The following is a 258958-nucleotide window of genomic DNA, read 5'->3' as shown; positions in this document are numbered from 1 at the left end:
AAGTGTTTGTTTAAGTGCTTTGTTGTGCAGAGCTGCTTTTCTCAGCTGAAACCTCAAGGCTTTCTAAGGCACCTCAAGAAATAAGGGTCTGAGTCTGACAGAAGCTGGAAGAGGATGTCAGCACAGCTCCCTCACAGTCCTTCAGAGCTGCCAGCCTAAAACATTTCAGCAATATTGCACCATTACATAATTTTAAGTGTCCCCCCCATGCTTTTTGGGACATGGCTAAGAAATAAAAAAGGACAAATGAGCAAGCTTTCCATACCGACAAAAGCACTGGGTTTCTTTTTCTGAGCTGAAGAAATAGTTATGGTGACTGCTATGTTCATTTAATTGGTTTCTTTTTCTGAGCTGAAGAAATAGTTATGGTGACTGCTATGTTCATTTTATTGGTTTCTTTCCATTACTCTTAACTCCTGGCAGAAGTTTAGAGAATCCCTCCCTGTCCTGGATGGTTTCTTCTTTCAAACATTTGGAGGCAGTTGTTCCATTCACCCTTTCATCATCCCTTAGCTCATTTAATCTTTCCTCATAAGTCAGTCCCTCCTGTTACTTAATTGTGGTGCTGCTCTTCCCTGAACTCCCTCTCAGTTGCTCGTTTATTTTACGGTGACATGGTGGCCAGTAATCCTGCCATTGTTAACGTTTCCTGTTGTGGACTTTTGGGTTATTTTTGTTCAGACTTACTGCAGTACTTGGAGGACTAAGCTAAGCTTCCCCTGTGAAGAATAATTACAGGCAAGGTCACTGATACTGCAGTAGAAAATATGGTCCATGGGTAAATATAGATGCTGAGTTTGGAGATGGAGGCTTACTGCAGTTCTGGTGGAAGAAGGTCCAAAAATACACATTTGATAGTAAACACAACTGGGGCTCCAAATACCTTTGCTCTAGTGGAAAAATTCTGCTGCCTGCAGTAAACTAATTTATTTGCGAATCCCTGCATTATTTTAAGACCATCTAGGTCAGTGAAATCTGAAGTAACTTTGGAGTATTTCTTTTACTAAAATGGTAGGCAACAGTAACTGGATTCCACCATCTGTATGACTGCAAGGTTTTGACATGCTTTGATTTCACTGTTGCCTCTTTTTCATTGACTCCAGAGGAATGCGGGACAGATCACATAAGAAATGTCATTACTCCTAACTTAGTACATTTGCCTTTTACTGTCAATTAGCTTATTCTGTTATTCATAACTCACAGATTCTCCAAGTGTCATTGCTGCTACTGAGTGCTACCTTGCAGCACTTACCCTGCAGCAGAACCAGGGGCAGGGTTGGATTTGCACCCGAGTTAAAACTATCAAAGGCCGGCCTCCAAACTGAACACAGGGACAGATTGCACTGCCAGTGCTTACATTGCAGTTATCTTCAGTTCATGGAGCCATGGGCTAATTCTCACGTGTGATCCAGGTTCAGGATGCCTAATCCTGAAGTCCTTTCTCAGCACCAACTGCCAGCTACAGCCCCCATCTTCTACTGATTCCTGCTCAGAGTTCTGGGGTTTATTCCCTCTCCAATCCCTTCATGATTTGAGGATGCACCCTGAAAAAAACACAAAGCCATCCCATACACTGAAGTCTGGGGTCCCAAGAGCTGCACTGAAGCTGGGTCTGAGGGAATAGTGCTGCACAGAGCTTGACAGACCATTTACCCACAGCTTCAGGCGAGATCAGGGTAAGAAAACCAGGCTTTGAGTGCCACAGCTCTGTCTGTACTTGGAAGCACACCCACAATGAAAATGCTTTTCATCAGTCATCTCTCCAACAACTGTTGAAAACAGCATAATCTGCTAACATAGAAAAGCTAAATTGCTTTCAGACGAAGCACTGAAAAAGCGCTTCTGTGATTTGATTCAGCTCAAATCCAAAATGCATGATTTGACAGCTCTAGTACTTCTTAGCTGCTTGAAGTTTCTGTCAGAATTTCTTTTCCCTAGTTTGTTTTTCTCTAGTTTCACATTTTAACCCTTCTCCCCCCAGATTAGTGTTTTTGAAATATTATTTTTAAGTGCAGCAGATGTTTAAAGAATAGCAGTGCACTGGGAATACAGTGCTTCTAAAATAAATTGCATGGATGCTATGGGCTGAGTCTGAGAAGCTGAAGCAAAGTTTCAGAGCAGGATGAAGAATACAGCCATTTCTTAAGCCCACAGCATTTTCTAAGTACTAAAACTTGCTTTCATCAGAAGGAAAGCACTGAAAGAATGTTTAATCGCATGACCTCTTTTGTTGTTCCTAAATGAAGAAGAGCCACATTCATCACTGGTATGATTACAATGAAAGCAGTGCAACTACCTCAAGGAAGAATTTGGCCCAAGTAGATGTTTTTAGAGCTATTGACAGCTGTCCCCACATATTGTTGAGAAAATAGAGAGCTAAATACATACCAAAAGAAATAGAACTAGCTCTTATTTTACTTTGGCTGAACTGGAGCTCCTGGATGTGAAAGCTGCTTTACCTCTGTAACGCTTCTGATCATCATTAAGTGTTCTTCAGTGATCTGTCTGAAAACATCTTCCTAGCTGAGGAGCTGTGCAGCTGTGCCTGGTCCAGCTCTTGCAGCTCTGAGCTACTGAGCCCTGCACTTTACAGGATACAGCATCTTACCTAATTTTAGATGTGATGCAACGAGTGGGGGTAGCTCACATGAGGCAAGAGGGATGAAGCCCAGCAGCTCGAGCTCAGATCAAGCACTTTATAATTATCAACTGCTCCTTTCAAAATAATGGAGGCGTTTATTACTACCAATGCACATTTATGTGTGTGATTGAATAAACAAGCTGTAGCAAGGACAAACACTTCTGGTGGAGGATATTAGGACAAGAATCAAGCAGTAGGCTTCCCGTCCTCAGGTGGCAGCTGAGGCTGCCCCAGTGCTGCCTCCCAGCCTTCCCCCTCTGATATTCCCTACTGAAATGCTGTAGCTGGATCAGACATACACACAGGCTTTCTTCTGCATGGGAACCATCTCTTCCCCCCATTCAGGTGTTTGGTTTTCTCAACAGCTTTCTGTCTCTCACCAAATTAGTCTGCTCATAACCAAACCCATGCAGAGAATCTCTACATTAGTACAAAGAAGCTCTACTTTTAGGGGAGTCTCTACTTGCCAGAGCAGTGACCTCTCCGGAGGTATCCTGGCTCGGTGTACTGGATGGAGTCACTGGTTACATGACCAGCTCCTCTGGCTGACATCCTGCAGAGATAACAGGCTGTTGGTGGTGCTCCAACTTGCATCACGCTTTGGGCTTGAATGTTTTGAAGGGGATTCAAGTCTTTCACTGTCAGTAAAGCAGCTTAGAATGTCTGTGCCTAGTTCCCCTCCTCTGAAATTCCACCATGGAATCACCCACCCTTTTGTCCACTGTCTTTAAACAGTTTATTGTATATCTTTTACTGGTAGCAAACCAGTGTCAATAAATCATATTCTAAAAAGCACAAACAGCACATTCTTAATGAAAATATCTTTTACACATCTAAATGATAAAGTAAATGTTTGAGAAAGAACTATCTAATTTTTTTTCATGGTATTTTAAAACAGTCATCTCAAAATAAACAAGAAGAAATGTTTGTTAATCATCTGGAATTTTTAATTTCCTACTTTGCATGGGAACCTGAGTAATCAGACATATGGTATGCTTGTTAGCTGGGAAAGGGTCAGGATTAGAATAGATTCTCAAAATTAGAAAGCACTAAAATACAGCACCAGTCTTGGCTGCCTAAACTTAAACAATGTTTTGCCCTAATTGCTAGAACAGAACAACACTGAAAAAACACCACACATCTAAATGATTCCCTGAAATTCCTCTTGATTAGCAGGAGAGGAAGTCTCAGGGGACTGGGGATGAGCTAGTCCATAACTTACCTGCACAGGGGGTTATCTGATAGCGACATAGCTGATAAGGAACAAAATATGTTGGTGGCTTCTGTACAAGCTCAGTAGCTGTAGGAGTTGTGAGATTCCTAAGACAGTAGAGGCTGTTTAGATCAAACTAATAGTATTTTTGGATTTATAGTGCTAAGCGTCACGCAGCCAGTCTGCAGTGAAAGCGTGCCCTGGTGTCAGTGAAAGCGCAGTCTGCGGGCCGCGCTGCGCCGTCGGGGCAGGTGCGGGGGAACGAGGCACGTCAGCCTCCTGTGGGACCGGGGTTGTTCTTTCAGTCAGGAGGGCAATCGATGGCAGCAGCCAGCTCCCAGCACTTCCTGCGTCACGGGACAAGGCCCACGCAGAGAGGAACGGGTTCGTGTTTTGCTGCTTGTCCATGACACAGATCCAGATCAGCTCCACTTCCGCCAGCGGAAGTCGGTGTGGATCCTGCACGGTGCTTCCTGCATTTTCGTCAGCCACTTAATGTGGAACGCCTCTGACCCCACTGCAATTATGTCTGCTGTGTTCAGACTTGCCTCCATTTCAGCTCTCACAGGTAAAAGGGTTTTCTTCCACTGTTGTTTTTCAGTCATGTATTTGCTCCTTACAGTTCACTAGGAATCAATTTAAATCTAACTATGGGAAAAAAATCCCACCAAAAAAAGCTTTGGGCTAGTTTACAATTTCAGCTCTGGCTACTTCCCTGTACTTCAGTGCGGGAACAGCCAAAAAGACCATGTATTTCATCGCAGGGTTTGGCAACACTGTCTGGTATAAGCTTTGCTATCATTTATGCCCCCTCATCACCAATCTGTGGCCTGCACTAATTGTCAGTCCAATGTCATGCTTATTCAGGCCTCATACACAGAGTATGCACCTGATATTTTCATTTTTACACTCACCTTTCCTCGATTGTCAGTGGTTTGGTCTCTCCTGCAACTACCCCAAATTCAGCCAAGTCAGTGACTTCACATTTAAAAGTCTCTATCATTTCTTTAATCATTATTTCTCTATCATTATTTCTTTTCATCTCTTTAAGTGCTTTCATATCCTTCATGTTCTGGCTGTAAGCCCTTCACACAAGTAAATTATGATAGTCTGAGGGCTCCAGTCTTCCCTTGTCACAGCTGGAGGTGTTTCTGGTGGATGCGATTTGCAGACTTGTACACGCAGTCGAGGCTGCATTGACAAAACTTTCTTTCAATATGAACAACTATCACAACTATTCAGAATTAAGACTGCATGTATTTCCATACACATATATAAAACAAGCCCTTATGCAGCTGAGGTAAGAGATAGGGTTGTTTACTATAGCACAAATACAAGGGGATGAAATATCCATGCAAGCTGTTTTAGTCTAGCTGTTGGTTGCAATGGATGTGGTACATTGACTTACTTTTCAGCAAGAGACTGATTATATACCTACACTTAGGACATTTAAAACTCAATGCTTCAAACAACTTCCCCTATAGACTGGTCAATAACAATTTAAGAGACAGAATTGTGCCTTTTTCTTTGCCTGCCTTCATCTGCTGTATTGTGGTTTAGAGCACTGTATATGACAAACCTTCCAGGAATCTCAAACACAAATTGAAGTTCCACCAAATCACTTAAAGCAGCTGAAAAACACCATCAGAGAGGCCACACAACTGCATGGAATGTGATGAATTTCCAGGAATAGGATTGTTTCCTGGCTATTATTGTGTAAAATACAAGTATAAAGAAGGAACAAAGGTAATGCTGACAGTGTCTACACCACCAAGCTATTTTAGTTTGTGAAAAGAAGAATGAAGAAAATAGACATGCTCTAAGACATTTGCTAGGCTAACAGGAAGCCTAGATGTCAAGAGCAGACTGTGAAACAAAGCAGTACAAAATTATCTCACCAGAAGATATAACTTCTATGTGATTTTATCTTATAAACCAGATCCACTTAGGTTGAATGGAATCCGAATAGAAAGGTTAGGAGCTTTATGTCCATAATTCCATCCAGCAATAATAAAAGAATAACTAGGTAAAAGGCAATAATTATATAGAAAGAGATGAAGCCTGCAGTTCTGAGGAGAAAGGGGCACAATTGATTTGGGGCACACAAACAACAGGAAATCTGACCCTTCATTTTCATTAAGGAATCAGTTCTGCTGACTAGGACCTACTCTAAAGCAGAGGTTATGCAGAGAACTTTCAGAAGAAAGTATCACATAGCATGTGCAAAAATTTGGCCTCTGTATATAACAAAAGCGATCCTTCCAAGAGACCTTTTTGGTCTTTTTCTTCGGAGAGACTCTGCTCCAACATACTGGAGGAAGCCTCATTTAAAAATAAGTGGACTCTTACAAGTAGAAAATCTGGTATGGTTTCAACCCTGGAAGTGTTTGCTTCTCAGTTTTATCAAGCAGATCTCAGGTCCTGACACTGGTTTTTAGTGAGTAAAGTCTGCAGCTTCTACTTAGACATCAGGTGTCAAACTCAGGTCACGTTTGGGTTACTGTTCAGTGTTTGTGTTCCTTCTGTTTCAGGTGGTACTTGAGTGTGCAAAGATGCTTGGATGGAACACAAAAGCAAGGTATAGCACTTCTTGAAACAGGTTTTCAAATGCTCTCCTATTTCTGTTACTTATTTACTTTTTGGTGCAGCAAAGGGGAGATGCAGGAATTAAAAAAAAAACACTTATGTGCATCCAAGGATGAGCATCTAGCCACAGGCAGCTTATCAAAATTTAAAGAACAAGGCTATGATACTGGAACTACTTTTCATAGTCACATATTGCAAAGAACAGCCTGTATCCATGCAGCTAAACTCCCTCATTGCCATCAACAGAGCTCCACCCAAACTGCCAGCAGGACACAGTCAGTGGCCTCTGTGCCCCAGAGCGTGACAGGGAGGGGTGCAGCCCAGCCCAGAGCTCTGCCATGGATGCACCACAACGTGCAGGATGAATGGGGAGTGTGTGAGCGCCTTGGCCCACGCCCAGAGCTGCTTTAGCCTCCCCGTGCCTTTCTGCACAGCTGCAGGAATATCTGCAGGGAGGGAAGGAGGGAGGAGAAGCCAGCAGAGCCACCTCCCTCAGCAGAACCATCAGCTTGTGCCAGCTCATGCTATTCATGGAACTTCAGCTCAGCTCTGACAACAGCACTGTATGCCAGATAGATAGAACTCCTCCAAGCTGGGAAAACATGCAGCAGTGCCAGCCTACCCAAAGTGATACACCAGCTTTGAAAGAGAACAGGAAGGGAATTTTTTTTGCTCTGCACCTGTATTTTGCCATTACCTCCACAGCATCTCAGTGGTGTGGCCTTTAGTCCATGCATCACAGTACAATGGCACCACTGTGCAGAGGTATTGAGCCAGTCCTGGGGAGCCGAGAGAGCTGCCTGGCACAGCCCACAGGCCTTTGCTTATAGCCCAAAAACAGTCAAGCTGCATTAGCTGAAAAGGAAGACAGCAGTGCAGGCAGCCCAGCCAGAATAGAGAGCAGTCTGCATTCCCTCTTCTGGCATGTTTGTTAACAACTGAAGAGAGAAGTCCTACAGGATCAGGGGAAAAAAAATAGAAAGAGCTGTCAATTACTTTTTAAGTTCCTTTTTCTTCCAGTCTCACAAATAAAACCACACTACTGGCTCAAATTCTATGAATTTGACAAGAACATTAAGTCATTAGGAAAAAACAGAAAGACAGGAAATGATGAGCAACTTTCCAGCAGAAGCAACAGCAACAACAAAAAACCTGATTAGTCAAAGCTTTGATAATTACACCCAGGATCACCCAAGCAATCTTGTTTTGTGCCTTTGGATAAGTCCATCTTCCTTTTCTCTTCTCCCATCTGTTTCTGTTAGACTTTGCTGATAAAGTTAAAAGCTGGAAGGAGATTCGGTATGTACAGATGCACACTTGAAACTCTGATCCATCCTCTCACTTAAAGTATTGCTTTCTTCACCTCTTTCAAAGTTCATTAAATGTAGAATGGAGTAATTGACTACTGCATTTGTAGTAACAAATACAGTTTCTACAGATTTCTTAGAAGGAAGACTATTTACATCATACTCCCAGAGGTAATTAGGTAAAGCATAAGCAATGATGCAATCTCTGTCATTCCTCTAGTAAATATTGAATGTGCTAGTTGACTTCAAACAAATATACCAAAAGAAGTCTCAGTTATACAGGAGTTCCTTCGAGTTGCATGAAGAGATATAAGTGGCTACCTAGGGGAGGAAGATAGTATTTCCAAAGTGTTCCAGCCAAGAAAAAGCTTTAAAAATTAAGTTAAAACACCAGAAAACCTGTAAAAGGGAGGTCACTTTTAAATAACTCAAGTATGAGGAAATCTTCAGGGACACTGATCTGTAGATCAGGCTTCATTCCTTCAGCTGTTTATGAAATGATGCAGTATTAGACTTTTCCTCCTGGGTTTTAGTCTTCTCAGCTTCCATCCAGTTGTGAAATAGTTTGTCAGACTTCAGACTGATTGCATGCATCTCCAAGCTAGGAACAGTAAAAATCATCTTCAGGTAGGAATGTAAAGACAATACCTGTGTGTCTTGAAAATCCCAGGGATCCCCAAGTGTCCTGACACTGATGAAGTGTGTGTTGTACTGACAGGGGTCCCTGGCTACACACATTAGCTGGAAGACCTACAACTCTGGCACGCAGCTATTGCTCCAGACGAGTTCTATTGTTCTATCCCTTGGCTTTCCCAAGTGCTCCCCAAGGCACTCACCAAAAGCTGCCTCAGGCACAGAAAGGCAAAGGCCTTCCAATTTTTTTTTAAATTTTTTTCTTTTATTTTGGTTCCTGGTACCATTAAAAAGCTCCCACTGAGAAATTACTAACTCCTACTCTACTCCTGTCTTCCACCTTCTGTCCTCCTAACCTTGGAGAGTGGCAGGATCAGGAATACACCTTCATAAACATTCAAAGCATTTTGGAGTAGGTTCTCCTACAAACAAGCAACCATCCTATAATGATGAGTAGTGGGTGCTCCAGCTGGAGAAAATGATGTTGACCTCTGGTGACTGGTCTGGGGATGCCTGGTGGCATGATCACAGTGAAACATTTCTGGGAGCAGCTAGACAACAATTTCACTGAAGCTGGCACATAAAAACAGTCACCCTCCTCAGGGAAGTGAGCAGTTACACATCCCTTCCATGGAACAGGAACACCCAGCTGAAACAAAAACTCCCAAAAGTCTGCCTTATAGCCTCAAATATGCACACAGAGAGATTTCTCTAGAGAACAACTGCACAGTGGCTGCAAACTCAAAAGAGAAAATGCACACAGAGTGAAAGAACTGAGCAAAGCAGTCCATGGAGACAGACATCGTGGTATAATCCAGAAGAAAAATCAGGGGGTGAGGAGTCACTTAAGAAAACACCTTAGCTGGCACCAATGTATTAAATAGATTTCTCAAATCACAGAAATGAAGCAAAAAGTGACAATTGGGATTCATTGCAAGTAAGCAAAACAGCAGAGGAACACCCCAACTAACCCACTGTCTATTTGTTTGCTGACATAACCCAAAAGACACAACATTTTGCCAGATTGTAATAAGAAGTATTATTAGACACTATGAATTCATCACCAGCAATCTAGGCATTGGATTTTTAAACCTCATTCATTTTACATAATGAAACAATTTTTTCAATTACATTTGAACCTCATGTAGCTTATGCTATATTGTACATTCATAGACTAAAACCAAAAGCCAATACATGATGCCTTAGGAAATTACTCAGAACTCATCTACAGATTCAAAATAACAAGTGTTTTATTTTCCCACTTATTCAAATGAAATGAAGAAAAAACCACTTTCCAGCAGAGCCACTCAAGATACCTGAAGAAAATAAGATATTCAAGAAAAGGTTAAACAACAACAATTGGAGGATTGCAGAGGAAAGTACATTTCAACCTAGTGACACAGCCTAAGCGATGTAGTGACTTTAGTGCCCCATGCAGAAAGAGATACCAGCAAAAGGGAAATTAGGTGAGCAGAGCATGTCTCCAGGTAACTATTCTGACAGGGATTAGAAGTGGGAAGATTAACAGAATTTATATTTCCTCCAGAATTAAGCTGTTTCTCAGTGGAAAAGGATTTCTCATTTCCCAAGATGTTTTCCCTTTAATACAACTTTTGTAATAGTAACATCCATCTTAATAATGCAGCTTATTTCTCAGCTTGGACTGATTAGCATCAAAACTGGGCAGACACCCTGACAGCAAAAAGTAAACTGAAAATGCACATTCTTCATTCAAATCATTACATTCAAATAAGGAATTCCTTCGTGTTTTGCTATTTGGGTAGTGCATTTGCGTTGCACAGTGAGGACAACCTGGTATTGCTGCCCCCCCATAAGCCTTCCATTCTGCTTTCTAGTGTATCGCTCCATACCGCAGAGACTGGAACTCAAGAGTGTGTTTACACTCAAACCTCAAGGAGCTTACCTGATAATTTGGATTTAATTAATTTAAATGCTTTTTTCAAACAGTCTTTGCAGAGCAGATGCCGGTACCCGAAGCCCTGCCACGGCCGCCAGGCAGGCAGGCAATAGCGCCGTCAGGGGGAGACGCACGGTACAATTGCCTGAGGCGGTGCAAAGCACGAGAATGCAGTAGAAACGCCTTATGCAAGTTCTTGGAGCATTTCAAAGCTGAAAGAAATTGGCATCTCAATGGCAGATTAAAAAAAAAATAAAAAAGAAAACAAAACACTGCAGAGCTTTGCAAATGCTCGCTTTAGCTTCCTGGGCAATACCTGATCATTTCTGAACACTTAACTATTTTTTTTAATTAGTTAAGTAGCTTAATTTTTAAATCTTTAATTACCATACACACATACCTTTTACATTTGTGTAACTGTTCATAAATGACTGCAGTCCTTTTCTTTGTGTTCCTCAGCACACAGTCTCTCTTTCAACTGGAGATGTTCTCAGGATACATTATTTTGGGAGGGAAAGGCAAAGACATGATTTGACAAATATGTCAGGTCCCCAATTGCACAGGATGAATTTTCCACGCTTCACCAGCAATCTGATTCAGTATCAGTTTATTCAGCTTACACTAAAAAGCTCTCTGATTTTCTAGCATATTACTTTGGCTGAAAATAAGTTCAGGTAAATGCTACTCCCACTCCACTGACCTCTGGACTTAAATAACTGCCAAGAAGCCACTGACTTAACTCTATGAAGATGGCAAAAAGTACAGCTGTTAGCTAAACACTGCTAAGGATGGGAGAAGAAATGCTGGTGAGGGGAGACTCTGACCTACAACCAAAGCTTTTCCTTCCAAATAGTATTTTTCCAGTACCCTTTGCCAGCTCAATTCTTTCAATATATAGCAGGGACAGCCTCTAGAATGACTGAGTTTGCCTCCCAATCTGTGTGTTTCTTACTCCATGTTTTATAGTTGGATACAGCCACTATGTAGGTCACTATGTATTTCTATCTCCAGATGATCAGAAGTGGCAGTGCCACTGAAATAATCAGCCCTACTGTGCCCTTCCCAGATCCTTCTCTCAAGCCAGCACAAGCCTGAATTCTCTTACATACCAGGTTGTAATTTTGTCATCAGCTGGACCCTAAGGGAGAGACAGCAACCCCAGTGATTTAGTATCTCTCTGACCTCAATACAGAAGCCAAAGGAATGTTTACCTAGACACACAGGAAATAATTTTCTCTGTCATCTAGAAGCTTTAGGGGACTCCTTTGCCCTATGGAATGATTATTGTGATTAAAACTCACTTAGGGATGGGCTGTTAATGAGAAAAGGCAGTTGAAATCCAATGGCACACAGTTAAAAGACAGAAAACTCTGAAAAATGCAAGAGGGATTTTGCAACTTAATGGAGCTCAAAGCCTTATTAACCATAGCAGACTTCTGCAGCACAGCTTTGTTATTTTCTGTTAGAAACCCCAAACCGACCCAAACCAGAACAAAACAGCAGCTTTTTTCAGGGAAAAAAAAATAATTCCCAAACCTCAACTTGTACTCTGCTCCACTTCTGTTTTGAGTCTGCAGTGTCCTGGAGCAATACTCCAAGGAAGCAAATGACTGAGATCTGAACTGATTACCCCTGAAGTCTTAAAAGACAAGTTGTCATGCACTATTTGCTACTTCACTGCTGACTCAAGAACATTCAGCTTGTGTGCATATTCCCCTTCCCCATCTGCTCACTGCTTCAGCTTCTCTCTGACAGTTGTGCATTTCCAGAACAAACATCTTTGATATATTAAGAACTAAGTGCAGGGCAGCATAAAACATGCACCACTTTTCATCAAGGTTTCAGAAGCACTACTTTATCGACTATTAATCTTTATTTGTGAGCTTAACTTATTAAATGCCTCCATTTTAACATAATAAATAATATAACTATGTATGGTAGCCTACTGCAACCTGAAATGTTATGTAGAATTTCAGTCTCCTCTGCTATGGAATATGAGGCTCTGTTTATACCATGGTGGATCTGTGTAAATCTATGGCAATGAAAATCAACCTGTCTTTGTAACATGCTAGCATTACTAAATACAGAAAAACAGGCAGCCACAGCTGAAAGCATGACTCAGGTACAAAATTTTAAATTCACTGAGTCTATCGGTTTTCTCTGAAGCAATGCAGGAAAGAACACATTATCAGTTCAGACTGTTTAGGGGATTTATTTCCCAAGACAGCAAAACCACACCCACTTGGCATAAAACCAGATTAAAATCAAATAAGTCTCATATGTACTTGCCTTTGACATTGTTGCTCATTTCTAGCTATTTTTTATGCCAGAAAACTTACCTATTTCCTTTTCATGCATGTGTTATAATTTAAAATTACAGAACAGAAAGAAAACAAATCTTTGTTTTACAAGATCCTTTTACCAAGACATCTTGAAGAACGAGTCGAATAACTTGAAAGAGTTATTTGGAATGGTATGAATACTCTGAACCCCTGCTAGCTTTGGGTGGGAGTCACGTATACTCACTAAGCAGTTACTCAAAAACTCAGCACCGTACAGAATCAATCCCCTGCACAGCCCTCAAGTTACTTCAGCAGTTTTCTTTAATGAGACAGACTGCTTTGAAGGAAAAACTAGCAGTAGTTCTCATCAGCCAGATTCAGCAGTGAAAAGGACTTGCTCTTCAATAGCTGGACTAGCTCCTGCTCTAGCTTTTCCCCCCTCTTCAGTTTTCCACCCCCACGATACTACACTCTGCTGCTTTGACACAGCCACTTTGTCCACCTCATAAAAAGCAATGCCAACTTTGGGTTGCCTTAACACACACTGAAATACAATTCAGCTACTGCTGCTGGAGAACCAGAATCATCCCTAAGTAGCAGAAAATTTTCTACAGAGCACAGAAACTGCTATCATTTTTCCATAATAGAGCACTAATCTAGATAAAACACAAGCAACCTGAGGAAAACAGAGTGCTAGGGGATTAATGAGCCCACATATTCAGCAGTAATCATAGGTTGCACAGCATGGAAGTGTGATTATTTTCCCTTCTGTTCCTAAATTTTCACTCAGCCAGTGCAGCCACAGCAACTGAGCATATCTGTTATCTGATAACAACAGTTCAAGACATGCTATTTACAAACTCTTGAGGTTTTTTAAATCTATCCTTACACTTTCCACTTCTTAATATTTTACTTTAGATAAACATATTTAGTGTATTTGTGTGCCTGTTTAATACCAGATTGTCATTCAATATCTATGTATGTGCATATATGTAGCTATATATATATATATATATGTATTATAATCCATGAGAAGAAGTCATGCCCATTTGGTTGTAATGTTGTACTATAATTAAAAAAAAACAAACAAAATCAAAGAGGCAGCCAAGGATAATTACGCTGCAAGCAAATACAAAATTGCACCCTAAGCAGTTATCATAAGGGGAGGTACTGATCTTTGTCCTGTTCTGCTGCTTTTCGTACTTGCCAGACTGTACCAGACTAATTCAGCTTGTTAAACCAGCAGAAAACTAGTACACTAAAGTGTTTTGCCAGGCTTTTGCATAGAATCAGCTCAGCATAAGGTCCAGCGAAAGCAAAAACAATGGTTAGACCAGAGGGCCAAAGCACAGAGGTCAGAGTGATGAACACCTTTAGCTATAATGAACAGCTTCACTAAAAAATCCCACACAACTGTCTCATCACAATTTTATGCATTTTTGCTACTGAGCAAGGCCAATTTCAAATGATCAATCAATTCACTATTTACTTGAGGGTTAGCTATGATTGCAATGAAAAGAAATGAGCAACATTCCTTCTTCCCCTTGCCATCCATATACTAGAAGCCTGAACCCTGACTTGAGAGATTTTCAGGTTGCACTGCCAGGGAGATTGCACTGACTGGCTTTTTTCCCCTCCACACTCGTCAAATACTTGCTCTACAACATCTTTTGATAAGAGTTTTGGTTCTGCAATTGACAAATATGCAAGTATGAGGTAGGGGAAAAGAAAAGAAATAACTTTTATTCAGGGTGTTATAAGTAACACTTATCAACAGTAGCAGTAATAAATGCACCTGTCTAACAGCAGGCCCATGAGCACTACAGACTGATGCCTCCCTGTGTTAAGCACCATGCTGCCAGAACTGCCCTACTTCCCAGGAAACACTTCCCAAGAGCCTGCTGGGCTAAGCAGTAATAACCATCTCTCCAATCTCTCCTATTACTTGGAGGAATTATTCCTCTCCCCTCTCTCTGAAGGTGGACTCATTTTCCATCCTCTCTTCTCCTCGTCTCCAAGTGTTTAGTACATATGGACTTGCATATCCATACGGCTTGAAAGTCTTTTAGCTGGCTCCTATGAGCCAGCTAAAATGTACAAAATAGCAACAGATTATAGGTTATTAGAAGTTAAACAAAGAGGGAATGGATATTCACATAAATGGAGCAAAAGACAAAGATGTAATGGGTCTTTAATAAACACAGTGGACCGAGATAATGCCTGAACCCTTTCATATGTCAGTCCAGCCCCAGAGTGGGTTGCTACTGCCCCCTGCATCACCTACATGTCCTAGCAATGGAGCACTGGGAGAAACTCTTCATGTAATGCCAGGATGGAGACTTCTCCAGACACAGGAATTCCTGAAACATTGCTGTATCCTGTAAGCATAAAGCACCATAGTATCACTGCTTACTTCTCCCTAACAAGTACTGTTCCCCCTCCCTTGCCACAGCCTACATGACTCGCTACCATGCTGGAGCTACAGTGCAGCCTCTGGAATCCCTCTGGGAAATGCACTACTATGCTTGCACATTTGAGGGACTTGCCCACCCAACAAGGCCAAATAAAGTGTGAGAGCTTGATTAATTCCTGATCTCCAGAAATAGTAAGAGTTCTGCAAAATCTTTCCTAGAAACAATCCACAGGATGATGCGAACTGTCTCCTGTTAGAACTTGTAGCCATATATTTGCTCCCACATTGTTTTCAATAATCCTGGCATTTATTGGGGTAGAAAGGGAAGAGAGAAAGATTGACTTATTAGAAATGGTTACAGATTACATTCTTGAAGATGAAAAAGCCACATAACCAAGGAAGTATGTTAATATGATGAAGATCTACCAACTAAAAAAATTTTAACTATTAGAGCGACAGTAAGTTGCTATGAAAACAAAATACACAAATCTGTAGGACTATGAAAAAACAGTTTTTAAAATTATCATCTGCTTTATTTTACTAACACTACCTCCTCGAAACAGGTAAGCTGCATCATTTCTTGTTAGTTATTTCATTTCATGTCCAAGAAAAAAGGGGCACAGTTCCATAAAATTTACTAGCAAGGTTCTCATTTTGCAAAATACAAATACTTTACTTTTGCTTGAATATGTAACACTACTTGCAAGTCTGAGCTTTTTCTCTTATTTTAAGAACATGGTGTCAAACCCAAGCCTGCAGAAAAAGCCATCAGGTATCATCTTGCATTTCAAGAGAAATGAGATGTTTGAGCTAACATCACATGCAATACTTGAAACACATTCATGATTTACCATGAGCATTATTTATGGTGGTTGAGCCACATGACAGCTGTATGTGCCAAGCTGGGGAGAGAATCATTGCCCACCTGCTTCTCCCAGTACAATTCCATTCTGCATTTCATACTTACCCAGCTCACAAAAATTAAAGTGGAAGACTTGGACAAGGTTCTGTAGCAACAATTAAGAAGAAAACTTTGTTCTAAATCAACACAAGAACTTATCTCCTAATCCAGAATATGAAAACTGTTTTGACATGGATCATAGTTTTCATTTCCCACTGCTGTTCATCATATTCAAACTATCCTGTAGAAGACAGACCTGCTGCCACATAGATACAGACAGCTGGAGGCAAACTTCTGAGCTTTGCATTAAATGCAACATCTCTGACAAAAAAGAAAGAACAGTTCATAGAATTGTAATGCAAACAAAAATTTAATCTTTAAACAAAACGTTCATGATACGGAAGGTCACAATACAGAGTTCTTAAACACAATATAACACAAACAAGTTGAAAAGCCTTTTTTGATTGGAAATTATTATTTATACAAAGACTAGATGACAACAATATTATTGTACAAAGTTTGACAGTGGATTCATAAATTGATTCCCTGAAAATTCCCTTGTTTTGAAGAAATAGTGAATATTAAGGTAATGGCTGAAGCAAATTCAAGGAATTCAGAGTTACATTTGTTTCCATCCTCAATTCTAAGCACTTGGATTAGGTTTCATGGTACAAAAGGGATAGTAAAGGCACACTGTGGTTTGAAAACAAGGCTAGATATCATAGCCTTTACATGCTCCAGCTTTTGTCTGGGTGTTTTTTAAACACCCAAACATGCAGCTAAAATAATCCAACCCTCCTGAGGGGATGCAGAGTGAACACATCAAAGTCTGCAAAAATGTAACCCATTTAGCCTATAAAGCAATATTATTATTAATTATGCATTTGAGTCTCAAATCCTCTACCATTTTAGAAATTAAGTACCTTTCTCCAAGTTGTTTCTGTTAATTCACTCCTGACAGAACTAGTGTAGAATGCACATTTAAGATAATTTTTCACCTTCATCAGTTTGGTTGAAAAGGACCGATGCATTCCTAAAAAGTTGAAGCTATTGGCCAAGTCAATTACTTGCTGATTTAACTTTTTCAACACAGCGTCTTAATTTAGAAAAATGCTTTAAAGAAAATGTTCATTTAATCTGATGAAAATTATTAGACTGCAAGTCTTAAGTGTCAAATTCTGGCATAAAGTGTTCTTCAATGTTAAGTTATGAAGTCCAGACAGGCCTATTGCAATTATTAACACAAGTCTTGCCACAGGGGTGTAAGTCAATGCATTGTGGTTTAATCACATGTAGCACAACTAGCTCTGTTGATGAACCATGTCAATTCCTATGGGACTGTTATACAACTCAAAATTACTTAACAGAGTTTGGAGGAGTTACATATGGACATTATGAAACATTGTTCATGCAGCACTGGTCTGCACATAAACACAACTAACCAGTTTAAACTAAACCATTCTAGAACTACATAAAAAGCAATTAGCTTTACCACATTTTGGTTCCCTGAGAAGAAAAGTGCTCCAACTACAAAGGTCTTTGGAATGCCATCAGTACAGTGGATAAACATGCACCTCTTGCATGCACCTCTCTGCTCCTGCAAAGACATCTACTTTCATGTTGATCAGACTTGTTTGGGCATTTTCATTCAAAATAATATTAGACTCCACAAAACTGGCAGTGGAATGGGAGCAAGAGATGACTAAAAGTAGTCTAGTACTAAAACTATCTGTAATTATTATCTGTAATGATTTGTTATTACAAACTGGAATGTAGTTTGTTAGCACACTTCATGAACAAAAAGTCATTAAGGGCAGTTTACTTCATCTGCTTAACCCATAACTGAGATTGGTTTTTGAAAACTGTATTATGTTGAAGTTCTAAAATGTGTTTTTGCAAAGAATGCTAACCTCTTCTTTCGCCAGGGGCATAACTTAGGTTTCTGGTGAACATGATAAACATAATGAGAATTAAGACTTCAAATATAATAAAACAGCGCACAGCAGAAGAATGAAGTCAGGAAACATTTTATTTCCATCCAGTTTTGCAAGTATTAAGGATGGCATAAGAGTTTATCCCACGACTATGATTTATGAAATTATTACATCCCTAGAAGAGGCAAAGCTTATAATGCTTCCTGTCTTTTCCTCCCAAATGCTTTTAAGTTGTGTGATGATTTAGTTTGTTTTATCTGTGTCTTTCTGTCCCTATCTAATACAAACCTCAAACCTCCTTCATCCTCTCCCCAATAACTGGGTGTGGAGAAGCTGCACTGAGGCAGTCACTAATGCGAAGTTATAAAAATATTAATCAGCAACATACACTACACTAACACCTGGGATGCTCACAACATACAGAAGACAACTTTGCAACTATTCTGTTTGCCATCATTGTTTCTGAAGATCAATAATGTAAGATTGGTTCTCTAGGACATGCGCACAACAGTTACTTCAGATCCTTCTCATTCCTCCCCATTTCTAGGTAACAATTAATTTTGTATTTACTATTTTTAAGACAAAATGCTGAAAACAGTTCTAGGTATTTAATAGCAAGATTCAAATGGCATCTTCCACAATTATAGAATTAATGCTTAGTACTTGTCAAAAGCTTTTAAAAATTAAGTTATTTTGAAAAATTACTTTCCGTATACCCCATGCAATTAAACTGCTCAAATAGTTTAAACTCTTAATTTAATACATCCTAAGTTAGAGAAGACTTCATATTTAGAAATTAATTCCAGACAGTTCTTAGACCTCATATGGCAGGAATAAAACTATTTTAAATCATCACTATCAACAGAAAAAAATCTCATAGGAAAAAAGTATATACACTCTCACTATAGCCAGGCAATCATATCTTCTTTTTCAATACTACCATAAACATTTAGCTGAATTATTTCAATCAGTAGAACCTAACCAACAATTCATGTTCCTAAATTCAAACATGTTTACCTGTAAAAGGCTGCATCTTTTGTTTGAATCTGAATAAATTTTTCTTTTCCAATACAATCAACTCAGTTCAATGCATTTAAGACTGACTTGTAAATTGCCCTCTCTCCTTCACCCCTCTCTACCGATACATATCTTTAGAGAGATATTAAGCAAGACTTGTAGAATGCAACAATGCAGAGTTTCATTTTAAACTTAGGACTTATCTGAGCATGCCTGCAAACGCTCTCTTACACGAGGTGGAAGTGTTTTTAACAACCTTTCTTCTACAATTAGATTATTTCGCTTTAAGAGCTGACATTCTTCCAGTTCAGCAGGAAGTGATTCAAGATAGTTTCCAGTGAGCTCTAACTGAACAAGATTCAGTAGCTGACCCACTAAAGGGGACAAATTCATCAGACTGTTATTTCCCAGAAGAAGAAATTGCAGCTTTTTGCACTGAAATAATCCATCAGGCAGCATTTCAATCTAGAAAAAGGAAAGAAAAGAACAAAAATAAAGTACATTAGAAGGTGTAAGCCTACGTGCAGCTGCGTGTTTTGACATTTCCCTTTTTTATTTTAGGGTAAAAAGCCCTTGGTTTATGAAAGGAAAAGGAAGACTGTAATTCCTCTATCATTATGTGATCAAGTGCTTGAGAGCACTACAATGGTTTTATCATCCCCGTTTTCTTACAAAGCTGCTTAGCTCCTGGCACAAGCCAAGCCTGGAAGGGGGAGCACATCCACGTATGCACGCAGAACTGCACGCAGACGTGTGCAGGTGGCAGGGGAGAGGAAGAGCCTACTATTCCTAAGAATCACTTAAGGAAGAACAAGCACAGACTGTGAAGAGACATTAGCAGCTCCTGTGCTGTGAAACCTGTACAAGCAGTTATCTGTGCAGTGCAGTTGTCCTGGCCCACTCTACTGACACATGACATCCAACACCAGCCTCACCAATGAAAACAATTATAACTCAGAAGAAGTTACAAGCCTGCGCTCCACTCTAACAAGTCAGACAGTTTAGCACTGATTGTGAGGTTACCAACCACAATAGTTTCCCTCTTCCCAGTCATACACCTGAGATACTCATCAACCATTCACTTTAGCTTTCAGCTTGATGTTTTAAGGTAAACATTAAACACTGTTCACTTCCACTAAAATACTACATAGGACTGACAACTGCAGGACAAGGGAAGATCTGTTTCTGCAGCCATGCTAGCCTACACCATCTCTGGATGAAAGCCCTTAAGCAGCTACAAACCAGGATAGTACTTATTCAGTATTATGTGAGCTTTGCTGATACCAAGGCTTTAGTAATTAAACAAGCACCACCCCTTTTTTCTGGATTTACTTTAATCATGAACACCATAAAAGCTAGAGTCTGTTCCAGAAGAAATAGCAGCTTAAGTCTATTTTTGTTTTTGAATAGTAATTCAAAGTTCTACTTACATGGTTTTTTGTCAAAGCCAAGTACTGCAGGTTGGTCAGATAACCGATTTCTTCAGGGATGGAGGTTAGCTTATTATAGCTAAGATCCAAATAGTGTAACTTTCTACAAAGAAATAGCTGCAATGGAACATTCTTAATATTATTATAATTTAGATACAGCTGTTCCAGGTTTGATAATGCACCAATCTGCACTGGGACATAGGAGATACTGTTGTGCCACAATTTTAAGCAAGAAAGATTCTTAAGATGTTGGAAACTAATTATTTCTTCCACTGTTCTGAGATTATTTTCTTTTAAGTCAATTTCATGCAAATTGTTTAGGGTAAAAATGGAATGAGGAATGCGCTCTAAATCACAGCAGATTAGTTCCAAGGTTCTCAGGTTTACCAGCTTCTTCAGGTTATTGAGCACTATCAGTTTATTTCCCTCATTGTTGATAGACAAGTGTTGTAAAGAAGGCAGAAGATCTGTAATCACTTGAGGTATACGGGAAAGGTTGTTTTTTAAGTGAATTGATCTCAGATTTTTTAGCCCCTGAAAGCCGTCATTGTATATGGAGTTGTGATGATCTAGCATGAAATATCCTGTTAAACACAATTCTTGTAGGTTTTTTAGATGAAAGACCCAAAATGGAATTCTTCCCATCTCACTAGACTTCAAACGCAAGGTCTTCAGGTTTTCCTCTAAAAAGTTGACTGCTGGATAATCCATTGTTAGTGATGAATGATAAACATTGAGTTCTTTGAGATTGACAAGCTGGGTCACAGCTGAAGGAAGTTTGGCTTCAGGAATAAGTTCCAGGCTTAGAACTTCTATTTCTGTCAGTTCAAAGACACTGTCTGGAAGACCATTTAACATGAAAAGGTGAAGTTCAGTCTTGTCTTGGGAGTTTCTTACTAGTTTATTTTTCAGTTTTTCCACTGACCATTCATTGTTAAGATTTATCTGTTTAAGTTCATTTTCACTCAAATCAGACAGGAATATTGAGAATCGCTGGGAATAAAGAGGATCATACTGATCTGCCAAGTGAAGAATAAATGCAAAGTCATTCTTCACATCAGGTATATCAGTGTAATTACTTTTCTCTCTCAACTTCTCAAAAGAGTATTGCTTAAGTGAACTTCGTAGCATCCACCACAAACTGTAAGTACAAGTTAATCCATAGAAGATCACCAAAACAACATAAAATGAAGCCAAAACTTTAAAAATTTCTGCTAGCGAATAAACACACTGGTACCTTTTGTAGCCTGTAAAGGCTTGAACATTAACTACACAATCAATTTCAAGTGTAATAAATGATAAATAGTAGGGGACATAAGTTACTATTATGACAACTACAAAGACTTTCACTATAATCTGTTTCATATACACTGTGTATACGACATCCTTTTCTTCGGCGTGTACTCTGAATTTCTTCACTTTTTCAAATATAGCTTTAGCTTGTTCCCCTTCCTTTTTGTCAAGAACACTGGAATTTTCTCTTCCAGTTGTTTCCAAGCCATGTTGTGAATATGGCAGGGACTGTCTGCTGGCCCCTATGTCTCCTGAACACTGAGGTGATGAAATCGCTGTTTTTGATTTGGCTATTGGTAGCTTCCTCGCAGACTGCTCAGCAACTGTTTCTGAGAGGGCACGCGTTGTCCAGGGAGAGTCGAAACACTTCTGAAGAACAGCTACAAAGTGCTCAAGCCTGGCACTTGTACTGGGATAGTAAAGCCAGAAATTACTGCAAGCTGCAAAAATAAAGGTATGCAAAAGCACTAGGTATGGAAAAAATTTGGCAAACCAGTGAAGCTGTCGCTCATAACATACTGCATCGATGTAGGAATACTGCTGCCGATGGAGATAATTCTGGATTTTAAGCGGGATGATTATCGGTGCTGTTGAGCTAGCTGACATGTTAAGGTTGGCTTTAACTAAATCCCAAGGCACAGCACAATGATTGTCAAATTCTAGCTTGCAAGGAAGACAGCACAATACTCTGGTTTGAGTAAGCTGGAGAGCCCCAGCAAGCACAGCAACTAGCAGCATTATCATGGTGAGGTAATACCAGAAGACATCCCACCATGGTTTTAGTATGTGGTAGGATGACTGGGCATCTGCTAAGCATTTGAGTTCTGTTAGCGTGATCATGACTTTCACCTGTGAGAGAACAGCAGCTGGTAGAAGAAAAAAGACAAGAAAAGACATTCTTAGAAAATTGTTAAAAACAATTTATCTCACCATTAAATACTTGAAGTCTATTATTGTTATCACAGTTCTGAATATGCGTAACATGTGACCTGGACTCCATAGCACAGCAAAAGGATCCAAGAACTTCTGGGACCTGACCCCAGCCATCATCTCAGATTTATTTTAAAGAAAGGTACTTGGGAGTGCAAAAACTCAAAGAGTGAAACTAGCATGAGAGAAGTAATATTAAAACCAAACATTTGGGTACTGCTGCAGTAGAAGAAACAAACAGGTACAAGTCAAAGAAGTGGCTGATGTACTATTAGCAGTCCTTCACTACCATCATAAACTTACATAGTGATTTCTTATTTATGAAGAATTCCAAAATCAGAGTGGTACATTAACATGATGGCTCTTGTAATTTAGAACTTTCTACCAGATTAAATAATTATACCAAATTAAAAATAGACAAATTCCCAAAAAGCTCTTGTGTATTACATATTCTTATACATAATTCCACATCTTCTCCCCTTGAGAGAATTAAGCATATTGGCAGAATTAAAATTAAGGTGGCATAATGTATTATTGTTCAATATTGTCATATATATATATATATATATATATATATATATATATATATATATATATATATATGACACTTTAACTTCCAGGAGCATAAGTTTTATTCATACTTACTTTACTAATTAAAGAGAATAAAAAAACACAGCACTGCTCAGTCAGGAGGTCTACACCTTTTAAAATTCCTTGGACATGCCATCTTTACATTTGTCTTCATTCTGGATGGAGAAAACATTGAATATACTTATTTAATGGCTTAACGTAAATAAAGAGCAAACATTTCAGCTTTCATTACAACTGCTGCCTCATTATGCCTCCATTAAGCTCTGCATTGCTACAGCTCCATGAAATGGAACAGGATTTATCCATGTGATCATGCAGTATGCAAAGTCAAAGTTTTGCAGTCACATCAACAGAAAAAAACCTCGAAAATCCAGGGAAACTGCCTATAGCTAAGCTCTGTTTCAACAAGGGAGTAATTTTTTCCCCCCCAAATAACTATGAACTTGTTTCTTGGGAAACTGACCCCCACCTGGCTACACTCTCCATTCAGGCAGTTGTAGAGACTGGTAAGTTCCCCCTGAACCTCCTTTTCTCCTGAATGAGCTCCCCCCCTCAGCTGCTCCTCACAGAACCTGTGCTCCAGACCCTTCCCCAGCTCCACTGTCCTCCTCTGGGCTCACTCCAGCCCCTCAACACCTTTCTTGTAGCCAGGGGCCCAGAACTGGACACAGCACTCGAAGTGGGACCTCTCCAGTGCTGAGCACAGGGAAGTGGCCTGGTCCCCCTGGCTACACTGTTTTTGATACAGCCCAAGATGCCATTGGCCTTCTTGGCCACCTGGGCACACGTTAGCTCTTGTTTAGAATATATTGGTACCGCACATTTCAATTTTAAACAGAGCTGACAAACTGTTATAAAAAGTCAAACAATAGCTGAACCTGATTTTTACTCCACATTCAAGTGGAAAAATTGACTGAAAATAAATTAACCCTTCTTGCAATGACAAAGCTATTTATAATAGAATACAAAAAAAAACTTACCAGGCCCACCCAAGGGAAAGCAGCTGAAGAAGGACTGGATGCTTACAATACACTCCTGTAAGGAAAATAAATTGTCATAAGATTGTGAAATGTTTGGACTCCAAAAACTGTGAGTATTAGAACAGCAGCTCATTACTGCTTCCACAACAGCATTTCAAAGAGCCAACATCTATGAGTAAAAGATCTAAGGATCTACAAGATGCCACCCCCTTCAAATTACCTACGTGTTCACTATCTGAAAGTTGTTTTTCCTAAAGTAGAAATAAAGTAATGGCTTCTCTCATTGTCCCCTTTCTAAGCACTAAAAGCTCAACAATTTTTGCATGTACATAAAGTTACAAGTTCTGCAGCTGAGATGCTACACAGCTAAAATAGCAATTTCTTTAATCACTCCAACTTCCAAAAGCACATCTCAAATACCTTTAAAATAAGTTCTTTTGCCATAATTCTTGTGGTTTGAATATAAATTTGTCAATATAAAAGCACAAAGAGATACTAAATCCATTCAAACTAAGGCTTTCATTCTGCAAAGAATACCTGGATCACATCGTGACTCAAGCCAAACATGCTTGATTTGAATGTAAACAGAAGAAAATCAAAAACATTTTTTCCCTTCCAGCCTAATATTGAAACCAGTCAATTCTTTTTGCTTGAAGTTTGTTATAAAAATGTTAATTAAAATGTTATAAAAATGAAAGACTTGGGACCTCTGTTAAAGTTGCAAAGAATACACTAAGAAATGAATATTGAATGATGCAGCAAAGTAAGATCAAAAGGTAAAAATAGAATTTTTTTTAAAATAAAACCTCTTGAATTGTCTGAGAGTTTAACATGGTGTGAAAGGTCTAATAAGCATGGGGATGAGAGCAATTTTTTCCTGACAAATGTGTAAACCTCATCAGGGAGATACTAATGTTTTAAGATGATTCATATAACTAAATGCTTACTGGAGTATTCTTGAGGAATAAGGCATACCTGCTCAATACAAAGGACAAAATGCAGAGTACAATAAAACAGTTAACAATCTTTGATAAAGCATTTTCCCTACAATTTACAAAAAGGAGAACAGGAAATGAAACTTAAGCCAATTCTGTGAAAACCATGTTGGTATACTTAAGAGTATGCATCACTCAATACCAATGACATCATGCTAAAAAAAGAAAGTGCTTTGTTTTTGTACAGACTGAGAACTCAATCTGAGGCTGACCCAGGTAACTTTGTGATGTCTGTTTCTATAAAGTGCTTTGTCACCTCTCTGCCTTGCAATGGAAAGCTGTTAGTACCTATTCCAGAAAAAAGACTACATTCTTGCTGTGGTTTTACAACACTTTCTAGCAGAAAGCAAATGTCACAATATTAAGTATTGAAATACTTGAAAGCTGGTCTGGTGAATGGCTACTTTTTGAAGTCTTCCAGTGAAGAATGTGTATCCATTACAAGTCTATGTTTATGAAATAAAACTTCCCACTGGAGGAGTACAGAGTATATACAATTGTAACATAAACATGTGAATTATTGATGATAATTTTGCTGAAGACATTTTTCTTTCGAATCCTATCTGTATGCCAAGAGTGGCTAATCAAATGGAATAATGCTGAACTGTAATGGATTTGATAAACCTCATCTCCAGCAGCTTTCAACCCATATCAAAGCCATAAAAGCTTTTCAAAGTGGCCTAACTCAATTGGCAATCTTTCTTACAAGAAGAGAGAACGAAGCTTGGCCCCAGGCAAAATGATGACTTCAGGAGAGTTACTCCAGACCAATACATAGACACAGGCCAGAAAAATAAAGTAATAAAGACCACTAATATCGAGGTAATTTCTAGTTACTTCAACACTTATTAAATCAGAACAACAGAAATATATCCAGAATGTGAATAAAAGGCTCTCATTTTGAAAAATATTATCTATGAGTATCAGACACCCACCACCACCCCCAGCTGCCAAAAGGGTACTTAGTTTTGCATTACTCTGTCATTTGGTCATTGCTCACAGAATTTTAGTCACATTTAGTCAGGGATGTCTTTGCAGCAAGGCAATTACCTTGCTTGTCCTCCCTAAAGGGTATTCAACTGGTGTTTCTGACATACTAATTTAATCAAAATAGATTTATACAACTAAAGCTTTATACAACTACTTGACAGGTACTTCCATGGCCCCTCTGTCCTGCTTTTTTTCCCTCCCCCTCAAAGAAACACACCCACCAAATTTTCAGGCAGTCTCTTTAGACTCTTGCAGCTGCTTCTCAGCCTAGATAAGGAGATGCTGACATACTAAGTAATGTATCTGTTTAATCAATTTTCTTTCAAAAATCATTCCTGAACTACAGAACCAACTTAGCTTCTAGCTAGTTTAAATAGATCACTTTTTCTTCTCAAGTTTTGGATGGAAAATTAAGTTTGATAATGAAATAAACACATAATCAGTTTTGCTTTGTAGGCAGTTTTGAGACTCCCCTATGAGATTCCCCATACCTGCTTATAGTTTCATATGCACAGCTTGAGCCTTGCAAATAAACCCTTATGAGAATTCCCAAAGGAACAAAAATAAACTTTACCCATACACACACTCATCACCCAAACCAGATCTTTCCTGGCAAAACCTTCTCCTTTTATTGGCGTGTTACTGCTCCCTTTCTCAAGTATTCTGTAAGCACCAAACAGCGAGGAACTGCAAGAGTTCTGGTGCAAGTGACTCCATAAAGAATGATACTGCCATACTTACTCTTAGCACAATCATTTACATGACCCTTATTAAAGCTGTGATTCTTTCAGAATCTGTACTTTGGTCACCTGTGTGCATAGACAGATTCAGTTGCAGGACTTTTGTAATAGGGATTGTGGTTTTGAATCTGTATTCCATTGAATGCTGAACAACACAAACAAGATTAGAGAAAGCTTCTTTCTAGCTGCTTCTGAAGATCACAGGTGACAATTAAACACGTATAAGTGATTATCCTTTTGTATTTAAAACAAATCCAAAGACATTCCCACACTCTACAATAAACAGCATGTTCCTCAAGCACTGGATCTTTAACACTACATTAACATTATTCCAAGTTTGTCATATCAACCTCTTAAATAATCAAAGACCTAAAGTCCTTCCAAATACTCAGAAATTACAACTACAGACAACCTCAACCATGTGTACCTGGACGGGCTAGAGGCCCTTGCCTTTCTTAAACAGCCTCAAGACAGCCTAACATACGGTGCAGAACAGTAAAAGCAAAGTTTTAGACTGCTTCAAAATCAGTCTTTGCTCTCTGGGGAAGGCTTACATGAATCTATATAGCCAAGTAATTTCTGGGAGAAAAGAATTGTAAACCTAGTTTAAAATTGAGTGAGTTAGGCTACACTAACATTTTTACTTTACAAGATTTACCCTTCTCTGTTACAGCTTCAGAGTTAACTGCACAGCCCATAATTTGATAAAAAAAATCTTAAAATCAACTACTACCTCACTCTACCATTACCATACCTTCATGAAGCTGAGAAAAACAAAAGTAGAACATGGCAAGTATATCTCAGTTCCCAGAACTACTTAAAAGCTTGAACATTCCCACATTCAACTCAAAAAAGGCCTTAGGTGGGAAAAAAAAAAAAAAAAAAGGCAGTTTCACCCTTCTTTCACTCTCTGGTACACTTAAAGCAAGAAAAATACTTTGCATAGTCTAAAGTTATTATAAAGTTGCAGTCTAATCTAAATTGAAAACATGCTTAACTCAATTTGATTTGCTTTACAAGCACAAGACTTATTCCTGAAATCTGACTGTGCAGGATTAGATATGTTATATTATGCATTTCCTTCCTATGCCTGCAGCCTCCAAAAAAGACCAAAAGAAGTTAGTATGGCTTCCTTGAGCCATACTAACTTCTCATTAAATATCACTGATATCTACATATTGAGCCTTTTCTCTATTCAAGGAAGGCCGGTCAAGAGATAAACTTTGGTTGTAAAATCTATCACTGTTCAAACACTCACTAGGGAGAGGGACCACATTCAAATATTCCAGTTGCCTGAAATGGCATACCTGTGGGCCACGATAGAAAATGGACCACACCAGTTAGCTCTGCCCAAGTTCATGTAGTTACTTGAGCTTAACTCTCACTAGCAGATGGGAGAGTAAAAACAAATCCACTATTTTGAAGATTAAATTCTGTAATGAAGTTGCATTATAAGATTTGCATTTAAAAGTTGTGTGCTTTTTATTTCATTCTAGTCTAGCCCACAGAGCAATTTCAAACACAAATTCACATTCAGATATAAATATTTTTACTAGTAAAAGCACTTTCTCCAGCCCTCTCCTCAAATTAAGGATTGTGTTCTATCTGAAATAGGTCACAATCTATGCTCCTAGAAAGTGAGAAAAAGATTAAATTTAAACCTGAGTTTAGAAACAGAGATAGGTGAGACAACCAGTTTACACAAAAGCCCTACAAAATAAAATGTAGAAAAATTGGCAAGTAGGTACAAACCTAGCTTTCTGAAAAAGTATGTTAGAGAGTTAACTGGATAAGACTTTTAATGGTAAAAAAATACAGTAAAATGAAAGGTGGACCAGCTTTGCTTTCATGTAATTACATCAACATTACTAATCTCTTTGAGAACAAGCTGTCTGCTTGTCCAGAGCCTATAACTCCATTTGTAGCCATGGTGCTTTCTGAGATCCCTAATGAACCAAGCAGAATCTGGACTCTGAATCAAATCTGAGCATTTCTAGTAAGCAATGTTTTTTACAGCTTTACTGTCTCAGTACTATTTTTAAACTCAGAGATGCATTTTTAAAATATACAAATTAAGGTTATAACTTAAAACTTGAGACATATCAGCCTCTAAAATACTGACTACAATAAATATCAATGCAAGCATCTGTTCAGAAGTGCTTTATATTGATCATACAATAGATACTTACCTAGTTTCATCCCAATATTTAATTAATAACGTATATAATTTTTGTTCATTGGAAACTCTAGCACTTTTGTTTGCTTCATTAACTTATATTTCTCCAAGCAGCTGTATATTTCACATATTTCACTTTGAAAAGGAAATTATTGGATGAATGTGGCAGCAATGATGTAGCTCTCAGAGTAGCAAAGGCTGTTCTTCGCTAATACCCAAGAAAATACTTGCAGCGACAAGGGGCACATCCCCATACAAACCTAATCTGGATGTCTAAAGAGCTTTATCATCTCAGAAAAAGTCAACAAAACCAGAATCAGAACTGCAAGACTAAGAATGCTCAAAGGAATGGTGACTTAAGAAAGCAGACTAAAGGAAGGGGCTTTCTAGCATAAGGGAAAGAAGAATGAGAATATAGTTGGGATGGAAGGAAGCAGAGAATTGTATTGGAAATGTGCCCACCTTCTTAGGACAGAAGCATATAGTCCATAAGTGCTCAGCTAATGTTAATTTAAACCACAGGAGACAACTCTCTCCAGAGATGACTGCAGGCATGCCATGCTGTCAAGCATTCCAGCCTAAATGTGTCAAGGAAGATACCAGGAAATTGGCACAGATCACACTCTCAAGTGATATCTAGAAGAACAGGCCTCCTTTGTCCTTCCCCATCTCCCAATTAGATTTTAAAGTCAGTAACCCAGTTGTAAAGATACTACAGTCTCTACTTCCAAGTTCAAAGAATCTGGGAGCAAGGTTGGAACATTAAATATGAAAAGTCTCCTTGGTGGTTCTAAACAAGCATGATGACACCAAAAGCAACTTCATCAGTCCCAGCCTAGGCCCTTTAACTGCACCTTTGGTAGCTCTCCCAGAAAACCTCTTACACAACAGTACATCAAGCCCTTCATCCCAGTACTAACACAGTTAACACAGAGTCAGACACCTTCCAACTGCATGAAATAAGATTTTTCAAGTTTGCTTACTGTAAATTTTTATTCTTGTAACCATGTTTTTGGGTCTTTCTCATGCTGGGAAATATGACTACATAACCATAAGACAATGGTATCAGCAGTATCCCTCCAGCATTCTGAATGAGCATCAATGGTATCTATTTTATTTTGCATACCAAAATAAGTATTACAATAGAAAATTAATTTTTATCCCTTCAATTTCTGTAAGTCAGAGATATGTCAGCTCATTGTGCTGCCATGCTCAGGACATCAGAGAGCAAAGCAGAGAGAACACTAGAGAATATTCACAACTTAAATACTATTAGATTTTCTACAAGCAGATTCTTTATTTATAGTATAGCTTATTATCTTCAGTCTTCAAGTGCAGTAACAGTACAAAGGACCCAGCAGCATAGAACAGAATTATATAACCCTCTTTCCTTGGGAAAAGGCAAGGAATCATACAACTTCTTTCCATTTTCAGTGTCCTTCTCAATAAAATAATAAATGGCCAAAGACATTTGAAACAGCCAAGACAACTTCAGTAACCTTACTGGAAACCAGTCTGAAATAAGAGAATAGTCTGAGAAGAAAGAGCTTGGTAATATGTCCACAAACCTGAACCAGCTCTGAATTAATTTCTCAAGCACCATCAAGACTGCTGCTGTCACAGCAGAATAAAGTATACTGACTACAAATGCTACTTAAGAAGTCAGGTAAGCATTTGGGTCAATTTTGTCATCCACAAGATAACATGTTGCTATAACTAGGCTATCAACATTATTTGTCACATAGCAATGTAATACCATATGTACTCAGGTATTAACTAAAGCAGGTTCATATTCTGATTTACTTCTTCTAAATAAAGGAATAAGGAATTAAACCATTTAGACAACAATTCACTGCATTTAGACGATGAAAGGTGCCAATATTTTTCATACCACTTCTGCAGAGAGCAGAATACTGAAATACAGTGGTTATATTAATTCAGAACCTCCATTCTATATGAATATCCTAGCTCAAACATTGCTTTCCAATACAATACCCACACCTAACCTAGTTAATAATTTACTTCTGGCAGCTGAATCACTTCACGCAAGTAATTTTTTTTCTTTCTGACTCAAACTTTTCAACTGTAAAATATGGTACTGTTTCTGCTATTTTGCTATATTCTGCTAAAAGTTGTTTAAATGAGGAATCTTATACACTAATAATTTCTTGCTAGGTGTTTAGCCATTTTGGATTGTACTAAGCTTCTGTTTGGTTCTGAGAGCTGGAAATACATGCTATTCCTTTTCCTAATAGTGGTCAAACAGTTACCACCTTTATCCGATCTCAGAAATACTTGTATTTGTAGTCCTCATTCTAGCTAGAATAATTCTGATGTTTCTAAAATATGAACAGTTCTAGTACAATAACTTGAAATTTCAACATTTGGCCAAAAAAAAGGATACCAAAGTCTCTGCAAGATAATTATTACCATGTACAAATATAGCCACAAGATTTAAGAACGGTCAAAAAATAGTCTTTTAGTTTTCATTTTTCCTGATGCTGCATAAGATTAATGGAGAACTTTCTAGAAGGGAATATTATTACTTCCACAGACAAGAACTTAATTGCATCTAGGAAAATATAATTATCAGGGCAGCAATACAGAAACACATTTCACTCTATTAGTTCTGACATCAGAAAGCTGATTCGGATTTCCAGTAGTGGCTCATGTCTCCTTTTAGAAGCAGCAGGTTTTCATCTTGTTTAACAGGAGAGACAGTTACTCGTGAATGCCAGCCTGACAAACTGGAACACTCGATTCTAAATGTTTGGTCTAAACAGCTAAAATAGAATAATGAGAACAGATACATTTCCAATTGATATCTGATGCAAACTCAGGTACTCTTTTTGTATGCCAGCTCTCCTGAAACCCATCTTATTATCTTTTTAAACAATATCCCCACCCCAAAGTAAAAAAAAGAAAAACTTGGGACTGGAGTCAAATACAAGCCTGCTTGAAATGGAAATTGAAGAGGCTTTACCAATCCTCCAGCAGTGTGCAATCTGGCTGCACAACCCCCTCAGCCTCTTAAGCATCTTCCTATTCATATTATTCTGCATTATGTATTTACTAATTGGACAAAGAACCAGCTACATCTTCTCTTCTTTTAATAAAATGAACTGACTGAAAGACAAATTTCCCATTGCACAGCCTGTGTGGTAGTGTCTGTATAAACTGCATGCCTAAACATAACTGTACAGTTCAGAGCTGCACATATGCATGGGATCAGGAGAGCCGCAAGCCATGTTGTACCTATCAGAAACATCTCCTAGAACAAGGCTAAGTTTCAGAACCACAAACAAGTGATCAGACTTGAATTCTGCAGTAAATCCACAGTAATCCTGCTTTGTTTCCTGAACAAACACAAAGCTAGTTCAGGACCTGTGTTCACGGGTTGTACTTCCATCAAACCCAAGTGTGCTCTGCAAGTCTCCAACTGTGCAAAATTTCCTTTTTTGAGCAGGCTGTCTGAAGAGGCCCAACAGCTGGTAAGGTTTTTCAGATAGCAGTATTAATCAGAAACACACTTTGGTAGGAAGCCAAGTTTAAGAACTACATAAACAAGAATCAAGGTTTTATCATCACCTGAATCAATTAAGAACTTTGAAGTAAAAAAACTCTAGCCCTATATTTGTACAAAATCAAATAATAATTTGAAGTAAAGCAGACACTGCTTTTAACTCCTCATCAGTAAAGCACTTGAGTATTGACATATCCAATCTCACTTCAATTAAGCAATATTTTTCCCAACTTTGTCACTGCAAAGTTAGTATTTAAACAATGTTAATGTTTAATAAAAAGTGTTTACTTCGAAAAAGCACTGGAAAAGTAGCAATCAGTTTCACACTTGCATTGGCATAGGTTGGAAATGAAAGTTTATCTTGTGAATAGTTTAAACACAGTCTAGAAACAAACAGGTTTTAGTTAATTGTCAAATCACCTCCCTTCTTCAAATATTTTGGATTACACAACAAATGCACACCAAGATTTTGCTTTCATTCAGATGGAAAAATGACTTCAAAGGACTAATACTTCAGCATTAAAAGCATTATGTGCTATTATTAAATTTCAGCCCAGTAGATCCTCATATTTGGATGTAGATGATTTTTTTTAGCTACCAGAAAGTAGCTAAATAAATATTTCACAACCTGAACTAGTCACAGAATACTGGTATTTTCCCCAGAAAACTAAGACAATGTCTGGGAAATAAGGGGTTACATTTTCTGGGGTTTGAAATAAGAGCTCTAAAAATCAATGTTACTTTAATTAAGCCTGAGCAAACTACACGACCACGATTTTGTAGCTGTTGTGTCACAAAACGGAAACTTTGCAAACTAAAACCACAATTCAAACTACTATCTCACAAAGAAACAAAGTGTTTGTAACAATGTCTAAATTCTACTCACAATTAGTAGCAACCAGATTGTGTTACTACCATATTCTTATTGGTATCACTGGACTCCTTACCAGCATTTTAGTTGACTATTTTCTCATAGTCAACTAAATTTTCAATTTCAAAATAAGAAGTTGCATTCCAGTGTACAGCATCCAAACGTACTTGGAGGCTGAGCTCTTACGATGGAAATGCAGTCATATAATTTATTTAGTGTGGGCAAATATATTATTTTGAAACAGAGCAACACCAATGGGAATTAAATTGAAAAGGTCCATTACAAGTTCTTGATATTTCCCTTCTGATTGTTGAAAGACCCTAGAATCCTCGTGGGCGTACGTCAGAAGAGAGTGTGTCAGCACTATCCCTTGAACTCTGCATTTATAACAGCTTTACTGAGAGCTGCATCATCTGCCTTCCTTCCAAGGTACTACACCACTACAAAGCACAGCCTTTTCATATGGGTAAGTTGAAATCAAATAGCTGGGGAAACTATTCATAAGTATTATGACACTTTAGTTCAATAGTGAATTACAATTTGATTTCAACAAGCTAAAAATTAAATCCAGAACTTATTTGTAGCAGACTAACAACTCTTGGAGAAAATAATCCCCAAACCCAAGCATAAGTACAATAAACTGAAGCCCACTCACCAAGTCTGGTAAAACTCTAACTGGAATTATATAACCTATACCACTTAAACATTAAAGACAGGATATGTAAACTTTAGAATACTAATTCCACTTTACATTTCTCAACCTTCTACATGGTGATCCATGATATCTGAATCAAATAGCTTCATGACCACAGCACAGACTGCTAATTTATCTTTAAAAATAATGACTGCAAAAGCAACTGGCAGAATAACACTATTTACAAGACAACAGCTGAACAGCTGTTATAAGGATGCCTAAGGATGAACACAGCCCACAGGTTAGTGCTAAGAATACAGACAGCAGCGTGAAACATTTAGATAGGCAGCACAGAGACCCATAAAACCCACACCTTATCCCCTTAGTCACATGAAACATCCATTTCTAATCCTAGCTGAGTAAAGCTTTATGGCTTCAGTAGGTATTGTAAGCTGAAGCAGTGTTATTAGTGCCACAGTCTGTTTTGCTACCTGCAGTGCATCAGGCAGAGCAGGCACAGCAGCAGCTAAAGCAAGACAAGATTTCCCCCTCAATCCCCCTTAGAAAAATACTTCTTTGACAGTGACATACTGCTCTACAAGGTTCATTTTACAATGCTGAAATACAGATGGGTGTTTCTTTAGCACTATTAGTCCCTTTCTAAAAATTTGTCAACATTATTTCATTAACTTCAAACAACAGCTGTATTAGTAACTTGCAATAAACAAAAGGCAATTTTCTCCCCATAAAAACCATGTTTTCCCGAAAGAGGAAACAAATACAAGCCAGACCAGCAACTCCCTTCTCACAAAAGTGTAAGGGAACTAGCAAGTTAATATTGCACAATTTCTAAAAGTTACATGAATCCTACTGAAGTTAAAAGTCAATTGCACTATGTAAATGTAAAATTCAGCAGAATGTAATAATATATGTTAGTGTAAAACTCTCCAATAACCATTTGTTATCTGGCTTCAACAGAATGCTTTAAGCACTCAAGGAAACACTCAAAAAATCCCCCCTATATCATATATTAACCACTGGTTCTCTGCCATAATCATTCTCATTTCCACTCTTTTCATTTCATGTCCTTTGCGCTGCTCAGGGCCACAGATACTGAAGGAAAGTTATCTCTTCTATTCCTCACACTGTCATCTGAGCTACATGGATTCTGAAGAAAACATGCACAATATGGATGGACAATACTTAATAAATTCTACAAGTACTGTAAGATTTCACCACTTAAACCTCATGGGCTTTCCTTCACCAATTTCTTTAAGTTAAACGGAACAGATCAATATGGTCTAATCTGTTGCCCTCCTTGCTAGGAAGATACTTAAGAAAAAATTCCAAGACAGCTGAAACAATTGATGCCTTACGTTATCCTTTCAGCAAATAAAGAAAGCCAAGAGTCAGCAGAAGGTATAGCATAAATACTTGAAACCATAATAAACCACATCACTTCTAGCTTCCTCGAGAACTACCTCACAGGTATAGTTTTAAATGACCACATTAGGGGCCAATTCAAACACAGTTTACCTTATCAGCATAATTAATTATATACTTAATATAAAATTAAGCTTTAGGGAAGTGTGGTTTAATCACTCCTACATAACTGGTCAACTGCAGCATTCACTATGGCCAAATTCTGACCCAAAGCCAGTTCTGCCCCAGTTACCCTGAGAAGATGGGCACAAAGTCAGCCTGACGCCACTTGCACAACTCAGCCAGGGCACAAAGCGAGGCTGCCACGAAAAGGGCTGCTACAAGATCCCTGACTAGCTGGGACGAGAAACGCATTGGCCAGGCAGGCGAAAGGAAGACAACGACAAAGACGACGGTTCTTGTTCGACACGCAGAACTGTCAGGCCTCAACACTTAGTTAACACTTTTCTCCCTCGCGGGGAGGCTGGAACTTGGCTCCCACCTGCCCCTTGCTCGAGGGCAGGTGCCGCCTGCGCTTCCGGGGCCGAAGGGTGGCAGCTGCCGCCCGGCCGGGCGAGCCCGGGGCGGAGGAGAGCGGCCCCGGGCGACCTGTAGCGCCCGGGTCACCCGAGGACACGCGCAGATATCGGTTACGCAAACCACAGAGCGGTTTTCGCCGAGCTCCGCCCGCGGGCCCCGGGGCGGCCACAGACCCGCTCGGCGCCCCAAGGCCGGTCCCTCTCTGCCTCGGCCGGCCTGCGGAGCTATGGCAGGTGAGTGGCCCCACTGCCGGGCACCGCCGAGGGACGGGGCGGCCGCCAGGGCAGGCTCACCGGGTCATCCGACGAGCGGCGCCGGGCACCCCTCGGGACGGCAGCGCCCTCTCGGTCCGCCAGCAGAGGGGCAACCCCGGGAAAAGCGGGGACTGCAAGAGCTGCCCTCGGAAAGCCCCGCTCCGCGCCGCTCCTCCTCCTTCCGCCCGTGCCTCCCTCACACGCCGGGGCTGCGGGTCACCTGTCAGCGGCAGCCGCCCCTCCCTTACCTGCCGCCGCCGCCCCCCGGCCCGCCCGCGCAGCGGCGCTGGGTCCGCGAGCTCCGTCCGCGCGGCAGCCGGCGGCGCAGCGCGAGGCACCGGCTCCAACCGGCGCGTCTGGGGCGGGCCCCGCCGGTGTCACGTTACCGCCCGCGCAGCCAATGGGGCGCGGCCGGCGGCGCCGCTGACGGGCCGGGGCGGGGGAGCTGCGGCGGACAAAAGCGCCGCGCTCGGCCCTGGCCCGGCCCCACCGCTCACCTGCGGAGCCGCCTGACCGCCCCTGCCGGCAGAGCGGGGAGCTCCCGGCAGTCCGGCCGCCTCGGAGCCCCTCGGTGCGGCGATGCGCCTGTGCCGGCCCGCAGGCAGCAACCCCCCTCTGCCTGCCGGCGTTTAAATAACCCGATCCGTTAGAAGAGGTGGAGGAAGTGAGAAAGCCGTTGTCGCCGGCCGTTAGCAAATAAAAATAGACGCAGTGGTACTCGCGAAATGCGGTTGAATCCCACCGGAGGCTTCGGCTGGGACGGGATGCGGATCCCGGAGCGGGTTCGACCCCCGCGGGGGGCGGGCGGAAGGAGCGGGGCTGGGGATGCCGAGGATGCTGGGGAGCGGTACCGCGCGGGTGCGTTCGGATGAGCTCCCGCCCCAGCCGCGGCACCGCCGCTGCGAATGTCCTGCTGCACCGGGGCTCTCCTTCCGGGCCAGGGACACCCAACGCCGGCCACCCTTTCTGACAGGAACAGTCAAAAGTCTGAGCGGCGAGATTCTTCTATCGCTCTTAGTTCCACTAAAAACCTGATACCGATATTATAAAGTTCACAAATAAACACGACGTTTTTTAAAAGTCATAATTCATTTTGCTTTCCTACTGCACCTCCTCCAGTGGGCAGTGAAGCTCCTTTCTCCAGACAGACGTCTGGAAGAGGCCAGTTCTGCTGGGCAAAGGCATGAAAGCCTGAAGGAAAATTTTGATTCCCACCTAGATTTCTACAAAAAACTGGGACAAATGGGCTCTGTCTCCCTCCTCTTAGTCGTGCAAACAGCTCACTCTACTCAAGTAATTGTCCTGACATATTTTCATTATTAGTAATGCCATTGCAAGGACCTAGTCTAAACTCTATTTACACTATAATTACACTCCTTGCACTGGCTCTGCTATGGTAATGTTTATTCCCTGTCCAGTCATCAATTTCATGGGAAAATGGACTATTTTCATAATATTATTTTTCCTCCGTGAAACACAAAAATCTTTTTCCCTACAGCTGTACAAAAACACCTTCATTTTAAATAACAAAGACACCAAATTTTACAAAAGCTAACAATTTTCAAATTGTATTCACAGTTTTCAAATATGTACTCAGTACACCTTTAGATAGTAGTGTTAGTTTCAGTTTAAAAAAGACATCATACTTTTGAGGAAGCACAAGCATTGCACTGGTTCCAAAAGTGAAACTAATTAAACTAAAAGGGAGCCTCACTTTTTAATCCAAACTTGTAGAAATGCCAATGAAGCCTGTGTTGAAAAAGAAAAGACTGTTTGTTTTTCTAGTTTGCAGTCCCGGTGGTAGCCTAGCAGGGAATGTATTTGTTTTAGGCTAACAATTTCTACTTAGGGTATGTATGCTGATAGTAATCTAACCTCAGAGAAACAGCTACTGTCACACAAAGATGTCAACATCGTGGCATTGTCTGCAATTACTGCTCCAAGAGTCCTTGGTGAGGTTTGGTAAACAGCAGAGAGCAGGCCAGTCTCTTCCCAGGAGACCAATTCCCTTTTGTCTCATGACCTGCCGCCTCCTTAGCTGGCTGCATCATTGAGACAAATTTTCTGCTCTATTAGGGTTTCCCTGAGGAATTATTTAATCCATTTTACAGGGACTATTTCTCCCATCCGTGAGCAAAATAAATAAAAGTACATCTTGTTTTATAATCTTGCTTTCTACTAACACAAAAATGAAAAGTCTTTCTCCAGGATCTGCCATATTTTCTTTTTGTCAGCAATATACTAGGAAGACAAATTAATGTTTGACTAAATTATAAAACCAAGAACTATTTGTACTAAGAATCAAAGTATTGAATTAAGTCAGAACAGGGAAGTTAATGTTCATAAGGTTCATAATTGCGTGAGCAGAAGATTGCAGCATAATTTTCTAGGTTCAGTTCTTTACTCTGTTACTGAGTAGCTCATAGGGAAGCACAAGGGGAGGACTCAGCTCGTCAGTCACAGCATACCAATCTCTGAGCAAAGGAAATATTTTGTTATCATCTTATTCAAAACCAGCACTGTTTTAACCATGCAGCTACTCACTGTATACCTACCAATCAAGCTCATCTTTAAAGTTAGTTTAGTGACAATTATTTCAGGATGAATTTCTTCCAGTCTTTTTCAAGCAACATTATCTGGAAAATGTTCTTCAAGCTCCAGCACCCATTCTATTTGTTTGTGACAGCCATCTATAAGATAATGTAAAACAGCAGCTTGACAATATTGTGAAAGTTGAGCTTCCTTTCACACATCCTGCCATCCCCTGATCTTTTTTAATTTGCTATTTAGATGTCACAAACACAACTTTGAATATATATATAAAAAATAATGATTTCAAATTTTATGCTCAGTGTGATTATTGGGCATCCAGATGATCTGCTTCAACCCCTTCACTCGTACAATTTTGGGAAATCCCATGTAATGAGAAAGGGAAAGCATATAGGAAAGTGTTGTATATTTAAAAGGGCAATACAGTAAAAATTTCACTTTAAAATATTTTAATGAAAAATTCTTTTTAATATTACAGAGATCCTTAAGAGAATAAAAAACATGTAAGCTTCATAGTTAATAGTTATTTCATTTAATTTCCTGGCACATCCTGATTATTATCTCAGTTGTTCCTTCCGGCACTTGCTAAAGCTTCTTTGTCTTCTACTGACGATTTATAAACTACATATTCCATACGCTCCAGATCATTGATTTCTGTTGCAAATAACGTGGCTCGCAGTGACCAACAAAGGCTCTCCTGCAGGGGCGAGTATTTTAGAACAACACTTCCCTCTGCCGGACCTGTGGGCAGTCACAGCTCCGCCAGCCCGGAGGGACCTGCACGCCTTCCTCTGCCTCTCGCTCCGACAAGACCCCTGCTCCTCCCAGACGGCGCGGGACAGTGCGAAAGTAGCAAAGCTCAAAGTAATTCATCAGATGAATAGGATAATCATAAAAATTTCATCGAGTATCAACTGGAAATATCAATATACTTTCTTCTCAAGACAGGAGAAGCCATAGATAATGTGAAAACTGGGAGTCTCAGGGTCTGACGTTTCATATTCCCTCCAAAATCCTGACAGCTTTATGCCAGATGAAATTAGAACAATATTTAAAAATGTCTTTTACACAAATCATCAGGCATTTATTTCTTTATAGGGCCATGCAGGGGGAAAAAAATGCTCCTAACTCATTTGTAAGAACACCACTGAAAAACATAATTAAGCATTTTACTGAACAAAGATTCTGTTCACATACTCTGCTGAATGAAGGCTTTTAGTGGACTTCAAAACATAGGAAGAAGATGAATAAGCTGAAGATAGAAGAAGGGGAGTAGAAAATACAGATATAATGCTAAAACAAAATTCCCTGTTAGTGAAATTTACTTTGAAAAGGCAGACAGAGAGACAGAGACTTTTTCTGTTCCATGGAAGAAATGTCAAAAGATTGGATCAAGGGGGTACTCAGTGTTGAAAGGTAGAACAGGTAAGAGTGCTGAAAGCAATACTGAGGTTAATTGGAATAAGCCACCATTATAAAACAGGAAGTAGCTAGGTGGTTCTTGATCTGTGTTCAAAACAAAGACTGTGCTAAGCACACAGAAGGTCTAGTTAGAAAATATCATATGAGAAATATTTCACATGGAAAAAAAATGTTTTCTAAGAGTTTTGAGAAGAAAATATGGGGCTTGAATAAAGAAACCAGAATGTCAGGATTAAGGAGGCATTCTGAGTTGTTTTGAAAAGAAATTTTAAAAGCAAACTCAACTGCATAAGGTGGCATAAGCAATGCTTTTTTAAGCAGGCTGTTTTCCAGTCATTCCTTAGTTTTTTCATCTGAATAATGGGATTCTCTGTGTTGTGTCAATGGTATTGAATTCTTGCCTCCTGGTAATCCTTGCATCTAGTTGATTATTTGTAAAGTCTCTGTCTGAGACTTTCCAAGGAACTTTTAAGGCGGACTCCAAGTAAACAGCATAAGATGAGTATTTGTCCTCCAAGAGCTTTCAACACACATTAAATGTTTTTTTGCTCTAGTAGCCCTACAGGCGTTACTCACATTTGACACTTAAGACTGCATTACTAATAATCACTGTGTGTCTGCTAGCATGCTAGTAACAAATAATAAAAAAAAAAAAATAGTGCTTTGGTATTCAAATACCATTCACTCCTATTGCTCAAAAATGCTTTGAGTCCACTGTACAATTCTAGTATTGCAAGTACAAGTCATTAAAAATGCAATTAATAATCTAGCACTTGAAACACTACATCACATAATTTTCTGTGCTTCAGTGTATTCTTATGCAGGTCCTGGTTTCTCTCAACTATCCTAGGCCTCTTTCACTTATACTATCCTATTTTTTACATTTCATTCACCTTGCACAGGGATGAGAAATTTACACCTAGTAAATATTCCATAAATGCCTGCCTCTGTTTGCTTAGCACTCTCGCAAAGTCTTGAATTTCTGGAGTTCAGCACTTGTATCAGGACAACTTTATGCTTGCTAGAAATCAGAAGTCCTCCAGTAGGGAACACCTGACTGTGTTATTTTATGTCATCACTGTTCCTGTACTTTTAGGCCTTAGACATGTAGCCCTAATTTCAAGTGGGACAGCCCAAGAGGGTCACTCCCTTCGTTTTCTCTTGTTGCTGATTATAGTCCCCAGCTAATTTTTCATCAGAAGTTGCTGCTGCCTCAGATCTGCAGTCTGGTTTAGTTGTGATGTTGCTCCCCACGTTGGTGTTATCCAAACTAAGTGGATCAGTTAAACAAACACTTTTAGTTACAAGGTTTCACTTTTCATCATTTTGAAACACTCAGTTGGGGACCTACCAGGCTCTTTCCCATTTAACTTGCCATTACAAAAAAACAGAGTCTGGTCTGCTCCTCACCTCGCAGTCTCGGATCCTCAAGGAAGCTGTTAGATCAAAAGACCAAAGGCAAATTATTTGTCTTTCAGCACACATTTAAGCTGGATTGTCTCCTCATTCCCTTCAGTCTTCTTTCTGAATGCATATTTTGAAGTTGGCCAGTGATTTATCTGAAAAAATTATTTCCAGTATCCCTTCAGAGAGTGTACACATCAGTTCTCTACTGTTTGAAGCCCATGCCAGAAAAAATGTCACAGAATGACTTTCTGCTAACTTGAGGAACCCATAGGAAAAAAATGTCTCTGCTATATCTCAACAGAAACTTGCTTTATGTTTTCTAGAGTGCATGGGAAAAATAAGACGAGAAGGTCTGTTATACCAAAGTGTCTCTACCTCAATTCAAACACAAAGAAGTTACCTCTGGAATTTATCAGAAAATATTTCCATTGTCATACCCTCTTTCATTTTTTATTAATGGCATTATTCTACAGGGGGAAAAAGCTAATTTTGTCCACAAACTCTCACAATATAAAAATATTTAATTTTATACTGAAGTCAAATGTACATAGACACAATATATGATCAGCTTTGGCAGTATGAAAAAATATCCAAATAATAAATTAATTGTTTGTGGATACTGCTAAGAAATGCTAGAGCTTTCCAACACCTGCTTCACTCTGCAGTTGCATTCAATTTTCTTTCTCATACTTTCATTAAAAATGTATGAGGTCATTTAAAATTGGAGTCCTCTCAGCACCTTCTAAGATTAGATCTTTAGAGGCAATAAAGCAAGTATAATCTGAATTCCAGGATCACATTAATTGGCCATTATGCTTCTTTTAAAACGGTACCAAGCTTATACAGTAACTACTATCTGATCAGCAAATTGTAACAGTGCAGCCTACCAGGAAAGAAAAGAAAAACTCATTATTCTTTAATGAGAATCAAAATAAATGCTTACAGCACAACCAGTTATGGGGAGTTCCTTGGCATATATTTGGAATGTTTAATCACAAAACAACGCAGTCAGATATGTGTCATACAGCTCACCCCAAATGACTGAAAAGTCCTGTGTATTTGTTTATTGCTCCATACTCTGAGTAATATGGGAATTTCTCACTGAAGTATTTCCAGCTTCCTAGACTTCCCTTATGCAATCCAGTGTTAGTCACACACTGTGAGAGCGGAGTCACATCCTCTTCTTCAATGTAGATTCAGCCTTTAGGAATAAAGCTGGGCTTGAGAGATCTTTGGCCTGTACTTCTTCCTCTGTATTATCCTGCAATCTTTTCAAGATGGCACACTAATTCCTTATCTCCTCAAATAGGGATTTGCAAAAGATTCATACTCTTTCTGGAGCAGGGCTTGCAGCCAAAACATGGCAGACTGTGAAGTGGCAGCAGGACCATGGAGGGGGGTAAGGATGGTCCCTCCCACCCAAGAGACTCCAAATTGTCCATGGCTGAGAGGTGTGTGGGTGTCCTGCCTAACCCAGTGCACAAGCATGAGCACAGGACACTGAACTGCTGCAGGCACCAGCCTGCCTTTTAGTGCTTCTGCTTGAAAAGCAGGGCTTGAAAAGCATAGCTGTGCAATTCTGAGGGAGCAAAGCAATAGAGGAATATACTAAGGAGAGGAATTGTGAGCAAAGAGATTATCTCATTTGCTGTCCAGTTGATTTCCTAATGAGAAAAATAGGCTTTTGTCCATTTCTTGTTAGTAAACAAATCTGTGACAAAGCCTTGTATGTCCCATCAGTAATTAAATGCTTTTTCTAGTTGACGAAAAAAAATCTTTAGGGCCTTAAATTCATATAAAAAGGAAACTCCCACACATACCTGCCTTTTGGAACTGCCACATAAAAGGTTTTATTTTTATGACTTATATAATACCACTTTGGAAAGTATTGGCTATATGCCAAGGCAAAGCTGATTTACATTTTTTGTTTTACATCTCTACTTTGGTTTGACCAAGATACAGGCTTATTAGAGTCCAATCTACTGCGGCTAGGGCAGAAAACTCTGACAGAAAAAACACAGCTGAAGTCAGCTGATTTTTTACAGAGTGTTAATAGCGTGCTTGGGCACCCAAATTCTGCCAAGTAATTTTGTCCTCTTCAATTGAACTGCCTCACTAATCAGTTTTGAAGTGTAGAAACTCCTGACCTCCTTTCCTCTTGGAAAAAAAAAAGATGGAGCTTGATTATATGAAAAGAAATTAGACAAAAAATGCACTAATTCTTACTTCTAATGAATGAGAATGTCTTAAGCTGCCATGGTAGACTTCTATCAAAAACTGAGGAGGCTTTATTAAGCAGTTACAAAATGAGCAAGATGCTTCCAAACTGAACCTCAGTACAAGATACTTGGGGTCCTTGAAAAAGGTCAGGAAAGTTAAATTTGGGTGATGGCAAAGTTACTTTTAAAATGTAGAATTAGATACTATTTTTATGTATGAAAGATAAATCTAAAAAAGCAAATGCCTCACCACACCTAAATTTATTACTTTAGCTGTGCCCTGGGTTTCAGGACTGATTTAATTTTATGAAAACTGTTGAATGCTGTATTCACCAGAAAATGTATTTAATCATTAGGCTCAGTGTTCCTGTTTTCCCTGCTGTGCCAGAACTGGTAAAATTCTTTTAAGGTAGTGATCTTTGAAGAAGAAGTTTTGGACCCTCACACTGCTCAAAGTGTAGGAAGACTGGACTGCTCACTCAGTTTCTCTAACACTGATAAGACAGGCCTCCTTCAAGATCATCTGACTGATATGCAAGGTGAGGATTTTCTGCTTAAAGCACAAAATATCATTACATTTTTTAAAAAAATTGTCCTTTTGGGGGAAGAATTTGAAAAATTGCTACTGCACATAGGTAGCAACCAGAATTTTCATTGTTGTCCATAGCTACAGCAGACTTTGTTGCAGAAGTTGGACGTCTTATATGGTTTTCATATTATTGCCATTGACATTTAAACCAAAACTGTTGCGCCAGAGGCTACAGAATTGTAACTAAATGAACAGACACTGCTGTCTTTGCCACATTAGTTAAACTGTAGTGGATCCCATTAACTCGCATGCTCAAAAGATTCTGTTAACCTACAAGAGTCACAGTCTTGCAAGAGAGGAAATGTAAGTGCCAGCTGGAGCAGACAAGACTCAAAAGTTCCTGTGCTCCAACAGACAATCTCTGCTGATGTGGCAAACACTGAGCAGCACGGGGAATAAGAACTCAAACAGTGCTTGTTTCATCATCTGAGGCTGCATCAGGAGAATCTTACCAACATCCCTTCAGCTGTCTGTATCATGGGCCTAGAGTAGACAGGATGATGCAGAAGCCTGGGGGGAATCACAGTTCATGGACTACCCCTTGATATCTGCTTTGTACATAAGTCTCTGAAAAATAAGTGCATCAATGGGATTAAAGGCCAATGGTAAACTAAAGTTTCTTTTTTCCCCTTTTAAAGCTCCTCATGACATAGCAGAGGTTGGGATCTGCTGCCCTCCAGTGCATGCTTGCAGATGTCCTCTAGGACTGCATTTGGAGACCATGAGAATTCTCAAGAAGCATTACCAAAAAAAAAAAAAAAAAAAAAAGGAAAAAAAGAAAAAGGAAAAAAAGAAAGAAAGAAAGTGTTAAATTTTTTGTGTGTTTTATTTAGGATCTTAAATAATTTTTGGGACTTGTTTCTTAATTTTGCTGTATTGTTCTGGCCTTGTCAGAGTATTTCTACATCCAAGTAGAGTGTTCTAGTTTGTTCTACGAAATTGGTTCTCTTCAATCAGCTCTTACTCTTTCATTTTCTATGAATATACACATAATGATTATATACATAACAGAATATATATGGTAATGATATGCAAATAGTGCATATATCCCATTTTATATCTGCATTCTGCCTGTAATTGTTATCTTTGTGATTCTTACTGACACATCAGAGAACTTTCTAATACCCACATTAAAAGGAAACAATGAAGACTTGCTATAGAAAGTATTTTCTCACTGGCTTGTGCAGTTCTTTCAAAAATATTCATCTGTATTATTGAACATTTTTGAACAAGAAATATATTTGACACTATGTCATGCCAGGCCCTTGTAAAATCTGATTTGTGAGTTCTTTCAGCTCTGCAGAATCACAATGGGACTTAGCATAAAAAATGACTTGCAGTTGTATGGCCTTTCTCTTAAACAATGATATACAGTGATGTAAACAATCAGTACAATGGTGTTGATATTAAGGCAAACCAGTTTTATCAAGATTTATAAGAGCAGGAAAAGTAGGCTGTAAAGGCATTGCAAATATATACCTATTTCTAACTGAATAATCAAATTTGGTGATGATGAGAGGTTGATTAAAGGGAACTTTTTCATTTACAAATTGAGTAAGTCTCTGTCCTGATTGTAAAGGGGAACCTTAAAAATGCAGATTCCGTGAGTGTATTGAATACCTTAAGAAATCTGGAAAATCTCATTCTCTTCCTTATAAGTGGTTAACTTAGGCATGAGATAATTTCTTACGATTTTGACACTCTATTCCCTCCAGAAAGGCCAAAGCCCAAGAAAGATAACCAGTCAGCCCAGTTTTCCCAATAAAGCGCCAAGTTTTATGATGTTTGGGAGACGCTATGTGTGTGTAGCTCCATAACGTACCGGGGAGAGACATTTCTAAGCCTTGGTTCTGCCCCGTCTCTGCTCCGCACTGCGGGCAGTCCTCTCGCCCTCAGCAGCTCCCCACACGCGCGGCGGGACGGGCGGGACGGGCGGACCCGGCCTCGGGCTGGAGGAACGGGCGGGACGGGCGCTCTCCGGCCCTCGGACTGGAGGAACGGGCGGGACGGGCGCTCTCCGGCCCTCGGACTGGAGGGACGGGAGGGACGGGCTCTCTCCGGCCCTCGGACTGGAGGAACGGGAGGGACGGGCGCTCTCCGGCCCTCGGACTGGAGGGACGGGAGGGACGGGCTCTCTCCGGCCCTCGGACTGGAGGAACGGGAGGGATGGGCGCTCTCCGCCCCTCAGGGCGGCCCCGCCCCATCGGCAGCGATCGCGGCGGGCGGCGGAGGCGGTGTCGGGTTGGTGAGTGTGCTGAGTGTACTGAGTGTGGCGGCGGCGGCCGGGGCGGAGGCGCTGCCCTCGGGGCCTCTCTCAGCCGAGCGCCTGTGGGGGAGGCGGCTCCCAGCCCGAACTCGGGGTGGCCGCGCTTGTTGTCCCGCAGAGCGGCCGGGCCGGGCCCGGCAGCCCCGGCTTTGACCGAGGGCCCTGAGGGTGAGGGCGGGCGGCGTTGGTGCCGGCAGGTTCCGGCCTCCCCAGCCCCGTGCTGCAGGTTGCGAACACGTGTGGGTGGGAGCGTAAGCGCAACTTAGAGTGGCTGCATGGTAGAGCTGCTTTACGACGGGAAAAAAAAGTGAGAAAAAAACTCCACAATCTCATCCCGCTCCTTAATCCGTATGGTAAAATGTATTTCTCTGCGCACAATTTGCTCCATTCCTTGTAGATTATGGAAGAAGAAATGACAAATTGACTGCTATGATAAATCTTTCTCATACAGAAGGTTTTAAGTTCAGTGCCTTTGCCCAACTTCCCTGAGTACAGTGATTTTGGCAACAGTTCTCTTGGCTCAGTAAGCCATCTATTGCATATAGATGGTAGGAAAAAAAGTCCTGGAGAGCCCTCCACTGGTAAAATGGCACCTTTTCTTTCTCCAAGGCTTTCATCCTCTAGGCAATAAGAGATAGTCCTTCAAAGTCTTGACAGCATTTAGCTGAGGTGTAACATTTTCCAGATTTGTGTATCTAAAAAATATTAAACCCAGGACAAATATAACAGGGATTATATTTTCATTATGACATTACTGTGGTGGCAGACAGGCTTTCAGTGTTTGTAGTAGTGTTTGTCACTGACGCTCCACAGTAAAATGAAACTATTTGTTACCTGAAAAAATGCAGCAGTTTAAGGGGTCTGACCAAGTGTCATTCAAGCTCTGTGACATGGGTTTTTTTAGAGGTGGAATAACTGAAGCTCAAAAATTAAGGAATGGCAGCATTCGGCCTTTTGTTTCAAAGGAGAAAAATGAATTCATTACAAAATTGTAACTTTTTAAAAATGCCCCAGAGGTTCAGCAGCATCCCAAGGTCAGGGTACTGTATGACCAGGAGGTTGGGCAGCTGTGAAAGAAGCAGAAGAGCTTACAACTCAGAAATTGTATCTATGCTGGAACAGTTACAAAGCACAGCATGAACTAAATGATTGTTAGTACACAGATGTATTCATCTATTTCCCATGACCAAGTCCAATTATATCTTCCAGTCTAGTTTAAGTACCAAACCTGAGTTTCAACCCAATTAGCAAGCAGAATGTTGCTACCAGTCCCACTAAAAAACATTTATGGCACTGACCTTTCTGGTAGCCTTGCTTGCTTCTCACTCCCCTAAAAATATAGAAAGCTGTAGGAGTAGTCATTTGTTATCCCTTTTCCTCTAACATGCTAATTTTCGTGTTTTCTCTATGGATATGCAAGCCTGAATTCCAGGAGGGTTGCCTACATGAATGCTTCAGAGCACTGAAAATTAGAATGGGATGAAAAGAATTCCTAATTTAAATTCTGGGTTTAGCAGACATGACTCTTGGCCAAAATGCTGATGTCTGACTCCAAGATTGAAAAAAGAAACATTAATAAGACAAAGAAAGAAATTAGTATTACCTTTTAATTCCCCCACAAACATCAATGCATTTTCTGTGTTTGAAGAACCTTGCAAATTTTGAAGAGGGTTGAAATGGGGTTTGCAGTACTTCTCTAGCTGCCTGGCATTGTGTAATTTCCCTGATCTGGTAGAAACTTTACATCCCAATGATAAAAACTCAGAATAATAGAAGCACATACACATACTTACATATATAGGGTAATAATTGAGAGTGCATTCATCATAAAAGTAACAAGAAATAATTCTCTTGTGCCTGTGGTATGTCTTAACATGTCATATAAGATTATACTGGGAATGTGTGTGTTTGGAAAAAAAGAGTAGGAGTAGGTCTTGCTTTTTTTTTTTTTTTTTTTTTTTTTTTTTTTTTTTTGGATCAGTGTGTGGGAGAGTATCTGGTTATATTAAGGAGGACTTTCCCTTTAAATCCTTGACATCTAAGTGGAGGTACCCAGAGTTACAGATGAGAAAAGAGGCATTTTTAGAAATAATACAAGAAATAATACAAGTAAGAAGTCATAAAAGTATTTTATAGGATGCTTTTTCATTTAATGCCCAGTAGTCTTGTCTCTTGAGTCTGAACAAACGCTGTTCAGTTTTCAGTGGAAAAGTGTCACGAAGATAGAAACAGTGGGAGAAGTGTTACATGCCAGTGCCTGTTCTTATTGAGGCTGTTCAGCAAAGTTGTTTCTATTACATTCCTCATAAAGTTTTCACAGTTTCTACATTTCTGTGGTATTAAAGGTGAATATAATTTTTTTTTCAGGTATTTTAGGCACTTGCAGAGATTGACCACACCACAGTTACACAGGTCTGCTGCTGTTCATGCAGTGTGGTGGTTTTGTGTGATTGCCTCATGTCAAATAATGGTTCTGGGTTTTGGTGCACCATGGCACTAATGCTGGAAATATTTACAACTGTCAGTAATTTTTCTTACTTGCAAGTTAGTTCTGCATGTAAGGCTTGCACGCTTTTTGTTTCATTTTTCTATTTCTCAATACAAAATGAAACAGGCCAAAGTATGCATGTTTATCTTTCTGCACTAACTAACTACTGCAAGTGTTCACAGTGGGCTGCAAGAGTTATGCTGTCTCTGGTCTGACCCTGGGGAGTAGCACCAATGTCATGGTTATGTTTCAAGATAACATCAGTATGTTACACAAGTAGTTTTTGTAACCTTAGACAAGGGGAGCAATAGAGACCTTAATAATATTTTTGATTTTGCATAGTTACTCTCAAAGATTACCTTGAATATGCTAAGTGGCATTATTAGAAATCTCATAAAATGGATTTTCTGGTCTTTTTTAAGCACATGTATTTCTTCTGTGTCTTCAAGAGTATCTGCTGACTAGTGTAAAAAATTTTCTTGCTGTTTACTTTTGTTAGTCCTCAGACTAGCAATTTCTTCTTGTAAATGAACATAATTGTTTACTTGCAGATTACTAAATGCAATGGGATTATGGGGCTATTTTGAATGTCTAATTGAGTTAGCTACAACTCAGTAGTGTATGAGAAAGACCCTAATTTCAGAAGTGAGACTGAGTTTGTAGCACAGGAGTAAGAGAAAGGCAAAATCAGCATACTTTTAAAACTTATGCATTGAGGCATCTTTGACTGGCCTTTTCTATTAGTTAATAAATGTAAAGGACACTTGTTGGACTAAAAGCATTCTTCTTAATGAAAACATCATATTTTACTGTGCTATTGATTTACCTTTTTTCTTTCTGTTCACGAGGTTCACATGGTATCGTTTTAAGAAGCAAAGGCATTCCTATGTCTTAATGCAAATAGTATAATTTTTTCTTCTCCTTCTCAGGCAGCAAAGTCAGGGAGGAAACGGAGGTTATACGCCCTTTAGTGAGTAAATGGTGGAAAACAAAGTTAATAATTATACTGCTCTGGCTACTGTGTTTCTGCCACTAGATTTGTGGGTTACATGTGTCTAACACATTTCAGTCACTGTGGCAATGTAATCCAACATACAAGTTTTAAAGTATCTTCTGCAAATAGTTGCATGAAGTACCAGTTCTTACTTCTTTTTTGATAGTTATTAATTAACAGGACACATTTTCTCCAGTCTGTGAAAGATGTTAGTCTACACAAAGTGTCTTTTCTAGCTGTTTTCACCCATGGGAAGTATTTAATGTTTGCCAAGTCACTGTGACAAAACTTATTGTAGTTTCAGAAGGTTCCTAGGCCTCCCTCTCCAGTGTGACTGGTTGTTTTAATTATTCTGATTCCAGCATACCTGATTTGAAACACTTGGAAATGGAGACAAATTTTGAAGATGTGTAACTTTTAAAAAATTGGGCTCTTTTTCTATTGTATATTAGCAATCTTAATAGCAATTTTTATTACACAAACACATTTTCACAAGAGTTCTAACAGGGACTTTGAAGCTTGAATTGCATTTAGTCTTAGCTATTATTCAAAGAAAAGAAGATCAATATTGTCAAATAAAAGAAACCTTCCTTTGAGATGACACTCAAACATTTTTCAACCCTGTCAATTAGAAAGTTTCATCCTCTATGCTTACAACTATGACAAGGTAATCATTTAGTAGCGCTTACTTAATTGAAACAAAATCACTGGGGGGAAGAGGAGAGGATCTTATCTTAAAATTGCTCAGTGTTGTGTAGGAACTCCTTCCTAGAATCTGTAAGGTTTTTCAGGTCACTTATTTATTATGCAGGCATGTTTCTTGCTTCACGAAACTTCTGTTGCCGTGGCATTAAGCTAAGAACAGATTTGCTTTCCAGATCCATCAAACATTCCGCCTCTACAGTAAGTATTCCTTCAGCTCCATAGACAAAGCTATTTCATATTTCATGCAATGTTTTAGAGGTTCGCTAATTTTGCAATGTTGCAAACATATATGCTTTAGCTGTGGTTTATTTCTTGTTATAGATAAAAAATATTTACTATCAAGAACACAATAAGGTATTCGAATCAGTCAAGTATTAACCAGACTAGCGTAACAGAATTTGGTAATTATTGCTTTGTGTAGCTTTTTCAGTCTTTATAGTGCCATCTAGCACATGCCACACCAGAAAGATTCCCTAGCTTTTAGAGAAAAGCTTGAGATTCAGAAGACAGGTTCAATATCAGCATTATCACAGGCTTTTGGTAAGACAATTTATTTATTTTTATCTTAGTTTTCCTTTAATGATATGACAATAATGTTGCTTCTTTATGCTGCAACAACAAGGGGTCTATAAGTACCTTAATTTTATAGGGAATCTTTTCAGTTTCCCAGCTTAACTGCTTATAAGATTGTGTAACTTCATTTTAAGTCTTCCAGTTATGTTCAGAGAAAACAGCTTTGCAACATGGCAGGCAGCTGGAGATGACACTCTGCATTCCATAGAGAACACTGGCATGTAAATGGTGTTCCCAGTTCATCTAGTCAACAAATTGGGTCAACTGAGGCATATGACAGATCCTTCAAAACAGATGCTTGAGTCATTATACTGTAAAGTTGCAACATATTTTGCCCATATGAGAAATGCAAGCCACTTTATAGGTCAGCTTTTGCCTGAGTCAGTTTTTCATATGCTATATATATTTATATTCTGTTTAATTGAGTTGGATATTCACATTAAATGTCCTCAAATTTAATACTTTCTTTTAAAAAAAAAAATTAATTTTCTTTTACAAGTTTTTCTGAATTAAGAAAAAGGATGAATACAAGGAGCACCTGGCTTTCTATCAGGTGCTTCCCTTATTAGAGGGTGTTAGGGAAAGTAGGAGGTCAGTTAGAGCTTGATGAAGACCTGGACCCTTAACACCCATCTTTGACTCCTGGAAATCCTAGCCCTGCACCTAGAAATGGATTGGAGATTATCAGGTGATGACATAAGTGGGCTAAAAGAAAAAAGATTCTTAAGATTTGTCATGACCTTCTGGAAAAAAGAGCACCAATGAAGGTTTCATTTTAAAATCTCAGTTAATTAGCTGGATTCCTCAAAGTAGTGAGGTTGACTGGAACACCATTGTAATCTGATTCTGTGAAAACCTGAAAACTAATGCAAGTCCTGCTATTCTGTTTTAAAACTAGTTCCAAAACATAAGAAAGAAAGAAATAGAAAGACTTGCGTTGTTGAATATATTTAAACTTGTATAGTACGGAACAGTAAGGTAAAGGCTTATTTTATTGTCAATACCTTTTTAGGTAGGGAAGGTTACTCAATGCAGTTAAGGTCATCTTTTAAAGCTATTGAGCTAAATTATGCCCCTCCTCCACCCTTGCTGGAAGTTTAGTGGATTTAGATTATGACAAATGAGAATTTAGGAGATTTTTGTGTATTTTCTTGTTAGTCTGAATTCAAGCTGTTATGGAAGCTTTAATGAAAGAACTTGTCTATAATTCTATGGAGCTACTGAATTCAGCTGGCAATGGTGTATTTGAGAAAGCATGAAGGAGGGTTTTCATGCTGAATCCAACAATATCATACTTTGTCTTAACAAAACCCTTCTGTCTGTATGTTTTGATCTTGCAGACAATGTCCTTCAGACACAAAAACACAAGACGAATTGAAGGCCTTGATAGCAATGTGTGGTAAGAGGAAAATATCTGCAAATTTCAGAAAATGTCCTTGGCTGATGTATTTTCTTTCCAAAAAGATAATTATTGCTAATAATAAGATACATAGCAGTTGCTATCTCTGCTGGAATATATTTTGCTCCTGTTTAGAAATAGTGAATTCAATTCAATTAAAGGTGGGATTAATTTTTATTTTTGAGCTTTAAATATTAGGCTTGGGCTTCTCTTCGTCTATTAAACCATGTAAGACACATATAACTCATGGGCATGGTAGTGTAGCTGATTTTCAAATTAAAATGTTAATTCTGTTGAACAATGTGTTTCAATTACACCTGATTTGTGTTTACCAAACAAATCAGGTTTTTTTAAAGGCCATTATACTTGTTTTATAATTTAGATCATTATTTTTAATACATCTTTTTCTAGGTATTGAATTGGTCTTAAAGCAATATTGCCATCACTGATAAATATGGAATTTTCTTTGCTGGTGAAAAAGACTATTTTGGGCTTACTTTAGTTGTATGTATGTGTTGCATTAATTGTATGTATATAAACACAAGGTGTTGCAATTATTCAGCCACAAGCTAATTTTTAGCAATTTATATTATTTTTTGACATGACTGTGATGCTCTGTGGGGAGAGTTATGATGGGGAGAGGGTTGTTTTGTTTTGTTTTTTAAATTGTTAACATTTCAGTACAGAGGAAAGAGGAAATGTGAAGCTGACCTGTGAAGGGAGGAAGGAAACATTTTTCAAGGACCCTGTAGGCTATTAGAAACAGTTAATAGGCAAACTGAAACAGTCCGTGGCCTAAAATTACTTTAAAAAAATTGTAGCACTCTGAGGTGACTGGGTAGTTTAAATGACACCTTCAATTGACTGAGTTTAATCTTTAGGACATTTAATGTGCCTGGTATTCAATTTTGGCATATATCCAGAGTAACTGTGTGTTTGTGTAGCTGCACATTTGAGCACACTTCTACCAGAAATGTTATGGATGCAGAACATCAATCTTTTCTTGGGTGCCCTCTGACTCCTGTGATCACTTACATTATTTCAGCCCTCAGCTCTCCATTCTACTTAAACCTGTTGCCATTGCTGGAAATTTGGCAAACTGAAATACTTTTGTTTTGCTTTCTAGTGCTAATGAATAAAAAGATAATTTTATCTGGTATGTTAACTTTAAGATTTTTTTCCCTCCAGGGTTGAATTTACAAAAGTGGCAGCAGATCCCTCAATTGTTAATCTCGGCCAAGGCCTTCCTGATATATCCCCTCCCAGCTATGTTAAAGAAGAACTGGCAAAGGTAGCAGCAGTTGACAGACTGAACCAGTACACCCGAGGCTTTGTAAGTATTGTGGAACTCCAGGACCCAAGTTCAGTGGAAAACGTGCCACAGGGAAAAAAATTGACTTTGTATTAGTTTTATCTATAGATCATAGTCTTATGTCCCAAATTAAGTTCATTTAGTAGCTTTGTCTGTTACTAATGATCTTCCTCTGTGTAGGCTTCTTCGAGGCAGAATCCTTCAGCAAGAGCAGAATGGTAGAGCAGGTCTGGGAGGTCTCTGAGGAGCTGATTCAGTTTAAAGAGTGTAGGTTATACATTTACCTCTGACTTTGGTCAGTGGGAACATGAATCAGACAGTACAATGGGAGAATGAGAAAGAAATACTTGGTATCACTGCCATGTCCCTGGAGAGGACACAAATGGTGAATGGTACTCTGAGATTTGGGATGTGACTATATGAATTAATATTTTGATCACAAGTGCTATTTATCAGCAATATATAAATATAATAAAAATATTTTCCTTGCACCAAATACTTTTAGTTGAAAGACAAGAGAGAAACAGAAGGAGCTGAAAGAGACTCAAGAGGAGGTGAGGGTGAATTGGTGTCAGAGTATTCCCTTCTCTCCTTCTGTCTCTTGTCCTAGCTGGCTATAGGCTATCTGGACCTACTCTGAGATGTGATAATATGAAAGAAATCAAAAAGCACCAGATAGAAAAGCAATTTCCGAGTAGATACAAATAAATTGAAAACAAGCTTTTCTTTCCTAGTGTGCAAAAAGTTTCAACCCTGTTACCTGTTAACAGCCATTAATACTGAGGGCTGATGTTGTATTTTTCTATCTGAAAATGTAATAGTTTGGTACATGTATAAAAGAGCCCAAACACAGGCTTTAAACATTGTCAGGCACACTCCAATCAGTTACTTTCTTTTTGTTTTGAACAGGGACATCCATCACTGGTGAAAGCCTTGTCGCAAGTCTATGAGAGAGTTTGTGGAAGAAAGATTGATCCTCTCACAGATATCCTGGTGACTGTGGGAGCTTATGGATCTCTCTTTAGTACAATACAGGCCCTAATTGAAGAGGGAGATGAAGTAAGTTTTTACTGGAAATATTCACATATACTTGCAGACATAAGAATCTTTCTCTTTTTCTTATTTGTCTACTTCTAAATATAGATTAATGCTGGGGCTTCTTTCTGTCTCTATTGGTTTGATTTTTTACAGTTGTACATCTGACTTATGGTTTCAGAAGCTGTGATTAGGAGACTATCCTTTGGATGTCTTCCTATCACTCATCAATTTACAAACACCTTTTTTTCACACTTAGGGTATCTGTGGCAGTTTCTTTATCACTGTTACTGTTAGGTGACACAATACACACTGATTTCTTATTTGAGAAAACATGTTGGATGTTGTCTGCAACAGACAACTAAGGGTGGCACAAAGAATTGTTGGTGTTTGGGTAACCATTGTGTATCAGGTTCTGTTTTGGGCAATTGTATGGTAGGTGGCAGAAAAGCTTGTAAGTTACTGTACTAGCTGTGATGGCTCAGCACTTCACTATTACTGATGTCTGCCTTTCTGTCAATGAAATAAAAAGTCATTTTACAGGAATATTTGTATCCATAGTGGGTAAAACCTTTTTGTGTTGTGTATTTTGCTTTCAGTGCTTCATTTGTTTCACTTGTATATTGTATTCTCAACTTTCTGTTGCTCTGATAGTCACTTCTCTTTTGTTTGGAATAGTTCTATAAGCGTTTGCTTTTGGTGGGTTTGTTTTCCTATTGTCTAGCCTCTGTGCAGTTTTTCTTGAGTTTTTCCTCTTTCTTTACCTGAGAATTAGTCTGATAAAATTTGAAGATTTAACTGTTCTTCTGAGATTTCTAGATACTTGGAAATCCTGGAATTTCAGGGGCATAATTAGAGCAGCTTTGCTGTGGTTCAGTAATTTACCATTGCTATTTTCCATCTTTGCCTTGTACCTTCAAATCTGTTTGTAGGTCTCAAACATTCTTATTATTAGAACTCAATAGCTGTAATGTGTACTTGGAAAAACAGCCTCTGTGTGTTGTCAAAAATGAGTGGTGCTTATCATACTTAGCCAGAGGGCATTATTGTATTGTGCTCCAAAATGAGGAATATTCTGCAATGTTATAACATTAAACCTGGAGTGCCAGAAACATTATCAAGCTATGACACCAAGGTAAATGTAGAAATATGATGGTATCGTGCACAGTAAACTCTTTGTTTCTGATACTGATGATTGTCATTTCAGGTAATAATAATAGAGCCATTTTATGACTGTTATGAACCAATGGTAAAGATGGCGGGGGCAAAGCCTGTTTTTATCCCACTAAGATGTGTGAGTAACTTTTTAAAAATTACTAATTATATAAAGTTTCTCATTTGTGTTCAATACAGTTTGCTGAACACCTATATGATGCTTTTCTGTATCATTTTTCGTAATATCAAATTACATAAAAATGAGATACACTCTAGCAATCTAAGTCTGAGACAATGATAATCCAAAAGAGAATATTTTATTAGTGTTGGAGAAGGTGTGACAATGTTTCTTATTTGCTTTAATTTGTGCATTCTAATTAGTAATAACTAATTTCTTCAGTTTTCAGTGCAAATTATGGAAGGGGGATCCACGTATCAGTGCAATTTCTCTGTCATTTGGTTTTCAAAAGGTTTGGTTCCTGATCCCTGCAGCAATTCCTACAAAGACAGAATACAGTTTCTTTTCCAAAGTATGCTTGCTAAATAAGGACTGATCATGTAGTAGGTGTATTTGCTATGCATACAAGAATTACTCTTTCCTTTATTGTTAAATAGGCTATAGGTTAATTGTCAAATTGGTACTGCTGGCGTTATGCCCACAGCTTGCAAGGATTGTTCTGTATGCCAACTGTGCCTTGTGCATCTGGCAGCCTTGCACAGGAAGGGCTGAGGGGCTCTTTGGGCAGCACTGTTGTAGGAATACCATGAAATCAGATCAACACAGAGTGTCAAAACCTCCAGGACTGCAGTGGGAGTAGGTGAGACTGTTCCTCTGGAAGTCCATCGTCTAAGGATGTTTCGAATGACAGGGCACCTCCAAGCATTTTCTCACACCCTTGTTTTAGGTGTGGCCCTCTCCCAGTTATTGCAGGCGTCACAAGGGTAGTGTGGCCATGCTCTGTGTTCTCTGTGCCAACTGGCCCAAACTTCTCAGCCATTTGTAATACTTTAGGGACACTTGTATTGTGCAGTGTATAAACTCCAGAGACTCAGTAGTGCAGATTTTTAGCTCTTTGGCCATTTTCATTAGTTTAAGGAGGAGGAAAAGACCTTGAATCCCCAGTGGTGATCAGTCTTTTCAGTAAATCTCTACTTCCTGGGAAGCCTCCTAAACTCTCCTACTATGTAACTGGGCTTTCTGCATTACACACTGTAATAATCAGCATGTGTGCAACAAGATCCTGGAAATAAATTCCTGCAGGGACTTTAAGACAGACAGTGGCCAGAGGGGGACAGCCAGTGTCATAATAGTTTACCTATTCCTAGAACAACCTTTTTCTAGGTGAACAAGACAGACTGGATAGGTTGTCACATATGGTTATGAAAGTGTTGGAGAGCGATAAATTGAGCAGCTCTCTTTAGGCTGCAACATGTATTAAAGTCACACATAAATTTATTGTGGTTTTGGTTTTTGTGGGTTTTTTTTGTTTTTTTTAGAAAAATGATGGAAACTCTGCATCTAGTGCTGATTGGGTCTTAGATCCTGCTGAACTTGCAAATAAATTTAATTCCAAAACAAAAGCAATTATTCTGAATACCCCACACAATCCAATAGGCAAGGTAAGAGTCCTGCTTTATCACCACTTTAATTTCAAAGAATGCCTTAAATACTGTGATTAATGTATTTTCCTTTACTTTTCCTGTATCCCAGGTTTTTACCCTGGAAGAGCTCCAAGTAATAGCTGATCTCTGTATTAAACATGACACCCTGTGCATCAGTGATGAGGTGTATGAATGGCTGGTGTATAAAGGGAATAAACACATTAAAATAGGTACTTATTTTTTGTGGCATCTTAGAAGTCATTGTGGAATGATGCTGTGAACTTGCCTCCCAAGGATAATGCTTGCTGGAAGAAGCTCATACTTCAAGCTTTGAAATTTTTCATGTTTAGGCTCTAAGGAGGAGATCCCCTCTCTTTTCTAGAAATTATTTTAAAGAATAATTTCCAAATAGAATTTCCAAAGCTCTTAAGTGACTTTGGAGCAGATATCCATAGAAACCAGTGGGACTGAGGCTTGCAAGTCAGTTATGATCATATGAGTTTACCATCCTTATTCAGTTACTTTGTTGGCCAGGACAAGTGCAGTTGCTGTTACTGTATGTATATTAGACAGTGCTTTGCTGAAGAACTAATAGAAGGAACAGGAATTAGAATTTCCTTCTCAAAGCTTTGTAGAGATAATAATGAGGGAAATGGTCAATGAGGAACACAAATATTTTTGCTCCACTAATTATGAAAAACTAAAAAATAGTATAAAGGTCATTGTGGAGATAGTGCATGAGCACTGTCCCTCCCAAGAATGGAGACATAGTTAAATACTAGACATTGAATTCAGTGAAGTAAGTCCTGCAAGTGCAGTATAAAAGCCTGTTAAATCTTCAGGTAGTGTTTTTACAGGAGCAAAGCACCATTGCAAGAACAAACCAGTAAAACAAATAATGATGCCAGGTTCTTGATCCTCTTCTTTTACTCGATCCAAGTTTCGCTGAAGTTAGTAGAATCACTCCCCCATGAGTGTGTTATTTCTCTATTTATAAACTCTTGTCTTTCTGTAATAACCTCTATGTATTCTATCAAATGCAGTGACACTTTTTTTTTTGTGGGAGATACAAAATGGATATTGCATCAATTTACAGGATCTGATAGTTGTTCCTTCGTACAATTTAGCAGGGGTTGCTAGCCACAGCTCATAAAATTAGTACAGTCTTTGTGCTGTCACTGAAGCAGTTTTCTGTAGCATATAACACTTCATCATGTTTCCCATTAGCAGACTTCTCTAAAAACGTAGGCTTCCTCTGCATAATGATTACAGTTGCACTGACAGATTTAGAGATTACACCTCATAACTGAGGATTCTGAGCAAGCCACTCAACAAGCTGAGTACCATCCCAGGTAACAGGCTTACTATATGTTAGTTGCGCTTCATTAGTTTTTAAATTGTAGTCAGACTTGGTTATGGTGTCATATATGGTTGCCAAGTGTCATGGGGAAATTTCCCTCTATTTAAAACTTGTTTGGAAAAGCAATGGAGCTGCTTCTTTCTCTGTGCCCTTGTACTGCGGCTATTGTTTGAAATGCTGTCACATGCTATCTCCAAGGTGGAATTCTGTGACTATGTGGCAAAACAGGCCTGCTAGAGGCCATTAGCTTTGAAAGCCAATTCTTTTTGCAGTCTGTGAGAGCTAGTTTGGGTGCCCCTAGGAACTGATCTATATACTGTTGGCCTAGCTTGGTAGAAGATACATCTCTTCAAGCCTTTTCTTTTCAAGGTCACAGAGTAGTTGAGTATGGGTAGGCTAATAGAAAAATCAGTTTCTTTCATTCTGTTTGGTTTCTCCTCTTGGTAAGTTTGCTCAAAAAATTGCAATACATGTTTTCAAATAACTGAAAGACTTATCCCATGTCTAATGCTGATAACTGCCACAAAAAATTCCTTGTGAAATTCAGTGGTTTAATTTGGAAAAATCTTTGTTCATTGGTCTTGCTATAGAGGGGGTTTAATAACTGACAGATTTACTGGTAGTGGTTCTAGTATGCAAATTAGGTGAAGTCAGATGTTGGTGACTACTGTAACTGCAACCTTCACTGATTTTGTGTCTCAGACTTAGGTGTGTCTGGATTTGTCTGTTTCTCTTGAAATTAATTAAGTTAGAGTCCAAGTAAGAGCTTTGCAGAAGCTATATAGAGAAAAAAATTTGCAAACTACAGGAAGAGACCTTTGCTCTGTTATCTCCTTGGAAAGGGAACAAAGGATTTTGGTCTCCTATCAGATATAACTGCAAAGACAGAGACAGGCTTCTGTGAGTCCCTTAATCTTTGCAGACATTTTAGCTAACTGCTATTGTCAGTCAGCCTCAGCCTGTTCAAACTGTATAATACAGTATAATTTATTTACTCACTCTGCTAGTTTTCTGGTGTTCTTTTGTTTGGTTCTGGGTTAGAAGTCTTAGTAATTATTTTCTTTTTCTGATGTCTGAGACAGCCAGTGACACTGAACTGGACAATTCTAGTAAAGTGTGTTGGAGTGCATGAGTTAATGTTGTGTATAGTACTATTACCAGGTATCAAAAATAATCTGTCCTGGGGTGAATGGGTAGCCTTAGGTAATATTTTTCTTATGGATAATTGTGCATTTTTGCTGAGGATAATTAACATGTAGTTTCCAAACTGTACCTCTTATTTTCTGTTTCTTCTTTCTCCTTTCATTAATGCTTACCTTCTTTTCATGTTAAAAAGCACTGGCCCATATATCCTTTCTCATTTATTACAATTGCTTTAATTTGAGAATATTCTAAAATTAAAGCAATTGTAACAAATGAGAAAGGATATATGGGCCAGCGCTTAAGATGCTGCAATGAACATACAGCTCTGAGCTAGGGGCAGTGCAGTTCTTCAAGTTACATGGAATATGTGAGTGCACCTGTACCAAATTAATTTTATTTTATGTACAGCTACATTGCCAGGTATGTGGGAAAGAACAGTAACTATAGGAAGTGCTGGGAAAACATACAGTGTGACTGGCTGGAAGGTAAGAAGAATCAATATAAATGAGTTAAATTATATAGAATGCATTTATTACGCTAAAAACACCTCTCTTTTTATGACCTGTGTTCTGAAAATTTCTGGCAGCTATTCATGTCTCCAAAATGTGACAATACCATTCAGTTGGAGCAATTACCTATCTTTAACACCCATGTCTTAATTATCTTATTGTCTCTTAATTGATAAACTCTTGTGAGCATAAATTACTAAAAAACCACCACAGCATGTTTTGTTCAAAATCAGTAGAGATTCTTGGAGAAAACATGGATATTATGATATTTTAACTTCCCTATCTTGACTTTTAAATAGGTATCATAAATTGAAAAAAAAAATTTTAGCAACTAAATTTTTCATCACCATATGTTCATCAGCATGTTTTCAAAGTGAACCACAGCATAAATGATGCAGCAGTGAGCTTTTGTTTTATATTCAAACTGGCTTTGACACAGGAGCTTAAGAGATGGATAGGTTCTAAACCAATTAGAAATAACATTTCTAATAAATGTTCAGTTGGATTTCTAACCATTGTTTTACGAAGAGTTAAAAGTTTGCTCAATATCCTATGAGAAATAGGGATAAGGGAAAATAGAACTGTTGTCTCAAATCTATCACTTTTTAAAGGTATCATACACTAAGCTTTGTGTAAACCAGCTTTTTCTTAATAATTTATCAAAACAAATTCTTAAAATAGAAAACCTAATTGGCTAATTAAAAAACCTAGAAAACCCATTGGCTAATTTTAAGTATTTGTTATCTCTTAGTAACATCACTGCCCATAAGTGTAATATATGCACATTTTCCTCCCTTAGCTTGGTTGGTCCATTGGTCCTGAGCACTTGATTAAGCATTTGCAAGTTGTTCACCAAAATACACTATATACTTGCCCAACTCCATTACAGGTAGGTACAGATGGGGCAAAGGAGATTGTTTTCTGGTGTAAGAAAGCTGTTGGCCTCATGTAATAAAACAGTAATCACAACAATGAATTTTTTGTTGTCAAGATACATATTCTAGGGTGTAAGAAGAGGAAACAAATTTGATCAGCTCACGAGACATTTAAAAAAAAAATCAGTCTTGCAGATTCTGTCATCTTGTACCTACAAACTACATGCTTGTCATGCATAAAACATGACAATCCTAATGGTTTCCTAGCAAATATAAATGAAGGTTCTATTAGTGTCTAGTATTCTATGGTACATTATTATCAAACAAATTTAACTTCAATTCAGATTGTAAACCCTTGTGTTCAGGATTCTGACTTCAGTGTATGATTAGTGCCTAGCAAAAGATTGGGTGTTTTGGATGATGCCACAGCACAAAGTAATGAAGAGATTACAGATGTATCTTGTGTAATTTGTGTGGGGATTTGCTTAATATGGGCCAGGATTGAACAAAAATTCACGTGACTTCAGCAGGAAGTGAGTGTCTGTGAGTTTACTGAGTGTTCATGAGCACTTTGGACCGTATGTTTCCAGGAGGCTTTGGCACAAGCATTTTGGATGGACTATAAGCGCATGGATGACCCTGACTGCTATTTCTACTCCCTGTCTCGAGAGCTGGAGAGCAAGCGGGATCGGATGGCTCAGCTACTGAAAGGGGCTGGACTAAAGCCTATCATTCCAGATGGAGGATACTTTATGATCGTTGATGTTTCCACGTTAAGTCAGTATAAATTCTATTAAAGAGCACATGGAAAGTATATTTGGTTAATCAGAAAATTCAGCTATCATTTTAAACTATATTCTCATCTCATATGCAACCATATGTGCATAATGTTGTCAGGAGTACTAACTGGGATTGAAATTTTCAGTTTCACCTTAGCTGGTAAGGTAGATTTTATGAGCTTCAGCAAAGCTTTTGTCATCCTAACTTGTCCATGTTTTACAAAGCTTTGACAAGTTTTTAGAGAGGATAAAGGAGGTAGGTAAACCTATTCCTATTTTCAAAACATCTATGAGAATGTTTGAGAGCCAAGCACCTGGATAATATACTGAGTTCATACCATTTGTATTTTCTTTTTTCTGGTCTTCTTTTTTTTTTCCCCTAATCTGAAGTCATACCCTAAAGGCTCTTTGAAGCATTCTGATCTCTAAACACTGTAAAATGCTACCAAAGTTTACAAACCTTTTGAAAATTCAGGCTATGGTAGCTTCAGAGAAAGAATTCCCACAGGGGAAGGTCTTTTTAGTTCCACATTTTTTCACTAACTGGTCTAAATGGATTTGTCATTTAGACAGAAATGTTTAAACACAGAAAGATATCACAGTTTAATCATGTGTCAGGAAGTTTTAGGTACCCCAGTTTCACAGATGAGAAAACTCCATTTTCAGGGATTATTGCTGTCCATGCAATAAAAGCACTCTTTAGTACCCTCCATAGCCCTGATCCCCCAATAGCCCAGACTTCAGAACTTCTTGGAGTATTATGTGGCTTTCTTCCAAGCTACATCTCAATTTGCTTTGGACAGAAAACAAGTGCTCAGATCAGAAGGGAAAGGTTCAATCTGTTGGCCTATTTTACTTCTTAGAGTATAATTTTAAAATTATATATTAAAATAAAACATATATCTTCATTCTTAGGTATTAACTGTAATAAATTGCTGTTAATGAATGCCTTCCCTTTGGAGTCTAGGAAATCTTACAACATATTTGTTTTAAATTTAGATGTGGATCTCTCTGATGTAGATGAGAAACAACCTTATGATTATAAATTTGTCAAATGGATGATAGCATCTAAGGTAAGATGTCTTAGTCATACTCCAGTTTTAGGAGTGCTTTTCTATTGAAAGCAAGAGCAGTGCAATTGTAGTTACTAAATACTGTAGTAGAGATGTTCCATTCAAAATATTATTTGGTGTTGCTGATAATGTTAAGTATGTTGAAAATGTACACTGTAGGTTTGTGCTACATCCCAGCACTTTTCTTTCAGGAAGCTTAAGTGTTAGTTGTACAAAAGTACCTTTGAAATATTTTGCCTAAGAAAAGTAATTTGAATTTAGTACAAGCCTAGCTAGTGTATACAAAACTGAACCTTGTATTTCCCTCATGTTGGGAGGTGTTGTCATCTTATTGCAGAAGTTCCATACTGCTGTTTCCTTATTGCAAAAGTTTCATACCTTCCTCGTGTTTCTCGTGAGCAGCTCCTCAGAGCACTGACTCTTTCTTCCTCACAAACTGACCAACTGACTCCAGTTCCCTTCTCAATCAACCAACCCACTCTTTTATAGCACTCTTCTTCTCATTGGTTACAGCTGTGGCCTGTTAAAGTCAGGCCTCTTCCTAATCTTTAATAATTGGCCCAGCTGCAACTCCTTAGGTGTAAGATTATTCTCTGCACTATCTTTATTTTCTTATATTCTATCCCCCTACAGGGAGGGAGAGTTCTAGAAACAGAATAGTAAAATTGTCATGCTAAAACCAGATTTCTTAAAATAAGCAAGTGCTATTTCTGTTTTATGTTGCAGAAGCTGTCAGCAATTCCTCTTTCAGCATTCTGTGGTCTTGAGACAAAGAAACAGTTTGAAAAATACATACGTTTTTGCTTCATTAAGGTAAGCCTGTGTCCTGAAATCAATGCAGTACAGGAATCTGCGAGAGACTTACATTTTTCCCAGTATCTCTTGTATTGAAAGCTTTTAGGAACATAAAGTTAGTTTGTTGTAAAATTCAGCACAAAGTATCTTCAATTGTGTTTTTGCTGAGGGACTTTACACCATCAGTGTAGATGGCATGGTTAGGAAGGGCAACTGGTAGAAAATAACTGGATGGGTAGCCCTTTTAAGCTTATTGTATTGATTTTTAAAAACATTCTTGACCAGTGGTGACTGAAAATTATTGAGACAGGTACGCTGTCAATTAATGTCATACCCATAATCCAGAGCAGAGAATAACTGTATAGCAGAGTGTGTGCCCCATGTCCATTCAGTGTCCAACAGCAAAAACAGTGAAGAGGTCACCTTCAAATTAAGCTTGTTTGCCTGAAAACACATAGTTTCACAGGAGCTCCAAATTACAAAAGAAAACATGTTTGCCTGAAAACATATAGTTTCACAGGAGCTCCAAATTACAAAAGAAAACATGTTTTCTTGTGAATTGGCTGATTTTTGCCATTTTGTGAGCACTTTCTTTGCACATATTCTTCCCCCTGTTAAGTCTGTTCTTGAAAGGCTGAAAGGCTTTGGGGACATGTAAACTTTGATAAGCCCAAAGCCCTAAGATGTTTCCCAATTGTTCTGTAACAGAGAATAATAGAAGATTATGGGTCACCATAATGGCACATTTGCAAATCCTGAGCTGTTCTGTGTAAAGATCAGAGCCTTAGCTTGAAACAGTAATGAAGGGGAGTTTCTCCTTGTGTTACTTACTTTTGATGAGGTGTAAAGTCTGTGGTATAAACTGAGTCAGTAACAACCAGGATGAAGTTACTGGTTGTACCTGTGGCTGATAAACAGCACTAATGGTTTCAAGTTAGACTGCCTGTGTGACTCACCAAGCTGGAGCCAAGCTACACAATTTGGAGGGATTATGTTTAAGTAGTTTGCAGCATGGTTGCAAGGAGTTTGAAAAATCCCAACTGTACTCACAGGGATTAGGAAAGTGTGCTAGCCTGTCTTCAAACCAGAGCTGCTAAGTTACATCACTGCATTAATGCCATAAATTTATGTTAGTATTACTTTCATTAAATGGGATAATATGAATGCTGAGATGGTATCTTTTAAATATATCTAATAAATATTTTCAAGGAATCAGCATTGAATTCTTTGTATAGTCCAGATTTGTACCTGACAACTGTCAATGAAAAACTGTCTGAAAAGATATTTACAGAATGCAACTGAAACAACCAAATACTGATTTGAGATGATATAATAATAACTGACTCTTTTCAGGGACTCAGTACTTGTAGTAATAGTGTTGTTTCTTGTTTTGCAGAAAGACAGCACACTAGATGCAGCTGAAGTGATCCTGAAGAACTGGAATAAACAGACAGGCTGATTTTTCTTATTAACTCTTCCATACAGTGTAACTATCTAATAGTATGTTTTTTTTTAAATTGGAAATTTAAGAAAAAATTACTTAGCACAGTACAGAATTAACATGACATTGTAAATAGCTTTTTACTGATACTTGCTGAGGAGTTAGAACAAGGATTTACTGAAATATGTGTAAAGAAACTCAGAGGTTATTTTCAGTCTTTTAAAAATAAATTGCTTTTCTCTTAAAGAAACCCCAATGGGATTAATTTCTTTTACTGAAAGAAAAGATTTATAGGGTTCTGTGTAAAATAAATAAATGATATAGGTATTTTAAAGCTTTCAAGTAAAAAGGGGGAGGTATTTTTGGTATGAAATAGCATGGGAACTAGAGACAGACTTAAAAACATCTTAGTTTGTGAAAGCAAGCTGCAGTAGAGGAAGATTAAGATCCATGACTCATATTAGACAATTGCAGTGACTCTCTACATACCTGCCTACCTTCTCTGTCTGCAGAAATTGCATCAGTTTAAATAAAATGAAAAGTGCTAAGTTACATAATTACTGTTTTATTTCCCACAATAGTCATGTGTGGTGTTCTGAAAGTATTCAGTCCTCAATACAATTATAAAAGTGGCATCTGGAATACGAATTCTTTTTACTTATGGCTACCTTGTATTTATTACATGGATGAATCTACAAAACAAAAAAAAACCACGTTGCTTTAGAGGCTTCTTTACAATCAGATGTACAGTGACATAATTATTTGTGTCATTGTTTTTCTTTCCATGTTACAACATTGGCAATGTCAACCAAACTTACTTCAAACTCTTTAGATCTAGGGGAGCCATGGAGGTGGGCCTAATGCTGTTTTATGGAGCTCAACTAGCTTGGTTTCAAGCCCAGTAGATAAATTACTTCTTTCAAAAGAAGTCAATATGGAGAATTCCTTTCTAGCTACCTCCTTTTTTACTTCTTTCTGCAATCTTTTAATCTGTGGATGGGTTTTTCACTATCAGAAGCAATCCAGGTAGGTGACTTTTTAAGGCTGTATGCTATGTGCTCCATGGTCTTTCTGTGTTCTTCTCACAGGCTGGGTTCAGATGGGATAGAATTAATTTTATTCTCAGTACCTGGTACAGTGCTGTTTTGGACTCAGCATAGGAATAATGTTGATAACACACTGATGTTTTGGTTGTTGCTAAGTTGCATTTATCCTAAATCAAGGACTTTTTTGTGTCTCCTGCTCTGCCAGTGAGGAGGAGCAAAAAACTCAAAAAAGCTGTGAGGGAACATAGCTGGACAAGTGACCCAAACTAGCCAAAGGGATATTCACTCCATGGAATGTCCTGCCCAGCACAGCAGCTGGGAGCTAGCAGGAAGGGGGAGCCCACTGGAGCTGCAGGAATGGGGTCTGGCATCAGTCAGTGGGTAGTAAGCAACTGCATTGAGCATGACTGGTTTTTCTTTTTTTAAATTCCTTTTTGTTATCATTATTATTATTTACTGCTGTTCTTTTTTACTGTGTTTCAATTATTAAACTGCTTTTATCTCAAACGACAAGTATTACTTCTGATTCTTCTCCCCATTCCACCGGTCTGGGATGGTGGGTGAGTGAACAGCGGAGGGGTGCTTGTTGCCAGCTGGGCTTTAACAATGACACAGCTGGTGTCAAAGCCTGAACAAATTCAGTGACTTGTTTTGCCACTGTTTTACTCATTCAGTGATCGCACAGCTGAACCCTTAACTGAGTTCCATGAGACTTTGACCATGCCAGGACCTAAAAAAAGGTATAGAAACTGGCCTGAGAGAAGAGCTGCTAGGTATTTTCATTAATACTTCTTGGTTTTGGGCTTTTGGGAGTCCAGTAGCAGGGACTTCCATAGTCTTTGTAGCTGTCTTGCACAGCCATTCCCCAAATCTCACCAGAAGATGGTTGAGTGGTATTTTGAAAGTGGAGTGTAGTCTTTGTGTAGAAAATTAGATTTACTTAGCTGAATTTTCAAAATTAATTAAGTTTGAAAATTCCTATATAAAATTCCAGGATAAACTTTTTTAGACACTAAATTTCTGTGAAGCCTGCACTCTGTTTTACAAGAAGTTTAAAATCTGTTTATGCAAGTTGCACTGGGGAGCTGTGGTGTTGCAGGAACTGAGATTGCAACAGGCTATTGAACTACATAATAAATCAACAAACCATTACAAAGGTCCTTTAGACATACAAATAAGAACCAGTGATTTATTTTCATTAATGTACTGTTCATTGTGTTTGCAAAGGAGTCTGAATATCTCATTGCATTATTATTGAAATGATGCTGGTAATATTAGCAATGTAAGAATTGCAGGTTAATTAAACACTTTTATTCCTGATAGTAACCAGCATGAGAAAATTGGTGTGAAATTTTAAGAAACTCCAGAATGACCAATGAAGCAAGTTTTAAAATAGGATTATTGTTGTGACTACAGTGGTGGGAAAGAACAGCTGGGGACAGCAAGGTAAATTTTGTGTATTGTTAAAATGATCTGTTGACAGAGAATGTTAATAGTGATACTTACATCTGCCACATCAACCACTTTTTGTCTGCTACTTGAAAAATTGCTGCAGACAAGGAATAAAAAAATCATGATACATCTATTGTATTTTTGCAGCATTTCTGAAAATTACTGTCCTTCTGTGGTGAAAATGAAATTCTCTAAATTCTAAGTTAATGAGAACAGGCTTAGGAGAGTTGGCAGTGATTGCCAGCAGAACATTGTTTTTGTAGAACAGAATGCAGGAGAAACCAAGACAAACCTGGAAAGCTGGAAGGGACTCATTGTGGTGATGAGGCACATCTATTGCAGTCATTGCTCCATACATATTTCAGAGGTTATGTAGAAACCTAGTATCATGTGCTGTATTCAGACCAACAGTTACAGTGATTTGTTTTTCATTACTCTTTCATCTTTTGGGCTTACTGAGCATTTCTGAAAAGATCATTGCAAGTGGAAAGAAGTTTTAAATTTCTATCTCAACATCTCTATTTTCTAATAGTTCTAATAGCTCTCTTATATTCCAAAAGGTTTCTAATTTTTTTTATCTTAAGGAATTTGCTGTCTAGTTTAAACCTGCCCATTTTCAACCAGCAAATAGTACTGCAGTTGGTAGAGAAGTGTTTGGAGGTTGTGTGATAATTATTTGGACTCAATTTTAACAAGTATTAGAGAACCTATCAGCCACAGGGGATTTCTTCCTTTGAGCTAGTAAATTGAAAAATATTCTTGTTAGATAGTGGAGACATGGGCTTAACTGGTGTGAAAAGTCCTGTGTATCTGATTAATAAATAGACAGCAAATTTATAACTGTTGAGAGACTTCAATACTGATCACTTTAAAGCATTGAAATAATGGCACTTTCCAAAATCTAAAGGCCCTCCTGTCCTGTTTATCCTTCTCTTTCAGCGAGGGTAGGCTCATTTGGAAGGAACAAATTTATTTTCCACTGTTTCATAGCTTGGGCTTGAAAAGCAGTTGTTGCATCACATTAATTTTGCATATGGATCAACTCTTGGGCAGTGAAAGCCAGGACTCGAGTCCAATGCTGAAGGGCTTTGCTCTTGCTAAGACCAGTTTTTGACGATTCTCCTCCTCTTTGGCCTGATGCTCTCTGTCAAGCTGGATGCGAAGGGGAGAGACAGAAGGGGAGCTGATCACACCATGCAGGCGTGCGGCGGAGCAAGGGAAGCCCACACAAACCAGCGGGCTTTGTGTTTGCTGCAGTCAGCCCTGTTTGCCGAGGGCCTCCGAGCCACAGCGGCCCAACACCTGCGGGTCCTGCCCGGAGAAGCGCCAGGCTCTTCTCCTCATTCCTCAGTGCCAAACCACAACAGCTGCGGCAGGCGATGGCCGGAAGGAGGAACTCAACTTCTCCTTTCGGGGAGTTGGTCTCTGCTTAGTTTCAGAGCCAAGAACGTCTTGTACCCCATGTACTTCTGTGCAACTTGGGCCAGTTTTGCTCACGCTCGTCTTCTGTGGGAATTCACGAAACTGCGGGAGTGTGCACAGGAGCAGCTGACCCGGAGTGACGCCCCGGGGCCGGCACGGTGGGCTTTGTGCAGGGGGTCTGTGGGCTGCTGCTTGGCCCCAGGGGAAGGTCCCAGCCCACGCTCCGCAGCCGGGCACCCCGCTGGCCCGGGCCCTGGCTCGCACCCGCCCCACCGCGCACGGGCACCAGCGCGGGGCGGCCCCGAGCGTGCGCCCGCCCCTTCGCGGCACCCGTAGGAGCACTTGGCGGCCCCGCCCGCCGCTCTCGGGATTTAATTACGGGGGCCGCTCGGCCGCGCGCTATCCGGCACTGCTGCGGCACCGCCGACATGGCGTCCACCAGCCGGTACGGGGGCGGGCTGGGCGCGGGGGGCCCGGGGGAGGAGCGGGAGCGGCTCCGGCTCCCACATCGCTCCCATCCGCGGCACAGGCAGAAGATGGCTGCGTCGCCCCTGCTTTCTCCTGGGGACTGACCGGCGGCCATCGCCGCCCTTGCCCGGCCCCGGTGCTGCCGTTTCAGCGCGGCTCTCGCGGTGCACGGCGCACCGGCCCCTCTCCGCTGTGCTGTTTGTCGGGGCCGTTCCTTAGGGCGGCGGGCGATCGGGCCTCAGGCCGTCCGCGCCTGTTCGTGCGGGCCGGGCCGGGCGGCCCCCGGCTGAGCGGCCTCTAAGGGGCTGAGCTCGCCGCCTCTGCGTTTTTGTGTCGCTATTGCTGGGCAGCGCTCCAAAGAGACGCCGAGGTTTTTGGGGGATTGGTGTCCTGTGTGCGGAGCTCCTCGTCAGCCACAACTCGCTGTGAACGGCGACTCGGCTTGGTCTGTCCCCCGAGCGCGGCTGTGGCCTGGCCGGGCCGGGCCATGCATTGTGGGCCTGAGGTGGTACCGAGCTCGTCCCGCCGTGTCCCGCGGCCGGGCACCGACAGGTGCGGCCCCCGTGTCCCTCGTGCTCAGCACTGCCTTGAGCCGTGGTGCAGCTCCCTGGCCTGGCTCCACCTTATCGGGGCCTGGAAACTGCTTTTAGGCTCCCACCCTAAATCCGTACCGGCACTAGTCAGCGACCGGACGGGTTCGGAGTTCTGAATTCTCTCCTCCTGGAGACATAGCGAGTTTTTCTTTCTAGTCTGAAAGCCCACGGAGCAGACTGGAGTGACTCTGCAACTCCTGCCAAACCTGTCCTAGCATCTAGGAAGTGCTTCCGAGTAGTGTTGCTGCAGCTCGGGAGTTATTTGCTGAGATGGCCTTTACACACGTGCCATGCATTTTCCTTGGGTGTAGGTGGCTTAGTAAATTGAACCCATTGCAAGGAGTGCAGCGTATATGTGTAGGTAGAGAAACCTAGTTAAATGGGGATGGGAAGACAGATTTTTGCAGTGTTTTATGAAGGTAAAGTCTGAAACAAAACATTGTTAGTATTCTTTGAGGCATCTGGATTTTTTTTTTTTTTTTTTGCCTTTTGCTTGGTGTGTCACTGCCTTTTATGTAATGCCAAATGTCAGGTGATTGTAAATGCTTTGTCAACAGTGTTGTCATATGAAACTTGTGGCTGGGAATAGAAGGAAAGTAGCCTAAAGAGCTTTCATGTACTGTTTTGAATATAATTTACATCTGAAGATCTTGTGTTGACATGCTTTCTGGAGGTTTTAATATTAATAGTTATGTTGGTTTTCAGTTTTAGTTTCAGGTTGCAGACATTTTTGTGAAGAGTCAGTGGATTAAAATGTTCTGGTTTTTTGTATTTTAGACTCATTAGAAATATCTAAAAAATGAAAATTAAGATGGGAAGTATAGGTTAGGCTGAATTAATGGCAGAAATAACAGTGGAAAATGGGGTAACTCAGAGTAATTCTATTGGAATTTTTTTTACAATTGAATGGATTACAAATTGTTTTTTGGTTTAATCAGATGGAAGTTAGTAGTACTCTTGTGTTTTTAAGCTTGAGTAAAACGGCTTTGTGGAATACATGGATCCCAGTTGTAAACACTTTTTACTCCAATTCTGAAATTATTTGTTTTAGTTGAATTATGTAACATAGTGTTAATACGAAGTATTTCATTTTGTTAGAAGCAATTGGTTGTTATTTTAGTCAGTAACTAAAAGCTGTTTATTAAATAATGCTAATGCTTTATGGGAAGTTGTAATTATTGAAGATCCATGGGTGTGAAAGAGATCCCTGTTTTCAGAACTTCGTGTCATGTAATTGCCTTAGGAGCCGATTATTTTTTGTTAAGATTTCACTATGAATTGCTTAATTTAAAATGGAATTTATTCTTCAAATACTTTAAAATAAACCAGTGTTTGAATTGGGAATTTTCCAAACATACATGTTGTATATGCACTACTTCCTGAATTAAGGACCTGGTAGGTAATACTGTTCTGAGTAGAAGGAGTGAAAATGCTCATTTGGAATGAAGAAATTGTCACTAGCTTCTTGGGAAACTTCATTTAGCAGTAATTTGAGTTACACTGCATTTTATCAAGTCTCTTAACTAGATTTTTAATGTTTTGATTTGAAGTAATTTTGGTACAAGATACATTACAAGAAAATTGGAATTTAGGTGATATGAAGTCTTGATTGTCAAATGTAGTTACAGCATTCATATAAAAAGTGCAGCTCAGGTAATCAAATTAATATTCTATAATTTAAGTCATTAAGTGCTGTATCACTGAAGTGTTCTTATCATCAAGGAATTCTTTTGCTTTTGATATACAACTTGCTTGTTTAATAGTTATGAATACTTCTCATTTGTTTCTAGTTTGGATGTACTTCCGAGGGTGACTTGCCCAAATCATCCAGATTCCATTTTAGTGGAGGATTACAGAGCTGGTGATATGATTTGTTCTGAGTGTGGGCTAGTAGTAGGTAAGTAGTTACTCATATTTTTATAAAATACCATGTAACCTAAATGATCTGTGTAGATTTGTGCTCTCTTGATGCCTAAGTATGGGTGGTAGATTTGATGGGGTGTGTGTTTGTTTGTTTTGGTTTTTTGTGTGGGGCTTAGGTTTTTTTGTGATTGTCTGTTTGCTAAAAGCTTACTGCTCTGAATAGCCTGTCTTCTGGTAGCTTCTTGCACTACCATAATAATCAAACTCTCTTTAAAGACTGAAAATTTAAAATGTGCTGTAATATGAATTAGAGCATTGTGCTGTCCAGTCCCATATTCTGTTTTTATTCATGACTCGTCTTTCATTCAGGAAAGTATATGAGATGTTATAAAAGCTCTCTGTGAAATAGCTTCCTTGTAAGAAAAAAAACCAACACAACACAAAACCAAACCCCAACCAACCTCAGTTTCCCAGTAGCTAGATGTTATCTTCTGCCCTGAAAGATTTATCTTTATATGTTTGCTAGCATGTGTGTTTGTTAATTACTTCTCCCAAGGCTTTTAAGACTATCCTAAATTTTCCCACTGGAATTTCATGGAGCACATTTACTTGGTTTCTGTAGCAGCAACTTCCACAGACTAAACTGTATTTCTAAGTATAATTGAATATTTAAAATGAAAGGCCTGTTAGGCATTGTCTTGGGTTTGAATGAGAAAGAGGAAGTTGCCATAAAACCTGCTGCACATACATTTTAATTTATCTTTTCTAGGATGAACATCTTACATGCACCTTACTGTCTTTATTCCTTTTATCATGGGAAACTTTCCATGCTTGTATTATCATAATACCTTTAAAGTTCATTGATTTCTGTTAATTTGGTTTTGGCCATTCTGTAGAAAAAATCCTCCTTGATGGTACATGTTTGTGTGATTCATTCAGTGCTGCTAAATATTTCAAAGTGTTTATATCTATCTTTCCTAGACTATGGTGGTTTTGTTTTGCCTTGCTGAATTTAAAAATTTTCATTAAAAGCTGAAAGTTAAGGAATTATGGTGAAGGTAGTACTAACTCAGCCAAGCAACTAAAATATGTCATTTTATGCAAAAGCAAACTCCTACATAAATTGTTAAAGTAAATGTTAAAACATTGAAACTTGAGTACCAGTTTCCTTTAAAATTATGAAACCTTTTAAAATCTCTAAAGGAAGGGTTATAACTGCTTTGTTAAAAAGAAGGAGTGGTTTAAATTGCATAAATTCTGATAAAGTCAATCAGAATAAATTTGCTGTTTAAAAATTCAAATATCAACAGCAGTATTTCCTACTCAGATATGAGAGTGAGCTTCTAAGTTACTGCTTAAAAATACTTCAGTGCATGTTCAGCCCTCTGCGTGGCTGTCACAGAGATTGAGCAAAAGTTGAGAAAAGCCCATCTTGATCATAACTTTTAAGATAGTTCTGGTACTGGGAGAAGGGGAAAAGCTTTTTCTTCATAAATGTAATTTTTCAGAACTTGGAATTTGTCATAAGTCTCACTTCATGTACTTTCTGTTACCTAGTCACAAGGAATTCTTGCCTGAAGAGTTTATCCTCTGTTTTTTCTTAAGTAATAGCATTGGTGAATTCTTTAGTTCAAAATGTTAGCAGTTTCAATGAGCAGGATCATTAGAATATTAATAGAAACTGTTTCTGAATTGAGTTGTTAATGTGTTTGTAATTGTCTTACTGCAGTTTACCACCAACATTACTGGTAGGATAAAAAAATCTATTTTAGGTAAGCGATCTGTGGATTTCTCACCAAAAGGCTTTAACAGCACTGTGCTGATTGTTCTCATTATGTGCTGCATTTCTTCAGCTGTTTAGCTTGCCTCTATGTCCAATTCCTTAGCTAGGATATCCAGCAGGTAATTTGGAAAACCAATTAAATAGAGTGATGATAAGTAATTGAAGAGAAGTGACCAAAGAGAAATGAAAGCATGAAGTATTTTCTCACCTGGTCTGATAAGAAATTTAGAGAAAGTGTAAACAAGATCCACTCCTTGATGCCTGTTTTCTGGAGATGCTTGTGAAGTAGGGATGTTTTAAAGGAGTGAAGACAAAATTTAGCTTTCATGTGTTCCAAATGCAATTTTCCTGTATTTGTAGCAGATTCCATGAGACATGTTTGCCTTAAGAGAGTAACGATTTCATTTCTTGTTTTTACATAGGGAAGTTTTGTTTAAGTTAAATCTAGTATGCTGGGGTTTTTTGCACAGTATTTTCCATATGTTCTGAATAAACTGGTGTTTTGCTGAGCAGTATTAAAACAATTTAATCTTGTAATATCATTATGACTGAAGCTGGTGTTGAGACTATTATTGTTTCAAAATACTGCTTCATTCTCCTAAAACCTCTCATCTGCCTTTTCATTATTACTTTTTGTGGATCAGTTTGTGTTCTGTCTTTTCATGGTAATTATTTCCAAATTGCTAACTTTTCCTTCTGCTCATTGCTTTTTACTTGAAAGGCGCTTGGAGACCTAAATTATAATCATCCATGAAATTTTGATATTAGTGTGGATTGACATGCATTTGAGACTTAACAATTCTGTCCAGGTCTATTTGCTGTGACAAGAATAGTGCTTTATTATCCCTACCTTTCTCCAGTCATTCTAAGCTATGTGATACAGTAGGGGTTCATGGGCTGGTGGGAGAGTTCATGGACAGAGTTCTTAGGGCTTAGTTCTGTGTTCATTTAAAACGTTCACCATATCTCATTCTCCAGACAGGTTGGTGGGGAAGAAAAGGGTGTTGCTCAAGAACAGAAGGCTAGTAAATCCTCTTTCTTGACAGGCAGATATTTTGCTTACTACCTTATAGGCAGTAAAAAAGGTGGGAGTCAGCTTATATGCCAGAAGGGGCTGAAGAAAGCAGAGTGAAAGTGGAAGACAAAGCACTGAATTTTCTTGATGTAGCAAGGTAGTGATGTGAATTTCAGAGGAGAATAAGAGCAAGTGGCATGTACTGCTATGTAGTATCTCAGGTATAAGGAGTACCTTAGGTTAGGAATACCTTTTGAAAACATTCCTTGAACTTCTATATAGAGAGCTTCATTAAATGTTGTCTTAGTGTGCAGGAGTTAAGCAGTGAGGAATTTATTTTCAGTGTGTAGTAAGTGATTTTCTCGAACTGGTTAGCTCTGTCTGCTTCACTAGGCAGGTGTGGCTAAGAGGAATGGTGCTCTTGTGTGGATCTGCTTTGGGGAGCCTTCTTTGATAAAAAAGCAGAAGTCTGTTTCCAGCTGATGAGGCTCTTTGGCCACACATCAACTCGCTAAAGCTTTGAATCAGATTATGACCAATATTCAGACATTTCTGTCATGTTCTGCGTATACATGGGTGTTCAGTTGAAGAATTTTAGGGAAAAATATTCAATAGCCTGTTGTCAGTACTAAGGCTGTTACAAATATCTGTCTGAGGATTTGTTTGGCTGATACTTCTGACAAGTTTGAGATCAAAATGGTGCATTGTAAATTCAAATTGGTCCATGAAGAATAGGTAAGATTTGACTATACTATAGGTGTTTTGGGTTTTTTTTGCAATATAATCAACAAGTAGGAAGGGGTTTCACAATTGCCTCTCAACTGGCCAGTTCATTACTCAGGATATCTGTCATTAGGGATAAGATTGCTTGCTTCTGTATAGCTGCTTGTTTTTTCTGAAAACGAAAAAAGCCCTTTTGTTTCTTTTCAGCTGTTTTTAGTATTCTGTAACTGGGGAAGGTGCTTAAGTGCTTCTGACTGGCATCCAGTAGAGGGCAGTTACATCCATAGGGGAAAAATCTTCTAATATTTGGCTGTATGTCCAGGTTTACTCCTTTCTGCAAGTGTTGTCAATATTTAAAATATTAATTCTTGATTCAAAGTATTGCTTCAAAAGTAGGCAAAAATCTTTAGATATGGATGTGTATTAGCAGCCTTTACATCCTTGGTGTCCAGACTACTAAAAAGTGTGTGACAAAAGTTGGCCCTTTGAAAAAAACTCTCTGCATTCAGAGGAAAGCTAATTATAAAGGATACTGATGCTTAAATACATTCTGAATAGTTGACTCTTGCATAAGCATTCTCAGATGCTAAATGCAGGAAATTTATAATATGAAAGTAACCTGCTTGCCTTTCTCAGCCAGCATTTCAAATAGTCTGTTTTAATTCTAAGCCTTTTCAGCTTGAAAGGCAAAAGGTGATGCTTCTAAGCATTTGGCAGTAATGCCTGTAAGAGTGGAAACAGACTTTAGATGTTAAAAGTTAGCATCTTTTGTGAGGCTTTGTAATAAGCACTGCTCTTAGCATGAAATTTCCTGGAGGGTGGAGGAAGCTTTCTAGTTAGTGGATTTTTGGCTAGCGCCCTAACGTTTTTGAGGGCCGCTACTGCTTCCATTAGGTGAAGTACTAGATTTTTTTCTAGTAAGTAACAGTAACATTTTAAATCATCCTATTTAGGGAGTAGTTCTTAACTTGCTTCCTTACCAGGCTGACAAGGTAATTAGGCAAATAAGGGCTGGAAACAGTCTGAACTCCTCTGATGGAAAAAGACTCTCAAATATTGTGATGTAGGGTAGATCAGGCACAACATTTTTAATTGAGATTCTGTAGTGTGGAGCATCCTTCACACAAGCATTTGAGCCATTAATCTTTTAAAGGCCTTAAGTCCTGGGGAGGTGTAACTTCAGTTGACCAGACTTGTCCACCTGATCATTTAGCATTTCTACTCTCATTTGCTTCTTCCAAACTTATTATGCAAGCTGGTGGCTTAGGAAGCCTTAGTAAGTCCTTTTAGATTTGTCATAATTTTGATATGCAGGAGCTGCTAAGCCTTTGTTCTTGTAGCAGTCATTTGCCTGCGGTGCTGTACTGTCTGTTTCAATCCATAGTTGCCTTTTGGTACTGATGTGATGCTGTTGATGTCTGGCAACTAGTTAAAATCATCTGTGGCTTTTTTGTTTGTTTGTTTCTGGGGATTTTATGTTTTGTTTAGCCATCTGAAAGCCTGCTTTAGTTATTTTAACTGTCTTGTGAATAGACTGGTGTTGCTGGTTGTGATGATAAGTTTCTGGTGGTGACAATTCATTGAAAACAAGGTAACTTTTATGAAGAATACTAATGTCTTACTAAGGGCTAGAAAAAGTGGGGACTGTAAAATTATATGTTCATTTATTTTTCCCCCCTCTCCATGAGTTTATTCTGTGGAGCATTTAGTACATCTGGTCCTTAATAGAAATTGTAAGGCTGAAAAATGGAAAAAAGGTCATGTGCCACTATATGGGGCAGTATGTAAGCTAATAAAGAGAATGTGGAATAGATACACCTGGAGTACTGTGTCCAGCTCTGGACTTCTCCATACCAGGAAGAGGGAGACTTGCTGGAGCAAGTCCAGAAGAAGGTTGGAAAAGTGATTTTGGAGTTAGGAGGGTCTTGAGAGCTAAAGCTTGATCTGACTGTTCAGCCTGGGGTTCTGTGCAGTTTCCTGTCTTCTTCATTCTCCCCAGCTTGTAGCCTGCTCCTTAGTTTTTTCACTGTAGTTGGTCACAGCACCTCATTACTCTGCTTAATAAGGAGCTGACTGAAACTTTAAGTGTAATTCTATATATATATATGTACACACACATATTTATATTTAAATTTGGCATTGTAAAATGCTTTTAATTAAAAGTATAATATATGTGCTCACTAGATGGCAGCAGATTCCCTAACTAACCGTGAGAATGAAACATTCTCTACTAACAGTAGGTATTTTGGGTCTTCAGAGTGCAAATCAACTTTTAGTGCTGTATTTATGTTAAAATTAAAATATTAGTTAACAATATGCAGAAATTAATGCAATGTGCAGCTAACGTTACAGCTCCTCTGAAAAGAACTTAAGAACATGCTTTCTCAGCAGTGTTTCAAGACTGAATATGGAAGATTGCTCATGAATGTCATCATATTTCTAGTTTTGGTTAGATATCTTCAGTTTTTAGCTATGTTGTCTTCTTATAACGGATAATGCAAAATGCAGAAGGAAAAGAAAATACATATGTTTTATGAGTTACTGCAAGTTTGATGTGTAGATATTTCAAACTAAGTTTTAAAAACTGCTCAAAAGTCTATTTTAATTTTTGAGTCTGACCTGAGTTTTGTTTTACATTTCTGTAGCACATGTTCTTTGCATGTGTCAGTTGTGAAGAAAAGTAACCTTGGCCTGAGGTTTTCCATTCTAAGTAGCACTTCTGCATGTTATTAAATGAGCTTTTCAGATGATGAGTAACCCGAATTTGGTTACCAACCAGGGAAGTTGGCAGTGTGTGTTTGCACTGGAGCTTGTGTGTTACTCTGTTAGACTGTATTTTAAAGAGACGCTTAATACTGGAGGAGTAGTTTATGAAAAGAAATGGAGCAATGGAGAAAAATCAATCTGTTCAGAAAGATGCTTCAGAAAGGGATATCAGCCTGGAGATGCATTTCACAAGGATTTGGTCCTGTAAACTGTTGTTTCTATATGTATTTCAGAGGAGGAAGCTGAGGAGGTGAACTCATCTGTTAGAGGAAAATCAAATAAAGGAGTATCTAATGTGAGTGTATCTAGTGAAGCTCTTTTGTTCAAAAGGGCTGCCTCAAAAGGAAGTAGCCGAGGAGTATGTGGCCACTCCCATCCTTATTGCAGTTTAGAGGGTTGCCCAAACCAATATGAAAATGTGAGAAAGCAGAGACAACTGTATAGTGTACTTACTGGGAGCTTTTTTACTCTCGTATTGGACTGTTGGACCCGTATTCCAGCTTGGGAAAGCCAGTCAGTAGGGCATGACCTAGCAAATTCAGTTTAGAGCTTGAAATCTTAACTCAGGACCAGTTTTCAAGGCTTTCTTACTCTGCTTTTTCTAAGACTAAATTTAGTGGTTTTAAGTTTTGCTTTGTCCACTTAGGGTGGGGCTTAATTGCATCCGTACTAATATCACAGTTCCAAAGTTTTTTATATATTGAAGAACTAAAGATAGTAAATGCTGCATTTTGTTTCTTGTTTTAGTTTCTTGTTGAACGGGATAATCCAGCTAATCATGCTTGTAGCTGAATACATTTTCCATCTATGGATACCTGTAGGCTTATTTGTTCCATTTTCATCAATACTTCTAGCTTGTGTCACACTTTTATAGAAGCTTTTGAAAGATGGAATGTGCTGCCTAGGATTTCTGTATATTTTCTGTGACACTGACAGATACAGAAAAACTTCTTTTCTGTAGTAGCAGATTTCTTGGCAAAATGAAGATATTTGCATACTGCATCTTAGTTACACAAATGCTTTATATTCAGTGATTTTTGTTCTACTTAATCTTTTCTTACTCTGACATAGTAGTCTCCATTTTCTGTTTGTGATGTGTTTATCAAAGTAGGCAGTGATGTAGAACTTTTTTGTTAGAGCAGGAATGGTTCGTAACTCACAAGAGGCAGATCCCTGAGTGAGTCATTTAGGTCATTTCCACTTGTGTGGAAAAATATTACATCATTGCTCTGTACTCAGTGTTCTATTTATACTATGCCAGAATTTTAAGTACATTTTGCTTTTTTTAGATGCTGTAAACAGTATTGGGGGTTTGTCTAAAAGTGAAGTTACTGCTAGGCCATAGAAGGAGCATTACTGGATCAAATATTTACAGAGAGTCCAGGAGTCAGAGGAGCACACTGTCTTGCAAATTCAAGCTTGCCAGTGGTGTGGGGGTTGACCTTTGTAGCAGAAAGAGTAAAAGGCAGCACTGATTCATTCTATCTGTAACCCTGTAGCTTTTCGTGGTTGTTTTTTTTTTCTTCTCCCTCTTGGTTTTTATTAGACCAGTAAATAAAGGTGGAGCCATAGTTATGAGCAGGTCTGACAGATATTGATGAGAACACATTTAACCTAAAGTTTTTCGTTTTTTTTGTTGTAGCAACTTCTTTTGGTTCATTCACAGCTTTCAATTTCAAGCATCCTCCTTGCATAATTTTATTTTAAAAATTGAGTTATTCTGTCAGAATAGAGTTCCCTTGTATTCCCCAGGGAATTATGCAGTTGCATCACTCTGTCCACACCTGCATTTTCTCCAGCTTCAGATTTTGTATGGTTTGTGGCATGCTTTTTTCTGCCTGTTTTCACCAGGTTAAATCAACCTCTGATTTCATTTCATTTCAAGACTTCCATACTGTAAACTGTGCAGTCAATGCTACTTTTTTTTTGCAGACATTTCTGTCACAAGAAACTTAAACATTGATAAAGGTGGTGAATTTTCCCTCAGGTTTAGCTAAGGGTACCAATTATTCTGAAGTTTCGTCTGAGCTGTATTTTGCTTTACTGCAGAACACTAAGAAAAGTGTTCCTTTTGTGTTATTTTGGACATGTGTTCATAAAAATTCTGTGGCATTGCTCTGGAGGCAACACCTTTGTGATGCAGCTTTTATCAGATCTTTGAATACAATGTACTGTGCTGGGTTTGGGGCTGGGGTTTGTGTTTTCTTTTGTGTTTCTTTTTTTCCCCCCAAGTTTCTGTTGTTGTTTTTACTGTAGGGCTTTTGCCTGCATCAGAATGTTGGTGAGAATTATTTCTCAAACTGGTAAGATGCTGTAGGAAAGGTTTAGGTGAATGTGAAATTAAGAGAGGACCACAAAGAAAGTTGTTTCATTCAGAAAATGTGGTGCTTTTCCTGTTTATTCTAAATCTATACTGAAAATCTTCCAGTTATAACAGGGTTGATTGTGTTTAGGAAAAAGTAGTTGAGTATATATATTTTATGTTAATACTGCCAAGCATCTTGAAATTGGGCAGGATCACAATGGTCTTCAAGAACAAAAATTGAACTGCAAAATGTCATCAATGGTGGGTTAGAAGGTACCAAGTTGAGAGTACAAAGGACCTAGAAATGATTGAAGAGAAGTAATTTACTATAGCTTGATGGGATTGTGCATGATAGGTAATTCATGGGTGCACTATTAACATGTGGCAAGTGTGATAGAACTTGTTAAGTTACAGCAACTGACTCATTGAGAGCAATCCACAGGCAGTCCTGACTTCAGCTTGAAATCGAGATCCTGATTCCTTTTGTGTATTGGAAATGCCATGATGTTCTTAATGGATAATCCATAAAGGTGACAGTTTCTGGTTTCTGGATGCATTTCTTAAGTTATTTATGTCTTCCGTGCAGCTGTAGTTGCATTTTTTTTTCCATTGCAGATCCTGAACGTACCGGTTTGTTGTCCTGCCGGTTACTGTTGTGTTTGGGAATGCCAGCAGACTGCCTCCTTAGGGTGCAGAGCTCAGATGCCTGGCTTAATGTTTATGCAATATTTTAAAGCACTGTGTCAATGCAGACTTTGTGTTGCCTTGTGTTCTCAGGTGACCGGGTCATAGACGTGGGCTCGGAGTGGAGAACGTTCAGCAATGACAAAGCAACCAAAGACCCATCTCGAGTTGGGGATACCCAGAATCCTTTGCTCAGTGATGGTGACTTGAGTACAATGATTGGCAAGGTAACACTGGAAATACTCAATTTTACTGCGTCTTTTTATTTCAAGTACCAGATGATACTTCCATAGAGAAACTATACAACATATGTATTTTTGGAGAATTTTTCACCTGAACTGAAGTTGCATGTTTCAACAGTCTATAAAATGTGGCCCTTTCCTGGGGATAGAAGGAAAGGGCTAACCTTTGCAAAAAAACCAAAAAGTTTGCAGTCCTGTGGGGTTACTTGCTATGCTTAGACATGTTGCTATAAATAGGAAAGCTAATGTTGCAATTTTAAAATTAGATAGTGTATTTGAGGTGGTTCTGAAATTAATGTTGAGATCTTAATAGCTAACGCTGCCTTTTTTTGGTAGTAAAGTCTGTATCAGATTCATATTGGGGACCTGGAGACCACATTGTACATGTTCTTTCAATTAATGTTAAAGCACTAAGTGTAGAATTCTTTCATGGTGTGAGTGCCTCAAAGGAAAGTATTCAGTCTATACTTGGGTTGAAATTTTGTGGTGCAATCATATCCTGCTGTTTCTCCTGAGAGCAAGCAGGACTAGTCACACAAATTCATTCCCTTTAATGAAGCAGTGACACAGGTAAGTTTTAATTGTTGTACTTTCTTCTTCATATTTTACTGCAAGATCCAAATTAAATTTTTGTGGATTTCCTGAATGTTTCATGAAAAGGGATGCAGTTGCTGATTAAGAACATTTTGCCACTTTATGTGTTTTCTCAGAAGTTTTTGTCCCAGTGATGTTGCTCGGATGAAGTGCCTAAATGTGTATGTATAGGGCAGTGTGCAGCATACTTTTCATCCAAGAATTCTTAAAAGCAAGGAAGTCAACAAGTGAATACTGATGGACAGCTAATTTTCATCATTAGTGAAAAAGAAATCTTCTCTTTGAGGAAATGTCCAAGTAGATTGTGATGTTTTGGACAACTCCAAGCGTTGCTGCCTATCACATTTTAGGATTATAGGTGGCTTTTGGAGTACATTCAGACAAGCAAATTTCTGCGGTGCTTCATTAAAACATTGGCATTGCTAAGTGGCTCTGTGAAGCAGTGTTGTAGAAGTCACTGGAATTCTAATACCACCTGTACAGGATCAGAAAGATTGTAGTTCAGAGGGCCTGGACTAATGTTGCTGATTTGGTCAGCTCTGATAAAGATCTATGCCTTTATAGACAGATGGAGAAATGGACTGTTTGCTCCAGGTTCACATTGTTTCTCACTCTGGGCTGTGTAAATACAAGGCTTATTTCTAGGAGCTCATTTTAATTCCGTCAGTAGAATGACCTGAGCTCCTTCTAGAGAACCTGTGCAGGTTCTAACCTGCACATTGAAAAAGACAAAAGACATTTCAGCTAAAGACATGTTTTGTGTCCAGGTGATCAGTGACTTGTGCTGTTAACCCCCTTCCCTCTGGATGTTCAGATCATAATCTGGAATAAAGAGGGATAGCAACCGTAGTGAGATAATTAACGACACAGGAACTTGTATGAAAAGTTTGATTGCCCATGAAAACTGAAAACTTTCAGAGCTGGACATTCGATTAATGAAAGTTTTGCTGTGAACTGGAACATCCCAGAATAGGCAGGAGCAAACTTGGTGTAGCAAAGAGTGCCATTCCATAAAGACAAGATGAGAGTTTTAGTGTGGCATGATTTAACCTATGAGAACTGAGTAAAAAGTGCTGGAGCTGCCAGGATTGTGTTTGGGATTGTAGAGGGGCAGTCAGTCCAACTGTAGATACTTTATTTGCACAGGGAGGAATTGCAGAGGAGGTGCATTATTTTCTATGGGAAATTGAGAGTGCCTCTGATAAACCAGGATGTTTTCTGCACCGGAGTTCCTGTGTTTGTCTTGCTAGTAAGCAGGAGCTTTCTTTGCGATGTCAGTTCCTTGATGTGAGCTCTGTATCAGGGACTGCTTTTTTTTTTCAGTCATTTGGAAGGAAGTGAATGACTTTTATCAGAAGATGCTGGAGACATCTCCTGTCAGTGCAGAAAGGGCATGAATTTTGCAGCAAGGAAGTAGTACCTTTCTCAAGCAGTCATCTGAAGTCCCTCCTGGCAGTAGGTTGGGATGTGGATTGACCTAGATAGACACAGTGGTTGAGCAAGGGTGAAATTGGTGTAGTCTTGAAGAGGGTAAGTAGTGTCTGACAGTGCAGAACAACCTTTATAAATTCCAGAGAATGAAACAAGGTAAGATTATTATTTTCCCAGTTAACAGCAGGTTTTAGAAGGGCCTAGAGTGGACCCCATAAATGAGTGCCAGAGATGGCTTTAACCTTTCATATGGGACAGGACCAGGGCTATTTCTTTTTGCTTGAGGTAAGATTGCAGATATTAAAATTTTTACAGCTGATCTTCTCCATCCTTGCAAAAACACCCCCACCAGAAAATCCCCTAAAACACAACCTGTGTTGTGGGAAATCCAAAAAAGAAGGACATTGATAATTCTCATGGCACATCATGTTAGATCTGTTGTAGACTCCTGGGAACGGAGATGGAAATGGAGTCTCAACCAGTTACAACAGTATTGCTTTGTAACAGTAGAGGAAGAGGGTCAGTTCTGCTTCACAGAGTGGTTTGCCTCTCTTTCCTCTGAGAAGGCAGTAGGCGCTGCTCTGGGGACCCTTCCTGCAGGGATGTGTGGTCTGAATGTGTTAGCTGCTCTGCCTGTGCAAAGGGATTAATTCCTAATTGGTTTTAATGCGTAAGGAACCCATCTGTCTGAGGCAGCAGCAGCCTGCATTGGAACAAAGATTAATTTGCCTGTGAAGAGGAGGGTGAATAGCATAGTTGGCGCTGCTGGAAGTGGTTTGAATTCCACAGGCAGGTCTTCGGGATACTGGTACAGAGCTGTAACTCTGAAATTAGATACTGTGTGCTGCAGTTGATCTGATTACAATGCAGATCAACTGGAGGCATGGTGAAGTGTCACATTAATTGTGACTTGATTGCCAGAATGTTGTTTTTTGCTAAAATTCTAACGTAAGATTAAAGAAAAATAACTAAACAAGCATCTTTTAGTTTTGCTTTGATACAGGAAGCTCCCTTCTAGGAATCTAAAAGCAAACTGCAAGTTTTGTTTTCTATCTTGTGGAAAATGTCTATCACCTTTGCTAATTAATTGATTGCTTTTTTTGTAGACTGCAACTCTAAGAGAATTTATATTGGTTGAACAAAGATCTAATGCAATCTCTTAGCATAGAGTTCCTATCCTTTGATCAGATATCTCTGAAAGAAAGCTGGCTTTTGTAAAACTGCATGCCCTGAATCTGGGAGGGCTAAATTGATAAACAGAGAAAGTATCAGGGGCTGATGACTGAAAAAGGAGAAAGGATCCATCAGACTGATCCATATGAGCTGGTTGTACTGGGCAGGAAAATTGCTGGATCATCAGGGAGCATGCCTTGGTACTGTGGTTAACCGCAAATCAGTGATGTGGGTGATACTGGTCGTACTTTCTGCTGCTGTGGGGAAATACTGGGGTACAAAGCTGTTGAATGGCAGCACTGTAAACCTGACCTCCACTGAGCCCCTTCAGAGATTGTCACTGTTTACTTGACTGCATTTTTTCACTTTAGTTACCTTGAAGGGTGTTTCCAGGATTGTATCCATGAGGTTTCTGTTCTGTTTGAAAGCCAAACAGGTAGAACTCCTGACTCAAAGGCCACAACAGTAAACCACATGATTCATAAAGTCAACTTTATTTCAGTTAAAACTGTATGGCTTCTGTCTTTTTCCATGAAGGGAAAGGATCTCTTAACATGGTTGTCAAGGGCTGAAATCAATAAAGCATTGTCCCTCAAAGCTCCAGACGGAAAGTAGATAGTGCATTTAAATAACAAATGCAGGGAGAATTTCTGTGGTTTATGTAAGCAATTGAGGTGGAAGAGAGTTTTCCACTCTTTTTGTAGTTGTGAGTTATATATTGGGCATGGCTCTTGAAGAGGGCTCATATCAGCAGGGTAAAATCCTTGTCTAGTTTCACTCCACAGCACCTAATAGATGTGGGGGCTTTTTTGAGGGGAAGTTGTTGTTGTTTTTTTTTTTTGTTTTTTTTTTGTTTGTTTGTTTGGGGTTTTTTTTGTTTGTTTTTTGTTTGTTTGGTTTTTTGTTTTTTTGTTCTCCTTAACCAGTGGACCAAGGAAAATCCCTGTGGTGAAGGGGAGTACCTTGGAAGCTTATTTTGACGTTGCCAGGTTGAGTGTGAGGCTCCTAATTCTCTGAAGACGTCAAGCTTTTCTTTTAAGAGTCCAATGATTTTCCCATAAAGTCAAAATACATGGATATTTCCATTTTCTGATTAAGGCCTGCAGCCTCTAACAGGCATGGTATCAGGTTGGGTTTGACTGGCTCTTTGCCCATGCCTTCACTATGATGGTTATCATTGTAACAACTGGTCTCCAGCTGACCATAAAATTGTATTTCTGACTCACCTGTCTGCCACAGATGCAGCCTAAAGGACACACCAGAGTTGCATAGAATTATCATCCTGGACCTCAGCACTGGTGACAGGAGTATTGAGATGTGCACATTGGCTAGATATTCTTTCTTGTTTTGACTGTGTAACTGTTGTTCTATAAGGGAAGAAAAAGCCCTGTGTAATCTGCCATCTCTGGGAAGCAATTAATGATTTAAGGCTGGTGCAAAGTGTAGAACTTTTTGTGTGGAATGGTGCTTGATTAAATGAGTTACTTTCAGTGATATTTATTTGCACAACTGTTGGAACCCATGCCTTGAATTAAAATGTATAAAGCTGGGAGATTTTTGCTCTTGAAATGAGCAGGAAGTTGCTTAGTTGGCTGTATTATTGATTACACAAATTTTTCTTTTCAGGGCACAGGTGCAGCAAGTTTTGATGAATTTGGGAATTCAAAGTACCAAAATCGCAGAACTATGAGCAGCTCTGATCGTGCGATGATGAATGCTTTTAAAGAAATTACGAACATGGCAGACAGAATCAACCTCCCTAGAAATATAGTTGTAAGTTCATGTCTCCCTTTCTTAAATTGTTCTGGCATTGACTTAGTTAGCATAATATAATGAGCACATGAATTTTTGATATTGCTGCTAATTAAATGGCCTAGAGTTAATTAAATTTCATCTTCTTGTGTTGAAGGATCGAACAAATAATTTATTCAAGCAAGTGTATGAGCAAAAAAGCCTGAAGGGGAGAAGTAATGATGCTATTGCTTCTGCTTGTCTCTACATAGCCTGTAGGCAAGAGGGTGTTCCAAGAACATTTAAAGGTAAGTTTTCAGTGATACAGATTCAATTTTGCTATGAAGGAAAGGTTTAGTTACTGTCACTGTAGGAGGTTGGTTTTCTTATTCCTGGACTTTGTCAAATTGGTTGTTCTCAGCTGTAGCTCACCTTTGAGGGGTGGGTAGAAGGGTCTGTGGGAATTTGTTATATTTGTGGACTAGGCTCTAGGGTGTGAGGGTTTTAGCATTTGAAAGTTATTTTGAGTGTTGGTGAAACTTAAAAGGCATTGCTTTGATCAGAGGATGGTGGAGACTGTTGTAACTGATTTAACTGAATTTGAACCAGCAGTTCTGTAGTAAATCTGTGTAAGTTTTCCCTAACAGAGATGCAATTCTCTAGCATTCAGTACCAAATTTCCCTTACTAAGTGAGCCTGTATTAAGTAGTGCCTTGTGATAAATGTGCACTGATTGAAGTTTCATAAGTGGTCAGAGCTTATTTAGTAATGGTGGCCTTCAGGACATTTGCCTTCTTTGTGGATCTTAATATATTGAGAATCAAGTTTGATTATTTTGGGGGCAACAAATGCTGTGAAGCCTAAGATTTAATTTATACTCTTTTTTCAGAAATATGTGCAGTGTCCAGGATTTCAAAGAAAGAAATAGGCCGGTGTTTTAAACTTATTTTGAAAGCACTGGAAACCAGCGTTGATTTGATTACAACTGGAGACTTCATGTCACGATTCTGTTCTAATCTGGGTCTTCCCAAACAAGTACAAATGGCAGCAACACACATTGCCCGTAAAGCTGTGGAATTAGATTTGGTTCCTGGGAGAAGCCCTATCTCTGTAGCAGCTGCAGCTATTTACATGGCATCACAGGCTTCTTCAGAGAAAAGGACACAAAAAGGTAAAACTTGACTTTTTTTGGTCTTTTTTGGCTTGTTTTTAGCTTGTCTTGTCTTTCTTCTGGAAAGAAACTTCAGTATTGCTGTAAAACTTGGATGAGGTCTGTGCAAACAGTCATAAGCTCCATTCTAACTGCATACAGCAAGGGCCAAACCACGATCTCCCAGTCCCCAGAATGAACATGGAGTAATTGTCTACACTCAGTGTAAACTGAGTTCATTTTCTTCTGGTATTAGGAGTTGGATTCTTGAAAGCAATGGACCAGTGCATTCACATGAGCATAGTAATTCAAGTTCACATATGCTAATATTTTTGTGTGTCCATTTTTCTTCTCTAAAATATTCCAAACAGGAACTTGGTGGCAGTTGCAGGGAGCACTTGGGCTTTGGGTTACATTGAATCTTTAATCATTCCTGCAGCCAGGGAATCACCTGCAGTGGTATATTGACTTACTGTGAGCCTGTGGTAAAGATGTAAAGTGTGGGATGGCAAGGCTTGCTGTGGACCAGCTGGGGCAGATTGCCTGCTGGTAGGGTAGCCTGTGGGGAGCCAGTAAGGAGTTCAGGGTTCTTGAGCTGCAGAGCAGCATTGATCAGCCCCTGGGGCTCAGGGAAATGAGGCTACAGGGCAGCGATGTCTGGGGAAAGAAGTTTGCTAAGGCTGCAGGGGGTAGAACTTGATGTGAGAAATGGATTCAAGTGCTCCACTGAGTTGTCCAGTCCAGATCAGAACTGTTGAAAATGTAGCAATTTCTTAATGGACCATTCCTTTTGGATAAAGAATAGCTTTTATCTGTCAGGTTGTGGTGTTCTGTTCTGCATTTGTAATCGCTTATGTCCCTGGAGCTTCTATCCTGTTGGCACTTTCCTGGACCTGTGAGTGATCTGAGCCCAGGAAATTCAGTATCTTCATCCTTGCTGGCTGTCAGCTACTGGATTGCATCTCTTAAGAGTGATAATTAAAATACAGCTGCTTGCTATGGACACCACAGCTCCACACTGCTCCAGTGTTTTTGGACAGTGCTGAAGGCTCTCATGCAATTCAAGGTTTAAATTCCTGACTTGACTAACTCTTGAATAAATTTAAGTTTCTGTGCATCTCAAACAAGTGTTCCCTTAGCTTGTTGGACAGTGCTGTGTGCCTCTGCCTTATTTCTTGGTGCATTTTAAGGTAAATGTATTTCATGCTTAACTGAAGGTATCAGTTCTTGTCTGTGGCTTGTTTTTTGCTTGTTCTTGCTTATATTTAATCAAAGCATAAAAATAAAGTTCCAGAAGTTGATGATGATTTGGTAAAATAATGGTGGTCATATGTAGTAGATGTTTCTAATTACCTTTACACTCATAGTCCTCTTCCAGTTTGAAGTTTGTGTTATTCCACAATTTATAGGTTAAGCTGAACTGTGGCACATAAGAAGACAGACTTATGTATCCAAAATATTAGTCACCACAGTTAACACCATTTCTACCAGGCTTTTGGGGGAGTTGCAAGTGAAGCAAGTGTCCAGTGCCTCTTGATATAAGTTATGCTTGCTGGTTTCTTGAATACAAATGGCAAAAGTAAAAACTAACCACTTCTCTGCTTTTTGTTGTAGAAATTGGTGATATTGCTGGTGTGGCTGATGTTACGATTAGACAGTCATACAGGCTGATCTATCCTCGAGCTCCAGATCTTTTCCCAGCAGACTTCAAGTTTGATACCCCAGTAGACAAACTACCACAGCTGTGAGATTGCAGAGGGTTAATTTCTGTTAACCCCCTCACCCCCCCCCCCCCCCCAAAACCCAACGAAAACAAACTCTTTATTTTTGCCTATAATAAAGGATGTACAAAGTGTTAATATTGGGTCTTCGTGTTGTGGAACTGGAGGATATGGAGATGGAGCATAACTGCTGGAAGGCAGCATACATTCCAAGGGTAAACAAGCTGATTGTGTGGCATTTTGTATGTATATATTAGTGGAAGTAAATATTTAATATCTGTTGCAACAAATTTAATTTGATACTGTTGTACTTACTTAGATTTCTTTTGTAGGGATCTAGTAAGATGTATTTTGGAGAATTTAAAATATTGTGTAATTCCCAAATAAACTGTTTTCCAAAAACACCATCTTGTGGTATGACTGCAATGTGACGTGCACGTACTGTTGTACATGCTGAGAACTGGAATGCAGTCCATGGAATGGTGCAGTGAGCTTCATACTTGTGGGCTTGGTCACAAGGCTTCTTAAATGCTCCCTTCATGGACAATTTCTGATCTCTAGAGTGCTCTGGTAGTTGTAGGGAGCTGTAGTGTGAGTGCTTGCACCCAGAATGTAAACAGTTGCTGAAAAGCTGTTCCAAGTTTTGCACATCTGCTGCAGAATATTTCCAAACTGGTTACAAAAGGATTAATCCCATTCATGGCACAGTCTTCCTGATTCTCAATGTCTCTGCTTTGCTGCTCTGAATTTGAGGTAATGACAAAGCAGCTACTGAGAAGCATGAGGACTCACTTCAGTTGAATTCCTGGTAACTTCATGATGCTTAGTACTGTACAAGGAAAAGTAAAAAGTATTTATAGTGTAAGTGTATTAAATTTCTGTCCTGCCAGCCCACCCTGCAGTCTGGCCGGCCTGTGGTTGTTCTAAGTGAGCACTTGCTGTTTGAACTGATATGCCAGGTGCTGAGTGAAGGCCTGAAGTTGTTCAGCCCTACCCAGACTAAGAGCTTTGAGCACTGGTTGCTTCCTGACAGTGTCCCTTTGTGTACAAAGCAACATATGTGCTTAACTGTGAGTTTTGTGGTTCCTGAGATTTTGTATCACAGGTGCAAACGCAGTTTAACTACACAAGTAACAGCTGAGGGGTCAGCTTGCTGCACATCTGGTCTAAGCCAGCCAGAGGGAAGGCTGTGAGCAGTGCTAATAGCACTTGGTAATTGCCAGTAGCCCTCACTGTTTGTTTGCTAGTTGAGCTTTAATCCTCTTCTGCCAGTAGATACTGGAAATATGGAAACTGAACATTTTTTTCTGTAGGTTGTACAGTCCTGTTACACCTCAGGAGCTGTTGGTTGCAGCCATGAAGGATTCTGGTGCAGGTGTTAGGAGTACGGTCAGTCATTGGCAGGGCACGTGTTCATTGTCTGATGTATTGCCTTTGACTTTGTTGCAACCTTTTCTGTTAGCTGGGCATTCCTGGTCTTGGTCTGTACTATTCTGCCTGCATCCTCTGTGAGTGAAGGTGGGATGCTGTGAATGGGCTGGGCCTGACCATTTAATTCATTGCTACAGCTTGGGAATGCAAAGGTGGAAATTGCTTTTACTGTGAGTGCTGTTTTCCAGCATAGATCTGTGGATTAAATCTGCTCCATGACGGTTGAAAGTGACTGAAATGTACATTGCCCATAATGTTTTCTTAAATCTTTTCAGGCGTTAGGCACGAGCACTTGCCATGCGATGGGTGAGTGTTTGCAGTTGAAATTGTTGCGTACAGCAAAGATTGCCTGGACAGGAATTTAAATAGATCCGTGCAAAGCTCTGAAGTGAAGCAGATGGAGGCAGGGAAGTGCAATCCTGCAGTGACCCTGCAGTTCCATAAGCAGTTCCTGTGTCTCCCAGGGTGTGGGAGTAACTGTGCAGCACAAAGAGGCAGAACTAGGAATCTGCTTGAAGGGGCAGGTATATTCTGAGGGCCATTTACTACTGGTTGCAGTATACTAGTTAATGTGAAGCATAGGAGGAAAAAATACGGCCCAGCTCTGCATTAATTTTTAGGCAGCTCTGACCGCTGCGGTAGCCCCTGCCCTCCCTGTGCCAGCCGGCTCCAGGGGCGGGCCCCCGGGAGGCACCGCCGCCCTCAGGCCGGGGGCGGGCTCTGGGCGCTCGGCTCAGCCGGGGACGGGCCTGAGGGGAGGCTCCGCAGCCAGCCCGGGAGAAGGCAGCACAGGACGATGAAGGGTTGCGTTCCCCACACACAAGTGTGTGGAGAACATATGCAAGCCTTAATTCAGCGGCAGTTCAGATTAGATCCTTGAAACGCTGGAGCCACCCTTCCTGGAATGATTGTTTAGCCAGGTATGAAGTGTCTGCCTCTGGGCAAAATGGCCGCCTAAAATTCCATGTGATTCCCGAAAGTAAAGATTTCTGTTCTAAATGCTCTCAGAAGAAAGCTTCATCCTCTAGACTGTCCAAAGAACGAGCTCAGTGAGGGGTAGGTAGGTAGGGTAGGTAGAGATTGTGGTTTGGTTATACAGCTTGCTAAGAAATGGTGGTGGCAAAGAGACTGGGAATGAAGCAGTACCCAGGAGCAGGGCTGAGTTGTCTCCCCTGTGCCCTCAGGGAAGCCTGGGAGGGAGAATGCTGAGCCAAGCAGAGCAGACTGCAGCTCTCCCAACTGCTCCAAGCTAGAGACTGCTCAGAGGCAGTTTGTAATGTTCTTTAAAAAAAAAAAAATAATGGAAGCCTACTGAGCTGCCACCAAGAGACTGGGTTCCCTCCTGACATTTAAGATCTTTTTTGAAGTTACCTGTGGGGAAGACATGACCAGCCACTTCAAGGAACAGCAAAATCATGTTTGAGACACAATTTACAAATTACTCTATTTAGGCCTTTAATTTGTGATATTAATGACTGCAAAACACTTAAAATGACATTTGTTAAAGGCACATTTCATTTAATGCATAGTGTACCATTCTAAAATATCCTAATTTCCTTACAAAGTGCTTGAGCAGCCACATACAGATAAAGTATAGCAAAATATATTTACAATCTAGGGTTTAAATCTTAATCTGCCTAAAAATATTTAAAAAACTACAGAGATAAAATTAGTGCTTTTTTCAGCTTAACTGGGTGAACATACCCTGCCCTCTAATTTTTTCTAATTTTTTTTTTTTTAGTGATTTGCTTAAGATTAAAAAAAGATTTCTGTACAAGATGTAGTTACAAAAAGGTATGGTTGAGGATACTTTCATAAGTATTAAGCACCCTGTGAGATGCTTGTGTGTATATATATATTTGGGAATCAAAAAGGGCGAGCTGACTGTACCTCAAAAGTATTGGTTTCAGCTAGATACGGGAACATGATTTGTTTCTAGTCAATATAGAACCTGAAAACAAGGAATGCTGAGGAGCTGACTCACTCTCCAACGTGATTTGTAGCAGTGGGGAAGGTGCCTGCCCCATTCCTGTGGGGGACTGGCCTGATTTAGACCTAGTAACAATTATTTTATTTTTTTATCCCTTAAGCCTCTCCCCTGCCTAACCCTGCAGGTCTGTCCAGCATCTTGATTTTAAACCACCACCTTAGCATTGCATACTGCAGTGGTTTGCATTTCTTCTTTGACTTAATAAAATTACCAGTTTTTGATTCATTTGAGTGCGATGCTCACTGCCTTAGCCCATGAACAGCAAACTCCTGGCCAGGATGAACCGGTGAGGTTACAGTGCTGAATAGTGCTAGAGGTAAGGACCAGGTGAAAAATTTATTTTCTAAGAGTCAATGTTTGCCCACAGAACAGCAGATGCCAAAAATAGCTCTTGGTTTACAAATACACACAGTGTCTGGTCTAAATTACTTTTCAACTTTTGAGGTACAGCTTTTAGTGTTAAGGGGTTTATAAAATATACACTGTTTTTATCAAAAATATTTATACATTCTATTACAACATATTGCTTTTTACCCTCAGTAACTGCCAATCCAGGGGCTGGAGCTCAGTGGCCGACATGGATACATTTTTTTGTTCAGGGGGCCACTACGCAACATCGTGAAGTGGTACAGTTAAATTACTTGCCTGGAGGTAAGAATACATTACAACTTCCAAATATACATGTTCACAGCATGTATACATTGAGAAACGCTTACTTTTCCTAAGTGATATGATACAGAGGAGGATGGAGGGGGTTAGATACGGACTGGGAACTTCTCTGCCCCCTCAGGCTGCGGGAAAGGCTCGAGGTGAGTTGGAAGGGGCTGGGCCTGGGCCTTGCGGCTGCTCCGCTCTGGGGTTACACTGAGCAGCATCCTCCTTACATTCCTCATCCCAACCAGGGCCTTAAGCCATGCTCAAGGAGCTTGAAGGCAAAACTGTTTGGCAAGTGACTTTGGTAAACTCTCCGGATTTTTCTGGGTTTTTCTTTGTAATGGAAGCACTTACACAGTTGTTATCTCAAAGGCAAGGTGTTTAACATTTTTCCTAATAAATACCATAGAAAATTTACAAAACAAGGCATATCTGTTCTCAATACCATTATTTTAAGAACACAAGATGAAGGTGTACGTAAAAATGTGTAGTTTTAAAGACTGCACAATGTTTAGCTGAAATCATTTGCCTTCTCCAACTAGAACCAGGTTCTGTGTGAGTGTCACCAGTATCCCAACTTACTTCAGTGTGGCTGAGTGGAGATTATCTAGCTCAAAGTCTGCTTTTCCCACGTAAGGCAGATACTTTAAAAAGCGGTATTATCTGCTGTGGAAGAGTGAGAGAAACTGTACAGATCCACGTGCGCCCATGTGCGGGAAGTTCAACACAGCCTGGGTTCACCAACTCAGCTTAGGAACGCCATAGACCTGCTTTCCAGTGCTCAGATAAAAAACAATATACAAAGAGGCCACTCTTCAAAAGAGTGTTAAAACAGTACTTAAAAGGATCTTCATGTGATTTAAAAAAACCCAGAAGCTGCAGGTGGCACAGAAAGCAATTGAAGGGTCAGTATTCTTCAGAGAGAGGCATTCTTGTGAGCCAGTCAGCTGGGGCTTCACAGTGTGTGGAAGTTAACACCAATCAGCAATGTAATCAAAATCTCTGAACATTTCCTGCTCTTCTTCTGAAAGTATCCTTGGTTCCCGAGGTGGAGTGAGGATAGGTGCTTCAGAGGTAAATTCATCATCAAAATTACTGACATCTTCTCTTCCTCTAATGGTAGGTACGAAAGGAGGCTTGACTTTCTTGGCCAGTAAAGCATGCCAATCTATTTGCTGTAAAAGAAATAAACTGATGCTTAGTTTTCCATCTCTACTCCTTTGTGTCCTTAGAAATAATATTAGTTTGCACTCACCCTGAAAAAGTGATGCTTTTTCACATCCTCAGCATCTTTCTCTCCAGCCCCAAGACGCCGCTCTGGATTTCTTCGTAACAGCTGACAAAACATGCAGAGTTTCAGTGGAGAAATTCAGGGGGAGGGAAAGGAAGGAGGAAGGATGAATGTCACTGTGTAAGACCCAACACCACTATAGGGTGGACAGTGAAAGCCATACTGCCTGACCTGTGGGCAGTCCTTTCCCCTTGAAGGAATGGACATACAAAGCTTTTCGCTTTTAGCAGGCGCTCTTTCAGCCTGCCAGCACAGTTTCAGCAGCAGCTAAGCCAGGACCAGTGCCAGAGCAGACTCGTTTGTCTCTCTGCAAAGCTATGCTGCCATGTCTTGGTACTGGAGGTGATCTGGGGCAAGTCGCAGAGTGCAAAGTTCCTCTTTGCTGGTGAGGGTGCAGATTTACATAAGCCAGTGGTTCTTGCAAAGCTCAGAGAAGAGATTAATTACCCTGCTGTCTCAGTGCTCAGCTCCTTCACAGCAGTTGATTTACCAGGAGAGGGTTCAAGCTGCTTCATACATTCAGCCAAAGGAAAGGGTTTCCTAATTACCCCCAGAAGTCTGATGCTCCCCCTTGTGAACTGTACTGCTGTGAGCAGCTCCCTGTGTCAGGCAGGGCCCAGCAGCAGGGTGGGTTGATATTCATGATGCAGCCATCAAAAAATAATGTCTAGTATAGTGTGAATGAAATTCTGTGATGGAAAGAGCATGCACAGAGCTCCAACTAGTAAACAGCCAGTACAATGTTCCTAGTACATGTATTGTGGGTGCAGTGTACCAGCACCCTGGGGCTTGTGGATATTGGCATGAATTTTCACAGCAAAAATACCTTCCCCAGGTACTGCCTTAAATCTGTATTCTGCTTTCTTTCTTTAGGCAAACACTCTCTCCCCGGAACTAAGCAATTGTTTTAAATTACCAAATATTTATGCTATTAGATGTTATGTCACAGTAGTTAACTGTGCTACAGCATATTCCTGAATTAGGTGCTAAACTGATACTCAGCATCAGGCATTTATGTGGAGACGCTGATTCCAAAGGCTTTGGAACCACCTCCAATACTGCCTTTCTATCACCTGTGATAAGTGCTAACTTAGGTTCAACTACCTTCCTTTGATAAGCAGACACATCTACTAAAGAATAGCACTAACAACAACCATAACCAAAATCCACTGTTCTTTGCCAAGAATGGGACTGCAGATGCCATGTGTACAGTGTTCCCTGCCCCAGCTGGAATGAAACCAAAAAGATTTAGAAGTCTTCGAATTAAGATATTCATGTGACAATGCTAATCTACCAAATAGGTCAATGCAGCAGTGTTCAGCTAGGAAAAGAAAGCTAAACTACTCTAGTTAGGTAAAACTAGGAAACTTAGTTCAGAGAGAAAATAGAGCCTTAAGTGTTTTACACTTTAAAAAGAAAAACTTGCTCCTAATAAGGTGGAATGGCGTAGACTATTTTCATTTAAGGTGACAGGCTGAGCATAAATGAAGCAAGTCTGAAATTTAATTGTCAAAAAAAAATACAAAGTGAAGGTTCCTAAACTATTTTGTTCCTCACAAAAGTAATTGCTGGAAACAGGACAAGAGGGAGATACTGTAATAAGTATTAAAATGTTCTTACCCGTCTCATTATTGAGATGGCTTCTGTAGACAGAAATCGTGGATATCTTACTTCATCATTTACAATGCTGTCAAACACCTCTTCTTCATCATCTCCAGGGAAGGGAGACTGTAATGAAAGCAAAAAAACCCCTCACTATAAACAGGCTTAAAATCACAACTGAAAACAACATAAACTCATCTGAATATTTGGAATCAGACTCCCTGAAATGAAGTCTTCCTTCCCAGAAAGAGATACATGGCTTTCCATAAGGAAGAGATAAAAGGCAAGTTGGCATTATCCCATAATTTCTACTGAAGGACTGTGTTTTAAAAATGTGCTTTTAGATGTAGAAACAACTAAAACTGGGATCTTCTTTGAACTCAGGGTGTACATGGAAATTATCTATCAGCTCTTTGGGGTAGCTGCCATTCACAAATAGCATAGGCAAGACTAATTTGCTTTAGTAAAATCTTTAGCATATTGCAGCTCAAGTGTTTTCAAACTGTTTTGAAGTGGCCTCACAGATGTAGGTGACACAAGCTTTTTGTCCTTTTTTACCTGAAAGGAAGTGAAAGTAAGTTGAATGACCATCTTTTTTTGAAAAAGAACAAAATTACGAGTTTTTAGTGTGTGTGCTATCACTGTGCCACCTGGGAGATACTGTTACAAAATGGACCAGGAGCTAGAGCAATATATGCAAATGGCAAATAAACTTCCCAACAGTGATTTATTTATACCAGCTCATTTACATGGAACTGAGGCTTCCTATTTTAGAGTGTTTGGCATAATCTTTCATTGCTATCCAATTTTATGTGTTAAAGTTCACATTCATTCAAGCTAAAAGAGTTAAGAAGTTCATTTTTTCCCCAAAAGCATTTGAAAGCAGAATACTGATATTGCTGTGCACATCTAGATTTGGTAACAGATGTGTCCTGGAAACCTAGCTCCCCCAAATTATATGTACAGATGTACTGTGCTCTTAGAGACACTGCCATTACTGGAATTTGATTTAAGACATAATGATGTAATTAAAAATAGAGTAAAGCAAAAATCTGTTACAACTTGTTGGCTTCTACAATTGCTGATAATTCAAGCTCCAGACATGACTTGCCAACTTCTCCAGTGTTACAGCAGCCAGTATCAGGTGAGTAGCTGCCCAGTATTTCACACTTCTTTTTCTTGATGACTCACATTAAGATGCTCACTGTAAGACTGGGTATGCCTGTGCATGCTGTATAATGAATACTGGTACTGTGGCAGGTGTTAACATGCTGGTATCTTGAGGTTTGTAACCTTTAAACATTGCTTTTTATGACTCCACTGTACCTTACTAGAACTTACCTCACCCACCAGCATCTCATAGATAAGAACACCAAGACCCCACCAGTCTACAGCTCTTGTATAGGAGGTTTCTGTCAGCACCTCTGGAGCCAGAAATTCCGGTGTGCCACAGAATGTGCTTGTTCTGTCTCCAAATCCCATTCCTGAAAGTTACAGATAATGAAAAGCAAGCACTATTTTCTGCCATTCCACAACCTGTTCCTCCAAGCAGAACCTCCCTCCAGAGCAACTTCAACTGATACTGTAGATCCAAGGCCTGTGACCTGAAGGTTCTGGCCAATGAGGTAAAACATTCCCTCCTTCTTCCTTCCCATGCCTTTATTTCACATGTGCTTCCATTCAAATTTTTCTATCCTTCACTCTATGCAATGAGCCAGATTAAGGTTCTAGTTACACCTCTGTTACCCAGTTATCTTTGTTTGGAAAGATACAATCTTATGCTCCATTTCTACCAGTTAGCAAAAGAAAATGCAGTACACACTAGTTTAGCCAAATGTGCCCCTCTAACACGGAGTCTAGTGAAAGAGTGTAGAGGAAAATAAGCCCTGTGGATTTGCCAGAGGGGCACAGTTTGGGACATTGGCACCACCAGGCCTGATGTGACAAGACAAGGGGAGCTGCTGCAGAAAACTTGAGAAAACCATTAATTGTAACAGTCAGTAAAGGAAAGAACTTTCCTTCTCATTTTGTTTTGTCATTTACAGAACTTATTTGTAGCTACAGTCACAGGACTTGCCCTGGCACTCATGTTTGAAGACCTTCTGAATTTACCCAATTCCCTTTTAGGCTATCTTAAAGGAAAAGATATGGAAGACAGGCTAGAGAAACTGAAAAAGGATCTTTGCCCACACAATGGGTTTTGAGAAAAACACTGTAATAACTACCTCTATTTGGTATTTGCCAGTACTGATATGCTTGAAAGTAACTTTCTAGGCTTCCCTTTTGGGACAATCTCTCAGTTTTACTGTAGTATACTTTGCACGTAATTTTCCTAAGAATCACATTTCCATATACTCAGAGTTGCAACTGTCTTTGAGCTAAAAAAATAGATAATCTATTTGTAAAAAAGCAAGAACTCAGGATGGATTATAATGGCACTTGATTTTGTTGTGCAGTGTCACGATGTTTAGAATGAGGAAGCCACCTAATGCTTTTCCTACTCATAAAATGTGCAGTGTGCCTTGTTAACAAGCAGAGAGGTGATGAAGTAAGAGAACAGGTGATGCTCACTGACAATAAATAAATAAAAAGAACAGGGCAATGCTCACGTGCTCCTGATATTTCCCTACTAAGGAAATATCTTCTTATCTCCACATTTGTACAATCAGGGGTGTATGTTTTTTTCCTTCAAATGACACATGGTAAATAGGGTCTTATGTGTGCATAGACCCTATGCACATCTGGCAGTCCAAAACACTCAAGGAACAGTCAAGAGTAGGACAGACTATTTCTTTCTCAAGAAAGAAAATTTAAGGGCCGTTACCTTCTTTGCAAAGACCAAAGTCAGCAATTTTCACAAAGCCTTCTGTGTCCAGCAATAAGTTATCCAACTTCAAATCTCTAAATGAACATTTGAGAACAAAATTGCATCACTTGATGTGTTTCTTTAGTACTACTCAGAACAGCTGAAATTCATCTGCTGGAAATGACTACTTACCTGTACACTATTTTGTGCTCATGTAAATACTGAAGTCCAAGAACCACACACGCAGCATAAAATCTGTCAAAAAAGTTAAAGTCACAATTTCAATGGAATTTTGTCTTGCTTTTCAGAATGTGAAGTCCATTATTATTGATTTTTTTAATGAGCCATCCTTTGAAGATTACCAGTTGTTTTTTTGGCTACAGATTAGTTTTATAAAAGGCCAGACTTTTAAAGCCAGATGGCAAAACCACTTAAACTTGCAGCTTTCAAACTGTGGCATGTTTGCTTGAGCTGGATGATAAATTTTCTGCAGTATTCACTGCTATAGCATTGAAGGTTTTCTAAATCAGCTTATTCTTTCCCTTTTTAGCTTTGTCTACTATTTTAACTCTTCATTCAGCTTTTTTATGTATTCCTAAAAAAAAGTATTATAAAAATTAAATACTTGTATATAGATTTTCAGTGTAGAATTCAGTGCAGATTCAGGCACATTAAACCTGCATGTCATCTTCTAACAACAAAATCAGCTAGAATCTCCAACCCTTTTAAAAACTTAAGCAGCATTTACTGAAGCAGCATAATGCGGTGGCATGTGGTGATAAAGCCCTTAGTTCTTATCCACTGAGCAAAGCGCCCGTCCCTTAATGCCACAGGAAGGGAGGGATACTCACACTGCTCTGGGCTCAGAGAAGACATCCGTGTGAATGTGCATCATCAGGTCCCCACCAGCAGCATATTCCATTACAAAGCACACGTGATCTTTGGTTTGGAAACAAGCAAAAAGGTTCACCAAGAAGGGATGTCTTACACTATTCACAGTTTCAAATATTCGCTTTTCACACATCAAGCTGCAAACAAAATCAGGAACAACATAAAGCTCAGTGCTGAACAACAGTTTTTCAATTCTCAGAAATTACTGGTATTTTATACTTTATGTTTTTTGCTGTATTCCTCAGGATAAGATAAGAACTTTTTTTTTTGTTCAAGAGAGAGATTTTAATATCAGGATTTCATGAATTTATATTTAGCTTTCCCAAATGAAAAGAGAAAACCTAGCAGTCCATGAAAATTGAGCCGACAATTTTCCTTCCAAATACTTGGATTGCATTAACTAGGCACTGCTATCATGTGACATTCATTTCAATCAATTTTTATTTTAATTATTTACAAGACGTAAAGTGGAAATCCAGTGACAGTATTACAGATATCTATCTATAGTAATTCCTGGTTATTTCTCCTTAAAGCAATTGTTTAAGTTATAGGTTATTATTAATACAGCTATCTTTTGTCCTGTAAATGAATACAGTCACTCTTAAGCAACTGTAAAAACATCTTCTTGCACTAAAACAAAACAATTTTGTAATGGCTCTTTCACGTCCAAGCAAATAAAAAAACCCCCAAAAAAACCAGAACCTGAGTTTTGGATCAAAAAGATTGAATAACAGCCAAAAATGGAGTATACAAAGAGAAATATGACAGAGCATGACAGTATGGTACAGGTTCAGAAACAGCAACATGGGTTCTGCCAGTAAAGCAAACAGTCACCGTTATCCCCTAATGTGATGGAAGTAATTAGAATAAATTAATACTTGCAAGAGAACTTGAAAATCAAAAAAAGGATCAGCCGTAAGTCAGAGCTGTAGTTCAGGCAAAAGAAGGGCACTAAAACAAACCAGGGGTTACTCTGCTCCCTCCTTGCCCCAGAACAAGAATATACATCTACAGCATCTAGCTATGCAGGAAGATGACAACTGACTTTGCTCTTCCACTCAATTCAGCAGCTCCCTGGCAGAGCACACAATTGGTTATGGAATCCACAGGTTTATATTGTACAAACTGACCTGTCCACTTCATCACGAGCCACAATATCTCCTTTCTTTAAGGCTTTAATAGCAAACATCTCGTTTGTGTTTTTGTATTCTGCCAACAGCACCTAAAACAGAGGAGATAAATTTAAGAGCTGTATCTACTTTTTGATAAAGCCTTGACACTTGAAACAGCCTTTTGACATTTACCTTTCCAAAATGTCCTCTGCCCAGTACAGCGCAGCATCTGAAATCCTTCAGACTGAACTGGAATCTTTGTTGTGATCTATGTAAATAAATATTAGTCACAAAGTTTCTAGTTTGTTAGCTTTAAGAAATATTATTCCGATCAAAACAGGAAAAACACTGCTTTTTTACCTTCTATCTTCAGGCTCTCTGGTGTTGCTGTATTTCATGTCTGAATGGGGAACATCAGACTCACAGATTATTTCAGGCTGGAGTTTTGGAACAATACTATTTCTGCCATTTTCAAAATCAAATGTTGTTACTTCATCCTGTGAAGAACAAGAAACCTGAAAATTTAAAACTGATTGTGAAGGCAAATGAGTGCAGAAATTTTACTACAAGCACATGAAATTCTTATTACACCCATTGCCTAGGCTAAAATGGCAAATTTCCAGATGATACAGGTAAGCAAACTTTTAGCAGACTGATGAAATCCTACTGCTCCAGTCATTCTGCTCTTTCTTAATAAAACTTTATCCTGAATACTCTGATAGGTTCAGAGCTCAGGCTTTTTTCTGTGGTGGAACTAATTACATGGAGTGTTAAACACACCAACCACAGAAACAGTCTGCCACAAAGAGCAATCAGAGCACTCTACTGACACAATTCTGTGCGTGGAAGTTAAGGGAGCATGTGCTGGTTTATAAAGGCAGAAATCCATCACAAAGATGCCAATATTACAACCATGTTAAACTGCATAACCCAAGATTTTTAGAAATTACTTGCCTGAGAAGGCACATCAGGAGCCTTTATCTCAGAGGAAGAGTCACATATTTCCACAAGGGAAGATGCACGAGGTGGAGCAGGTGGAGGCTCAGGCTCAAGTTCAAAGTCCAATTTGGCTACAGGAGAGTCACTGACAAGAAAATAAATAACTCCTCAGTGTATAGCAAAGACTATTTTAATACTTGTAGATTTCTCCTAAACAAAACCTTGTATGTCTGGATCGAGCTACAGAATAGTTTTCCACAACGAAAACATGGAAAAGTGTGCAGCCTTGCAGGGTAAGCAGACTCTGCACACGTTCTGTACATGAGGGCAGAAGCCTCTCAGTGCTCCCTCCTGCACTCAGGGGTACTGCAAAGCTGCAGAGGTGACCTACCTGGATGGCAGGGTCAGTTCAGCGAGCTGGGCATCCACCACTTGCCCCGTGGCAGGCACTGCTGCCTGGGGGCTGAAGGTGCCAGAGTGATTCACTGTAGGAATAGCTCTTCTTACCAGCCTTCCCCAAGTGGCAATATTAATATTCATCTGAGGAGCTCGGAGAAATGTTTTGCCTATACATATTGTGAAAAAAGAAAACAGAGTGCAAGTCATTTCCTTAATCATTACCAAAACCAATAATTTTAAAAAATTCCATATTAATTAATTTATAGTTTATGAAAAACAAACTAAATTTGTAATTTTCCTTAGCAATTTCTAATTATTCGCAATTAAATGCTAATGCATAATAAGGAATTCTAATATAAAAACTTTCTAAATGCAATGTCAAATCCTTCATTATCAACAGTATTATATGCAGGCAAACATTAGACCTCTGTTAAAAAATTTCACAGATCTATACAATTTTTAAGCTTTACATGTTTATATTAAAGAATCACCTTGCTGTTTCGAAAAAATTTTCTTCTGCCTCTGGAGTTTTGGTCTTCTTTCAATAACTGGATTAAAAAACGTAACCTGCAGTTCAAATAACGTGTGTTATAGTTCAAATTTCAGAACAAAATGCATTCTTAAAAGTTCAAGGAAAACTTGTTAAACTATTCTGCCATGTAAAACTTTCAAGTATGTTTAAGTGCTTCAAAGAAACATTCTTACCTCTGCAAACAGAGTGCCCTGGGGTTCGAGATAGAGACACATGCCATGCCGTTGGTTATCCAGGAAATCTTCCAACCTCAGAAACTTTACTGCACACAAAGATCTCCAGTCACGCCAATAAACTGAGATTTCTAATTCACGTGACTATGACAGGAAACACAGACACAGGAAATCACTTATTAGTAATTGTTCTGCAGCAGTTACCACAGTACAATTGTAAGATCAAGGAACTCAAGGATCAAGATGCAGAGCTGTTATTTTAAAAGGCTGTCAGGGCTAACCAGTCAGACTGAAGCTCTGATGATCACAGCATTTCACTTCAGTTCAGATGAGATCTCCAGTGTACAAATAAAAACAGGTATAAAATTTTTCCTGAGAGTAGAAGCAGAGAGCCACAGTCACCAGACTTTTTGGGTCAGTCTAGCAACACTGCTTGTTCAAGATGTTTTAGCCCAAGCTCTGACAACAAAGCCTAATTTGTGCTTAGAAACCTCAATTTTGGTAATTTCTGTATTTTTTTACAAGTATCAATTTAATTTCATGCCTGCAAACATTTTAGTACCTGAATACGCATGATGATGTAAAAGCTTATAGACTGTCTCTAGAAATGCATACACCTTTTGTAACATGGTCGTAAAGAAGGACCAAAAACTTGAAACTACCAGGAACTAGTGCTCTATCTTGCTGATGTGATTTATGTATTCTTAGAGTGAAGAATCCTGCAATACATGTGAATCCTGCAATGTAACAGCACCATCGTATTTACTACTTCAATCCCATCACAATACATCATTTTACTGTCTGCTATAGCTATGATAGGTTTTAAAGAAGTAAAGTCAAGAAGCACCAGATTAAAGAATAATGGGGCTTGGATTGTGCATTTCAAGCACAGAAGGATTCACAGAATATTCTGAGTTGAAAGGGACCTGCATGGAGCATCAAGTCCAGCTCTTAAGTGAATGACCCGTATGGGGATTGAACCCACACCTTGGTGTCACTGGCACCATGCTCTGACCTTCTGAGCTTGTCTCAGTATATGTGGCCAGAACAGCAGAAAAAAAGTACTTTTCTGGCACCAAAACCTGAGTTCTTAAATAGAGTCCACAACACATATGAGGCTGACAGGAGCAGCTATTACACGGAGAAGTTCAAGTCTTAATCTGAAAATAATTGAGGCTTCAGGGCTCCACAACTGCTTGTTTTTTTTTTCTGCACTACTCCTGACTGTAACCTGAATTTCTCTACCTGCAAGTCTAAAATTGCTTCTTTCCTAGATGGAGGCAATCTGGACTGGGGCTTGGCGGAGAAAAAGCACAAAACAGGAAAGTAGCTGTTATTTTTTCTCATGTGAGAAGCATGTATTGGAGTAAGCATGTACTGGAGATAACATTTAAGCTCCTAAAATATAGTTTAATTTTCAGAAAAAATAATAAACCTTGTGCCTTAAAATACTAGGACTATCAGGTATCTTAAAAAAATACTTGATTACATCTATATAACATAAATTCTACTTCAAAAGTAGCAACTCAATACTTGTGCCCTCTAAGTAACATTTAAAGTTATAAGAAAGAACTATTAATGAACTTATTATTCCTGAAGAACTGACCAGCTTTACATGAGAACACTTCTATAAAAACACTAAAAATTCTGACGTGGTTTTACTAAAACATCCAAACTGATCTGATATCACACTTTACTGATGAATAATTAAAAGCTGATGATCCAAATTAAAAGGTAAGCACCATCTCTCCCGTCTCCCATCTCTGAAAACCCACTAAGGGTTGGATCTTGGCAAAAATATTACATCAGTTTGTAAGTCAGAAAAGATAAGATTTCTAGAACGCTGGCCCAGCACAACAGCTGAAGTCCAGGGAGCTCTTTCTAGCAAAGATGGGAATGCTGCACTTATGGAATTTGAATAAAATGACAGCAACAGGGAAAAAAAACGACATGAAATGAATACAAGAATCAACTACAGCTGTCAATGAAATCAGGCCACATTTTTACCCTGTCTAGTTCCAGTGTAAATTTCTGATCCCATGACTGATTGGAAATCGGTTTCCAGCTAGTTTGACCAACCACGGTGTTATCCAGCTTCAGTACAGCACAGACTTCATCTGTAAGTAAAGTACACAAACTCAGCTTAAATCTTTAAGAGGATTTTCCACAAACAAAAAAAATCTCCAGTAAGTTTCCCTTAGAAATGTAATCTCATATTTAATTGGTTCTTATGGGCATAATAGTGTGGTTGTGCTTTTGCTTTTGTTAACAGCTTAACAAGTAAAGAAATATTTAAAGTTTAAAGCTTTGAATCAATTTAATATTTTAAATTACAGAACATATTATGCCCATGAAAACTTAAATAAAAGATAATGCATAAAAATAAGAGAAGTAAGGGTATACTGAACTGGACAAGTCATCAGTTTTCAGAAGGTTTCTACCGCTCCCACTTTTACTTTTACTGGGTCTGCTTATGAAAGATGATCTGGCTTCATTTGGACTCCAACCAGGTAATGTAATCGATGTGGCTTTTGATCGACCAGGGACATTCTCCAATATATCTTGGCAGCCCATGAGCCTCACTTCCAGGGTACCTACAAGAAGATGGACAAGAATTTATGGAAGTTATCTGCTCTTAAGTAAACCAACTGAATGACTAATGACTGATTGATGGCAATAGCTCACATTCTGACTCCCACAGGGTATAACAGAAAGATCAGATGAAATCAAAAGACAAATCCAGGACACACATATATATTGAAAAATAAAAGCATTAAAAGTCAACTATGTGGGACTCAACCTTCTAGAAAACAGCAACAGTTCACCAAGATAACACAAAATAAGTTTTTGTTGTGTTCCAGAAGTCTTTTTTTTCTTCACTTGGGAACCTAACTGAGTTGGGTTCAAATTGTGAACAATGTAATTTTTTAAGACTGACAAATCTCAAGTTTCTTATTAAAGCAATGAATCTTGCAGATGGAGCAATAACAATTTTAATGAGTTTTATATAACTAGTTAATACTGGATAAAATTAACAAACTATTGAGACTACAGATTTGTGTAAGAAATTACACACTAGAAATCACATCTGCCTGGTGAATGCTGAAGTCAAATTTGTGTCAGTACGTAATTTAAAATCATTCAATTGTTCCAACTTGACTGAATTTGGATTTATAAAAGCTGAGACAAGAAGCTACTCTTCAATAAGCTATTCTTCCAAATCTTCTGCATCTTTAACCAAATGAGGTATAAAGGCTGCTGTTCAAATTAAAAGAGTTTCCTCCACCAGCACAAAAACATCTGAACACCACAGATGGTTACAAGAATGATAGGCTGGCTTCATCCTGTACAAGATAACATCTATGAAACTGTGACACCACTGACTGACAAAATCAACTACTAGAAGTGGTAAAATTAGCCAGTTCATAATCAGTGTCAGTTAGAAATGCAGCTCTGAAATGCAGTCTTCTTTTAATAGCAAATGTACTTAACCATGACACTTAAAAAGTAGTATTTTGTAACAGAAACTTAAGTCAGACTTAACCTAAAAATGATCTGGCAACATCATAGCCCACAGAACAGACAGCAAGAAACCAGTCTAAGAAGAAATCCCAACCTGTAGGAAGCTAACAGCCGTAAGTGACAGCTAAGCATTAGGCTATGAAGACAAAGAGATGCTATTGGCTTCCGAAACAGGTTAAAAGGTAAAAGAATACTTCATTCCCAAACTCTGTTTAGAAAAAAAAAAGATATTAATAAGCAGAAAAGCTATACTCTTGTATAAGGAATGGATGCAAATCAGAAAGTCATGTTGATGCACTTTAAGATGTATGACAGTAGCATTGCCCTATTTCCCACAAAGCATTAGAGGCAAAACACAGAGACACTGTTCATTTAAATCCAGCTCAATAAAAAAGCTCTTTGTGTAGGCAATATGAAAGTGAAACTATTAAGAACTTCATAAGCATGTAGCTTTGTCAATTTCTACTAAAAATTTTTCATATGTATCAGTAAATCATGTCTAAAGAGAACTATTAGTCACTATAAGGTATCTGACTCTTCATCATGTGTTACAGGAAACAGAAAAAAAAGCAAGTTGTTTTAAACCCAAGGCATGATACTTCCTGCCTACAGTCACTGATCATTTGAGTTTTCCTTTGATGAAAAAAGTTCTTCTTACCACACAACTTTAAAAGAACTCTTGGCTGAAGTCCTGATAAACCACAATGCAAGAGAAATAGACTTGCTCCAGATGATGATGATGATTATTATTATTATTAGTGCTTAGCAGAAAGGTTCCTTTTCTTGTTTCAAAATATAACCCCACAGTACTTACAAATTAAATTCTGTTTCATTTCTACAGGTATATCCTCAGTAACATTTCAATTACAGGTTTGTTTTTTTTCTTATAAACTTACGGTTAAAAATAGGCTTAATAGTAACATGCAAAATGTGTTAGGAAACAAAACATTTAAACAAACAAATAAAATCAAACCTATCTGTTCTAGGAATTGTAGACCACTGACTAAATAAATTTAGAACAGCAGCATACCCCCAAGTAGTCAGAAGCATGTTTTTCTTTAAGAACGCTGTGAGGCAAATGTTCAAGGCCTTTGTAAAAGTATCATTCATCTGTTAAAACCTTACTTTCAATGAAGGACAATTCCAGGTTAACCCGAACTATGAGATGCTCCTAAGTCACATTTATATATAAATGTGGTTCCTCACAGTAGCCTAAATCTCTCTAAAAAAATCACCCCATCTTATTTGCAAGGAAAACAGTTGACACCAACAAACAAGGGTCTCCCATGGTTTCATGTATGTTTGTTAGGACCTCCTTTGGATTACAAACATTGTGCATGATCGGGTAGTGTAAATTGCACCTTCCAGAAATCCACTGAGGTCCAGTGGGTAAAACAGGAACTGGGAGAAAAGCTGGGTGCCTATCTCCAGCTCTGTCACCTACTTGTTATATAATATGGGCAAATCACTGAACTCTTTTGCAACTTAGTTTTCCTATCTGTAAAATGGATATAATGACACTTATACACATTGATGATAAGTACATGATAATCTCAAGATGAAAAGCATTTGGTAAATGCTAGCAATATCATTCCATAGGGAGCTATTTAATGCCAAAGCGTCACATTTTCAATAACATTATAAAAAGGTAAACAAATAAATCAAAGAAACTTATCTGCCTTTTTTGCAGTGTATAGACACTTGGAAACTCTAAATGCCTTTGTCTAGGAAAAGAACAACAATTACATATGTCCAGTAAGAAATATAGTTGGCATTAAAGGCTTGTTTTAAATCATTAATCAGAATCAAAAAAGACAAACCAAAAAAGCTCTAGATTATACCTGTTAAAGCTGCTGGTTTGGACAGTGTACTGTACTGGTTTTGAGTAGATATTACACTCTGACGAGGACTTAATGTGGGTGAGGAGACTAATGAGAGCTCTTCTATAATAATACTGCTTTTGGGATGGTTTTTAGGAAGTTCGTTCAATCTCTGTTCCAGTGAATACTTCAAGAGGTCCAGCTTCTGGCTTGATTCATTAAATCTTGCTTGCGCCTTTTTAAAACAAAAAGAATTTGAAATAGTTCAATTTTTTTTTCCCTTAAAGAACCTTTAAAACAAAATCAGAAATTGTAATGAAAAATTACTTCTGAAAGTGCCTTTCTGTCGGTAACTTTCCCAGATCCAAGTAATTTCATCACATTTTTTGCACCTTCTGCTACAGCGTACTCTATCCTAAAATGATGCCGTAATTCTTCCATTCGGAGCTCAAGAGGGCTTATCACAGGTTTTGCTGCAAAGAGATATAAACAAACAACCTTCATTGAAGATAACAACCAGGTTTAATTTCTTTAGTATCAACCCCTCCTCCATATAAACAGAGGGGAGAAGAAAAAGGAAAAAAAACAGGAGAGATGCATATTTGATAGTCCAAAGAGAGACTTGAAGTATGAAATAAAAGTAAAAAGTGATATTTTAAGCATCTACATTTGAATTAAGAAATAATTGATCAGGGCCTCATTTCAATAAACAGCTCCTACTTCCTGAAAAGCTATAATTGCTAGAAGATGTGAAAAAGAAAACGTCTTCAGGGGAGTTAAAGGAACAAAACTGAAATATCCCAAATATTCAAGTGGCAAGGAAGTTTTGGGACTTCAACACTTCTGAACTACACCATGAGCATTTATCTTTTAAACTGCTCTGTAGCCAAGTAGATCCCTGATCAGTTTCTGATAATCCCCCTGGTTCACCTGAAATCCCATGGAACCACAGAGACATGAGAGATTCCGTACACTGCCTTTGCTAAATGGCCTGGGTTGACTATTCTAATGTCCACATCTTAGAGTGCTTAGATATCCTAACCAGAACACTTCCTGAATGTATTCCTTTCTGTTTAATGCACTAAGAGTAGTAGGAACACAAAAAGGCATTTGAAAGCCCTTTCCAGCATGAATTTCTTTTTCTTTTTAACAAATTGTATATACATAATCCAGGTGCTAAAATGGGGTGTTAAAAAGTGGCGTGGAAAAACAAACACAGAAACCAAACACCTCACACACCACAAAAACAAAACATGAACACACATTTTTCACTACCTAGGATATATACAGACCCTGACTACAAGCATTGTCATACAATGTCAATATTCAGAAAAGCACACAAATAGAGTTCAAGACTTAGAGATATACCCATATGCCTGTAAGTTTCTAGGACACTCATGCTATTGGAGCTCAAGAGTAATTTTTTTATTATTATTTGAAGATTTTCAATGAAATGCAAGTTTAAAAATATTTCTGAAATGCAGCATGAGTATTTCAAGCCAGGTCATTTTAATAGCACTTTTTTTTGTTGCTTTAAAGGTAATTGTTTAGCACTCAATCTAGCCTAAATACCTACAAAACCAGGAAAAATTCTCCTCCATCTGTCCTACTACTAGAACTAATAAGGTCAGTCTATTAAAGTACGTATGACAAGCAGGCTTTGTACTGGCATCAGATTTTCTTTTAGCATCATAATATAAAGATTATATGTTATTAAAAAAAAATCACTAATTATTAAGAGATAAGAAAGCATGCATGAAACGAGAAGGTAGACCACAAAGCAAAAATGGACAGCATAAAGTACAGAAAGGATGATAAAGAAAGATGGTATTTCTCTTCATAACGATGAAGGTATTTTCCTTCACATTCTTTCAGATGTTTTTCGCCCCCCAAGACACACAAAGTTTTGCGAGGCCTCTGATTATTTTTGGTTCATGCAAGCTGTATCAAATGTTCCTAATAGAACTTTATGGTAAGTCTGCATGCATATGGGTATATATCTATATGACATTCTGACAATAATTATTCATATTTCCTTTCTACACCATCACCATTATCAAAAGCCAGTTCATTGGTCTGGACTGCCTGAAGAATCTGCATCCTTATAACTTCTATTTTTGTCTTGCTGTCCTGAAGCATCTGCTGAGCTGTGGCAAGAAGTTTTCGATCCTATTAAAACAAACAGACAAGTTGAAATCAGAAACGTCTTCATGGAACGAGACACACTGAAAGTTTCAAAACATACATACTTAGAAACAAGAACTAAATCAATGCATTTCATTTAGTATAGCATTAGGCAAACTAACCACATCAAGATATTAGTGAAAATTATGTTAGGACAGAGGCGCTGGTTGATTAAAGACTGTAAGCCACTCCCAGGGAAACTGTGTGTGTTTCAAGGTGAGTGAAGGAGGCATGATCTAGAAACATTACATGTGTACATTAATATTTTGTAATCTGATACTAAAGAAAGAAGAAGATATTAAGTGCAAAATGCCTCTGAAACTATGTAGAATGTCTCCAATTTACTTTGAGTATGGTAAAAACTCTTGTAATAGACAAATTTGCTAGACTAAGCCCACATAAAAGTAATTGGACTATTTAACCTGAGTTGATATTCAATACTGAAATTAGAAATATGATGTTGTTTACACAGCACATTAAGCCTGCAGTACATTTTTCTGAACAAATGAAAGCTGAACATTTTTTGTATTAATAAATATGTAACAAACAAAGGCTACTTCATTAGCTATTTCATCCAAGTACAGTACAGCACTTTTAAATCTATATAAAATAAGATAACCAAGATTCATTTTCAAAAGCAGTATCACAAGAAGCTGCTTAGAAGAGAACATTCCTAAAGATGAACTCTCATAAACTTCCATGGTTGCCATGTGGCTCTGTCTCTATGTTCTGGCAATTACCAGACAGCTTAAAGGTGATCTGACTTGCAGTACAAACAACAACAAAAACAAGGTATAAGGAAACTTAAGGAAATTTAAGGCAGTGTATTTGTCCTGTCCGTGCAGTACCAATCAATCACAGTAATTAACAGCAGTCAGGGCAGATGTGTACTACCCTTACAACCCAAAGGGTATTTTGGTTACCTCATTTTGTAGCCACTCTATAACCTCATTAATAAGTTACTTTCCCATGGACATGGTTTATAATTGTATTTTTAATTTTACTGTGAAGTTACCAACTACTTTAGAAGTTAAAGAAATTAAATTCTTCCCTTGCCATAACCAAGAGAAAGAACCGCAGTAAAGCTCAGATCCCAGAGCTGGAAATACTGGCACATGAAGCATACTGTAAGAAAGATCTGTATGCTGAGAAACTGACCTTCACAGAGCTCCTCTATGACCTCGTACCCTGACTTACTACTCACTCTGGTATTTTAATGCTGCCTTTTGTTCTGCAGGATAGATACACCAAGACTACACATAAAAAGACTTTGGTTTCGTGGAAAGAAATTGTGCCCCCTCTGCATAACCATAGTTTCACAACTCAATTTTAAGTTTTAGTATTAATCAACATTACAGGGAGATACCACAGATATCATATTTTAAGATTCCATGTTACTTATCCAATTAATGATCACACTGACTTTCCTAAATCAGTACTTTCTCGAATACAGATGTGAAATTTTGGAATAATCACTGACTCCAGCAGAGTCTAGGATTTAAGTAACAGATTACAAGTCACTCCAAAATCCTGTATTAAACCTTATCCATGCATCATTCTGATGTATAAATATGCTGGAAGTGTTTCTTTGTCTGTATCTTCACTTTTATCTTATTTTTGATCTTGCTGCTCTTGATTATCCCTCATAGTCTCTTACTGGAATGGATTTGCTTGCTCAGGAGCAGCATTAGCCCCTTCAGTATGTAGAGCGGAGGCAATCCAGCGTTGCAGAGATATCCTTAGGTTTTAAAGAGACAGAAGATCACATCTTCCAAATCAAAATGTATGTGTAATGCTCAGCAGCTCTCTTAGTGTTGGAGGCTGAATACAAAGTATTTCAATGCATCTTCTGAGTACAGAAGAACTGACAGTGCCTGTAAAACTGATCCGCAAAGCTGTCATGGGATCTCAGAGAACCTACGCACATCCAAGGAAAGATGATCGTTATCTCAGAAACATTCAAGTCCAAATAGGTTGAGCTGAATGTTACTGAAGCAAGTAAAGTACAAAGGGAAAAGCTTCCCATGAGATGATGGGTTTATTAACAGACTGCTTTTTCATTTTCAGAAAACAGATTATAACCTCCCTCCATCAAATTTAGGTCTCAAATAATACAACAGATTTGAAATTAGATCATATAGTACACTTGAAGAAAGGTCACAAATGAGTTTAATATGTTTAAAGATGGTCCTATGACTACTTTTTAAGAACTACTGGATTACTGGGATTGGAGTCAAACTGGGGATTTTCTGCCCCTTTTGCCCACCCCATCCAGATGGTTGGATTCTTTTAAGCTCTGCTTTTTAAAACATAATCAGCATGCTCAAGGCTACAGTTCAAACTTGTCAAATAACTCACTACTGAGCAGGGAAAAAAAAAAAAAGAGAGAGAATGAATACCCACCATTTCCATCCTGTTTGCTGAAGTGTGGCTGGCAATGCTTTTGTGCTTTGCAGCTTGCTCTCTCCAGCCCAGTTACTATATAGTCCCAATGCTCATTTAAGCATTTACCAATTACAAATACAAGAGTCAATCATAGATTTTAATTACATACCTCAATCTAAGGCAAACCAGAATTTCTCTTCTCTACCTAGTCTTATCAAAGGCTGCTAACAATGTCTAATATTACAGCCTGAGTGTTTAGTTAAGTTTTTCAGCCTGTTATAAGGTTACTTACCAAGGGTTTATTAGAAACCTAATTCATGTATGTCTTTTGATCCATTTGGGTCAGCTAATTATTAGTTTTAAGTGTACCTGATGTTAAGTACATGGCCCCAGAGAAAGTAGACTCCAAGGGTTTCCAGGAGCTGGGGGACGGTGGTGGATGGACAGCATTCCCAGGACCTTAGTCATAATGTGCACTCCAGCTATTTCTTCTATTTGCCCCCAGCTAGTATGTTACAGGTCACTTTCAGATAAGGCTACCTGGGACAGAAGGAACTTGATGGCACCTCTGTCTGGTCCATTGAGTCTAAACTCATTTTCTGGGAGAAAGCAGTGCTCCCTGCTATTTTTTTTAAGGTATAAGGAAGTCATACAGTAGGCAGACACAAAGTGATCTACTTCTCCACCAACATCTAGCCCAAATTTGGGCAAAAACATGAAGTTCCTTTCCAACAATTTATAGTTAAAATCAGTTCTAAGGGGTAGCAAGGTAATTCTCAGATTCCTACTCTTCTAGCCAAACACTGTCTATTAATAAGTTGACTGACCCAGATAGGTGCTGGCTCAGCTAAGATCTTAAAACATTTTGATTTTACTTACTACTGTCTGGACACAAAAACATCTAACCAAGCTACTACACACTATTTGTTAGATTTACTCTTGTGTTTCCCCTTAGTCCAGAAATTAATCTCCTTAATGATTTAATAAAAGTAAATGAAAAAAACAGTTCATGAGTAATGAATGAAAGGCAAAGGGAAATGTAAGTAGAGGATCCTTCCCTCCCTTTTTTCTCCTTGGAGAACTATGACTGCCTCATACTAAAAACGTGTTGTTGGTTTTTTTTTTTTTTTCTTTGTTAGTTTCTAGATTTAGTTTTGTAAATTTTTTGATTTTGTTTTGTTTTCTTTCATTTCAAAGTTTTGGATTGTCTTTCACTTGAGTTAAGGGGTCCTTAGAATATGATTAATTTTATTACAAAGAAAAGACTATGTAATAAGTCAAACCCATTTAGAAGTTAGCAAACACTTTCCCTCCACTTCCCTGGAAAAATTCTGGTGCTATCAAGAGAGACTGAGTGCAAGTACTTAAAATTCAGATATAATAGTAAGTGTGGCTTTATCTTTAATTTAACTTTATTTTATCAGTTGCTACCTCTAGATTACCACACTTTCATAAAAATAAATTATTTCAATGTGTATTTTACGTGTATGTGTATCAATGCAGGTGATGACATCTCTCTCAGAATACTTCACACATTCTATTGAAGCATTTGGCACAGATCTTTTTACTGCTAACTACAACTAGATGACAAGTTCAGAATATATTTGGCAATACTGCCTTTGTTGTAATTATCACGCACGTTACAACGTTAAACTAATGGCTCTTTTTTTTTCAGTGGAGCTAGGAAAAACACCAGACACCAGTCAGTCCTACCAAGCTTTGCTGCTAAATGAATCCCACGTGGTCAAAGATTACTAGATGTACTAAATTTAGTAAGCCGGATTTATTATTTAGGTTGAACTGCATCTGTACAAACTGATAAAACAATCACTTCAGTGGGTATCAAACCACAACAAAAAATGGTATAGTAATTTGTAGCAGATTGGATGTAACTGTTTAACAAAAATATAGCCCAAACTAAAAATACTGAAGCTGAATACTGTTTATACATTGTACAGTCACATTACAGCAATGTGAAAACCCACATTCATTTAATGATCTTTAAGCATTCCAAAGCCTTACCTTTGAAGAGCCATTTGAGTACATCTGTATCATATTTTCTGCTCCCTGTTTTACCTTCAGTTCTATATCCAACTGCTTCTTTAAGGCCATCAATCTGTTGTTCGTAGAAAACCGAGGATCACTATTTGGAGTATCAGGAGTGCTAGGACAATCTGTGAATTAAAGGTAAAGTATAAGCATGCAGAAAAAAAACAGGAAGAAAACACCCAAACCACTCCCCCAAAACCCACCTTATACTCTACTCTATGGAGTTACAGATTGAACAGAACTGGAACATCATACTTGAAAATTAAGAGACCCTCCTGTCCAGAGCTACTTTGCAACAGCACTGCAAATGCGCCTTACCATGGAAAGCCTCCCGAGAGCCCTGTGACTCCTACACATGTCCTAATTCACATGAATCACTTCTGGCACTGGGCAAACAGGCAGGTTTGCAGCTAAGCCTATTTTTATTTCAAAGGAGATTTAATTCTTCTAGAATGTCTTGAGTCAATTAAAAAATGCAGTTTTCCTTTAGCTTTGTTATATGCCCGATTTTAAATCAAAGTGTTTTAACAACAAACTTGGATAATAGTATTAGATACTAATGAGCACTGTCTGAATACAGCTCTTGAGTAGATCCTCATCCATTTTAGTGTGAATACTGCAGACACTGTTTATGTCAAAATTAAGACCAGATAAAAATAAGCCTTTATCTTATTCTAAAGCTGAATGTTTTCTGCTCTGCAGTCATAACAGAAATCTGGGATAAGTGGATATATAGGCAGATAGGTTACTGAACAACTGACTGATCTATGGGAAGGAGAAAGCTTTTTCACTTGACAGTATTACTGTGTTTGGGTCTCCCTCTTGTTGGATCAATAACATGGAATGCCAGTTCGTTTTATCAATTAAATTATAAAGTCAAACTGTTAGTAAACTGAAAAGAAGTGGCCACTGGACTATTTTCAACACACCTGTCCTTAGAGCTGTCTTCACTAGCAGTATCAATGACTTCCAACCTTTGGGTAAAAGAGGACAAACTATTTCCACCATAATAATTTTTTTAAAAAAATTATTTCTTCTACCCCAACAACTGAGAGAATACCTTCTTTATGGACAAATGGTACTGGTTTCCTGGAAGACATTATTTACTGAATACAAACAGTAGAATCTTTTTTCCAGTTGTAATAATCTTCCTTATATTAAAACTATGATGAGGAATTCTGAAATTCTCAATTACCAGAAAACACAGGCAGTGCACTAGTAACTCACATATTTTTACTTGTGAGGTGTCAAGGGGAGATGTCTTATCTGCTATTTCATATTTTTTCTGTAAAAGCTTCTGATAACTACTTCTGTAGATTAATACATTTTGTTTCCAAGTTTGCTGGGTAATTTCCTCCTAAATTGCAATCTTTGCCAAGGTTACATACAGATATCAAGTAAGGAGTTTTAATTTCCTCTGCTGCTAATTCACTCTTCACTTCAAGCCACTTACAAGTCTCTTACTGCATCCTCACTACTTAAAGGTAGCACAGAAAACACCAGATGTTTAAAAAAAAAAAATCTGCATTACTCCTCAGCTGTTTTTTCACTGATCCTCTCCTCAATGTTTTGGCTTGATTCCTCTGTGGAACTGCACTTGAGCAGCTTTACCTTAAATCTGTTATGAGTAAAATAAAGATTAACAAAATGCTTTCCTATCAATTATGTCTTCAGTTTCAACTAATCCTCATCTAATTATCTATTCAAAATGAGAACTAACATGAACTTGAAAGTCACAGTGTCAAGTCTCCTTGTAAAGTAGATTCATCATATAAATGTATATTTACCAACTTTAGATATATGATGCAAGCCTCTACCACTTAAAGATCCCAGCCCTCTGATGATCCCTGTGAAGGCTGTGGGGCTCCTGAAGTCTGTTTTCACAGCTTTTAAAGATGTACACAAGCAGCCTTTCTTTGCATTAAAACAACACACAAGTTGCAAGTTAGGGACTAATTAGAGATACCATGTTTCAGGCTGCCCAGGCAGCTGTTATTATCTGCCTTTGCATGTCTCTGCTGTGAAGGTGTAACCACACCACTTACCTGGGTCATTTCAAGAGCTGGTCTGTACTTGTGGGTGTAACCTACCCTCTCCTACTTGGTTAAAATTGTTGTACTATATGCTTTGTTAGTAACTAATAGCAAAGGAAGATTTTCTGCAATAGGGACTAATTGCTAGGAAGAAGTAATTTTTTGCCTTCAGGCATAATGGCTACTCACTAACTCCCAAATATGGAACAACATGCTTCTTAACATATTATGTTTAAAAAAAAAAATTACCAACAGCTTTTCAGAGATGCTTTCCAAGGGACTCCTTCTACCATCCCCCCAACCAATCTCCCTATTACTTCTCAGTAAGCAGCTCGAGGCAGCTTCTTATAGAATTCAGATTAATTTTTAAATCAGCCAGACAAACCGGTTCTATTGCAGAAAGCACTGACAGTCTCAGCAGCAACACTACAAGCTACATCTGTATTAGCTGTATCCTTTTCTCTTTGTTCTGGAAGGTTGTAATGACTTTGCATGGCTAGTTATCTCAGATTTATTTATGTAAAGCACTTTACAGAGGGGGTCACATCTCCTCTGAAAGCATTTAGTTATCTTCGTAGTACAAATAAATAATAAATTCTTCCAGGTAATTGCAATCAATAGAATTTATGTATACTCCTAAAGTTAAACAAGAGTTAAGTACCAATACCAAATTGATATTTCACTTGAAGTAGAGACTGGGGAACAGAAGGGATCCTCCAGTTTGCCCCATTTGTTGGTTAATAAGGGCAGTACAAGACTTGTCATTTTGGATACATTCAAGTACAGCTTTGCATCGGACAACAAGGGCTTTGCTGGGGTACAGGTTCAGGCTCCTAGGCCCAAATCTTCTTGACAGTGAGTATAGAGTGAAGTAACAGATGCATTTCAAGTGAACTCAACTTCAAACAAATAGGCATCTTAATATACTGAACAACTATGAATGTTGTTGCTTAACACCAGTGAGTTTTGTGCAACTTGTTAGCATGCAGCCAGGCTGCTGGAAGAGCTGCAGTGCTGCTTCCCCAGCACCTGAAATATCCTGTTTTCATAAAAATATACTCACCAGACTTAAAATAAGTTAAGAGGGATGATTTTTTATTTAATATTTGGATTACATAATGACAATGGCAGTTTTCAGTCTGAAATGCTTATCTGAACTGTGATCTTTTTAGTTTGAGTTTGTACAGTGCTCACCAGCAAAAACTTCTTGCTTCTAAATTGCCTTTTACCCATCACCACCATCTAAATTGTATTTATAAAGAGTGGTTACATAACTCTACTCTTCTGAGACTGCTGCTCATTCCTTTGGGATCTCCAAAGTTGCTACATATAGATGCTACATACACTATTTCTTCAGTAAGCTCAGTGTGAAATCGAGGATCCCACATAACTTTCTGAATTTGGGTTCCCAGATGGTACTGCAGCATGCTACTTAAGTACACAATTAGCAGCAAGTACCCTTTGGTAAATGGCTAATTTTAATCTTATTTGAGGATATTTAATTGCAGTCAGCCTCATCAGTGGCATACCCAACAGAAATACCTGCAATGCATTTAGGCATTGCTGAAGGGAGGAAGAAAGATGCATTGTCAGGCTTTTCTCAGGGAGTCAGAAGGTTGGATCAGCACTTGAACTAAGTCATCAGTGGGCAGCAGTAGACATTCTGCACTCAGAAAACATTCAGTGCTGACCTCCTAGAAACTTCTGAAGTTCAACTGAATTTCCACTAGGCAATAGCTAATTTTAACTACTAAAAAGGTGACAGGAGATTGTTTCAAATTGCATCAATAATATTATTCTACATTAAAGCTCCCAAAAGTTACCATGAAATTCCAGTGGGTATGAGTTTGTAGGTGGAGTCTGCTGTCTAAGAAGTCACTACCTATTATCAGTTTGGTTGCTACCTCTACCAGTTTCCAGTAATTGGTCTTATGCGGACACTTTGGTGTCCAACAGACCAACCTAGTCACTTGTAAGGACAAAGAAATCTCCCAAACAGCCAGCTAATCATTCTTAAACAAAATAATTTGTTTTCTTTGCAATGCCTACAGCCAAAGTAGATAGCTTCCACATCAGTTAGGAGGATGGAAGCAAAGGCATTAACTTGTCTTTTAGTTAATTATGTCCATGTTTTAGTCCGTTTTATCAGTTTGCTTAAAGGTTTTCCTATCATTGCACTTCTCTATCCCCCTTAACTTCAGCTCTATGAAATGGGCCAATTTGCCAATTTATAGATTTTCTATGTATTAGCTATATATCTAATTAAATCAGTAACTTGCTGTAGGTAAGCTATTTCAGTCTTACACCTCCCCGAGTCATATTAGAGACCACAATCTGTACTGCTGCTTTTGATGCAAATCCACCAATTTAATCTCTGCTATTGTATAGAAGTATGTTTTCTAGACTCAAAATTTCTTCATCTCTGAAACAGAAGTAAACATCCCCATGGGACACATTACATCTCTCAGACTTCCAGCAACAATGGTCGCTAGACTTGTCCTACTCATTTTATGTTGCTGGATTCTACTTCACTTTTAAGTGTTGACCTACAAATTTTAAAATCCCGCATCCTTGTATGACTAATACACTGCACAACAAGGGCAGACTTGGGTACAAAGTCCCATTCCTAAAACAAACTTAGATTCATCAGCAATCCCTCTAAGGTAAAGTACACCTATGTTGTGCTAAAAGTTGTTTCTGAATCACATACCCACTGTCAAATCTACCCTCACATGCTGTAGTAAAGCTGTTTGACAAACTGCACTTTCTGGTTAAAGTTTAGTACCAATTCTTCAAATAATTGTGAGCTTTCAGCTCTAGGCAAACTACCACAAAAACATCTAAACTTGCTTGGAATGGAATGTTATTAAAACAGATTTTTCTACAGTAGATTCGTTAACGCTACATTTAATGATTTCAACATGTATTGATTACACGGTGCTGATTACAAAGCAGTTACACTAAAAATCAGTGGCTTGTTAAAAAGTAATACAAGTTACTGCATGATACCATAAGAAACAGAAAGAATCACAACAGCCTGTGTAGCATTTCACAGCTCTATACTGGGAGCACTTTACAAATATATGTTCACACCCACTTTTCAGATACAGGAACACAGGAAGATTAAATGACTGTTCTAAGTTATCAAAATGGTCTTTCAACCAGTCAACAGAACAGTCAAAAATCATTAGAGTTCAGGCCTGACAAGTCAAAAGGATCAGCTCAATGAATCTCAATCTTGACTTTGCTACTTAGAATCTGAAAAAACCTATCCAGTATATTCTGTTATACAGGGAAAAACACAGGGCTTTAATACTGAAATGTATTAAAGTACACAAAGAGAAGACAGACCTTGACTCCTACAGCTCTTGAACCCTCTTTACCTTATTTTCAGCATTCATGATCTGCACAAGCTACAAATTTCCCATATATTTCCATCTCTTTTAAATAACTTGTTACTAAGTGACCAGAAGAAGGTCAAACACAAGCGAAAGTGAAAAGCAGTAACAACAAATAAAGATAACCTCAGGAAACAATGCACTTTTTGGGGAGCTCCCCTATTCACTAGAAAATGGTTATTAAATACACTGCCTATTTTAGCAAAAGCAAGAATTCCCTAAGTGAGGTATGTGTGACCTGTCCACTGAGGTATCTTATGTCAGATGGCAGTCCCCTTTAGGGTTATGTATATGTGTGTGTGTGTGTGTGTGTGTGTGTGTGTGTGTACATATATCCACAAGCACACACAGCTGGCACGTCACGGCTTTTGTATTACCGACTTTATTTTGCAAAGGCCAAGCTCACCAATACCTTAAGTCAAGCCTAAGGCTTCATTATTCAAAAACAAAATATCACCCAAGATGACTTGCAGCCATTTGTCTCAAGACAGAAAACATTTACTGATAGTGCTCCCCCTCCATGTGCTACTGACCATGAAAGAGGAAGAAGACAAGCACTTAAACTACAAGGCAAACATTACAGAAAACTCAGGCACTTCAACTTCAGAGGGTGGGTGCTTCCAAATCTTTTATCTAAAAAGAGGTATTAACAGGATTAAAGATTTGTTTGGTTTTCTTTCCCTCATAAAGATTATGCAAAATATTCTATTTAAATGGGTCTTGCATGGGAATACCCGATGCGATACTTTACAGAGAATATAAAGATCTCAACTGAATTTTCAAGTTTTTTCTTGCATATTTCCATGATTAAGACTGTACAATCTATCTACCACTAACACCTAGAACAGAACGGAATTTAAAAACACAGTCCTAAGAAGTTTAGCACACATCAAAAGCATGTAGAAGCACATAAGATCAACCATGATCTTTTATCCTTTGAATCCCTCCTGCGTTTCCCAAGACATGCACAATGACAATGTTACCCATTAACTCATTATCATAAGGCTTTTAAAAATGCTACGCTGGAAGGAAGCATTCCAACAAGAGCATTTCTGTGATCATCCACTTTTCAAGTTCTACTGCTAGATGAATTCTGCAAATTATGTCTGCACAGATTTTTAATATTTGGTCTATACACAGTTTGTATACAATTCTTTTTCTGTTCCACTTTTTCTGTTCCTTTAAAAGCCACAGTCCTGTCAACACTGAAGCAGATTTTCATAAACCTTAGCTGACATGGAACAGAATGCTTCATGCCTACCAAAAGCCCAATGGCTATCTGGAAACACACATGATTGTATTCATTTCCATTTCATGCTGCAGCAACCACTTAGCCTCACTAGTTCCAGCTGTGTCCCTGCCCCACCTCTTGTATCCTCACACAGATAAATGCAAAAAAGAATCCAGCACAGGCCACCACAGACACCTGAACACCTCTGCAGTGTGTCACTGGGCCAGACTATGAACTGCGGACATCACCTGCCACTATTTCCTAAATTCTCACTGTAACCAACCTTTCATCACAAGGATGATGAAGATTTTTATTCTACTGCCCAAGCTTCCTTAGGCTTGGCATTCACTTCACAGGAATCTCTGATGGCTTGTGCACACTATTAACATTTTGCCAAGAAGAGTCTGTGCAATGTGAAATCACCAGGCTGGCAGTATCTACCAGGCCGTTCCACAAAGCTGAAAGAGGACTGTTTACTTTCACAACATTCCATCTTAAAATACCAATCCTGGTATTTTTAAAAAATACATTCAAAATGAGTACTGACTCGCTGCCGTGCCACAGAAAATACTAATTAAAACCATCAACTACAACCATTCTGTGAAAACAATTTCAAATTGTCTTTAAAATAGTAGCTTTGCTGTGGAAAAGGCTGGAGAATAAATAAATTGTAAGAAATGTCACTGTAAGAAATATTTGATAAGTTAAATAACAGCACAACTGAAAAACATTTTCTAATTTAAGACTTAAGTTTAAAAGACCAAAAACTATCAAAGATTTTAAGTATAAATGTTGTAATTTTTCCTGCATTGAATAAAAAGGTGCATCGGTGCTGATGTCTACAGTGTAATTCAGAGAAAGTCACTGGAAGAGCTCATGAAATTTGCTTTCACACAGAGAAAAGTTACTAGGAAATATTACAGTGACTGAGAAAATATTTTAGTATGCTAAGAACTGAAAGTGAAGAACTCGTAATCCATAAAAGACACTGTTCCCTAGAAAGGAATTTAAAACTCAAACGTACTGGATACTGATTTGCGAGTCAAAACAAAGAGACGTACATAAGTAACAAGCTCACCAGCTATGGATTTGCTCGTTCACAAAGCAATTTTTTCAAGTGAAATGGGGAGAGCTTATCTCAGCTATAAAGAAAAAGTGATTTCACAGTAATGCATGGTACCTGCAACATCTTCGAGATCTGTTACAACAATGTGTGCATTTAGCTCCTGTAACTTATGATGCAAGTCTTCTAACTTCTTATTCGATTTTTTCAAAATGTTGTCCACATATGCCAAGTTCTTTTTATCCGTTGTGACCTTCCTGAGGTTCTCTGCTCCCTCCTTGATTTTAAGTTCCTTTCTTATTTCTCGCTTGATTTGGTCCTTTACTTCATCCAGCTTCTGCTGTACCATTGTATCTGAGAAGTCCAACTTCTGGCCAGTACTCACATTCTCAGAGGTTACAAGGCCTTTGGCATCCCCCTAGGAAGAAAAACAGTAATGTAATCACCAGGCAACACTGTTTCTGACAACACACACTTACAGTGCCCAGCACTCAGGTCGCTGTAGTTAACCCTGTAAGGCCATTCACTAACTTCAGGTTACACTCACATTGACCTAAAGCAACAATACCATAAGATATGATGTTAACTGGAGCTACATTTTACAACAGATTTATTTTAAATTTAGTGCTATCTTTACTTTGCCTATTTTTAACACTAAGATATTTAAATACTTTTGTATTTGTCATGGCTGCTTGCCTAGCAGTTACATGCCTCAGAGCTAATGAGTCATGTTTGTAATTTTATAGGTTTAATTTGTGTTTTAATAGACAAGACGGATAGAGGAAAGAAAATTAACTTCTAATAATTATAATCTATGATGAAATTTTATACATTCTTTATAACAGGTTCCTTTTAAAGATTGTTTAAAAAATGTAGTGATATTTGCAGTTGTTTAAAGAAATACTGGCATATCTATAAGGATTTGTCAAGTTATTACTGGAAAGACATTTACCAGGTCTTTTTATTTTTTAATCTTTCAAGCAAAGATTTATTTTTTTTTTAATAAAAATTAATTTCTTTTAAAAAAATAATAATCATTAAAGAACCCAAATCTTACTTTCTTGTGCAGGCAAGCTATGCTGAAATAAAAAAAAAATGTTGCAATGATGGAACAGGAGTTGGTGTAGTAAGGGAGCAGGGGATGAAAAGTCTTCAGACACCCAGTACACAGGGGGTCATAATTGTGCCTACTATACATTCACATATCATTGAGAAGTAAGAGCACAAAGGGCACATTATAGAACCTACACCAGTGAAGTTCACATCCAATTAATTACATATGTGAGAAGATTTGTGTGCCTTATGCACAGACCCCGGACAATGAGCAGACATTAGGTCCTACCCAAAAAATTCCAGCTAGAGGTAAATAAATGAAGGTCAAAGAAAGATTCTCCTGAACTTGAATTTGATCCCATCCTAACTCAGAATTTATTTAATAAATGTCTGGCCTGATTGCACGTATCTATCCAAAAGACCAAAATTCCACCAAACTTTCTTAAACACTATGATGAAGCTGCCTTGACTTCTGAAAAATGGGGTGAACAAAAAGTCATTTTTAATTGAAATGTTGAAAGCTTTTGTCATAAAATCACTTATCATCACAGTAAACAGTAGAAGAAAACATGTGGGAGGGAGTTCACAGAGCACAGCATCAGGCTAATAAACTGAAGAATGTCCAGAACACAAAACCACTACAGACACTCTACAGTAACTTGGTTTTAAAGACCTACATGTCAGCAGATAATGTTGGTCAAACTATTTCAATCCATGCATATTCCAGCAATACTGCCTTCCATAAGCAAGATGCAATCTACTAGTCCTCAACTAATTTCCCAAGTTTCCTGAATCTCTCATTAAAATTTGTCTACCCACAGATTCTGCTTTTAGTACAAAGAGTTAACAACTCAAAGATTCTTAAATATTCAAAGTAGTCAGAACTGCCATCTTGCCACAGAATTTGACTATCAGTAAGAAAGAGAACAAGTAAGCAATTTGGAAATGACAAACTGAGTAGGAAATGAAAGAAAAAAAACCCATGCAAATTTAGTTTAAGTGCACTTGTGAGTGCTTTTCTGTCAGTGCAGATTAAAATAAATAATTATGCATATGAAGAGAGGCTATTAATAGCTGTACTGGGAAGTACATGGCATTGTCTCCATATATAGGCACATAAAATAGAATTGATTTTAAAAAAATAGAATAATCAATAGCAATGACCAACTAGTACAAAGGTTCATGAAATGAAATGAAATGAAATGAAATGAAATGAAATGAAATGAAATGAAATGAAGGAAGCCATCCACCACGAGTTGAGTGTTTAGCTTTGAGAAAACTGAAACTGAAAATAAACTGATATACCAACTGTATGGCAAACTATTTAAGTAGTAAGTATATCCAAATCAGATTAAGATCTTTGATTTCTCTAACACATAAAAATTAAGGATATCAAAAAAAGAGCATCAAGATTAGTATGCTACTACTCAGCTTTTAAAGAAAGAGATATTAAATAAGTTTGTGAATAAAAAGCATTTATTTTTACAGCATAATTATTCATGCCTGTTCTGCAAGCTTTCTAGAAATACACTTATGTATCACTTGCTTCCTTAAAGCAAGATATTATACTTTCAGTTCAGAGGAGAAAGACAAATGAGGAATGTAAAAAAACCCAAATCAAATAACAAAACCACCAAAACCCAAAAGAAAAACCTTTTTTTCTATGCTGTAATAGCACCTGAAGTTTGCTAAAATTATGCCAAGAATGTACACTTCTCAAACAGAACAATGTAATTAGGATATAAATAATTCAGAAATATTATTCACTGGGGTTTACCAAAGAGACTTCAGTTAATTGTTCATCCATTGAACAATATTGTATTTTGTTACAGGGGAAGTTTTTATCCCTCTACAAGCCCTATATCCCATCTGTTAAAGTGATGTTATGTTCTTCCATAAAAAGGTTTTTGGAACCTTTGTTCCAGACAGAGTCCTTAGTAAGCCTTCAATGAAATTAAATCTCCATGATCATTAGTAATTTGCCTTTCAAATTTGCAGTAATTGAGTTGAAGTTCTCCTCAGCCTGAGCAGTCTCAGCAGCATCTTTGTCCCTGGATTTAAGAGTTTCAGGCTAGACTTGTCTTCAATCTGCTTTTGAGACTGTAGAGAGTTCACTAGCATGGATAACACTAGAAGCTGGTCACACTGCCTGTACACTTAAACATTCTTTTTTAAATCCCCCCAAAAGCCACAGATGATAGTCCTTCTGTCTCTCCTGTAACCCAGAGTTAGTTATATTTTTGAGCAAAAAGTATTCTCTCACCTCGTTATCCAGATGTGTCACCTGGCACAAAGGTCACTGTGAAATAAATTCTTCCAAGGAGGCAACTGTGCCCTCAGTGACCCCTGAAGGTCACTGTGAATGCAGAGCAACAGTGTGTTCTGCAAGGGAAGCTGCTCTGGTCCTGCACTAATGCGCTTTGCTGCTGAGATGCAACAAAGGTTTGAGATAGAGCCTCATGCAGCAAAGCTGAGCAGCCTCAGAAGTGTTCCAGTTTAAGATGAAGATAATATCCACAAAGGCACAAGATGAAACATCTAATAGTTATATCAGTGAAATGAGGTAGGATTTTTCTTTAAGAAAAGCACCTCCCAAATCCCAAACTCAAAACTATACTTTTAAACAGAAGTTTCTTAAACTACAGCACATTCCAGCTTTATTAGATGACAACCTACTACCAAGTCTCTGCTTAGAGGTGAATATTCTTTCAAAAATCTATTTTTCTCATTTGGATAAGTCCCTCCCAAGATGAACCTCACATCCTTTAGGCTGTAGGTGTTCTGCCCTGAAAACTAAGTGTAAAAAAAATCAACAATTAGGGGCAAGGCCCAAGTCCTTTCCTTTGCAGTGCTCAAGCAGGCAGCGTGCAAAACCAGAAGAAAACATTCACATTCTCTATGCCAAGAAGCTATCAATGAATTTTGCATAACTCTTCCCTTTACTCTCCCTCTCCAAATCACTTAACATAAAACATCTTAAGAGTAGAAATGCTCTAAAACAGATAATGACTAAACCACTAATGCTGGCAAAAGAGAGAACAGGCCTCACTGCTTTACAAGCCAAGGCAACAGAATGGGCAGCCAGTTACTGATTCAGAGTTTCTTTTTAAATTCTGGTAGTGTTTTGACTGCTGGTTAAAAGAGAGGGGCCAATCTTTGCTGGGTGATGCCAGTACTGGACAGCTCAGCACAGCACCCTTTCCCCTTGTGCCACAGCAAACTGCTGGGGACCTGGTTCTTGGCCTGAGCACGGCAAAGGGCAGCGTCACCCACCCACTGTGGGAGGCACGGAGAGCAGAGAGAGGCAGCACTGCACACCTCTTTGTAAAATACATGTCTCCAAGGCACTGCAAATTTCTGAAACATTTCAGTGTGTAATGAAACTGAAGATATGCTTACCACGATTAACTATCAAGAACCACAAGTAAGATACTACTGCTTGATCAAGAAAAAAAAAAAAAAAAGAAGGAAAAAAGGAGTCCAATTATGCAGCCTTCCCATTGCATAGGGCTTAACCTCACTTCGATTGCTGGCTATAAGACTATCTATTTACATAGATTAATTCAAGATGTCAGCCTTCAACTTCTGTACTTCTGGGAAATGTTTTAAGTGTAGTTGCTGAAAATAATGAGTAGTGGTCTGAGCATGTCTTTTAATAATACAGTCTATTCTGGCTGCTGTGGTGAAAGAGAGTAATAATAGTGTTTATGAAAACCATGTGGGGCTTGCACTTTTGCTTCAGATCAATTCTGAACCAAACAACTGGTGAAGCAGGTGCTCTGACATACTGCATTTATCACCAAAATCCCATTTAAGAATAAAACATCCAAACTGCATGGCAGTGGCAATGGTATTGCTGGAAGAGAGTACCATGAACACACCAGGGAATCTGTGTAAGTTGTGTAAACCAAATGGCTTTGAATTCTAAATGAGATTCTCAAACTGCCCCCTCTTAGAAGATTGCACTAAAACTCTGGGCATTAGTAACTCCTGAAGACTTGCTCCTAAGGTCACAGTACAACTTGACTGTGCTACACCATATATTCATTATAGAGAATATAGATTAGAGCAAGAATTTCAATTGCTCATTTCTGTTAGAAGCTGTTACAGAAGGATAAGTGGAGCCTTAAACTACACCATGCTTAACAGCTGATGAGTGCTCGTGCACAATATTATTTACATTTTACATTGATGTGCTACTAGCACACACTAAACCTGCACTTAGAAAAAATCCCAAACCAGACTTTCTCAAAACTCCCAGTAAAACTGCTTAAATTTTTTCCTAAAAGTATTAGCATTTCTTTTATATGCTCTTGAAATTAAATAATAATTTATATGCTCTTTATATTACTTTTTATATGCTCTTGAATTTTAGTAATCATTTCAATAGACAATGAGACAATTAAAAACCTGTTTGACAAATATAGTAAAAAATGCTATATAAAAATAGGATTTTTATCTTATGTATGATTAAAAAAAGTTATCATAACCCAGAAAGACAAAATTTTTATTAATTTGTTATTTAATTTGAAGAGCTAGAAGTACAGCTTTGGAACTACTAGGTATCTTAGTATAATAATTTTCTGAATAATTTTTTAGGGGAAAAAAAAGGAAAAAAAGCTTTTTCTGAGCTAACTGGCAAAGTTCTCTACACTAATTGCTAAAACTAGAGTAGTCTTTTATTTTACAAACAACGTTCATCAATTGCAAACTTCCCTTCCCCCTGAAATCATTCATAAAACCAGATGTGACAGCTTGTCCGCATTACTGGAACTACATGGACTATTTCCTCCTACTCAGAAGCAAATGTGATTGTGGTCAAGATCTCAGCACTCACCCAATGTCAAGAACTGAAAAAAACCCCAACTTGGAGGCTTAGTAGATTTTGGCATTAGTTTGCTGCGCTAACATGTCACAAATCAGGATTTAAATTTAATCTAAGTCACAGCTTTCTGCTTTGTAACAAGAGGCTGTTTAAGGCAGAAATACCCACAGTCCACTACATTATACATGGATGAATTCAAGTAGGACACTGATTAAAAGGGGTTCAATTCCTGTGCACAAACAGTGAGTGCCCAACTGCATCTGTAAGAGATGAAATAGATTTTTAAAAAAGGAAAAATGCGTTCCTTAAATAGGGAGGTCCTGAATCAGCTGGTCACTTCTGCTATGCTCTCCCGGTTTAAACTGCTGTCCTGAGGAATACTTTAGGAGGAATGTTTGCTTTCACTCACACAATAGCTGCTGGGCTGCAGCAGTTGGTCCTACAGCTCCGGTATGAAAAACTGTGCAGCCCGGCTCAGCCAAAACACCTCATCTAAACAGGTAATAAAACTCCCTGGGGAGTCCTTGCTATCATCTAGCTTCCAGCCACCAAAAATCCCTCATTCAGCCAGAATTTTTGAACACAAAGAGCATGGCCCCCAAAAGGTGCTCCACCTGCAGTAAAGACTTGCTTACAGAATTAGAAGTTGTGTCCATGCAGTGCTGTGCCAACACTAATAAGAGAAAGGAGTGTAAGAGAGAGAGATTTCTTTGCTACAGAAGGGAAAGAAAACATTTCAAGAAATGTTGCCTTCAGCTGCTTCTCGTTGCATGAGCTCCTGATAATTTTATACAAGGACCTGCAAGGAGGCTTCCAAGGAAATATGACATTGAAAGAAAGTCTTCACACTGAAGATTTTCTTTCAATGCCGTATGACTTCCATATGCCATAAGTCAATGACTTCACACTGTTTCTCACAATCATGAAAGCTTGATGGAGGCTATGGCACAACACAGGTGATGAGCACTCAAATGGGGTGCTGTCAAATGGCTACAGTATCCAAGAAGCATTACTACATTTTCTGGCGACAGGCGTGGTACAAACACTTCAGCAGGTTCCAAACTTTTATCTCTATTTGAAGTTCCGACTCCTAGCCAAAAAATTCCAATAGAGTCCAGTACAGTGGAAACAAAACTTCCCCTCTCTACTTTCAGATGTGCAAAAGAAATAGCAAAATCCTAGTTCCCATCAATAGGGACTGCTGTCACAGCCTTTATTAATGTGTGCCTAAGAAGATCAGGATATGAAATTATGGCTATAATAATGCCACTTCTCCATTCTCTATGAGACTTTGCTTAGTTTTCATTTAGCTTCTCATCACATATGAGAATAACATACTCAGAAGAAAACTGCTTTTTATGTAAACAGTATGGTTTCAAGCAGACCACATATGGTAGGTGAAGTTCTATTAAATGCCAAAATACAAACAGTCTCTTTCAAGATACAGGGAAGAAGATTTTATGAAATGTTAATACCATAGTGCATGCTGAAAATATCACCAATAATGATGTATCTGTAACTGTGCCAAGAAGACTGAAGTAATTCCCCTAAAATGCAGCCTCACCAAGATGCATGCAACCAAAGCACTGAAACGATAATTTCTCATCTAATGCCTGTAACATTATCATATACTAATAATGTGGTAAATATACACACTCCCCTTTAAAAGATAAGGAGAACAGGTGGATTAAATGACAGTTCAACAAATGAAAGAGGCAAGCTCAAAGAAGAACAAAATATTGCAAGACTAAGTCCCTCAGCCACAGATCCTGGAATTGTACACTTACTGCACTGGATTGGGCAGCAAAACCAGACAGGTATCTGTGTCCTACGTCCTCTCAGTCTGACTTGACTGATCTCTCTGTTACATTAAGCTCAAGTTTGGTGCAAGCAGTTGTTATAATGCTTTGAATGGCTTGAAGTGCAACAGAAGTTACTCAGGAAACAGAATTATTTCAGATAAAGGTAAGGTCATGCGAATTCTGTGTGGTGAATTTGCCTCTAAGTATAAGTAATACAGAAACTAATCTGTCCACCAAGGAGAAACACTCTCTCCCTTCCCCATACTGCTTCCACCACAACCAGTAAGGTATCTGTTGAAGTGCATGTTAAAGCAAATACCTAAACTCAAAAATTTCTGCTGCTACTGAAAGTTAGCATAATTTTGTTCTAGCTCACCCCAATATAAATATTTATTGCACTTTTTTCATACAAAACACTTACCAGTTTTTGTCTAACATTCAGAGCAGAGTAATATTATACATGTAGCTCAAGATATTTGAAAAAATAATGTCACTACATTACCCAAACTACAGGAAGTGGTATTTAATTGGGTAGAAGAGATTTTCAAAGGTTAAAAGGTCAAGTCAACAGACATGAGTCACAATCATGTCTTATGACTTTGATAACTCCTCCTCAAACTCAATGCATACTGTACAAAGGTGATAATTTGGTGGGCATACATCCAAAAATATGCTTACTTTAAAGAAAAGTTACCATTGCAACCATACATCTTCAACAGCTGTAATGTTAACATTGAGATAAAAAAACGTGTGGGTAAACTTTTGCTTGTGAAGGAGTTTTAGTTACTGTGCAGAAATACAAAATTAAAACCTCAAGGAACCCAAACCCTAATTTATTAATGCTTAATGACAATCAGCTTTTCTTGTATATTATGAATGAAAAATGAATTAGATAATATCTACCACTAAAAAGGTATTACTATCTATCTCGGGTAATGCAACAGATTGAGCATTCTGCTCATCCACAGATCACAGTATCAGCTGTTGCCACATCTGTTAAATGGTGGGAATTCAGTGTAACACACTTGAACTAAACTGCGAGAGAAGAATGCTAAAATGTCTTACTACAAAAACAAATCATTACAGCTGGAACTTCTGTGATCTTTCAGTGCAGGTTAAAAAATCTTAAACATTGAAATGATGCAAAAGAAGTCCTCACAATAAAAAGGAATTTCTCAATAACACATGCAAGTATCAGGACATTGTTGAAGACCAATACACTCAATTTCTTTAATCTGAAAAGTACAATAAAGGAGTCCCTGTATGAAAATCTCAATTTCTGAGATGGATAACTAGCAATTGAAAAGAAAAACCCCTGAATTTCTTTGTTTCTGGCAATTCCAACTTTCAGCACAAACAACTGATATGTTAGTCCATTTTACTTTACTATGTTCTACAGGAGCTATTTTTAGCCATTTCAAAACTAATGGAAGAGTTGAGAGTCTACATTCCACTCTAATTAAGCCATCATCTTTAGCAGCCAAGTATTTTGTACATTATAAATGCAGCAATACATATCAGAGATAATACTAACATCTGTTTTATAAGGCAAGAGGCCAAGCAGCTAAATACTAGATCCTGGTGAAGGAACCAGATTTTCTGCTTTCTAGGACTGTGTCCAACAGCAGCTTCACCAGAGCTTATGGGTTTCCCAGCTTGGTAGCTGAATCTGTTGTTACAGGAAAGGGATGTATGCTTGTATTTATACCAAGGATCTGTGTCTTCATACTCTAGGACTGAGAACTCTTTCACAGTAGCTTGGGTTGTTTAATCTGAAGTTACTCAAGTTCAGAGCCCACACTCCAAGCAGCTGGAAATCCTGCTCCTGCTTTCACCTCCAGCAGTAAAAGGATGGGAAAGTCTTCTTAAATCCTTTCCTCATCTTTTACAGGTGGTCAGTATAAAAGATCACTTTTCCCTATTGGGACTGCCACACCCAAAATTCCACTTGTAGAGATGCAGGCGTCTCATTCCATGCTCTTCCAGTGAAAGTTTATGTATGAACACAGGGTTATTTATAGAACCATTACTTCACGTCCCATTTGTCTGAGACTTCTACAGAGCATCACTGATGCACATTGTGATACATCTGAATAGTGTTTTTGCAATCCTTCTTTCTTTGACCCTTAAAATATGGTAGAAAGATTCTCACTGGCTCTTAATGTCCATTTTCTATTTAAAAATTCCCTAGGCATTACAGAATAATGAACAAATAGTATCCTGTCTTAACCTACAACAGAAGCCAAAAGAAAATTGCCTGACTTAGCTGCTTTATATGCAACAGCAATGAAAAAGAGGCAGGTGATTTCACTTCCTACATGGATTGCAAAAAATTCTTAGTACATTTCTAAATACAAATATGCCTAAAGCTTTGATTTTAAAACCTTTCTACGTTTTCTTAGTTTTTAGAAGCCTTGATTCTCCACTGACTGTAATAAGTACTCTAAGTAAATCTAATTTTTTATGACCTAAAATGAACATGTGACTTACATATGAAGTTTGCAGTGAAAAGTATAGAACAAAAGTCTAGGATTTTAGCAAAGCATTTCTTACTGCATATTGAACAAATTTTACTCTTTATATTTAGCCTCAGCACCATCTCCCAAGTAAGCTGTTTCCTGTTTTGCACACATACTTGCATTGGACTCCCCTCCATCTAGCTCTTGCTACCACCACAGCTCAATATCAGTTAAATAGAAAATGGGAAGCAGTGGTTTCAAAATAACCAATGCACCAACGAGACCTGTAACATAACAGAAATGAAGCAGAACAAAACAACAGGTATTCAGTGCATCATGTATAGACATACATACAACACTAAATCTTAAAGGATATCCCATAAACCCATGCATACATAACAATGGTAAAAAGGTCTCACCTTACAAGTGCATTAAATTAGGGGAATGATGTTGTTTTTTATACTGCTGAGTATTTAGAAAACCCATAACAAGACACACTTGTTAGTGATCTCAATACTCTTCCCTTTTCAGAGTGGGTAAGGTCACACATGCAGTCTATGTGTTCTCCAACCACAATATATGAATGGAACCTTGAATGTGCTATGTAACATGTTTATCCTAAATGGATCAATTTTTTAACACTACAAGCCTCACCCTACTTTACAGGGCACATATAAGCAGCAGTTTTCATATACACAATCTCAAAAAACACCCTAGAAATACTTGTTGCCAATGTGAATCTGATTTTGGTATGCTCATAACTTTTGAGGCATTTTTCTTCAAGACTAAAAGTTTTTCACTTCATTCCAGTTCAGGAGCATTTCACTTAGCAGCCTGAGAAAAATTTTCAGGTACTACTAGAAACTGTAGCATCAAAAATCTATTAAGCAAAAGTAGAATTTTCTGCTTTATTAATAACTAAGAACTACCAAAAAATTCTCTAGATATGACATTGAGCAAAACCTTCATGAAGAACTGCCTTAAGCTAAGGAAAGTATTGCAGTCAGAAGCTATTTTGGTTAACCTGCTGCATTCCCCAGAGTATCTACAATGTATTCCTCTATAATGACCTGTCTAATCTAAAGCATGTCATCTTTAGGAGACAAAAATACACAAATTAACTTCTGACTGAAAAATACCAGCAGGAAGATGACTCCTACTTGATGAAAGCTACTTTCATATTCTGAAATTTAAGCGTTATGTGGTTGTGGCTATTTCCTAACTGCACTTGGAAGGGGCTGATTGCGAGTGGGTGGGGTGTGTTTTTTTGATGCTCTCTCAGGTATTGTATTAAAGATGTCAAGACTCACAGGAGAAAAATAAAAATCTGTCTCTGCAATAAAAAAAAAAAATTTTAACTACAAAAATAAAGTACAGTCCCAATCTGTATGCACCATTTTCCAAATTAAGCTAAGACACTATATTTAGCTCAAGTTACCATCCTCTCAACTCTAAACATCTCTGACCTCTCTGAGCATTACTGGTTTCTTTTTCATGTCCTTTGCACTGTTTTACCCAGCCAGGACACAATGAACCAGCATTATGATGAACATTCTGGGGTACAGCAGCCAATGCTTCTGCCTAGGTACAGGTCCTCCCCATGTGCTGAAGATGCCAGAACCACAGCCAGGTAACCCTGAGTGAGAAAGAGGCAGCTCTGTTCATTCCCAGTATATGCCACTAAAATGCTCACTGCCCTTGTATCTCAGGCTTGCAGGAATTCCCAGTGGTTGTACTTCACTCTGTACTAAGTATATTCATTGCAGTAAAGAAACATATATATTTCAGGACACTAGACAGATTATTTTATATCAGTGGAAAAATTAATAGAATTAGAAACATTTGACATTTTCAACGTACACTGCTGGCAAAGTGCAAGATCAAAATTAGTGGAATAATTTGCAGAAAAACTACATGCCAGATAGAAATGAGGAATAATCCAGCTCCATAGTTCAGAAAGTATATGTGAATCAATCCAGAATATGGATGCCTGTAGTTAAGTTTTAAAAATTTGTTTACTTCAAGGACTGTATAAACCTTTAATTGACAATGAACAAATTAATTAAAGTAGATGCAACAGATGGGAAGGAAGGCAAATGCTAAAGAAAGGAAATGCTACTTCTGAGCTCATAAAACAGTATAGTATATTGTAGAAAGAAAAAAAAAACGGCAAAAAATGGGAGACCATTAGCAGAACTTGGATCTCCCTTGCTTTTCTTTCATACCCAAGGTCATCTAGTTCAAGAATGTCACTTGAGTTAAAGAAATCAATTTCCACGTGCACAGAAACTGCTTCCCTGACAGTGTGACTGAGTAACTGCCACCAAAAAGAAACACTTCAAATTAGTTAGTCTGGCTGCTAACCTGAAAAATATATGATGATACTGGATACCCCTCCACAGCAGGCCATCATTCCTTTTCCTGCTGCACTTAAGAATCTTCTAAGGATTAAAAAAACCCAAACTGGTAGAATTAGGTTAACTAAAACTTGAGAATATATTCACTTGCTCTCTTGTATGGAATCCTAATACAGATAAAGACCAATTTCTAAAGCAATTAAATTTACAATTGCTAATTGTTTCAGCATTATGCAGCATGTTACAAGTAAAGGCAGAAAAGAAAGGAGTTTGCCCCCAAAACAAAAAATTAACTGCCATGTACTTTGCCATAGATTAGTATTGAAAAATGTACATACAAAATGAAAAGGAAAAAAGTCAGATCAAGATGTTCCTTTGTGAAGTGACTTGCTGAGGAATCACAGATGAACCAGCTTGATAAAAATGAATAGTTAAAACTAAATTTTTCACCCAAAAGAAAAATACTTAGTTTGACTCACACTAACTTGCCTGAATAAAGAATTAGAGTACAATTAAAAAACCCTCTGAAAGAAATTATGTTGTTCTAATACTGAAGCACTGTTTGCTTTAATTTTCAAAATGTGAAGTTTCCATCTCTTGCAAAACCAAAGATGCAAATCATAGAAACGCGAAAAAAACTCCCTAAATAATGAGTTAAGTTTCAATAACAAAATTTAAATAATCTTTCTGAGAACTCCTAGTTATGGATATTATAATTTGCATCTCAGAACTTTTGACATCCAGGCATTTTCAGCCTAAAAAAACTACTTCATATGAGATTATAAACAAGCAACAAACAAACTCAAATATTGAAGAAAACATGCTTCCATTAAAGGAGATTGCCGAGTCCCAAATGGGCAGCAGTTCAAGAATGCTACATGAGTAGTTAGGCATGTACAATTTACAGTACTTTTACTTTTCTACTGCTGTCACTAAGTTTAGAACATGTCTACAAAAAGGCCTTGCTGATTTTAAAATGTTCCATAGATCTGTATGCTTGTTTTTGTATTTCTCAATACAAGTTTCTAAAACTTTGACTTTGGCTTCTGTAACCTTTTGCTAGAATCTAGTTTACTCTATTGGGTCTCCCCATCTGATTATGCCCATGGAATTCCCAATGGATGGGTTGCAGGCAGCACACACCCTTAAAACTTCAGAGTTTAATAACACTTGTCAGAAAAATTATGACAAAGAAGTGACACCTTATCTTATAATTTTAGCTTCCACAATTTGAGTATTAGGAAAGAATCTTGTCATGCCATATGCAAATCCATCTATAAAGGAAACATCCTCTTAAAACACATTCGACTTCATCGTTTTGCAGTGTCTTTCCATATAAATAAACATATGAAGTTGAAAAGCTGTGGATGGTTTTACATATTGTGCTTGTAAAAGCAACAAGCCACACAGTCAATTTGCATTCCTTCTAAATTCTCAGCAATAGAGTTGGATGCTTTTGGGCTTATGTTACTCAAAAATAAGTGATAACACGTATCACAATGATGAAAAAGAAACTTCAATCTCATATCTAGTAGGCTTAGTGATGCAAATAAAGCAAGTCCTAAAATCTATCATAAAAGGAAGTGGTTATGTTCCTCTTCCTGCAGAAGAGAAGTAAGAAAGGTAGAAAAACAGAACCAAGCAAGTTTTTTCCGTTTTTCTAAGGACTGGCATGAAGTTTCTAGCCTACATTGCAGAAATAAGGTTGTTACCAGAAAGCTTTGGAACACCTGGAATCACCAAAAACAATCTCCTTGTTTATTTTAAACGTAATCTTTCACCTCAACAGCACAAATAAAAAAGAATACATTCAGGGTTTGTAAGTACAAGGAGAATGAGAAAGAATTGCTAATTTTGGAATTAATTCAGCACATGAACATTGAAAACATTTAATTGCTTTGTTACCTCAAACTTCTTATTTCTGCACCAGATTTTTAGGCCTTTTCTCCCCCAAATCTGGCTAGACCTCTGAAACACAGAATCAATCTCGTACACAGTAGTTCAAAGTCCTCTAAGTGGTGCTTTAATTGATGCTCATGTGACCATTCAGAGATATTTTCCTATTGCAAACATTCAACTCATCACTGTATGGGGTTTATTTCCCTACTGAATATTCAAATGTCTCACACTTATCGAGCTACTCATTAACTGACAAATGTATTCATCCCAGGCTGTATATAATACCTCAATCTCTTCATTATCTTTATGGGCAGTATATTTTTAGTATTACTTGCCCAGTACTTTGTCTTCACTCCAAAATTCAATCCCATCCATTTCAATTGCACAATCTCTTTTTCTTCCATTTCAGTTAAATAACAAAAAGATTCAAGATTTTTCAAAACTACTTCTTGCATTGAGTGCATAAAAGGTTTTAAAAGGTTTAACAGCAAAGGCTTATCACTTCTAAAAGTCAGCTAATAAACTTGGGCTTATATCCTATACTGGCCTCAGTACTGCTGCCAAACCTTACCACTGTTCTCAGCCTTCTACATCAAACTAAATGTAACTGTATCTTCCATCCATGCATGATGTCCAAACCAATTCTATTTTTAATGCTTTTTCAGACAAACAGGTTTTCACTGTCACATGCATACTATGTGAGACTTTCTACTTGAAGAATGTCAAGCTAGACAAGAATTGCCACAGACAGTGCTTGGACTACTCGTTATCTGCATATTCACCTGCAGCAGAATTGGACTCTACACAGTCCTTAGCTGTGAATCTGTAATCCCACAAACATTTTACTGCATGAACCACTACTGCAGGCAATAAAAAGCATCCTAAAGAACAAGCAGTCCTGACCTCCCCTAACAGTTTGTTCCTGTTCCAGACCACTCACTGATATATGCAGTACAAACTTTTATATGGCCACACAGCGAACTGCAATTGTGAACCTGATCTGGCTGAAAACTAATCTAGGGGTGAAAAACCCCACCAAAACAAAACTACAAAATCCGTTCACCATATAGCTGCCTGTGCAAATGTAAAGCAACATAATATGGCACATGCTCACTCTCAGCAGTGGTACCAGCTGACAAAGTCTGACACTTTCTTTGAGCAACAGACTCAAGTCTGTATGGGCAAAACTTCCAGCACACGACATCATCAATGAACCAACCAGAACTTTTCCATCCTAAATTTATGTCACAGACCTGCCTTACATCTTACTGCAACAAAGAAAACCAAATTGAATATACTTTCAACAGTTTTCAAAAATATATATGTTAAAGTTCCTAAGTTCACAGGCCAGCTAAGACACCAGTGATATACTAAACCATATCATCTGGTTAATTAGACAGTTTGTGTTTAGGACTTTGAATTGAAAAACAAAAAACCTACATTTTTTCTGATGTTTTATACATCAACTCTCAATTCCTCCTCAAAAGTTTCATAAAGCTTGTATTAAAAAAATATATACATACACACAGATGAATAGAAGAATAATTTCAAAACAGCTACGTACTGCTATTATTTACAAGTATTATTTCAGGTAAATTACAATTAAATTTACTATTACTTCTTATTAATTTAAATAACCTATTTATTTTAACAGTCTAACAAATATGAGAACATAGGATATTCCATATGGAGTCCACATATGTGTATTTACTTCTTAAATTGCATTAGAGAAAATGTATATGGTAGCAATGTTCAAGTACTTTGAGTATTAAGAGCTAAAAAAAAAAACAAATAAAAAACAACCACAAGGTGCATCAGCACCCACATTCCAAGAAGTGAGTAATATTCTCTGGGTTTAAGGCTCAGAAAACTACTATTGTTGTATTTACCCACAAGAAAAGTTCTCCTTTCTGACCTGATCTGCTTGGAAGTGTTTCATCACAGTAACAAACAGAGCCCTACAATATTCCTGAAATTTATCTTTTAACTTTAGTACAATCTATTAGTACCCTGGTATTGCAGACTTAATTATGCCTTCTCCTGGCTATAGATTTGCTGCTTATTGCATTTTGTTACATTCTAATAACAAGTTTGGAAAGTTAATGGAAAGCTCTCTGGTTCTTCGCAATAGAAACAGAACTGATTCTGCTACTTCAATTTTCAGGCTAACATGTTCTTGCATTTAATAGAAACTTAAAATGTATGAACCCTACTACCACGTTGCCAGGTAAAAAATGTCAGAAAAACCTCAAGAGAAAAACCAGTTTGCTTCCACACCAGACTCCCATATATAACACTAAGACAGGAGTCAGGTATTAGAGGCTTCTGATTCAAGCTCTCTGCTCTGCACTTATTTAGAGAAGGAGTCAGAAACAAACACTCAATCATTCTTCACATCTCCAGTGAATAAAATAAAGCTTAAAGGAATCCATAGGAATTGGAGGTAGAAAAAACGAACTAATTTAGTCACGTCCATATTAAGGTTTTTATTAACCCTGATTTGTATGGTGGGCCAGAGCACATGTCCCTGGGTCTTGCCACATATCAGCCTTTCTTCATGGCACAAAAAAAGAACAGGGAAATGCTGCACACACTAAACTTTCACAGCCCAGCCCTTTCCAGTCACCATTTCTTATTTGGTACATATCTGATAGCTAGCTATGTATCTACAGTAAAATAACAAAGGCTTTCAATATTGATATACTTGCCCTAGGAAAATACACTTCTGCTAATATTCCTATTTTTCCCGATCCAGTGGAAGTAACAAATTCTACTACTGAGACCACAGTCTTGCCAGCTCCATGCATCCACTCCAGAAGTCCTCGGTACACTGCAGCAGCAGTAAACAGGAAGTACAGCCACAGTGGGCATAATGCTGATACAAAGCATAGGAAACTGTATCTATACCTAACATCAAGAAAAAGTAAGGCGTGGCCTGCTCTAAAAAACAATCAGCTCACCACTACCCAGCTGGTGGTCCCACTTCTGAGCCATAGTAACTGATCACATGAACCGTCTCAGCTCACCCTACTGATGAGGTTAAATGCACTACCTCGAATAGCCTCATTTCAGCCTCTTCTATTAAGCAGAGTAGAACAGCAGCAGAACTCCCAGCAAAGCTGGCCCATTTAGCTGAACGTAAACCTGCAAATGTGCACTACTATCCTGTTCATGTGAGGGTCTCCTCACCGCAGAAACCTCATCTTCATCAGCTACCAGAATTTGCATGGCAAACCTGATGGATGCCACAAAACTTCCTTAGTTTGACATACAGTCATAGAATTCCTGTAAGTTTGGAAAATCATCCCACAAAATCATGAGAAAATCGAAAGAGCAGTACTTTGCTCCAAAGGATGTACTCCCAGACTGCCATGCAAGTAGTTCAATTCACTGCTGAGGTGTCAAACAGTAAATAACTGGTAGCTGTAAAATGGCAGTAACAAAAATTGTTGATTTGTGTCACTGTGACATAACTGAATTGCTGCAGTTCAAACAAACAAACACATATCTGTTGGTACTTTAAAGGACAGGCCTAAAGCATTTCATTAGCTAATGGTATTATTAGTTTCTGTTTCAATGTAGTACTTCTCAATCACATCTCAAAGTAACAGAAACCATGGATTCAATTTTACAACATAAATCTCATTTCTTTAAAAAGAACCTCCCCACCCACACCAAACACTAGCAAAGATGCTCTTTTGCTTGTGTCAGGAACTGCAGACTAAGCATTAATAATTAAAGTTTCAAAGTATCATACAAATGCTTTGCCCATACTACAGTAAAGTCTCATGAGAGCTGCTTCAGCTGAGTCTGCTCCTGAACCCATTCACTTACTGGACCCATGTAGTGAAAAAACAAAACAAACAAAAAGCCTACAATCAACCAATTTGTACCAGCTGTACAAGTGTGTACAAAAAAAAAAAAAAAGAAAGCAGACTGAGCCCTCCACTGCACATTACACATATAAGACTTTGTTACTCTGAATCTTTGCAGAGATCTTAGTCTCTAATTCAGCACTGAGACATTGATGAAGAAATCCTTAATCCCAACATGAAATCCTCAAACCACTGTTTCCCAATGACAAGGACATATTTATCTAGTTATTCTACTGCAGATTTTAGGTTACACTGTAATGAATGACCTTCACAATGTATAAAACTCTTCCAGAAGAGCTATTACATATAGCATAACCAAATACTTTTCTACTAGCCATCACTAATAACTTGAGTTAAAGTAACAAATCTGGGTCCTAAAAAGACAGCTACTCTGATAAAGAAAATTCAGTCAAATGTATACATGTCTAAATGAAATACAAGTTCCTGTGTTAACAGGAAGACTAACAGAATTCAAAAAAAGGAAAAAAAACAAACCCCAAAACAAAACAAAAAACCCCACCCATCCACCTACCAAAAGGTATTTTAAGGACTGTTCATGTTCCAGTGAGAACAGGATGCATATTTTGCTAATACAATATTCGAACACAGGAATGTTTTAAGAGTAATATACATCCACAAATGGAAAAAAACCCTGAAGTGCTTTTCTAAATCTACCAATCGTGAAAACATTTATAGGGACCTAAGAAGTCCCAAGCAGCTATACATCCTTTCTGAACTGCAATTGACTAGTTCAGGATATTTTCACCTGAATGTGACACTCTTTCCTCCTGAAGAAACAAGAGTTATTCAAAATTATTTAAAGCTCATCTGTCCTAGCTGAATATTATTTGAAGGCAGTCTTACTGCTGAGTGCTCAGCCCAATTACAATGTTTCTTCAAAACAGATTAATTAGGTTACTTGTACCTTTTTACAGTGTCCTTAGGCACTTGACCACAGCTAATAATAAATACCCAGTACTTTCTAACTCCAAAAAAAGCAGGCATCATTACATCTATTCTAAAGATGAGGAAATGGAGACATGAGTAAGCAAAGCCATCTGCCTAATGTCACCTAGCTGAGAGCAGAGAAGCAAGGAATGAAATACAGGTTTTCAGAGTCCCAGCTAGTAGTTTAACAAGTACGAGTGCCCAGTTTTATACACATTTATATACAAAACATAGTTGTATAACCTCAGACTCAACTGTCCAATTTGCATCATGCAGACCAATAAAATACTAAACATTGTTCGGTCACATTAATTTGACAGATATTCTTGCCCTAGATATGGAATGGAAAAATAAAACAAACCAAAAACTATACCGGATGTACCATCATATAATTGTAATTTACATCTTTCAGTTGTGATATTGTTCATCACTGTTTAAAAAAAATTACCGTGGCCTTTGAACATGATTCTGTCAGGAAATTTATGCTTTATGATCTCTAAGTGCAGCACCTTAGGAAATTAGGTGACCAGGGTACTAAAACAAAATATCCATTAATAAGGTCCCTTTATGCTGACCAGTATAAAGACATTTTTCACAATGTCCTGTAATATCAAAAAAATGTATGATGGTTGAGATTGAAAAATTAATTCCAGGAAGAGACTTTAATATTCCCATTTGAAGTAATGGAGGGTTTGTTACATGCTTATTCATTTCAGGGCATAGCCCAAGTTCTCTATCTTGGCCAAACCATTTGATTTAAGCAAATAAACCCAAGTAATATATTTTTTTCCCTGATATTAAGCAACTATTGCTTTGCAAAACACATGTTTGAGTGAAGTGAAAATTTTTGTAAAATAAATCCTCTAACATTAACAATAAAAGCCTCAAGTTTAGAAGATTTACAGTACTGTCTAGAAAAGAAGTGGTAGTGAATACCTAGAAGTAGGCAAGTGTAATCACTGTGCATACACAATGGTTTCATTTAAATATTCTAAACAATAATTTCTGTTAACCCAGCCATACCAATTTACTATGCTGACATCTACCATCACTGCCAAGAAAGCATACACACTTCACAAAAAGAATTCTTTTTAATAATGACTTGAAAAAAAAAACCAAACTTTTTTCCATAAAAAACTTTAAAACATTTTATCTTGTGGATGCCTTATTTAACAAACAACAGCACCACATGTTAGAGTATAATTTATTTGAAGAAACAGAGTTGGCACTTCCACCAGGAAAAAAAAGAGTTAAAGACTGGGCAATTAACCTGAGAGCAAGCACTGGAGAGGCTAGTTTACCTGGTGTACAAAGTCTAAGGGATGCAAGCTCAGAGAAGGACAGCAGAATTTTGGAAGAGAAGGCAACATCAGCAATACTGGTTCTTACCCAAGCTCATTCCTCCTCCTACTAAAGAACCTGTACTAGAGATAAAAGGTGGTAAAAAGGGGTAATCTGGCTTTATTTAATCTTTCAATCTTTAGTAATCAGGCAATTTCGTTGGTGAAGCTACCAGAAAAAACTAAAAAGAGGATTTGCTTATTGCCAAGTTTACCTTGTACTTTGCATTTACTAACTACTGAGAAATAAGTGTTGCATTTTTCACCTTGAACAGACTTAAGTTTAAAACTTGCTAAGTAGCAAGATATACTTTCCACATCTCACTAAGAGGCTGTAAAATGTTTAAAATAAAATAAAATATAGAAGAATGGATAAAATATATTGTAGAAAAAGCAGGACAGAAATATCAAAGGGATATTTGCTAGCAGAGATTTCTAAGAAATTGCTCCATCTGATATGGCATCACTTATTTAAAATACAAACCTTTCATTGTGAGAAGTGAGATCTAGGGTCTATTTAAGGCCTGTTACATGAAGCCTTTGAAACAAGGACATGTACTGCATCTATGTTTTACCACTTACTTATTAGCAAGTAGTTATTTTGCTCTTTCGTTTTTCGTATTTTCTCAGAATCCACTTCACATCCTGTTAGTCAGTAGCTGTGACAGTCTGCTAATCTTTCTGTCAGGAGCGTTTAATTGATTCATAACTACTGATCCACTTCTTTTAACTTCACCTCAAGCTAACAGTTTCCTTACAGGACTCTGGAGGACACAGGGCTGTCATAACCAGATGCCCTTACCACAGCACAGAGCAATGTGCTATATCGATCACTGACTGATACTTTAGAGCCCGTGTCAGGAAAAAGCTTGGCATTTAGCCTGGGGCAGGGTTTAGCTTGTTTTCAGTAAGTTTTCACATCTATTAAGAAAACATTTTGATCACACATCACCCATGATTTAGATCAACCCACGGACTTGACCCTTTAAACTTTTACTGTAGCCATGAATTCTTCAACTTCCTCATCTTTCTGTACAGGATTGCAATATACAAGCAAAAGTCCGTTTCACATATAAGCACTTTTAAAGTTAGAGTTCTTATGATTGAGGAAGTTCCCTCCTGAAGAAACATGAGTGAAATGGCGTATCTCCCACTTCGCTCTAGTTCCCTTTACTTTTAGACCATAACACTAAAGCGACTTTTATGAACAGGTATATGAAGAGCAATTTGTTTTGATGTATTCTCAAGCAGAACTATATTGATGACTTTGTATTTCACTGCTAATATATGGCATGGCAAACAACACTATCTTTACAGTCGTTCTTTCTGATATGAAAGTTCTTCTTAAAAATACCTAAAAGTTAGCAGTTCACAAAGCTTAAACCCCACTGGCATTCCCATGTTAACTTAACCTTCCTGTCTTGTGCAAGAAACTGTATTTATAAATACAGAATTTACCATATATAATGGAACAGATACTGCAACCCAAGAATCTAATCCACCCTAGGTTTTTTGGTTGGTTGTTGGAGTTTTTGTTTGGTTGGTTTTTTGGGGCTTTTTTGGTTATTTCTTTTTAATTAGCATCACTGTCAGTCTCATCTTTCAAGAAAAAAAGTAACAAAACAAAACCAAAACCAGCCTCTTCAATCCCCCCAAAGAAAAATCTCCACTCATTTCTGTTTAAAGCAATTGGAATCCTGCTTTGGGTACTTCTAGAAAAATGTTGTTTCTGTTTAGCTTACTTGAAACACTGCTACAGTTAGTTATTCACACAGCTCTCCACTTCAAACAGGTTTACGAGCTTATATATCATCGTATCAAGTTTGTATTAACATACTGATTCTTCCTAGGCACTTACGAGCCTCTGATCAAAGTTCAGCATTTTAGATGGATTCTTAGCCTTCAGCCATCTCATGTGCTACAATATTAAGTAGACTCCTACATCTGTTGTGCCTTCTCTTCCTTTGCTATTCAAGTGAGCACACCTCCGACATTCTGAATTACAGGAGAACTTAACAGCATTACATAAATAAAATTACTTTTTTTTAAGACACGCCTTTCTAATTTTTATTTGACCATTAAATTCAATACTTTCCATTTATGGACTTCTTACTTTGGTTCATTGTCCAACTAATAAATTCAGAGACACATTCTTTGCCTGGGTAAACATAATAACTTGCAGGGATTTAGTGATGTATATTTACAAAAAAAAAAAGAAGAAAAGCAAGATTTTTTCGGAACAAGGAAGCTGAAGAGGTAGCAGGTTGTGCTGACATTTAAAGATAAGAGCACAAAAGTGAAGCTCCGGAATTGCACCTAACCTTGCAGCTGACAAGAAGAAAAGTAACAGTTGCACATGCAACCAAAACCGGTCAAATTACAGCGATGGAAACCTCTAAGCCTCGAGCTTTCAACCTTTAACAGCGTTGCGGCGTCTTTTGGGATTGTTTTTTCGTAGTGACAAGAACCCTTGCCGTGTGACAAATCAAGTCGACCGCACCATTTTCTCCTCTTCCCAAGCTCAGCGTTCAAGGCCTACAAGAAGGAAGCTGCTCCGGCTCCTGCGCGGTGCCGAGTCCAGAGGAGAGAGAGGCTCTTTGCCTGACCCTGACGCGGGCGTGGGGTGGCCACCGGGAGCCCTCTGGGCTCGGCCCGGAGGAGCGCCGTGCCCCGGGCGGGGGGGAGGGCGAGAGCTCCGGCCCCCGTAGAGGCTCCGGGCGCGGGCAGCCTTGGGGCGGGCGGAGAGAGATCCCGGCACGGCGGGGCCGCGGCCGGGGCCGGGGGCGCGGCCCGGGCAGGCCCCGCCGGAGGGACGCGGCCGCTCGGCGGGGGAAGGAGGGAGCCGAGCGCAGACAAAAGCGGGTCGCGGCCGGCGGCGGGGTGGGGCCGTGACCGGGCGGCGGCGCCTCCGCTCCCGGGGGAGGGCAGCGGGAAGAGGCCCGGGGTGGGCACGGGCTTCCGCCGGCCCCCCGGCCCGGGCTGGGCTGAGGTGGGCGTCCCGCGCCGAGCGGCGGGCAGGGGGCGGCGGGGCGCGGCGGCTCCTCCGTCCTCCCCGCCAGGAAGGGAGGGGAGCGGAGCGGGGCTGGGGCGGCGCCCCTCGCCGCTTACCTGCAGCTCGGTGAAGAGGATCTCCCTCTCGGCCGCGTTGGACGCCATTTCGCCGGGGTTTGAAGTCCGCACCTGGGCGCTGCTGCTGCCGCTGCCGCCGCCGCCGGCGGGGAGGGGAGCGAGGGAGGCGGGTCCGGGGCCGGGACTAAGGGCGCATCGGGGGCGGGGGGAGCGCTCCGTGCTCAGGCAGGCGGGCGGGGATGCGCGGGGGGGCCGCCGCCGACCCCTCTACTCTCATGGGGGTCGCGGTGGGCTGTGGGGCGCGGTGCGGCGCGTTCCCCGCGGGGCGGTACGGACCGGTGCGCTCCCCGCGGTGCGGAGCGGCGCGCTCGCAGCGGCGCGGAGCGGCGCGGTGCGTTCCCCGCCGTGCGGTGCCCGCGGTGCGCTCCCCGCCCGGGCGCGGCGCTCGGCCCTGGCAGCGCTGGGGCCGCCGCGGCTGCTGCGCCTGCGGCCGCCGCCGATGTCGCACCATTTGGCTGTCACCCTGTCGCAAAGGCGTCGCTGCTTTGCGGCTCCCGGAGCACGTGACTTAGCGGGGAGGAAGAGCGGGCTCCCTCGGAGGCGGAGAGCGGCGCGCGCCCCCCGCCACACCTGCCCCGCTCGGCCCCGCGCTGCCCTGAGACCGTCACTGCCCCGAGCCTGTCACTGCCCCGAGCCCCGCGCTGCCCTGAGACCGTCACTGCCCCGAGCCCCGCGCTGCCCTGAGACCCTCACTGCCCCGAGCCCCGCGCTGCCCTGAGACCCTCACTGCCCCGAGCCCCGCGCTGCCCCGAGCCCCGCGCTGCTCCGAGCCCTCACTGCCCTGAGCCCCTCACTGCCCTCAGCTCCGCGGCCGCCTCGCCACCTCCCTCCTTTCACGCTCTGCTGGTTGTCCTTCCCACCCGTTAGGCTCCAGCTCTGGGAATCATGTCGTTTCCTCCTGTGGTGGCGGGGTTTGGGGGGCGTGTGGCACATTCCTGGTGTCGGGCGCTGTAGGGGCTCGGCTCTCCCGGGCCCAGTAGACAGGTGAAACCCTCAGTTTGTTGGGTAGCGAAGGCAGGTAGCTCAGGAAGGAGAGTTCACGCTTGTCTCTAGCAGCCACCTGCCGCCCTGGGGACCTGGAGCAGTGGCCCGGGAGGTTGTGGTGAGTGGGGGCTGTAAATGCCGTTTTTAACAGTTTAAAGGGCTAAACATTTGTACTTGGGATGCTTGGTGAGTTTTTTGGGGGATTGGCACTGTTCAGTTAATCTGCAGAGTAATAAGCTTCTCAGACCTTCCAAATCGGTTTGAGTGGCTGGGAGGAAATGGTTTCTCTTTCCTCGTGGCACCATGTGACAAGACTGTTTCTTTTCAGCTTCCTGCCTGTGCCGAGGGTTAGTGGTTTTCTTCACCTATCCATTAAACGTGTGCTTTCTGTTGTCTACTCTATACCCACGTGCTTTCTCATTCTACCCTAATGTTTGATGCTACGTTCGGCTGATTGGACTAATGCAAAATGCTCTGTGGAAGCAATTATAGCTGTTTGAGGCTTTTTTTTTGCCTTTTTTTTTTTTCTCTCTATGCAGGCCATGTAAAATTCATAAGCTGAGGCATTTTCGATAGATTCAACTTCATGCAAGCATCATCATCATTTATGCTGCTGCATCTCTGTATGGCTACAGACCAATAGTAGTCTGCTCTAAGAATGCAAGTTAAACTTTGGAGGGTTGGCTTGTTTTGTTTTCTTGAGGAACTAGGAATGGCAGAATAAATTATTAAATTATCACTACTATTTCTAGCAAATTTGAAGCATTTTAAGTGTGCTAATACTTCCACTGTTGAGCACCAAACAAGCCTGACAATCTGAGGTACTATCATGCAGTAGAAAAACTGCATGATATAAAAATACAAACATATGCACACAGTTAGTTTTACATGAAAGAAATATTAGGATAATTCTACAGTAACAAAGCACATATTTACTGAAATTACAGTTTCACTGACTTACATGTTAGTAGCTGTTCATACATGTTAGTACATGTTCGTAATCTTTCACATACGCAAATTTATGTCTAGACTTAGTCCACATGGAGCCAGTGGCTTAATTTCTGTGCTGTGTGGCCAGCCAATTACAGACTCAGAGGAAAACTTTATTTGCTGATTGTGTAAAAGTCACTATTTTTGAAAGGCTCTTACCCAATGAGATGTGTGCTAGCCCAGCTTCGGTGTCAGTGGGATGAATTAGTGCTTTTCCAGTGGGCCCATGTCCACAGCCATGAAAAGACTTGTGGCTCACAGTGTGTACAAATGGGATGGGTGGGATGGGGAAAGAAAGGCTTTTAAAATAATAATTTCTCATTTTGACCATGATAGAATGATTCCAAATGTTTAAACTTCATTTGAACTGGTTTTGAGAACAGATGTTGAAGGATATAAAGAAGTAATCGGAAATGACTGGGTTACTGTAACTTAGTGACTTCATATACTTGTCAGCATGTATGAGGTCCATTACTGCAGCTCATCTCCTTGCCTGGTCCCATTGCAAAGGAGAGGATCAATGTGCTTGCATGTCTCGTTTACAAGATGTGGTCAGAGGGAAATACAGATTGTGCACCAGAAAAAATTCATAGATATATGAGTGGGTGTCAACAAAGTTAGTGAAGCTTTGAGATTTTCTCTAAAACAGGCAGCTGGCTTTGGTTCATGCTTAGCCTAGCCTGTCTATTGAGTATAGCCTAGAGCATATTATTACTGCTGTCAAGGCAAGGCGTGTAATCTTTTTTTGTATTCCAAATGTTACTTGCACAGCTTGGGAGGACGCAGTCCTAGATTCTTTGATGGAAGTGTAGTGGCTCAGGAATCTATAGAGAAACTGGTTTGGTAAAACAATATTAGCTTAGCTAAAGCTCTGATTCGTAATAATTCTTCCTTTAGAGTCTGGAAAGTACAAGGCAGTCCTGAACAACCGTAGCTCTGCATTTAAGTACTGACAGTGAATTACTGAGCAAGAGGGAACATTCCGAATGAGTCCCAAAATAGAAGGCAGTTAAGTATGTAAGTCTGAAAATTTAGCATTATATGGAATCCTGAGTTCAACCTGTGCCTTAAAATATCTGAATGCAATCTCTTCAGCCATTATTCTGTTAGCTCATCCCTGCAATCAGCAAGCTAGAAAGGCAAACTGAATGAAATGGATGTCAATACTATTGGCTAAACCCCTTTAATTTTTTCTTTTCTTCATGTTATGTTATTAAAGTCTTTGCCACAAAGACCTGGAAAAATGAATAGCTGAGACTTTGTGTTCCTGGTACAAAACACACCTTGTGAACCCTTAAACACAGTCCAGAACACTTTATGTAAATGTTCAGGATACTGTAAGCAAAATCAAAGGTATATTTTCGGATAGTTCTAGCTAGTCCAATATATCACCTAAGAAACAGCTTACTTTCTGTAAGTAAGAGTGGTGCATATAGAAATGAGGATTGGCATGTGAAGAGTACCAGATAGGTGTTAATTATATGATTATACTTAATACTGGCAAAACTACCAAGAAAAAAATGTAATTTCTTTTTTAGCCTTTTGGTTAATCTTGCTTGTTTAAATTAGTGATGTAGTCTAGAGGGACAACAATGTAGAGATGTGCCTAGATATGGGCAAAATTACACTCTTGGAAAGAAGAAATTGGATGTGATGCTACATATGCTCTTAATGATGAGATGAATGGGGCAGAGCAGTACCAGGCCAGCTCACCACCTTTTTAGGCACAGAACAAGCTCTAAGAATTAGTGACCTTCTTAATGGGGGTGGGTAAAGGTTACTTGATTTTGCCGGTAATACTGATACCTCTTAAAGGAAATCCTTGTCTCATAAAGCAGGAGTGCTAAAATTCACACTTCAAGTCAACTTTGGGATAGAATTTAAGTTCTTTCACTTAGGAATACTATGTAAATAACTATATAAAAGAAATGTAGCCCCAACATTAGTTAAAAAAACCCCAAAACCTCAAACCACTACCACCACCACAATAGATTTTCAATAATGTAACCATTAATTGTCCCTGACTTCTAGACAAAGCAATGTTACTCTTGTATAGTTAACCCTCTAAGCTGGATCCTTTAAAAACATTATGAAATTCTGGAACGATGAGACACAGAAAAATGAGATGGAGAATGTATACATCTTTGCCTTCTTTATTTGTTTACTTCAGCCCAACGGTCTTGAAAAAATAGCATAGAAATGAAGAATACTACTTTCCATCTTCCTGTTTTGCCTTGCAAATTATTGTGGGAATAGGAGTTCTTAGTTTTATAAAGCTTCCTATACTACATTTTCCAATAGATTTAGGAATAAATATGTCTAGGTCAGGTTAAAACTTGAGACCAAAAAAAGATTTATATAATAAGGTTTCTTAGAGTAACAATTTCCTGGTGTTTATTAAAGAAAATGTCATAAAGGAGAAAATAAAAAATTAAAAAAAAATTAGAAGCGTGGATAATTTTCCTTTTTTTGAAAACTCACTTCTTTCATAGCGCTTCTAAGGAGTTAATTACCTGCCTTTCACTCAGATTTCTCAAAGGGAAATCTGTGTAAGAAAAGGCTCCTGAGAGCATGAGAGCATGTTGATGTACCAGTGCCAGTGAAGGGGATGAGCTTATGGCACATCACAAACAGAAAACTAAAATGACTACCTATGTTTATTTAGCTCTTGTGGTGCTTGCAAATTTCATGTATACTTAAACTATTCCTTTATTACTCTTTTAATTACACAACTAATCTTACAAGTTCTATGTGGATTACTGTGATGTAATCATAACCCTCCTAGCAATTGCTGCACGCTTTCTGCTTAAAATTTGTCTTCCATGTTTACATACTATTACCCAGGGCTAAGTGTAGGCATATGTTATGAGGTGTGCAGTGCAACAAAGTTTATCTTCCTATCTGTTTTATTAATTCTGGACTCTGGGAAGACTTGCCATCAATGAGAAAAGAGTGCTCTAGGGGAAGGAGGTTCATTCCTGTTCATTATGGCATGCTGTTTTTCTTTTCCATCCTTCTCTTATGAGGAAAAGTCTGCCTTATGCCAGCTAATGTCAGTGGTACCTTGAGGAGAGGAAAGCCCTACCTGTGCACAGCCAGCTGTTAAGATCAGACCTCATTTCCCTAGAGGAGATCAACTTGGATTATTTGAAGTAATAACAAAATGCATTATGTCTTTACATTAAGGCTATGAGCCCACAAGTGGATCAACATTATTGATCTCTACACCTATGCTAAGTCCCAGTGATTCTAATTAATCTTGATTGTAAGATCCGGCTTATTATACTTGATGTTGTTTCTGCAAATGAACTGCCCAGATGGACTCTTGTGCTTTCATTGACTCTACTGAAGTGAATGGGGCCTGGTGCAGCACTGGTAACATCAAGACCTTATTTTCAAAAGTGCAGATAAGAGATCAGTCCAAGCAAAGTAGCTATACCTCTGTATAGTTCCTGGTCTCATTGCTTTATTTCTGTAAATTGCAAGCACATTACTTCAAATGGTGACTAGGGGAAAATATTTTAGTTTGTTACAAAAACAAGGCAAGATGACAAATATGTCATCCTGTTATGAAGAAGGCTGATTTCCTGAAGGAATGTAGGTGGCTGGCTGTGACTTAAAGTTGCTATGAATAAACATCAGAAAATTCAGGCTCAGGAGATTATTGAAGGACTTTCTTGTGCAGCAGTAAGGTGTGCAACTTCCTATGATTCTAGGAAAATCAAGTTCCTCCAGAAAGCTTTTCAAATATAAAAGAATTTTACAGCTTCAGCTGAAATCCCAGTCTGCATTTGGAGGAAAGGGAAATGTATTGCAAGGGATGAGTCAGACATGGCTTACCCAGAGAAATCTTTGCAAAAGAGATCTGGGCTTGAAAGGCTGCTGCAGGGATGTCTCTTGCTTGTTTGTGATGTGGGGTTTGACCTGCCTATGGGCAATCTGTTGCTTCCAGAAATATGAGACTGCAGATTTGCTAGCAGCTCACAGTAGCGTATAAAGAAGTCAGAAGATTGTGTCCATTTTCTTCTGCATCATGCGATCGACAGACTTGTCTTACCTTGAGTTGTGGAAGTTGATGTGTGTGACTTGTGAACTTCTGGTGATCCTCAACCAATTTGAACTTGCTGTTTTGAAATCTGCAGCAAAGACTGACAAAACCAGGAAGTAAGTTCTTTGTATGACGTGTCTGGTGATACAGCATCTATACATCAGTGTTTTCTTAGCTCTAATGTGTTTGTGGACACATAAACAACTATGTTGAATAGTTCTGAAACAGACTTCATCAGACACTCAGTCTTAGATGGTAATGATTTTGGGTCATGATTAACTTGATGGCTGTTTTTTTTTCTCCATGTCTTTATCTCTTCTCAGAGACAGTAGCCTGCATATGTAACTCTGTCAGAGATTGAAGTCCTAAGTAGTTATTAACTTGTACTTAGTAGGCAATGTCTCTGAATTAAAAGGGCAGATCTAGCTTCATCTAATGAACACTTAGAACGAGTTACCTGGCAGGTTTGTAACTAGCTCTAATTGCATTTGTGCTCTGCTGGGACAGATGTCCCCTGGAGAGAAGGGAGCTTAAAAATTTTCTGAGAAAATGACAATTGTATCAAACAATATAAAGAGAAAAACATTCCAAAAAGTTCTGCTACCAAATATGTTAGCACTGTCCCCTCACTCTTCCTTGTCTTATCTCCCTCATCTTCAATTTCTTTTATTCTTAGGCTGTGGCAAACCTGCTGTCATGTAATTTAGTGCAACTTTACATTGCTTTCATTTATGTTCCGCTTATGAACCTGTGCTTCAGAGGTGACTTGTTACAGTGTATTCCCCTAATTAAGTGTTATTTAAGCATAAGGGGAAGTAAGACTAATCCCTCTCTCTCTCTCTCTCTCCTTTCATTCTTTTTTTCTTCTTTTTTTCCTTCTTTTTCTTCTTTCTTCCCCATCCCTGGAGAGGGATGGTTATAACACAAGTAAGCAGGGAAGTTAATCACACTTACCACATTTGGAATATACCTTTTTAACTACCTGTAATTTCCACACATTTCAGCTTCTTCAAAGGCGGTTTCTCTTGTGTGAAAGAATCTGCTGGCGTTTTCATGTTTTCTGAAAAAAACACAAGGTAGAAAGGCTTAGGTGAGATTTCTTAGGTTAGATTTCTTTACTGAAGCCTAGTTACAAAGTTACTTGTGGAGTGACTCTTCTAACTGGAAAGTGAAGTGATTTGGCATCTGAGAGATTAATAAAATTCTTGTGCTGCCCTTAATTTGCTTAGTTACATAGGTGCCAGTGATTTCTTCAAGTGTAAAGTGTTGTCTTGTGAAGACTTTATGTCATGGGTTTTATGTTCTAGGGAAAACACTTGAGGTCTCAAGGACTAAGCTGAATCAGTTTGGGTTAAGTTGCTTGAAATGGATTCACTGAAATCCCACACTGTCAGTCTGGTCTCGGCTTTGAATTGTTTATTATCATCACATAATGAAATCTAAAACACTTTCAAGTTGATTTGTCTAGCAGGTAGCTTGCAGTTAGTGAGCTTGTTTGTTCTTTATAAGAAAAATGAGCGCAGAAGCCACTGAAAAATATGGGGGAAAATGTTTTAGTGCCTTGATCTGTTTTCTCTAGCTACCCTGTCAAGGAGCAGTCAGCCAGAGGCAATCGTTGAGGTGGACTTAATAGAGGAGAGGTCTGAAGGATACTGGTTTGATATTTCAAATGTGGTAATGTGGATGTTCTTTATGTTCATTTATGTCTTTGCTTGCTGCAGTGTTAACATGTTAGCTTTAATGAAGGCAGCTTTTACACAAATGCCAGAAGTGTCTCCAGCTAATGCAGCATGCTCATTCTTGACTTGTTCTTTGCTTTCTTCTCTTGCCTGCATACACCCCTCTTCCCCCCGGAAGCAGTGCAGTGATGGAGCAAGGCATAAAAATGAAGTGTAATAACCTCAAAACAAAATAATAAGGTTTGCCCTCCTTCTGTCCTATATACTTTCTCTTCATTCTGAGGTCCATCTAGTAAGCCATCGAACAGCAATGTCCTTAATGACTATTTGATTGAGATAAGAGAGATAAGAGATTAGATTAATTGAATGTGTGCTAAATGTGGTCATGATAATGATGGACATGATGGGGGTATATCAATGATACATCTTCAGAAACTTTAGAACCATGCCTGACTTCTGTAAGAGAGAAATGCACAATTGACTTAATAGTTGTATAAACAGCCTAGTGTTTGGGTTTTGTTTATCATTAATCATGATAGACAATAGTAAGAGTTCTTGGAAGAAAGCACCACATCTAGACATTAAAAGCATGGATTTTCACCATGGACCTAAACACAACAGTAAATCCCGTTGCTATTTGCACCTGCTATGCAGGTAGAGGTTGATTTAACATTAGAAAAGTTCATTAATAGGAAGGATTTTAAAATGTGTACTGTATTTTGATGTTTGCAGACTTTGGGAGCTGTAGATCGTTCATGATGCTTAGATTATCATACTTATCAATCAGAAATATGAATATTTCATAAGTATAGTATAACAAGAGTCTTTTAAAAGAAAAAAGCAGAGGCCAGTTGGGGATTGCTGTTCGCAGGCTGTCCTAAACTGTTTTTATTTCTTTCCCATTTCCCAGCAAATCCAGTATTAAAGAAGGATTGTAAGACCCATGTAATCATTGAGGATTTACTTTCTTGGTGCCTCAGAGCTGCATTCAGCAACGACACCATTTTTCTGTTTTTAAACATACATATCACCTTCACAAGGTACAGATAGATGTTATCAGGCGGTACTTTGGATAGTAATAACTGTAAATTGTTGCTTGAAAATAACATTAGAAATAAATAGACATGGGTTCAACTTTTGGTCTTACACTGACAGAAGGCACTGTAGTTCTGCAGCCATCCTAGATACAACTGGTGTAAATTGGGACTCAAGCTAATGAGCTCAAGTCTCTTTTCCTTTTGTGTCAGTACAAAATATTCTTAATTCTCAGTTTGATGCTAAAATATAGAAGAATTCTAACGATATAGTAGTTAGGCTAAAGTTCAGGATCGGATAGATTAATCTCCGCTGGCAAAAAGTTCTGGTGTCTGGCGAATAGAGAGCATAGTATTCTGATAAACTGCTTAATATTTCTTAATGCTTAATGTTTCTCAAGATTAGGAAATGTAGATTGGTGGATTAATTAAATTAACAGTTTAACAGAAGTAGTTCAGAATTGCACTTGACCTAACACTGGTTCCAGTCTTTGCTTCAATACAGGCAAAACATAGAAACATTTGTGTTTATTCATATGCAGTTTTCCTTTTACTTGCATAATATGCAAGGGCACAGTATTTCTAAGTATGCTTAGCATAAAAAGGAAAAAATCAATCGCTAATGGGAAAGGTAAAAGAATCTTTATAAATGGAATCTTAATATTAAATTGCTCCATCTAGTGGCTATCTTCTAAAACTGACATTTTTCTTGAGTGATTCTTATTCTTTAGTAACGATTATGCCTCTTAAGAATTCAAGATTGAATTCTTCTTTTACATATGAGGCTCTCTACCAAGGGAACTGCACATGTGACAAGGTACAAACTTTGATTTTCCTTCCAGTTTCTTCTAAGGATTTGTACTGTTTACTTCAATGGAAGCAAGCCTAAGGTGTCCAAGTGTCTCAACTGCTTTTGAGATCTTGGTTTTAGTGCCTTACTGGTTTTTTTTTGGGTTCTTCTTGGGCCTGGGAGGGAAAATGGAGAAGCTGGATTGCATAAATAGTACAATAAGGATGAAGTCTCTGATTCTTTGTCAAAGAGTTAAAATACACAAAATACACAATGAATTATGTACTGAGTTCAGTACATAGTTAGATGCATAGTGATACATAGTGAGATGCATCTCATGTCTTAACATGAGAGAAGTATCAGTTGCAGATTGTTTCATCCAAATGCCTTAACTAGCACTGATGCTGTACTTTTCATAATAATAATGAGTAATTGAATGATTTGCTAATGTCAATACACTTTGTAAGCAACTGGAATTCTTATGCCAGTCAAGGTGAAAACACCTTTTTCCCAGCTATAAAAATAGGAAAAAATTCAAAAGGAAAATGCTCAAGAAAATATTTAATCCAGATATGTCTGATGCTTTCTTCCTTTGAACACCTTGAAAAGTCAAAAAAAGAAAAAGCAAAAAGAGGCCTCTTGAGGAGACCTGCAAATTTCTGGCTGCCCACTGCTGTGATCCCTTATGCAGCTGGCTTTAACGGGAACTGAGGTGCTTAAGAAAGCAAAATCATAGAACAATTAATCACTTCCAGGGTCATTGGTATTGTTTTTCAGTTTCTGAATAGAGCCCAAAATTGTACAACCAGCAGCTGAAGTCCTGCAGAATACAAAAAACATTTTAAAATGAAAAGCAAGAAAAAGGGATAACTAAAATAATTTAAATCCAAATTTTTAGTATTAGATTTTTTAAAAAGAAAGTTGCCTGTTCTTGAAAATGTAACAGGTGCATTGGACTTGCTTACCCCCCTGTCCTTTAACTTTGTCATTCATTTTTCAGTTTTGGTTAATCTACTACCTTTAATTTCCTAGTAAATTAATTCTCTCCTCATTTCATGTCTAAATATTTCTTTGATATTAAGAAACTGCTCTATAAATCTAGAAGAGTTGTGTTGTATTTCAAGACTGTTGTTGTTTTTATTATTCACTTGAATAATGGAACATAGACCCTGTAGTGCACTTTTCCAGACTTCCTCTTCCCAATTAGTTTCGTCACTTAAAATTGCAGATTGCTAGTCCTATCTTCCTTTCCCAGGCCACTAAATATCACAATTGTGTACTTCCCTACATGCTAAGTAAAGTTTCCTTGCAGTGTGCATTTTAACCTCAGCTGTTGTACTTTTGGCTTAACTTTCAAAGTTTAAAATACAAGGTAGCACATCCTGATAATAGTGCATGAAGAAATAATTAATTGCTGTGAAATGGAATGGTGTTTTATCTTAAAACAGTGGAAATTTTCTTTGAAATAATTAAAAATATGTATATGAAATCTTTGTTATTTCCTGAGGCAGATATATTGTCAGAGTATGCCTTATGATGATTTGTACTGGTTCAGTTCTGCTCCTCTCTAGGGTTGCTTTGTTGTGTCTTTGTAGTGATTTTGATGTTGGAAAACATCTTTACTATTTTATTTCTCATCCCATCGAAAACGTCTTTTGTAATGAAACATAATTGTTTCAAACCTGAGCCAAACAGCAGCAGTCCCAGGAAACAGTCAGCATGTGCACTGAGGGAGACAATATTTGATGTATACTTCTCTTTTTTTTTTTCAAGATGTACTCATCAGAACCTGGCTGTTTTCCACATGCAGCATCAATAAATATTTGGCATTGACCACTTTTTCTTTAGGCTTTGTCTTTGCTCCTGCTTCTATAAACTTCCTTGGTTTCTAGCACGGTATGTATTTTTAAAAATGTTACGGGTGGATACAAAAATGGTGAGCATGTTTGTCTTTTTGCAGGTTACTGAGAGTACCGATGCTGATCCATCTGATTTGAGCCTTTTCTCTGAACAACTTCCATAGGACAGTGCAGAACCTGCAGAGTTGTTGTGGCTTTTTGGCATTATCCTGGACTTGAAGAGCTTGTTTTTCTCCCAAATTTCTGAAAATTTTGATTTCGTGCACCTTCTTCATTAGACCAATGCCATGAAGTTTTAATTCTGTCAATCTGTATTGTGGCATTTTGCATTTTACATTGTTTACTATATCAGGTTGCTTATTTCATAAGCTTAGTGCTGGATTGTGTGACTTAATTGGGCAAATGACTTATTCTCTTTCATCAAAAAGTGATTCTAGATCATGGAAAACCTCTTTCATTTTGGATTGTAATAAAATCTAATCTTACTGATTATTCAACCAATCTATATGATTTTGGTCATATGGATGTTATCTCCCTGAAAGAAATAAATGCCACACTTTTTCCTTTTCTTCTGGTTTGTTTGTTTTCAGTACATTCTTACCATTGATGATTTTTCTAGTTCATTCAGATTTAACTCCTTCTTAAACTTTCTTTCTTATGATTCTTATTATCATATTCTAACTTCTGGGGTGTTTCCATGATTGGTCTTCTCTTAGTTAATTGAAATTAACTGATTTTCACATCCCCCTCTAATCAAAAATGGAGTCTTAGTGGCTTGTACTGTGAAAAAGTAAACCAGCATGTGACTTCTTGTCTCTACATATTTCCATGCTGACAGGTAAAAAAGCATTCTAATCAGTTGTTCTACTTGGATTTGTTTTGGTTTGGGCTTTTAACCTCTGATACCATATGATCTTCAGGAATAATTTCAGTCCTAATATTGTCACTAATCTGAAATTTTTTTTAATTACATCTCTTCCATGACTTCAGAACAGATAGTGGACTATTTTGGTGCTCCTTTCTAGATTTACTGCCACCAAAGTAGAAGTTGACATTGAGAGGCATTTATCAAGCTCTCCATGTCTGCATCCATGTTTCTGTGAAATTGTGAATCAAAGCTTTGGAAGCAGAACATCTCAGGCATTCTTATTCTGGACAGGTGGAATCACACGGTATTACCTAAGAATCCTTCTGTAGAAGTCCTGAATGTCTCTGCTCTGTTGTAAAGACAACCAGTAAAAAGGACCATTTAAGCAAAGAGCAGAGAAGTGACACTCTACTTGGCTTTTGCCAAGACTTCCGATCCTTCCTGTGTTTAATGCTAACGTGAACTTCCCACTGTTTAATTAAACATGGCTGCTCATAGCATCCTATTTTCTTTAGCAGATTCCAATCACAGCAGTTATTCTCAGACTTGACAGACTGGCAGCTGGAGATATGAACCAGGCATAGCAGGGAAAAATTTAGGTGTTCAAGGACTTCTAGATCTCTCTTATCTTTTCAATTTCTTCCCTTTTTTTTTTTCCTTTTTTTTTCCTTCTGTGTTTCTAAACTGAATTTTGTCCTGTTATTCTTCTAGAGTAGAATTGTGGGGTTTAAGTTTTCCCTCCTCTCCTCTGAATAAAAAGTGGGTTATGATATGCAAGGTGATTTGCATATTGTAAGAATGCAAGAATAAGGGATTGCAATGGAGGAAAATATTCCCTAGAAGTAGCATTTTTCAGTCTACTTTCTGGGTTTAGCAGTAGATTTATGTGTTGGAGTGTAGAACTGGACATTGTAGAAACTCCAACAGAAAGACAGAATGTCCTTCTGAAGCACATAGATCTTACTTAATAACGCTTTTCTGGAAAAAGTCTGTATATTGTGCCCACAACAAGCAAGACAAGGAATTCAATCTCTGATTAAAGGTCCTGAAAAAGTTCTTGTGGGAGTTGAGCTGAGATGTATGTGCAGATATAGCTGCTGTATGTATTAGAATGTCTTGTGCAAACCAAAATTAAAAGTTGGTAGTTACTGTATTTGAGCAAATTTAGAGTCTGGAAGCCTGATGCATCTGGATCATACAATTTTGTATCTGTTAAGAGGTAACAGGCCTGTGTTACATTACAAAACTGTAGGAGAATGCAGTGTTCCACAAGGCTATAGGAAATGCACCTGACTTACTGAGAAACAGAAACAACACCTGTGGCTTTCTAGTGATGAGATTGTTTCCTAAAGTGATAGGATGTTTTGCTAAAAAGGATGGATAGATTATGTTGAACTTAGTTTGAAATTTGCCTCCTTTAAACATAATATTATGCCATGCTTGTTTGCTGTAAGACAGTAATCACTCTCTGCATGTTCTCCTGCAAATAAGTCTGCATCATGAATTTCCTGCGCACTGTCACGTTTATTGTTTGCTGCTTCTAGGGCCATCGAAATGCTTTCCAGTTACAGACTTAATTCTACAGCTCACCCACCTTGTCACCATGTAACTTGCCATCCTCACAAGGTAGTATATCTGATCTTAATGGCTGTTTTCTTCCACAAAAGAGGTGGCTTTGAAATGCCCTAAAACAATTGCTTTACTGTGTGTGGCAGTTATGAAAGAACACTTGGGTTATGGTGCTCAAATAGCAGGGTCTGCCAAAATTGTGGATTCTCAGCCTCTGAAAACAGATCGATCATAATTTTCTAACTTGGTAAAAGCTTGAAGACTTGGCAAAAATAACTGGGTGTTAGTTTGCTGAAAAGAAATTTGGCAGGGCTGACAGGGGAAGCTAGGAAAATCATCAGCAAATGTGTTAAACTTTGATTATAAGCAACCAAAGGATAGCTCTCCTCATTACTTGTGTTAACTCTCTGTGGTCACTTGGAGGAGGATAATGTGACAAATAACCATCCAAATAGATCAGTCATATCATCAGTATAATCAGTAATATAATCTTGCTTGGTTTCACTCCTTGATTAGAAAGGTAATTAGGTATTAAAGGGTTGTATACCTTTGTAATTTCTGTTTCATTTAATTCAGAAAGTGCAGTAAGGAATCTCTGCTTTTCAGAAGGATGTAACAACAGCATACAGGCAAAGGAGGCTGCACTGCAGCGTGCAAATAGTGACTATGGTCACTACTGCACAGTCCTGTTTGAATTGAGTAAATCCAGTTTATTGGGCTGAGTATACACAGACTATCTGGCTAATTTATGTGTAGTAATGCTAATGTTGTTTCTTGAGGCCCGTCCCCTTGCGCACGTGCTTTAAAGATGGGACTATCTTACGGCATTCTTGTGTGGTTTGCCAATTATTTTTTATGTTATCCAATAAGTCATCTTTGAAGGTAGGGTTGCAGATAACTTTCCTGTTTGTTCTGAGATTCCCGGATGCCTAAAGGCTGTAGAATATTTTAAGTCAAAGCATGGAATCCTATATAAAAAAGGATTTAGTCATAATGCATCTTTTGCTGCTTAGCATCAATGAATTGTTAGTCCACAGAAAGTCAATAGGAAATAACCTGGCTGTTAATAAGCTCATTAGCATCATGTAACTAAATAATGTAACTAAAGGTTTGTATTTCAAGAAAGTTCATTTGTAGAAGACAATTGAAATAACAGGAGTGGTGTTTTTTTGTTTCACCTTATGGAGAGAGATAAAAAAGATAATACTTTTGTCCTTACAGTGAGTCCCCTGAAGACCACTAATTTAAATTCAAGAATGCCAAACGTTTGGGGATGAATTAGAAGCTTTTCCTAGAGCATGTTAATAGCTCTCCAATGAAGGAACAATCTTCTGTTCTCCATAGGGCAGTTCACCTTATCGAGTTGGGTTTTTTTAAGCATTATTGTGAAGACACACATGGCCAAAATATCATCGGCTGTGTATTTTTCTTACCTTTCTGTTCTTAATAGGAAGTTGGGGCCCTCAGACTTTCTTACGTTGATTTTATGCTGTTTTTGTGAGTGGAACATACTTTTTTAATCAGGAAACCAGAAAAATGGATGGAACCTGCTTTCCAAAACTATTTCCAGAGATAGTGGAAAGCACTCAGTGGAGGCTTTTATTAATTTAAACTGTTGAGTTGGCAGCCTTGGCCACTCTCTTCCCCACTAGGATGGGGAATACAAGCTTTTCCATTCCTGCTATAACCACACATTTTGTCACTGATGACTGAATGGGTAAGATGCAAAGATAAAGGAAGTAGCTGAATTACTATGCTTATTTAATCTTCTTTATCTATTGAGATTTCAGGAATAGTGGCAATTAGAAAAACTGTAACTGCAGTCTTGGCATTCATATGAATTAAATGTCACAAATGAATCAAATTCTGTATAATGAGTTTCCTACAAGGATTCTAATTCTGCTGGTTTGACTTGGTCAGAAGCTGCTGTATAGAAGACTCCATAAGAACTCTGGGATCAACGGTTGGTATTTGCCTCAGTTCAGTAATTGTTTTCTTTTATGCTACTTTTTAGAGTGCTCTGACAAGGAAGGAATGAACAGCTTATCTTATCAAGATTTATAGTCAATAGCTTCTGTAGTCTTGTGAAGAAGACATCTGCTGTGCAAATAGCAAGGTTAAAGTGATTGCACATGAAGTAAATACAAACTTCAGCTAGTATTTCATCCTGAAAACCAGTCTGAACAATACTTAGATAACTTCATGTAATGAAAGCCCTTTCATAATCTTGACCCATATACAATTTTGTCAAATCCAAGGTCAGATAGAATTTAAAAAATAAGCTTTATTTGAACTTCTGTAACCATGATTTCACAATTGTAAGCATGCTCTTTAATAAAAAAAACCACACTAGTATTGTGTTGTGGGTTTTTAAAAAAATTCTTATATAAGTCTCAGAGTTTGATCACTTGTAATAGAAAAGAAAGTATTATCTATTTGTTTAGGAAATATCTTTTAAACCGTTGCAGCAGCAGACAAAAGGAGTTCATTTCAAATTGATTAATGTGCTATAAGTACCTGAAATTGCTTGGTCTAGTCACTTTGTTGCTTTCTCATCTCTCTGAAAAATCAAATGAAGCATCTAAAGATACCTGATTGATGCAGTCAGCTTTGTACTGATATTACAGTGCATTTCAGGAAATGTTCAAAGTGGGGCAATAATTTTCAATCTATTTTCAAGCATGCTGCAGTAAAGTTTTTCTATCAGATTATACAAAGTCCATTTCTCAAAGAACTGTGGATTTTTGTGTTGTACGTTTGTGGGCAGGTGCTTTTACGTATGGACCTTTATAAATATGTATGAAATGAAACATCATGAAAATGATGTCTTGGTGATATTGCCTACTGTTGTAGTATGCTGAGGTGCATTTTTTTTCTCCATAACCCATACTGCCTCTTTTGCTTCTATACAAGCTTTAATTATTTTGTTTTCTCAGAAGCCATGTGTAACTTGGTTTCATTTCATAAGGTATGAAAATCTTGCTGCAGAATGTTTCAGGACCAAATCCGGTAATTCATTGGTAAGAATGTTGAAGTACAGGAAACTGTAACAAAGAGGATTATTTTCCTCCTAAACAGAGAATTTAGACAAGATAGTATTACTAATTCCTATATTTGTTTTTCTCAGCTTGCAAGGAAAGCATGAATACCTTAAATTATCAATTCTGCAAAGTTTAGATGTGGATGTGATGTGGCCAAGAGAAGTTCGTGCACCTAAACTTCCTGAAGCTGTATAAAAATCTTACTGTTGATTTGGTTTCTTTATGAAAGCATTCAGTGAAATAAAAGCATAGCCTTTAGTATCCATAAGCTGTACATGCAAACTCTGCAGGAGATCTTGAGCTGCAATAAAGGTGGAAATACACAAAAACTTTGAAATTCCCTCAGGAACCCCCTTCAGTTCATAGCAGAATGGCTGGCTGCTCGCCATGCTGTCACTGGCTGCTGGCCAGCACCAGTACTCTGTGACCCCTTCTGACACAGCTCGTAGGGGCTGGAGGATGAGTTAATGCTGCTTCTAGCACCATTAATGGACCAAATTTTAAATATGGATTGTCATCTGCAGTGGTGTAAAAAAGTCCATTGCTCTGAGAAGAAACCAGGAAAGAGAAACATTCTCTTAAATTTAGATTTTGTGTAGCTGAATAAAAGGTGTCTTTTTCTTCTGATCAACCCCAAAACCAACCTTGTTGGTGCCTTACAGCAGCACGAGAAAAGAAATAACTGATTTTATTAGCATATTGCCATGATTTGTATAGCATATCTTGTATGTGTACTCTGAAAGTTGCCTGATATATAGTTTTCGGTGTTGTTCTTTCTTGGTCTAAAATACAATGGAATATCCTGGTTCAGGATGAAAAATAGCAGAATGCATTTAAGCCTATACTTAACTTCCATTGACTGTAATGAGGTTAAAGAAAGGTTTGTAAATTCTAATATGCGTAGGTATTCTCACTTAGAAATACTTAGGAAAGATTATTTCAAGACATTAATCCTCAAAAATGGAATGCTGACACTCTTAAAAATTTATTGAACACATTTTGTAAAAACTATTCTGCTGTCTTTTGAGAGCAAAGCAATTGAGTCTTGAAAATCTGGAAGTGGAGCAGAGACATGATGAAATTGGTCTCAAGATCGTTGATATAAACCTTAAATAGGGTCTCCTAATGATAATGATTTACCAAAATTATTTCTTTTAAGTAGCCAAAGCAGTAAAGCAAGTGAATATTCTTTTGCAGCATAAATTGTGTTCAATTCAGTCTCTATTTTCTTGCTTATTGCTGCAGTGAAGGAGGCAAAACAGTTGCATAATCAAGTCTTTATTGTATTGGTGTAATTTGCATGAATTCTTTATTGTTTCAGAACCATCACAAATTATTATAAAACAGTTCTTTTCATGCTGGATGGATGATTGGAACTGCTGAGTGAATTTTTTCATATTTTGGAGGTTGTTTGATAAGGAAATAACAAAAGGCACTCTAGTTTGTTATACAGTAATGTATATTTTCCTCTTTTTTTAACCTTTAGCATATGCAGCCTGATTCTTTTTTGCCGAGGTGATCTTGTGCCACAGAAGTTATCAATAGCACTGTATCCTGAACACCTTCCTTCCTACCACATTACTTGTACAAAATTGGACTTGTGTGAACAGGGCCATTGTTTTCAACTTGACTACATTTACAGGGATGTGCTCCCTGTAAACTTGGCCTAGTGAGACCAACTGCAATGTAAATGGAAAATTCTTTTCTCAAATTCACTGCAAGTCTGAACTAGGCTTACATTGGTACTATTTAGGCTGCCCCATGCTGTTTGTAAATTTAATATACTCTTCAAAAAGAAAGGCATAATCAATAAAAAGGATTGTTTGTTGATTTTGCATGGGGGTTTTTTGTGGTTTTTTTTTGGTTGGTTGGTTTTTTTGTGTGTGTGTGGGTTTGTTTTTTTTTTCTGTTTAGGTGTGGGGAGATGTCAATGGTTTGCTTAATAAAGTTGTTACTGACAGGAGCAGCTCTCTCTTAGTCTGATACTGTTCTGAGGCTTGATTATCAAAGGCTGTTCCACAGCCCTATGCTAATCCCAGATCAGTCTGGAGCCCTTTGTGTTTTATAGTCCAGTGCCCCACAACTCCTTCGTCTCAAGTACACCACTCCTGTTCTCTGTGTGTGCCTAAAGTTCTAAAATATCATAGTTTCAAAAAAATTCTGCCTCCAGTTTTAGGCTATTTTCTAATGGATTGTAACAAAAGACAGTAATTTTAAGTGTTCAGGTGTTTGCAGTTCTTCATTCAATCTGAATTCAATCATTTATAGAATGCTGCAGTTTAGCTAAGGCATTTTTTTGATGTAGTAGTGTATGGCACTGTTTTGGCACTGTTTTTCTTCCAGTTCTCTGAATATATATTTTTTTTTTCTAGGTTAAGGGCAATCCATTCCATATTAAACTGTCTTTTTAATTTTTTTTAAATTAGGCCTAGAGATGTTTTGCATGACATCGTTGCATTTCTTCCCCATTCTGTTTTTGTTTTGCAAAGTGACATGCTGGGTCTGTGCTTGTATTTTGTAGTGTTTGCCTTTGGTCGGCACTGTGTCAACACAAAGCTTTAAAAACAATAAAATACTGACTTTGGGGGAACAGAAAGGCTGAAGGATTGACTGTATATCTCTTTAATTTTAAAATTATAACAATGGTCTCATATACAGTTTATATTAGCACCCCTATCAGCACTGAGCCACCTTCTCCCAGAAAGTACATCTTCCAGACCTCCTGAGTACATTAAACACTTCCCTCAAGAAAGCAATTTCCCTGCAGAATCAGTGAGCTTTGCCACCTCTTTGTCCTTCTTGAAATGTCCTGTGCTTCTGGCCCTTTAATTTCATGTGAGACATTCTTGCACTTGGGCAACAGAGACAGCTTATGGCAGAGACAAATCAGTATTACGAGAAACATGTAATGAGCCATACAGCCTGCAGAATTCTGGACAGCATAAAGGGAAGACACTTAAAGACAGCTTTCTCAAAGTCATCTCATTAGCCTGGGAACCAGGGCTAAGAGATAAGAGAATTCTTAATCAGAGACTGGAACTTGCTTCTTATGGTTATTAGAAGCTTGTTTTTCTAAAGGTTGTACAGTATATTTTCAAGGAGTCTGATAGCTAAGCTGTAGTAACCTGACCTGTTTTGAGTTTCTATCATTACTGCTTGCAGACTGTAAACTAAATCCCAAATGGTAATTCCATAAAACAGTAACTAGGAATATCTGAAAGTAACCAGAATTTATAGTAAGCTTGGATTCTGGTATCCTTGCATTAGTAATCCTCTGAAATTAAATTGTTTTCACACAGGTAGTGCAACCAGAACTCGGCAGGGAATCCCATTTTTCCTAAAAAATTTTCTCCCATGACTATTTTAACATTAAATACAAAGTTGATGGAGGCTTAAGCAAGCCTCATCTCCTGAGTAACAATTATACTTTTCCCTTCAAAAGTATGTTTTGGAACCAATAATTGAGATTACTATATAAGGATAGGAAGTATAATTTTGTAAGATTCCTTAAGTAACTGGAAAAAGCTTTTGTTCTGGAAAGAGGAAGTTTGTAGGTATGCAGGGGTGGGAGGGAGAGGGACGGGTGCATAATAGTTCCCACTGTAGTACAAACTATGCAGGAACAGAGCTATCAGCAAAGTGGAAAATAGGAATCAGCTTTGCTTCTAAGGAAAACAACTCCCAGGAGGAAGCAAAAGTCCATATGTAATACCATAACTGCTGATGTGCTGTTACTTCCTACAGCACAATGAAAGTTCAGCTCATTTTGTTTCTTAAAGAGACACCCATGAAATTATAGAAATTCTCATGCATAGAGTTTAGCACAGAGCATCTACTAATATAATGAGTCACCAGCTGCAATGTGTATTTTCCTTTGTTATTCATCTGCAGAGGGGGAGATAACAGCAAAAGAAATCTCATGCAATATGGACTGAAGGGTTATTAGAGCATTTTCTTAACCAGACCCCCTGCCCCAACACAGTCATCTAAGCCTATGACATGCCAGAGAATCATCAGTGCAGAAAAGGTGAGAGTTTCTGAAGGAAAATTTTAGCCTTCCTTCTGTGTCTAGCTACCCTTATTGAACCCATGGTTATAGATCTATATTTATCTTATTTGTTGGTTCAAAGCTTTGAAATCTGTGTCTCTTATTTAAGCCAGTAAAAAGGTGCTGATGCTCATGTCTTGCCTACATTGAAGAGGCAGGAATAAATGTTCTCTTAAGACCCTGGTGGGTGGACATGTGGTGACACTTCCTTTGACTTCTGTCCACCAAGGAAAAGTGGAGGCGCTCGTGTCCCGGAGCCATATGTGACATGTGGCAAGGGAAGGTAAGCTTTAATTGATACAAAGCTTTTGCCCCATAAATACCCCAAATGTAGTATTTCAAAATAATTGCATTGGTAAGTATTTAAGGTTGTAGTTATGCTGCTGCTGTCACTTGTAGGAAGTAGGAAAGCTGGGGTGACATGAGGTATGATCTCTGCTTTATGTCAGTAGGAGTTTTGTGAACATGAACTTACACTGGTCAAATTGTTGCTGCTGTAATCTCTTCTGTGCATTATGGCTTAACTGCATTGTATAATGCACATCCCCGTAACAGTCACAGTAGGAGAGCGTCGGGGTATCCCTGCATTGGAGTGCCTATAGAATGAGCAAATGGCAGGCACCTTTCTGTGTCAGACACTACTTCTTATTTACTCGTGTTGCTATAGCTTCACAGTGGAGTCTGAGGCCCTTGCTTACAGAGTAAGAGAGAAATTTAAAATCCTGGAATATCAAGGTTTTGCACTTACAGCTCTCATCAGGAGGCTGCTCTCACCGCTGCTGGGAACAGGTCGATGTCTGAAGTGCAGCCATGGAAAATATGTTAGTTGAACGCCCCCTAGCTGAAATAATTTTCAGAACATGGCTAAAACAAAGGTTTCCTGGGGATTTCAATATACAGTTGGGAGGAATTCCACGTTCAAGCTTCCTCGTGTTTTGGTTTCAGCTCAGCCAAGCAGTTACTCTAAGGATGGATACATTTTAGTTCATATACTGATCATTTTAGAAATATGCCTTGCATTAAAAAAGCAATTTTCATTTTTTGTTTCTGTTAATTAAGTTGGTACAAATTTGGACATATGAGGCTGTGCTTGCAAAACTCATCTGAAAGCTAGATTGGCATAGATGTATTCCTACTTTAGAGCCAAATTAAGCAATTCTACAAATACAAGTGTCATAGAGCTCTGTGTTTTCTCTGATGTCACAGGTTGCAGATACTTCTCAAAGCAAGAGAACTCTGCTTTTTCTTTTAGTAAATTGACTGAACTTTGAATAAGCCAATAGCTTTGGTTTCATTTTCATTGAAGTGGACATTTTAATATAGAGAAAGAGAAGAAGGAGAGCCTCTTTCTATGTAGTTAAGACTTTGACTTTATTATATACAGAGGATGGCATTGATTCTACCTCTTCCTTGATCAGATTGCTCAGCATAGATCTGTCCACAGGAATTTCTCACTGTATACATTCAGGAGAAGTTTTGATGTATCCAGTTAATAATGATTTCTATTGCCCATATTCTCTCTTTCTCTCCCTCTCTCTCTCTGTAAGTCTCATTTTTACTGTCATCATAGAGGGAAATACATGGCCAGGTAAAAAACCCCAAAGCTATACAAAATTAAATATCTCAGGTGTTAACTGCTGCTTGATTGTGGACAGGCTCTGCTGTGAGAGTTTCTTTAACCATTTAAAAAGTATCACGCTAGGAAGTGGGTGATAGGCTTGTTAAAATGGTCATACAGCCCTTGCTTTGCAATGCTGACATCACTGCTTACACACAGAACAGAGTTTTTGAGGATGAAGTAGTATTGTAACAGTAGATTAGCCTGGTAGTTGCAAAAAATCAAGCTATTGAAGATGAGAGACTTCCTTTCCTGACATTATCAAATGAGGTTTTGTTGTCTTACTGTTTTCTGTGCATGTAAAAGTGCATGAAAAGCTGGACTGTCACCACAAGCTGTCTATGCATTATCTTCCTCAAGCAGAGTATACAGAACTGAGCAGGAGTAATAGATAATAGACTACAGCAAATGCTGGTTTCAAATTTACAACAAGCATAAAAAAAGTATATTCTGTATGTCTCAACTGCTAATCAACAGCAGTTGTGAGAAAAAAACTGACACAGGTTCTGTACTTCCATCCCCTCCAATTAGTGCTGAGCAAAACCTGGTCTCCCTTGTTTTTCAAAAAGCAAAAAGCAAGCTTTTAAGCAACTTGTAAAACAACCTCATCTTGGCATTCTGCAGAATGCATAAAAGCAGCAAAAAGACACAATCCCTGTTTTTCCTTTGTGGATCACTGTTATGTTCAGAGATCTCTTTTCTCATGGTTACAACTGCAGTAGGCAAGTCCAAAAGCTGGTGTGCTGTCTTTTAAAGCCCCTGGTATTTTTTTGCATCTTTGGGGAAACCACGACTGAGAGACACATGACAGAGTACCTGAAAATGTAAGGTAGTAGCTCCTTTCCAGCTGCAACTACCTGACATTTTAATGGTTACAGGTGTGTTTCCAAAAGGACAGTGTTTGTTTGTTTTTTTTTAAATGAAAATCAATGAGATCAAAAAATGAAATTTGGAACTTACTTTTGCACAGTTCTTTATGAAGTGAGATCAGAATATGGTCTATTAGAAAGACTACAATAACAAGGCATGGCAATTATCTGAAAAAATCCCTTTATTTTCTCACTGGGTTTTTTTTTCCTGTATTAATTATTCTTTATTATAATTTGAAAACGGACAAAATTACATTTCCTTCCTTCCTTCCTGCCTGCCTGCCTCTCTTTGGGAATCAAACTGATAATAGGCTGCTAAGTAGTAACGAATTAGTACATTTATCACCTCATCCATTTTAAAGCAGTGATCTAAAGCATGCTGCATATGAAAATCTCCAACAACTACACTGGTATTCATAGTTTTTGCATAAATAAAAAATTGGTGGGTGCATCTTTATATATATTTTATGTATACTACTTTCTGTTAAGATATGAATTTGATGATAAAACAATTGAGAAAATTTTCTTGAAAAATCAAGAAAAATCTGTAAGTTAGACAATAGCTCATGTGTGTTAGTCTTGCAAGATTGAATATGCTGAACTACAATGATTATTGTCAAACATTACTGAACTACCTACCTGCACTAAAATTAAACAAAGGTGACACAAACTATGAATTGCTGTATTAACATTTCTGAACCCTTATGAACTAATTCCACACCACCTACTAATTAGTTACTGAGGTCTAAATCTAATACAATTGCTGTTTTGTATCAAAGTAGCAAACCATTACAAAGGAACAGAGGAAATTAAGTTTAAGCTGTATTAGTTTAGCATGTGTTTAAAACATGCTGCCAAATTACTTCTGCGTTTAGCTAAATAGATAACTTTAGTCATGAAAGCTCAGCAAGAGAACTTGACTCAATACTTGAACACTTATAATCATACAAGTTTGAGTGCATAACACTGAGTCAGGATTTTGGCTTATCCCTGCAATTGGCATTTTTACTACAAAGATCTTTGTTTGGATCCCAATTCTTAAAAAAATGTATTTCTAGACCCTTCTGTAACAAAATATCAATACGAAGTCCTTCTGTTACAGGCACTACAATAGCATGCTCCTATTACAAACAGATGGGTTATCTAAGACTCATTAGTGGCTCAACCATGAGGTTTTGTTGCTGTTAGAGTGTAATCAATCAGGAGGGAGAACTATTTGGTGCTTGTCTAGTGCTTTAGTAATTCATTCGCTATAGATCCTCATTAGAACGGGAAATTACAGCTGTAGCAATGTCTTAGTTTCAAGAAACAGAAGCATCTTTTTTCTTTCCCCTCTTTTTAAAATATATGTTCCATGGTTGTAGGTGAAGGACATGCACTTTGGAAGAAAAGCATCAAATGGCTGCTGGTAACTTATTCATTGCATTTTTAGCCATTGGGGAAGTTCCCTGCTCTATACAGCTGTGCTGGTTGCTACTTTAAGTTCTCTAAGTTCTACACTGATACAGGAGAAAGAACCAAGCCTGAGAATTAGTTACTGTTGGAAGTAATGACATGTGATGTTATGAAGGGTCACAGGAATTGCAGCATTTATTTCCTTTGCAGACTGTTTTGTGAAAAGGGAAAGAAAAATAAAAAAAATTAGGAAATCTTGAAAAATCAAAAGTCAGAACTCATATGGTTTCACATTACTTTCCTACGGAAAGCAAGAAAATTGGCCATGATTTTTTACCACTGACATATTATACTATGAATCCACAACTATTAAAGTTTAGTGCAAATCTAACTCAGCTCTGCAAGTGGGAACAGTGTTTGCATGGTGGAAGAAATGTTACCAGCAGGCCTCTGTGCTAGAGTATGCATGCCCTCTAATGGAACCACTTGCTTAGACTCACGTGTGGGCTGAAGAGGAATGTGCAGGCAGAATAGGTGTCTCTCAGAAGATAGGATGAAATGAGAAGTTTATGTCTCTGAGGTGGCTGCTCTGTGGCTATTTTCCTGTAATCCCACTTCACCATAGAGATAACCACAGAGGTGTATTTCCATAGTGCATCTCTTGGCTCTCCCTCTCGCTGTAGTCTGTATTTCTAGTGGGAAATACAGATCAGGCAAAGAGCTTCCATAGATTTGAAGTTCCCTTGCTTGACCAAGAAGTGTGAATGGCTGATAACATGCCAATGTTGGGCCAGACCTATGCAGGCCAAATTCAATCTGTAGTGCAACATCAGTAAAGCTGATGGACATGGTCCCATTTGCATAACACATGCAGAAGTTTGAGACTTCACTGCTCCTGGCTGTCAGTCTGCTCCTTGCACTGGTGTTACCACCCCTGAGGCAAAGCTAGCACAACAAGATAGGTGAGTTTGCATCTCTACTTATATACTTTTCAGCCTGATGGATTAATGCAAATTCAGCTTCATTGTTCATGTAAATTAAGATTTCAGGTTTGGACTGATTAGAGAGAGATGTGGACTTTTACCTTTCTGCTGCCCTTTCTTCAGGGAACAGCCTGTTGCAGAGATAGGTAACTTTTAAGGGCAGCAACACTGATTTGCAAGCTGTACATTTGAATTATTTTCTTTAACTATTAATGGATCTTCAACACATCTTCTCAAAAATAACAAGAGCAATACTTCTCCAATATTCTTAAGGAACGGTTTTTTAGGAAACTCCTGGCCCTTAATGGTTACTGGGATAGCTGACCTTGGATTTATATCTAAAGCTATTAGAATTTTTACTGTCTCCAATTGCCACTTTAAGTGATAGTCAGATCAACATGCCTTGTATATTTAGCAAGTTTAGGTTTTTGGAAGCAGCTTGAGATTTGACCTTGCTTTTTAAATTACTCAGAATAATTTCACAGATCTAATTAATGTGTGAGAAAATCACTTTAACTCACCGCATTTGACATTAGTCCATTAAAGTAACTCCTGAAGTTTTGTCTATTGTTATGTATTACTGTCAGTGCTACATGAATAAAGATTCAAAAAGAGAATTGGCCTAAACAGAAACTATAAACCAGTGAATTGTATGGTCTTAATAGCAATTTTACCTTGGCCAGCAAATTGTCATGTGTCACTTCTAAGCAGAAGAAACCCAGGAGAGAGTAAGGTCTAGAGGGAGAAAGAGGAAAACAAATCTATGCTATGCTTGTAGGAAACACCATTTAATCAGCTAGACCAGTTAATAACTCTTGCTGCCTTTTTTATTTGTCAAGGGCTCAATATTTTTTCAATATGAGGTCTGCTTCAGTGTGCTTTAAATGGCAGTTTATAATTAATGGTACTTGAGCATCTCTTATTTCAAAAATTCATACAACATTCTTGGTTACAATTTATACATGATTTTAAAGTATAATTAACGTTCAGCTTTACAAGATATATGCAAACAGATATGCAAATTTGGAAATAAATATGCAAACATATAAAATGTTGTTGAATTAAGTAGTCCTTAACATTTTTAATGAAATCAATATTTTATTCATATTTTGCACACAATTTTGAGTACTTAGTGATTTGGTAGTTCTCAGACTTTTGTGGACCATGGCTGTAGATTGATTCTCTTGTGGCTCATCTTGTCTTCCACTCTTCTGAACCTCATACTTTCTTTATGGAAAACAGGAGCTAATCCAAACTCCTCTAAATTATTTGGATTCTTTTCAATTATGCTTTGTGGATATTTGGGATAGTAAACTTAAAATGTTGCTGAAACAGTTGAAAATAATATTTATAAAAACTTTCATACTGAATCACATTAAAGGTTTGTCTAGCCCAATATCCTATTCCTAGAAGTAGTCAAATAAAAAGGGAATTACATGAAAATATACATCAAGTATATCACCTAGGTGTTTTTTGAACTTACAGCCAAGAATCAAGAAATGCTTGGGCTTGGGTTTTTTATATATATATATGTGTGTGTGTGTGTGTGTGTGTGTGTGTTTGTGTGTGTATTCTGTCTATTTTTGTATATGTATATATATAAATGTGAAAAAATACTGAAAACTTTTTTCACAGGAATGTAGACTGTTGGTTTGTATAAGCTATGATCCATAAATTTTACACAGATCTTCTGAAAAAGTTGCCCTAAGGAAAGGCAACTTGTCCAGAAGATCTGTGTAAAATCCATTTAGATTCTGCTGTTAGGTTGGCTTGGAAAGCATTGACTTAGACTGAAGGAATTTGAGAGCATACAAATGTAGAGTGAATGATTATGGCATAGAAAATTGCATTCAAGTCACAATGCACCATAGAATGCAGGAGGTGTACCCTATTCAACTTCAGTCTCAGAACCTGGGTAAATGTTACATTTCATTCAAGTGCTACAGATGCCACAAGGTGACTATCAGTTGAAGAGTAAATATGGTTCCCTATCCTTGGTTTGCAAGATTACTAATGAAAATCACATTCCTGGGCTTTAATTCATTTAGGGTTACTACACAAACTTGTCACCTACAAAAAGAGTCATGCTGAAATCTATGTTGTTGATCATATAAGAGTTGTGCATCTTAATGAAGTTTGTAGATTTGGTCACTTAGATTTTTTTCAATACAACCTAGGATATGTTTCATTTAGTTTACATTGATGCATGAGTAATCAAAATCATAATTATATTGCTAAAGAAACATCACTTAAAAATAGACATATAAATGCTGTTTTGATCATTGCAAACTGCTATTTGCAGTGCAGTGTTTTAGTTATGAGATGTAGAAAAATTTATCTGCCTTTGCAGGTGCATACTCAAAATGCTGTTTCAGGGCAAGTAGTGCTATGTTATTTTTCTGAGAGATATTGATTGATTTATTACTACAGGTATAGTGAGTGAAAATCAATACAGCTTCTTCCCTGTACATCTGTGGTAGTTTCAAAGTTTTCAGAGTATAATTCACTGAAAGAAGTAAGAGCCTGGTATACTTAGCAAATCTGTGTTCAGAGCTGTGCAACACCCTCTGCCTTCATACCAAATAACATTGGTCTTTAAAAGACTATACCTGTTGCACTTGCTCATATATTTTTTATTCTCACAGCATACTTCAGGGCTGGGTTCTTGCAAGATTTTGTTTCTGTGGGCTGGATTTCATTTCAGCAGATTGCACAATCCCCTCTTCCTTCTATTGTAACTGGTTTTGAACTGTCTCAAATTCACCGATGGCTTTATGACAATCTGAAAATTAACAACGGCCCCTTACTTGCACAGGGCTATGTGATTCACAAATTCCTTACTTGACTGATGCTTCTTTTCCCCTTACTTCCAGCAAGGCAATCTTGTGTGCTCTTTAAACCAGTGTAAAGGCAGTAAAATGTGTATACATTGAAACTTTTTCTTCCTGGCACTCCATCACTTGGAAAGCAATCTGAGGCTTTTCCATAGGCTGATGTATTGGCAGTAACTTAAAAAAACCCCAAAAATATAGAAACATGATTTCTGATTATGCTATAAATTGGAATTTTTTCCTTCAGGCAGGCGGAAGGACATGCCAGCTGGACTTTATATGTTGGCTGCTAAAAAGCTTTAAGTCCCAAAATTATAATTAGCTCACTCATATTGAAATATGTTCTCCCTAGCTGTTTTATTTTTTTGCCAGAACCTGATGCAATTTCTGAAAGATGCAATTTCCTTCAGCACAGGAAATACGCATCATACTGTTGGCATTAGGCAACCACCCGTGCAGTGGCTGCTGCAGTGCTTGCAGGAGGAGGTGATGCATCTGCTCCCTGGTGCATTTCCAGGGTGTCTGGCTGCAGGGCCTGGTGCAGGGGGCTTGCACCGGCTGAGTCTGCTCAGTGCACCAACTGCAGGGATCCACGCTCTGGGCAGAGGGGGCATGAATTGCCCAGACTTTCAGGAAATGCTTTTTAGAAGCAATCTAGGTGAAAAGCAGGGCTAGTCCAGCAACAAATCATCAGTGCAAGAAAGTTGCCTGTATTTCAGCAGCACCTTGTTTTATGTATTATAACGTAGTGCTCAAGAGAGCCCATTGAGATTCAGATGTCACCTATTCAAAATCCCTATTGCACACTGTACATAAGTGAAGAACCGGTAGGGATAGCTGAAAGAAACTTTATCAAGGAACTTTGACATGCACTACAGCACAGGATGCAGATCTGAAAGACATAATGGATACTTATGGGGACAATTAAAGTCTGTTGAGCAGGCCAGTGACAGTAAAGCTAGTCTGGGAATGTTTTCCTTCACCCCACTCTGTCACTTCTCTGATTTTAATATAGATGTGTCCCCTGTGAGAACTGGTCTGTAACTTCTGTAGATCACCAGAGTTGAGAAAGGGAGTGGAGGATACTGAGGGAGACAGGATAGCAAATGAGATTTCATAACAAGTCAGACACAGCTCTGCAAGAACAATCCAAATTCTCCTGTTTCACAGTTCAGTGCCATGCAATAATTCATTTCAATTTGATCTGAAATTGTTACTAATTTCCCCACCCCTCCCCCTGTTTGGACTGCTTATTTGCAAGATGGATATTCAATCATATTAGGGGTGGCAAAATGCTTTTCCCTGGAAGTTCTCTGATTCTGTTTGGTTGATTCCTTTTACCTGCATTTATTCTTTCTCTCTCTGTTGTAGGTGCTTTCCCATGAATGGAGAAGTTTCTCAAAACAAACCCATTTTTAAATTCCATATTAGATATTTATGATGGTTACACAGTTGCATATTTTGAATATTTTTCTTTGTTTTGTATGAGACTCTTATCCAGCTTTCCAGAGGTATATAAAACTTTATTTAGGAACATCATTTAGTTTGGATGAAAGACTCATAAACTTCTAGCATTGGGGAAAATGAAGAGGGAGTGTTCCTAGTAGAAGATGCGAGAGCCTGATAGTCCGTGTGGTAGCCGTGCACCGTTGGCAGCTGCGGTTTAGGCCGGCTCAGCTCTTCCCCAGCTGAGGTTTAGGCGGCTCTTCCCCAGCTGTGGCTGAGCGGCTCTGGCGCTGGCCGGGCCGGGCAGAGGCAGCCGCCCTGGCGCTCGCAGGTGTGCACGCACAGCCCGGCGGCGGCTCGGGGCAGGGAGAGCCCTCCCCGCGCACCAACCGGGCACCCGCGGGGCTCAAAAGCGTTTTAAAGAGTGCTAAATCAGTTTCTGATTATTTCAGCATAAAACCCTATAGTGTGTTCACGAATTGATTAACTGATTTTATGGACAGCCTCCCTTCAGACTGAATTCTCTAACTGATTTTGAAACCGATTCTTTGCAGACACAAGAAACACATGGAGAATCATATTCTTGCAACCACAGATCTATTCAGGTATTTTGGCAGGCAAAAAGAAGAAATTCAAAGCTGGAGTTGAAGAAAGAGCTAAAAATTAACGGACCACTTTGAAGTTTGAAGGCAAGCAGTTAACATTACTCTATGAGGTTGATAGTAATCCAGCAAGTTTTTTCCAGATACTGGATTTGATGCATGTGTCTTTCCTTAAGATACTTTTTTAATTTCATCTGTTGAAAGACTAGGGAAAGAAATCATGCTTATAAGTTTTAGTTGAAAACTTTCTTACTAATATTAGAAATATTTAAAGGGACAGTTGAATGCCAATTTGACTTCTTAATGAACAGACATCCAATATCTTAGTTTTGCTTAGATTCATGAATTCGTGCAAATACCAGTTACCATCTCTAACTCTGCTTTTTTCACATAAGAAGAATGAATGCTGTTGAGTGCTTTGGTACCACCAGATAACTGAACAGAATGAAATGTTTAGAATTAGAACTCCAGAAAGTAAGCATGAAGTTTTATTACTTGAAAATTACTGTAGTTTCCGTGGTGAAAAATGTAGAAGGATTGTAATACAGTTTGTAGCATCTATAAAAAGCATTATTTTGATGGACCATTTTCTATGTTTTGAAATCAATGAAATACAAATGATTGGAATGTGATAACAAATATGAATAGGGTAAAAAATGAGACCTTTACTGCTTGAAAAAAGGAGTACTCGGACTTTTATGCTTTATGTTCTGGAAACTATTAGTAGCTGAAATGAAAAATCTTAATTTTCCTATAAGTTATACAGTGACATACTTGTAAAGGTAGTATCTTTTCCTTCTCTTTAAAGCTGGATGTGTAATCTAAAAGCAGTTGCTTTCCACACTTTCTATTGACTTTTATCTTCATAAGTTGTTTTTTTTTAAACTAGTTTTGCATTAAAATACATGATGCCCCTGTAGTTCTCTCTGCTGTACGTATTTTCACAGGACTGCATGTTGCCAAAGTAATTCTGATTATACTTTCAAAAATCTCTAGTGAGCAAAATGTGGTTGTAACAAATACCTGCTTTGTGCTTTTGGAGGAAATACATATATTTGAGGAAAGGAGGACAAGTTTGCATGTGCTTTCGACCTGATTCAAGCACTTCCATTTAGTATAATAGTACTGATAAGCACTGTTTTGCTATGTCTCTAATGATTTGCTACAGAACAGCAAATGTAAGCAAAGATCAGTAATTCCCTCAATGTAAGTTCAATGCTAGGCCTTGTTAGATTCCCACCTCTTGTTTTTATGTAGGTAAGACAAGATATACAAAGGAAATACATGTTTCTCTAGGGCTGTTTGATCTGAATTGAGTTTGCTTTGAAATTGGTATTTTGGAAATAAATTGGTAATAATGTGGTTATAATACCAATAAATTGGTTTTGGAAATATTTTTGCTTTTTGAAATTGGTCTGCTTTGCTGTCTTTGCCTAGAGTACCTATAGTCCCAAGGCTACTCCACCAGCTGAGGATATCTCTACTTCAGCAGTTAATGAATGTTTGATGTATGGACTTACTTTTTAACAATACACTTATCATAGTGACCTATTGTGGACCTCCAAATAAAAAGCACTCTCCTACTCTAATATTTCAAGAAGATAATCTGCAAACTCTGGCTGGTGGTGACCATGCCATAGGAGCCAGCAGGAAGTCTGTTATGCTTCATACATAGTTGGTTAACCATTAGCAGTTACCAAAAATAGCATTACATGTGCCTATACAGTGAAGAAGAAGCTAAAACCTTTTGTAGGAAAAAACAATGCAGGAGGGGAAACTCTGACAGAAGAAGGGTAAAGCTACACACCCATACAGAAGTTCTCTGTATCATTTAGTGGCTTTAGTACAGAGAAATCTCTGTGTGGAATAACAAACTGTTGTACCTCTGAACATATTATTGAATAAAGAATCCTTAAAACCAAACAATGAGACCATGAATAAATGAATAAGCAATGAGCTGTCAGCTGAAAAGAAACAATGGAAAACTAGGAGGGGAGAGAAGAATGAAGAGGAGTTGATGCTTGGAAAAAAGGTGCCAAAAAAATCAGAGTCTGTCAGATTGGTATGAGCAATTGTCCCTAGTTTTCATTAGCTACATATACAGTGCCTGTTGTCAGAGTCCTTTGGTCCTAACATTAATTTATTAAGTATTTTGTTAAACAATTTATTCTTCCCACAAGATGTGCCAGTGGAGACAGAGAAGGGAGAAAGGAATGTCTAGGAGCAGTCATGTAACAAAGGCACAAAATGCAACCAAGAGTTCAAAAAGTTTACTTTACTCATTGCATTTTTCTATAATGCAATGATCAGATCAACTGTCAGTATTCCTCCTAGGACTTCTATAGGTCACCAAAACCCATAATTTTCTAAGTTCAGCCATTATTTATATATGATACTAATATTATAGAGATAGTAAATGTACTCATTCTTTTTATGCAGCTCAAGTGACATTGAGGAGAAACTGTGCAATGATCCGGCTGTGCTGACACCATTAGGGAGCTTGTTCTGGATCACAGGTAAGTCAGATAAATATTTTGGCTTTGCGTATTTGGGTACAGAGCCTGTGGTCAGCAGTTGGTATTTGGCATGCAACTGCCTACTTTATCCATTTTTATGCACCAACTAATTTCCTTGATGTAGGGATTTGGGGATCGTGAAATAATTTCATAAATTATAAGCAAAAAAAAAAAAAAAAATCTGTTTCATCTACTTCATTCTGGATAGCCACTGCATAAAACCTGTCAAAAACATATTGCTTCGGGTTCATCCCTGCTGCAGTTCCATTGATTACAGTGGAGTTAAATCAAAGATGAATCTGTCTGTTCAATTTAAATCTAATGATTGGTAAAAAGTCGGGGGGAGAGCCCTGTCTAAATCCAGGGCTGTTTTATCCTTGTGTCAGCATTTAATTCCATTTGCATATAAGCCTATTTCCCTTCTCTAAATTTAATTTGTTAGAGCTTGGCCCTCAGCAACAACTGCAACAACAAAGTAATTGCATGCAGTATTGGGGCAATTGGTGCCAATACAGCATGTGCTATAAAAATGTCTCATGCAAATTTATAAAATGTAGGCATTTGACACTCTGCCTGGTAACAGGTATCTGGATACTTGAAAAGAACTCCAAGCTTGAGCTTCATGGACATGTGACATCTAATAATACACATATGAAGAAGCCTTTCTTTAATATCAGCTATTAATTATGTCCATTTCACCAAAGGAAATAAGATATCCATGTCTTGTATGACCAGTGGGAACATTCTAAAGTTTCACTGTGATGAGATAAAACTGGCTGAGGCTTAGTTCTCAGGCTGCACTAGATATCATCTGTGACTTTGCACAAGGTACTTTTGCAGTGGGACTTAGCAAGCTTATTTTAAACTGGGGAGGAGTGGTTGGCATTGTCACAATATACCTTGTTTGTTAGCTGCTACACTCTGTACTCTGCTACACTGCAGTACTGTGTTCTTATATCACCTAGCCAGAGAGCTTGATCTTCACTGAGACCTTTCACCTGGCCATTTTTGAATAAAAATACTCTTGTTGAACTTGATCAGCAGTCATTCCAATTCAGCTTTTCTTCCAAAGTTGGTGGTAACTGCCTTAAGTTGATAGAATCCTTTATTCTCCTTTTCCCTGTCCCAAATATTTGATTGCACCCAAAGGGGAAACCCTCAAATCAAAACATTTTGTAGGATTTGAGTTTTTCTTTCTGCTTTAGACCCCAGCTTTTTCATCATACATTCTGATGCATTAAAACTAATTATGGTCATTGATTCTTATGTATTGTCAATTTTGCACAACTTCATGATCTGTTGAGAAGAGGTCACTTCAGTTTCACCATTTATGGAAAGAAGACACTGATGCTAAGGGGTAAATATATTGACCTAGGACACTGTGCAATTTTATGCAAATAACAAAGCCTGGAAGAGAAGCCAGGTTTTCTGAATTCAGGCTGCATGATATGGGACTAACTTACAGAGAGTGGAGAATAAACACACATCCTCCCACTTTTTGATTTCTGTGTTTAGATAAATAAGGTTATTTCCTAAGGTATCATATCTTTTTAATACAGACTGTTGGTCGTGTGGCCAGGAAAGCTCACTATTACCTCTGTTACTTGCTCCCATTACCTCTCATTGCACTTGCAGCCTATCCTCAGTAGGATTAGAAGGCACTCAGGACCTTTCAGGAGGCACTTACCACTTTACAGGATTAGGATAAGCCTACCTTTGATGTTTTTGTGATCATGCCCATCTGTCATAACTGAACATGGTGAAGTAGGCTTTATTTTTATTTAATGTTCTAATTATGTTTAAAAGGTCAAATACAAAAATATTTTTTCTCAGTTTGCCTGCTTTTCTTTGAAAAATCAATGAGGATGTGTCATTTTTCAATGCATATGCTAACATTTGAAAAGGAAAAAACCCCGTGGTTAGAATTAGCAAATAAAGATGTGGTTTCACCTGATTTTAAGGTTTAACAATTGTACTCTATGTCACACTCCTTCCTCTTCTTCCATCCATATATTCATTACAAATGTCAGATAAGGCTAATCCTTCATGTGACATTACTACAGATGGTTACACTGGGGACTTAAACCAGATGCTGATAGTCTGGATAATCTGGATAAAAGCTGGTAACCTAAAACAAATCCATTTTGTGTATTACTTGTGCTAACAGTTAAGATATATATAAAATCTTTATTACCCTTTAACACTATACATAACTCTTTTGCTTTCCTCTTTTTATAATTTCAAAGGTGTTATTTTAGAGAAGATTTTTCTTCATCTCTCACTGTCATTCTACCTCATCTAAATCATGCATGTATGTATGTAATAAGATTTAGGGAGGGGAGAGACTTTCTAGAAAAGAATGAACAGTACATTTATCTTTTATTTTAAAATTCCCATTGAATTCACAATTTGCACTGGAAAATAACTTTAATTTACTTTTATAAAAAGAGGTTTAATGAAAGCATTAACAGTAAAAAAGTAACTCCTTTATGTACTTTTGAAGTGTCTCTGAAATTCAGTGTTTAGGATGGGAGTTGATAGGGATGTCTTCTGCTGAGCGGCCCAGACCTCTGACTACACTTGAGTGTTTGGAACCCATTTTTCTGTCTATTTAAGAATAGTAATATCCTATCTTAAATGAAATTTACACTGAATATTATGTATCAATTTACTCTGAATATTATGCATCCCTATTCTTTCATTTAGTAATGAAGTTTGTATTCTGAACTGGGAGATTCACAAAGACTTGTTAGTCTAGGAAGAACTCTTGGGTGTGTGTTAAGCAGCTAATTCTTTACATGGGAAATGCTGTGACATAAACATACTGGATCCTTCCTTGCCCACCTATCACTGAACGCTGCACGTGGCTGCAGGAATTGGAGAGAAGATACTAAGTTATTGTTTGTAGCTTAGTGTAATGCTATTTTGGGCTCTTTAAGCTGTATTACTTTTGATTTATTACTAGGTTTTGTTTCTAAGCTGGTCGCTAGTCTGGAAGTATAGGAAAGTAAGTTTACCAAGCACCTGAGCTATGCAATTATTGTGTAGCTTTTCATCTGTTCTTAGCACACTTGAGATTTAGATTAGGGTAAGCAACTTGAGCAGGTCCCCATACAGTAAATGATCTCGGGTCTAATCTGATCTCCCTTTAATCCAGTGAGCTGTGAGGGCAGTGGTCTGGAGCATGGTTCATGGAGGATGGTTTCTGTGATTTGCTTCTAAGCCTGTTTTGCCCCTAGTGTGTACTACAGGAACAGGTAAAGAAATCAAGGTCCCTGGTCTGCCAAAGCATGTGCATGAATACTGGGATTTAATGCAGCCTTTTGTTGCCAGTCAAAGCTCTCTGCTGGACAAGTCTCATAGTCTTTAGCAGCATATCCAGTAGCTAGTAATTACTATTTCTCTCAGAGTCCTTACAGTTTCACTGATTTTAAAAGTGTATAGATCACACCATTGATTCAAATCGACACAGTTCTATTGAAATCAAGAGAATTCATACAACTTATATCAGTGGAGAACCTTGATCCTTCCCTTCATGTATGGAATGAAACAGCAGTGAAGAATACTGCTTACTGTGAGTCAAGTAATTCTCAACAAGTTACTGAAATTGTTTAGAAGAGTAGTCAGTCATTAGGTCTTAGAGCATACTGCAAGGATATATGGTGCAAACCTTCTGCATCAATGGAGATGAGTAAAGACTTATTGTCCAGATATTTTCTGTTGATAATATACTGTTATCAAATACCATCATAACTGTTCATTTTGGGATCATAAACCTTTATAGTGGAAGAAAAGGTAAATACTTTGGTCTGAAGGTTAGCCAGAAGAAGACAAATTATTGCAGAAGATGTGGAAAGGTGAAAAAGGTGAGTAATTACAGGACCTTTGGCAAGCAAGGAACCAAATTCCTACAATTATGTGTTTTGTGGCAAATGCAGTCTTGGTGGGCTGATACACATTACCCTAAATATCATAATTAATAGTGGTAATGTTATTTTAGTGTTTGTGGTAATCAAAGAGTAGAAGCAAAAACTGGATCTATTTGATAGCAACATTTGACTAACTTTTGACAATTACTTTTTTAAGTGTAAATTTTTAAATTGTGACTTTAAACAGCAGCACTTCCTCGATTTATTTATTTAAGAGGCTTACTGAAATTATGAAAATAGAGTGAAGTTCTATTATTGACCATCTAGATGTGGTTGAAAGACCTATGCATGGGGCAGATATTTTGCTACCATCTGTTCTACCTTAGAGGAAATGCCCAGTTCAGCAGAGCTATTTCTTTGTATGTTGTAGGCCTGGAAATTCCATTTCAGCACTATAAAATCTGATTCATCAAGAGTGAAACATCACTTTCAGGAATGCTGTTTAGTGGAGTATGTATGTATGGAAATTATGTTCTTGTATAGAGAGGGTCCTGGGTTGTGTGTGTTTTATGATCCACATATCTCTAATTCATCTTTTCCTTTTGAAACATAACACATGTTTGAGCTTCACTGATATGGGCTCCTGCTTATTATAGTTAATGGATTATTCATCCTCTTTGTCCTTGACATAATCCTAAGTATGTGCATAAAACTCAGATCATGTTGCCCATAAAAACCAATCAGCCCAGAGTTCTTCTGCAAGGTGTTGAACATTCACCCAGAGCAGATGGTAAAGATAATGTTTAATAAAGAGTTAGAGGATTAGTTGGAACAAAAATAAGCTAAGAGAAAGGGATAATTTCATTTCATATGAAACTCCATGACATTTCATGTACCCAAGGACTGATTAAAATTATGCCAAAAGCTGCTCTTTTTGGCCAGTTTGTCCTAATACTGACCCTGCTTATGTTGTCAGCTGCTGTATCTGCATGTGTTATTTTACCACTCTCTGAATAACTCAAAAGAAAGCTCTTCTGATTCTCCTGTGGCAGGCAAAAGTAATTCTTAATTAAATAAGAAGAGGAGAGATGATAGGATTCTGCTAAATGTGATGAATATATTTAAACAACTGATACCTCAACTGAGGTTTAGAAGAAAAGTTTTATAGGTAATTTTAAACATAAATCAATTTTAAATGGTAGTTTTCATAATATGCGGAGTTAAGCTTTGGTTTGCCTTGAATATTTAGATGCTGAATGGAAAACAGAGCAGGGGATAGTCCATAAATGATTTTCAGTTTTGTTTTAGGAAAATTTATTTTTGCTATCAAAAACATAGTGGAGTAACCAAACCTATACATTTTGCATATTGAATAAGATTTGTAATGAATGTCCAGTTGTTCTTTAATAAGGTTTAATAATAGAAATTGAATAAAACAAATCAGAAGCAAATATTTTACAGCTATGGTATTTCTGAGCCCGTGGTTATCTGCTACAAATTTAAGATTTACAAATCAGAATCTCTGACAAAGCATGTCAGGTATGGATGCTGCAGAAACAAATAAGTGGAATTTACTAGTAAATGCAGTGTCCTTTGTTCTGAACATAAGATTTAAATTATTTGAAGCTGTTCTCATAAATAGACACATGTTCTTTTAAGAAGACATTTTAGAATGGTTGGTGGGAGACAGAAGACAACTCTTTTCTTTTAATTGTTATGGCACAAGAGCAAAACAGGATCAAAATCCAAGCTATTAACTTACTTTACTGAGACTCAGTGGTCACTGAAGCATAAAACCAGATGTAAGCATCTCTGGACTCACTCCAGCTGAAGCTTATAGCTCTGACCAGTCTTTAATGGTAGAGAACTGTTAGCTGCTTCTGTAATGCAGGAAGACAAAAGTATTCTAGAATCAACATAATGGCTTTTGCACTGAAGTGGGCCAAAGCCAAAACCTTTGAAAGCCTCTTGATATTTGCTGGCTTGGGTACTAATCTAGAATTCAGCTGAAATCTTCTCAAAACCTGCTCTGCATTTTATAGCCATTTCCTGTGCTTAAGACAGTGTTTGGCTCCCTAAAATAAACACCATTAAGTAGTTTTCTGCTGCAGCTTATTCCTAACTTAACTTATGCTCCTGTTGTTTCTCAAATTAGTTACTTTTGAAAATGTTCCATTGGGCACTTCAAAGAGCTAAGTATATTTAAAGTAGTCTGTATTAACATAAAAATAGCAAGACACAGTTAAGAATGAACTGGAAATTAATGAAGCCTTAATTTTACTGACAATAATTGTAAATATTTTATTACAAGATGCAGGTTTAGCTGACTAATGGTTGTGAAACACATTACTATAAAACTTATTTCCCAGTTTTCCTTCAGTCTGCTAAATACTTGTCCATACTTCATTGTAGCCATCTTTTGAAATCACAGTGGCAAGAATAAAGCTCTGGATTTCTGTCAGCTGATACACAGTATCAACATGAGATAGTGCAGCTCAGCAAGAAGAGAGGGTCATATCACACAGCTGAGATGAGACATAGATAAGTCTAAAGCAAGTTATGGCTTTATCTCATCTTAACCTTGAACCAGATGCCCTTCCCAAAGCCCTCCCTTCCCCTCCCTCCCCCCATGCTTGTAGTGCACTACAGCTGTGCTGCAACAAACAGCTAGAATTAACAAAATTGGAGATGGGAGAAAGGCAGCCTTGAAAAGGGTATTTTTTTCATTCAAAACATGTTTCTTAAAGTGTACAGATAGAAATACAGATTGACTAGCTGATTTTTTTAAATAGAAGCAGCAAGTCAGGTATGAAAGGACTTCTTCTGTTTAGCACTTCATGTTAGTAGAAAACTGATAGCAATGAAATGTATTGTGAAACAAAATATTTTAACTTGTTCATATTTTTAATTTAAATAATATTCCAACCACAATAAATCCCAGAAATTGTAGTCATTGAGGAGTGGGTAGGCATTCTAATACTTTCCCAGATGGTGAATGATTAATGTACAAGTAATTTCTCCCAGCACTTGGAATGTTATTCACCTTGTAAGTCCCTTCAGTTACCCGCTCTCCAGCCTGCCAATTGATGTGTTCACATAATCCTCAGATAATTCTTTTTTTCACCAATCTGTATTTTTTTGGTCTTGGTAGGGAAATGTCAGAAAATAAGCTTTGTTTTGATTTCTTCTACTTTGTTTTTCTCAACTGCTGCCTTTTCAAAAGTTTTCAGAAATCAAATGTATGTGACTGCTTTTTATTTCCCATTTTATCTGCAGTGATTTCCTAGCTTTCATTCTCCAGCTCTAGTATCTCCTTTAATGGGGTCTCTGTGCTTCTTTTCTCACGAGGTGAACACTGTCTTCATTTTTCTGTCTGAATTATACATTCATACTTCATTAAGAGGGTTTTGGTAGCTCTGGGATGGGTGAGATCCTACCACTAAGCATACCACATTTTGGATGCATTTCTTGTATGCATAACTATTGCTCTTGACTTGGACTAATAAAAAAATCTTTTTTTTTTTCTCTAAGGCCCTTATACTCAAATTAATAATCTCTTTTTTCATTGTTAGATGCTTGTCCAAAGGAAGGTCAAATTTATACTTGAATATCATGAGACAGTAATTTTATTAACAGAAAACCCACAAATTATTAATTGGCCCATTGTAAGACTTTCTGAAACACACCCTTGTGAAGATAATAACTTTCTTTTCTCTAGCAATAGTTTTGCTTCCTAGTTACATCAATGGGTTTTAATAAAGAGATATCATGCAGCTACAAGAAACTATCTAATGATATTTCACAAACTGCTTTTCCCAACAGGAAAGAAAGCCAGTAGCAGCTAAAGTCACTGCTTTTCCTTACAAATATCGTTAATTTTTATCTCATTTTAGACTAGGGGATCTCCAGAATAACACAGTATACTATATATGTCCAAAACTCAAGAGTACAGCTAAATTTTCTCTTCCTCTCCAACTTCTGAGGTCCCTGCTGAAGATTTACTGTCTTACCAGGCCTGATGTAAGTTCATACCTGAGACAGATCTCACTCTGTAGCTGCAGTTCTATACCCCAAAGTGTAACAACAACGACTTAGTTCCTGCTGGTAGATTATTGCTGCACCTGTGACTTCTTAAATTAGTCCCAGCTGGACTAGCTGGGACTACCAGCTGCCAGTGGGGAGCAGCAGTGTGCTCCAGGAACTCTCCAGCTTCTCCATCTTGTGCCTTTGAATGGGAAAACAGCACGAAGGCAGGAGAAGGGCAGTGGCAAACTCAGGTTCTCTTTCCTCGCATAGGAAATAACCCTTACTCAGTTTAACCTGTGTCAAAGCCATAGTCTAGCACCCACTTTCCAAATAAATGCTTCAATTTCTGCATACTGCAGAAATAAAATTGACATAGTCCCTTCTTAATTTGGAAGATCTCCCAGTAATCTGAAGTAAACTATCATTTTTCACCACTTGTGGCTTCTATCTCCAGATATGCAAAAAACCAAAAAAACAAACCACAACAAACAAAACCCCAAACCTAGTGCAGAAGAAGAACTGGAAAAATTACATTATAAAAAGATATTCGAAAGGATTGGTGTCCAGTACAAGTTTATTTTTAAATTGTACATTCTATGCCCTTCTGTAAATATCCTCTTCTAGAAAGCCCTATAAAAGAGGAATGAATTATGTGCTTTAAGGATGCCCTTCATTAGTATAATTAGAGAAGCAATACTGTCTTCTTTTTTCTGAGACAGCACATACCACCTGACTTGGCTTGGCTTGCCTGTGCAAGTCATACTGAGCTGGCTGCTGCTTTGGCCAGTGAGAACATGGAGAAGCTGGAGATAGGAAAGATTGGATCCCCACAATTTCTAGTAATATCATGTTTTTCAACCTCCTTTCTTAAAGAAAGTATAGAAATTGCTCCAGGTTTTCAGTGAAGAGTGGTAAAATGCAAAATATATTGCTATTCCCCAGAGGTTAAATTAGTGGGTAGGAAGGATGCTTTGCTTGTTTGTAATTGCCAATTAAAAAAATTTAAAGGAAATGTTTTTTTTTAACAATTCTATCCCCTTTTGAATGTGGGCAGATGTGTGCATATGAAAATCAAACTTCTAATATTTCCAATGCATATAAATTCAAGTATAACACTTTGAATCTTTAGTATTTACTGGGGACTTACATTCATTCTATTTCCTCAGCTTGTTCTTGTTGGTATAATGGAGCTGTTTGGGACATTAGAGGTGGTGGATTTGATTTTGCTTCAGGTTGACATTTCATGGCACTAAGTGTGAAAAATTACATTGTCAACAAAGCCTTCCTTGCTGGAGTTCTTGGACACAACAATAACACCTTCTCATGCTAATTGGAGCCTGTATGATGTCTGAGTGGTTGCTTCGCTGTTCTTTTTGAGTCTTTGACACTTACCCTGTTGCCATCAGATGCTAAAGTTAAGATGGAAGAGCAAAAAATGTAGAAAAAGGAAAACAAAAAAGGCTACATATTGGTTTTGTGTACATTTAAGTGGCATTATTTAAGCAGGTCAGTTCTCTTGCAAATCAAATGAAAATGAAGTGCATGGAGGATAGCTGGAATAGGTAAATCTATCATTACTAATCTGGACTAGGATTTCTTTCTATTGATGCTACAGGAATTCATATAAATAGGGGATAGTTTTCATTAATTTTCACTGTTTCTAAAATGTATATTTTCATATGCATAAATGTCAAATTGTCAAGCATGATAGAAGTTTGTAGAGACTGACTGCCTTGTGAAACAACAACAATGAGGTCTTTTCTTCCTGAAACTGAGAGCCTTGGATTACAAATCAAAGGAAATGAGGGCAAACTAAGACTTAATGTATGGCAAGGTTGCTTAAGATCAAGAGTGCAGTCTGTCTTTTACAGAAATACTGGTCTTATTGAGGCAGAATTTGGTGATATCAACACATGGCATTGCCACAGAGAAAAGATAAATTTAGATTGAATGATTTCTCAGTTAAACAGGGACCAACAGGGAGTTTATAATAAAACAATTTATACTTGCTTTGGTATATGACAATGGCAATTTTTCTTGTGCTGAAAACAAACCAATTCTAATGTATGTTTGAGACCCAGCAGGAAGTTTTCTAATGCAGACTCTTTCCACATCTATCCAGTAACAGATGTAATTTTTCTAAGTTGTGTAGCAGTATATAACACCATGTATTATTACTCTGGTCACATTTTCCTATCATGGTGAAAAATCTAGATTTGTTAGGAGTTCCCCAGAAGTGACGTATGTCCCTCAGCCTAGAAAGTTTAGCTCTTAATGAATTAAAGACTTAAATTCACTTGTCTGTTTTTAGGTTTCATTAAAAATATTTGTGGTGTAATCTCTGATTCTAAAAAATTTATCAGGTAACATTTTGACATATCTAATAGCAATTTTTGATTCACATGCTCTAATGTAAGTCAGGAGGGGTTCCTTTGTCAATGCAGTAAATCAAGGTGAAAGGACTGACTTCCTTCTTGCAGGAAATTTTAGTTCCATTTGAAATGCCTGATACTAGAAATATTTCTTGTGGCTTATTTTAGCTGTGTCACAGGAGGAAAGGTTGTCAGTATTTCTGATCTAAATCTGAGGTCTCAAATTTCTATTTTAGTCAGTATGGATACAGCCAATCCCACCGGATTGGTACAGTAGAACTTATGGACAGAGAATTGCATGTAAGAGCAACCAGTCTCTCAGGGAATGTCCAGGATCACTTCAGATCAGATGGGACTATCAGTGCTCCCTATCACCGTGCAGAGATGTTTCTAAGACGTCCTTGCTGAATAGATGACACTGATACAGCTATTTGTGAACTAGAGAAATAGCTGCCATTCATAAGCTTGGGAGCTGCCCATCTTAAGGAATGCCTTGGTTGTTTGGTATTTATGTGCACCATTGATTTATAGGAGAAAAGTCAGCAGAAATTAATTGTAAAGTATTGATAATTGCACTGAAATTTCAGTGCAGGCCCAAGGGGAACACATTCTTCTGATTTCTAGATTATATATAGCAACATCTTGATGCTATTATGATGATTACCACTTTGCAATTGATATATCTTAGCACAGGAATGTAACATTCCTAATGAGATATAGCAATAATTTATCTGTCACAAAATGATCTTTTCCCTCTGAAGTGACAGTGTCTTACTGTTACAAATATGTCCCCATTGACTAAAGCACTAAGGAATACAGGTCTAGCATTATCATATTTAGATATTTTTGCCATTTGATAAAGTGTAGAACTTGATCTGGATCGAAACTATTCATATAGTGCATGAATCCTAGTGCATGAATAGCTAAGGCAATGAGGATATCTTTTCTCTTTTTTTCCTGGCACACAGAAGGCTGGAGCTACTCAGGAAATAGCTGAGGTAAATGAAGAGATTTTTCAAAGGAGAGTTAAGCATTGCACTCTTAATATAAGTTTTTTACGGAGTTCCTTCTGGAATCTCTGAGCCATTGTTCCTGTAAGGCTCAGTTCTGTACTCCCTCTTTAGGCTTTGAGCCCACACATTTATGTGGGATTAATTTTAAACATGCAGGCCTGTGGCCTTCAATATCCACATGTGTATGCATTTTCAGAAACAGAGCTGTAGGAGAGATTCCCATTTATTTTGATGGGAGTTCTGTCTGAATGCAGCTTGAACTCTTGTGTTACTAAGTCTGGTTGGACTATTGTAATTAGGGAGAAGTTAATTCAGTGAGAGAAATGTGTATTGCAAGTTTTGCCACATTTATAAGAGGAAAACTGTTTTATTAAAACTGCTGAATTTCCTTAGTGATGTAGATTTAAGTTTACTTCATAACACCTGGAGTTGTTGATACACAGTTTAATGTCAATATTAACTAAATTCTGTACTGCTGCTTTTGCATTATTTTGCTTCCTATGAGTGTGATTGGAGAGATGATACAAATATTCAAAATACACATTTTATGTGATATGCACCACTGGGAATTATTTTATACCCATTCTATCATTTTTAAAAGTATTTTATAACATGGTATTTCCTTTCTATATTGTGATTTTTGGTCATTTTATTACAAAATTAATGAGGATGACTTTCAATGCTTGAATAGGGTACAGATGTTTAGAAGTGTGTTTGAACTATGCATATAACTGCTGGTCAAAACCTAATGATAACCCAATAACCTTATGAGGCTCAATCTTCCAGAATTTGGAAGTCAGTTTTAAATAAATATTTTAAGATTAAGGTTACTATTTTAACACAATACCACACCTCCTGCATATTGGTTTGCAGGATCTAATGGAGAGCTGGACTTGTATTATTGTGTGGTAGTGCTACACTTACTGGCATGAATCTAGATACTGCAGTATTTGAACAGAACTGGGGTTTGAAGTGAAATAGAATCTTAAGGTGCAAAATTTCATACATTTTGTGAATAGTGCATGAGAGTTTGTGAACTACTCTTCAGCAGTGCAATGTCTTTAAACTATGTCTTTAGAGGGCAGGGATTGAGATCGATAGCTACAGGACTTTAGACACATTGCAGCCAATGCACCAGAGTTCCAGAGTACACTTCACCTACAGGGCTGGGTATGGTTTCACTGGAAACATCTTCCCACGGTTTCTGTATGAATGAAGAAAATGATCTGAGTGTAGGTTTGAGCAAGTACTATTGGGAAGCATGTGCTTACTCCAGCTATAGCCTATCTTTAATTACAGTGATGGTTTGTATTATGTTGCTTAAAAAGCACTTTAATTTCAGAAAACATTGAACTGACTTTAACTCTATCAGTACCATCCCAATATGTTGCTTTTTAAAACTAGAAATGTTTAAGAATTTCTGAAAATTCATGTCAGTGGTACTAGGCTGTCACACTGGCTCTGTTCTGTAGCAGCAGCATGCAAAGTCAAGCACGCAAACCTGTGCCATGAGATTGACACCAAGTACAAATCCGTAGGAAGGGCTGGGGAAAGAGCACACAGTGAGATATCTGAGGTGATTGATAGGAGATCCTCTTGGATAGCATGTACCTTTCCCCCCACATTTACACACTAACATTAAAAGTATTGATGAGCTAGAACAGAGTCCTGGATGGCTCATAAGTCCTTTCAGTATATAACAAAATACTGTAGTATTGTATATCTCCACCTGTTTTAATACTGGTTTCCTACAGGGAACTTAACTCAGGCCAGCTTACACCTGATAATTTCTGGACAATACTAAAGTAGAATAGATTTAAACTTGTACAATGGAAGTGAAAAGCCCTATTTATCTGTGCCTTGACTGTCCATGAGCAGAGTTTGTCCAGGATTAATATTTTTTACTAAAGGCATTAGAATCACTTGAATAATTCTGATCTAAACTAAGTTTGGATCATCTTATTCTAACACCTCATCAGCCTGAGTAATGTGATGAAAAATGTAACTAGTCACTTTGTCTGGGAAGATTAGGGAAGTACTTCTTTAAAGTGATTGGAAAACCTCTGATATGTGTGAGGAAAAGAAAACCTATTCCATTTTTACTGAAATATGCAGAGGATCTTTAAACTGCTAAAGTGGTCCATTATTAATATTGAGCAAATATGTACCAAAGAAGCACAGAGAAGGTATGTAATATAAAGCAGATGTAAAATATTTCTGAAGTACTATTAGTTATTTTCTGTTACATGACCATATTTGTATGTGCTTGTAGGCAAGCCATTTTCTTTTGAAAAAAAATCTCCACTCATACTTCACATAATTTCTGCTGCAATAAAATGAACATGCCTTTAAAATGCTGCATGGAAAAAAAAAATTACAGCCCCCCAAAGGCTGGACTTAGCTGAAAAAAAACTGAGGAAGAAAAATTACATGCAAAAGTGCAAACTGACTGTTTGCTGTATTTGGGTACTTAGTCTTTTGGTTCTGATATTACAAGCAGGTTGACACAGTCCACAGGCTAGTAACTAGCATGTAGAAATGAACCATCTCTGAAGTATTTAACCTTTATGCAAGAGCATAAGTGTCAGAGTTAATTAGCAAAATAGGTGCAGCACCAATTTCACATCTGTAAAAGCAGATATAAATTAATATTTTAATGATGTAATGATGTATACTAAAGCTCCTGTGAGTTTGGAAGCTATTGACAAGTTCTTTTATGTACTCAGTGTACTACCCACTCAGCAGTACACTGTCATTTTAGAGTAATTGCCCAGCAAACTTTTAAAATGCTGTCACAAAAAAATTGCTAAAACAGAGGTAGCTCTTTAATTTGTCTGTCACTTTTTCTGTCACTCCTACTGCACTTTATGTTGAGTGCAAGTTTAGCTGTCACATTGGAAGTTCTTTCACCTTTTTTTACAGACTGGATTGAGGCCATGTTGCCAGTTTGTCCTACAATGTTAAGGAAAGTTTTAAATAAAAATATTTTGTACACACTCCTTTTACTTGTACACATTAATATAGAAGACTGGGAATTATTCCTCCTGTAGTTGGGGAAAGTATTTTGGATTTGTAAAACAGAATGAGTTTCACTTGAGATGATGATTTCTCCAAACCCAGCTGTTTCATAAGGCTGGTTAGTAGTTGACGTTCTGCCCAGGTACAGGTTCTTCAAATGAAGATTTTCTATTCATAGAAGATAAAAAGGCTACAGTGAGAAGTTTGAGAACAACTTACCTCAGACTTCAAGTGTCCAGGATGCTCAGCTGGAATGTGAGAGAATGCCAAGGGAAGAACTAGTACATGCCTGTGTGCACTGTATTTTTGTAGTGTTCACTGATTTATTCAGATAGGAAATAGTAAAGCATCTGGAAGCTTTGAATTTTCATGAGATGGGAAGACTTTTCTCTACAGTTCTAGATCCAGGAAATTTCTGGTGCACTAGCTATTCTTTTGTGATGCTGGAGCCAAAATGGCAAAAACATAATGCAATTTTCTGCACCTTTTCTAAAAGATTTTACTTTCTGCTTGCCTTTTTAGGGAGGCCCTTCCAAGCAGTAAGATTCCATGTTATCTCCCAGGGCAGAGTTGAAGTATAAGGCAGCTATGTCAGCCAGCAAGTTGTATGCCAAGAAATGGGGAAGAGTTGCTTTAAGGCCAGAAGCTAGTTATGCAGGCATCAAACTTCCATGTAGTTTTGCTGGATATTCTGAGATCATGTGCAAGAAGTAAGAGGAATTGAGTCTGTTATCCTTCTTTTAAAAGGAACTTAACTGTGGCATATATTGCAGACTCCACAATTGAAACTGAGTGCAAAATTCTGAATTGCAGCAACTTGATCAGCCAAATGCTTTTACTGCTAGAAAATGGTTTGTGCTGTCTGAACACCATCACAATTGGAAACTGTATTAGGAGGAAACAGCTGAAGTTCATCATCACACAGATCACTTTTTTTTTCTTACTCCTTAAAAAGAGTTTTCATATTTAGTTTTCATACTTTTTGAGGGTAAAATGGTAAAGAAAAAAATTACTCTTTATAGGATTACTCTTTGATTTTGGTGAAAGGAAGGTTGCATTTTGATTTTCACCATCATTTAAGTCTCTCAAGTAAATAGTTGCAAAAAGAAAAATGAATAATAAAAAAGTATGAAGGGCCAGGTATAATTTATACATTTAAATTATGGAAAAAACCTCGTCTTTTAACATACAAAGTTACTAACAGTTTACACATTTGACTGTAGGGGGAGTGAATATTCATAATAGGAAAAATTTCACAGAAATGGCAGTAGTTGCTGACAATCTGTAGATATCAAAGAATGAGCACTGGCACATTAATAAGGAACTTAAAAGAAGATCCACAGTCTAACATCTTAGGAGCTATAAAACTACAACTTATACATGAGTCATATGTTTGAACTAAAAACTATCTTATAAAATTTAGCTGGAACACATTTTTCTTGACACAAATGAGTATATTAATTTTCATAAGATATTATCTCTTACCATATACTTAATTCAGATTCTTCTTCTACTCCCACTAAAATAATTGCTTACAATATATTGACTTGATTTTATATGGCTAATTAGAGCAGTAGATGGAAAAAAATAGGTTTGCAGGTAATAGTGAAATTAAATATGTTAATCTGTAGCTCAGTGCACACATTTTGTATAAGCTTTAATTTGCTATATAAATTATAGTTCTGCATTTATAAAATGCCCTTGAAAGAATGTCCCATTTTTTGAATACTAATACCACAGGGAAACAAATATACAAAGCTTTTAGCTATAGGATATATTTGCATAAATTAAGACAACTAGTCAGTCTGAATATCCAACTGCAGATACACTTTCAAAGATATTCTACAAAGAGTTGGTAGGACTCTGCGTATTTAAGATTTTCATTCAGTTAGCAATGTAGCAGCCCTTTATAATAGGCAAGTACATTTTGAACAATGAGGCATAAATAGTATAATAAATAGGCTGTGGTTTATCAGCTAGAGGACAGAACAGTTATTTCAAAAGGCTCTGAACTAATTTCTCTATGAGCTGGTAGCAAATATCTCCACTACTGGTCTGCTTTACAAGTTTATTCTAGAAAAAGCTGGTATGACTCTCAGTGTAGCTGCCCAGTGCAGTGTGTGTATTTTGTGATATGACTGCAGTGACACGTGCTATTCTCCACGTAGATTTTGGTAACCTCAGCTAAAAGACTCATCGTTTCAACCTTTTAAAAAAAATCCTCACTGTTTAGAAAACCCTCTGTCCATGTGAATTCAGTTAAGAGTCACTAATGATAGAGAGAAGGCAATTAGAAAATTTGTGTTGCAGAGTATGTCTTAATTTCTGCTTACAGTGTTTTATTAAGAAGGAGAAAGGCGTATGTATGGCAATACACTTTTATGCATTTTTCATAGTCAGGGTGGTCAAAATATTCTCTCTTGTTTAGGCAATGGCAGTAAACTGGGATCAGTGTACAAGAACCTAAATCCTTTCTGTATCTGGCTCAGGAACATTATCTCTACTGGAGTTATACAGACACGTTGTGGAATGCATAGGAAACATTGCATGGCATTCAAAATGCATCCCAGGGAATGCTTATTTTGATGCAGCATCCTAATTAATTTTTATTTTCTTTGGCTCTGTATTAGTAATCAAGATCTTGTACGCTCCAGACAGAAGAAAGCATCATTGGGCAGAAAGTTTTTGATGAGTCTGTGACTTAGACATTTAATAGCGTTGGAATATTAACATTTCAGCTATATTTTATTGCTTCCTTTACCATCTTAAGAGGCAGCAGTATGCTCTGAGTCTTCCCACTAGCTTCATGATGGAACAGAAAACTCAGAGTTAATTTAACCTTCAGACTGTCAAAGTAAAATAAACATTTTTTAAAATGAAAATAGCTAGTCGGGAATAGTTCACAGTGAAGAACTTCATTTTTTATTCATTCTCTTCATACAAGGTGAAGATCATACAAGTGAATGCCTAATATTGTTCCTCTGAGGGAGTGTCATTGAAAGTATCACCTAGAATTAATGGTTTGATGATGCTGAACAAGCCAGAGAAAATTGCCCCAGAATGTTTTTTAGTAGCACTACTATTCTTGGGTGAAGATTTTCCCCTTGGATTTTCATTCTATATAATGCTGTTTGTGCAATTAAATAGTCAATTTAACATTCTGGCAAAATAACCCTTCAGCATCAGCTTTCCAATAAGATTAGTGTGATTGTCCATTGCTCCTTCCTGTTATATGGAAGTTAGTATAGCGCAACAATAAATCTCCTTTACCAAAGGAGAAAAGCACATTGCATAACCAAATGTCACCAACTATGACTAAGTATGTGACACTATGAGCCCTAGTTATGAGAATTGGTAGAAGAAATACAGTCTCTAGTGATACTTTCATCAATTTTTAAGCCAAGTCAGAAGTTTATGTGACACCTTTATATCTGTCTTCTCCATTACTAATCTAGGAACAGCTACGGACTAGAAAATAAAAAGGACCATTTAAAATATGAAAATTGCCACAAAACTCAACTTAGGCAGTGTAATGTTGTAAGGTTTGAAGAGAAATCTCCCCCAGGAAGGAATCCAAAAGTATGATAGAAGTCACATCAGCTGGCCAATTCTGAATTTTTTTTTTTTTTTAAATATGGCAGAACACAGCTGAAGTTTACAGTCTTTAGGGCCAGTTAACATAGAAGACCATCATACACCATTTCAAGATGCACTTGATGAAAAAAACCTAGCTGGAATGGTCACAAAAACCTTGTTTCACAGCAAGTACATTGACAGGTTAACTGTGACTATAGAGGGAAACATGGCAGCTGAATGATAAAGGGAGTACAAAAAGTCTATACAGCTTCCCAGATTGACTCAACCCATGAAGATATTGGCCTGGTTTACTGAGAGGCTCTGTAGATAAAACTCACCAACTCCACTTAGGAACAGTAGAAATCAGGGGTGAAAGAAGAATAAGCCCTAATCCTTTCCTCCCATTGCAATGAGAGCTCATCCAATCTGTACTAAGAGCAATGTAATTTTGCTTCTGCCTGAAAACTGTCAGCTAAGACCAAGTGAAACTTAAAATGGAACAATTTCCTGCAAGAGTTGCTAAATTCTGTCAGTTTTTCTTTGGAACACTGGGGGACAAAAACAGGGTTATGCTGAAGATCCGTATTTTAGGATGATGCTGTCTGGATAGAGTCTATGTAGATGCAATACTGGAATGTTTGATGGAGCACAACATGGGATTCATAGGCATTCTAAGAATGGGGAAGCAGAGGAAAGGGAGAAAGGAAAGAAAAAACTCCATTAATAAGAACTGTTCCTGCTTTTATAAATCATAAGTTCATCCAGATATTGCACAGGCTCAGGATCTCTGAATTAGTGTTTCATTGAGGTGAGAACTTAAGAACATTTTTAAACAGTATTTTGGATGGAAAGGCACAGAATTAACAACACATTTATTCCTCTTCAAAGATGAAAATACCTCAACTAAAACATGCAGAGAATAGCAAACTAGAACCTTTTTTTCTGACCAAAAGTGCCGCAGGGCATCAAAAACAATCACAACACTTGCATCTGATACAGAATCCTTTTAATTAGTCAGCAAAGGTCAGGTCTTAAGTCAATGCACCAGAGTCATTAGACTGGACTGGACTGGACTAAATCTAATTATTCCCAGTCCTACTGTCAGACAAAGATGTTTTGATAATGACTTCTAATAGTGTAACAATGATAGCGCTCAAAAAAGGAGGAAATAAAAGATAATTCTTCAAAATAAAATCAGATTTATATCAACATATATTATCATCTGAGAACTGCAAGTCCTACTTAACCAAACATCTCCTTTTTGAACATAGAACCCAATTCATTATAATAACTAGCTTTGACCCCAAGTACATCACGTCTATCAGAAATTGACTCTAAAGTTATATTCACACATATTTGTTAATGTAGTTGCCCTTATTAGTGGCATGTTTGACTCCTACATTTACAAACCCCTTGGACTCAGATCCTGAGTCCTGGTCCATGGTTGTTGTACTGTTTATTGGGAGGACTCTTGGTTCATACAAAAGTGGTTGATGTTTCTCAGTTCTCCCTTTGGCTCTTGCCTGTTTTGTGTTTATGTGCAGCTGATGTTGTGCTTCATTGCTACACAGGCAAAAGGAGGATCCTTAGGTTCAGTGGCAAGGTTACTGAATTTGTAATACTTCTAAGGCTGCCCTGACTTACACTGGGAACGGAATTATTCCTCAAGTATTAGAGGAAAATAAAAAAAGGATAGAATTAAAAGCTGCAAATATAGATTTGTATTGTGTATAGTGGGATCTGTCCCTGTTTCACTACAATTACCTATATGCCTAATAACACAATCAAACCTTTTTCTTTCTTGCCAAGCAGGTATCCATCAAGCTCGTGAAAAAACTGATTATTCCAGTTTGAATGGCTTAACTGCTTTTCTATGTACTGAATGCAGTTTACCTATGAGATCTTTGTATTAATTATGATATATCAAACTGTATTTCAGGTGTATATAGTGCTGTACATAGATTTAATAACTAGGTTTAAACAATTGTTTTGTATCAATGCAAAACGAAAGATGAAGGGGATGTACTTGCCACAAAGGGCAGACAGTCTTCTTCATGTTTAAGGGAGTGAGGTGGTGTTTTTTCACCAAATGAAATAGCTGGAACTGCAGCTTAAAGATGACCATAAACAAGAGAAAATTATGGGGTATTTTTTTGTTTTTCACTAGACTGATATAAAAGACTTCTCCTAGGAGTGTCTAGTATTGGAGTTTCCACTCTGTAATGAAATACACGCCTTTCAAACAAATTCTAGTTGTTAAGATGGATTGATCCATAATTTGAGTAAAAGATTTTGTGCAATTAAAATAGAGAGTATCTTGTACTTTGGCTTTAAAGCATTTAAATATTACATACAGTGAAAAGTTCTCATTCAATGAAATTGTTTAATGGTCTGACAGATCGCTTGTTTCAGGCAACTGAATAGTAAACTGTATCTACTGATTAACAGTTTGGGGCTTGATCCTGTAAATAGTCCTATGAGTAATCCCAGTGAAGTAATTTCTTCATAAATGAGTATTTCTAAATACTGTAAAAGAGTGTGGTGCTGTATTCTAAAAAGATACTGCTTTTTGGAATACTTTCCTGCTTCCAATGCATAGTGTTCACTGCCAGCCTATGCATCAGCTTCAGGAAGCAGCATAACTGTTTTCTCATTTTTTTTTCCCCAATCTGTGAAAAATTTCAGTCTTGTGAAAAGCACTAATTAATGCCAGTGAAATCTGTGGAGTTGGACCCTTGTGGGATTAGCTAAATCAGGATAAACTGAGTAGTACGTTTGAAAGTAGTATTTTATGGCTACCAACATTTGAGCCAGATAGCAACCTGGCCAACAGTTTGTACTTGTGGCACTTACTCTTCATCTGTGAAGAGCAGAGACTGCTGTGTGAAGTGTTGGGCGGTGGGTTGTGTCATCAGGGGCTCCATCAGTCTAAAGGTTGGATGGTACGCACATGGCAAGGCTTATTCTTAGAAATAAACGAGTGTTGGTAGGACTGAAAGGCTGTGCTGAAACTGCGGGCACTCAGTGGCCCGAGCTAGACCTTGTCCATTCTTGAAGGGCCCTACCAGGCACTGAGACACCCTGTCCTGGGCGGCTGGAAACTGCGTTTTCTAGGAGAAGCCTGGAGCTTGCGGGAAGGTCGCTGAGTAGGACGCCGCGGTTTGCTCAGGGCAGGCTGGAGAGCAGAACTGTGCCCTGGCCCAAGCGCGGGGCAGAGCGGGCGGCTGCTCCCGGCCGCGCCGCCCCGGCGGACAAGGGACGCACGGGCGCTCGCCTTCGCCCCGCGGCCGCGCGGCTGGGAGGCATCCCCGGCCCCGCCGCTGGCCCCGGGACTGAGCCGCAGCGGCGCCGGGCCCCGGGGCGCCTTGGGGTCGGCGGCGCCGGCCTGCAGGCGGCCCCCACGCCGGAGGGCGCCCCCGGGAGCCGCTGGTGCTGCCACCGCGTCTCAGGCGGACGCGGGACCCGGCCGTGGGCCAGGGCCGGGGCCGGGGCCGGGCCGGGGCCGGGGCCAGGTGCGGGGCCGGGGCCAGGCTGCCGCCTGCTGCCGGCCGCCGCGCGGGTAATCACGCGTCCCCCCTCACTGCTGATTTGCAAGAGCAGATTAATCAGAGCGCGCGGCTTGATGAAATTTGCTGTTATTGTGCCCATTTTTAGAAACATCTTTTATTATCTTCATTATTCATTTACAGGGGACCGGCATCAATTATGCAAATGAGTTCACAGACTTTGCAGATTACTTCATTTGCCGCTATTGTTTGTGGAAATTTAATTATTAAATATTATTAAGCTTGCGTTTTCTTCAATTTTCCGAGGCTTAGTTTCATTTGATTTTTCCTCCAGCTGCTCTCGTTTCCTTTCAGTGCCAAAACAGCTCCTCATCAAAGCAGCTCTGGCATGTGAAGACCAAATAAAATCTCCTCAATTTAATAATTTTGATGTTAGTCCCTTGTTCTCAGCTGCTTGCTCAAAGCAATGCAGAGAGAAACGCAGAGCACATTCAATTTAATGAGTAGAAATTGAATTCAAGTTTGTTCGGAATTGACTTCAATTAAGCAGAGTCTTAATGATAAATTAATCTCTTTTCTTTATTCCCTAGAATTTGTTTTTCAAAGTAGGAAATTGGACTACATTGAAAGACCGAATAAAGAATACCAATTTTAACTAGATTATGGAACCGATAGCAAAATTTAATTCTTTATAGTAACGTACTTGGACAAATAGCATTCACTCTGTGGCATGTATTATAATTTATATTCATTGTTACCACTCACACTTTCATGGCATGGATAAAATGGCAGTTGAATTAAATATGGGCCTGTAATAGACTTCAGAGTTTTAATCTTTATTAAGAAACTCTAATTGAATGCATAATTAGCTTTTCAGGGTCTAGGAAACTAGGTTTAATATCTATGTGGGCTGAAAACATAGATCAGGCTTTTTTTTAAGAGCATTTTTCATGAGTTTATTTTTTAGGAGAAATTATCTTGTAACACGGCTTATATAAAAAGCTGCATTTTAACTACATTGCAGGAAGCTACATATAGAGGAGCAGTAACAAGTTTTTTTGTGCTCTGAATGCCCAAAGACAGCTCTTGCATTCTGGGTCGATGGTGAGTAGTGCAGCCTTCTTCCATTAGAACAGGTAGCTTGTGCCTGGCCCAGTCGAAACACGTAGGCCAAACAAGCCAATGCTTTTGAATAGCAGTGTGCCCTTTTCCTTCTGTGCTGCAGTTCTACCATGCTTAGACTCCATAGTATCTTAGTTATTTTCCTCTATGTTATTCTTGAGGTATGACAACCATATGCTCTATATTTTTGCTATTTCAGAGAGCAAGCTGTTTTTTCAAGAGTGGAGAGTAATTTGGATGCCTGCTCTAGGTTTTCAAAGGTGATCAAGCATCCTTATGATCTTAAGCTCTTGGTCTTAAGCTGGCCATCTCATGTCACTGGTAATTTATGAAACTTTGATTCTTTTACCTCTCTCCTCAGTAGAAAAACCCCACTATTTTATAGTGTATGATTAAACTTATAGAAATATCATTAGATAGGAAATCTTTGAACCAAGCTCTGTCTCATAAATGCTTATACTTATGTATAAATTAATATGCTTATACTTGTGTGTAAATTAATAAAATAGCCACCCACAGTACTAGCATTTTAGAACTATTATGCAAACATTCTTTCCAGTGATGTTTCAGGTATGAAAGGATTTTTTACTAAGATTAATTACAGATTCAAGAGGGGTCAAATTCTGTGCTTTTGGTTTTCAGTGAAGAGGGTGGTTAAGTTCAGCCACCTGAGCAACATTCAGTCTTCTGCTTTACCTGCATGTTAAAATCTCTGGTTCCCAGGCACTGGGAAATATAAAGCTTTTTAGGTATATATTGCTTTTTAAATAAGAAGTAATAAATTGAACAATTTCCGTTAGACACCTTTTACAATCTTCACTGGCCTTGTGGGCACCTCCCACTGTGTGTCCAGCACTGGTATGTTTCTGTTTTCCTAGAATTTCCTGTTATTTTTTCTTGGTGTAAAGGGTCAAGGGCCTGCTAACAGACTCTGCATGGCACACAATTGAAAATATTTATTAATGCAACACATATATTTTTACAGATCTGGGAGATTAAGTTTTACTGCTTTAAGGATACCCTTATTCAAAGATTTACTTCAGTTTTCTGAATGTGTTTTTCAGTAAATAGCCATTTGGAAATGGGAACCAACTTTCTCTGGAAATGGTAAAGAAAATTTTGTTAGTCTTAACTTACTGTGTGTTTTGGGGTTATGGTTTAGTGGTGAACATGGTGGTTCTGGGTTAACAGTTGGACACAATGATCTTAGAGCTCTTTTCCAACCTTAACGATTCCATGATTCTGTACTTCAGAGCTGCAGTTATTTAGAAAGAGATGAAATAAATGTTTTTACAAGAAATTGCAGTTGCAGTTCATACGTAGCTGTGTTGTTCCATGTAGAAATCAGTCTCTCTGTTCCAGTAGACATAGACCAGATTTATAAAAACATTAAGGTGCTCAGAGTCACAGAAAGACTTGTAGAGGTGAGAGATGTCAAAACTCCATCAGTCTTTGCAGCCTACATGTCCAGTTGAACCAGGGTTTGGGCATGACATTGTAGGCGTCACACACACGTGTGTTCCAACAATTGATTACATTATAAAACATCTACAAAGGAGTCATTAAGTTAGTGTTCCTGTTAGAAATAACTGTACAATAATAGCACCGTGGTACTCCATATTCCCTTGTATATCACTGATCCTCTTATCAATTTCTTCAGTGCAAAAGCATTAAAGACTTTTATTGCATATAGATCTTACAAGTTCACTTTAAGGTCTGACCATTAAACCAAGCTGTTTTCATCTATTTGTCATCATTTGCAGTAATGGTTCTCTAGTTTGGTGCCTGCCTTCTGCAGTCCCAGTGTTCTCTGATTAGACTCCTGTGGACACCTGTGCAGATCACACTGCTATCTCTTCCTTTCATCTGGAAAAGCCCTACAGGGCCCTATATGTGGTACAGTGAAACAGTTTCTCAAATTTACTTGTCTTATGTACAAAGGAAGACCATATGTCAAAACAACTTTTTTAAAAAAAAAAAACCTTAAAATTTCTTTCCCCCTTTCACAACTGAATCTGATCTCAATGAGCATGTCCCTGTTGTTGCCTGGTGCATTTCCCCAGCAGATTTGGCTTTTTCGAATCTCTAGCAGGCAGAAATGGGATGGCTCCATAAGCAAAATTCAGCCAAAGCAGTAAGTTTCTTGGAGAGGAAAAGAGCCATAAAACCAATTTCAACTAGTGAGTATATTCTGCGTCTGATCCACAGAAATACTGTGTATGTATTAATATGCCTTTTAAAGCAGGAAAGTGAATGTTTTTACAAGAGACATTTGTGTCAATTCTGGCTATGCTAGAGAGTGCAGTTGCTAGCAGATTATCTGGCCTGGCTGGAAGCTCAAGCTCTCAACTTCTCAGAGAAGGGTAAGGGAAGATACTGTAAAAGGAAATTATTTGTTTCTGCAAGAAAGATGAAAGGGGGGGGAAAGATCACCTTCCTTAAATTATCCCTTACTGAAATGGAAGGGCTCTGGTTTGTATATATTTACACACCTACAGTGAAAATAATTCCCCATGACAGGACTATGGTTATTTTATATTCTGAGTTCATTCTCTGGAGGTTTCAAAATAATACATTTCTTATAATCAAAATTTTACAGCGTTCTTTAATAATTTCTTAATAGGTGGTATTGTTTTCAATGCTGCTCTTTTCTACTTCTTTTTCTACATACTCTTTCAATAACCCTGATGGTAAATGCATGAGGCAGGAGTAAGGTTAAGTATTCAAAAGGTAAGAAATGTCACACTTATTAAATGCCTCTAAGAAACAAATCTTGACTACATTGTCAGTTACTATGTTTGAAGTACAATTATGATATCACTTTAGATAATTCTGCATTTTGTGCTGTTAAACATTTTTTATATGCCAGAAGATCTAGTAAATGTATTATCTACTACTGCAGTCTCTAATTCTGTTCTCATGGTCGGGGCAAAGTATGGATATGCTGATCCACCAATATCTGAGTACTTTCTAGTGAATAATTGTGTAAGTCACAGCTACTTTGCAGGTTTATTCTACATTACAGTTATGATTATCCAAATTTCAAGCTTGGCAGATGATCTGGGTAGCTATATTTAATTGACTGTCAAGGACAGAACAAAGCTGTATTCTGGATGAATTTTTAATTTTCCAAGATGCAAGAAAACTTTCTGTAAATTTTTTTTCAGCTGTTCATTCACTGTTTTTGTTCATCATGGCCTGGCCACTGTTGTTGCATAGTGTGACTTTTTGTCAGATTTTTCAACCAGCTTAAGAACATTGTGAGATGTGACTTGCATTTTTAGGATACCTGTGCATGCAGCTAAGTTAGCTTCAAAGTAAAATCTCATCTCAAAATGGAACTTAAGGCAGCATTGCTGCTGCTTGAAAAAAGTCTATAGTATATGGCTGCTGACTAAAAGAAATATTTACTGAGGAAAGATGAGGATTTAACCTCAGAAGAGGCTGGTAAAGACATACTGGACTATTATGGCAGTGAAAAATATTATGTAGTATTATAATCTGTCTCTGACTTTGTGGGAGAAAAAGTATGATATTGACAAGTAAGTGATTAGGTAATTAGACTGTACTGTAAACTATACAAAAAAGATGTACAGCTGAAAAGATGTAGTCCAAAAGATTTGGAGTTTCTGGTCTGCCATGTGGCATCCTAAATATAGTTTCCTGAAAAATCTCAAAAAAACCCATCTTTTACTGTTCTTTTACTATGTCAAGAAAAAATATTAAAAAACAAAGTTCCATTATGTGGAGTTAGCCTTATCACTGCTAGAAGGCTTGGTTTCATGTGCTTCAAGGAGACCTTCCCCTTTCCTGTAAAATTTTATGCAGGTTTTATTGCAAAAGACCTGTGCTTTTTGTGGAAGCTCATTTCAAACCTTCTTCAATAAGTAGCTTCCTTTATGCAGGGCCTTCTCTTGGCAGATGTGGAAAAGGGCTCTTTAGAAAGTTTTCACCAAGGGGGAACCAGGGTTTCTCTTCTCAGTTTTCATGGGGATTGAAGTCTTGACTAGAGATATGAGCAAAAATCAGGCCTTTCAGCCCCAGTGAAATACTATTTTCCAGATGGAGTAAGAGAAGTGGGGCTCCTGCAGCTGTGATATTACCAGGGCTCTGTCTGTATCTAGACCTTTGGATTACTGCCATTCTATTGTTGATTAAGATCATTAGCCTCTGTGTGGTTCACAAGCTGTGCAAGTGTGTCCTTAAGTTCACAGTGGCTAAATTTTCCTTTCCATTCTGCCGTTGTAAATGAAAGACAGTACCGTTAGTTTTACTACTGATTTCAGCAAGCATAAGCAAAAGCATTTCCCCTTAATAAAATTTTGTGGGCCACTTGGAAACACTTCTTAAACAGCACTATATAGAATAAATGCACATTTTTCTCCCTCATCCATAGCTGTGTCCTGACAAATGATTTTATTTGTAGCCCATGATGGAATATCACAGTTGTATCAAAGTATCACTGGAATGGAAATTTACATAATAGAAACATCCCTGTGTTCTTGAAAGTGATTACTTATAATTATATATTTTTTAAAATCTCTGTTCTTATTGTAGCTATGCTTAAAATCACCATTTCCATTGTTTGTGTTGGATGACCACATTGCAAGTTATATTTTGTTGTTGCTTACTGGTGGGTTTCTTACACCTTTCCCTGGAGCATCTTCCCTGCAGGAGATAGGATGTGAGACTAAATAGGCTGTGGTTCTGATCATATTTGGCAGTTCCTGTGATCCTAAGTTTGTGTACTGTATTGGAGCTTTGAAATTCTTGCATTAGATGGGATATGGTTGTATTGCCCCAGGGATGCAAAGCTAAAGTACCAAAGGAACAAATTAACAGGATGTCACATTAAAATAATTTTTCTACTCTAATTTAGGTAACTAGATTAATGTGAGTTCATTTAGGAATACTTAAATATAACATAATCACATCTAAATGATGTACAATATCAACAATAATTAAGGTAGAAAAATCAAATTTATGTAAAAAGGAGTCTAGACTTTCAGTGTTTGTACACCTCAAATACATCTGCTGAAAGAAAGCAGAGTGAGAAAGGAACAGTTTGAATTCTCAATCATGCAGTAGAAGTGACTTTGACTCTTGGAGTCTTTCTGTAAGGAATTTTTTAACACCTGACATTGTCTTCTGGTATATTTTCCATATACTGGTCAAGCCCTTCAGTCCACTTGAAAACACTTTACAATTTCTGGTAAGTACTAAAGCAATGTGACCACCACCTATAATAATAATTCCTGAAAATATGTGTATTTTGAGTGTTTTTTTAATGTGTGTGCTGTGGTTCTATTTTATGAAATGTACAAATGGCAAAGTACCTTTTGGCATGGATGTTTTAACTGCAAAGCAAATTTTAAGGGTGAAATTCAGAGATGGGCTGGAAGAAAAAGAACCTTTGAAGCTTGTGATGTAAGTGAAATAGACTCATGTTTGTTGAAAAGCAAGGAATTACCTTCACTGGAATAGGTCAGGTTACCTTGAGAGTACAAGCTTTATTACTTCGGCCTGGATAAACAGGAAAAATATCTATTTCCATTTTCTCAGAACAGATTTCTTCTACTTCTTAATTTCTTTATAAAGAAAAAATACTGTTTATCTATACAGGAACAAAATTCTTTAGGAGAGTGTCAATGGTCTTTACTGTGTACCATTTCATCTTACTGCAATACAAGTTTAAAAATGATTATTTGATTATTAACTGTGACTATTAAGTCATTTGAACTATGGAGAACTAAAGTGAAAACTCCAAATGAAACTTGTTAGGTTTTGATGCTACATGAAAAGGAAAAATCATCCATTGACTGATGACAACCTGCTGTTTGAAATAAGCATTTTTATTAAGACTTAAGGCTATAGGTGGTTATTGCATTCCATTGTACAGCTTCCTGGAAGTTTACCTAATTTTAGTGGTTCTATTATATTGCACAGAATAAACTCAGTTTCCTGTCTGCAAATTTTGTAACTGAGCAATCAGTTGGCTGAAATACAAGCTATTGACATGTAAGAGGAAAAGACAGGTATTTAATCAAGACTCTGCTTAGATGGAAAATGAACAGCTGCATTATATTGCTTACTCCTCTGTGTAGTGCATCTTAATAGAGAATATTCGCCTCTGTGCCAAAATTTTCATCATGTGAACTTTTGGATTCAGAGCTTTTCCAAACCCCTGTTTAATTGGTGAGAGAAATTCAATGCTGAGCATGAACATCCAAGTGATTTATGGGCTATTCAACACTACTGGTGTGGTAGTTTTGCAAAGAACGAGATCATAAGCAAGCAGAGAATTTATCCTAATTATACTATATATGTATACTGTGCCTAATATGAAAACAATCTAGAAGTAAACCAAGAGAAGTCATTATTAGATTCTGTTCCTCAGAAGCTTGTTGTGTTTGCTGTTAATGCTCATCTTACGAATGCTGTCGAGAGATCTACCTTTAAAATATCTGCTAAAAAAAAAATTATTGCTTGAACTTTCTTAGATTGCAGCCACAAGCTCTTTTAAAGGAAATGTAATGAAATAAGGAAAACAAAGATGATGAGTGAAGAAAACATGAGTCAGATTAAACAGGACAGAATGAGTTGGAGAATATCAACAACAGAGATTTCTGCTGAAGCTGCACTACTGTTCATGTGGGTTTGTCATGGTTTAACTAAGCCCCACACCCACACAGCCGCTTGCCCACTCCCTTACCAGCAGGATAGGGGAGAAAATCAGAAAAGTAATAGAAAACTCAGGGGTTGAGATAAAGACAGTTTAATAAGTAAAGCAAAAGCTGTGCATACAAGCAAAGCAAAACAAGGAATTTGTTCACCAGTTCCCACAGGCAGGCAAGTATTCAGCCATCTTCAGGGAAGGAGGTCTCCATCAGGCAAAATGGTCATTTGGGAAGACAAAAAACCGTAACTCTGAGCATGTCCTCCTTCCTTCTTTTCCCCCCAGATTTCCATGCTGATCACGGTGCTAGATGATGTGGAGTATCCCTGCAATCATTTGGGATCAACTGTCCTGGCTGTGTCTCATCCCAGCTTCTTGTGCACCTCTGCTCTACTCACTGGTGGGGTGGGGTGAGAAGCTCAAAAGGCCTCAATGCTGTGTAAGCCCTACTCAGCAGTAACTAAACCATCTCTGAATTATTAATGCTGTTTTCAGCACTAATCCAAAACACGGCCCCATACAAGCTACCATAAAGAAAAATAATACTTCAGCCCAAAACAGTACAATGTGTCAGTTTGCTGTGAGCATGGGAGGGTGTGTACAGAACACAGTAAAACTGTCCTGAAGTGCATTTCCCACACAACTGATAAAAAAAGAGTCTGGCTAAAAAAAGGAAGTGACAATCCATGAACTGTTCCAGTGTTTTAGCGCAGCAGATTTTCTCCTGTCAGGCATGAGAGTTACAAATGGAAGTATGTGCATGTCTTGGGACAGTAGTGTCACCAAGGTGAGTCACCTCAAAAGAGAACAGTTGGTGGAAGTGCTGCGTTCTCCTTGAAGGAAGAGGCACCAGTTGGTGGCTGAGTATCTCTAGCTGGTTAATAGGAAGCTTGTCAGAGACTCTGTCTGAGTCAGCTATCTTTAAAGCCTGCTTCTTAAACAGATTGCCTGATGCCTATCCCAGAGAGAGGCTGCCTAGGAGATGGTTTGTGTATGATACCAGCTGCTTTATCTGTGGGTGAATTAACTTGGTCTTGTTCCATCAGTATAGCTACTTTCATCAACTTTCAGTTCTTAGAAAGTAAAATGTTTTAGACTGACTGAGGTGGTGCCTGTTACCCACAGCTTCTATAACACTAGCCTTTGTTATCAACTCTGGCAAAATCTGTTTTCCAATTAGCTTCTCAGTAGTAAGTAGTAATTATTCAAGGCCTAGACTTGAGATACATAAAATAACCAGCAGTATCATACCCATTAAGGTGTCAGTTTTCAGCAGGACGTTCGGGATGTTACCTATGGCTTCCTGTCTTCCTGACTTACTCCAACAATCTCTTCCATCAGCTGTGTCCCTTATGCCCTAGAAACTGCTGTCTGCAGCCTGGTGGGTGGCTCATTTGAGATGTCTGTTATGTTGTAAAGTTTATGTAGGAGCTGGATTAAATGAAGAGAAGGTTGGCTGGTCTGACTGGAGAGGTTCAGGTCAGGGAAAGCCTTCTCTCCATTAAGACTGCAGCAATTGGAAGAGAAGAAAGGTAGAAGGCAAGAACAGCTTTGTGGTGAGGTAGGGTGGGGGAGACAGCAGAGACTTGATGGAGATGGCTGAAGTACATATGCTGTTGGAGTATAGGAATATTAGTTCTTTTCAGTGCCATATTGGATTCTTTAAGAACTTTTAAGGAAGTAATTTACTGTCAGCTTTTTCAGCCCTAGACTTTTAGCACACAGGCTCCTCCTAATGCTTGCAGGCATTAACTTTTGGAAAGTTGGAGGGAGAAAACAGAAGTAGAGGAGTGATGTGGAAGTATCTGTCTCCCAGTGGATGAAAAGAGTGAGGCATCTTTTCCTCCCCTCCCAAACCTGAGTCTTTTATGGAGCTCACGCTAAATTATAGAAAATTCTGAATAATTCTGCACTCTGTGGATGTCAGCTGGTTTTTATAATAGATTTGTAATGTTCCCAAATATAGTGGTTATACAATGGTAAGGTAAGCAGTGAAAATTTCTGATACATTTTTAAGTAAAATGAGAGAAAGAATTGCCCTTAAAAATGCATTAATGAAAAGTCATCCCTTTAAAATAGAGGAGTGAGTTATTTTTATGCAAGTGCAGATTTTTGATGCCAAGACAATAAAGAAAAACCACAGTTTGTTCCATTAAGCTTGTATCATATTGTCAGCACTTGCCCATATGGAAAACATATAAATTGTCATGAAAACATGAAAATGGGACAATTTAGTAATGTTTTGAGTAGGCTTTATAAATATCATATGTATTTTTAACTACATAAGTGATGCAGTTTTGAACACAAAAGAGCCACAGTTGTGGCAGCCAGATTTTGCTGTGTTCCCAGAGCAGCAAAATTAGCAGAGCTGCAAATGTAGTTATTCAAAAGTTGTGAATTTGGAATAAGTCAGAAGAAGTATTAAGAGATTTGGTGGGAAACCAATAAAAGCTAAAAGCGGCACAAATACAGATTCTTTTTTCTCACCAGAGGTCAGAATTTGTGTGTATGCTTTTAGATTTAACTGAGCTTTTTTCTTTTTCATAAAGACTCAATCATTAAGCTTGACAGCTTGGTGTCAGGGGCACCTGGTGGGTGGCTGAAGTTGTGGTATTGTCGGGCAAAGGGTAGAAATGTGAGCAGCTCTGTGACCTTTCACCTCGTTATGAGCTTCTGTGGGTCTGGCAAGTACTAAGGCTGGCTCTACAGGTTTATTCTTAACCTGCTGTTAAACATACCAGTTGTACAGAATGTCAGAGCTCCATAGGCATGAATGGAAAAATGAGGATATGCATTAGCTGAGAATCTGGCTCATTATGTAGAGAGGAGGAATCAAAAGCATCTTTGCAGGTTTTTTCCCCTTACCTTGTTCCACTACATGTCTTCCCTGTAGGTTTTATGTTGAATTTGTGATGGCCTCAGTTTCAGAAAAAATAATTCTGAGCACTGTTGAGTATTCTTATGTGTATATTTCAGTAATTGATGCAGGCCAGAGACTAGGAGATGTTTGACAAGCAGTAGTGTTATTTTAGGATCCACTGTGCCGGGGATTCCTTCACATGCTAATCATTCAGTAGCTTTCTGCCAAAACCCTTTCTGACTTGATTCCCTCTTTGTAGAGTCAATAATATTCCTTTATTTCCCACCTTGTATAAGCCCTTCCTTATGGAGTTTAAAGTCTCCAGAGCACATCACACATGCCTAGCTAAGGTCTTGTAGTACTACTCCACTGCACCTCCTAATGTATTAAATTGTCATTCACTGGTGTTCTGGGTCTTGAAAACAATGTCACCTGATTGTACTGGCTTAGCCTGTGAGTCTCCTGAGGCACCATCTGAATGAGAATAGCTCACATCTCTTCTCCACAAAGGCCAGCTGGTGTGCAAACCCCACCTTTTTTTCTTTCCCTGCAGGTTTGTGACCTACCAAATAGGGGTATTCCATCACTGGGGAAGCTGTGCTTCCAGCTGTGGATTTTTTACTGTTTTTCCCCTGGTGCTGTGAGAATCTGTTTTCAAAGCTGAAGAACTCTAACTCAGGATGGCAGTGCTTTTAAAGAATATTGTAGAGGGATTCTGTGTTGGAGCCTCCTGAGAGGGAGGAGAGAGGACATGCAATTAAAAAATAGTAATTCTTGTTGTTAGTGACATGACAATAATAACAATATCTGTCTTTTAAAAAATTCCAAGGAAGTTCCACTGATTCATATTTATATAGAAACTGATATTGGAGCGTTTATTTCATAGCTAGTGGCTAAGGGATAAGATAAAATTCTGGTGCTGTATTTATATTCTGTTTTGCAGACATATCTAATCTTCAGTGGCATGAGAAATGTTGTAGAAAAGTATGTCATCAAAAATTGCTTCAGCATCACACTTAAAAATCTGTCCTCTGGAAAACAGGTCAACTTTCGCTGTAGCTTATGGTAATACACACAGACACTACAGAGTATTTTATATCTTATAATGGAGATAGTATAGATAATAATATACTTTCATCTATTACTTTTATCAGATCATCTTATCTCCTTTGTAGCATCAAAAGCATGAATTCAGAGAAGATTGAGACAGAAGAGTCTGCTTTATTTAATACGCACATGAAGGGCCTGATTCTGTTTACACTGAAGCCAGTGGAAATTTCTGTCCTTGATGGGAACAGAAACAACTGTCTGAATTCTACTCACAGCATTTCATTAGCGTTCTTTATGGTATGCACGTGGGGAATGAACACTGACCTCTCAAATCATGAAAATATTGTAATAATTGAAAAGATATTAGTGCTCTAACTTTGTCATCAATTAACAAACCTGTCAGTTCTGTTCTGTCAGGGTGTGTGCGTGACCTCTCAGTGTTATGCTATCTGAGTTCTGGCAGCAAAAAGAATTCAAAGTAGTGTGCATATACATTCTCTTTGTCTTCCAAGTAATTTTTCAGGGTTTCCAGAAATTATTTTCTTGTTGGAGAAGTGATAGTGCAGGGCATTAATGGTTGTCACTTTTCTCCTGTTTTTCAGTTGTCTTGAGTATGGATTAGGAGTCTTTCCTTTGTTGTAGAGTTATTTGGAAGAAAATGCTGTTTATGTTTCCTGCAATTGTCACAATTCACTATGTAATACTGACTTTTCAGTCAATGGTGTGTTGGAAGTTTTTTTAAAAGCCTTTTTTTATGTTTGGAAGAACTTCAGAAAAAAGACTGAAGTTTTAGAGTAGCTATGAATCAAGTCTTTGGCAATGCAGTGGACAATAACCCTCTGCATTTGGTTTGAGTGGAAAAATATGAGTAATTTCATACTGTTTTCATTCATCCAACAGCTTCTTTTGACTTTATGGTAGCAGTAATAAGCTAAAATAACTGGGGTTTTTTGAGGGGTCTTTATTATAGAATAATTTTTTCTCTGCTGACCATACTATTGCACATTTTTAGTTCCCTCTGGGGAAGAAGGTTTCTGAGAGAATTCAGTTGATCCCAATTGTTTGCCCTTCTGCATCTCCCAAGGAGGTTGAAAATCAGCTATAAGTGACAGTCTGAGATCTTTTTTATGCTTCCAGAATGACTGCTTAAATGTAAAATCAGAAGTTAAACAGGCAGTATAACTCTCAAGCCAGTATTCCTAGGCACCTGTGAGATCAGACCAGTTGAGAGTCACTTTTTCAGAAAGGTTTTAGAAGCTCAGCTCACATAAGATTCAAATTATCAGGATATTTCTCTCAATTTCATTGATTTCCTGAAACTGTAAATTGAAAACTCAGTCACATTATAGGCTTGTGAATCCACCCTTCTTGTTGTATTTAGAATTTTTTTTTTCACCAGAACCAGGCAGGGTAAGAAACTGTAAAATTCCTCTATAAAATAGTTGAAATTTTAATTAAATGCAAAAATCTTCTGTTGATCTCATTAAAGGGGTTAGTGTTTTATCATATTTTTTTTTGTCTTTCATATTTTTAAAGATGTCATGTTGTTCAGAAGCACCATGACAGGATTTTTCTTTTCTTTTTGGAGACAGTAAAAAAGGTTCTTAATTTTGAAATAACAACAGTTTAGAAAATGCTTTTCGAATTCAAGATCCAGTTAGATGTTTTTAAACTTTAGTGAGATTTCTGTACTTTCATTGATGGGGTATGGAGAAAATGTTTTCCTTGTTTTAGATTGCTTTAAGAGACAGAAGGCATCTGTGGTGAGTCATGGAGGAGTTTAGCTGTGATACGTTACTAAAATGCATTTTGGCAGCAAATGGAGAAGTAGCTACTCACTCTGTTGAGAAACAAGAGAGTCTTTCAACCCATTTTTCAAAGTGCTCACAGTTCTCATTTGAAGGCAAGTCAAACAATAAAAGTAGTGAGCAAAGAAAATTAATGTGTATCTGGAATACTTTAATTAAAAATAATAATTATAATGGACCCATGGTGCTCATGACCTCCTATTTTCTTCTTATTGTTGATTGATTCGGCTAAATTTACCCTCAGCAAATTATGTTGCTGTTTTGTTACATTTCATATTCGATTACTGGGAGATAGTGAAGCAATTTAAATGGGACTTTTAGGAAAAAAATAGACTCTGGTTTTGAATTGAAACAGTATCTGTTAAAATAAAGAAAGTTGTTTTAGTACAGTGATTATTTATACTAAAAGATTTTGCAATAAAGATCTGAAGAAAGGATTAAGTACAAGAATTAAATAGTTGGAAGACTCTCTTGAAAGCATGAAGCAAATGGTAACTTCCAGGAAATTAAAATGCAGCCTTGGTAATGACAGAATTTAAACAGAGCAACTATGGGAAACAATTACATTATTTCTCATAAAGTCTTTGCTTCTAACTGCAAGTTCTCTGTTTTAATCTTTATCCTGGAATGCTGAGTTTCTTCTGAGTGTGCTGTCAGCTCTACCACAAGAATCCTCTTTCTGTCAGTAGCATAAGCTGGTGGTGCACGAGCTGTTTCAGCCTGGATGCCTGTTCTTCGTGTTCTGCCAATGGAGTTAAATTGCTCATAGTTTTGTTACTTGATGCACAGCCTTTAGGACAGATCTTTCTTCTCTGAATCTGTAACTTTAGAACAAACTGTAATTTTACCTAAATTTGCAGTGGTTCATGTATTTCATACTATAGTCTGGAATGATTTAGATATTGTATCAAGAAGAGGGGAATGACTGTCTAACTGTCTTTACCATGAAACCTTAAAAGTAAGGTATGACACTTCAGATATTGAGGTGTATGAGAGTGACAGAATTTGCCATCAGAGCAGTAGTCTTTAAAAGAGGATTGTGGTTCGATTGTCACAGCTTGTTGAAAACAAAAATAAAACACTAGTTTATTTAAGAACACTATCTTTTGTTATGTGCTCAGAAGACAAGGAAAGTGACTCAAAGCAAATCTGATCTAATTCTGAATCTTTTCCTCCAAAACTTGAGGAGTTTACATTTACTTTTTTGTGTTTTTTCCAACTTCTCCATGCAAGAAAATGTTGAAGGTTGTTCAAGATAATGAATATTGTCAGAAACTTCCTGAAAGTAAGTTTCAGTCCACACTGAAAAAGCATATTGATAGTTCTCAACTTTGTACTTGATTCTTGATACTGGACATCAATGGACTCAAGGCTATGACTAAATTTTTACATATTTTTAAAGGTATTGCTTGAAGTGGCCCATGTCCAAAGATGTTTAGAATTTGAGCCTCATTTTCTTTATTCAGAGAGAGAGATGGCAGCAAAAGCAGGACTGCTCACATGTCTTCAGGTGGCTTAGTTATGGCATAGAGTAAGAGTAGAAAATGAGCCAGTTTTGCATACTTGAGAAAAAAAGGAAAGAATCACAGGCTTCTGTGGGGAAAAGGTGCAGCTACGTAGTTCCCCTGATACATCTGTGAGCAAAATGTATCCACTTCCTCCAGAGCCTGGCAGAATGGGAAGAACAAAAGCAATGCTATTCTACATTAGAACATAATGTGACAGTAGATTCAGCTTCAGAAGAAGAGAGAAACAGAAAACAATTCTTAAACCACAGGAAGTATACAGAATGGAAAATTTTAATGATTAGACATGGTTTACCCAAAATATTATTTTGTAGCTTTCAAATGTATGTTACCTCATGAGAAATTCAATTTGTTCTCAGTGTATTTTCCAACTTCCTTGTTTTCTGACCAAAATAGACTTTATGGAGTCTGGCTGTCATATTTTGAATATGAGCTCTATCTACAATTTTGTGGAAAGGACATGTACAGAATAGTCACAGAATCAAACAGAATAGTCACAGAATCAAACATGCAAAATTCAAGAAGTAGCTGTATCTGTCTTGCAGTTTCTCGTTTTGTTTTGCCTGAAACAAAGGCAGTATGCACATACCTAGTTGTGTTCAAATGTTGTAATAATTCAGAACACATAAGAAAAATGGCCCATCATGTATGGAGAAAGAACATAGGAGAAGTGTTATTCTCTGATTATGTTTTTTTTAAATAAACTGTTAGAAGATAAAAGTTGTTAAAAAACTTTTATAGTTATTTAGAACTCCAAATAGACTTTAAATCATTTGATTTTTATAGACTAGTAGTCTTTAATCTCTATTGCAGAATCTGAACTATACCTGTTACATACTGGTAAATTAGTTGTCAATCCCTTGGGCAGTATATTTTAATATCAGTATTATATGGTAGATGATATAAATCTTGTATATGGTATTATTAGCTTAGGCAGCTGCTGACTTAAAAAGGCCAGTTTAACAAGTCACCACTGTATTATGTTTAATTAGGTACAGTTTATATAATGAGGTGTTCAGTTCTAATGGAAAGACATGCTGTGAGCAGCACATCTGCAGGAATAACTATTACAATCAGCATTGCAGAGACCCATGGAACTGCAAATTAGACTTACTTATCTAGAAATAAATTACATCCCAATGCCTTCATAAAGCTCATTAATTAATTCCACTGGCATAAAGGTCTTTTTCTTAATTTCATGTTCCATTAGCATAATAAACACAATTTGAGTTACAACAGTATGATCAGTTTAATGGATGCTATTTATTTTAGTTTTTTATTTAAAGTCCCGGTAACATAGAATTAACATCAATATGCTGTTTGGTCCTTTATTAAAAATTCCCATAGGATAACCAGCACAGATGTTCAATACAGCATCATATATTTGCTGCATTTTATGACTTTACTAATTGGCCATATGGAAAGGTGTTGCTTGGATTTCTTTTTTTTTCTTTTTAAATCTGATAAATTATATGGATTGTAATAGTCACAATTGGTTACTATGTGAAATTGGACAGGTTAATATACACTGCATGCTGGGATCAAAACAAGAGTAAGCAAAGTTTATATGTATGTGGATTTATAGTGAATAGTAACAATGTACTTCCTGGTGTATTACAATCAGCTTCATTTATATGTAGTTCCTGACATAATTGTAATTCTTTAATTTATGCAGACCCTGTCTCATCAGAATGAAATGCTGCCAGCTATTTGTTTAGTCACAGTTACCTTATAAGCAACCTAGTTGTTCCATTCAGCTTTTCTTGAGTCCCACTATTAATGATAAACTACACTGTTAGCAACATTTATGGTAAGATGTTGTATGTTACTAGAACAAGGGGTTTCATTATTCATCTATCTAACACTGATTATTGTAGATGAAATCCATACCTATGATTTTTAAAATTTGTTGTAGACTAGAAAAATGTCTTTAAAAATTTGGTTTTACCTTCTATTGCCTATTTTATGTCAAAGCCTAACTGTAATATCACCAAGCTAATTTTGTCATCAGCTTGGTAGAACTGTTTTCTGAGGCTTGTCTCTTATATTGTTTTTGCATTTCCTGATCTTATTTCTCCTCTCTCCATTTCGTATCAGTGACTATCTCTGCATATATTTTCTCTTTCAGCCTTTAATGCAGCCTTTCAGCCCCCTTCAAAAGTTGCAGAGTGGCTGGGTAGTACTCACGCATCAGGTAAACCCATCATCTGATTTTTCATGTAAAAACTGATTGCTGTCTTTACACTGTAATTCACCTTTCTATTTCTCCCATGCTTTCCAAAATCATCTGAACCTGAGTAATTTATTTTTGCTACTGTGATTTCCTTCTATTACATGACCTCAATTATGTTATCAGAAAGAGTTGCACCAGAGCAGATGAGGGCAGGTTGCCCTAATAGTGTGTATGTCTGGATGGGCATACACATACACAGGTATGTTCTCAAGGATCACATGGAAGCATTTTGCTTCAAAAAATGTATTTTTAATACCCCCAGCCTGGCACATGCCCATACCCTTGGGATTTCTGGTTTGAGCTTGTTTTTTTCTTAATAATTCCTTCTCATCTATTTAATGACTGGACTTTTTTAGGCATTTAAACATGGATATAATCTTAAGAATGGAATTTTACCTTGAAATTTAGGTTTTTATTGTAATTGGAAATTGTCTAGCCACGTGCAAAAAAAGAACTAGCCTTTAGTATCATCCCTTGTGGGTGACTGAGCTGTAGAAAACACAAAGCAGTGTAGATTGCATAAAGCAGTGAAGTTGTATGATCAGAATAATGTCTCTTTCTTTGTAAATTCTGTTTAGTGCAGATGTTCAAATGAAATTTTTAAAATGAATCACTATTTTCTGATGTTTCACTGTTATGGGTCCTAAGACACACATGTCAGCAAAAAATGATTTTGCACTGAAGGACAAAGCTAACATTATTACACAGCTGCATTGTCTGTGAATATAATAAAGTCTTTTTGTGCACTATATAGTTGCACCCTGAAAAGATGAAAGAGAGGTGAAAATAGGGGATTGATTCTGTTCCACATTTAAGAACCAGTGACTTGAAAAGCTTGTGCATTTTCAAATTCTTACATAGTTATTTGTTATATGGTTCAAGCTGGAAATATGCGTTACCAGTTTTTGACAGCAGCAAAAACAAGCTGGATAAATAGTGCCTAGTCGTGGCCTTTTCCAGGTGATTGGGCTGGTTGTGGTTACATGGACAATCATGTACAGTTTTCTTTAGCAGTGTAAAATGAACACTGTTCCAATTACATGGGTGAGTATAAGCTAAACCTTGCTCAGGTGGCAGCAAACTGCTAGAGGGGATGGCCTGAATGCATTTGGAACAGAGGGAGAGGCAGATAATACTTTTGGAAAACAGGGTTATCAGAATAATTCAGGTGATGATAGCTCTTACTACACTGCTATGAAGTGGGAGTGAAATAGGAAGCTGAGCAGTAGGAATCCATGGGGACTCTGCAGCCACCTCTAGAGCTCTATGTTGATTCCTGTATGCTTTCTATGCCTTGCTGTGAGAGCTTAAACTTATCTCTTGCTGCTAACGTGTGTTACAAGCTCGTCTTACAAGGGCAAACATTCTTGAAAATTTTATCCTCAGGAAGAAGGTAAAACCACAATCCTTTACATCTGGTTGTAGAGACTTATTTCTATATTTTATTTGGATATCTGAATCTGTAATTCCAATTCACCTGCAAAATTATTTTCATAATGACAAGTAACTGGCATAGAAGATTTTGGAGAATCTTCTACCTGCCATTCCCCTGATCTCAGAGCACCTTAGGTATCAGCTTATATGAAGTTGAGCATTTTGATTTGTGTGGCAGTGCATTGGGCATCTGACAGCTTGGTTTTATTTCCCTCAGCTGTCTTTTTGTCATAGACACCACTATCCTATCTCCACTTCTACCACCAGCTTTGCACTTTGCAGCTGGACAGACACTAGTTGGCTTTGTAGGGTTGAATGCCTGAAATGCACACAGCAATTTTCTTTGATCTCTTGAATTCAGATTAACAGAGAAGTCTTGGAATCAGAGAGAGCAGGTTCCGCATGTTGATACTTACTGATCTGATCTCTTACTCAGTTGTGTCCCAATGATGACTGGGTTTGCTTAAAATCTGAGTAGACAGAGAAAGAAAGGAAAGTGCTCAGGGCATAGGTCCTAAGACACACATTAGAAGGAGATGAGTGTTTATTGAAGGACTAAGCTATTTTTATACTGCTGCATTGCATATAACCCTCTGCAAGGAGGAGTTCTGATGGGAGGGCTCAGAAAGAATAAGGAGAAAATCTAGCACAACACGAAGTTTTCTGCAAATAGGCTTAGTCGTCTTCTGAAATAAAGCATCTTTTGAATATTGCTTGCTGTCTGATAGAGGGAGAGAAGTAGCAGAGAATCAAAATTGAATTGGCTTCTCACAGCGCCTGAGGCTTAGGATAGAACTTTGTGTCACTGAGGAATACAGAAAAGCATAGCTGCAAGTATCATTTCACAGACTGGTGGCTGGTCCTGGGAAAGTTTGGCTAGGGAAGAGGCAAATTACTGTTAAGTTTCACCAGAATCTGATCAGACCAAATACAGTCAAGTCAGAAAAAAACACCTTTACAACATAGACATAAATGCCATCTGCATTCAGATGGAACTGTTCTGTGTTGTCTGGTCAGCAAGGCTCTGACAAGAATATTTTTACAGAAGTTGAGAGCTTCTCCAACCTCTCAACGATACCTAGAGACTTCTTATCTCATTAGTGTCCCAATAAAAAGAGATAGGAGATTTCTTATTTATTTAAAACAGTATGGTGAGTAAAAATACTTTGTAATGTAGCCTTAATATAGACATTGACCAGATGCCAGGTTGGTACAGCTAAGTAAGATGTTAATACAGTCAGACATGTTTCTTAAAGCCATCCAATACGTGTTATTTCCACAGGATGTTACAGTTGCTTTATTTTCATCTTGGTGATAAATATTTAAGGAGCACAAATACTTAAAAATCTTGTAGGACTACAGGTGTCACTTTTCAGAATAGAATCTATTCCGCCTCGTAGTTTATATCGGTCATTCTGTAAGTACCCATGGAAATGTATGTATTCCTCTCTGTAGTCTGTCCTTTGCATGGTCTCCAGGAGGCAATATCAAGTACCATGCTCAGGCCTTAGACCTCAGACCACAAACTGTAGGCTTCTGGTTGTTGATTTTTTTCCTCAGTTCATGCTTAAAAAAGGTAGATAACTTCTAGGAAAAAAAATCAAAAATACGTAGAGAAACTGAACAGTAAAAATATGTTGAATCTACAAGCCTTGTAACCTATTTCATTTGTTTAAGCAGACACTTTTAATTATAACAGGTAGTGTTGCACTCAGGTACACGTTAGTGGTACTTGAAAAGAGCACCTAAGAAGCAAAGGATTTGTAGAAATTCAGTACACAAATAGCTGAAGTCCTTTGAGAAGTTGCTTTGTTCTTGTCATAGTGCTTAAGTTAATGGACAACTGAAAAAGAATGGCTGTATGTGTCATACATTGAGTGAAGAGGACTGACTTAAAGCCATTAGTGTCCAGAAAAGAAAGACAAAGGCAGAAATTATATTGCTTCCAGATGAATCCTAACTGTTCCCCAGATTCCGTGTTAGCATGACAGGCTATAGGAAGGCCATTAATCGGAAGGTCAGATAGCACAATTTTAGTCAGATTTTCTTGATTGAAAAAGCACCAGGAAACTCTCTAGAATGTTACAGAATCTACAAAATACTCTTTAAAAACTGGTTTAATGGCTTGATGGCCTAAGTGACAATTCCACCTGTCATACTAAAAGGGAAAGTTAGCTTTCAACACGGTGTATGGTAGAAGTGCTAGAAGAGCTGAGTTATGCTGTAGTTTGAAAAAACCAGTTAATTATTTTTTTGTTTCTTCAGAATTCTTTAATGCAGTTAAAGCATAAACCTTAAAACTCCCTTCCATTACTGCTGTTCTTGAATTGATCTAATGTCAGCCCTTTAGTGGCTTCTTTGCTCCTGAAGAAGTATTTTGGTAATAGATTTTTATCAGCATTTTCTCTTTAACAGTTTTAAAAAAATAATAATTTGATAGTTAGCTCCCTCACACTCTAATACAGATTTTTTAATTACCCTCATCAATCATACTTACTATAATTAAGGTGTGTTTCAAAACAGTCCACTCTTGACATCAAATACTAAATACAAAACAGGTACTTGAATATATGCAACATGGAGAACTCCACTGTAGATCATTTGTGTGTTCCTGTGAAAAACATGTCTCAAACCCTTCTCTTTGATTAGCAGATGTGTCAGCTAGAGCTTTTAGTACTTGTTTTCTGACTGTTGATTCCTCCCACTTCTCAGTCATTATAACAGCCTGTGTATTTGCTGGGCATCTGTATAAAGTTGGTTTGGCAGGAGGCATGGCTGTCTACTTCAATTTGCCAGTCTTGAAATTCTGAAGTTAGACTAGAGCTGAAATAATGATGGAGACAGAAAGAAAATCTTAAAATCCTCTTTTTGTTAACCAATAAAAGTTTCTCAGCCAAAAAACCTCTCATATTTATGGTCTCATAATTAACATAAGGCAACGTTTGCTTTTAGGCCTTTTGTCACCTTTGTTCTCCTGTCACTGCTTTTCATTCTTTACTCTCCTCCTGTCAGTACGCCCACATGAACAATAATGGAAAGATCATTCTTTTAGTAAAATAAGTACTGCAATGCCTCATTGCTTGAGCTGACTTATCTGCTGCTTGAAGCTTGAATGAATGTCCACAAGTTGCAGTAAATCTGTTTCTCTGTAATGGAGCAAACCCCAAATACTGCATAGCAAGAATCATTGAGCTGGAGTCACTACAGCTCTAATTCTTGTATCCTTGGGCTCTCAGTACTTGTTGGATACCACTTGCAGTTTTGGATGAGAAATTGGACAGGCTACAATAATAAGTGGTCTAGTTAGTGCTGGCTGCAGAATAACTACTTGTACCAAACAAATGGTGTTTTGCTGTAAGAGGGGGAAATGCTACTGTTTTAGATTAAAACCTTTCATTTTCCCATTTTGGTTGCAGACATTTTTTGTGCACTATGGAAGTACAGTTCTGAGGAAGGTAGAGCAGATGTGCATTCAGGCAGTGGTATTTTATCATTTGACTTAGTGTGAGGAGAACTAGGTGACATTTTAAAGTTTGTGTTATGTAAGAGGGCAAATAAAATCATCTAATGATGCCTTTTAGCCCTGAAAATTAATTAACCTGTACTGTGGGGTTTTTATTGGATATGTTTTCCGAGACTTCTTTTCCATTTCATTGTATTAGAATGTAAACAGTCTTCATTAGTAATAGGTAATTAGCCTGGTTTGTAGCAATTCTGACACATTCAGGCCCAAAACAGGAAAAAAAATACTGGTATAATGTCTACAGAAGAACTCCTGCTAAATTTTCATACATATAGTGATGTCATGCATTTGGATGAATTGTGTTCCACAGTATGTAGAAACACAATTTTTGAGAGAAACTACCCTTTGGGCCACTCCTAAATAACCTAGGTATTTTTTAAACTTTGCATTAAATACATGTGACTTCACTGTTCATATAGCCTGGCATGAAAAATATCAGTGTCAACTGTTCCCTTTATGCCTTGATACTATATAGTTGTCAAAGAAAAAAATTGCATTCTTCCTTTCCCTTAATATTTACCAACTTAAGAGATTTTGTTGTCTGTTGAGCAATCTCAGAAGGAAATAAATGACTACATAGGATGAAACTTCCAACTATAAGACTCATTGTCTTTCTTTTTATTTCTTAGGCCATTTTCCATCAGTGCAGTGAAATGGAGTGCTAGTGCCCGGTATGTTGGAAACTACACTGCTTTTCACTTCTGTTTGGCTTTTTACCTTTTGCTGTTATTTACCCTAAATAAAATTATGACTTGTCCTGAAGCATTTATCAGTTAAATGTGGCATTGTAATCAATTTTATGAGTTTTTAAGCCAAAGTGAATATCAAATTGCAGCTGAGGGCACTCAGCGCTGTACAGGGTGGGGCCCACAGTGAAAGCTGACGTTTGAGGAATAAATGTTGTATAATAGTTGTAAAGATTTGTGAGATTTCATTGTGAAGTTTTGTGTAAACTGGTGAAAAATTGTCATGGATAGAGTCATGCACTTCACTCACAAGTAAGAAGAAACAATGCCTTTTGTTTCTATCAGGCAGTGTGTTAACAAAGTTCTATGTAAAGGTGACTGCTTTAACAAAAATCCGTGGCAATGTACGTGTGATTATTTACTGCTTGTGGACAGGGTCAGAAAGAACTGACTGAGATCCTCATGTTGAGAAGGGACCCCCCTTTCATTCTAAACTCCTCAGGGGGGAGTTTAGATGCAGCTATATACAGATTTGCCCAGACTTGGTGAATTATTATTTATGTCTAAAGGATTATATATGCACATCCTTTTCTCTATCTCACTTAGATAAGATTTCAAAGTTTCAGTGTGCTTATTCCCAATGCACTTACCAAGTATTTGATACCATAAGGATTCCTACTCAGAGACTTGTCCTAATGTGCAGCCCATTGCCATTCAGGAGAGCTCAATGGGCCCTGGGCTGCCCATAAGTGTATGGAGTCCGATGATTGAGTTGTAGTCATTTTGTATACTGACTAGAGATGTTACCTTGTCCAGGTTTGGCTTGAGTGAGGCATTGACCAGCACTGTGGTTTGGAGTGTGTCTTGCTCAAATTAGCCTTTGGTTATTGTGTTGTTATGTCTCCCCTGAATCCACTTTAAACTGGATGCAGCCATCATTACCAAACCCTCCTTTAGGACCACCACTGGTGGTTAGCACTGGAACAGATTTACAGGAAATAAAGGATGATACAGAGAAGGAGAAGCACACCGTCACAAAAAGCATGGCAACAGGACAGGATGTACATAAGAATGTATCCTGTTTTCATAGGATAAAATGACTGCCTTGGGCAAATAATATACTGCAAGATGTATATCTAGAATACAAGCCTGCAGGTTTCCTTGTGTTTTTCATTTTTACTCTCACGTGACAGCTTAACTTGTTACTACTTGATTATAATTAGGTGCTTGATTTTCATCAACAATAATTTCTAAGTGGAGTACTTTATGTCTTTTTAAAGCAGGCTTTGCTTAATATTTCGTAGTTTCAGCCAAGCATATGAATTCCTCTGCCTCAGTTTATGTTTGCATACTATGAGTAATTTACCTAACTCAAATGTAATATTCAGCATAAAAAAAATTCTATGTAACATTTTAGGCTCCTACTGATATTAGGAGTAAATTGAACTTATCCCCCATACTATGTTGCATTAACCTTTGAAATCTTGACTAAAACTGATTTTTCAGGCCTTGAAAAACCCACTGTTATCTTTTGTAACATCTCTTTTATTAGCATAGCATGCATCTGTTTTAATTTCGTTGAACAGTTCTAATTTCCAAGTCACATGTTTGTTGAGTTTCTAACCCTGAAGAGCTACCCAGGATTAATCAAAGCTTAGTGTGTGTAGAGACTCTTTTGATTCTCTTCCTTTTGCTGTCTTTAACAGGACATTGCCTGTGTAAGCAAAATCAATGTTAAATGCTTTTTAGAAATGTTGGGAAGTGAACATAAAAGGTTCTGTCACCCAAACAAGGGTCCTGGAGAAACTGGAAAACTGCTTATAGTTACTTCAATTTTGCTTAGCATGCTGCAGTCTGAGAGGGGAGTTCTGGCAGCACCCAGACATGTGCACATGGGGCTGAGTTTCATTAAACCATTTTCCATGCAAAGTAACAGTAGTCAAAAGAAACTGAACAGTAAAGTCTCACTGGAAAATTATTACTGAAAAACTGCTTGAATATTCTGTGTATGTAAAATATATGAATCCTGATTGGTTTCCATTTATATGCTAGAGACTGTTAGAGGCTCTTGTAAGGACACTTACAAGTTTTTGTGAGGGGAAGGTATGAGGAGGGAAATTCATTGTAGACCATGCCATGGGCAAGAAACTGATTTGGAGGGGAAAAGGAAAAAACACATTTCAAAAAATCAGTGTGGACTATTAGTGAAAGTACTCAAAAGTATGTATCTGTGAGGGAACTGACCCATGAGGCCTGAACTCAGAAAGAGGTTCAGGAAAGAGAAATGTATGTGGACCCTTCTGGACACCCAAAAAGAACTGTATGTGGAAATCTTGTAAAAACCTCCATGTTTGCTGGCTTACATGTATATGACTACTTACAAACCGGGGTAGGCATGAATGTGTGGCAAGTCAGTTCATATCCTGGTGGGAAATCTGGTAGTCTAACGTGGGTCTTGATAATGAGAGCAGAATCATACAGAACGTGCTCAGTTGGAAGGCACCCACGAGAATAATCAAGTCCAGCTCCGGGCCCTGCTCAGCACTATCCCCACCATGTGCTCAAGAGCATTGTCCAAATGCTTCTTGAACTCTGTCAGGCTGGTGCTGAGACCACTGCCCTGGGGAGCTGTTCCCCTGCCCAACCCCCATCTGGGTGAAGAACATTTTTCTGATGTCCAACCTAAATCTTCCTTAACAGAACTTCAGGCCATTCCCACCACAGAGAAGAAATCAGTGCCTGCTGCTCCTCCTCCCCTCCCGAGGAAGTTGTGACTGCAGTGAGGTCTGCCCTCAGTCTCCTCCACGCTGAACAGACCCAGTGCCCTCAGTTACTCCTCACAGCTTCCCCTCAAGGCCCTTCACCACCTTTGTTGACCTCTTTTGAGCACTCTCTAATAATTTAATGTCTTTTATATATTGTGGCTGGGTGCCACAATAAAACTGTCCCTAGCCACAATAAAACTGCCCCCAGCACTCGAGGTGAGGCTGCCCCAGAGCAGAGCAGAGCAGAGCAGAGTGGAGCGGGACAATCCCCTCCCTTGCCTGGTTGTCGATGCTGGCTCTGATACCCCCAGGACACATTTGGGCCTTCCTGGCTTCCAGGGCACTGCTGACTCATATTCAACTTTCTGTTGAGCAGGACCCCCAGGCCACTTTCCTCTTTCCAGCACTGCTTTCCAGCAGTTCCCCAGTCTGTATGTACATCTAGGATTGCCCCATTGCTATTCTCAGAGGGTTGTATGGAAAGGGACAGAGAGACAAAGACTGCCTGAGAAGTGTGACACAGTACAGAAGAGGGACAGAGAGTGGCCCTTCTCTTAGAAATTTCTATCCTGAAATGCAAACCACAGCAAAACAGTCTAAGGGGGTGTTTGGCAAGTGGACCTGTGCATATTTCTAAGTATTATGAGTTTTGAAAGAGTTGAGAGGTTGGAAGGTTTCCCTTAAGTGGTCATTAGATACTGATTGCCTGGCATATGGGGTTTTTTAAGCCACTTTTTCTGCGAGGTATTTAAATTGGGCAATGGCTTCATTCTCTAGCAATAACATCTTGTGTATTTGGCTATTTTGTATTTTTCACAGAAGTGCCTGCTTGTTGCATACACACCATTTTCCTTTTCCCAGAAACCCTTGTGATATACTTATGTAGAATTTTATGTCTTTCTGATTCAGACAGCTGAGCCTGAATCCCAGCATGGAGGAGAACAGCTTTTTTTATTCCATAAGACAAGTCAGTGGGCAATCATCACAGGAACTTTATTCTAAACATTCTGTCCTACCCCAGCAGCAGTGCTGGAACACATGAAGTAATTTCTTAGCTTAATCAGCACTGTATCTGTTTTTTAAACAGACAGATTCTATTGGATTAATGAAAGGCTACATTTCATTTTGTGGAAATGTGAACAATGTCACAGAACAGATATGTATGTAAGTTTAAAATATGTGCGTTCTGGAATGCATGGTTACAAGTTTGCTGGATTTCACAAAAAGTAATAGAAATAAATTTGTGTATTGTTCTTAATGGATTTTTTTGTTTTGGTTTTGTTTTTCCTGAATGATACAAATTCATATGGATAGAAATCACATAGGCAGTTAGAATCTTCTTTTCATTTGTTGTGTCTGTCTGTGCATTCATAAATGTGTTTTGGGAGAAAGAGTGAAAAGGCAAGAAACATTTGTACATGTGTACTTGAATGTAATGCATATTGAGCAATGACCAAGGTGGCAAAGTTGTAAGCTCAGATTGCTAAAATTGCTCAAGGCTTATCTGACTCTGATGCTGAAACCTGTTATCAGTTCCTGCTGCCTTCAGGGAGAGCAGAGTTAAATTAATACTGAAAGTTTTTTAAAATTAGACAAAGTCTTTGCAGAACTGGAATTGAATAGCCTGACATGGTTCTAATATGCAATTATTGAAAATTTAAGGTAAGCACAATTTTGTTAATACTCAAAACTTGTTAACACTTGACTATTCTGTCTTCTTTTGAAAATCCTGCTGCCTGCCAGTGGGAATCTGAATGTGCTTGTGCTGCTTAGAATGAGATGACTCCAGTAGTTTGTTTGTCTTACTGGAATGACTCTGGGAAAGAGCCAGACTGCTGCTGAAGATGCTCACCTACCATGATACTGAATTGCTCTGTTGGATATATTTCTTAATAATCTCTGATAGCATCTCAGAAGTGAAGAATTTAAAGAGGTATAAATTAAAATTACTATGTAATAATTTTTTCTGTTATATCAATAGCTTGCTATGCAAGGTATGCTACTTTGGGGGAATGAACTAGACTAGTATTTTGCTCAAGCTGTGCATTTAAAGGAGAGCTACTGATAGTGGCATTGTTTTGCCAGGTTCAAACAGACACTCAAGAATCATAGATGTTTAAACAGCCTGAAGCATTTTTTTTTCCAAAAGTATGCAATGACATTTGTCCTTTTCCTCAGTGGCTTTCTTGAGACTGCTCTTATTTAGAATACTATGTTTAGAAATATTAAAGACTTCTAATTCTAATATAAGAATTTAGATTATTTTTTAGCTTGAATGTAAAGCAGAGAAAGGTGACTGGGGAACAAAAACATCCATTTCTTGGCTGACCAGTTGATTTCAGCAGTGCTGGCTTCAGAAGTTGTCAGTAAATTCTGCCAGAATTAAAATGCTGTGTTTTCTTCAGCTAAGACATGTCTGTGGTGAATTGCTCAGACTGAGGTTACAGGGCCTTTTATTCTAAACTTAGGGTTCATCTAGTTTGGCTATTTTCAGAACATGTTAAAAGTATTGTAATCAAAGTGAAAAGCATGAACTCATAGACCTTGGTTTAGGAAAAAGCTCTCCCTTAATCCAGAAAAGTACGTGAGAATGGATAGCATCAGTACATCTCATCTTATTCAAGACCTGAATCTTTCCCACTCTTATGTGCTCTCATAATTCATATTCCTATTGACATGGCAAAGTAGGTGTCTCTTTGGAGGATCTAGACCTTATCATAGCTGTGGAAGTTACCCTTCTCTGGATTAAATATTCAGTTTGGCTTTTTAGGGCTGGCAGACTCTCAACCTAGCTGATTACAGGCAGAAGTTACACAAAGTGTTTATTTATTTACCTTTAAAATACCGTTTTGTAGTTTTAAAACTTCTATCTTTGTAATTTTTCCTTGGTATGGTTAAAGCTGTTTTTCATGTGGAAGAGTACCTAGTGGTACTTAGTGTAAAAACGTGTAGATGTTTTGTAGAGGAAGTGACATCTACTCTTATTTACTGCAACTTTAATTTGGAAAGACCTAGTATTTACAGACACATTTGTCAGAAATTGCTTCACAGATATATTTTTTTCCTCTGCTGTGCTAGAGTCCTTTTTTTTAGATGTAAATGAAATAGGATTAAGAAAGTTTCACTCACTATTAAAGGTTCAAATTTGTGATCAGGGTTATACTCTACAGTAAAGTTCTCTAGCTGCGTTATCAAAGTTCTTGAGTTAATGATGGGTGCTCTGCCTGAACTGACCTGAAACTGGATATGCTATAGCTGAGTCTACACAGTTCTGTGTTGTGTGGCTTTGCTTGGATTGTTTAGGCTGGATTTGGAATCCCTTTATTGCTATGGTGCAAACTTCTCTCCTCCCCATCAAAACTTCATTTTCTGTTTCATAATGTCCGTGATTTTGCTTCATCTGGGTTACTTTGTTTCCTGGGATAACAAAGGGATGAGCTGGATAATGAACTAGTATTTTCAGTATTGTTCCCTCTTCCTTTCTCCACAGCGCAGGATGCCTTACTTGCTTTTGAGGTCACTGACAAACAGATTGCTGAGCAACCCACGGCACTGCAGCTGTGTTCCATCTGTACTCCTGGGGCATTTAGACCCCTCAGTGTGCAGGCTGAATTGGTTCTACCAGTTCATGATCCTTCACTCATTCCTGTAGTATTTGAAGTGATTCAGTACTGTGTTGGAGGTTCAATAATTATACTTAAATCCTTCCATCAGTTACTCAGAAGCATCTTATAATGTGACAGGTACAGGTGCAAATGTCTTCACTCATATATAATTCCACTTACAGATCAATAACTATCTTACATATTAGAGCTATGATAGATTTCCTTGGAAAATTGCATTCACCAGTGAGGTGCAGTGGGGAGTATATAATTTCAGTTAGCTTTTAATATAGAATTTTATTTTAATAGAGAAATGATCTGTTATTTAATTCTATAATGAGATTGGTAAGCAAACAAGTTACTACATCCATAAAGTAAAAATATGAACTAGCAGCACCATGCTGCAAACTGCAGGCTTGATTGCTCTTAACTCTAGGTAAATATAAGATAACATATTCCTCAGTAATACAGTAACAATGGAGGAATTAGCACAGAGAAGCTGTAGTGTGTAATAACCCTCTCCAGCTTACTGCATCCATGTGTTTTCCTGTCCATTTTGTAATTGTTCTCTATACCTGAATTTTTTTCTCTTGGTTTGTGATTAAGTAATTTCTCTAATGGCTCCTTGTTATTGTGAAAGAGCTGTACAACAGCCTTTGTATTTCACTCTGCTTCTGAAGTATTTGTTGCATCCCATTCTTTTTCTAAGCAAATAAATAATGTTTATTAACAGTGTAATCACAGTGACTGCTGTGGTGAGCTTATTGTGGGCATGGCTTTAGGAAGAGGTTTAAAGGAACCCAGAGGGTGTTTGGGCACTGGGACAGGCTCCCCAAGGCAGTGATGACAGCACCAGGCTGGCAGAGTTCAAGAAGTGTTTGGGCAATGCTCTCAGGCACAGGGTGTGACTCTTGGGGATGGTGCTGTGCTGGGCCAGGAGTTGGACTTGATTCTCATGGGTCCCCTTCCAACTCCGCATATTCTGTGTGATTCTGTGGTTCTGTGACTATCCTGCTCTGCACATGTCTTGGAGCATGTGTGATCACACCCAGAATGACACATACGACAATCTTTCCTCATCCAGATTGTATCTGGGTGGGGCCAGCTTTCTGCTTGGACTTCTGTCATGGAAGATGTGCATTCTTATTCAGAGTGCCTTTATGCCTCCAAGGGAGATGGTTTTCCCTTGGTTTTTGAACCAGACTTTGAATTTGGGATAGAAATGTGAGGAAGCTTGGATGTTCTGTTTGTAAATTAAAGATCACTAGTCTGATACAGGGTTATGTCCTGTAATTGTGCATTGACATAGAGAGGGAGGAACAGGTTCCATTCTACTTCTGGACTTTGCATTTATTTTTGTGTGGGCTTTCTATTCTACCCTCTAATAATATACAGACTTCCCCACTCTGGACCCTAACCAAATAATTTTTGGCATTTTTCAGATACAGAGTTATGGCATACACGTGCAACATGTGAGATTTTGTGAATAGCTGTTCATAAAGCCTAGGCAGTATTGCATGTGTAATTGTAAATTGTATAGATTTTGAATCCAAGTGATACACAAATTGTCAGTGAATGGGTTGCAGAACCTCCTGTCATTTATTTTCATAGCTAATGGCTTTTTTTATATTCCATTTTCTACAAGTTTTCATTAAGCAGTGCATGTAAAGTGCTTCAACTTGACTTTGATGCACATTCAGTATCAGAAGAAAAGATCAGGCCTTTTATCTCCAAACTACAGATCAATTACCTTTCTAAACACTTACCTCATAATTTTCCTTTAAATAAAAAAGAAAAAGAAAAGGTACTACAATCAACTGTATTAAAGACAAGAAAAATGAAAGTGGTTGGAAAAAATGGAAGCATCACTGAAGATAAGATATAAGGGACTATGGACCTGCCATTATAGGATTAGATACTGGTGCACAATTATCCCATAGAGTGTAAAAGAAAAAAATTGTACCTTAATATTTGGAAGTAAAAAAAAATCCATGATTTCTTGAAGCAAGAAGGTAGCTGGCTTGCTAATGAATTAAATATGTGACAGCTTTTAAGTGAAGCACAGCTGCTGAGTTGTCAGAGCAGGTGACTTTATCATCAGCAGATTTTGATGGTATTATGCTTAGGATGAAATAACCACTTGTTTCAAAAAACAGTCTCTAATATCCTATCTGAAGGTCAGTCTCATAGATTTCATTCCTTAATATTCTAGCTGACATTCCCATTTTCTGAAGTATGAGTCTTTAGATACATAAGTCTTGGATATTGTAGTTTCAAAAAGGCTACAATGTGCAGCATTGCAATTAGGTAGAGAAAATCCTCTTACTATTACATCTGTGAACTGTAAACCAAAAGTTCCAGTTTTTGTTGTTAATACATTTTTACTGGGGCTCTCATAATAGTACAGTCAGGTTCTAAATAGGAGTGCTTTTTGATTCAGCACTATAAGACTTTAAAAAAATAATTCAATAGAAATAGGGTTGGAGTTCAGTGTAGGTAAAATACTAACATCCTCTTACACAGCTCTTGGCTGTGTAGGTTCAACTTAGAGGGAATTTTTCGTTTGAAGTGACATGACATTGAGTTATTATTTCAGAAAGGCAGAAAAGAGACTGTTATTTTATTCATTTATATTCCAACTGTATTAAACATGCTACTTCAAAACACAAGACTCCCCCTCTTTGAAATGAACAAAATAGTCAAATGCAGAAGAAGCTATTCAAAATTGTCTTTTAATAAAAGTTTAAAGTCTTCAAAATATATTTGCCCCTGGAGCAAACTTTTTTCATTTAATATTGTGTCTGTTAATTAGTGCTTCAAATTTGCAAATTCTTTATTGGTTTATATCAATGTAATACCCAAAGCTCATCTCATTGCCAGCTTTGAATGAAATATGATCCTGTTTATTCTATTAAAACGAAGGCTTGAAATTGTTACCCAAATGCCACAGGAATTCTTGCTATTTTCTCATCAAATTCCTCATCAGATTTTTTGTTAAAGTCACATTGTTTTAGATTTTGAGCCTTGGCATTTAAATGAAATTCAATGTGCCCCACTGGAGAAAACATCTGCAGGGACATATTATGTACAATATCCATTCCAATCAAGCAGGAGTGCACTGTGTGACTGAATGAGAAGCTTATTCTTACTCCACTTAGGTTTACCCTGATGTGGCTATTGAATCGGTCTGTGACAAGAAATGTTTAGAAAATTAAACTAGCAGAACAGCAATGTTTTTTTAATACTCAGAGCAAATACTTCCAGTTGCACAATATTAATTTAAGAATGACATTTTATAAAAGAACCTGGAGGAGTTTGGTGCCAAATTCCCTCAGAAATTCAATGGAACTTGGGAATTGGAGCCTTCAGGTTGCCTTGGTGTATCTCTGAGAGATTATTATTAAGGGTTTTCTTTGAATATAAAATTTGATCTACTGAAACTGAAGGGAGTAGAGAGGTGTTGGGGGAGAATAAAAAAAAGAATAAAAAAATAAATTCTGTAATACAAACATATTCAAAAGTTGCAGAATTTCTTGAAGCATGGAGTTAACCTGGAACAGTCCCTTTTTTTGGAGCAGTTGCCTTATCCAGCTAGGAGTGTCCCCTCCAGTTGGTGGGCAAAAAAAGGCAGTGTGGAGAAACAAGCCCCTGTACAGCAGATGTGTGTGTCTGTGGAACTTGCTCCTTTTTCCAGTGTCGAATTCTGATCAAAAAATAAAAAAGCTTCTATAAGATGTATTCATGTTGGCAGAGTCCTTTGCCATCCTTTTAAAGACTTCTTTTACAGGCAGAGCACCTGCCTGTAACATCTCTTCTGCTGCAGACCTGTGAATAAGAGCTGTTGTTATGGGCTTTTCAACTGCTTTTTAAAAACTATAAGAGATGTGGCAGTGGAGGCAAGGGGGTCACTACAGAGAATTCCTAAAAATTATCTGTATTTAGCTCTACAGGCCATGAGGACCACATCAAGAATTACCAGGTCCAATTTTGTGCCCCTCATTACAGGAAGGACATTGATAAACAGGCACAAGTACAGCACAGGTCTAGCAGCATGGAGCCAGGCTGTTGGCAGTGGGCCATGGTCAGAGGGGGAGAAACAATGGGCATAAATTGGAGAAAAAAATAGAATTTCTGGCTGGATGTAAGGGAATACGCTTTCCTCTTGAGGACAGACAGACATTGGAATAGATGATGCAAAAAGACTGGGCAGTCTCTATCTATGGAAGGTTTTAATGTCGAGTTACATGAAGCTCTGTTTAATATGATCTGACTTCAAACCTGTCTCTGTTGTGAGCTTAAGTTTGGGCTAGAGACATTCTGAGGTCTCTTTCAACCTGAATTTTCCTATACAATTGGATTTGTAGAGGAGTTTCATGTTTCTCTTTAAAATCTTCCTCACTCCTTTCTTGTCCTTATTCTACCTGTTTATCTCAGTTTGTTATTTAGAGTTATGTCAATGGATCTTCCAGTGGTGTATAGTTCCTTTCAAGAGCACTTCTGGAAGAACTGGTTAATAATGAAAAAGAAAACAAAAAAACCCCCAAAAACCCAAGAAACAAACAAAAAAAAACCCCCACCAACAAAAATCACAACAAATCAGAAAATACAGTCAGCAAAAAACCAATTTGGTTATCAGGTAAGGGGATTCAATCAGTAGTGAACAGAGAAAAAAAGAATAATGATAATGAAACATTAAATTTATGGTGGAGTTCCAATCCTGTGTGTAACTTTGTTTACAAAATGTGCCTATTTGGTAAAAGCAAGCACATTAAAGTTTATAAACATAGGATTAACCCAAGCAGTACAGTTCTAAACTTCTCAGGTTCACATCTACTTTCTTCAAATTTGATGAGACAGAGTTTTCACACTGAATTTGGAATTCAGGAAAGCGGTATACCAACCAGAAGAGGTGTTACTGAAAATATTCTCCTTGAAATCTCTTGCATTTGATGCTCAGAAAGTATTAATGTAATGGTTACAGCTGACCCTAATGTCAGAGGAGCCATGCAGTAAATAAATGCTTTCTTAGAAATTAGGTAGATCAGATAGGAATTGGGTAGATCAAAGCTACAATGAATAATCTGTGCTAATAGAAAATAACTCTGGTGCATCCTATACCTAACTGCATGAAAAGGGTAATTTTAAGCACAAATTGCAACACATGGTCTTAAGAAGTATTCTTCAAATTATTTTTTTTCTGATTTGAAAGGATTTGCAAACTAACTGCTTTCACCTTATTGTGCATGTAAGGTTTTTTTACTAACTATAGCTCTCTAGCTTACCACAAGAAGTGAAATTTGTTTTCTTTCATAATTTGCATGCAGGTACATTGAGTAGAAATGGATGATGAAAAGGGAGTGCTAGTTATTCTAGCACCTGACAAGTAAGAAAAGTTGTTTGGGGCTTTTTGGTGCCCAGGAAAGGATTGGAAAAGCTGATCAGAAGTGATGTTCCATACTTGTTCTACATGACCATTAAAGGAAATTTGTGCTCTTTGGGGAGTGTAGTGTTAGTAGTTTTTAATGAGAATTGTGAAGCAAAATGAAATAGGTCTGTAAATATTTTGTTCATAGTGGGACAAAAAAAGGAGAAGAAGCATGAATTAAAACATCACCAATTGGTTCAACAATTCAGTTCACTTTGCTGGTAAGAAAGGACACAGGCTGATGACATGGTAAGTATGTACAGCAAGGCTAGATTATTTCTTTTTTCATAATGCTTCAGCCTTTGCTGTATTCTTCAATAGTGCTGGGGAAAATGTAGTGCTAAAATGGGAGCAGATTCTTTGGTTTTTTTCTGTCTGTGATTCCCCATTACATTTGCAGAGATGACATGTCAAATTTCTGAACTGCTTCTTCAGCAATCTCAAATGGTCTCTGAATTTCAGGCTCAGATGCTTTCTAGCTCCAGCATAATTATCACGAGAAACACTTTCAGTAGGTCTAACTCTGCTTTCACTTACATCCAGGTAATCTCCTTATCTTTTGAAGGCAGAATACAAGAAATTCTTTTTCTCATGGAATGATTAAATTTGGGGTTTGCATCTGTGTTATAAAACTAATTCTTCATACTGCGTGTGTTGAATTTGTCCTGATTTTCTTTATCTACTGTCTCTGCAAGGCTTACATGAGTAAAAATAGTATTTTTATAGTTATTTATTTTTATTTCTTCATGGGTTAATAGATATGATTCTGAATATGTGAACTCTTATGTGAGAAGCAGACTTATTAAATAAGCAATCACTATTTTTGTAGGCTGAGTACACGTTCAAAACAGAAAGATGCTAATACCACAGAGATAAAAGGATCATTTGCACTAATTTATGAAGCTAATTAATCAAATGAACTGAGTATATTAAGCAGTTGGTGATATTCTGCTGAGCAGGAACTGAAAGAGAAATTTTGTCAGTCTAGTTTTTGTTATTGTCATGACATGACCTATATTGTGAGTTTCCTACAATAACAGCCTTTTCATAAACACTGGCAGCTTAAGCCGTTCAATAAACAAAAAATGGGAATGCTCACAATATCCAGGCAGATTCCTCTTTGTATCATAACGTTTCCTTAATGAATTACTGAGAATGAAAGACACAGTATGTGAAGACCACTCTGACTGTAAATATTATATAGGTATAGATTATAGGTATATATTGTATAGGTATAAAAATATTTTAAATAGTTAGTACATGTTAATTGTTGAGAACAGTAGGGATTTATTTTAGGACTTTATAGCGAATTTTTAAAAATACTACAGTTCTGTGCAATTTTGGAAGATTCAGAAGATTCTGCAGTGGAAAAGTGTGTTTTTACTAAAATAGTGTAAAAAATAAAAATACCAATGAATGATTGTTTTATATTGCCCAGAGTCTGTATGAGATGCAGAGGCAATGCATTTCAGTGTTAGATTTGTTGGTAAAACCATCAGCAAAGATGAAGCAAAATGTTTCAAGATAGATGCAAAAGTTTTTCAGAGGCAAGCCAAATAACGCCACCTAAATCCTTTAAAGCACAATTTAGGCTTACTTTCTAACATGACAGAAATGTGTGTATTGAACCCATTTTTGTCTCTAGAAGGCAGTGGGAATGAGACACATAAAATAAATGAGAATTTGTCTGTGAGTGTCTCAGGTAGATCTGTGGAAATTCATTGCCATATTGAGAAGTACAGGTGATGTGGGCAGTGCTTCCCAGACATGGAGCTGTACTCTGTGCCTATGGGCTTCTGTTCACTGTTCTGGTGCACTGACAACACCTGCAGGAACCTTGCAAGAAATAAAACCCATAGATCTGGAATGAAGTTGTATGGCCAAGACCAGTATGGAAAGATTAGGTAGGGGTAGGTGATCGGTGTGGTTGGCTAAGGGCATGTGCTGGTATTCAGTGCCAAAGGGAGTGCGGTTATACAGCAGAAAGTTTTGAGGTAGGATGAGAGAGGAAGTGATAGTAGTTTATCTGATTTAGTGCTGCTCATGACAGTAGCTGACTGAAATAAATTTAGGAATCCCTGCTATCAAATGTAGAACTCAATGAGATGAAATCCTGTTTGTCTGGATTCAGTATCATCTTCAATAACTTTTGTAGATTTGTTTTCCATTCACTTTTCATTCCTTCTTCTCTTGAACTTTAATTTCCTGCACCTTCTTGCTAGAAACTGCCTACTCTGTCAGTGACGAGTCATGGCGGTAAAGAGAGAGCACAAGAGCAGAATCTAAATAGAAAAATCAGTTCTTTTTCCAGCCCAGTCCATTTCCCACCCTGGAGAATTGAAAGGAATAGCCTCCCTGATACCCTTTGAACATCTTGTCAGCTGACGTGATTTGAAGCAATGCTAAAACTACTCAGCTTTGTTTTGTGGTCAAAGCTGAAAAAAGTCAAGAAAGAAAAACGTTCAAAAGTGGACATCTGAATTTTATGACAAATGCAACACTCACTACATAACAAATACAACATGCTAAACCAGTATTTCTAAGAGTCTCTTTACAAGAAATTGAAAAGAGGACATTTTAAAATATATATAAATTTAAAAAAAAAACACATTTCACGATGATTTCCCACTAGTTTTCAGAGAGGTATCCCTAAGTTTTCATTATGTCTTTAAAGGTCTCTCCTTAACATTTAATGCTGACTAGTGCAGTAGTCATTCCTTTTCTATGTTAAATCATTAACTGATGATATCCAGTTCATAGTTTCAAGGACATTTAATATTTTTTTCCTTTTTTCAATTTGTAGAATAGTTCCTCCCCCTGGCAATTCCCACACATTTTTATTGCATACTGAGCGGCCTCCATTGAAATGTCTTCTGTGAACTTGAGCATCTTTATGGATCAAACCATGACTTTCAGAAATAGTTATAATTTTAGGGATTAATGTTTTTCAGTGCCTAGAATACATTTTGTAAGTTATGCATTGTGAGAGTTGCTGGTATCTTCTTAGAAACAGTTGCTTCAGATCAAAACCATTTCCCACTCTGTTGTCCTTTAGCATATCAAATAACAATTGAAACAGCAGCAGCAGCCAATGAACATGGATCAATGATATCTTCAGCCACTGCATTTGTGTAAGTTCAATCCATTTATGTGAAAATCAAGTTACTACTGGCCTGCTTTTTCTTTACTGGAAACAATTGATAACATTACTTCAGAAGAAATTAATCCAGAGAATTAATTAACAGAATCTAGTATCCAATAAATGTAGTCTTGAGTAAGATTTCATGGACGGTCAGTTATGACATTAAATGGAAGGTAAAAAAGTAGGTTCCACTACTTTTTTTCCATAATCAAACAGAAGCAACAGAAAAGGGACAAATAGGATGATGTTGACTTTGGAGAGAAGTAAATAGGTCAGTTCTTGTATCTGTTGCAGAAAAGCTTTGAGAACATTTTTTTCAAGTTTTTGACTTAGGACCATATTTAAAGGGTTAAGTTTTTGGAAGAAATACTTTGAAAAGCAAAAAGAAAAAAAGGTTTTTTCCAGACTGTTGAGACCAATGAGATTGATACCTCAGAAGCTTCACTGGTGCCTTAGGATCGAAGTCAACCCAAGTCAGTGGGAGAAAAACAAATTAATGCTTCATCATTCCTGTGTCTTTCAGTAGGTTAAGATTTTGCAGTTAATAGACGTGAACCTTATATCTGATTAGTTAATGCAATTTGGCTGATGAGTGATAACCTCCATAGCTGCAGTATTTGAATTTTTGATTTTGAGTCCAGCCCACTTTTTTAATATAATTTAATTGTTATTATTGAATGGTTGCACTTAAAAATACAAATGGAGATCAGTAGGCTATTTCATGAAGACTGGGTGTGTGTACAGCCAAGTACTTTGAGCCAGATTTTCAAAGGTATTTAAGAGTCTGAACTTTTAGAGGGATGTCTAAGAGGATCTTTGAGAGACTGACTGCATGTTTAAGCAGCTAAATGACTTTAAATATCTTGGATTATTTTTGAAAGGTTTAAGCAAGTGTTTTTAGCAACTTCTTGAAACAGGGTTTTAGTAAGAGTGAAGATCTCTTAAAATCCTGAGTAAGTCATATTTTTCTGGGGTGGGAGTTTTTCATGCAGCTCCCAAATATGGAACATGTTTCTAAAAATAGCTTGTGTTTCCTTAAAAAACTCTTTATAAACTGACTTTTACTGCTTACTCCAGTAGATGTAACTCAAAGGAAAAAGAATGTAGTTTCCAGTTAGAAATTCTATTTTAAGCTATTATCTCTCTTGACCCATAGACCTACGTATCTCTGACTTAACTCTGTGGCCTGTAGCTTGTCACAGAGAAGGATTCTGCTTTTGGCAGCTGTGCTCATTCAGCATGTTTGCTAACTTAGCAGGAAAGTGCTTCTGTATTTGCTTTGTCTTGGTTTCTGAGCACTGACTTATTTACTGAAACATTTCTTTTTCTCTCTCTTTTTTTACTTATTGGAATTGATTGTGTGAGTGAAATTCAGGATGTTGTGACTGCAGAATTGTATGCTGTCAGTTTTTCTAGAGGGTTTTATGTGCTTGTAGGACTTTGTGTTTCATTCATTACTCTGACTAAAGTGAAGAATAACTGATATAGGGAAACACACTGTATCAATATTCACAATAGAAATCATTTTTGGTGCAGTCTTACTGGTAAAATCAGGGATTTTTAAAAGATGTATATATTTTAGATGTGTTTAAATTAGTAGTTGCTTTTTTTTCCACCAAAAAACCCTTGAGGCATGTGTAAAACCAGTGGCTACATAAAGCTGAAGAATCAGATGTCTGCTGGGCAAATTGACAGAACTCATTAATCTTAGGCGCAGCGTACTATAGAGTCTGTCCTTTCATGCACCTGCCCATGCCTAAAGTAATTACATGATGGCACTATTAATACTGAAGAGCTTGAGTGGGAATAGGGTTATCTTCTCTTTCTAGTAATTGATTGCTAGCTGATTAGTGGACAACATTTCTCCTACAGTATAATTGCCTTTCTGCTATTGTAGCCTCTCTAACCTGAGGTTAGGCCATCTTACTGGTTTGGAGACCTAACAATAGCACCACAGCCCTCAAAGTAATGAACTGGAACTCAGTCACTGTGAATTCCCTAAACAGAAGATGACTAGTTAAATGTATTTCAATCATAGCATATTTTACAGCAATCAGACAACTGAAGATAGATTTGTTGCCTTCCCTCCTGTCTTCTCTTTCAGTGAATATATTTTCAAACCCTCTGATTCCTGTGTGGAAAAGCAGGCAGTTGATGTCTATTAAATCACAACTGTTGCTCATATAAAATTACTATCTAAAATGTATCAGAACTGAGTAATAAGTTTGTATATTCTTCTGTGACCCTATAGAAATAGAAATCTATATATTTTTCTTTAGAATCAAACTGGTAATAAAGGAGCATATGAATTCTACAGTGGGGTCTCAGAGATCTGCTGGTGTATAAACATGGTTATGTTCTCATATTTTGAAAGGCGATTCTGTGGTTTGGAGTTTTTTTTGAAAGCTGGTAGATATCAGGCTGCTGCTCAGTTAGGTCTGGCAGAGGAAGCACCTTTTGCTATGAAGCTGCCTGGACAGAGCAGATGATTTCCACGTCTGCATAGAGCTGCATCAGCTCTCCTGCCCTGTGACTCTTGGTGCCAGCTGCGCTGGCTTGGGGACGCTGGGACCGGCTGAGCAACTACTTGGTGTGCAGGTTTATGAAGGTGGAGATGAAAGATTACACTGCAGGAGACGTGACAGATATGAATCTTAGGAGGAAGACATGAAATATATGATAATTTCTACCCTCCAGCTTTCTGATGACCTGAAAAATAGCTCCTACCTTGCATCACCCTTGCATCTTGCTATGTTTTTGTTTTCTACAACTCTGCAGTAAACTAGAGCAATATAAATCTTTGAGCTTTCTTACACTGGTGCTGGACACAGATGGTATGTAACAGCAGTGGTACAACAAAGAAATCTCTAATCTCTACCTTAATGCTATGTCATATACTTCCTCACTTGATTATCAGTTCATTCTACGGTACACCCAAAAGGCTAATTTTATTAACATTTTTGAAAGACTTCTGATTGATCCTGTTCAGTCCAAGTGCTTAGCTTAATCACCGAAGTCTAAATTTAGTTTATGTAACCAGTTCCTTAGATCCCCAGTTCCAAAGATATTTAGGGGCAGTTAATAATATTACTCAATATTATTTTCAGTATTCAGTCTGAATCCAGCCAGAGGCATATTCCTAAGAGCAAAATGCGAGAACACACAGTTGTCCACTATGTGACATAACCTGCCTGGAAAGACATTTAATTTTCTAACTTTTGTAAATTACCAGGTACCCAAAAGAATGATGACTTGCCTGAGGAATGATACCAAACTGGTCGGAAATCTCAAGGACTTCTTTCTTCTTGTGGCACACCCTGTAAAATAATACAAATACAGCTGAAATGATCAAGTAGTTTGATGATTTTTGTAGTAGCCTGTGGGCTGGGGAAATGCCCATATTTGATATGGATATCAAATCCCAAGCCAACTGACTTTCATGAGTACTAGTTTTGGTCTCAGACAAGCTTTTTGTCTGCCAATTGAATTTTTCACCTGACTACTGATTCTCAAAACTAACTTGTGTCAGATGCGTAGCAGGTATAGAGAGCTGTAGCGGAACTGCTGAGCTTTGTGTGCATTTAACTGGTGACATGATTTATTAAAAATTCACTCTTCAGATCTAGAAAATGAGCCTCATGTAAACTGGAGCTGAGAGAAAGGCTCTCCTGTGCATGGTGTATTTTTGCTTCATGGTTTGACCAGCCTTCAAAAAACTGAAGTCCATGCATGTGTGTAGAGTCACCACACAAGCTCCTTTGCACAGTGTTGTTTAACAGCTGTGTGCACTGGTTAGGTTTTACTAGGAGACTCCACAGTTCATACTCTATGCCCTTATGCAGTATTCAGTTAAGTTGTCCTTTACACATTCATCTGGGATTACAAACTGAGCCTCTGTCATTCTCAGTGAGTTAGCATTGACATAAAAATGTCTAGCATACAAGCTAATGCAAATTAGAGCATTTTTTAGCATTTACTGGAGCATGACAGGGTATTAGGGATGGATATTAGAGAGTCTTGGGGTCATAATAGAAGTGTGTTGTCAGGAAAGCAGAAAAGCATCCTCATTTTTTCTCCAGATTTTCTTTGTTTTCTGCAAACATAAACCAGTCTATTCTTGGCACCATAAAATTTAAACCAAGAATCTTGAACTGCGCAATTCCTTAAAGCAGTCCTTATAGTTGTATAACTGTTAAAACATAATTTGTTGGATAGAACAAGAAAAATCAGCCTTTCCCAGGAAATGCTAAAGGATTTTTAGAAAATATTAATCTAATATATGCATACACTTATTCCAAGTGGGCCTATATTATGTGTAAGAAATATTGAAAATGTTAAGGTTGCAAAATGAAATCTTCAAGTCAGAAAATGCCACCCTTAAGGTTGCTCCTTGAAAAGCATTTCCCTACTTTGTGGCAATGTTTCATGAATAGTCTTTAATTATTGGATTATGCTGGCTTTTTTCCTACAGGACCACTGCCTCATTCATTGCACAGATGGGTTATGTTCTCTGAGTTCAGCATTTTAGCGTCATTTTTTCATCTGTGGTCCTAACTTATCTGGGAAATACTCATATCCTGCTCTAATTAGAGAAGATTTCACTTCCACATAGGCTTATCTGAGCTGCTCACCACTGTCATGCAAAATGCTTCTCAAATGTTATACATTAATTTTCTTGAAACCTCTAGAAGGTGGAAGTTGTATGTCCATTTTACAACGGGAGAGTTGAACCCCAGAATGATGGTTGCAGACTTACCCAGGAATTGTGTTGGTCAGGACCTGATTTTTTTCAGGATGCTTACTGGAGTATGGGATAATGTTTATGTTTACTGTTAGACTTCCTCTTGATTTTGCTCAGGTGTAGAAGCTTTTAACACTTCCAGAAGTTACAAATGAGACATTCAGAACACAAAGAGTATGTTCTTCTTTTCAGCCACTTGAGCTCTTAATGCAGTGTCAGATTACTATAGCTAGAAGATCCAGAAGAGGTTAAGAGGACAGTCCTGAGTAGTGAAGACTCTTTACTGCAAGTCTGTAAAGCTACCCATCACCTTCAATTGAACTTTGGCCCCTTTAAACAAAAATGGATCCCCAAGAAAAACCCAGAAGAGATTAAAAGCATTTTCACTACCCTTAGTGACTAAAATGGTTTATGATGGGAAAATTAAAAAAAAAAAGAAAAAAAAAATCTCTGGCACTGCTTCTTAACCCATCTTTTTGCCAAGGTGACCTGAGAAAAATGTGTTTCAGAACCTCTGATCTGATTAGTTTAACATTATGATGTGAGCAAGACCCAGCTCCTGAAAATCCCAGACTTGTAATTTCAAGTCTGTGGGTTTGATTTCTTACCAATGCTACTCTTTACATTAAACAATCCATCTTCTTTTATAATATTTGCTTCCCAAATTCATGCATTTACTCATTGAATCTACATCTAAGCTCCTCAAAGGAACTTTCAAGATCCTTTGGTAAAGGAGGAGTCAAATGAAGTTCTCAGTCATTCATCTGTCTCAAGTATGAGATAATATTTCTCTTTTGCTATGGATCAGAAGAATTCATTTTGCTGAATGAAAAGAAATGAGAAAATGTACATCAGGAGCATCCTTAATACTCTCCAGTGCTACTGGGCATTTGGTTTGCAACCTGAAGCAAATGAGGACATTAGAATGTTAACAAGGGGGCGTTTGTACCAATCCCTTCCCATTGATCTCAATAGAAATCAAATTGGTGTATCAATTAATGCTCCCAGATTCCAGTATCAGGAACATTTCTTTACATCAGCTGCATAAACTTTTGCAGTCAGGGCTAGTAACTGTTAAGAGTAGTATGTTGCCAACACAGAATTAGGCATATGCTTTGTTAATGAAGAAAGATGTTTCTGTAGCCCTTTTGTATAGAAAATTTCAGCTCAAGCAGTTAAAGTTGAATTAATTCCAAGGGAAGTGTCATGGGAAGTGCTGGGAAACCTTAACTACAGGTGACATTACTGGCTCCACCTGTAGTAAATATTCTCTACAAGTATTTAAGCAATATTGTCCTTCCCTATCATGTTTCTTATGTTGAAGTTTTTGAATAGTGAGCCTGAAAATAACAAGCTGAGCTCATTAGTAGATTAGGTGTTGCAGTGAATCCATGTGTTCAGTGCTAGTTCTTATTCTCCAGTTTGATAGGGTTTCTTTTAGAAAGCAATTACATCTGATTGACATGTTTTCATGTGCCTCTAGCCTTGACTCCTTCTTACTAAACAATTCTAGATCAAGGACAGTGACTCTTCTACTGCCATTAACTGAAATCAGGATCCAGGAGAAAAAGTTAAATACCTTTTAAGATGCAACTTGAAACAAATTATAAAATATGTATAAAGAGGAATATATTTTGGTTTCATATACTGTAGTCCTTGAAAGTCAAGTAAAAAACAAAGTTTAAGGCATGGACATGAATTAAAATTAGGCAACAAATTCTCTATTTCTACTTCAGATAAAAGTGAAGTAGAGGGCCAAATCCTATCACTAAATGTGCACATAGTTTTCCATGTATTTTTCGATTTATCATTAACTTAAAATGATGTAATTTAGTGAAGTTTTATACTAATAATGCTGCTTTATATCCTGAAGTAAGTAAAAGTGATTTTTTTTTAACAAATGAAATGTTTTACCATAACAAGAAAAAGCATACTTGAAGATACCAAGTGTTCTTGCCCACTGGATTTTGCTTCTTATGGAAAAAATCTTAATTTGAAAAGGATTAAAGGCTTAAAAATTAAACCAACAAAAATAATTCCTCCCTTACTAAATCCACTGTAGCTGAATCTTTGCTTTAGTTTTAATTTTTTTTTTTTAATCTTGTACTTGTACTGTTTTTGAGGTGTTTCCCCCCAAATTTAAAATTTCATTTATAGGTAAAAATGAAAGAGAAATCTGTTTTCCTGTTCTTCTTGCACATCAGGGTCAGGGGATGGATTTTTACATCCTTTGCATGCACTTGTGATCTATTAGCACAAATATTTTGTTGAGCTTGTGTTTTAATGAAGTCAAAAGGATCAGGATTGCCCAATAAAGAGTTTTTGCCTGAACACATCAAGTAAATGCAAGAAAAACTACAACTGCTCTCCTTTCATAAATCAATGTCTTTTTTTTTTTTTTTCCTTATGCCTGTCTTGGGAAGCTGCTTAACAATTTGTGTTACTTAGATGAGCTATTGTAAGTTGTCATGCTGTAGCTTTTGAAGATATTCTGCCTGGCCAGGGACTATATTTTTTTTCATTTGAGGGCATATTTGTGCAGCAAAGAACATTTTGCTATGTGTTGGATCCAATTTTCACCTATCTGCTATAAATTTAAAAAGCCCCCCCTTTATTTTGTGAATCTGTTTCACTGGCTAACATATCCAGGACTTCTCTCTTCTCAGACCTTTTTGACTGCTGGGTTATCCTGTTTGGATGTAATAACTAGTCAGCAGTGGCTTACAGATTTTATTTATGGTGATTGGTGTGCACAATCTTGTTTCCTGCCTTGCACTAATTCACTGCTGAATGCCAATTCTTAGCGCTGGTATTGTGGTAGGAGGTTTGGGATTATGATCACCTTATCAACTTCTTCTTCAGGGGAAATGCAGCTCTATCAGGGAAGCGCAGATGAAAAAAAGGGTGATAAATAGCATGGAAAAAGAACCAGAAACACTTCTTGTTCTTGCTGTTGGTCCATGTTCTGTTGCAAGCAAATCTCTGGTCTGTAACTATATCTGGAATATGTGAATGCAGATCCCTGCATTGTTTCATGCCCATGTCTAATGAAATGTTTTAGGATTGGCTTCAAAACTGGAGGCATGTGAGGCGCTTGCACTGTGGATGGTATAGATAGTCAAGGTCATATGGCTGGAGTGGATATTGACTGATTGCACTTGATGTCTGTCTTGCCCTGAGGATTTCAGTTCTTAATAAAGATTATTTATCCCTTTGAGGTTTTATATATATACTTAAGACTGTGTATAAATTCAGCATAAGTGTAATGTATTGGGTTTGTCAAAACTAGAAATTTCAGGTAATATCATGCAAAGCAATAACAGCCCTGTTAGTCATTCAATGTTTCTCATGGAATTATCCTGTGTTATGAATTGTAGAAGCCCAGTGTGGTTACACATATGCATTTTTCTTTAATCTAGGGCAATCCCATTTATTTAAGAAGCCTTTTACTTTCCCTGTGATTGCTCACACTCTGCCACTCAGTTAAGTGCTATGCTATTGTGGTGTTAGCTAGAGTATTCCAGGTGTACTTTTTACAACAAAAGTCCAGATGACACAACTTTTTTGTTTCCTTGCATTTTTCCCTGAAAACTTACTGGGATTGAATTAGTTCTCTCTTGCCAAACTAACAGTTTAGTACAGTAATTAGCAAGCTCTGCCAAAATATCTGTTCCAGCAAGGAATTGCATTTGGGAGATCTTCTATTTTTTCCCTTTAGCACTGACCACAGAACTTAATTAACTTTCCTTTCCATCATAAATTCCAGTGCAGGCAATGACCACTGTGTCTTCCCCCACTCCTACATGTTCATTTATGATAAATTGTCCCATTCGCAGCCAATCTGGAGGCAGGTGCCTGTGTGAATCTCAGGGGTTACACATACTGTACTATCCACAGGGCTGATTAATAATGAGGTTTTCACTGAACTCCCTTCTTTATTCTGTGTTCATGCTTCAGTGAAATAGGGAGAAGTTTATGATAGAATGAGAGCTTTCCTCCCTCCCAATCATACTTCTCATTTAAACTAATGTCTTTTGGAACTGATTTGCATGTGCATGCTGCAAGGTACCTGCACTTAACCCCTTGACCCACATGTCCATTCTTGGTGTTTTGTAAGTACAACCTTTGCCCCCTTCCTTTTTTCAGTAACTCCTATGTTTATATACCTTTGCTTCAGTGTGTTTACTTACCTGCATTTCCCCTTCCATTCTTGTCAGCTTGCCTTATCTAGTCAGCTCTAGATGAACTGCTATTGCCCAACAGTTTGTCTCTATTTTTTTTGTAACTTTGCCTTTGAGGTTTTTACCCATAAAAATCGCTAAGAGTTGGGACCAATTTTTTTAAACTTCATGAGACACTTTGTAGGAGTCTGCCTATATCTTAACACACGCATTTGTAAATGTTGTAAGCAACCAAACTTTAATCCCAGAGCAGTGAAACACAAGCTATAATGTGCCCATGGGAATAGATGTTACAGTGCACAATGTGCTGAATTTGCTAGGCTGCAATGTTGCTGCAAAGCTGTGGTGCTGTGCAGGTGCAGTATTCTGTGTCTGAACAGTAGACTAGAAGGACACTAACTCAGTATTAGTTTCTGGGTCTAGCTCGCTTCAAAGTCTCTGCACCACACTCCTTGGATTTGAGAGTCTGTCCAGTGGGTCAGATGATTTTGCATTGGAAGTGTAGACAAGGCCCAAGTTACTTTGAAAATGAAAAGTTGCTTTTTTCCCAAATCTGTTCATTAGGCATTTCTGAAAGCATCAGTTCTTCTTTGTAAGAAAATCTTTCCAGGCCTCTGATAATTTGTTTTAAATTTTTTTTATTATTTTATTTTCATTTTTTGCTTTTGCTCTACTGCTTTAGAGCTCTGATTACTAAACTAGAATTAGGAATTAAGGGTTGGAAGGGTGCCTTTAAAGTAAGTACTTAATTCTTTCCCTGTCTTAATATAGCATTGTATTTTTGTTTGCTTTTGGTTTTGTTTAAAAATGTTGTGGATTCTAAATAGACAATTTCATTGCACTGCTAGGAAAAATGCTTTTGTTTCTCATATGGTGGCAACCTTTTGGTCCCCAAGTTGTGTGTGAATACAGGAAACGCAATTTTCATTTGATGGAATTCCCTAGTGCCTTGTTGGATTTTTAGTAGCTGATGACTGGGGAGAAGATTTTGACTATGATTGACTCCTGTTCCCTGGTAACTTCCAGCACTAGAGAATTTGGTCTTTCCATTCAGTGTCAAACATGCTGCAGGCCTGACTGGTTTTGATACACTGCTTCATCACGCTTTATCTTTTTCCTCTATGTTTGGTCTCCAGGACCTTTACATATTTTAGTTCTGTTCACAAACTATGGATTTTTAAGTAATTTTCTTATTTCCTGTTCTTTCTTCCCTTTTTTCTATTTCTGTCCCCAGCACTCGCATGGACAGGAGAACACTCAGAAAGGATAACAGAAAAGGCAGTGTGGACATCCATGTAGTCATTGTTGTTCGTGTTTCAAAACCAAAGCAATCCATAACTAAATCAAGCTCAAATGTCTTGTCACCAGATTGACAATGAATGTTTTAATTATTAAGAGGTTCTAGAAGGGGGTGGGGGGGGGGTGGGGGGAAGCCGACTTAAAACAAGAAACTTTGTAATCTCTTGCTGCTGTATGTGTCTTCATCTTATAAAGCTGTCAATTTGACTTTCCCTCTTGAAAATATCCTCATGAAATTACTTGATAATTAGTGGAGAGTTAAACTGAAGCACTATTTAACTACAGCTCATGATTCCTTTCATTTTTCTAGGCAGACTATCACTAGTGAGAAGTGTGGTGCTTCAACTCCCTGCATTTTTCACTTATTATCCAGGTCTAACTGCAGTTTTGTTGTTATCTTGCATTCAAAATAAAAGCAGGACATAGGAAAAAGTAACTGTCATGCTGAGCCCAAAAATCATCAAACAAAAGGCTTCTTCGTACTTAAAGGTTTCCCTCTGATCTTCAGATCAGCCCTTAAAAAAGCATAACAACAATTAGTGCCAGGGGGCTTTCTGCATTACTTTTGATAAGGACACTCTAAAGCAAGAAGAGTTATGGTAGGTGGTGTAAGTATTGTTTCCTTGTTGAAAACAGTCATATTCACATGCCTTCAAAATGAGAGTAAGTGAATGAAGGGACTGTTGTTAAAAAGATACTGGATATTTTTAAGACGCTTCACGATACTAAATCATAGTGGCATAGCAAGAGCACTCTCTGCCTAGGAGAGGTGCTTTTTGCCTGTTGAGGAACTTTCCAAAGAATGAAGGAATCTTATTATATTCTCAGATATTATTTATAAAATATTTGAGTGCAGTATCAAGCACCAATATTCTATTAAGAACTGGTACTTACAGCCTGAAATTTTAACAACTATCAGTATGTGGTATAATTTTAATTGCATGTAAAGTAGCCTATTTGGTTTTCCACTTAAAAAGCCAGGGACTAATTATTTCCATTTGGATATTATACCCATTTGGGTATTATAGTAACAAGGTTTGGCTTTTGCCTCAGGTAAAAAAGAGTTTTATTTATGTTTTTAGTTCCTGGTGCTTTTACTAATTGCAGTATTTGGTGTGCAGGAAGGAGGTTCCCATGATTTCCACTGCAGCAGTCTGTGACAGGACTAAGTGTGAACCCATTCCTAGGAGAAATGCCCATGGTCTGTGTTAGCAGCTACATTGTGTGTGCTTCTGGCAGTGCTGGTACACACTCAGCTATGCCACTGTATGTGTTACCAATGTCAGATGGATCAAAATGCCTTCCAGGCTGGGTTTGTGCTTTGCATTTACATACTCCTTGTAGGGAGAGCTTGGCAGTGAGCTGCACCTTCCCATCATACACTTGAATCTCCGTGGTGTCATACTTTTCTTCATAACAGTTTCTTTTCCTGTTGTAGAATATCTTTAAATGAGGATACAAAGTTAATGTTAGAAACTGAAGTAGCAAGGAACTTGGTTGTTGCAATTCAGAGTAAATTTGTTCTCATGAGTCCCAAGTTGTATAAATGCTCATATCTGAGGTTTTAATTAGAAGTGTTTTGTTAAAACATACCTTGAAATGTGAATGCAATAGTGAAATCTTTACTGTTTTGGGTTGAAAGCTGTTCAGATGTTGACAGGATTTTTAAAAAGTACACAACCTATAGCTTTATGTGAAGGTTACCTGTTCAGTATATTACATGGAGAGTTGATTAAAGCTGCTGTATCTGAGAGCTTCCATACATTTAGGATAAACTTCAGAAGCCATATACCCCTGCAAATATAAGCTAAGGCTAGACTAGACAGGAGCTGACCTATGTGAAGAAAGGACTTCCATTGTGCAACAGATTCAAAACAAAAACTGGGAAATTCATCCTTGTGGAGGAGGAGGAGAAGAATATTTGAGTGCCACAGATGAAAGAAAGAGCAGACAGAGCCAGTATGGCAGAGGGAGGATGGGCAGGAAATGAAAACAATATGACCCTGAAAGAAAGGTAGGAGGAAGCCCTTCAGCACAGGCTAGAGAAAAGCAACACCCTGCCCTGAGCATCTGCTGTTTTCCCACTGTGCTCAGGGGAACAGGACATATATATCTTTGAAAATAAAGAGCTTTGCATCAAAGAAATATCTGTCTCTGTCATCAACCTCTCCATGTAAAAGGGAAAAGAATATTTAAGATGCTGAATGTTTGCTACTGCTCTGATCAAAACACACCATTATTTATGTATCTTTGCCTGTACCAAGGAACATATGAGGCTGTTGAGGCTACCTGCTGAGGGCCTTACAGAAAATTTTACAAGGTATTTAAGCTCCTGAAGATGTAATGGAGTTTTTAAAAACACCCAGGATCCTAATGCTCTTCATAGACAATGACAATTAGCTTCCCAGGTATTTTAGAGAGATCCTATTAAAGGTCCCCTAGGTCTTTCAGCACTGTAAAAATCTTTCAGTTGGTGTCTAGTGCTGACAAATATATTGGTCTGTTCTCTCTATTGCTTGTTCATTCCAGGAGAAAAGAGAAACAGGCAATGTATTTGTGAAAAAAACAAACAGGGCATTAAGTAGAACCTTAATGCCCTGTTTCTTAGTTTTTGCAGTTCTTTCTTAGTTTTTGCAGTACTGTGGGATCTTAATAGTAAAAACCAAAAATCCCATCCACTCAACTTCAAGAGTGTTGTGATACAGGCTACTTAGGAAAGACATAATAATATGCTTGTGAACAGTTTCTCAGTGTACTGAAGCCCTACTGAAGCCATCATTAACACAATCAACATGGCAGAGTTCTGTTTGAAATGTTCATTAGACTTTCTTCTTACTTTCCAAAATTTTCTGTTTTGTGCAGAAGCCTTTTTAAGTTACAAGAGTTGCATTTGGCTTTTTTATTTTCTGTATGCAGACACATCTTGGCTATGAATTAAAGCAACTTAGAGGTGGCAAATATTTATTCTTAGGATAAGTGCACAGTATTATACCAAGTAAAGTCTATGGAATGCAGTTCTTAAAATTATTCATTTGATTTAACCCTGGCATCCTGTAGAAGTCAGTAATACTCGGTATTCAAGACAGAAGAATACTGCAGTCTGGCCATGGAATGAAGGCTCATCATCTTTTCAGGAATTCTTGAGTGTTGGCTTGCTCGTGGAAAGAGCTTACTTTTAACTGGAGGAATGCAGAGTATTTTGTTTTTTCCTAAAATATTTTAATTAGGTTTGCTTTCTGCATAGCTGTGACATCTCAGTAGTTCTGAACAGGAAAAAATGCTGAAGTTATTTTCTGTGTTAATTTCAGTGTCTGCTGTTTGCCATTTTGATTATATTGCCAAATTTTGAAGGTCACCCTGTCCTTAGCAGTCCCATCAGAACAAAGTGCTAATGCTGACTTTTTTCCCAGACAATGCAGAGCTTTAACTAGCACACAAGAGGAGTCCATCAAAACTTTATCCTCCACTGAGTATTATTGCACTTGTAAAGATAATATTAATACACATTTCTAATGCTCTATGGATCATTATCTGGCAGTGGACCAATAATTGGGTATAAAACATTAACAACTAAAAAGGAATACTGATTCCTTTGGGCTTGCAATTGTTGTTCATTACAAATTGCTTCCAAAACAGGCCTGAGCTGATTCATAGAGAATTAAGTAGATTTGGTTTAGTAATGTTTTCAGGTTTCTGAATAAATTATGGATGCATCTTGACTGTTAGAAGGAGCCACTGACATTATGAAACAGTAATGAACAGATATGCAAGAGAAAAACAGCCTCAGCTGATCATGCTGTTCAAAACCTATTAAGGTCTGATGAAATGAGAAGGTTTTTTCCTTCCATGTATAGATGTGCAACAAGTCATAAGTTTTGGACTTTAATAATATATTTTCTTCACAAGCAATAACACAGCAATTAGGAAGTGCTCACTGAGGTAGAAATAATGGTAACTGCTGCACAGATTAGCGCTGCTAAAGGGAGCTCAGACATACAGTAAAACAACATATTCCAGGTTCCTGTTGGTGTGTAATTTCTACTTTATTTACTTATCATCTCAGTTAAAGAGGACTCCTGGCAGTAATGAGACTACATAAATGCATATATAATACTGTAAGATGTTACAAATGATATAAAAGATAAATCTAATGATTACCTATTATAATGACAGTGCAATCACTGGGTAAATTGTACAGTTCTGAGAAGTCCATGACTGCCAAAAATGCCACTATGCAGTATATTATTTCTGAGCTTTTATTTCTCAAAACTGTTTTGTAGGAGATATATAACTCACTTGAAAGGTAGCTGCTGAACACAATGGCTCACAAATCTTCATCTACAGCAGCGATACTTACAAGTACTGTGGTAAGTATGAAGATAGCAATCCTGAAAACTTTGAGGGATTTTCTTGCTGGAAATTCACAGTATTTGTTACCACTGTGGTAAAAAAGAAAATAACATGACTGCCAAAATGAATCTCACATACTGTAACTGCCTTAAAAATAAGCATGCAAAAATTGTCACATACTGCAAGTTCTGTTAAAAGAAGGTAAGTTCAAGTCCATCAGTGCTAACTCAGGGAAATGGATATCCATATCTCTGAACCCCAGCAGAGTTTTAATCTTTAAAATCTGCAAGGTCTCTGATGCCTCAGATGTAGAACATTAAAAAAATTGTCAAACAGAGTTTAGTCATAGATTAAGCATAGAACATTGAGAATATGTGCTTACAGTAAAACATTTGTAAAATAGCAAATGTTAATTAAAATAAATTATGATTAAAAAGTACTTCAGAAGAGTCAATTCTTGTTTCTTTTTATGCTGGATGATAGTGCCTGAATCCTACCCTCTCATTCTGTGAAGGCATTTATAGGATTATATATGTAATTTTGGATGCAAAGGCAACATAGGAAGTCTGTTACTGAGTGGTATGGAGATATTAGAGGCATTCTGTGCTGAGTAAGTTATGGTATTTGTGTAAGTGAAATACATGAAAAAGAGCCAAAATGAAGATTTAATAAATAAGTGACTAAAGCTGTTAAATGTTCTCTGTAACAGCTGAGCACTTCCTATTTAAAATCTAACTGCTTACTAATTTAGGAAACAAAATATGAATTTACTAACTGTAACCATGTTGTATTGTGAAGTATTGGCCTTAAAGAAGGCATAGTGATTTGTGGTGGTGGTTGTTATTATTTCTATTGGTATTATTTAGGAGAGAACAAAGAGGACAGTAATTGGAAGATGGTACTAAGGTGTGAACTAGAAGTGAGGATATATTCCATGGAGTTTTTTGAGTAAACCCTTGAAATGAGTGGCAGTGAGGATGGATGTGATGTGTTCAAGCTTTCTGCTTTATGTAATAACTGTGCAGTGCTTGAAACAAGACATGGAATGGAAGGGTGCCAGCAGGGTAGCAGTCTTCTAGACTATGAGAGGATATGAATGGGGAAGATTAGACATTAGATTTTTATGATTGGTAGTTTACAGACTTGATGGGAAAGGAAGGCAATGGAAGCTATGAGAAATGATAAGAACTAGCCTCTTGGAGCTAAAGAAGGAGATAAATGTACTCTTTTTATTAAGGGAAAGTGTTCACGTCTCCTTATTTGTCTGACAATGAATTCTTTTCTACTCTCCTTATCCAGTTCTGGAGGGTCTAGATTGGGTTCTAGCTTTTTTCCTTCTCTGTGAATATTTTTGCAGTGCAGGACACAAAAATAACATCTTTGTTGGAGATCTCTTAGAATAACTCTAGTCTCAAAAAGAAAAAGTTCTGGAAAATGAAGGCAGCAAGGCTCACAAGAATTGTTAAGATAATAAGCAATTGAGTAAAATGCCTGAATTTTGTCTGATAAAGGTGTCTATATTCAATTACTGAATTAAGAAATCAGTATATGTATTGTTAAAGGGTACAACCCAAAGTGAGTGAACTCATGTTTAAGTTACTGTGTTTGCTTGCTTGGCAGAAATGGCAGACTCCTACTTTCATTTACCAATCCTAGTACTTTGAGACTTGCTTCAAACAGGTCAAGGGAAACACAGACAGGTTATATATCTGCATCAGCCTGTTTTCCTTGGGAGCCTCCATTCCCGTTTGCATGACACAGACATGCATACATTTTTTACTGAAATGCCCATTTCAAAAGTTCTTTCCATGGCCCAGGATTTAATTACTGCTGTAAAAAATGCAGGAACCCCATCTTCCTAACCAGTCACTTTTCTAGTGTCTTAAGTATCTCTATAAGTTTATGTCAATGTCAAGAACAGTGAGCCAATTTTTGTATGACAGACAGAAACTCTTCCAGCAACTCTTGGTGATTGAAAATGTCTTAAACTAATAGGCATAAAAGACTCCCTTGTTGCTTCCCTGCAGTGACAGTCATGTGATTGCCAGTTTCTGGCTGAAGCAAAGAAGATGCTGCCCTCACTTCCACACCAAGTTCTGGCTGGTTTGTGAGGTATAAACTGGTTTCCCCTTCATGTGTATATATCTGGTGGTGTGGAACTAAACTATCAAGAAATGTATGTTTTCAATAAGGTGTGACAACTTATCAGTACTTTAAGCTATAGATTACACTGGTGCACTGTGCCTGACTCCATCTCCCTGTGCTAAATCATGTCAGGATCTGAAATTCACTGTTCCATAAAATAGAATAGAGGAAGCCTAAATATATGGGCACACAGATATATGCATCTGTATAGCAAAAAAATTACAATTTGGAGACTCTTAACAATCTCATCCAAATCTCCTGGGAATAAGTTTTTTTTTCTGGTTAGAGTTCCAAGGGAAATGGCAGGAGCCCAGTCGCTTGTGTCGTTCACAGCCAGACCAGACAAAGCACCTCTGCATTCTAGAGCAGGAGGCACTCCTGCTCTAGCAGAGCAATGTTATTAATGACCATTTAAGTCTTCTGCATCTGTAAGATAAATTTTGCTCAACACAGATATGCCTCAGTTTGTAAAATCACTCTTCACTTTTTAGTGTCCCTTATTATTTTTTGAATCAAAGCCATAAGATACAAGAGGCAATAAATGCATTAGTATAAGTAGTCCTTTTTTAAAAGTTTAGGAATTAGAAATAACTCACATTGTATAAATCATATGGCATAATTATTGCATTTAAATGTTACATTACACTTATGTTTACATTAATTCTTAATAGGTCTGATTTTTTTCCTTCTGAAAACATAATTGGAAACTGTATTTTCCCTCTTATTCTAATTAAAATATTTTAATAAATGTTTATTTAGATACTATGTCATGGAAGGTTGCAGCCTTGGCTGCCTAATGTAATGTAAAAATCAATTAGATGCAGAAAAATATCTGAGTTTAATTTACAAAGACTAGATATCTGCCTGATCACTGCTGTGTAGCAATATCCATAACGTTTTATATATTAAAATAGTAATGATTTGTATTAATCTTGGACATGCTGAAGTATTTACCTATTCATATATTCAAAGGTAATTTGTTTCCTTGACTGCAGCTTTTGAGTTGCCATATTGTATAATTTCTTTACCAAAATGTCTTCTACAGTGGTTTGAAAGCAATTTCTAACATGCATCATATACTCGAGGTTTATTTGTCTCATGCAGAGATCAGCGTGCAAACATTGCTGCATATGTAATTCTTGGAACTAATTGCATGCATGCAAAACGATGCAAAGGTTTTAACATTGTACAGCAATTAATATCTCTGCTAGTGTAAGTATGTTTCCTTCTCCCCATACTCTCTTCCTCCTTGCCCCCCCAACCATAAATCATTTCCAACCTGTCAGAATGGATCTGTGCTGGCAAAGAAGCAAGGGTAATGTTTCAATTTTCTCCATCTGGTAAGATATTTTCTGTTAGTTTTTCTCCTTCTCTGTACTCATTGAATTTGCATGAAGAACTATGTATTGTAGACTAATAAGATTTCCTGAAATAGAGTGGAGGAAGCATGACCTGTCTCCCACTAAATCCAAGGTTGTCTGAGATAGAGTAAATTCTGTCATGTTAATGTTATTGAGAAGCTGAGGGCCAGATTGGCTTCCTGCACCTCTGGTGCAAAGGGAGGGATGCTGGCATACTGGGAGAGGGACTGGGATTGTGACTGCATGCCTGTGAGTCACTGTATTCTAAGCACATCATTCCATTTTTCTCAGTTTACAAAATCAATTAAAACTTCCTTCTAAGAAAATGTTTCTCTGTTTTCCTAAACATCAGTCATTACAGTCTTTAGCATCTATACTCTTTTTGAGGCTTAAACTGCAAGCTTGGTGGGTTACATAAACTTCATTTATTTCAGGTATATTGTTAATTACTTAAAAAAAATTAATTTCACATGGAAAAATCAATATCCTCTCAGAGTACCAGATCTTATGTTGATGACAGACTTTGTGAACAGTTCTCTGTATTGCTGGGGGATTCTCCATTACATACTGGCTCACAGTTCAGGTACAATTTTGTCATAGCCATTAAAAATAAAAACTAATTTTTACTTGCACAGAGAGAAAATTTTGGGCCCTTTCAAAGGACCACATCCTGTACTTGTAGGATCTATGGACAGAAATAAATACCTGAAGATACAAAATTGTAAAAGCTTTTTGAATAGCTCAAGGTGCAGACCTTGGACCATAGCAATCCTTGGGAGAGTGGTACAGTAAGGCATGGCTAGCAAAGGTGGACTTGGCAATGAAGCTCTGATAGTGCTACTACACCAACTCTAGGGTAAAACCACTTTCCTGGGAATCTGATTCATGTCCAAAATGGAAGCATTCCTCCCTCTTCTTGCCCTTGTTCTGTACTGTGTAGCACACAGCATTTATCTGAGAAACTTAGCCAATTTGCTCCACTTGTCAATCCAAATATTCAATATTGAGTTGAAATTAAGAAATTATATTAAAATTATTTTGTAATTAAACAAACCACTTAGCTTTAGTTTATTTTTAGTTTACCTTTGGTTGTTTGTCTTGGGTATATTCAGTTAATATTTTCAAGTTTTACTTCATGTTTGAGAAATCTGGACACTTGTTTTCCTGGAAGCTCAGATTCACATTTATTCATATGATTTCAACAGCTAGGACATTAAGAA

General features: G+C 38.0%; 4 protein-coding genes and 1 long non-coding RNA gene across 8 annotated transcripts; 3 read left to right on the top strand and 2 right to left on the bottom strand.

Moving 5' to 3' along the window:
* Positions 1–16298: 16298 nt before the first annotated feature.
* LRRC8B (leucine rich repeat containing 8 VRAC subunit B) lies at positions 16299–36557 on the bottom strand. Of its 2 annotated transcripts, XM_084210979.1 has the most exons (5): positions 36463–36557; positions 24070–24124; positions 23144–23244; positions 20276–22434; positions 16299–19310 (listed from the first exon to the last, which is right to left on the bottom strand). In XM_084210979.1, the coding sequence occupies exons 4-5, from the start codon at positions 22406–22408 to the stop codon at positions 19038–19040; spliced, it is 2406 nt and encodes an 801-aa protein (XP_084067105.1). In that variant the 5' UTR covers positions 22409–22434; positions 23144–23244; positions 24070–24124; positions 36463–36557; the 3' UTR covers positions 16299–19037. The 2 variants fall into 2 exon arrangements, with proteins under 2 accessions (XP_084067105.1, XP_084067104.1); XM_084210978.1 differs by lacking the exons at positions 23144–23244; positions 24070–24124; positions 36463–36557 and having other exon boundaries at positions 20276–22505.
* A 10029-nt stretch (positions 36558–46586) lies between these two features.
* On the top strand, positions 46587–67452 carry KYAT3 (kynurenine aminotransferase 3). 3 transcript variants are annotated; one of them, XM_084211899.1, is made up of 16 exons: positions 46611–46646; positions 49035–49079; positions 50085–50125; positions 50961–51052; positions 52768–52826; positions 54015–54159; positions 55048–55197; positions 56381–56467; positions 57826–57948; positions 58040–58160; positions 60842–60918; positions 61742–61831; positions 62408–62594; positions 63596–63669; positions 64396–64482; positions 65861–67452. In XM_084211899.1, the coding sequence occupies exons 4-16, from the start codon at positions 50963–50965 to the stop codon at positions 65921–65923; spliced, it is 1353 nt and encodes a 450-aa protein (XP_084068025.1). In that variant the 5' UTR covers positions 46611–46646; positions 49035–49079; positions 50085–50125; positions 50961–50962; the 3' UTR covers positions 65924–67452. The 3 variants fall into 3 exon arrangements, with proteins under 3 accessions (XP_084068024.1, XP_084068026.1, XP_084068025.1); XM_084211898.1 differs by lacking the exon at positions 50085–50125 and having other exon boundaries at positions 46587–46646; XM_084211900.1 differs by lacking the exons at positions 49035–49079; positions 50085–50125 and having other exon boundaries at positions 46608–46642.
* A 2728-nt stretch (positions 67453–70180) lies between these two features.
* On the top strand, positions 70181–90348 carry GTF2B (general transcription factor IIB). The gene is made up of 7 exons (XM_084211262.1): positions 70181–70270; positions 72677–72783; positions 82119–82252; positions 87092–87238; positions 87375–87504; positions 88086–88367; positions 89961–90348. Exons 1-7 carry the CDS (start codon positions 70254–70256, stop codon positions 90092–90094), a joined length of 951 nt encoding a protein of 316 aa, XP_084067388.1. The 5' UTR covers positions 70181–70253; the 3' UTR covers positions 90095–90348.
* Positions 90349–92936: 2588 nt separating this feature from the next.
* PKN2 (protein kinase N2) lies at positions 92937–147672 on the bottom strand. Its single transcript, XM_084211156.1, has 22 exons — positions 147239–147672; positions 123690–123990; positions 115821–115972; positions 111281–111398; positions 109557–109702; positions 109251–109464; positions 106296–106481; positions 105895–106004; positions 103888–104031; positions 103674–103749; positions 103175–103349; positions 102799–102928; positions 102205–102341; positions 102037–102112; positions 101863–101954; positions 100693–100869; positions 100034–100096; positions 99860–99936; positions 98377–98519; positions 97054–97161; positions 95398–95478; positions 92937–95317 (listed from the first exon to the last, which is right to left on the bottom strand). Exons 1-22 carry the CDS (start codon positions 147284–147286, stop codon positions 95114–95116), a joined length of 2958 nt encoding a protein of 985 aa, XP_084067282.1. The 5' UTR covers positions 147287–147672; the 3' UTR covers positions 92937–95113.
* Positions 147673–147768: 96 nt separating this feature from the next.
* On the top strand, positions 147769–219046 carry LOC311156982. Its single transcript, XR_014616378.1, has 3 exons — positions 147769–148361; positions 180353–180429; positions 218980–219046. It is a non-coding gene; the product is annotated as an uncharacterized lncRNA (long non-coding RNA).
* Positions 219047–258958: the final 39912 nt, after the last annotated feature.

Source organism: Fringilla coelebs (genome assembly GCF_963513975.1).
Source record: "Fringilla coelebs genome assembly, chromosome: 9".
NCBI classification, from domain to species: Eukaryota; Metazoa; Chordata; class Aves; order Passeriformes; family Fringillidae; genus Fringilla; species Fringilla coelebs.
Note: the sequence above shows the minus strand (reverse complement) of the source record. Positions and strands in the feature narration are given on the sequence as shown.

Excerpts from the sequence above, each read along its gene's own strand:
- GTF2B (XM_084211262.1), top strand. Across the intron at positions 87,505-88,085 it reads TGTTCCAAGAACATTTAAAG|AAATATGTGCAGTGTCCAGG; the intron begins GTAAGTTTTCAG and ends CTCTTTTTTCAG. Across the intron at positions 88,368-89,960 it reads AGAGAAAAGGACACAAAAAG|AAATTGGTGATATTGCTGGT; the intron begins GTAAAACTTGAC and ends TTTTTGTTGTAG.
- PKN2 (XM_084211156.1), bottom strand. The coding sequence starts at position 147,286 with ATGGCGTCCAACGCGGCCGAGAGGGAGATCCTCTTCACCGAGCTGCAG. Across the intron at positions 103,350-103,673 it reads AATTTTTTCGAAACAGCAAG|GCAAAACATTTCTCCGAGCT; the intron begins GTGATTCTTTAA and ends CAATATGTATAG. Across the intron at positions 95,479-97,053 it reads CCATCTCAATAATGAGACGG|CTGTTACGAAGAAATCCAGA; the intron begins GTAAGAACATTT and ends ATGTTTTGTCAG.
- LRRC8B (XM_084210978.1), bottom strand. The coding sequence starts at position 22,465 with ATGTCTTTTCTTGTCTTTTTTCTTCTACCAGCTGCTGTTCTCTCACAG. Across the intron at positions 19,311-20,275 it reads TGGCTTTGACAAAAAACCAT|ATTGAAATGCTGCCTGATGG; the intron begins GTAAGTAGAACT and ends TCCTTTTTCTAG.
- KYAT3 (XM_084211898.1), top strand. The coding sequence starts at position 50,963 with ATGTTTCTTGCTTCACGAAACTTCTGTTGCCGTGGCATTAAGCTAAGA. Across the intron at positions 51,053-52,767 it reads TCAAACATTCCGCCTCTACA|ACAATGTCCTTCAGACACAA; the intron begins GTAAGTATTCCT and ends TTGATCTTGCAG. Across the intron at positions 60,919-61,741 it reads ACAGTGTGACTGGCTGGAAG|CTTGGTTGGTCCATTGGTCC; the intron begins GTAAGAAGAATC and ends TTCCTCCCTTAG.